The sequence below is a fragment of the Haliotis rufescens genome, unplaced genomic scaffold (assembly GCF_023055435.1).
Source record: "Haliotis rufescens isolate VD_foot unplaced genomic scaffold, xgHalRufe1.0.p SCAF_17, whole genome shotgun sequence".
Taxonomy (NCBI): Eukaryota; Metazoa; Mollusca; class Gastropoda; order Lepetellida; family Haliotidae; genus Haliotis; species Haliotis rufescens.
This window is the reverse complement of record NW_025963857.1, coordinates 19732383-19978381: the sequence shown is the minus strand read 5'-3', so window position 1 is coordinate 19978381 and position 245999 is coordinate 19732383. Positions and strand designations below refer to the sequence as shown.

Below are 245999 nucleotides of genomic sequence, written 5' to 3'. Positions count from 1 at the left end.
GTTCCCCTTAAAGTATTGTCGATTAAGAGAAATAAAGAAAAATAATTACATGTACATGTAACTGAAATTAACAGATACTTTTGAAGTTTTATTTTGGGTTAGCAGCCTCAGTAAGCAAGTAATCCAAAGTAATATCATGATTTAATTCAAGAATGCTTCTGATACAATGCTGTGATTGGAAAATTTGTCTCCTAATGTACAAAGCATTTTGTATATATGACACTGTATATTCGTTGTCCATCTCTCAAACATGGTGTACATGGTTTGACTGCTGCACCCACGATGAATGGGGGGCACATATTTATGTTTTTGAGAGTTTAATATCACAGCATGAATACCAAATAAAAATATTTAAATATCCAGCTCCATGTTGCTTGTTTGTGATTTTTGAAGGCTGTCTACTGAACTTGGAACAATGTTTTCTTGACAAGGTTATTTTCAATTTGCCTTGAATCATCCCAAGTTTCACATGTACCTTCCTTTCCCAATGTGTCACAGCTGCAGGTGACAAGCAGTTTCCCCTGGTTTCTGTTCTCTTGCAAGTAGGCCTAAAAATTGCTTACAAGTTGCTTGACTGCTGTTAGTTTGTTGTTCCACACAACACCTAAATATACTACTCAAAAGAAGTTAAAGAACACCTGATTCTTTCATATTACTACAGTTAATCTGTCATGGCATGTGATTAACTATAGTTAAATGAAAGAATTGGGTGTTCTTTAACTTCTTTTGAGTAGTATATATTCCGCATGTATCACTGTGGCCTGTAAAAGATTGAGTCTGGGCCCGACAATGCCATGACTGATATGAACCACAATGTCTCATGGCTCAATAACACACAATAAACCATTATAGCGAGGATAACGACCCGTGAAGATCCGGGTCAGAATAGGTTTTCAGCAACCAAGGCTTGCCGTAAAAGGTGACCACGCTTGTCGTAAGAGGTGAGTAACGGGATTGGGTGGTCAGGCTCAGTGACTTGGTTGATGCATGACATTGATCCCAATTGTGTGGATCAATGCTCATGATGTCAATCACTGGATTGTCTGGTCCGGACTCGATTATTTACAGACTGTCGCATAATAGCTGAAATATTGCTGAGTGCGGCGTTAAACAACAAACAAACAAGCTGGGATAATTCTTTCTTAGGAAAACAAATTCTAATAATGTTTTGGATTGAGTCACAGATTCGAACCCACACTCTGAGAATGAGGCACCTAATCGCCAGCACAAAAAAACAGCGATTTAACCCACTCCGCTATGGGGGCTTACTAAAAATGGAAGTTCGACAACTGGTTGTCTAGATCATGTAATTTGTATACACTTAGAGGGGTGCCTCACTCTAAAAGTGTGGGTTCGAATCTGAAATGGACTTCCTGAAATGGAAACTGGAATTTGTACTTTAATGAGAAAGTACTGTTATATAACATTTATTACATTTGACCACTTTCTGAACAGCATTGTGTATTCACTCAATCAACCTGTTCACTGAGTCTGCCCACCTGATCCTCGGCAAGAACCATGAGCAATTCAAAAACACAAAGTTCCACTTTGAAGGGTTCACCAACAATTCAAATTGGCTTAAATCATAGTAGCCTTTTCTCAACAATAAGTTCTGTATAAAACTGTTTTATTCCAATAATTAAAATAACAAGGTTTGCATGTGCAAAGCATCAGCCATGTTAGGAATAAAAATATAAACAACACAACAATATTTTCTTTGTACAATTGAAAATGTCAGTGAAAATATTAGTCAATCTCAAAGGTCTTACACAAGATTATCTGATTTTATAATATCCATTATTACTGTTAATGATCCAGCAATAAAACAAAATGTGTGATATCCAAAAGGATGCCTGCACATTGTTTTATTCACAGAATAAATGACACTGTATTATTACATATGGGAGGAATATGTTACTTTTCTTGGTTAAGCGTAGCCAGTCACGTTTTGGCCACGCCCCCTGCAGCTGAAATATGGCGACACACAATTGATGTGACCATAACTATATATAAACATTACTAAATACTTGGGGGATATTGCTGGAGCAAATCTTTTAAGTGTTTGGGAAGTATCCCCTGGTTTGTTTGTCCTATTATCTAATTATTTTTTTAAAGAATTCTTTTCTAGTGAAATAATCAGTTTCAAAAGAAATGATATCTTTGCGATGAAACTGCTACAAGCACTTTTGGCTTAATTAGTCTTGCCTTTTTACCATAACCATTTTACTTGAATGTTCTGTTAATTATTGTAAATAATAGACAGTCGGAATGTTTAAAAGAAAACATCAAGTATCAAAATAGAATCTGAAACCAATGTGACTACAAAAAGTATACTACTCAAAACAAGTTAAGGAACACCCCCGATTGGACGGCTGTGTTGCAATATCTACCAGCCATGACAAATGAACTATAACCATGTGAAAAAAGTGTGTGTTCTTTACTTCTTTTGAGTAGTACTGGTATTGATATGCAATTCCTCAATAAAAGTGACGTCACATAATTAAAACACTTGGCTTCAAATAGCGTTTACTAAAATAAATTAAGATCTGTAGTACATGTATTAGTATTAGTATTTATGTGAAACCTCATTATATAATAATGAAATTATCTGAAACAAAATTAGATGAAATTTAACTAGAGCTGCAACAATTGACGTTGATTCCATAAGACATCTATTTCAATAGCATTGCCTGTTAGAGATCCAACAAACACATTCAGTAACTGCTTGAGAACTGTTTCAACTGGAGGTGTTTTGCAAGAAGACCCTTTGATACCATTCCTCAAAGTCTACCACTGGTGGCAGCGATGTTACCGAGAGTGTTACGAAGCTCTGACCCGCCGGGAAAGAGCATGAATGGCCTCATTCATGATAAAGGTTCTTCTACCAGTGAGTGAGTGAGTTTGATTTTACGCTGCTTTTAGCAATATTCCAGCAATATCACGGCAGGGGACACACGAAATGGGCTTCACACATTGTACCCATGTCGGGAATCGAACCCGGGTCTTTGGCGTGACAAGTGAACGCTTTAACCACCAGGCTACCCGACCTCTTCTACCATGTCACAACATACCACAATGCACCAAAAGTTAAGTGAATAGCTCCAGCCCTAATTATAGAGTGATGATCTTGCAACAGGAATTAATGCAACTAAAATACATGCAAAGTTAGAAACATACAACACACTTGCAACATAAAACACAACCGATTGTAACTGAAGATATGTATAGAAGTACCAGGTTGGTTGGTTGATTTGTTGTTTAACGCCGCACTCGGCAATATTCCAGCAATATGACGGCAGTCGGTAAATAATCGAGTCTGGACCAGACAATCCAGTGATTAATGTCATGAGCATCGAACCACGCAATTGGGATCGATGACATGCATCAACCAAGTCAGCAAGCCTGACCACCCGATCCCATTAGTTGCCTTTTACGACAAGCATGGTCACCTTTTCCGGCAAGCATAGTCGCCTTTTACGGCAAGCATAGTCACCTTTTACGACAAGCACTAGGGTTACTACTATATCAGCACCCCACAAGTTGAGGCATAATTCTGCCAGCTTCCTTAATATAGCTTTTTTTTGTCGGTCAGTCTTGTAAACCAACTGAAAAAAATATATGGCCTAGGTGAGGACTGGTGTTGGGAAAGGGTTAGGAATATATCATCAATCATTGGTCACAATCATCCTGTTCCAACACTGCAACTGATAATAAATTCAGGGATGAGGATTGATATTTTCCTTTCAGTTGAAACTTCTTTGCAATGGAGTTGCCCATAATTTGGGGGTGTTTAGGGGGAAGCCATGAGATTTTAACAACTTTGTGGTTACTAAAATTTGCGGATCCCCGGAAGATTCTCACCCTTGTATAATCAAAGATTGTTCATTTCTCTTTTTTTTCCCAGACATTTTATGTGAAAGACCCTTTATTTACAAAGGTTTTGTGACGTAATTCACAAGTGAAAGTACTTGATTGGCTGAAGACGGCTGTACATGATTATGTGTACCCTTCCACAGAGCACAGGAATGCTTGATCAGGTTGAATACTAGTACATAGCATTTGTCTCCATCATTGATTCTATACACAATCAATCATTGGCACAGGGTAAGGATCAATCAGTCAGGTTCATTAATGAAAATACCAAATTTCCTTTGCAAGATAAATTCTCAATATTGTAATGGGTTTGTAGACATTCTCTTCGGTTTTTTGTGAAGCTTTGAAGGCTTATTACAGATTGAGATTTCCAAACTCAATAACTGAAATTCTGAATTGGACTTTGTGTTTCTTATTGGAAAAGAACTGTCAGTTATATTGTGTATGCGCAGGTGAATTAATATTAATTATGTTAATGATTCAATCAGGTATGGTTTTGTTTCTCCCATTAGGTTAGCAGTGTATTAGGCCTGTCAACCCTCCCACATCTGGCGGGAGACTACCACAAGTTGATGAAATCTCCCGCTCTCCCAATGAAAGACAATTTCTCCCGCAAAACAGCATTTTTCAATAATAAAAACTGTGCCTCCATTGTCCCCCGATTAAAAACAAAGAACAGGAAGTTGACGATTACGAAAATCCACGAGTAAGTTTTCAGTTAAATTTGTATGCAATTGTCCGGCTACACTGTATAGTATGTGCACCCATTCCCAAGTTAATGGCTACAGGAACATTATCAGGGATTGTGTCCAGTCAACCCTCATGGTGGTTATACCACATATCGATTACATATCCATTAATATACAACACTATGAACAGCTGCTGTATACGTAATGCTTATACCACATATCACTCTTCACATCAAATACTACACAAAAGAACACAAGGACCACCCAATTCTTTCATATTACTATATTCAGTCTGTCATGTTATGACATATACTGTAGTAATATGAAAGAATCTGGTTGTCCGTAACTTCTTTTGAGTAGTATACTACAACATTGTATCTGCATTTGCTTGTGGTTTTACCATCATTGAAATGGTCTCACTATTGTGGTTCCAAATACTGTGACCATTAGTGTAGGTAGATTATTTCACAACAAAAAGGGTGAATACTGGATGTGAGCCATAATCACTGGATTCTGGCACACCGAAGGGGAGTAACTCTGCACAAGCACATTGAATTGCAGAGCCTTTGCCAACAAGCCATTAGTGCCACCCCGTACATTACTCACGATCAATATACAGAAGTGACATGGCTGACTGCAGCATGCATCTCCCTCCCTCCCTCCCTCTCTCACAGTCCACATCTGGGATGTCACCAGCAGATGAAAGTCTTTAGGTAAATAAATCCATGTATAATGACAATTACAAGCATCTTGTAAAACATTAATCTGGTTACAATAAAGTGTATACATGTATCATTCAAACATCCACAACTAAATATGTCTGCTGTATCTGTTGCTAGGAAACAGAAATGTCACATCCACTCTTCCTTACTGACCACTAAGTTGCAGTCTCTCATGACGGAATGTTCCAAGTTTGAGTGAAATTTGTGTAGTAACCAGGGGTCCGGAAACAGTCATATGTCCGGTTTAAAATATTGCTTACCGGACATATAAATTTTTCTGTCCAGACATTTTAAAAAACAAACAACGCTACCTTCGGGGTCCAAATAATTGATGAGCGTTATCGTATCCCTTCAATGAATTCAGGTGAATAAACTCTAGTCCAGATAAACAATGAACAAATCTTTTTATCACCAGATATTATAATGATAGGATTAAGATAGGATTAAATTGCGTACTTCATTTCAGATTTGTTGACTGGTATTTCCGGTGTTACGTGATCGCAGTGATCAGCTGATAATGTTTTCTGAGATGGGGGAAAACATTGTGTCATTGGAAAACTTGAGTTTATTAAAAATGTTAGTAAATTTTGGGAGCTATGCCTTACCGTGCGCTATAACCGAAGCGCGCAATAACGAGGGAACACTGTACGTAACAACTGGTAATGTTTGTGAAAAGTCATACAAAAATACGCTACTTGAAGGGGGCGTGGCCTAAATGCAAATGTCCGATTGGGATTTAAAATTTTCCGGACCCCTGGTAGTAACCATGACAACTTGACAATCGTCTATTTATAAGTCATATGCCCTTGCATAAATTTACATCAGAGTTCAAGTCACACGCATTCAACAACACTGCAGTGTCCTATATATCCCTGAAACTGTTGCTCTGAGGAAGATGGGCAAGATGTACCATGTACCAGTGTATAACGTACTAATGTACCATGTACCGATGTATTTGTACCAAGTACAAGTGTATAATACATCCTCTCACAGCTACAATGTATCAAGCATCTTTTCTCAGCTTTGAAGCTCAATATGCACAGAGCTGGACTATCAACAGTATCGGGGGTGTGTGTTCCTGATACAAGCAGCATTTATCATGCTCGCCGAGTGCATGACACTACCAAGAATGGGTTGGGTGTCACCTTGGGCAAAAATTGTTTGTGTAATTTAGCTTCCTTTGATCACAATCTCCTAAATGTTCCCCATGGTTCTGTCAACCATATAGCGCATATAAATCACAATGCAGCAATGGTCGCTCACAGAAATCACAATATACTTAAAGTAGCTGAAAGAAATCACAATATTGTGATTGTAGCTCAGAGAATTCCCAAGATGGTGATATGTCTTGTAAAGCGGACACAATCCTAGGCAAGTATAATCATCCCACTGACACGCTTCCATATATGTTGAGATCCCTGTTCTGAACAACCGTTGCACACAGATTAAGTCCGATGCACACCTGCACCAACAAATTCACATAAATATGTGACATATCACAGAATCACACAAAAATGTCTGGATCACCATCACCTGTGTCCAAAGAAAGCGAGAGATAAGTCCCTCGTAACCGATCGTCTTGTGATTGGGGTTCCTCTCTCTCTGCTTGCCCATGCCTTCGAGGGCTGTGAGCTGGCACTATGGCTGTGGAAGGAACCCGGAGTACCACCTCTCCACCCTCTGTAGAACTGTCTCTCACATGGGAAGGTGAACGGTTACTGCCTGATTGCCTGCCTCTCCTCCCCCGTTGCCGTGGACGATCAGATGGTGATTGAGGCTCGGATTGTGTTCGAGGCTCTGGTTGTGTTCGAGAATCAGGTTGTATTCGAGGTTCAGGCTGTGTTCGAGGCTCAGGTTCTGATCGATTTCTTGAGGATTTCTTCTTCTTTTTGGCTGTGTGATCCCGATCTTTCCCATGAGCAACTAAACTGTCTCTACTTCTTCCTTGACCTTGACTGTCACCTTGACCTGGGCAGGCTGCTGCACCTTGCTCCCGCACAGCCTCACTTTCACTCTGTGGTTTGGGGTCCTTGTTTCTCAGAGTAGATGAGCTGACAGGGCACTCTATGAACTCATCAACTGGCTTACTGTGTCTCTGCTGGTTCATGCGTCCAGACTCATCATGGCGTCCAGACGACACAGATGTGTCATGAGGGGGGTAACAGTCCCTTTCTGCTACTGTGGAATCCGACGAAAAGGACGCTTGGCATAGATGGCGTTCCATTTGTGATCCATCCGACGATGTGTCAGATGCTCTTGGAATGTCGCATGAGTGGGACTCCAGCGAGTCTGAGGAACTTGTGGAGTCTGCTGATTGGTTGAGGACATTCTGTGAGGACGTGAGTCGAGGTACGTCTGTGGTCGGGCTGGTTGCTTCCTCGTAGGTGGGTGGGTTAACGAGTCCATTGTTGACGTCTGGCTGGGACCACATGAAAGCCTGTGAGTACAGAAACTGTGTCAGACAGCCCAGGTTATATACTGTGTACTTTTCATGTCAACTGTTCTCAACAATGTCTTTAACTGGCAGTTAGAAGATGTAGTATCTGGGTATGAAATGGGTTTAATGTCGCATTCAAGATAATTGCACGTATATAGCAACTTGAGGGTTATAACTGGTTAACACAAAGTATAAGCCCATCCCATCATATAAAAGTACCTATCCCAAATAGTACCGTATACCAGGACAGTTAATTATCAATGTATAAGCCAATCCCCTCTTACAAAAGTGTACCTGGACAACTGGCCATGTATGAACCATCCCAAATAGTACCGTATACCAGGACAGTTAATTATCAATGTATAAGCCAATCCCCTCTTACAAAAGTGTACCTGGACAACTGGCCATGTATGAACCATCCCAAATAGTACCGTATACCAGGACAGTTAATTATCAATGTATAAGCCAATCCCCTCTTACAAAAGTGTACCTGGACAATTGGCCATGTATGAACCTATCCCAAATAGTACCGTATACCAGGACAGTTATTTAACAATATATAAGCCAATCCCCTCTTACAAAAGTGTACCTGGACAACTGGCCATGTATGAACCTATCCTAAATAGTACTGTATACCAGGACAGTTGACCAAGTATATGCCCATCCCCCCACCAGGACAACTGACCATGTTGAGATAGCCAATGGGAGTGTTCTGGATGACTTCATCGTAGGAAGGCGGAGCATCTTGCTGGATCGTTAGGTTCATCCTTATTCGACTCCTGTTCCTCCCTCGTCCTGCAACATGACATACAGACACTGGATTTCTGGAGATGGTTGTAGTCATAAATATCCTAGTAAATAAATACCTTATCACCCAACTTACATCCTGGGTGATAGCCATTTCATGTAGGATGAATGAATATAAGATGTAAAAAAGTCAAAGTAGACTAAAACAATATGGATAACACCTTTATTATACTGTAATAGCCTCCGACACGTGGTATAAAGCCTAACGGGGGATGCATAAAACCCCATGTACCGCAAGTAATCCTGCTACAACAAATTTATCTTACCGACATGTTCTAATATGACATTGTAAAAGAATTCAAACAAATTCAAAATTGAAAGAAAACAGATTGTCACTTGACTTCCAATCCCTGGGAAAAAGCATGCAGCTCTTTTCTTTGAAGTGGGGTATTAGGGATTTATTCTGTCTCTCAGATATCCACATGCAGCCTGATTTGCTCCTGGCGGGGTATAGGGGATATATTTCCCCGCTGAGATCTCATCATTCTGACATGGAGGTTTGATAATTATCCTTATACTGTTGTCAAGCAAGGATCTATACCGAAACATCACTATTACAGTATAAAAAAGACATTGTTATCCATACTTTTTTGTGTGTCAACTTTGTAAAGTCAAATGAGAAAAAAAATGACAGGATTTTGTTCTGAAAATGTATGGACACAAAAAGATAATAGGACTATGTGAATAAATTTTCTTGTGGCAATGTCATTAAAATTTGAAAGTTTGCTGGCACCTTATTCCTTGTCACAACTCCAATTTATTCAGGCTCAAGAAAAGAAACCCTTGTCATTATATACTGTGACCATGGTGACAACTCACGGTTCCGACGCGCCATGTTGCCGCTGACCGAGGTGATTGGCTGTCGACCATTGCGTGGTCCCTGCTGGGACAGCGTACGACATCGGCGGATGAAGATGATGAGCAGACAGATGACGACGATGAGGAAGATGGAGATGACCATTGGGATGATGACGCCGATGCTGATGGTGTAGGAGTAGCGGGAATATTCCCCATCTTTGGTGCCTGGAACAAAGACAGGGTGTTACTGTAATATCAACTGTATATAGTGTATACTCAGGGAGCTGAGAATGAAAAAAAAATCGCACACTGATCCAGGGCCTGGGGTCATAATGTAGTGCTTTGAGCATGCTTTAGGGTGTGGCACATAATAAAAATACACATTGTTATTATTATTATTATTATTATTATTCAATCTCATTAAAATCAGATCTAAGTTCTCGCTGCCGCTAAACAAAGATCTGAGGACATCCCATTACGAGTCACGTCAAAACGACCTTTCGCGAAGTTTGACCGACCACTGAAATGACTAACAAGAATCGACATCAGCCAATTAGAAAGCAGCTTTCATGAGCCTTACGGCACTCGTTTCAACCTGTTGACTTCCATTTCAGACTACGCTTGAAAAATATGTTGACACAGTTCTCGATTAAAATTTTGTAAAACTGATCAAACGAACATTCCAGAATGTCTAATATATGGTTGCGATTGTATGGCAGTGCTTCCCGAGTACTGTGCAACGCCTCCTCCGTTCAAATGTTTATCACATGGAAGCGAGAGATAGGCGATAATTTTGAAAGAATCAGTCGTACGAGCCGTAACTGTTGTTCGGAATACCCCGTGTTAACGTTTTTGAGGTTGCATCATTAGAAAACACATTCCGACTATCACTTTCACGATCTGGTAAGCGACGCTCTGATTGGTCAGATGAAAAAAGGTCGTTCTGACGTGACCCATAATGGGATGTCCTCAGATCTTTGTTTAGCGATATCGAAAACAAAGATCTGATTTTAATGAGATTGTAGTAGTAGTAGTAGTAGTAGTAGTAGTAGTAGTAGTAGTAGTAGTAGTATCAGCATGACTGCATACAAATAATGAGTGAATGACTCTGAACAACAGGATTTAGGTGATACAACATGTATATATGCACTCTCAACATATATCCCCTCTTAACCATCCAAGCTATCGACTTTCAGCAGCCATTGTAATCACATGACAGCAGATAGCTGCCTAGCATTCTCCTATACATCAATGACAGTGTCGACACTTGCAAGACTTGAGAGCTGTAATATTTTCTACTTGATGAGGAGCGGGACACCATCTCATACCAGACTGACCTCTGACCCCTGAGTTTCATGTACTACATTCACAAAAACAATTTCTGACACAAAATGCTGGGACAAATAGTTTGTGACTCTGGTTTTACAAAACTAAAATAATAAATCACATCACATGTCAGATGTCCTGACAAAAACAACATGTTGTGATCTCAGAAATATGTTTGTGGCTCCTCCTCACTGAGTAAGAGTGAGTGAGTGAGTGGTTTTATGCCGCTTTTAGCAATATTCCAGCAATATCACGGCGGGTATAACACCAGAAATGGGTTTAACACAATGTACCCATGTCGGGAATCGATCCAGGGTCTTCAGTGTGACGAGTCAACGCTTTAACCACTAAGCTACCTGATCACTCCTTTCTGAGTAAGAAATGTAAATTTACATGCTTGGAAGCAGTGATTGAAAAAAGATTCAAACCCAAACATAATAAAATAACCTGTATATATCACATCAACTATTATAGTGCTTACAATTCAAGTATCATTATCATGATGAACATTGGATTCAAACCCAATCTGAATGGCAGCACCTAGGCCACTTGATCCACTGTACCCCCTGGGGGTGTCATGACTGCCAGATAACATATGGTCTTTTTTTTTAAATAGAAAAGTCCCTCTACATATAAATCTCTCTTCATTCCAAACTATAAATAGAGTGAGTGAGTGAGTATTATTTTACGCCGCTTTTAGCAATATTCCAGCAATATCACGGCAGTGGACACCAGACTTGGGCTTCACACCTTGTACACATGTCAGGGATCAAACCCGAGTCTTCGACGTGACAAGCGAACGCTTTAACCACTAGGTTACCCGACCGCCCTATAAATAGAATCATCATACATTGGAAACCTTTTTTCCAGACCCGACACCCTGTTCAACAGGGTAGTGGAGATTGTCAGCTCCTGTATGAAAACATAGATGAATAGGGGAGGACATCTTGTATCTACACACAACAGATGCAGTTATCGAATGAATGACAGACACAGCTCACATTATCCTGACTTACCTCTATCAATCGGGGGATAGGGGAGGATGTTGGACATCTTGCAGCTACACACAACAGATGCTGTTATCAGACAATCCAAACAGCAGACGACACATCTCACATTATCCCCAAAAGTAAGTGTCAACTGCCTGCCTAACTTCCCACAACACCGTACACAGTGAAGTAACCGGGATCCCTGATGTTAACACAGTAGTCCTGACGGCCCTACTCTAAGGACCTCACGTTATCATTTCCTTATTTTCCTCGAAAAATATCTTTATTTCCCTGTGAGCTGTTGACAGACAACAACACATGACTGTATCCTCAAACAAGGGAGTCGTAGCATGACCTCTACAGCCTTGTGACCCCTCACCTATGACATAGCAAGTCAACAAGGTGTGTTTGAACTCGGAGTCAATACAGAAGGTGGTCTTCAAAGTCAGGCACATGTTTTGCTTAGTTTACAGTTCGACTTTTTGCCCTGCGAGAAGTTATGTCAAACATTTCCTGCAACTGTGTCACAGCTGGACTGTTTCGGTGTGGGTTGAGTCGGGCGAGGTAGGAAATGTGAGGTGAACTTGAGGAAATGTGTCCTGTATTGGCCGGAGTCTGGGCGGTTTAGTGGAGTGTGTTGTGTTCATGGTGTTGGACTGTACACAACGGAACATCCCAACAACAATTGCAGAAAGCTGGGACGTGTTAATTCAGGACTGTCACATCTCAACATCATTTTCAATATTTTTATTTACTTTCTCAATGGTTTCACACCTTATCGCTGTTACATAAACATCAGTTATGTGTCTATTTACAGAAGTATAGGATACAAAAATTCAACGATGGTATTTCTGACTACACCCTTTTTCTTGAGGACTTTTTTCATGTGTGGGCTATAAACAGCATATCAACACATGCACACATCCTGGTTATGGCAGGTTATCTTTGTTTGTTTGTTTGTTGTTTAACACTGCAATCAGCAATATTCCAGCTACATGACAGTGGTCTGTAAATAAGGAAACACAACAACAAATGACATTCCCTGGTAACTACTGCTTCTCTCTACTGATACTGTCTACTGGTACTGTCTGGTAGTGTCTACTGGTTTGATCTACTGCTTCTCTCTACTGATACTGTCTACTGATACTGTCTGGTAGTGTCTACTGGTTTGATCTACTGCTTCTATCTACTGATACTGTCTACTGATACTGTCTACTGGTAGTGTCTATTGGTTTGATCTACTGATACTGTCTACTGGTACCGTCTACTGGTTTGATCTACTGCTTCTACCTACTGCTACTGTCTACTGCTACTGGTTTGATCTCCTGCTTCTGTCTACTGATACTGTCTTCTGATACTGTTTACTGCTTCTGTCTTCTGATACTGTCTACTGCTTCTGTCTACTGATACTTTCTACTGCTTCTACTTCTGATACTGTCTACTGCTACTGGTTTGTTCTCCTGCTTGTCTACTGATACTGTCTACTGCTTCTGTCTACTGATACTGTCTACTGATACTGTCTTCTGATACTGTCTTCTGATACTGTCTACTGATACTGTCTACTGCTTCTGTCTACTGTCTTTTTAATACTGTCATTTGCTTCTGTCTACAGCATATGTCTTCTGCTTTGATCTACTGATATTGTCTACATCTGTCTACTGCTCTTATCTACTGATGTTGTGTAAATCTGTCTGCTTCTTCAGTCTACTGCTATTGTCTGCTACTTCCATCTACTGCTAATGTCTACAGAAACTACCCATTCCAGGATCTAAACCTGTGATTTTGGCGTGGAAAGCGAACGTGTACCCACTAATCCACCCCACCGCCCAGCACCAACACAAAATAACATCTACTGCTCATGCAATAAATCATGTAAGAGGCGGAAACAAATGATCTTTCCTTGTATGATTTCATAAACATTTTTACTTATTTCGTTCTTAAAATAACATTGGAAAAATGCACATTAATTAACCAGTTAGAGACTTTAGATTGATTGATTACACCAGTACCAGTGATTGAGTGGACCAGCCCCTGGTGTGTGTACATGGACATAGCTCTGCCCAGGGCCAGCCTCTGTGGGTCTATGTCAAACAATGGGAGTTACACCAGTCACAGCGCCAAGATCACTGTGGGCAAGTGGTGCCTGGGAGTCGAGACAGTTGTCTCCTGACAACAAACAACTACTACTGTGTTGTCAAACCCTAAACAAACGACTCCAGTGTATCCACACACCCCACAAACAGAAGCAGTGCCTTCGAAGAAAATGCACTTAAAGATCAACTTTTGTTTGTTTCTTTGTTGTTTAACGCCACACTCAGCAATATTCTAGCTATATGACGGCGGTCTGTAAATAATCAAGTCTGGTCCAGACAATCCAGTTATTGACATCATGAGCATCGTTCCACGCATTTTGGGATACGTTGACATGCATCAACCAATCCTGATCCTGTTGGTCGCCTCTTATAACAAGCCTGGATTGCTGAAGACCTATTCTACCCCTGATCTTCACAGGTCTAAATATTAATTTGTTTGTTTGCCTACATACAGCTGCTGGGGATACATATCAACTAGACTGGAGCTTTCTACAATACATGCCTTCCTAGCTAGGGTCGATGGCCATTTGTATTCTTTTAAAAACATTTTACTTTCTAGCGACAGTCAAGGGGGGTCAGGTGTATTACACTGTGTAAAAAGCTACTTTCCAAGCAATACCCAATGATCAGAATGTATTGCGTTAAAAGAATACTACCAGGGACTCATCGATGATTCCAAACTACGTGCCCTTGGCAGGCAAATTGGGAAAACATTTTGTTCAAATTTGTGATATTTTGTGAAAATCATATTTTCCTAAATTCCAAGGGACGTTAATGCATCCAGTGCATAAATGTATGGCCAAGCATTATATTATCTTCCCCTGTTACAGTGAAATACAAATCACTTGACCATGCCGTCACATCAGTTATAACTGTCACAGCAGGAAATGGGAAATTAATCAGTTCAATTTGAGAATTTGTGCAGATATTAGCTGCAGGTCTAGAGAAATCCTTTTCTATTTTGCTAGCTACAGTAAATGATATGTATGTAATATATTAAAATAGTACTACTTTCCCAATAACAGTCAATGATCAGTTTGTATAATGTTATAATAGTACTACTTTCCTAATTACAGTCAATGATCAGTATGTATAATGTTATAATAGTACTACTTTCCTAATTACAGTCAATCATCAGTACGTATTATGTTAAAATAGTACTACTTTCCTAATTACAGTCAATGATCAGTATGTATAATGTTATAATAGTACTACTTTCTTAGCTACAGTCAATGATCAGTATGTATTATCTTAAAATAGTACTACCTTCCTAGCTGCGGTCAATTATCAGAATGTGTCAAAATAATAATATTTCCTAGCTACAGCCATTAAGAATGGGCTTCATATTCTACCAGTACAGAGAATCAAAACCTGGTCTATGCAGCTTGATACCCCACCAACTAGGCTACCCCTATATCAAGTTAAAACATCATAAACTGGGTACAGAAGATCACCTAGTTTCAAACAAGCTGTATCTGTACAGGTTATTCTGATGTCACAAGGTCTAGAGTTCGATCCCCGGCCGCGTCATACCAAAAGACGTTAAAAGATGGTACTTGTTGTTACCCTGTCTGGCGCTCGACATTAAGGGGCTAAAACAAGGACTGGTCGGCTCGGAGTCAGTTTACTGTGTCTGAGTGGGATATTCATGTTAAACTGCGGCATGGTATCTCAGTGAGCTAGCACTATAAATCGGCATCAGTTCGGACTAGTACAAGCAGCCACACAAACACACACACGTACATGCACGTCGCTATATAAGTGCAATAATCTTGGACGCGACGTTAAACCCCATTTCACCTCACCTCACCAATGTCACAAGAACACACTTAAAACCTGATTCAAATATGAATAACCTTGTGTTGTAGTTTGTGCCGTTGTCCATGGTGATGAGGTTGAGGCCCAAAATGCTGGCCTGTTGTTTCCAATCACGGAGCTGGAAGCTGGGAACTGATACCCTGCCATAATGGAAGCCTTAAATCCAGGCACGACACTGTCTTCCTAACAACAGGAATTGATGTGTATATCCATGAATATCTTCTCCTCAATGACTGATGGTCACGGAGATCCTAGCTGCTGACAACTACCTATGTGTGCAGAATGTTGAGTTTTATACCAGGAAGACAAGGACGGCTAGAGTACATGCTGGTCTGTGCACTGGGTGGAGCTGGGCAGACTTCTGTTTGATGTTTACCACAGAAAAGAGAGTAAGACAGGGAGTTTAGTACGGTGCAATCCACTTGTCAGTGCTACAAAACATACTTGCTACATAATGCAGCCATGTTGCCTGTCTGGGGTCTTGTTTCGTACATGAACATTTCAGTTATCAATAGTCTTGATAACTTGTCAATTTTCAAGCAATATCGAGTGAGGAATATTCACTAGGAGTTAATTGTGGAATAATGATTGCCGAGCTACATGCTCAAGTATTCAAAGTAATTAAGATCCATTACAGAGGTGGCTGAAAGGGTGAAAACCCTAACCAACCCAAACATTTATACATTCTGGAATTTTCAGGTGACCATACTAACTTATTTTCACGTGACCATACTTAACGTGAGTTAACGTGAGTGAGTGTGTGAGTGAGTGAGTGAGTGAGTGAGTGAGTGAGTGAGTGAGTGAGTAGTTTAAATCCGCTTTGAACAGTATTCCAGTGATATCACGGCATGTCAGCTTGATGTGAGAGAAGCCTGAAGTGATGCAGGTACCACATGTTATTGGTAGGTTCACTCAATTTACTTTCATTTTTAAAACTTATGAAGAAATTCATCCTGTTACACAACAGTCAGCAACATTGCAGGTATATCATAGTGAGTGAGTGAGTAGCAACTTTTTTTTGTTAATTCACTTCAAACAACCTTTCATACAGGAGGAACACTGCAACGTGTAAATTCCGCCACAATAATTTGATACAATGTCACATGTCTAGTTCTTATGTCTTCGGGTTACATCCTGAACTGAGGCTGACGTGACAGATCAGTGAGGGCCTGTTTGTAAGTGAATGGGTGAGTAACTAAAGTGGGGTTTAACGTCACGTTCAAGATTATTGCACCTATAGATCCACATGAATGCATGTGTGTGTGTGTGGCTGATTGAACTAGTACGGACAAATGATGGTTTTATAGTACTAGACGACTAATATGATATGCTACAGTTTAACATGAATACCCCACTCCACACTCTATCCCCTTAATACCAATCAAAAGACACAATAGCAGTAAAATGGAACAAGAACACATGCCTTGTCCATGATAAGCAAGCACATTTACCACCAGATTGTAAGACTATCTCTGTTGAATGAATAAAACACTACCAGACTCAAACAGGGACTAACCCATACTGGACATCAAACCCCAACCTTGTCCATGATGAGTGAACACAGGCCCCCACAGCACCATCCTACCTTGCAGTTAACCAATGACATTCCTACGACGAAGACATTATGTAGTGAGTGAGTGGGTGAGTGGGTGGGTGGGTGGGTGGGTGAGTGAGTGAGTGAGTGAGTGAGTGAGTGAGTGAGTGAGTGAGTGAGTGAGTGAGTGAGTGAGTGAGTGAGTGAGTGAGTGAGTGTGAGTGAGTGTGAGTGAGTGAGTGAGTGAGTGAGTGAGTGAGTGAGTGAGTGAGTGAGTGAGTGAGTGAGTGTTGTTTTATGTTGTTATCATCAATGCTCCAGAGATATCCTGATGGCCTGAAAATCATTGAGATTTGACATAGCAAACCTGTAGCTGGATGCATCAGATTTTGTTTGTTGATTAACGCCAATCTAAACAATATTCCAGCCATATGACGTGGCTTGGAAATAATTAAATCTTGACCAGACAAACCAGTGATTGATCCTGTGTGCGTGATTCCTGCTGTCAGGTTACAATGACATGAACTTAACGAAGTCCTGACCCTCCCCATCCATTACGTCGTACAACAAGCAAATGTTCCTGGGGAACTATTCTAACCCGGAATCCCCACAGGGTGGCTGCATCAGCAACAATCAACACTGTGGGGTTACCATGACACACAATAAACCAGATGACATTTCAACCATTCAATCCTCATCGTTCTCGTACATCTAGCATGAGCGTGTTCCATTCTGCCTGGGAATCTGTGCAGGGTACTAAGATGTTTTGAAAGTGCCTACCACAGAGAGAGGACCTTTCATCCGAGTTGTCGCCACAGTGGTCGTAGCTGTCGCACTTGAGGTCTGAGGAGATGCAGCGGCCGTTGAAACACTTGAAGTCTCGGTATCGACAAACTCCTGCATCAGAGATGGGAGCAACATCAGTGCACGTGAACAAAACTCTTATTTCAGTCTTGAACCATTTCATAAAACTTTTAACATCTTTAACAGATTGAATACCCATTACAAAGAAGTTGAAATTATTATTTTCACAACATTGTGTGAATGTTTTCCATCAACCATGGTACAAACTCATGGTTGTCTCCCTTTGTCTACATCCAGCTATCGGCCCAAATCAACCAAGCAGCACATCAAACAAAGCAACAAAGCCTAAGAGGTTGTTAATGATAGCCGGGAAGGTTAATGAGCATGTCATTAGCTAAAGAACCATGTCAAACCACCGTCATAACACACGTCACACAAAAACTACAGCCTGTGACTTTACACACTTGTTCATTTCAGTGGTAACAGAGCTCCAGATAAGCTTTTGGTGTTTTGGGTATTTTACCCATCGATTTTAAAATCACTGGGTATCAGTAATTCTATCTGGGTATTAAAATTTCTGTTACCCACTAGTTTTTACACATGTGGGTATTTAAGTTAAATATTTAAAAGCACTATTCATCTAGTCCCTGCAAACTGGGTTCGAGAGCTTTATAGGACTAAAAAATACCACAATACTTCCACAAGAAAGTGTGATGGCAAATGATCATGATGTGACTGTCATCGTGGAGTTTGGCAAGGTTGAGGGATTGCCCGTTTATAATTTCAAACTAAGTTGCTGATTTGCTAATCAAATACGCAGGGTTACTTCACAATATTTTGATGATACGCAAAAGTTATATTTTTGTAGCGTATCTGTTATGTTCGTTGCATATTTGATACGCTTGAATTTTATTTTACTGCGTATTTCTGCATTTCTGATGCGTATTCCACGCAGATACGCAGCTTATCTGGAGCTCTGGGTAATCAGCTTCTTTATTTCAGTATTTCTGGGACTCATGTACAACAGTTTATTGCTGCTTTGAGTGAGTAAGTGAGTGAGTTGGATTTAAAGTCGCTTTTAGCAATATTCCAGCAATATCATGGCGGGGGACACCAGAGATTGGCTTCAAACATTGTACCCATGTGGGGAATCAAACCAGGGTCTTCAGCATGATGAGCGAATGCTTTACCCACCAGGCTACCCCACCGCCCATTTTGCTGCTTTGAACAGTTCTTCATTATATCATGGCTCCTTAGCTTCATGTGGGCAGAAAGCCCAAGGACTTTAACATTTACCTTACTGGCAAAACCCACATTTGAAGTCTAGAAAACTCTATTTCTGTCAATTAAGTTCAGGTAATAATATTCTATAGAGAGACACGAAAATCAACTGAAAATTACGTCAAAAGATATATATGAAAGAGGACTCAAACATTTTTAGCACAGAGAGCACATACTGGACAACCACTTTTTGGTTTCACCTAACAAGTCCCCAGCGCTCCGTGACAATGTTCCGTGACAATGTTCCGTGACAATGTTCCGTGACAATGTCCCGTGACAATGTTCCATCATGTTGACTTACCGTAGCTGTAGGAGGAGTAGGCCAGAACGAAGTCCCGGGCGTTTTGGTACCGTCCCTGGAGACGCACATAGAAGCCAGTGTTGTTCACGAAGCCATGGTTCTTGTAGCGATCCAGGTTTTCATACTTCACCAGAGCCACTTCAGTGCCAAGGGAGGTAATTCCTCCCCGAATCTCCACCCGGTCCCGCTGTTGTGGGTAGTACACTGGGAACAATGCGAGTGGAGGTTTACATACTCGGACAACTGTTCTGTAGATCACATATTAAACATATGAATGTTCTGGTTTTGTCTGATGACAGAAATGAAATGTGTTCATGTTGTGTTGACCGTATAATTGTGTTATTCTCTGTTCTGGATATTTGTGACAAGTTGGTCACTGATCAAAATCTGTGTTAGCCAACACAGCAAGACCTTGACAATAAGAACTCCATTACATTCTACTCAAAACAAGTTAAAGAACACCCATTTTTTCATATCACTATAGATAATCTGCCATGGCTGGTGGGTATTGCAACACACAGCCTTCCAGTTGTGGGTGTTCTTTGACTTGTTTTGAGTTTTGTTTGTTTGTTTGTTGTTTAAGGCCACACTCAGCAGTATTCCAGCTGTATGACGTCTGTCTGTAAATAATCGAGTCTGGACAAGACCATCCAGTGATTGACAACTTGAGCATCGATCCACGCAATTGGGATATGATGACATTTATCAACCAAGTCAGTGAGTCTGACCACCTGATCCCACTTACGACAAGCCTTGGCGCCTTTTACGGCAAGAATGAAGACCTATTCTACCCCCGATCTTCACGGGTCTGTTTTGAGTAGTATATCACGATATGGTTAAAGACAGACATCCAGTATAGTCCTCCTCAAGACTTCAATGGCACAATGGTCTAAATAGTGATACTCTGCTTGTCTTGAAAGTACAGACAATTTAACTCAACATCAGTGCCCAATAAACTTTGAGATAAACAAGTTTCATTGTTCAGTGAAATCTTGTTAATTTGTTTCCATTGAAGTGTGACGGAGTAACAAATTTTCGAATTATTAAGTGTAATAAATCAAAGGTTGAATAGTCTATAACTGTTCCCCAGATTAACCATCCATAAGACAGGGTTAACAAATAGCTGGAGGAAAAATCATACAATAAGATGTATATAAGGTTAAAAAAAATGAAAGAATTGGCCCTCAGGCAATGATGTTTGAAAATATAGTGCAGGCTGGCGGTCTTTTTTTCTTTTCTTTTTTGGCTTGTTCAAACTAGTATGTAACCAAATAAACAGTTTTGTATATCAACCTGGTAAAGAGCCTCCCTACATAAACAAGCATACAAACTCCTATTGCTGCCATGACCATAACACGAGATGTGCAGTAAAGCAGTGCTCATGTAAAGGGAAGTAACTGCGTGCTGTACTGGGTCACATTAATTATTTTGGAAATGGCACTAAAAATGAAATGTGCAGCAGACTTTATGATGATGCGGGCGGTGCCTGAGAACCAAGACTATTATTTTTTTAGCCTAAATATTCCTAAGACTTATCATCCAGAAAGCAGGATTCTGGGATAAACAGGGTCTGGATTACAAAGGTTTCACTGTATAAGAGTGTGTGATAGACAACTCACTTGGTGAGCTGTCATATTCAATGAGCTTGACTTGAATCATGCTGAACTCTCGATGGCGCCCAAAAACCCAGATACAATCATAGTATTCATTGGTGCTCATCACAGGGTTAAAGGTCACGACCCCTCCTTCCTTGTCCATCAAGTATCCTCCACAGTCTAGACAGAAGAAAACAAATAAACTAACAAATAAATAAACACATACTACCTCAATGTATCACAAATCACACAAAGCAACAAGTACTGTATTTTCTTGAGTATAGTGTGCAGTTTTTTTTCCAAAAAACACAGCTGTGTAGAAGGGTGTGTGCATTATACACGAATTAATGAGTTTTGATGTTTTTTCCCCCATGGAAAGACATTACCGTGAGCACGTAACACCGGAAATACAATGTCAAAAAATCCATACTGAAGTTCGCAAATTATTCATGTAATACACTGGCTATAAAAAGTGTTCTTTGTATATCTGGACTTATGTTTGTAACTTATTTCATTAATTTTATTCAAAATTCTTTTTAATATTGTTTTACATAATTTCGGCTTAGTTTACTAGAAAATACACAAGGTAATCTTAATGCCTGGATATAAAACAATGCCTAGCTGAACAAAATATACAAATTAAACGGTAAATCAACATGTCTGGTGATTTTTTATCTCAAATTTCGAATTTGTACTGACGTAGTTTCTCATCACCCGTTCGTTTGCCGGACTTCGCTAAAGTGGTCGGTGTAATTTTTTTCTGCGCATAATATTCAAATTTCTTTTTTTCCAAAATATTGAACCCGCTAGAGGGGTGTGCGCATTATACATGGGTGCGCACTATACTCAAGAAAATACGGTAAGTAAGAAGTAACCCACAAGCAATTACTTCCCACATACATGCATATGGGTCGGTGGGGAAGCCTAGTGGTTAAAGCGTTCGCTCGTCACGAGGGGCCAGGTTCGATTCCCTAAATGGGTACAATGTGTGAAGTCCATTTCTGGTGTCCCCCTCTGTGATATTGCTGGAATATTGCTAAAACGGTGAAAAACTATATTCTCTCACTCACTACAACATATTATGATAAAAAAAAAGACAAAAGTGAGTTGGGTTTAACACCGCTTCAAACATTATTTCAGTTATATTATGGTGTGTCAGCTTGATATGGGAGGAAAGCCTGAAGTGATGCAGGTCTCGGACATTCATAACTTGGATGAAACCCCTGAGCATTGGTATGGCGCTGGCAAACCTAGAAACATAATTTGGGTGAACAGGATTCGGGGTTCTTGGACACATGATGGATGAAACTCGGCACAATGAATTGTTTCAATATACCAACAATCCATCTTCCAAGAACAAGGTTGTTGAAGTTTGGTTTGTTTGTTGTTTAATGCTGCACTCAGCAATATTCCAGCTTTATGACAGCGGTGGTTGTTGAAGTAATTTTAAAAAATTGACTTTCAGGATGAAAAATATACACCAGTTGGTACTTGAGCTGGGATTATTGGTTTGTAAGAACGATATAAATGTTACAAATCATTTTTTTTAAAAGCTTGGAAACAGTTTTAATAAATATATACAAACCTGTGATGGGTCTCACTGTTTGCCGCCGATCTGAAAAGTATGAAACACATGTCAGATGCACGCCATGTTAAGTCAGTAGAGTTATTTCCCATTGCCCATATCAGCTTGCAGAAGACGGTGATGTTTATTCATTTATACACATCCATCTCATGGCAGACTGTAAATATTTGAATCTGGACCAGTCAAACTATTGGTTGACAACGTGCGGAGACATCCACGCCATCTGGTGTACATTACAATCAACCTGGCTACTATGCTTGTTGTAAGAGATGACTATGCTTGTTGTAAGAGGCGACTATGCTTGTTGTGAGAGGCGACTATGCTTGTTGTAAGAGGTGACTATGCTTGTAAGAGGCGACTATGTTTGTTGTAAGAGGCGACTATGCTTGTTGTAAGAGGCGACTATGCTTGCTTGTAAGAGGCGATTATGCTTGTTGTAAGAGGTGACTATGCTTGTAAGAGGCGACTATGTTTGTTGTAAGAGGCGACTATGCTTGCTTGTAAGAGGCGACTATGCTTGTTGTAAGAGGTGACTATGCTTGTAAGAGGCGACTATGCTTGTTGTAAGAGGTGACTATGCTTGTTGTGAGAGGCGACTATGCTTGTTGTAAGAGGCGACTATGTTTGTTGTAAGAGGCGACTATGCTTGTTGTGAGAGGCGACTATGCTTGTTGTAAGAGGTGACTATGCTTGTTGTAAGAGGCGACTATGCTTGTTGTGAGAGGCGACTATGCTTGTTGTGAGAGGCGACTATGCTTGTAAGAGGCGACTATGTTTGTTGTAAGAGGCGACTATGCTTGTTGTGAGAGGCGACTATGCTTGTTGTGAGAGGCGACTATGCTTGTAAGAGGCGACTATGTTTGTTGTAAGAGGCGACTATGCTTGTTGTAAGAGGCGACTATGCTTGTTGTAAGAGGTGACTATGCTTGTAAGAGGCGATTATGCTTGTTGAAAGAGGTGAAGTGAATATGCTTGTTGTAAGAGGTGACTATGCTTGTTGTGAGAGGCGACTATGCTTGTTGTAAGAGGCGACTATGCTTGTTGTAAGAGGCGACTATGCTTGTTGTAAGAGGCGACTATGCTTGTTGTAAGAGGTGACTATGCTTGTAAGAGGCGATTATGCTTGTTGAAAGAGGTGAAGTGAATATGCTTGTTGTAAGAGGTGACTATGCTTGTTGTGAGAGGCGACTATGCTTGTTGTAAGAGGTGACTATGCTTGTTGTAAGAGGTGACTATGCTTGTTGTGAGAGGCGACTATGCTTGTTGTAAGAGGCGACTATGCTTGTTGTAAGAGGCGACTATGCTTGTTGTAAGAGGCGACTATGTTTGTTGTAAGAGGTGACTATGCTTGTTGTGAGAGGCGACTATGCTTGTTGTAAGAGGCGACTATGCTTGTTGTAAGAGGCGACTATGCTTGTAAGTGGTGACTATGCTTGTTGTAAGAGGTGACTATGCTTGTTGTAAGAGGCAACTATGCTTGTTGTAAGAGGCGACTATGCTTGTTGTAAGAGGCGACTATGCTTGTTGTAAGAGGTGACTATGCTTGTTGTGAGAGGCGACTATGCTTGCTTGTAAGAGGCGACTATGTTTGTTGTAAGAGGCGACTATGCTTGTTGTGAGAGGCGACTATGCTTGTTGTAAGAGGTGACTATGCTTGTTGTGAGAGGCGACTATGCTTGTTGTGAGAGGCGACTATGCTTGTTGTGAGAGGCGACTATGTTTGTAAGAGGCGACTATGTTTGTTGTAAGAGGCGACTATGCTTGTTGTGAGAGGCGACTATGCTTGTTGTGAGAGGCGACTATGCTTGTAAGAGGCGACTATGTTTGTTGTAAGAGGCGACTATGCTTGTTGTAAGAGGCGACTATGCTTGTTGTAAGAGGTGACTATGCTTGTAAGAGGCGATTATGCTTGTTGAAAGAGGTGAAGTGAATATGCTTGTTGTAAGAGGTGACTATGCTTGTTGTGAGAGGCGACTATGCTTGTTGTAAGAGGCGACTATGCTTGTTGTAAGAGGCGACTATGCTTGTTGTAAGAGGCGACTATGCTTGTTGTAAGAGGTGACTATGCTTGTAAGAGGCGATTATGCTTGTTGAAAGAGGTGAAGTGAATATGCTTGTTGTAAGAGGTGACTATGCTTGTTGTGAGAGGCGACTATGCTTGTTGTAAGAGGCGACTATGCTTGTTGTAAGAGGTGACTATGCTTGTTGTAAGAGGCGACTATGCTTGTTGTAAGAGGCGACTATGCTTGTTGTAAGAGGCGACTATGCTTGTTGTAAGAGGCGACTATGTTTGTTGTAAGAGGTGACTATGCTTGTTGTGAGAGGCGACTATGCTTGTTGTAAGAGGCGACTATGCTTGTTGTAAGAGGCGACTATGCTTGTAAGTGGTGACTATGCTTGTTGTAAGAGGTGACTATGCTTGTTGTAAGAGGCGACTATGCTTGTTGTAAGAGGCGACTATGCTTGTTGTAAGAGGCGACTATGCTTGTTGTAAGAGGTGACTATGCTTGTTGTAAGAGGTGACTATGCTTGTTGTAAGAGGTGACTACGCTTGTTGTAAGAGGTGACTATGCTTGTTGTGAGAGGCGACTATGCTTGTTGTAAGAGGCGACTATGCTTATTGTAAGAGGCGACTATGCTTGTTGTAAGAGGTGACTATGCTTGTTGTAAGAGGTGACTATGCTTGTTGTAAGAGGTGACTACGCTTGTTGTAAGAGGTGACTATGCTTGTTGTAAGAGCAACTATGCTTGTTGTAAGATGTGACTATGCTTGTTGTAAGAGGCGACTATGCTTGTAAGAGTTGACTATGCTTGTTGTAAGAGGCGACTATGCTTGTAAGAGGTGACTATGCTTGTTGTAAGAGGTGACTATGCTTGTTGTAAGAGGCGACTAATGGGATTGGGTGGTCAGGCTCACAGACTTGGTTGATGCATGCCATTGCATCATGATTGAAGACCAATCATACTATGAATGTACAATTTGTTTTTCAATGCCACACACAGCAATATTCCAGCTACATGGCAGCATAATATAGTAATAATATGTAGTATAATTCTTGTGCATATATTTGATAACCGAAAAAAAAGGAGCTATGTGTTATTCACACAGAAAACATTTTTCATCACTGGAAATACCAACACATATAAAATATGCCAGTTTGCTATCATGAACTTACTGTTATTAAAAGAGTAGGTGGCTTTAAAACCAATATAGTTGCGATTAGACGATGTTTGCGGTATCCCTGTTTTGAACTTGACAATTAGCTCTGGGCCGTCAGACACAACAACTGGGCGACTGCTGGATCCGTAGATCGGGCCGATAATGTCACTCTTCTGGAACTGAAACCAGAAACACCTTATGTACTTGTCACATTAAAATATTATCATTCTCTTGACCCGCAGCGTGCCTACCACATCAACACACCCACACGATAGTCCCCCACCCCTATGTCAATGTACCAACAGGATAGACCCCCCTGCTGCAACAACCTTCCCACAAGCTTAACCCCCATCACTATGTCAAATCACCCACAGGATAGATCCCCCACACCCAAATCAACACACCAACAGGATAGATCCCCCACACCTACATCAACTCACCCACAGGACAGATCCCCCACACCCACATCACCTCACCCACAGGATAGATCCCCCACACCCACATCAACTCACCCACAGGATAGATCCCCCACACCCACATCAACTCAACCACAGGACAGATTCCCCACACCCACACCCACATCAACTCACCCACAGGATAGATCCCCCACACCTACATCAACTCACCCACAGGATAGATCCCCCACACCCACATCAACTCAACCTCAGCAGAGATTCCCCACACCTACATCAACTCACCCACAGGATAGATCCCCCACACCCACATCAACTCACCCACAGGATAGATCCCCCACACCCACATCAACTCACCCACAGGATAGATCCCCCACACCTACATCAACTCACCCACAGGATAGATCCCCCACACCCACATCAACTCACCCACAGGACAGATCCCCCACACCCACATCAACTCACCCACAGGATAGATTCCCCCACACCCACACCCACTCACCCACAGGATAGATCCCCCACACCCACACCCACTCACCCACAGGATAGATCCCCCACACCCACATCAACTCACCCACAGGACAGATCCCCCACACCCACATCAACTCACCCTCAGCAGAGATCACCAACACCAACATCAACTCACCCAGAAGACAGATCCCCCACACCTACATCAACTCACCCACAGGACAGATCCCCCACACCCACATCAACTCACCCACAGGACAGATCCCCCACACCCACATCAACTCACCCACAGGACAGATCCCCCACACCCACACCCACAGGATAGATCCCCCACACCCACATCAACTCACCCACAGGATAGATCCCCCACACCCACATCAACTCACCCACAGGATAGATCCCCCACACCCACATCAACTCACCCACAGGATAGATCCCCCACACCCACATCAACTCACCCACAGGATAGATTCCCCCACACCCACACCCACTCACCCACAGGATAGATTCCCCTACACCCACATCAACTCACCCACAGGACAGATCCCCCACACCCACATCAACTCACCCACAGGATAGATTCCCCTACACCCACATCAACTCACCCACAGGATAGATTCCCCCACACCCACATCAACTCAACCACAGGACAGATCCCCCACACCCACATCCACTCGACCACAGGACAGATTCCCCACACCCACATCAACTCACCCACAGGATAGATTCCCCTACACCCACATCAACTCACCCACAGGACAGATCACCCACACTCACATCAACTCACCCATAGGATAGATCCCCCCACATCAACTCACCCACAGGATAGACCTTGGAGACATATGCCAGTCGTCAAACGTCAATACAATGTACTCGTCGATGTTAACGGCAGAGAAGTGGTAGATGTACACTTCATCATTCTCGGCATAGAAGTTTGGGAAAGCTGGCGACATGATGTAATTTGAGTCAGAGGGCGTGTCATAGGCTGATCCCCGAATATCTTGCTTCTTTTCTGAAATGAACAGACACAATTATTAAACAAAAGGGAACTAAAAAATAATTTTCAAAATGACTATAAGACTCAAAAATAGATAAAGATAACTTTTGTAATATGAAAAAATCTGTGTTCTTTAACATCTTTGGAGGATATATCTACTCAATACCACAGAAAATTTACTTATTGCTAATTGCAATTTCTAATAAAGTGTTCTCAAAAAATGTTTCAAAATGAAAATAATTATGATACTCCACATTCTAACACCAATATCATACATACTCATTGTTTTTAAATAACTTTACATGAATAACCAATGGAAAAATCATGAAATCATTCTCCGTGATCTCAGAGCATACAGCAAATACAGAACTGAATGTGACATTTCCTGCTGTCTGTGTGTCTTACCAACGACAGTGAGTTGCAGGCTCAGGTGGATATTCTTCACCATGCTTCGATTTGAACACACAACAATGTAGAGTTTCTTTGACAGCGAGTAATACGGGGACTCCGGCCACGGCGTGGAGGTGTACGACCGAGATGTCTCATTCACGTAGTCCGGGTCAAACAGGTGTAGGTATGTGCACCTGAAACAAATAGGTACTTGTAGAAACGTGGAATAAAATTAAATATGTCCCATCTCAGTCAATTCTATATGTGAAGTATAAAACAGATCCATGGGTTTTTATGAGATCTGAACTCATAAACCGACTTTTGCACTCGAAAACAAAAAACAGATTGTCCAAGTACACAATGCACGAGCCGGTGAGTTGTCAACTTTCGCAGATGCAGCACAACTCTCTCGTGACAACAAGGAGCTAATGCTTTCAAAATCATAGACAACAAAGTGTATCTGTTTGAATCATTAACACACTACTGCACATATCAATTTGTGATACCATATTCGACATAATAAGCGCCCCGCTCTAAAAAGCGCCCACTGCGATATTTGTTGATATATTGGCTAGCGAACAATCCCAATTAGCACCCCTTCCAATTAATCAATGTACACAAGACTTATTTATTCGTGTATAATACGCACTCGTGTGTAATGTGCACCCTTAATTATGGGCAAGTAAATCTGGGAAAATATATCTGTCGTATATGAACATTTCAGGCTGTCAGTATAAACCACGAAATCTATCTTTCAACTCTGGTTTTTCCACCAAGATAATATTCTAATAAGAGCCCCCTATTTCTAATTTTGAGAGCACCCTGGGTGCTTATTACGTCGAATACGGTAATTTGGAAACACTACAACATATTTTATCACACACTGCCAATAATAACTTATAACACTCCAAAGTATGGCATCAAAATATCTTCCCATCATACATATGGCCTCAGTGGCCAAAGTGATAACGAGGTGAGAATTATTAGCGAAATGTAGTGGTAGGAGGGAAAGATTTTCAGCACAGTTAATAAAAGTTTATGGGGATGTCATATATGGATTACATATATTGTTACATGTAAAGATTGTGGAGTTTATGAAGAATGATAAACTTCGAACATTCAATTGAAAACTTATTGTCGGAAGTAGTAACATTTTTTTAATGACATATTGGTATGTAATAATAACTTTATTGAGATTTTATAACAATAATGGCTCTAGTCGTGGCAACTTCTAAACTTTCGGGAAGTTGTAATCTATCGGACCATCATTCAGGCGATGTTTCTGACAGATCACGATCTGAAAAATACTATCATGAAAGTGCATCCCATGGATAAGCCGACCCCTTTCTACAGAATCTTTTTTCAAACTTTGGCTTATCTGCGGACATATAGGGTAGTACTAATAAACTATATACTCTGAGTTTCATTTCAAGACAACATTCATCAACATCTGATAGTTCAATACTACTAAAAAGAAGTTATAGCCCACCCAATGCTTTCATATCACGACAGTCAATCTGTCATGCCCTGGCAGATTAACTATCGTAATATGAAAGGATCGGGTGTTCCTTAACTTCATTTGAGTAGTATAGTTTAGCGTAATGATATGGGATGCTACTGTCCAGTGAGGAGAGAACATGAATTCACATGCTTTGTATGCCACAAGAAACAAAGTGTTTCAAGAACATAGGTGAAACTAAAATATCACTACATTCATAATGCTAATATATGATGAGCAATAACTAGGTTTGTCAACTATGTGTTAAAACACATATTGAGTCATATATTATTCTTCGTGTATATGTTGTTGCTATGGAAACAAATCAATGAAAACAAATACAGTAGGCCTAGATCCAACAAAGTTCGCGAGTCTGACCTTGCTTATTGATCAGGAATTGTCATGCCAAATGTCTCTGATTGTGCATTAAATATTAAAACCGACAGCCACTTCAATGCTTAACCTTGGTCCCAAATGAACTGGCAACTGTTCCACATGACTGAAATACCATTGTTTGCTTGGGCTTGGGTTTTCAAATCTGATATATATCATTTCCTATGGAATGTAATGCTGATTGCTTCTAAAGGATAATTAATAATTGATTCATCTTTCATTGATCAGGCAGGTTCATCTTACATTGATCAGGCAGGTCAACCCAAACTCCCATCTCCAGGAGCATGACATACTGGTTATATACCACGTAAACAGCCATCTCCAAGAGCCTGACATACTGGTTATGTACCACGTAAACAGCCATCTCAAGGAGCCTGACATACTGGTTATATACCACGTAAACAGCCATCTCCAGGAGCCTGACTTACTGGTTATATACCACGTAAACTGCCATCTCCAGTAGCCTGACATACTGGTTATATACAACGTAAACAGCCATCTCCAGGAGCCTGACAAACTGGTTATATACCACATAAACAGCCATCTCCAGTAGCCTGACATACTGGTTATATACCACGTAAACAGCCATCTCCAGGAGCCTGACATACTGGTTATATACCACGTAAACAGCCATCTCCAGTAGCCTGACATACTGGTTATATACCACGTAAACAGCCATCTCCAGGAGCCTGACAAACTGGTTATATACCACGTAAACAGCCATCTCCAGTAGCCTGACAAACTGGTTATATACCACGTAAACAGCCATCTCCAGTAGCCTGACATACTGGTTATATACCACGTAAACAGCCATCTCCAGGAGCCTGACATACTGGTTATATACAACGTAAACAGCCATCTCCAAGAGCCTGACATACTGGTTATGTACCACGTAAACAGCCATCTCAAGGAGCCTGACATACTGGTTATATACCACGTAAACAGCCATCTCCAGGAGCCTGACTTACTGGTTATATACCACGTAAACTGCCATCTCCAGTAGCCTGACATACTGGTTATATACAACGTAAACAGCCATCTCCAGGAGCCTGACAAACTGGTTATATACCACATAAACAGCCATCTCCAGTAGCCTGACATACTGGTTATATACCACGTAAACAGCCATCTCCAGGAGCCTGACATACTGGTTATATACCACGTAAACAGCCATCTCCAGTAGCCTGACATACTGGTTATATACCACGTAAACAGCCATCTCCAGGAGCCTGACAAACTGGTTATATACCACGTAAACAGCCATCTCCAGTAGCCTGACAAACTGGTTATATACCACGTAAACAGCCATCTCCAGTAGCCTGACATACTGGTTATATACCACGTAAACAGCCATCTCCAGGAGCCTGACATACTGGTTATATACAACGTAAACAGCCATCTCCAGTAGCCTGACATACTGGTTATATACCATGTAAACAGCCATCTCCAGGAGCCTGACATACTGGTTATATACCACGTAAAACAGCAATCTCCAGGAGCCTGACATAGTGGTTATATACCACGTAAACAGCCATCTCCAGTAGCCTGACATACTGGTTATATACCACGTAAACAGCCATCTCCAGTAGCCTGACATACTGGTTATATACCACGTAAAACAGCCATCTCCAGGAGCCTGACATAGTGGTTATATACCACGTAAACAGCCATCTCCAGTAGCCTGACATACTGGTCATATACCACGTAAAACAGCAATCTCCAGGAGCCTGACATAGTGGTTATATACCACGTAAACAGCCATCTCCAGTAGCCTGACATACTGGTCATATACCACGTAAACAGCCATCTCCAGTAGCCTGACATACTGGTTATGTACTAGGCTGGAATTCCTGGTCTCGATCATAGCGCCAACAGTGGCTATTATGAGTTAAGTCCCTTCTATGCCTCTCCTATGGACTAATCAGATACCACCTCTCGTATCACTTGCATTTGCTTCAAACAAAATGGCGGCTCCCTGTCAAGACAATCTGATCGATAATCAAGATCTATATTGAAGAAAAAGAAAAAGAAGCCTTACATTGCGAAGTGCATCAAATCATGTGAACACCTTGATTAAAAACATGCAAAGATTTGGAAAATATCTGTTGACAATGAGTCGGCGGTGCAAATGCTTTGCAGATCCTGCAATCAACCGAAATCTGCATGACAGATTTCGATTTCGTTGCACGATTTTGATTGGACTATGCATAGACTTGTTAGTCCAGTCGAAATGTAAGTTCATAATACCAGCTTAGTTTAGCAAAGGTGTAAACTGGACTTTTATAGTCAGTTAACTCACTTGCCTCGGGAAGATGTTATATAGCATGTAAACAGCCATCTCCAGTAGCCTATGCCTTGCGTGTTCACACCTCCAGTAGCATATGGGTTATCTACTCATCCTGGGGCACATGGAGATCTCGACTCAACCTGGGTTTTATGGGTCATCTACTCATCCTCGGGTACATGGGAGTCTCTACTCAACTTGTGGCACATGTGTCTCTCATCACCCTGGGGCATATGTGTCTCTCATCACCCTGGGGCACATGGATTATTTACTCAACCTGGGGCGTATGGGTGATATTTTCACCCTGGGGCACATGGGTTATCTACTCAACCTGGGGCACATGGGTTATCTACTCATCCTGGGGCACATGGGTTATTTACTCAACCTGGAGCACATGGGTTATATATTCAACCTGGGGCACATGGATTATCTGCTCAACCTGGGGCACATGGGTTCTTCACTCAACCTGGGGTACATGGAGTCTCTAATCACCTTGATGAACACATGGCTCTTAACTCACCCTGGAGCACAGCGGCCTCCATAGTTCCTATACACGTTGTCCCAGAGACAGTTGTGGTAGCTGAAGTCGGTGATGGGTTCGACGCGGAAGCTGCAGTTGTTGCAGGTGGTGAAGCGCATGAGGCAGTGGTACTTGGCCTGGGGGTTGGTACCAGTCAGATTGATGGACACCCTGGATGTGTCATTGATCTCCGGGAAGTAGTCGCCATTGAGTGAAAACCCTGGCTTCACGTCACACAGGTTGTAAGCTAGGAGGACAAACACAATCATTGGTTACTAATAAAAAGCATAATGTGTGCTGTTATATCAAGTTTGGTTTAACACAAAAGTATTTCTAAAATAACACAACATGTCATTTTAGAAAAAGAGCAAAGGCGTAAGGTTATTTGTGTGGGGGAAAAACAAGGATGATACTTGGGGCCAATCAGGGATTTGAACCCACTGACCTCAGTGTCTGGTAACAAAGGGACACAACTCTATGTAGTGAGCCTCAGTGCCCTAGACGACTTGGCTGTCCATGCCTGTGTTTCACTGCTAGCAGAGAGCTGATCCCTCTTTGCATGTTTGTTATGTTTTCTAACACTGCACTCAGCAATATTCCAGCTATATGACGGCAGTCTGTAAATAATTGAGTCTGAATGAGACCATCCAGTGAATGATATCATGAGCATCAATCCACACAATTGGAATTTGATAACATGTATCAACCAAGTCAGCAAGCCTGACCACGAGATCCTGTTAATCGCTTTACATGATAAGCATGGATTGCTGAAAACCAATTCTAACCTGGATCTTCAAGGGTTCCCTCTTAGCAATCTCCAAATAATTTCTGTGATTTCTTGCAATTTTTTCCCACTGATCAAATAGGAAGGGTAGCAAGTCATAAGACAAAACAAGGGTGCCAGCAGAGTAGGATTCAGCACCATGTATATAGCACTGGTATGTCATGGCTAGGGACACCATGAATGAGTGAATGAGTGAATGAGTGAGTGAGTTGGGTTTAACGCTGCTTTTAACAGTATTCCATTTATATCATGGCGTGTCAGCTTAATGTGGGAGGAAAGCCTGAAGTGATGCAGGTCTCAGATGTTTACCACTTCAGTGAATCCCACGAGCACGGGTATGGTGCTGACAAACCTAGAAACATAATCGGGGCGAACTGGGATTCGAACCCACAATCATATCTTTCTGGCGTGCCCAAGGGACGCAACTCTGCACAGCAAATCTCAGCGCCTTGGACGACTGGGCCACCCGTGCCCCCACACCATGAATGACCTGCACATACTGTATGTGCCCCATCAAACTAATGCTTAAACCGAAATGCTAACAAAAGGTTAGAAATAAGGTATGCTAGACTAGTATGACTCAGGAAGGGTTGGATACATTTCCAGATTGTCTACCACTATTACAATAAGGTAGATGGCAACTCTATAGCAGATAGTTTTTGCAGACTATTGAAAATAAAAATTAATTCCTTACCCTGCTAACCCTACCTCTAGTGACCTCTACTGACTCCCACACCGAAATACAATGACAAAGTGGTCAACACTAATAAACATACAAAATGACAAAATGATCTCATCAGCTCCACTGGTTAAAGAGTTCAGCTACAAATAACGATTGTTTTCACTATTCTTGACTGAATTATATGCTAGAGATGAGCTGATACAAAGGTGGACTTGTGCCCGAAGCACTACAGCATGTACAGGTAGACTCACATGGCTGAACTCCTGCTGCTGGACTGAGCTGATTCAGTACCCCTGAAACAAAACATACAGATACTACTGTCCAGCCAGCTGATCCTATGAAGCAATAATACTACAGTCTAATAAACAGATTGTATCTATTACAAGAACACTTTTTTCTGTTATTACATAATTAATTGGCTTACAGATCTATTGTCTTTTTCAATAAACACACATTATTTTTAAGGGGAAACAACAACAAAAAGTGAGAAAATAGTGGTTACTCCTATAATTTTACTCACATACACTGAAATATTTCATCAATGAAATTTGTGAACAGATTTTTGGTGAAAAAAAGGCTTCAATCTTTTAAATTTTTCTTCCTATTGAGAAATATTTGGCTGTCAGATGAATAAACAAAGTTAAAAGTGACATATGCTGATATTTTCAAAAGATACATGGATGATACAGAGGTATAACATTAGAGAAGGGTGATGCTAAACTATTTTACAGGTGTATATGTATATACAATCATGATAATATTGTTCATAAATCTAATGTAGATCCATGCATGACACTGACATGGAAGACCTGGCAACTCGTCAAACATATGAATGAGGTATATTTTAATAAATTTACAATTCTATCACTGAGCATTTTTTAAGTGAGCCTAACACAGGATGCCTCACCTAGCAGGAACAGCATAAGCAGTCTCATCACAATGGCAGACATTGTTGAGTGTGTGTCACTGGTTTGCAGTCTCAGCCCTCATAGTGCATCTGCAACATACAACATCAACATGGTCAACAAGGGGTGGCAACATTAACATCAACAACAACAACAACAACAAAAATTAGTGATCACTAGGGCTGCAACGAAACAACATTAGTGATCACTAAGGCTGCAATGCATATGCTGTGAGGCGAATACGATTCGTATCACGAATATATGGTGACGAATATGAATATTTAATCACGAATACAGTAACAGGTCATCAGTTGATGGTAAAGAATGATTATTATAATATTATACATTTATATACTGCACTTATCCAGGAACTAGTATCTGCTAAAATGCGACAATGACAAATGACCACATTGCTGTCAAATTAAATATATAAGAGTGCTGTCTTTAAAGAAATCTACACATACATATTATCAGTTCTTATGGATATTTTTATTTAAATAACTCATTTTATTTTTGTTGTAAATATTCAACTCTTGTGTCCACGAATAACAAATTCAATTCATGAAGGGATACGGTTCGATTCACAGAATACATGAGTGAATCATAACAGCCCTAGTGATCACAGGGATAGAAATGTATTTTTTTCGAGTGTGTCATATCTCGTAATGATGTTTAGATGTGGCATTAGTAGGGCTGGGACAGGTAAGTCGGCACTTGGGTCGGTGGGTACTGAGTAGGAGCCTGGTACCCACAGGACTACTTAGACCTATGGTTAGTCACGTGATATATTGTCTAATGACAAAATGTATCTAGAACTCCATGGCTACACTACAAGTCACTGATGTTCACATTTCTGTCTGACTATGCATGCATATGTTTGAATAATGATAAAATGTCTGGGTATTAATGACCTGATCATTTTTATACATGTAGCTAAATATATTTTGCCACGGCTATGGTCAATCTCTTCCCAATCGGGCAGTTTGTACCCCCTTGAGACGTACAGCGGGTACTCGGGTCGGGTACTCGGGTTGGGTACTCGGGTTAGGTACCACTATAATAAAATCGAACTTGTCCCAGCCCAAGTCCATTGGAATTTAAGTGTGTCTCTGCGTCAAAAAATAAAACAATTTTTTTGTTTTTTAGGACATCCACAATGTCCAGTTAACTTTTGTTTTTTCATAAAAATGGTTGAAAAAAATAATTTCCACTGAACAGATTATCCCAGACAAATCCCAGAACCCCCTTCCAAAATATCCACTGTATTACACCACCACTTCAGACATAACAAACTTAGTTTGTTATAACCCTATATATCTATATACATGATACACATGATATATGTACAGTTGTCTGTAAACTGTGATATAAATAGAGGTTATCACGCGAGTGTGTTTGGGGATGGTAAATATCCTGCATTAGGAATAAACATTGTATTTAGCGAGCCTTGGCGAGCTAAATACATAGTGTTTATTCCTAATACAGGATGTTTACCATCCCCAAACACACAAGCGTGATAACCTCTTTATCATATAATGCCATTCTTTAATTCTGTGCTTCAAAATCGCTTTCCCTCACTCACAAACATTACCGAAACATTGCGAGTTTTCCTGGAATGCGCGCATTAATATTTATTACGTCACAGGGTAAGTGATGTGTCAGTCGGACAGTGACAGTAGCCAGTATAGTTCCAACTGAAATATGTTTCTTATACAGTGGCCAAGCAACATATACGCAAAACAACAATTGTTTTTAATTGTCTTTCGCGGCAATCCATCGGTCTGTCCGCTAGAGTAACTGCCCTTTGTCAAAGGGAAACTACTCTAACCCTGGTCTATGAGACGTCACGGCCACGGTCAGACCTTGTTGACAGTCGGTCTGTCCTGTCATAACGATAAGAAGTGTTGTCAGATGTACACACAGCGACAAAACGAAACAAGGTAACAATTCAAACATATTTCCGCCAAATCCAACTATTTTAATTTGTGGAGAAGGTTTCAAGCCGCAGAGGTCTACAAGCACAGATATGGCTACTGATCCCGCTTGGCTAGGTCTCGTGCCCTCGCCAAATTGTTTCGAAATGTCTATCTCCAAAGTTGCCAAAACTTATAAAATGCCTTAGCTACGTCACAGTTAGACACAGATTTTCAGTATATTAGACTGTTCTTTGATAATGATAGCAATTATCCCTGTAGTTTATCCAGATTCCCGATGGTTAATTCTGACTCGATTGCCGAATGACTAGTGCGACGACGTGTTTGTTTATAAACAGTGAAAGTAGTCCCTACGTGACCTTTGATATTTGCATCTCTATCCGCATATGACCCCAACGGATATCGTTTTTATCCGTTGGCTTTATCCTGCCGAGAAACCTACCCATTATATGATAAAGGGTTTTATATAACATGAAAATGTGTGTCCAGTAAGCACAAATGTCTAGAATGGACACAGAAACAAATATATTGCATCCCAAGGGATGCACAATAATAGTCAATGTACCATATTCTTGACAACAAATTTGAAGGTCCTGTAATTAAAATAATTCTCAAATCTGATAGTTCAGTACTCTACACCATTTCATTACTTTACAGGACCCTCATATTTCCTGTAAGGATCCTTGAAATAATTATTGGGGGTCTCCTTGACCCCTAGTTTTGTAGGTCAAACCCCTGTATACTGTGACGATTCCGGGTTAGAATAGGTCTTCAACAAGCCATGTTTTTCATAAGAGGTGACTAACGGGATAGGTTGGTCAGGCTAGCTGACTTGTTTGATGCATATCATCATATCCCAATTGTGCAGATCAATGCTCATTATGTCAATCACTGGATTGTCTAGTCCAGATTTTATTATTTACAGACGGCCATCATATAGCTGGAACACTGCTGAGTGTGAAGTTAAACAACAAATAAACATACAAAACAAACAACTTCACTGCTGCTCCATCGTAAGGCAGTGAGCATGTGCAGGGCACGGATCATGTTAATCTCCCCCTATCTTCCTGCAATACATGCATGTAAGGAAATGAGCCATTGACTATCAAGACGATAGGATGACCTGACACTGACACTGCGAGGCCATGCAGTGGTGGTGTCAGCAGCTGGCTCACCTCACTACCATAAAACCTAATAAAACACTCATGATAGGAAACAATAAACTTCCAACAAGGGAATTCTCAGTAACGTTCAATAAAACACAAACTGACATTTTTATGGCACATGTTGCTGCGTTGTGTGTAGGTTGAATAAGCTACACCAGCCCTAGCAAGCAAGTGATGAATCATATATGAACAACTTCACACACACACACATATATATATAAATATACCTGCATCAACACATAACTGATTAACATCTGTTTATATATATAGTACCTGAAAAGCTAGAGGTTTGCGGCTGTGGTATTTGAACTAGGAATAAGGAACCCCTTCTTTTACCATTACACAACGATTTATCAAGGACTCCAAATTAAACTACCATTGGCAAGTCTGGCTGTGGGGAATAATGAGAAATAACCCCCCATGGCATCAAATTAAAGAAATATTTCTAAAACACCGGCGATTATTGATAACATCAGTGTTCCCGCTGGCTTTTGAAACCGCTGGCAACTCTAAAAATTACCATTCCCCTCAAATTTTTGCAAGTCCCAACTTTCAACAAATAAAAAAACGTATGAAAGTTATTTGGTTTTAATTCTTTCAACATCATGTTCAGCGCAAAGATGTCACCTCTGAAGCAAGTTAGAAGTTAGATCTATACGTCATTCACACAAACTTCAGTCAAATTTTTTTTCTGTTTATTTTAATATTTCAAGACGAAGTCGCTACAAATGGATATTTAACCTAGAAATAGACAAGGGGAAACCCTGATGGTAACAGACAAGCTGACTTTGTTCGAAAAATGTACTTATATGAATATCACCGATGTTTTGTTCAACAACAACGATTTATAAGGTACTTTATTTGCCAGTCTTAGGCAGACTGTGGACTGGCAGTCACATGAATTACCTGTCCAAGCCTAATTTAACGGGTAAAAAACTGGTCATTACCATTAAACGGGAACGCTGTAACATCAACATTTTTATGAGGTATTATATAACACTCCTGACCTTCTGAGAGAAAAATTTACTCGTAATGCAAAGCTGCTACAGTTACGGATCACAATATCAACAGGCATGTGTCACATGTTATTGATCGTCTTGCTGGTGCACAAAGAAAATCTACAGACATAACATACATAGTATACAATTAAGAATTTACATCAATATTTTACCGCTTATGGAGGCATAAACAGAAAAAGGCAGTGCGCAAACTGTGTAAATCTGCATGTGAGTGTGCACAGCTGTTTCTACGTTTACAGCTCCATAAGCAAAAGAGCATATTGAAGTCAATTCTTATAAATATATATGTCAACAATAAGAACTTTACAGACTGCTTATTTTTTCACACACACACAAGAAACAGCAGAAAACGATACGAAATCAGCGACATCGTTCAGCACAACAACGCAACACATGCCCCGCCCATTCTATTTTCAGTCTATCAAGAAACAGTAGTATGTTTGTGAGCAAGGCCTATTTTGTTTTAGGTTTATGGAAACATAATTGCATAAAATTGCTTGGTTAGCCAATCAAATGTCACGGAATAACTAACAATGTATTTACTCAGATTTATCAGTGAATTTGTTAATAAATAAGGTCACTTTTCTCTCGCTTCAAAAACTTGCAAATTAAGAAATAAATGAAAGTTGACCCCAAAAGGATTCCTTCACATCTACATTGACAAAATATTTCATTTCATACCTGCTCAGTCATCAAGGAAAAGAAGCCAAGCCCTTGCCCTACTTTCTGCTGGTGACTAGGATGGCAACACCCACCCCTCTGGAATCTGGCACTGGTGTGTGTTGGAGGTACGAGAGGGTTATTCTTTTTACATGTGATATATGATATATCCATCCCCACTCATATGTCTGTATTCCCCAAGCAACGACACACTCATGTTCCACTGGGTCACAAACACTGGATAAAAATAGTCACGTAACAAAAGAACTGACCGACCGCAACTGTCATTGCTGCACCAATAACACTGAGGTACTGGTAAAGTATTTCATTATAATTTAACAAAAATCCCCAAATAAAAGTGAAAATGATTCCATAACACCACAGAAGGAAACAGTCCCCATTACACAGTTTCAGAAGATTTCAGATTAGTCCAAAAGAGAGATTAAACAGAATTTACTTTAACCTAACCTCACCTCACCTCACCTCACCTCACCTCACCTCTATCAAATATACTGCACTGTCACCTCTTTCAACACCTGTCTTCTAGAAGCGTTGGCTCCTATGACACTGACTCTGGGATGATAGATGAAGCCTACATTTATTAAGGAAAATATCAGCTTGCAAAACATCTTTGCTCCTGCATATCATACCCTGCAGGGTTGACTATGAATTTTCTGATATGGGCCGATTATGTGAAAATTTCAAATATTCCAGAGGTACGCCCATTGAGCACAATGTTAAAATGCCCCATTGTATTTGAAAATGTGGGCCTATTTTCAAAATTAGGGGCTAAAAGCACAAGAATTATCCCTGATTAATTACACCATATGAAAGGTCTAATCCTATTGTTTATATATATTATAGTTTTTTTTATAATATCATTTAAATAATGCATTAACAACTTAATTCAGTTAGTTTTTAATAAAAATGTAAGCTAACACATTCATACTGTCCAGATTAGGCAAAGAGGAAGAGAAAATGTGGTGGTTTTCTGCAATTGTAAGATAACACAATATCACTTACCTATTTCCTTCTTATTTTCATTGTTTTCAAAAAACAAAGTATTATAAAAATAATTTTAGATAATATCTATCATGACCTACTTCCCGATAACAGTGGCTTTCTGCTCAGTAACATGTGAAAATACAGGGAAATACTTGCATTTTCGAAGCTTTGTCTGCATAACACATGCGAAGATTCCTTTGATTTTTGGTATCATTTGAAAGCTCTGAATATCTATAATATTACAGAAATCTTGCCAGGGGTATATTTGTAGTTGTAACATGTGCTCTTAAGGGACAGAAATTGGTTCCTAATGACCTTTTGTGTCGTAATCTGCTATAAGGATCTTGATTGGTCAAATTCAAGCACATGACCTAAGAAAACCAATCAAATTACAGAAATGGATACTGTCCTCATGTATGACAATGATTTCTAATGCATTTATTTTGGCATTTGACACTGTATTCGAGCGTAAAAGTTGAGCCAACAAAAGTCAAGATGACATTTGACTCCCATTACATGATCGCACAAAAAAAAAATGGGAAATCATTACTTAGATGTACTTTTAATATTTTTGATTACTTTATTTAATGTATGAAAGATTTGCTTGAAACGTCTTTATTTTGCTCTTTAACATTTTCGATATGGGCCCATTGTTGAAGCATGTGTGCCAGAATTTCCTTTTCAAAAACATTGAGGAAAATAGGTAATAAATTTAAATCCATCAATAAAATATGACGAAATAAAAGGAAATACAGACATTGTAAATGTGACAGATTAAACAAATGAAAGATAGGACAGGCAGATTAACAAAATTATTTATTATTTTGACATGGCCGGTTTACTGGTGTTGAAAGTGATAATACTACATACCCTCACCTCAAGCTACATGCCTCCTACAGACACGCTGTGGTATAAACACTGTCCAGTCAGAGCAAGCTACATACCTCCCTACAGCCAGTGTGGTGTATTAACAGCAGGGGTCCAGGTTAGGTTATGCATGGCGCCTGGTTGGAGTGCACCTTGTCTTCACAACACAAGCCATAATGTCATAAACATTACCACATGAGTACAATCTGAGTTATGGTAGGAAAGTCAAGAGGACACCATAAACCACCCATATCCATGGCACCCTGTCAAATGATACCCTGCAAGGACCTACACACTGAGAGGGTCAGACTCCATTAAAATTGCTAGTTGAGGTGGGACGGCCAGTAATCAGAGCTCATAATCTGCAGAAAATAATGTGATGGTTTGATCGGTCTGCATCCAAAGTGCAAAATTTAACATACAATGGTCGTAGCGTCTACACTTTAACACCAGAGCTCCAGATAAGCTTTTGGTGTTGTGGGTATTTTACCCATGCATTTTAAAATCATTGGGTATCAGTAATTCTATTTGGGTATTCAAATTTCTGTTACCCACTAGTTTTTACACATGTGGGTATTTAAGTTAAATATTTAAAAACACTATTCATCTAGTCCCTGCAAACTGGTGTCGTGTGGGTTCGAGAGCTTTATAGGACTCAAAAATACCACGATACTTCCACAAGAAAGTGTGATGGCAAATGATCATGATGTAACTGTCATCGTGGAGTTTGGCAAGGTTGACGGAACGCCTGTTTATAATTTCAAAATATGTTGCTGATTTGCTAATCGAATACGCAGGGTTACTTCACAATATTTTGATGATACGCACAAGTTTTATTTTTGTAGCGTATCTGTAATGTTCGTTGCGTATTTGATACGCTTGGATTTTATTTTACTGCGTATTTCTGCATTTCTGATGCGTATTTTACGCAGCTTATCTGGAGCTCTGTAACACTGACTTAAGATGGTGGGCTCCTTCACCTTTAGATCGGCTTATGAAAGTTGCAACTCCGTTCAACATAATTGGGCCACAAAAGCAATCTTAATACTTTGACTGCTGAAAGTCTATGTTAAAGTATGAGAGTATGATCACCTTTCGGCTACGATTGCTTTATGGAAAGGGATCTTGGATAAATTGAAATTTCGATAGAGGATAATCTTGCCAAAAAAAATAATTTGTATTAGCCTTGAAGTGCCTCTAAGAACTAGTGAGTGGTTTATGCAACATGTGGCATACTAAATGAAGAGAGCCACCTACAGTCCTGTGCAGCAATACTCTTTGAAAAGTATTCCAGTTATCCATGTTAAACAGTGGCATGGTATCTCAGTGGGCTAGCACTATAAAGTCCAGGGTCCACTTGCACAAAGCGATCTTAGCGCTACAATTATTGTAAATCCTTAAGATCGCGATCTTAGGCTTACGCTACAATTGTCATCCACTTGCACAAAGCGATTGTAGGTTAAGATCATTGTAAGCTACAATCGAAACTTACAATTGGTCCAGACCAATCTTAAGTAGCTAAGATCGTTGTAGTTCCTGACAAAATGGCGTGCAAGACAGGGCCAGTTTCACATTAATAATCTGCTTTACGATCAAACACTGCCTATTTATTTTGTTAGATTTTATGATTCGAATCGACACTTCAACAACACGAAGACCGCACCACAGATTTAACGTCAAAAATATCGTTAATTGCGATAGTGAACCACATAACTATCGAGTCGATAGTTAAAAGTACTATTCCCACCCGTGTCAATGCTGAAAGAAGTCTAAAACAACATACCTTATCAAGGGAAGGATAAAACCTAAGTCGTCTGCAAGCGATTTGTAACGTCCGTGACCTTTAAGATAAATCAAGGGCAGCTAATCATAGTTTATATTCTAGATGGGAGTGGTTTCCCTTTGTATAAGTATCGTAGAATCTTCCTTGCCCAGTTAGTGTATTAATGTTGTAGAACCGCCGAGCTCCCCTTGTATATCTTTTGGGTCACATTCGTGTCAGTTATTTTGTCTTTAGTTTATCATTAAATAATCTACAAGTAAACACAAGTTGAAGTGCAAAATCATACGTTTATATCCAATATCCAGTCACGAGCGGTTGTAATATCTGAATTTATAAGAAACTAATACAAATATTCATCAAACAAGCAAATACACATGATGAGACATTTGAAATTTGTGTAAAATATCCCATAAATAGCAAAAGTAAAATTCACACTTTTTAAAAAATATAATTAATACCAAATGAATATATATTAAACAACTTCTTTCTTGAAACATTATTCTTATTTCCCGTACATGCATTCTTGAAATCTCCCGTCTTACTGTGTTTTGAAAAGGTTGTCATAACATCCTTTGTAATAGCGGCAAAACTAAAACATGAAGGATATACATGTATTTAGGATTTTACGGAAAGCTCCCCCAAATAGATGACGATCATACATTTACCTGTTATGTTATTTGGACATAGAGATCTATTATTATTTTCTTTTTTTACTTTCATAATAAGAATGTCACTAAATCTATATGCCAACATTCTAATTATAGTTTCCTTCAAATAGTTGAGACCTTTCAACTGTGCAAGGTGCGTTGTATGTCGTAACCGGTTCTACACGTTGTATGCGCAGCAAGATTTGCGCGTTTGCAGACAAACATAGACAGAAGTCTAGTTTAAGATATTTGTACCTCCACCATTGAAGATTTCAATCTTAGTTAAGATCGCGATCTTAAATCCAAGCCGTCTTACAATCGCGTTAAGATCGGTTTGTGCAAGTGGAATAGGACAATTGTAGGGTGATTGTAAAGTTGATTTTAGCCGCCTAAGATCGATTGTAACTAAGATTGTTCTGTGCAAGTGGGCCCTGGTCCCACTTGTGATCTTAGCGCTACGATGATCGTAACTCCCATACTCTAACATAGATTTCAGAGAGTCTTAGCGCTAAGATCACTTTGTGCAAGTTTGCCCAGGCCATTACAAGCAGCGACAGACACATATGCATGAATATATATCTATATGAGAGAAATAATTGATTTTTCATTAACCCATTCTACTTCATCTCAGCAAGATACCACTATAGCAATATTAGTATATGTAAATGACCAGTCAGTAAATATCATCCCCAGATGGGTTCACATAAAGATGTTTAACAACAAATTGTAAAGCAACATACCTATGTTCATACACCTACTTACAATACTTCCATGCAGCTGTAGATTCCATTCACAGCATGTAGAATCTGTTTTGTTATCACATAGAAACTCCAGAAACAAAGTTATCACTTATCAACCAGGAAATCCATTATATAAAATCCATGGAACCACTACAGAGCTCCTTCCCATTTAATATGAAATTCATCTCCACAAGGACCTAAATGCGTTATACAATGTGAAGCCTGTTAATGTTACGTTGCATACAATAACATCCTGCATCTTCCCAACAGGAGACAGCCCTGCTTGATCACCCCAACATATGTAACCATTAGCTTGGCCACCGGTGTTGCATGATGCAACATGACTCATTACGTCCTGGTTGGGAGACTTCTTAATTCTAACCCGAATAAAGCTGTAAAATATCAGCTACTCACCTGAATCCTACCTTGAATAAAGCTGTATAATATCAGCTACACTCATATCCTACCCTGAATAAAGCTGTATAATATCAGATACACACATGTATCCTACCTTGAATAAAGCTGTATAATATCAGATACACACATGTATCCTACCTTGAATAAAGCTGTATACTATATACACTCATATCCTACCCTGAATAAAGCTGTATAATATCAGATACACACATGTATCCTACCCTGAATAAAGCTGTATAATATCAGATACACACATGTATCCTACCTTGAATAAAGCTGTATAATATCAGATACACACTCGTATCCTACCCTGAATAAAGCTGTATAATATATACACTCGTATCCTACCCTGAATAAAGCTGTATAATATCAGATACACACATGTATCCTACCCTGAATAAAGCTGTATAATATCAGATACACTCGTATCCTACCCTGAATAAAGCTGTATAATATCACCTACACTTGTATCCTACCCTGAATAAAGCTGCATAATATCCAGCCACCAGTTGACCAACAGACGCTCACTGTTTTGAGTAGCTGTAGTCACTGGTAGATCATGTAGATCACTACCCCTAAAACACTTATTAGATAACTAAACTAAGGTCATTAACCAAATTACTCCACATGATCCCCATGCCAGATTGTGTAACATTTGTTAACACATTAGCAATTTCATTAAGCAATATCTGACTAGAAGGGTATAACGAGGGGTTATAACCACAGAGGCTGGCTCCATGTACTCCCTGGTCATCCCCAGCAGGGGAAGTCTACACCCTGAACAAGGCAAATACCTGCATTTTTAAGGCAAGTTTCATCTGAGTGAGTGAGTTTGATTTTCCACCACTTTGAGAAGCATTGCAGTTATATCAGCTTGATGTGGGAGTAAAGCTTGAAGTGATGCAGATCTTAGATGCTTATAATGACAACTTTGATGAAACCAACAAGTATTATTCTGGATGATCATTAGTTTCAGTTTGTTTGTTTGCTTGTTTAATAACACCTCCCTCAGCAATATTCCAGCTATATGACGGAGGCCTGTAAATAATAGTCTGGACCAGACAATCCAGCGATTGACAGCATGAGCATCGATTGGGATACACAATTGGGATAAGAGGACATGCATCAACCAAGTCAAGGAGCCTGACCACCCAAACCCGCTAGTCACCTTATAAGGCAAGCATGGGTTGCTGAAGACCTATTTAATCCCAGAACTTCACGGGTCCTGAACATTAGTTATTAATGTCAAACTTATATATACCACAACTGAGAGAATACCATTTATGAAACTAAGTGAATATCATTAATGAAATTGAACTTAGTTCACTGGTCAGTTCGTTTACAACTCGTATGATCTTAGTTCACTGGTCAGTTCATTTACAAGTCAGTTCATTTACAACTTGTATGAACTTAGTTCACTGGTCAGATCATTTACAACTCGTATGAACTTAGTTCACTGGTCAGTTCATTTACAACTCGTATGAACTTAGTTCAATGGTCAGTTCACTTACGACTCGTATGATCTTAGTTCACTGGTCAGTTCATTTACAAGTCAGTTCATTTACAACTCATATGAACTTAGTTCACTGGTCAGTTCATTTACAACTCGTATGAACTTAGTTCACTGGTCAGTTCATTTACAAGTCAGTTCATTTACAACTTGTATGAACTTAGTTCACTGGTCAGTTCACTTACGACTCATATGAACTTAGTTCACTGGTCAGTTCATTTACAACTCGTATGAACTTAGTTCACTGGTCAGTTCATTTACAACTCGTATGAACTTGGTTCATCATCGTTAACTTAGCCCACTTGTCTGTGAGACGGTCCCTATAATCCTCTATTGTTTCACTTATCAACACGCTTCATTCGTTCGCAACCTTAAACTATAGAACATTCTGAGAAGTCCCCGTCCAATTTCCTAAACAAACTGATAATGGTGGCTGGTATTCATCATATAAGGCCTCTTAATTCCTATTAGTTGGTTTACAAAATCTACAAACATGAAAAAATGAAAAGAAAAGAAAACTTAATTACCTTTGACAAAGTCCGATTCTGATTCATAATAATGTGTCATTCCAGGAACACGTAACTGATATAATTTATAGTTGTTAAGAGGACGAACCACGTCCATTTACAAACTGACCCCACCAGAAACTACTTTATAGAGTTGATACTCAAAACACTAACGGACACACCAGTTAATGATTAAGAATAAAGACAAGTTAAAATTGTTTTTTCAACCTCCTACACTGATTTCAGGCCAATCATTTTGTGAAACAACTATAAATAACCTGGCCTAGACAAACAGAACCATTGAGAATATCTAAGGTGTTCATATGGCCAAGATGGCTACAGACGTTAGACGAGATCAGATATTTCATCATTAGCTAGCCATTCTGGCAAGCTGGGGTTCTTGTGGACTAACATTTAGTACCAGAAATAAAGTTATCATATTTTAAAATATTTATCTAAGAAATAAAAAAATAAAATCCAAATGGATTGCAGAACAAACTTTAATTTATGGAGCTGAGGCAATATAGACATGATTTGGATTAATTTTTTTAATTTATTTTCTAGACTTTTTACAATCCACCCAAGGACCTTGTAGGGCTGGGACGAGACCAAATTTACTACCCGGGTACCCGACCACCAAATACCCAACCCTACCCGGGTACCCACTATAGGTCTCAAGAGCTGGGAACAAAATGTTTGATGGGGAATTGTTTTACCGCATCCCTGGCAAAAAACTTTTTAGATACATGTATCAGATCGTCAGATCATGTGTACACTGAAGTTGACTGAAGCTTTATCTCTTCTCAAAGTCAAAAGGAATGTGTTCATCGTCAGAAAGAAATGCGAACAAAAGCAACTTGTAGTGTAACAACTAAGCTATAGTGTCTTTTGGTCATTAAACAATAGATCACATGACTAACGACAGGTCCGGGTAATATAGTGGGTACTGGGTCCTACTCAGGACCCACCCAACCTGAGTACCTGAGTACCATCCCAGCCCTAGTCAACACGGCTTGTTTTTTACTCATACTAAATGTATTAATCCCCTCCTTCTGGATCAGCTATGGGTTTTCACACATGTATCTGTAAGAGGAAAGGGAACAAGCACCAATCAAATGAAGCTGTATCCCCTGCTGAGGTTGATAATCAGATTATATCACACCCTGTCCACCTGCTGACCTTGTTACATGGGATTACATATATCGCCTTAATTAAGATCTATTGAAACCTCGGGACATTGCCAATGGTCAGTGTAGTTGCACAGCTCTACTTACAATAATGAGGCTACTAAATGGGCTCTAGACTCAGGTCAATTAGCAGTGACCCAGCCAGTTTGATTCAAGTGTTCCAACCCACATTCTTTTGTTTGTTTGTTTGTTTGCTTGTAGTTTAACACCGCACTCTGCAGTATTCCAGATATATGATGGCGGTCTGTAAATAATCAATCTAGACCAGAAAATCTAGTACTGTATTGGCAACATGAGCATTGATCCATGCAATTGGGATACGATGACCCAAAAAAGTATGAGAATCTGTACTTTACTCAGAAAGTGTTATCCACAGTATAACATGTGTTACATCAGACCACTTTCTAAATGTCATTCTGTGTTGATAAAATAAGGATTATTTGTTATCCCGATTTGGCACTTAGTTTGAAACCCTAGCTAAATCCTTTTATAAACAAAAACTTGAACAAATAATTTACCACTGCTGTGGGGTAGACACCATTGTTCATATCCAACTTGTTGACAGCTTGTTTTGGAGTGGTCAGTTACATAAAATAACTACATTTTTGGATGAAACAATTAGTCCCCCTAGATTTTCACTAATCGCGGCCTAACGGACAAGTGTTGGTCTCTATCCCTGCTGTTCTGTTATCAATAGGGGCACCTAGACTAACATATACTCCCTGAAAGTCATGTGCATGGTCACATAAACATAATTGTAGAAATGAACCCTCAAGTGCTGAGGAAACCTCAAGTATCTTATTTCAAGAGCTAGAAGTGGGGATAAGTATTGGCTGCTAGGGCAGAGAAGGGGATGTGAGTGGAATGGGGTGAATGTCTTATTTAATATATGCTATGGGGTAGGGCTGGGATGGGTAACTCGGTGCTCGGGTCGGGTGGGGACTGGGTAGGACCCGGGTACCCACAGGACTACCCAGACCCGTTGTTAGTCACGTGATATATTGTTTCATGACAAAAATCACTATAATTATAACTACATGGTTACACGACAAGCTTAAGTCTCTACTGTTCGCATTTCTTTATGACTATGAACAGGTTCCTTCTGACTTAATATGTTTGAACAAAGCTAAAACTTCAGTCAACTTCAGTGTATGCATGACCACATCGTTTTATACGTGTATCTAAAAAACATTCGGCAAGGGCTACTGTCAAACTATTCCCAATCGGACATTTTATACCTATCTCTTGACACCAACAACGGGTACCCGGGTAGGGTCGGGTAATAGGGATGTGGGTACCCGGGTAGTAAATTTGGACTCGTCCCAGCCCTACTATGGGGTCTGTGAGAGAAAGACAGGGAAACCAAGACGAGACAACTGTAGCTGTATATCAATGGGTGTTATAATTAGAGATGTTCTAATGATTGATTATTACGGATAATATATTGATTATCCACTACCAATGCAAAGAACATGATGAATAAGTGTCAGTGTCAATAATGGATGCAATCGTATAAAAATGGAGTAGAAAATACATTCTATACTCAATTATTTCTTTAATCTGAAAATAATTACACATATAATCCATTTATCATCAATATGCAACAAACACATTTTCATTCATAATGAGTTATGGAATGAGCTTTACCTTTAAAACAAACTTTTTCTGGACACAATTTCTAAAAAATAAAGACAAAAAATGTGTGAAATGTCGGCGTGAAAGATCCTATTGGGCCTGAATCAATGGCAGTTCCCACAGTGTAACAGCAGCACACCTTGTCGACATACTACTGACAATAACAGCCACATGTTACATCATACATGACCTTACACCTAGCAGTAACATATAGGCTATGAGATACATGATAGCTCTACTTACAGCAGACATCGGCTTCCACACGAGACAATGACTTTTTAGTTTGACACAAGCTTCGCGTCTGCTACCTGTAGATCCAAGGTCACATGCGTCCTGTCGTCATCCTTGTCCACTCCCATGTAAAATACTCTCCCACTTTCACAGAATTGAAGGAAATACACAGAAACACAACAACCAACACAACAGTCACTTGCTGATCAACGGCCCTCCAGAGTATCCAGGAATCTTACACAACAGAACCACCATCTTAACAGTGAACCAACAACTGTGGAGCACAGGATTTGAAAACAAAACTTGCTCCAAGTCTTGCTTTGTGTAAGTCCAAATAAGTGTTATCCTCAACGCTAACGCATTCACTGAAGCATGTCAAATGTCACCTTACATAAGACAACAACATACCTGTGCCGTGACTCGACCTTCAGGCAGTACAGGGTTTCACTTCTAATGGCCACATGCGTTCACCTGTGCCACTGGAGAAGGCTATTCGATGAAGAGACTGTGTGTGCTATAGCATGGTGTTTACACTCCCCGTCCGACCAAACAGTCCACACTGTCAAATGTCGCACTGTGACGGACTCGTCCTCTCTGACTGGGATCTCACTCGATATAATGGAAAACTTGCACAGATGAAGATTCGTGTTTTCACACTTTATCTCCTAAAGGAAGTCTTGTAATGCCAATCAGGATTGAATTTCTTCGGTTTTTGATCTTGTGAAAGTAGTTTGAATTAATATTTAAACTGAAATGAATGGCTAAATCGAAGGTCACATAAAAGCATGGTTAGGCTTATGAAGTGAAGTGGGTTTGAGTGGGGTTGAGTGAAGTGGGTTTGAGTGGAGTGGAGTGGAGTGGAGTGGAGTGGAGTGGGGTGGGGTGGAGTGGAGTGGACAGGGGTGGAGTGGAGTGGAGTGGAATGGAGTGGAGCGGAGCGGAGTGGAGTGGACAGGGGTGGAGTGAAGCGCCCGATACATATATTGTTGCATGCCTTCAGTCACTGGTTTGCTGATCCGTACTTGATTGTCTTGTATTACAAGTCACTATGACATACCTGGAATATTGCATACTGCAGAGCTTAACACCATTCACTCACTCACACATGTCCCACAACAAGTTTTCACATCACATTTCCTCAAAACAAGGAAAAAAAGCTTTCAGGTAAAAAAAGTAAATGTCAAGTACAAAGACGTAACTGTGGAAACTGGAGAGGGAGCTAGCCCTGCAAGCTTGAGCAGGTGACATATTTATCACCCCACCACACTACAGGCAGGTGACACATTATGAATCAACCTCACACAGGCAGTCGCTTCACTGTTTTTACAATACGACCTTCAGCTGTATAGCGAAGGTGAGTCTTCTATCATGTGTGTACATACTAAAGATATTTAACACCATTTTATTTTGTTTCGTTGTCGTAGGCCAGGCATTTTTTTTCTTACAAGAGTTTCAAATCCACAGAGTCCGAAAGTATTTGAAATGCAGTATTTGTTTGTTTTAAAATTCAAAGATCAAATTATGACTAATCACAACAGACATATATATATCTATAACAGAAGGGGGATAACTTCAAACTTGTTTTTTTCCCCTATTCCCTTAGCTCACCCCTACTTTTTTTCCTCACCATATTTGAAATTGGATTTTTTTTTATTTTACTTTTGTTGAACTACCAACCTGAAGTTGGGCCAAAAATTTGTTTTAAAAAAAAAGAGAAAGCCCAGTCATATCTAACATTCAACAGTCTGCAGTGTACAATTTCTCTGACTTAACTGAGTTCATACGAAGGGTCAGCTGAATAACGAAGTAATCCTGACGCTTAAAGGGAGAAAAATGGAGCTGTTGCTTAATTTACTAATGAGTCCACGGTGCTGAGGTAGCCTAGTGGCTACAGAGTTGATTTTTCATGCCAATATCCCTAGTTTCATTCGCCGCCTCTGTGGTCTTGTGGTAGAGCGTCCGCCCGGAGAGCGGAAGGTCCGGGGTTCGATCCCCGGCCGCGTCATCCCAAAAGACGTTAAAAGATGGTACTTGCTGTTACCCTGTCTGGCGCTCGACATTAAGGGGCTAAAACAAGGACTGGTCGGCTCGTAGTCAGTATACTGTGTCTGAGTGGGGTATTCATGTTAAACTGCGGCATGGTATCTCAGTGAGCTAGCACTATAAATCGGCATCAGTCCGGACTAGTACAAGCAGCCACACACACACACGTGCATGCACGTCGCTATATAAGTGCAATAATCTTGGACGCGACGTTAAACCCCATTTCACCTCACCTAGTTTCATCTCCCACACAGGTATATTCCTGGCATCCCTATAGCTGGCACAGCACTACAGGGTTTGAAATTTCTCATATTATTGTCATTGCACAGCTAAAATAAGTTCTCCATGTCTTAAAGTGCAAGTCTCATGTGTATATACAACTTTGCAGAATCAGACAGATCGTGACATCGTTAATGCAAATGTTGTATTCAAAACTTCACAAGCCACACGTAAATAATGTTCATTTGCACTTTAGTCCTGTCTAACAATTTCAAAGGTCGAAACGAAAATACAGCAGAGGAGATGAATATGGCCTCCCAAATTACACGCTTGATCACACAACAAGTCCGACCATCCAATCACACCCTAGCAAGCAATCCTCAATTCACGGTTATAGTCGGCTGCACACATCCTTGGCAAAGCAAACCCATTCTTCACCATTTCTAACACTTAGGCATTCTTCTATCCACAATTCTACAATGATCATTTGTACGCTGTACTTTCCTTTATATGAGCGGGATAAAAGGATTAAAAAATACTCCTCTTTCTTTCAATAAAGAAAATGTGCCAAGGCTATATATATCACAAATTGACTTATGACGTGACTCTATATGACGTGCGAAAAATGCTATTTCTTCAATTGCGTTTGTTTGCGTTTCGGGAATTTCATTTATATTGTTGCGAGACTTTCTTTGTTGAATCATTATGCACCAACCACACTTACTTTGTTCTTTTGTGCGGTATTATGAGCTTAAATTGATCATAACTTGCAGATATGTCCAACTCTGACAGTGACAATAGTTCTCGAGTTATCATGGAATGTGAATAGTTCTCGGAAGATGAAATGGTGATGTCTAAGGAAGAAGTACAAGTGAACCCCGACATGTTTGATTCCTTGAACCTGTGACCGACAACAGTGACGGAGATAACCGGGATGATCCCCATCTTGGACGCATGGATCACAAGCGATTGCAAAACACAGATTCTCCAAATCACAATATCCTGTTGCAGTCTTGAAATAGAGCAACAAAGATGAATGGACATGGCAGGAACTCTGTGAATCTGTATCACTGGCGTGTTTCATTACACTATACACATGGCTGAGTATGTTATGATACAGTTAACTACGGTTATAACGAACTCAAATGGACCACTGATTTTAGTTTGTTATAACCGTAGTTCGTTATAAGTTTATATACAACATCTATACAGCAAATGGCCGGGACCAAAAATTGAGTTTGTAATATCCGTCAGTTCGTTATAACCGTGTCTGTTTTACTGCACTTAGGACTGACTGCTGGCAGTGAGTGAGTGAGTGAGTGAGTGAGTGAGTGAGTATGTTTTATGCCACTTTTAGCAATATTCCAGCAATATCACAGCGGGCGGGCACCAGAAATGGGCTTCACACATTGTACCCATGTCTGGAATAGAACCCGGGTGTTCGGCGTGACGAGCCAACGCTTTAACCACTAGGCTACCCAACTGCCCCCAGTTGTTGAGAGATAAGAGACTGTACATGAAACAAATACTGTTCTGGTTAATTAACACTAATTAGCTACAAAGATCAATCGATGCTTATCAATATAACGGCATGGATTGGGAGGGGAATATTACGATGTCAATATTATATAACTGATGTTAAATCAAGGTTACTTGACATACCCCCACTAGCAATACTCTTGACATACATGGAATCCACATATATATATATACAACACAGGTCTCCTAGCAACTTATGAAATCATCATCTATATTCTGTACCCCGTTGGTCGTAGTACCCAATCAGCTTGCAGGCCTAGTCGGACGTGCTAATTAAGCCCCGCCTCCTTGTTAGCGCTTTAAGATTCTTTGGGTCGTTATAAATACAGGCCTTAAAATACATACATTTAACACTTTCACACCGTTTTTCTCAGCCGTCATATTCTACACTGTACAGGCGACATAAAGATGTAGGAAAAGCCTGTTACTATTTTTCATGATACTTGTACTTTAAGGGCATCATTAGAATTCACATTTTTTAATATAGCAGTAGCCTGTGACGATTTTATTATATGAAACCAGAGCAAAGCGTACTTCACATAACCTCCCAGATTATTTCTTTTTTTCATTGAAACATATTCTGGTTGGTATTGGGCAGTGGGGTAGCCTAGTGGTTAAAGTGTTCACTCGTCACGCAGAAGCCAGGGTTCAATTTCCTATATGGGTACAAGGTGTCAAGCCCATTTCAGGTGTCCCTGCAGTGATATTGCTGGAATATTGAATCACTCCTCCTCTCTGCTTGGCACAGTTACATTACAAAGGGCACATCTAAACACCTTTATCAGTGCTTTATGGCCACACAGGAAAGTAACTTCATTTCTATCCCTGCACTAAGAGCTGAATAAATCGAAATCACTCATTCTCTATTTATATGAACTCTGAAGTTTGTCAAGAAAGGTGACTCAACCCCTTACCATAGATTTTGCAGTCTACACTGGATTTGGAGCAGGGGAAGTTGGGATGTGCCGGTGGTGTGACTACACTTGGCAGCCCTGCAGTAGGGGCAACTTTTTCTGTTACTTGGATCTGTGACTTGTTTGTTTGTTGTTTAACGCTGCACTCAGCAATATTCCAGCTATATGACGGCGGTCTGCAAATAATTGAGTCTGGACCAGACAATCTAGTGATTGACAGCATGAGCATTGATCCACGCAATTGCATCAACCAAGTCAGTGAGCCTAACCACCCGATCCTGTTAGTCGCCTTTTATGGCAAGCATGTGTTGCTAAAGACCTTTTCTACCCCGTAATCTTCACAGGTCGGATCAGTGACTTATTCAGATGGACCTTCTAGATGGTAGTGAGAAAAACAAAAAATAAGCTGGCACCAAATCAGAGGACAAATTAATTAGTTTTACTTATGGATATGAAGTGTCATGCAAACATTATTTACAGACTTGTTATCCCTTCCATTTTTGTCCAATCTTTATCTTATAGCACCATACCTATCCATGCCCAAAAAACAATTATGTATTGAGCTGGCAGAAAAATATGACTTCATTTTATCTTCTTTCACTTTTCAAAAATCATATCCTGATACTTTTTTTGTCTTCACATCATTGCTTCTCATCCCTACACAACAAAATTTAAACATGGTAAAACAAATCCAAATATATCAGTTGTATTCATTGTTAAGATTCCAAGCAACGTCAAAAAACATTTATCAAAAACATTGCATATTATTGTAAAAACAGAATGGACCATCTGGGACAGACAGACAGACAAATTTATTTCGTATATGTGGCAATGAGGCCAATAGTACAATTACAATTTATAGTCGAGCACCATTTGTATACTGGGTCTAAATAGATATTCATATTTTGAATTTTATTAATATTCAATGCATCACAATCTTTCAAGAAACATACTGACAAAAAGTTTGAGTCTGAGGGCTATTTTTGCCATTCATTAACTGTACAAAATGTCTGTGTGTTGGATACATATACTAAGAGTCGGGTAAGCATATGGTTTATATGTCCTCATGTACTTGCCATATAAATAACACATGGAATTCATCTGTATAACTGGAATGTCAGTATAACTGTATATTAAGAGTATGTATACCTCATCTGGACTCTGTTAACACATCTGCGTAAACATATAAGATTGAATAGTTGGTAAACACAGCTAGGATATTATATCCATCTTAGACATATAGGCATAAACACTCAAGACTTTCCTGAATACACAAAATTCAACAGAGATGACATCATTTGATAGTTTGGCTGATTGTAACGATGCAGTTTCGAGCAAAATGACCGACTACACATCTCCCTGTATAAAAAAATCGGGAAATGCTAAATATGTACATGTATTTGATAAACAATGTTCTTAAAATGTTATGAATTTAATTTATTAAATGAATGTTATGAAACATTATGAATTGAATGCTATGAAGTGATCACTGCTAATACAAGTCAATGCTGCAATTACGTGTATTGTGTTTTGTTTTATCCAAGATGGCAGACGTTTCCAAGCGAAAACGTATATAAAGAACGTATATATATATATACTGATTTCTCCGGTCCCTTGTAGTTTGTTATATCCACGTTCTACTGTTGTTGCACAACATGACATAACCAGTGCATTGTGGGTATAACAGTGGGAACGTGACTTTCCCAGGGTGGAATACACAGAATATAAGGTTCAATCAATAAAGAAAATGAGTTAACAGAAAATAGAAGTCAAAGATTGACTTCAAAAGTTTGAATAATCAATACTCACAATTTGTCTTATTTGAGAATCTGATTTGAATCTGAATGCTGACTGAAACAATGTCTAGGAGTGAGATCTGTCTCTAGGAAGTCATAAACGCTGTCAAAAAGTTCAGCGTGACAAGTTTATGACGTGTGTAGGGTGCTCCAAATCGAGGAGACTACTGACAATGTGTTTAGCTGGGGCTTTGTGCGGGACTGTAAATACTGACAGGGTGTGCCTTGAATATTAAAGTTATATGTCTCTGTTTAAATGATACGAGTCTGTCAAGAGTCTCGGGCAAGACCCACCCAAGGAACACAGGGGGTTCTGTAGGGGTGAGGCTGTGACTGAAAAAAGTCACAAGCACAATCGCCCAAGACTGCACTTGTGCCATTAAATATCTGTGGGGAGACTGTACTAGTGTCATTAATATATCCAAGAGGAGATCGTACTTGTGTCATTAATATATCTGAGAGATCGTACTTGGGTCATTGGACATCTAAGGGGAGATCATTCTTGTGTCATTAATATATCTGAGGGGAGACTGAGCTTGTGTCATTAATATATCTGAGGGGAGACTGTACTTGTGTCATTAATATAACTGAGGGGAGATTGCACTTGTGTCATTAATATATCTGAGGGGAGACTGTACTTGTGTCATTAATATATCTGAGGGGAGATTGTACTTGTGTCATTAATATATCTGAGAGGAGATTGTACTTGTGTCATTAATATATCTGAGGGGAGATTGTACTTGTGTCATTAATATATCTGAGGGGAGTCTGTACTTGTGTCATTAATATATCTGAGAGGAGATTGTACTTGTGTCATTAATATATCTGAGGGGAGACTGTACTTGTGTCATTAATATATCTGTGGGGAGACTGTACTTGTGTCATTGAGATATCTGAGGGGAGACTGTACTTGTGTCATTAATATATCTGAGGGGAGACTGTACTTGTGTCATTAATATATCTGAGGGGAGACTGTACTTGTGTCATTAATATATCTGAGAGGAGATTGTACATGTGTCATTAATATATCTGAGGGGAGACTGTACATGTGTCATTAATATATCTGAGGGGAGATCGTACTTGTGTCATTAATATATCTGTGGGGAGACTGTACTTGTGTCATTAATATATCTGAGGGGAGACTGCATTTGTGTCATTAGATATCTGAGGGGAGACTGTACTTGTGTCATGAATATATCTGTGGGGAGACTGTACTTGTGTCATTAATATATCTGAGGGGAGACTGCATTTGTGTCATTAATATATCTGAGGGGAGACTGTACATGTGTCATTAATATATCTGAGGGGAGATTGTACTTGTGTCATTAAATATCTGAGGGGAGATTGTACTTGTGTCATTAATATATCTGAGGGGAGACTGTACTTGTGTCATTAATATATCTGTGGGGAGACTGTACTTGTGTCATTAATATATCTGAGGGGAGACTGCATTTGTGTCATTAATATATCTGAGGGGAGACTGTACTTGTGTCATTAGATATCTGAGGGGAGACTGTACTTGTGTCATTAATATATCTGTGGGGAGACTGCATTTGTGTCATTAATATATCTGAGGGGAGACTGTACTAGTGCCCTTTATATATCCAAGAGGAGATCGTACTTGTGTCATTAATATATCTGAGAGATCGTACTTGGGTCATTGGACATCTAAGGGGAGATCATTCTTGTGTCATTAATATATCTGAGGGGAGACTGTACTTGTGTCATTAATATATCTGAGAGGAGATTGTACTTGTGTCATTAATATATCTGAGGGGAGACTGTACTTGTGCCATTAATATATCTGAGGGGAGACTGTACTTGTGTCATTGATATATCTGAGAGGAGATTGTACTTGTGTCATTAATATATCTGAGGGGAGACTGTACTTGTGTCATTAATATATCTGAGAGGAGATTGTACTTGTGTCATTAATATATCTGAGGGGGGACTGTACTTGTGTCATTCATATATCTGTGGGGAGACTGTACTTGTGTCATTAATATATCTGAGGGGAGACTGGATTTGTGTCATTAGATATCTGAGGGGAGACTATACTTGTGTCATGAATATATCTGTGGGGAGACTGTACTTGTGTCATTAATATATCTGAGGGGAGACTGCATTTGTGTCATTAATATATCTGAGGGGAGACTGTACATGTGTCATTAATATATCTGAGGGGAGATCGTACTTGTGTCATTAAATATCTGAGGGGAGATTGTACTTGTGTCATTAATATATCTGAGGGGAGACTGTACTTGTGTCATTAATATATCTGTGGGGAGACTGTACTTGTGTCATTAATATATCTGAGGGGAGACTGCATTTGTGTCATTAATATATCTGAGGGGAGACTGTACTTGTGTCATTAGATATCTGAGGGGAGACTGTACTTGTGTCATTAATATATCTGTGGGGAGACTGCATTTGTGTCATTAATATATCTGAGGGGAGACTGTACTTGTGTCATTAATATATCTGAGGGGAGACTGTACTTGTGTCATTAAATATCTGAGGGGAGACTGTATTTGTGTCATTAAATATCTGAGGGGAGACTGTATTTGTGTCATTAAATATCTGAGGGGAGATTGCACATGTGTCATTAATATATCTAAGGGGATACTGGTTATAGACAATTATCATCTAAAGGGAGACTGTACTTGTGACAATTACACATCCAACGACATAGAAAATCCAAAATTCGATCACCAATTCTGTGAAAGCACCTTTCAGAAAACCCTCATCGATGTATGTATTTGACAATCAGTTTCATCACAATCACTGACCGAGGCAGGTGTTCCAGGTAATCTTTCAATGTCCAGGTTTAACATGTGAATGACGAGTCCAAGGCCGCTTTCCGCTACTGTCATCAAAGACGACCACCTGGGCCATGTGTGGTTACTGCGGACAGTTAAATTCCCCCATGTAAGAAGATGTCACACAATGTTTCATCTGCCCCCCACATCCGGCTGTGTCACCAGACTAGATTTAGCTTTATATTTATACCCATTTTCCTGTTGCTGTGTTTCTTTGGGGCCATCATATTGATCTGGAGCCATGAATCCCTCTACATCTGTTTGTGCACGAGTTTTTTCCGATGCCTCCTATTGGTCAGAAGGAAGTAGTACACCAAGTGGGAATGTTATTTAAAGCTATTTCGTCAAGGAAGTTCCAACAGTTTATTTGATCTGATTACAAAAAACATGGTTGTCGTAGTGCAGTATTACCTGTATGTCACAGAACGAAAGACACGATACTGAAAATAACTAATTTGTATTTTTATATTCATATTGCTGAAGGCAAATGGTACTATATTACTCATATAATGGTAGATTGATCATGTGTAATAACTTTTCATTATTTCAGAAATTAACTTTAGAGATTCTCAATGCTGATTGGTCGTACAATGCTTCATTTTTTAGAAGAAAAAATATGGCATTATCTATTCTTCATGACAGGCCAAATTGATTACATATTACCATCTGATCAAGACTTTTCTCTAGACGGTTGACATTTCATACATTTTGTTTTCATTTTCTCTCATAATATGTCAATGGGTAATAAGTAGAATAACTTACTCAAAACTCAGAATTAAGGATAAGCCTACATCCAAGAATAAAAGTCCCTCGCCAAAGGCTGGGATTAACACAATTTATTCACTCGTAACAGTACAATGTGTGAAGCCCATTTTCCGGCATCCCCCAGCGTGATATTGCTGGAATATTGCTAAAAGTGGCGTAAAACCATACTCACTCACTCACTAGTAACAGATACTTTGTAAATTCCTTGTAGCTCGTTGGTTATTTACCAAGTAGGTTATACATGTGAAACACATATTTTCCCAAACATCACAATACTTATCATGCTTATGTAAGAAATGTTTCGTTTCAGAACCACACTATTCCATGCATACGATCTGAAAATACCTTCCAACATAAATTTTTTCTCATTTGATACAGTAGCCATGGTAGCCAAACAAATAATATTATCATTGTTATAACACGCCCATGGTTGAATATTACATCCAGCGCATACAAATTGAGAATGAACACAAATAATAAACAAAGAGTGTGGTTATTTGTATCCAATTTATACATGTTATGTCACATTTTGGTTTGTTTTGTTCGTTGTTTATTGCACACTCAGCAATATTCCAGCTATATGACAGCAGTCTGTAAGTAATCAAGTCTGGACAAAACTATCCAGTGATTGACATCATGAGCATCGATCCACGCAATTGGGATACGATGTCATGCATCAACCAAGCCAGTGAACCTGACCACCTGATCCCGTAAGCGTCGCCTCTTACGACGAGCAAAGTCACCTTATACAGCAAGCATGGGTTGCTGAAGACCTTTTCTACCCCCATACCCTGCCTTGGACCACCATACACTTGCTTTGGACCCCCATACCCTTCCTTGGACCCCCATACCCTTGCCTTGGACCCCCATACCCTTGCCTTGGACCCTCATACCCTTGCCTTGGACCCTCATACCCTGCCTTGGACCCCCATACCCTGCCTTGGACCCCCATACCCTGCCTTGGACCCCCATACCTTGCCTTGGACCCCTAAAGTACTACTGCAAGTCGGTCCCCTATAATTGAAAACAGATGGTTATGTTGAAACCTGGTAACTGGAATACTGTTCAAAGCTGTGCAAAACCCAAATCACTCACTAACTTTTAATATCAAACACAATACATTCTACCAGCAATAATGATTAGCACAAGAAAACAATATCCTAAAGATTATTAATCTTTTCTTTAAAAATGTTCAAATTCTAAAAACAAAATTACAAATCATAGAAGTTATGTCGAATTTACAATATATGCCACAAAAAGGTAAAATAGTTGTTCTCCACACGCCAATAGACAAATCATATTGCTCTTAATAGCAAACCAAGACTGTCTGAAAGACTATTTTAGAATGGTTGTACCTGCTAAATGCTGAATGTGCATGTGTTCTACTGCAGTTACTGCCAAGGGGGATGTAACAATATTGATCTGCTTGCTTGTGTAGTGACACAATCAATCGTTCACACAAACAACCATGGCCAATAGCAGAGTTAGAAATTAAGGGAGGGGTGCTGGGGTCCTTGTTCCTATCATCATGACATGCCTATAGTATTTGAATCAAGGGACACCCACGATCTTTCATTTTTAACATCAGGCCTATGACAAGGGACCCTACAACTGTGTGCTAATATTGAACATATACAAAACACTCACCTCCTGAAAAATAGCAGAGAATGATGTTTAGACTGCTGACAGCAATATTCCAGCTGTCCTCGTGATCATGGCTGCGTGTCAATACTTGAGCCTCAAAAATACAATGGTTGACAGCTTGAGCAATGAAACACGATTTTGCGGTACAATAATACACAATCGGCCATGATATCCTTTGACAACCAAGCCTAACTTCAGTCGTCTTTTACAACCAATGTTGGACACTCGGGATGTTTTCTTCCTGTAATACCCACAATTCACATTCAATAAAGCTTCCCCAATTTTATATCTGCAACAAAACTATCTGCCACAAAACTATCAACCACAAATATATATACAACATAGCAGGGATGGAAACTAGCACTCGAGCCAGCTCGGCACTAGTCCGCTAGCTTGAGCCAGTTTCCCTAATGTTAAAGGTGTCCTCAGGACTGGTAGAATTTCAACAATTTAGGGGATGTTCCTATATAATAACACTATTCAGGCCAGAAGACTTTCAACGTTAAGTTATATACCTGCAAAGTTACGTGAACTTTTTCCACACTTTATACACAGAATTATGGGTATGAAACGTACAACAGGTGGGTCCAAGCAGCTAGAGGAACAATTAATTTATTGTAACAGTCTAGTTACCCACACTCAAACGACAATTACCGTATTCGACGTAATAAGCGCCCATGGCAATATTTGCTAATATATTGAATAGTTTGTGAACAATCCCAGTTAGCACCCCTTCCGATTGATCAATGTACACAAGACCTATTTATTCGTGTATAATACGCACTCGTGTGTTATATGCACCCTTAATTATGGGCAATTAAATTCTGGAAAAAAACATCTGTCGTATATAATACACACAGACTTTTCTTTTGTATCATTTCAGGCTTTTAGCATAAACCACAAAATTTACAATCTCTCAACTCTGGTTTTTTTTCTCGCCAAAATTATATTCTAATAAGGGCCCCCCCCCTATTTCTAATTTTGCGAGCTCCCTGGGTGCTTATTACGTTGAATACGGTATACATATGGGGATGTGACAATTGATTCAGTTACATTTACTGACAGCAAGCACATTGTCAGTGATTCTTGTTTTAGTTATTACAATGCAGGTTGAGTAGCTACACATTTTGTGGACTTGTAAAATTTGTCTCAACCACTTGTGCAAAAATTGATACATAGTATTGGATCTTGTAAACTTAGTTCTATACTTGTAATAATAAAGCCCACTCGTCTCACATCAGTTTCAGAACATCATCCACAAGTTCCAGTTCTACAAAATAGTCCTGGCAAAAGAATTATTTACATGCTTTTTGTTTACTCAATATTATCGTAACCTTGACTTCTGCTGGCAACAAGTTCAAAATCTTCGACAAATATCTCCTGTAATGTTTCCTAGCATAGGCTAATCCTTCTCAAACAAAGGGAGATAACCCTAGACAAACGTCCTCTCTCGTACATTCTTGTTTCGCATCCAACAAACCTGATGCAGGACAATCTGCAAATATTTCGCGGATTTTGTTTTCTTTGAGGTCGACCATGAATAAAGCTGTCAATGGGCTCACACAGTCCCAACAAATTTGGATAACTCTTAAGACATGTGCTCAAATGATCGTTGCCTTTTTTCACCAACAGAGTCAACATTATTTTCATATAAAACAAACACAGTTTCTCCTCCACAGATCTTCCTGCATCCAGCAATGGCTGCCACGCTGAAGACAAGCAACTGAATATTGGAAAATGTAAGATTTCCATGCAGGCTACTGGACAATTACTTACTAGCCCTGGGGAAGAGGGACAACAGATAATTTAGGAGACTGAAGTATGAGTAAGAAGTGATGTTAAAGAAATATTTTCTTTCATATTTATTAACATAATCATCGTCTGATGTAGATTAATTTTAATTTTTTATTTTCTGACTTTGATTTTGTGACCAGTTGTGGACTTAAAGTGTTGGTGAAAAAAAGGTACACGAAAAATCCGGCAACTGGCAAAAGAGGCCCAGTTATTTAAGGTTCCGCTATTCACAGTGCAGAGTTGCATCAGAAACGCTGGTTCAAATCCAGGTCCGTAATTATGGTTCAAAGTTTGTCAGCGCCATTTCTTTACTCGTGGTTTCATTAAGGCATTAAATGTCAGATGCCTGCATATTTACGTTCTAGCATCTTTCTATGTACATGTACTTATCGGGTTGGAATCATCAAGAGGGTACAGATTTTCTGCCATCACTGAGCGCAATGGCAGTTAAAAAATCTTTACCAGTCTGGTTTCCAACTTGATAAGTCAATAAATACTTATATTTGAAGGCAAGTCTCTTAGGAAGTAAATCATGTCACATTTGTCATTAGATCATGATGCATGCACTTTTCTCGGCTACCTGTGAAGATCCGGGGTAGAACAGGTCTTCAGCAACCCATTCTTGCCGTAAAAGGCGACTATGCTTGTCGTAAGAGGCGACAAATGGGATCGGGTGGTTAGGCTCGCTGACTTGGTTGATGCATGTCATCGTATCCCAATTTCGTAGATTGATGCTCATGATGTCAATCACTGGATTGTCTGGTCCAGACTCAATTTTTTACAGTCTGCCGTCATATAGCTGGAATAGTGCTGAGTGCAGCTTTAAACAACGACAACAACTTTGCTAAAGCATATATAGTGTGATGCAGACCTCAGCTCTAGCAGCCTATAATCCATGCCCTTCTCAGCCCTAGAAGCCTATACTCTTGCCCTTTTCAGAATCTAGGTTTGTTAACACTACTAGATTTTAGTTCATGTACCTCCTATCCCACAACATGATGTTTATAAAAACAGGGATGGACATCCCCTTGGTCGGTTTGTCTGAGACTTTAAGAGGGACGAGTTATCCCAAATCTTGTTATTTTACACGAACCTGTAGTCCAAATTAAGCTGCAGACTTATGTTGGATATGACCAAAGGTGTAAACATGAACACTTAAGTCTACTGTCTACTGTGGAGGAGCGAGAGTGAATATGGTTTTACGCTGCTCTTGGCAATATTCCATCTGGGGACACCAGAAATGTGCTTCACATGTTGAACAGATTAGGGGAATTATCACACCAGACTGCGATAGACAAATGTTTAACAACTAGTCTACCCACGGACCTACATAACCGGTCTGTGCTCTACCAGCTGTGAAGGAGACTGTTCATCTTCAAGCTGTTAATGATTTATTCTGTTTGTAATAATTCCATGGCAAACAAATCAAACATCCAACTCCCTGTAGTCAATTTACTGCCTATCTATTGTTGAAAATCAATAAAGAATGTTCAAGTGTTTGTACACAGATCTACATTTTTTTTTCTCGACATGGGATCCCAGATACTCAGTAGGGTTTCTCCATAAATCAATATCAGACAGGTCATGCATATATGTCTTGACTTTTATTGAAAGACAGCCATTGTATAAAGCTATTTATGTCTGATCTATTTCAGTACTGACTCCCTTGCAGGTACAGTGAATTATATTATCATGAACATAAATTCATGAACTTGAATTCTGCCATGACTCAAGAAAATGGACCGCCTCCGTGGGCTTGTGGTAGAGCGTCCGCCCGGAGAGCGGAAGGTCCAGGGTTCAATCCCGGGCCGCGTCATACAAAAAGACGTTAAAAGATTGTACTTGTTGTTACCCTGTCTGGCGCTCGGCATTAAGGGGCTAAAACAAGGACTGGTCGGCTCGGAGTCAGTATACTGTGTCTGAGTGGGGTATTCATGTTAAACTGCGGCATGGTATCTCAGTGAGCTAGCACTATAAATCGGCATCAGTCCGGACTAGTACAAGCAGCCACACACACACATACACGTGCATGCACGTCGCTATATAAGTGCAATAATCTTGGACGCGACGTTAAACCCAATTTCACCTCATCTCAAGAAAATGCTTAATTCCACACTGATGGGTTTTCTTCCCGAGGGACCAACTCCATGACCTAGCAGTAGAGCGTCCGCCCGGAGAGCGGAAGGTCCGGGGTTGGATCCCCGGCCGCACATACCAAAAGATGTTTGAAAGATGGTACTTGTTGTTACCCTGCCTGGCGCTCGACATTAGAGACTAAAACAAGGACAGGTCGGCTCGGAGTCAGTATACTGTGTCTGAGTGGGGTATTCATGTTAAACTGCGGCATGGTATCTCGGTGGGCTAGCACTAAAAATTAGGCATGATCACTGATGCTCATGACATGGCCGAGCTCAATATGCACATGTGATAGGGGCTCAGGTGGAGAGGGAAAGTCAATAGACTGAATCAATAATCACTTCGGCCTCTCCCAGCCATGAATAATGAAACCTTGACAGGAACACCGGAAACATAAGCTTGTCGCTTATCACAGAGAGCACACAAAGTATCAAGTATCATGGCTATGTATTATGGCAGTCATTGGCATGATTTGTGTGATTTGATCCACAACATACAAATCTATCAGGGCTAGGTTTGCAACATCACATACACATGACTGAGACGGTGTAGATGTTTGTTGTTGTTACTGTTAGTGACACACTCAGCAATATTCCATCTATATGACATTGATATTTTCATGAGCGGCACACCCATAAGTAAAAATGACAACTTTATTTCACACAAATTAAATATTTTAATTTAATATTTTCAGAACATTATAGCATTTCATCCTAATGCCTTATTATTACATTGCTAAACATTGCAAGCAGCACATCTAATGTCAGTCTGTAGTGTTCACTGATATATTTCAGTAACTATTTGGCAAGTCTGACATGTTGAATTATTTGTGCAAGCCTTAGAAAAGAGAGTGTAATATCTCCAGGTTCATAGGAAGGCAAGCTAGACAGTATGCTAAGACCCTGAATCTGCCGCACATGACAATGCATCATGTTTACACTGTTTTGTCCATAGATCAACTATCTGTAACAATCAACACACTGATGCAAGGAATATGGCTCCTTAATCATGTTAATGTATCAACTGTTTGTAATGATTCATCAAAATACTGACATAAAGGAATATAGCAATAATGCAAGATCAGTTATTTATTTCTTTTTCGGGATTTATCTACACTTGCTTAGAGGCCAATATTCAGCCCCAAGTCCGCAGCAAATGTCATTTAAAATTCCGAAATTGGAATTATACATTTCCGAATTCATGTAGTAACTTATAACTACCGTATTCATCATAATAAGCGCCCCGCTCTAATAAGCGCCAACGTCGAGATTTGCTAATATATTGGCTAGTGAACAATCCCAATTAGCACCCCTTCCGACCCCTATTCCCATATAATACGCACCGGTTCCTCCCCCTATTTGCATATAATACGCACTCGTGTGTTATATGCACCCTTTATTATTGGCAATTAAATTCTGGAAAAAATATATCTGTCATACATCATCATTTCAGGCTGTCAGCATAAACCACGAAATTTATCTTTCAACTCCAAAATAATATTCTAATAAGAGCCCCCTATTTCTTATTTTTAGAGCGCCCTGGGCGCTTATTACGTCGAATACGGTAATTTTATGGCTTTGTAGAGGTAACCTGTATGTCACTGATGATTGGACCAATGTTCTAATGCGTGACTGCTATCTCAGAATACAATCTTAAAATACCTCTAAACATAAGAAATAAAAGAACAGACAGTAAACAGAGCTCCAGATAAGCTTTTGGTGTTGTGGGTATTTTAGCCATGCATTTTAAAATCATTGGGTATCAGTAATTCTATTTGGGTATTCAAATTTCTGTTACCCACTAGTTTTTACAGATGTGGGTATTTAAGTTAAATATTTAAAAACACTATTCATCTAGTCCCTGCAAACTGGTGTCGTGTGGGTTCGAGAGCTTTATAGGACGATACCACGATACTTCCACAAGAAAGTGTGAAGGCAAATGATCATGATGTAACTGTCATCGTGGAGTTTGGCAAGGTTGAAGGAATGCCTGTTTATAATTTAAAAATAAGTTGCTGATTTGCTAATTGAATACGCAGGGTTACTTCACAATATTTTGATGATACACACAAGTTTTATTTTTGTAGCGTATCTGTAATGTTCGTTGCATATTTGATACGCTTGGATTTTATTTTACTGCGTATTTCTGCATTTCTGATGCGTATTTTACGCAGATACGCAGCTTATCTGGAGCTCTGCAGTAAAGTTGGGGGTCTTTAGTCAGTGGTCATTAGTTTTTCAGCTTAGTCAGCAAACAACACATGCAAATATGATAACCTGTCAAGTTGAACCTAAAATGCAAAATCATCTCTATGCAAATGCAGATCATCATTCTATCTGTAGGGAAACATGGGGACTCGGGCTGGAACAAGTCCAAATTTACTACCCGGGTACCCACTGTAGGTCTCAAGAGATTGGTACAAAACATTCGATTGGAAATGTCAGGCCTCAAAGTTTAAATTTTTACTAAGTAACCATATGGCAGCTACAAGCAGTTTTTTTCCTGGTAGCCAGTGGTAAAATCAAGAAGTCAAGCCAATACTGTAGGTAGCCAAAAGCATTTGAAATTATCTTCTATCAAATAATTATTACATGTAGAAGTCATAGCACTACTCTTGGGATTGCATATTAGTGGAAACTGTACTTGAGTTTTGTTATTTGTGACTCAAACAAAGCTGCAATTAATGTTTCTAGATTACATAGGTATATCCTTGCTTATCCAATAAACTATCAACTAAGTAAAATACTAATTACATTAATATTTATGTGCTTCGGTTCATTGTTGACTTTAGGAGGAATTATTTGCGAGTACAATTAGTAGTAGACATAATTATTTTTGTGTCTACATATGTGTAGCAATAGAAGTTAATTGCCACAAGATATTTTTCAAGGTAGTCATTTGGCTACCTCTGGATTTTAGACAGTAGACAATTTGAAATTTAGGTCACATTGGCCACCATTTTAGTCATAACTTTGAGGCATGGAAACATTTGACCGTACTCCTGTCAAAATGTATTTAGATACACGTATAAACTGATCTGGTCATGCATACACTGATGTTGACTGAAGTTTTATCTTTATGCAAACATATAAAGTCAGAAGGAATGCAGAATAGTCAGAAAGAGTTGTGAACATTTGTTACTTATAGTGTAACCATAGAGTTTAAGATAATTTTTGCCATAAAACAATATAATCACGTGACTAACCATGGGTCCGGGTAGTGCTGTGGGTACCCGGGTCCTACTCAATACCCACCCGACCCTAGTACCCGAGTTACCCACCCCAGCCCTAATGGGGACACAGCTGGCTCTGCTTTAGCTTCATTACTACAATTTGTGTTTTGCAAATACCAAATAATGACTGGTTTTGTTCAGTCATTAGATATAGTTAAATGCAACTTTTATGAAATATTAGCAAGATTACAATAAAACAGTAAACTTTTAATTTAGGCTGAACAGTTTTTTATGGCCACTTTCATTAATCTTTTCCAAATTAGATTTGACTCATCTTACATCTATATCAATTTATTTAGTTGTTTTACACTTAACAATATAGTGCATCTGGAATCTCTTCTATATAAACACAAGCATGTATTTTGATTTGCATACATCCATGAGTGAACAGTACTAGTGTTCTCTGACAGGGTTAATGTGTTTGTCATTGTATTCTTTTTGACAGTACATCATCCTGACTGGATATCTTTCATTTCATATAACTGGTAATACAGGCATTGAAATGAAAATGATCAAGTTTTTCATTTTGAGAAATTTTTCGAAAGTTTTTTTCATAAATGTAACATTTTGTTTTCTGTTATAATGATTAGCCTCTTAATGGCAGTAGATCTAGATTCTTCTATGTCCTAAATTACTGATTATGATATATAATACTATAACAGAATTGACATTTCATTGCGATCTGTCCATCAAGAGTATCACAGTCACTCTTCCCGGATAGTCAATATCACCTGAGTCCAGCATCCACCCAAGTAGGTCATTGGTAGGCTTTTCTCATCTCATCCGTCGGGCATTCCGAAAAGGTGACAGGTGCTCTTTAATTTTACTTTACTGATTCCAGCCACCCCACATCTGCGCACACTTACATGAACGAACTGAATCTGTCGTTGGCATAACACGTCAAACCATACACGAAAATACGGAACGGAAAACAATATTACCGACTTACCTTATCTCGTCCCGATAACAAGGTCTTCTTACTGTAGCTTCTCGGCCATTCCATATCTCGGGACATATCGAGTGATTCCGTGCTCTCTCGAGTACTCTCGGCTTCAATCAAGGACGATAACTCTAATCTTGTTGCCAGGTCAAACAATTATTAAAAAGGCGTTACTGTGTGTTACTGTGTGATTCAACAATGGCGTTTGTTAATATTCACTCGGGTGCATAACATATATAGCTATATATATATATATATAGTTCTGGAAAATTCAAAATAAATGATTACTATCATATATCCTAGAGGTTTCTTGACTTCATGATCGTGAACTATTTCTCATTTCCGCCTCAGATTTGCGGGAATATTATTAAGGCAATCCGGGTTTTTTTTCTGTGTTTCCCATCTCCAATCCGCCCTGAATTTTTCATTCTGACGTGATATAAATAATAACAAGGTTTTCATATCAATTTTCCCCGCCGCTGTGGAAATGTATGCCACGATGTGACAACAAAAACTACTACATTGCACTCCATGAAAAACCAGATCACATTCTATGGGCGGCCATTTGATAAACAAACATTTGACCGAATGGCCGCCCATACGCATTCAACATTCTTCAGTTATATTTATTAATAATTCGTTTCCGAAGCAAAGCAACTCGATCTACGTCATAAATTAATTTAAAGACTGGGGCCAAGTTTTCTAAACTTTAAAATGTCATAAAATAGTTTACACAATTAGCGAAAAACAGTTTTTATTTATTTATTTCCGCCCGTTCGCCCTCTTGCTGGTTGAGGTTGGATATGGGAAACATTATTAGTTATGGTGTCTTTAGTTGCCCCCGTTTACGGTGTCTTATAAGGTAACCGAGACCAATGTTTTTCTCCTAACCTAATATGACACGGCAATTACAGACACCTCAACGTATTTATTATGCTGAAAGGTCTACACTATCTAGTATTGTTATCGCACATGTCATGTCAAAATGAAAACTTGACACTAATAAATGACAGGGCCAGTACATATGTTGCCGATACTTCGCACTCAGACCCGTGAAGATCCGGGGTAGAAAAGATCTTCAGTAACCTACGTTTGCCGTAAAGGGCGACTATGCTTGTCGTAAGGGGCGACTCACGGAATCGGCTGGTCGTGCTCGCTGACTTGGTGGATGCATGTCATCGTATCCCAATTGCGTGGATCGATGCTCATGATGTCAATCACTGGTTTGTCTGGTCCAGACTCGATTATTTACAGACCATCGTCACATAGCTGTGATAGTGCTGAGTGCGGCGTTAAAGGGGAAGTTTACACGCAAGAATCACTTTCTTTGTTATTTTAAACAAAACGCAATTTTGGAATTAGTTAGTATCAGTGTTAGAAAATATACACTCATTTTTCTCACAGTGAAAGTACGAAACTCGCAATAAGTGTGACCATGTCATGCCGTTATGAGGCCTTCATTTTCCGAGCTAAACAGGCCTGAGGTATCACCCTTAGATGATGACGTAATTGGTGCCTATTTAACTGGGTCCCTGTCTTGTCACAACGCAAAAGATATCAAGTACCAATTTATGGTGAGACAACATGACATCCGATACATTGCCTGATCCGAAGAGGTTCCATCAAGAAATCGCAAAACTATAAGCTTATGAACCAACACGAGCATGTTTCGCGGTATGGAAACGATGAAAATCAAGTTTAAACAAACAAACTACGCACAAAATGTGAACGCTTAAACAATCACTATATAGCTATAACGGATAGAATTATTAAAATGCCTGCATGTTATCAGAAATATGCGGGCCACTCTAACATAATAGCAGCTATGTGACGTCATTTTTTGTGACGTCATCCTATTAATGTAACTCAGTGACTAGACTGGTCCCGGATCATCGCTGCTCTTGCTCTGCTTTCGCAGGAACGAACGGGAACCAGTCTACCCAGTGACCTCCGTTGTGAGGTAATTTAAACATTCCGAGTTTAATCGGCTTGTTCCGCTGTGTATATGATAAGTGTATGCCGAGGAGCACAATGTCTTTCGTCATTTTCTGGAAAGTGAACGTTGTGCGATAATTGCGCTCGCGAATCACTGTGTCAACCTCGGACTATAAAATTACGCAGAGATGTAAAATGTTAACTTTCCTGTCTGGTGATGTGGTGTAAATGTAGCTGCAAATATTAAACCGATTTGAAAAAGAGACACTGCTTAGTGTTGTCTGAGATTGTGGTATGCCTTCTCACTGAGGTCTTGTATGTTGTAACCTTGATGAAACAACTTTTGAGCAAAAGTCGTATTACGCTCGTTGAAATATTTATAGAAAGAGTATCTTCGATTGTACCTAGGAGGTTGTGAAAATAGACACCAAAGGCTGTTGGAATATTGCTCGACATGAAGGGAAAGTTGAAGTTATCCCTCTTGTCATACAATCTTGTGGAGAGTATTTTGTCTCTTTAAACCTTTATGCACAGATGTAAATATGAAACAGATGAGGCGGTTTCACTGGTCTCCTTTATTTCTAGTTCAGGTGGGTAAACCAATGGAAGGGACACTGGCTATTTGGCTGAAGGCATATAAACAAAATGATTTTACGGCACTTCTGTCATTTCTTGCTCTGTCTGAAAGGCCACGCGTGCACACGGAGACCCGCATATGGATGCGGTGTATGGTCTTTGACACAAATCGACAGTACCGTAATAGAAAATAGTTTGCCAACCTATAGACAAACTGGCGAATCCGTTTGACCCTTTCACAGTACAGGTGCGGTCGGGTAACCTAGAGGTTAAAGCGTTCGCTCGTCACGCGGAAGACCAGGGTTCGATTCCCGACATGCAGTGTGCGAGCTTAGCCTCAATTTTGTAATTGATATCTTTTCCCGTAAAAACCAAGCCTCGTTCTCAAGTGCGACCTACAAACAGTAAATACAATTTGCTAGCAGATGACATATTCACTCTATAGTCTCTGTCAACTGGAGTTTTTAAACAGAGGTTTCTACTGAAACAACTTTTTTGTACTTTTATTAGCTTTCCATGTTACAAAATATATTCACTGGATATTAATGCTTTTCACCTGGATAATAAGGTTTATTCATTTCATGATGAGGATCATCTTTTTTTAAATTGTCCCAACTGTATGCATACCTGACAAGGACGACATTGGCTACCATTATGTTACGATGTCTTACATTTTTCTCAGGAGGAATGCCATTATTTTTTCTTTTGTTTCTATTTTTTCTGACTTGTTGGATGGCATAAATGCACATATATTCACAAGATGCAAAATTCTACTAGCGTTTAAACTTCTATATAATATTAATGCATACACAAGCCTTATTGGTATAAATGTACTCTTGATATTTTCCACTTGAAAATTCATTAGTTATAGAGGTGCCAGAATTCCAATATGTTCATACCTTTCTTGACAAATCTCCAGTGGTGTCACTTGGAAGTCGCATCATGATAAATAGTTAGTAAGAGACTGGTATTCCAAGTGAGTTCCAAGAAAATAACAGTTGAAACACACAATTTAGCCATGACCGAGCATAAAAATGCAATAGCCAAGGTATAATCCAAAAGTAATCGTCCACCACAACAGTAAAAGAAGTATACTGCTACAGCAGACGATAGGTTTGAGCCAATCATTTTACTGATAGAGGTCACGTGACTAAACTCTTGACAACTTCCGGTGGTGTGAAGGGTTACTTTCCCTAATTAAAACTAACAAACCAATACATATTTGAGATTTAAGTTCTGATTTATTTAAGTGCAAATGTCTGTTCAGTGTGATAACACTGACAAACTATGTCCAGACAGCTTAAGACAGAAAGAACCAAATGTCAAACACCACAACCTGTAAACCATCAGTTTAGACCCCTGACACACAAATTAGTCCCTCAATGACATATCAGTCAACTCAAATTTAAACAAACGGTGTTAAACTGCCCTAAAGTAACATATCTGTCACAAGAATGTGATGCTATCAGTAAGGTGCCAGATTTATTTATGTTTCTGGCCGCTCTGTGTGGGACTTCTTGGTCACTTCGAGGGGGAAACTGAGGACTGTCTTTTATCCAATTAAAAACATGTTTACATTTGTAGCTCCTCCTGTTTTAAGTTGGATATAGTAAGCTTAGTGATCAGTGATTGCAGGAAACATAGGAATTGGCCCCTCCTCCCTTTAAGATAGATGGAACCCATATTTTTGTGAATGACTTCTACCCTGTGAGAGAATATTTTGAGGTCACGTGACTTCAATAAACATGTTCTCACAGCCACTACAGTGCATGGATGGGTTATATTTAGGTATTATTTTGGTAATTGACATATGTGGAAATGGGAAATATATGAAAACATTACATGTACATATAGGATTTGTAATAAAAGGTTTATATGAGGTAGGTGTAGAGCCCAGGATTTTTCACTTCCTGTGACAGGGGCTGTGACGTCACTATGGGGCCTTTAGCATTGAATCTATTTATAACCTGTGTGAAAGCGAGGCTTGGTTTTCATCTATAAGCGGTAACATAGCCTGAGCTCGCACACTGATGGGTACAACGTGTGAAGCCCATTTCAGGTGTCCCCCGACGTGATATTGCTGGAATATTGCTAAAAGCGGCGTAAAACCATACTCACTCACTTCGCAGAACAATTCTTTAAATTCGATTGTTTACCGCTAGGTAGTTTATAAACAATGCGTGGACAAATTTGATTTCTTCCCATCAGCCTACCATCACCTTATCAACTACAATGGCAATGTATCAGTATTGTATAACAGACACTGTAACTACACATCGCAATCAAAGCCGCCTTGTTACACGCTTGTTCCGTAGGTTTTATCCCCTGTCATATATACCTTATCACAAGTTGTCAGCTAGTGAAACAATATTGGTTGTCATCGGACCCGTGAAGATCCGGGGTAGAATAGGTTTTCAGCAACCCATGCATGGGCGGATACAGCTTTTTTGAAAATAGGGGGGTGCACAATTAAAATCTTTTTATTGTCTTTGGTGGTAATTTATACAGAAATAAAGATTTTTTTTCGAAATAAAAGGGGGGGTGCACAACCCCACACCCACCCCTCTGTATCCGCCCATGCCATGCTTGCCGTAAAAGGCGGCTGTGCTTGTTGTAAGAGGCGATTTTAACATGGTGGAATGTAGTAAAAATTCATGGCAAGTGGAAGTATATATATCCTTGTCGTAAGAGATGACTAACGTGATCGGGTGGTCAGGCTCGCTGACTTGGTGGATGCATGTCATCGTATCCCAACTGCGTGGATCGATGCTCATGATGTCTATCACTGGATAGTCTGGTCCATACTCGATTATTTAAAGACCGCCGTCATATAGCTGGAAAACTGCTGAGCCCGGCGTTGAACAACAAACAAACAAAACAAACAAGTTGTCAGCGTTTGTTGTTTCCGTTTATATCTGTGTATATGTATAATCTCAACTATATACCATGTCCTACCCAGTTCTTGATCACGTGTTTTAACAAAAGTTCTAGCGCCTGTAAAGACACGTCGCATTGAACTAATAAAGGTGATGAACTCCATAATTCAAATGTTTATACATGTAGATAACTGAAGTGTCCGTAACCTACTTAAAGCTACATAAGAAACAAAAACTCTGTGTTCCCAGCGAAGCAGTGTACTATATATATAAACACAGGAATGTGTACATATTTTGCGCTGAAACATTCTCCATCTCAGAGCCAAAGGTCGCATTGATAGGATAACATTAGGAGTCTAGAGGCTTAGGCAGATTGGCCGCCGTGGCGAGTTTGACACCATTAGATTTTTGTTTGCTACACGACAAACCGACAGACAGACAGATATATTTTTTAATGTCTCATTTGTAACACAAATTTACAACCAATCGCTTAGCAATTTATGGGAGACACTAAAACAATCAAAATTCATATAAGATAGGTCTATACATTATTTATTTAAAATACCCCGTCTTAAAGTTAAGATGCAGTGGCAGGCTTTGGAAGCGTCAAAGATCAGTAATGAGCTGGACCAAATAGTAAGGAACTGGTCGTCATTTTGTAAATCTAAAAAAAACGCGGATTTTACTGTTACAACAGCAAACAAGTCATGACGTATAGAACTGTATACAGGACATTCCAATAAAACATGTTTTTCATCTTCCACGCAGTTTTTTACAATTAAAACGCAATCTCTCATTAAAAGAAACATTTTCATAACGCCCTGTTTCAATACGTAATGGTGTTACACCACATCGGAATTTGGCAAGTGCGCTTCTGTGAGCCCTGAGTAAAAACTGTTTATAATTTCTTTAATTTCGCAACTTAAAGTTACAGCAATTAAAGCAGTTGTTATCCATACATTGTGTCTACTTTGTCTTCTAATGTCTATCAAACAATTCATGGGTTGAATTTAATTATCTCGACCGGAGATCATATACTGTAGGTACATGTCGATTACTGCATTGTATATAAGATCCCCAGTGAACGAGGAAGAAATTGTCAGTGCATAGCATGTGAGGTAGCAACTTCAGTAATATCTTATTATGTGAAGTAGGAAAGATAGACACTAAAACTGTAATAGTTCATTAAGGAGGGGGTGCTGTAGGGGAATGAAATGATTCAGGCTAAAACATTCAATTATAACCCTATGAGTGAGTGAGTTAAAGTTTAACGTCACATCGGCAATAGTTCAGCCATATCGTGACGATATAACCCTATGGGTGTCTAACGCTAAACTTTGGTGTAAACCAATATTGTGTTATCAAATTGCATTGTGCACGAGTTGACTTGAATTACGTACGGTAGTCGTGCTGACTGATGAGTCAACAATAACTTAATAAATTAATGCACGGAAAGAAATGTGAAATAGGTAAGCCCAATTTGGAGTACAGGTCTCGTTGTGTACGAGTTTTCAAACAAAAAGTGCCACTAGAGATTCAAATAATTACACAAGTAAACATTGCATACTTAGTCGCCTATGTAAACAACAAAATAATCTGGACCAATAGATCTATTACTGCGTATGCCAACCAGGTGCTTATATGCGGACGTCCAAACAAAAGCAGTCCCCAACAACTGAACTTATATGACTATCAATTAAATAAGAGCTGCTTCTTTATTCCATATATTATGAAATGATATGTTTTGATTTGTTTTACATATAATTTAAATTCTAAACGTAAATTGTCAAGTATTCGGAATATACCGCATTTCTAGCAGTGTGAAAATCCTTACTGAGCAGAAATGTGCACAAATCACATTTTCTAAATAGATATTTCATGAATATAGAACTTCGCCCGGGTATCCGACATTGTTCCATCAAAGCTGTCTCTATCCGAGCTCTCCACATGTCATGATGTACGTACCTAGCTATATTGTTCGACCAGTACGTGTTCATATACTATCGGTTAGTTAAAGTAGAGATAATTGATGGATAACAACATCTTTATTTACTGCAAAGGCGACGTTTCGATATATATCCTTATACCATTGTCAAGCAATGCTAATTGTTTTGTTGAATGTGACAATGCCCTCGTATACATATGGCCTCATAGTCATGTTACCGCCTTATCCACCCCTCACGCATACAGATGAAAGAGTTATCGCCCCTCCTCTTTCGACCAATCGTATTGCTTGTTACATATGCAGTACTCCAAGTACTCACTCCAATCATTAGCGGTGATACGAATTTCAAACCAGGGCTGCCATTCTTTCTGGACAGAGAGTATTTGTTGTATTTCTTCTTCAAGTCGTGTTAAGGTAATACGTATAGACGTTTTAAAATACATATACAATGGCCTGATATCATCTTCTGTTTAATTCATCAGTTATAACTCTGAAACTGATTTGTTTTTTCACTGAAAACTTCCCTGAACTTTTCACTAGACATGATGCAAAATAATGTTTAGGTGGACCTTCCATCAAGTTCCCGAGTACCGTGAACTAATCCTATGATGGAGATCACAGCAATCAAATCTAAATATCGGTGTTGTTTAGTAAATATTACATGAAGAGTTACACTAGATAGGTTCAGGTTTTGTTAATTGAGTCTATGTGAATGTATGGAAAAGGAAACAAGTATACGCAAGAAAGCTATTTTCGAGCACCAACGTAAAAAATGCATTGGTTGATTTTGAAATGTATCAGTATGCCTATCAATATTAGTAAAATTCCCACCTGTCTGTAAATTTAAAAATATCATAACCTCTGGCTGGAAGTATTATATGTCTTGTAAGGTTAGGTTGACATAACCCAGGTGTAGCCAGGTCCACCTTATAGTCACAACACACATCACTTGAATTTAATGTCTGTTTATTAGTAGAATTACTTATAAGAATATGTGAATTACAGGGTTAGATAAGGGTGGCAGTTCACTAGCCTGCCTCTGACAAGAAAACCTGAAAGCACAAAAAAACAATTAGATAATGCCTTAGCATCTACTGATATTCATCTACATGAAAGTTTAGGCCTATAACTTCCATAAAATACCCGACAATACTACCATGACTAGAGATATACTGACTGAAGGATGCTATCTGATAATATACATCAACATTCAGTCACGAAAATTAAATGCCATCTTGCTATAGACATTTAACTCTAATCGTGCCAGCTAAACATCACGCATGAGGTGTCATCTACTCGATATACATAGCTGTGTGCCTCATTTACCGGCAACACAGCAGTACACTGGTCAGTCTTATGTCTTACATGGTGCAGTTAACTTGTGCTGATATCTACTTATACCAATAACAACACAGAAACAGTATCTTACAGTGTTTGCCATTATCAATCAACTTGTAAACATACAAATACCGCTAACGTAAGGCGGGAAAATTGACCTTGCGGTACCCAAAAGTCTAACTTTATAATAAACACTAAACTATCCTGCAACAATGTAAAATACCTATGTACAAGGTCCCAACACATCATTATTTAGCAGAGGAAGAAATATAGTGATTATTGAAATGCTTACTTGGAATATCTTGAGGCAGAAAATAAATCAAGCGGCGTGCTTGGTGATGGGTGTTTTATCCCAAAAACTCGGCCAGGCAATAACAACCGAAATTTGAATCTTAGTTTGTGCGGAAACAGAATAAGGAAAATATTATTAAAACTTATATTCCACTTCCTCACACAGGCAAAATTTGAAGCAGGTGTTACTGGTGGAAATCTTTCAATATTCAACATGGTTAAATCTTAACAAATTGTTTACTATAGTTCCATACGAGTTTCATTTCCTGCTAGTGTGCCCTGCATACACTCACCTACGCCATCTCTATATTCCTTCAAAATATTATTTACACCCAAATGTCCATAAGTTAAATATTCTTTTATCTACAACCAACTCAAAGCTGATTATTAATATCGCTAAATATCTGTATCACAGTAAAGAAGAGAGAACACATATTTTATCATTGTGACTGTTGCCATAAATATGCCATACATTTTGTACAAAGGGCCTGTGGCCTGTACTGTACTGAATAAAGATCTGACTATATCAAGATTTTGATGGACTGCTCACAAGATACATATGTCTGTTGATACTTGGAATATGACCTAAATTGGTTGTCAGTGATCTGTTGTTGTTTCACATTGTTTTCATGACTTGTTTAAGACTTATTAAAATGGGACCAGGTTCTGACAATATTTGGGAGATTACTCTAACATCACTGTGTTTGAAAGTTTGAAAAAGAAAATTTTAAAGATGTAGATCAGTCGAGCAGTCACTAAATACCTGGTACACCTATAGAATATCAGATACCTGTCAATGGTGTCTTTTGTTTGAAGCAAGTACACAACGCCATGACTATTTTGAAAATGGGCAATGAAACTGGAAATAAGCAGAAAACATGTCACCTCAAAATTGAAAGTCAAAGCAATTAATAACCATCAAAATTTGAACACCAATATAGGAATGTCTCTAGTCCAAGGTTGCTCAGAAATAGAAATTCCATACCGTATTCGACGTAATAAGCGCCCTGCTCTAATAAGCGCCCACGACGATATTTGCTAATATATTGGCTAGTGAACAATCTCAATTAGCACCCCTTCCAATTGATTAATGTACACAAGACTTATTTATGTGTGTATAATACGCACTCGTATGTTATATGCACCCTTAATTATGGGCAATTAAATTCTGGAAAAATATATCTGTCGTATATAAACATTTCAGGCTGTCGGCATAAACCACGAAATTTACCATCTTTCAACTCAAAATGATATTCTAATAAGAGCCCCCTATTTCTAATTTTGAGAGCGCCCTGGGCGCTTATTGCGTCGAATACGGTAATTGCCTAGGTACCTACCTGACATCCATAGGGGATACATTTGGAACAATGACAAAATATCATTCGTTTTAAGTAGTTATGTTGGGGGGCAACCTCCTGTTATTTTCGTGAGTCAGCCAAACAAAATGTTACTAAGGAAGGAGCTCATGCACATTGCATACCAATATGTTGGATGGTGTCATTTGTTCTGTATTCTAACTAAATAACCTGGTTATATAGACAGTGTCTCAGTTTCACACTGGACATTTATTGCATCGAGACCTAAGCTGGAAATAGCCACCATGCCGTCGAATTTTGTTTCGCCTGTGAATAGTGTACTGGCGAAAAAGGTTCAAAATTGGTTACCGTGTTGGAAATATTTTACCGACCAAGTAAGATCATAGACTTCACCTAAAATATGACTGGGCACAGGGAAATGGACAGGCAAGTTTTTCAAATGCTGGTAGTAGTGTAGGCTTGGTAATATGGACAAGTACATTTTCTTGATGTGCTTGTAGTTACAGAACTGGTTCTTGTATGAAAGTTTTGGTACCAAGGTTTTAAATTCATCCAAACTGAAGTGTGAACATAATAAACCAACCCCCTGTTTTGTTTCAGTTAGGTGTGTAGGAGTATGGAAGCGAAGCGGGTTCTGCAACCTGTGAACTCCAACCAGTCAACAGAGGGCGCTGAGGGGGTCATGAGGAAGGCAGGCGATATGACGGATGGCGTGGATGTGGACAGTCTCAAGTAAATAAACAGTCATTGACTTACACTTGTCATTGTACTTAGTCTGACGAAATGCTTGTTCATACATTGTACTGTTGATAAAATAATTGGATAAACTGTTGATTTGATTAGTCATGAAGATGATCGTCTGACATGTCTAATGATGTACTGTAATTCATGAAATTAATGTTGTCGTAAGAGGCGACTAACAGGATCGGGTGGTCAGGCTTGCTGACTTGGTTGATGCATATCATTGTATTCCGAATGTGTGGGTTGATACTTATGATATCGGTCACCCGCCTGGTCCAGCCTGATTATTTACAGACCGCCATCATATCATTATGGCTGGAATATTGCTGAGTGCGGGGTTAAACAACAAACAAACATGAAAGCAATGCAAAATATGCTAGTGTCCCTTGCTCCCATTAATGAAGTGACACATTTTTATCGTAACATAATGGAGTTTGCCATGTCAATTTCACTGCACATTGGCAAAAATAATGACATACATTACAAAATTGACAATAAACAAGTAACAACATGCAAGATTTAGTTCAGTGTAACGACACAGGGATATAGTATTGTATTCCGAGATGAGGGCCACAATACAATACATCATTTACAACCTCTGTATCACGATACATACGATACATTACATTACATTACAGGTTATATTGGTATGAAAACGTGAATAATAACAGAAACTGTTCAACAACCAGCTTACATAGATACTCTGTAGTATTTCCCAGAAACTGTTCAACAACCAGCTTACATAGTCATTAGATACTCTGTAGTATTTCCCATCTGGCTTTAAATAGCATAACATTCACTGTGTTCTTGTCTCTAGCCTATAGGTATATGTTTCTGCCCTACAATATCCCGTCTTTGTTCTCTTAAATTTAGAAACAATTGATTCAGAGTTGTGATCACCTGCCAACTGAAAGAATATCTATTTTTGAAATAAGTACCATATCATGATGCGAATTGTATCACACCCATAGTATTTGGATACTGCATAAAGAACAAATGTTCACTGTACAATTGCGACCGCCTCCATGGTCTAGTGGTAGAGCGTCCACCCACCCACCCCTGAGAGCGCAAGGTCCGGGGTTCGATCCCAAGCCGCATCATACCAAGAGACGTTAAAATATGGTACTTGTTGTTACCCTGCCTGGCACTAGGCACTAAGGGACTAAAACAAGGATAGGCCGGCTCAGTCAGTATACTGTGTCTGACTGGGGTATTCATGTTAAACTGCGGCGTGGTATGTCAGTGTGCTAGCACCATAAAATCAGCATCAATCCGAATTAGTGCACACACACACACAAACAAACACAAACACACAAAATAATCTTGAACCCCCATTTCAACTCAAATCACTCTACAAGTGCAGTTACTCTAAATATTCATCCTTCAACACCCAGCACAAACATTAGTATTATACTATGGTGTGGTGTTTGTGTTTCAGACGGAAATGGTCACTGGAGGATTTTGATATAGGCAAGCCACTGGGAAAGGGCAAGTTTGGCAATGTGTATCTGGCCAGAGAGAAGAAAAGCAAATACATTGTGGCACTGAAAGTAAGTTATGTCTGGTTGTATGTATGTGTGAATGTTTGCCACATATAGTTTCTGTTATTAGTGCCTTCAGCATCTAGGAAAGAATTACATGTATTTAGAAAAACATTCAAGTATGCCACAAGGGCACTTTTTAAGATGTATAGAGGTGCTCTAGTGTGCCAACTAGAAGCATAATTTTGATCCCTCATCAAACTCAGTGAATGTCATTTCACCAAGGCTAGATACTAATTTTAATATAAGCTGAAGCAGTATCACTCGGGGTGTATGTGGTTTTATGTGTCCTGCATTAAGTTGGAAGCCACATGCAGGATGTGAGCGATATAAGACGTAATGGGGGACACATTAAACCACACATGACCCAACTGCTACAAGTAAACATTTTTTAATCTGCCATTGTTAAGAATTAAAACAAATTGAAAATTGATAGAAAACAGATGTTTAATGGAGCTGAGGTTAATTTGTACTGCGTCAATTGTCTTTCATTTATTCGTAAACGTTTGTGAATCATACTGAGTGTTAAGCATGTTCAGGTGTTTCCCATGTGTTTATTTATGGGGTCATATGATAAACATTGTCACAAGGTATTGTTTTCAATCAAATGTAATTTGTAAGTGTGGTCACCAGGAACCAGGAACCTATTTTAACCATGAATTTGTGATGTTTAATCATACCATTGGAACTAAAATACAAGCAATTTCCAACCATGAGCATATCTCTGATATATCACCATAATCAGTGAGAATTGCCATAGTATTCTGACAGTATGATGAAAACCTTTACCTTTCAAAATGTACGTTTCCTCGCATTATTTGGCTTGATGTCAAACACAATGCAGTCCAATGCTAAGAAAGTTGTAGCTCCGGCTGTTGTATGAATTATCATTTATGAATAAATGTTTCTTCAAATTTTGTGTTTTTGGCTGAGAATGTGTTGGGAAGTCAATAAGTATAGGTTCTAATTCATTTTGATTTCTTCTTTAATACTATCAGCATTTCTTGTAAAAAAAACCTGTAAGTATTCTAAATTAATATAAACCTTCAATTCTTGGTTACACTCCTATTTCTTTTAAATGTCGACTGCCACCATGGTTTAATGGATGTTGCTACTTCCCAGAGAGCGGGAGGTCGTTGGTTCGATCCCTGGCTGCGTCATACCAAAAGATGTCTGGTGCTCAGCATTTAGGGATAAAACTGGTTGGCACTAAATCAGTATTTTGTGTCCAAGTGGGGTATCTGTATTAAACTACGTCATAGTATCTCATTGGGCTAACACTTTAAAACCAGCATCAGTCTCGATTAGTACAAACAGCCACATATGCATTGACATCACTATATATACCGTATTCGACGTAATAAGCGCCCCGCTCTAATAAGCGCCCACGGCGATATTTGCGAATATATTGGCTAGTGAACAATCCCTATTAGCACCCCTTCCGGATGATCAATATTCACAAGACTTATTTATTCGCGTATGATACGCACTCGTGTGTTATATGCAACCTTAATTATGGGCAATTAAATTCTGGAAAAATATATCTGTCGTACATGAACACGAAGTTTATCTTTCAACTCTGGTTTTTTTTCAACCAAAATAATATTTTAATAAGAGCCAGCTATTTCTAATTTTGAGAGCGCCCTGGGCGCTTATTACGTCGAATACGGTAAGTGCAAAAATCCGCTTTCACCTCTTTTGAATATTCTCACTAGGAGTGTTATATTTCTAGAACAATATTGCCATCATTGTTGCCTGGTGATAGTAATGCTGCATATTTGTCTGTCAGGTGTTGTTCAAGTCCCAGTTGCAGAAGGCTCAGGTAGAACATCAGCTGCGACGTGAGATCGAGATTCAGTCACATCTCAGGTAGGATCATCAGTGATTATCAATGAACAGGGTTTACAACGTATGTCATCAGCTAATAGTTTTGTCAGCTGTGACCTGCTAGCAGCATGGGTCTATTCTTACGATGTCCGTTTAGCCACCGACATGTCTTGTCCAGACATGATTGTTTTACAAATTAACACCTCCTGTAGGGATTTCAGATTATTACAGACCCGTGAAGATTCCGGGGTAGAATAGGTCTTCAGCAACCCATGCTTGCCGTAAAAGGTGACTTTGCTTGTCGTAAAAGGCGACTAACGGGATCGGGTGGTCAGGCTCACTGACTTGGTTAATGCATGACATCGATCCCAAATGCGTGGATCGATGCTCATGATATTAATCACTGGATTGTCTGGTCCAGACTCGATTATTTACAGACCGCCGTCATATAGCTGGAATATTGCTGAGTGTGGCGTTAAACAACAAACCAACCAACCAATCAGATTATTACAAGTCCCCAACAACTTATGCTGGACGTAAGAGGCGACCAAATGAATCGGTTGCTGATGCTCTGTGACTTGGTTGAATGTGTGTCATCATACCCCGATGATGTGGATCATTGATCACATTCAATTATTTACAGGCCGCTGTCATATAGCTGGAATATTGTTAAACAACAAATTAAAGCTGTGATATTTGTTACTGTGAGATAAGCTGTTATTGATTCACACCCTACCTGGTACCCACAGACACCCTCACATCCTGCGGCTGTACGGCTACTTCCACGACAAGACCCGGGTCTACCTCATTCTGGAGTACGCCCCACGGGGGGAACTGTACAAGGAGCTGCAGAGGGCCAAGAGATTTGATGAACAGCGATCAGCCACTGTGAGTAATAAATAATAGGCTATTTATATTGCCCATATTTCCACACCACTCAGGGGCATGCTCAAAGGGCTATTATTACCCCAGTCACTGGATCAGTGTGCACTCTCATTCTTAACTCCCTGGGAAGTATACAACCCAAGCTGCCAGTTATCGCTAGAAGGTTAACAACCACATTCCCATCTCATCCTACCGGGTACCCATTCATTGCTTGGTGAACAGAGGCACATTTCGAACGAAGACACTTGCCAAAGGAGATGCCACATCTGTAGTGGCACCAGTGATACAAAGCTCTTGGCTACAGTACTTTTATTAATACGGAGCAATATGAAGGGGTTATGAGTTAAATATTTCAGGTTATTACATGTTACTGGTAATAAACCCAGAAGAAACCTGCTGAGTTTTGTCACATTTTGTGTCTTTTGATGTATGGTAGAGAGGAAGTGTGTTTGACCAATTATGTACATTATTAGAAAATTAAGATAACTCTTTTTCAGTTTTTGCTCTATTACTGTCATGACAACATTATGCAGGAAATTCTAAAGGCACACTTCTCACTTTGTGGGTGTGTTATGCAAGATTGAGAATAGTCAACATGTATTTAAAATTGGAATTGGTCAGAGTGCTTGGAGGTTATGCTGTTTGTGTTTCCCTCAATCTCATTAACATCATATCTTAGTTCTCGCTACCTGAGAACATCCCATTACGGTTCATGTCAGAATGACCTTTTGCGAACTTTGACCGACCAATGAAATTACTAACAAGCAGTCGACAGTAGCCAATCAGAAAGCAGCATTCTTGAGCTTTCCAACACTAATTTCAAACTGTCAACTGCCTTTACAGACTATGCTTGAAAAATATGTTAACAAAGTTCTCGATTAAATTTGTAAAACATGAACAAAAGGACATTCTGGAATGACTATTATATGGTTAAGATCGTATGGCAGTATTTTTCAAGGCTTTACAACGTCTATTCCGTTATATGTTGATCCCATTGAAGCGATAGAGGCCGTACAGGCCGTAACTGGTGTTCAGAATACCACACGTTAACATTTGCGAGATTACATGATTAGAAATCACATTCCAACTGATCTAAAAAAAACGACGCTCTGATTGGTCGGATGAAAGATCATTCTGATGTGACCCGTAATGGGATGTTCTCAGATCTTTGTTTAGAGATATGTTTTTATTGAGATTGTTTTTATCCTTTTTGTAAATAATTTAACTTGATATTTGATTTCAAACACTGTAAGACCCTATCTATTTGCTATTATGATTATCGTGCTTGTGTTTCAGTATATCGGCCAGCTGGCCAATGCCCTCATTTACTGTCACAGCCGTAAAGTTATCCATCGTGACATAAAACCCGAAAATCTCCTTCTTGGCCTGAGAGGAGACCTGAAGATTGCTGACTTCGGCTGGTCTGTGCATGCCCCATCCTCCAGGTAATGTTGCCACAGCCCCGTCCTCCAGGTAATGTTGCCAGTGCCCCATAGTCCAGGTAGTGTTGCCACAACCCCAACCTACAGGTAATGTTGCCACAGCCCGATCCTCCAGGTAATGTTGCCACAGCCCCGTCCTCCAGGTAATGTTGCCAGTGCCCCATAGTCCAGGTAGTGTTGCCACAGCCCCAACCTACAGGTAATGTTGCCACAGCCCCATCCTCCAGGTAGTGTTGCCACAGCCCCATCCTCCAGGTAGTGTTGCCACAGCCCCATCCTCCAGGTAGTGTTGCCACAGCCCCATCCTCCAGGTAATGTTGCCACAGCCCCATCTCCCAGGTAATGTTGCCACAGCCCAAACCTACAGGTAATGTTGCCACAGCCCCATCCTCCAGGTAGTGTTGCCACAGCCCCATCCTCCAGGTAGTGTTGCCACAGCCCCATCCTCCAGGTAGTGTTGCCACAGCCCCATCCTCCAGGTAGTGTTGCCACAGCCCCATCCTCCAGGTAGTGTTGCCACAGCCCCATCCTCCAGGTAGTGTTGCCACAGCCCCATCCTCCAGGTAGTGTTGCCACAGCCCCATCCTCCAGGTAGTGTTGCCACAGCCCCATCCTCCAGGTAGTGTTGCCACAGCCCCATCCTCCAGGTAGTGTCGCCACAGCCCCATCCTCCAGGTAGTGTCACCACAGCCCCATCCTCCAGGTAGTGTCACCACATCCCCATCCTCCAGGTAGTGTTGCCACAGCCCCATCCTCCAGGTAATGTTGCCACAGCCCCATCCTCCAGGTAATGTTGCCACAGCCCCATCCTCCAGGTAATGTTGCCACAGCCCCATCTCCTAGGTAATGTTGCCACAGCCCAAACCTACAGGTAATGTTGCCACAGCCCCATCCTCCAGGTAATGTTGCCACAGCCCCATCCTCCAGGTAGTGTTGCCACAGCCCCATCCTCCAGGTAGTGTTGCCACAACCCCGTCCTCCAGGTAATGTTGCCATAAATATAGTTTATTAATGGTTGTGTATGATGTGTGTTGGGAATTGAATGTGCATTGAATGTGTGATGTGTGCTGTGTGTTATGACAGCGATGTTAATTGTGTTGTGCCGTGTGATTTGATCAATTATATTGATTTCGTGATGGGATTCATGGTGTTATTATTAATGTGTAATATAATATTTTTCAGACGAACTACGCTATGCGGCACTCTTGACTACCTTCCACCGGAGATGGTGGAGGGCCGGATGCATGACGAGAAGGTAGACTTGTGGAGTCTTGGGGTGCTCTGCTACGAGTTTCTGGTTGGCAAGCCACCTTTTGAGGCTGAAGGACACACAGAGACATATCGAAGAATCACTAAAGTTGATCTCCAGTTCCCAGAGTACATGTCTTTAGGAGCCAGGGATTTGATAGCAAAGGTGAATAGTTGTGTGGTTGGAGATAGGATATCTGTAAGGATTTCTGTTTTAATGGATTTTCTCCAGATGTGAAGGGGATGGTGGAGAAGAGTACTTTTCTCATTTTCTCATGTGACGGTTTCATGAAAATTACTCATGATAATCACATAAATGGAGTGTAAACTTGGCAGTGATTTAAAGAGAAATTGGGAAGACAGTGCTATGTATTAAGTTTGAATGACACTTGTAAACTTTTATAGAATATGTATTACTTCTGGTAGCTGTATTGTATATTTTAATAAATAGGGGCTGTTATGTCTCAGTTCTCTATGAAGGAGCTGGTAGTGTTGATCTTGTATGATTATCCTAGTATGAGTAAGGTAAGGCTAGATTCAACTACAGAATTCAATGTAATAGAGCCCAAGTCCATTAACAGATCATGGTGCTGGGATTGTTGTAGCTCCCTTGTATTAACATGTGCTAATGATAGACATAGGGGTATGGTCATGTGAGGACTCCTTAACAGTTTAATGCTTATTCATGGACTACCTATTCCACTTGGTTCGAACTATTAACATGGGACTATTTCTGCTTCAGCTGCTCCGACACAACCCAGCCAATCGGCTGCCCCTGGGAGAAGTGATAAACCACGCCTGGATCAAACAAAATGCAACACTGCCTCAGACAACTTCCTCCTCATCATCCTCCTCCTCATCATCATCATCAACTTGCAGTGGAACCTCCCAGTCCTGATCCCATTCCTACCTAGACTGCTGTGTGTAGCACACCCACCCCAGCCTAATGTAGCACACCCACCCCAGCCTCATGTAGCACACCCACCCCAGCCTCATGTAGATACAGCCACGTCCTGGGACCACACAACTCACCAGGCTGTTCACCTCGAGATGTGAACCTGATGGACAGGCTGGGGGCGTGGCCACCTGCCACAAATCTGTACATACCCAACTTGAGGTGGATTACTCGGGACCATCATGATGTGCCATTCTCATAATTGGGGATCAGCCGAGATGAATTACTTAACTATATGGATGAACCGAACTGAACTTTAGCTAGGAATGTGATACTGTTCAATACTTCCTGAAGCTGTCTTATCGTTATTTTATATAATTATTTTTTTCCAATCATTTGTTTGTGATAATATGACTGCTAACTGAACTCAACTTGCATATCCGAGTATCTTTCTCGTCATGTTTCTAATTAATGTTTGAACATTCTGATATCCCAAGTATGTTCTTTCTCCCAGATGTATTTAGTGCAGTGCACTGTACTGGATGAAGTAGAACTTTGTATGTATTTTAGCATCCTACAATCATGTCATGAGGTGCAGTCGGTGCTGCCGCACTCGGGATACTTCATGTGCGTCATCACATTGCAATAAGTTTGTATATACATGCATTACAGAAGTCCCTTTGAAGACGGAAGGGATTCCTGAGAGCCTTATATTGTGATGTTTAATGTTTATCAGACACTGATCTCCAATGTCTGCATGTAGTTTCAAATATATATGTTTTTCTCTTGTACACATGTATTCATTTGACTCACAACCCAGAACAAACACCCTTGATCAAGGGAGGTAACTCTTATTCCCATTATCTTAAAACAATGTATATGTGGACCCTCAACGTTGTCACAGGGTAAATGTGAAGATGTATTTGTATCTGTTCTTTCTATCTAAATTCTTATGCTCTGTCACCATGCTGTACAATCTTCTAATCTTCAACCTTTGACCCTGTGACGCTCGCTGCTTAGCGGCACAACGGGCCAAGACATTTTACTTCTGTGAATGGACCTCGTGCCTCATGTAACCAAATAAATGTCAAAAGAAAATATAATTAAATTTTGGAAAAATTGAGTTTTGGGATGACAAAATATGCAAAAAAAATATGAATTTGTAATTAAATTATTTCCCTTTGTTTAGACTTTGTCTTTTTATTGTTGAAGTGTAAGAACATTGCAAAATGTCTAGACTTACTGGAAACAATCATACCTAATTATTGCCAAAAAACTATATGCAAAGGAAGCAGATGACCCTACCCATATTCCAGCAACTTTCAAGCTGTATAAATCCATTATGGCCGTACATGACATGTATTCAACTTGCAACTGCAGGACCTGAAACCCATGGCTCTGTTGAAAGGGGCCCATGGTCAGAAGGAAGGATTGGTTGGCCTTTCACAAAAGTTGAACAAATGGTTGCATCAAATTTGAAGACATGAAAGTAGACACCACATATTTAGCTCACCTGACTTTTGTGTAATTTTAAACATCTCTGAAACCGAATAGCACTTAGGTTTAAAAAATATTAAGATGAACACAAGCTGAGTGATTTTTGACAATCACATTTGAAAATATATCTACCTAGTCTCCATATTTTCTAAATTAAACTGCTTCGGACAGGTGTTTCGGGCAAAAGTAACTGCTTTCCCCCAAAAAAATGAAATGATATCTTTCAATGATTCACAAGTTTCAAGTGCACATTCATGCAAAGTATACAATTTGGATGTTTGTTGGGAGCGTGATACATGGTTTTTGAAAATGAACAGCTATCAAGTGCTCACATCACTATTGTCTAACCCTAAATAATGCTTATGCAATGCCTTAGTTTGCTGAAAATCATCTTCATGGGTATGCTGCAAACAGGAATAGCACAAAATGAGGTTCATCAAAACACAATTATCACTTGAGTGATATTAAGAGCAGGGGAATATTCATGACTGGGCACAGGATGGTCGTCACCATATTTGATTGATTGCATCTTCAGAATTGATAAAAAAACTGCCAAACAATTTCTTGGTTGAGACCATATACTGACTGCCAGAACTGTGCACAACATCCTGCCCTCATGTCCAGCGATATGCCTAATTGTGCTTCGACGTCACACGCATCAAATCGAGGTCTGGACCAGACAAACCAGTCCTTGTTACTGTGAGCAACATTCCATCACAGCAACATACAAGTCACGAGTCCGTCCACATGATCCATTTAGAATGAATACAAGCTATAATATACTGTAAATCGTGAAATTAATGCTTCTCCAAAAGAATGCAACCGCTGGCCCTTAGCCAAAAATGCGACACTCCCCTCCTCTCAAGCATCAGTGGATTTATATATAAAGAAATGTCCTGTCAGGTTTGCACAATCAGAAGAATCCTCACATTAATCCAATCACACATAAAATAGCACCGCTGAGTAAGCTACTTCCGCTAAAACAATACAGCGAGCTGGATTGTGTCGGCCTTTGATGCAGTTGCAAAGAACAAAGATGCTGTGTTGCATGGGTGGTATCTGTCTGGACTTGCAGGTGTGATCAGTGATGACATAAGTGAGTAGAACTCGTCTTGACCCCAGCAGTGACAATTCTCAGGATGTAATTCGTGTTTGGATTACATTGTTTATATACTTACAATCATTACAAGTGCTGCTCAATAAACAGTGATGTGGAATACATAATTGTTTGTTTTCAGCATATGTCTAAGTTAGTATTTCTGCTATCCAAAATGTCTTATTGTTGACATAAATGCGATGTACCACTCGCATTTTTCTCATTTAATTCACGCTCGTCAATTCCGGCGCTTTAATTTCAAGATTTACAGTAATGTAATATTGGGAGTGTTTCTCACCCCTTACATCCAACAGCATACCCACAGGAGATTTCAATTACCATATTCGATGTAATAAGCGCCCAGGGCGATATTTGTTAATATATTGGCAAGTAAACAATCCCAATTAGCACCCCTTCCAACTGATCAATGTACACCAGATTTTTTTATTCGCATATGATACACACTCGTGTGTTATATGCACCCTTAATGATGGGCAATTTAATTCTGGTAAAATATATCTGTCGTACATAAAACATTATGTTTCAACTGTTTTTTTCACCAAAATAATATTCTAATAAGAGCCCCCTATGCCTAATTTTGAGAGCGCCCTGGGCGCTAATTACATCGAATACTGTATGTTTGTTTTTCCGTTTCAATAAACTACTGGATGAGAAATAGGCTTTACATGTCGGGAATTGCGAACGCTTTAACCCCTAGGCTACCCGAACTTCCCACTACTGGATGAACACTTCAGAATAGTCAGTTGGTACCTGGTCTGCAAATAATAACAGCCCCCGACCATTTTGACTGGCCAAACAGCATTAACTTGATCCTGAGTGATGGGGTCAGCTCGAGGTTTTTGCTCTGCAATCTTTCTGGTATGGTTAAATTTCAAGAACAAGTGATACAGATTTGATTTGGGAACAGTTTTATTGTGACAGGTTGACAGCACAGATACATGTTGCAGAACTTGACATGGTTTTATAAGTTGTGTGAGCCACACACTACAGGGTCAGATGGAAACCGTTGTCACAAACCTGCAATCTTGAAGCATATCTACACGTTGGCATCCATCAGTGAGCTGAGTATTTACATATGCAGGTAACGAATGTAACTAGGGCTGTAACTAGGGCTGTAACAAGCTACCCGAGATTTGTGTCACAAAGCACACTTGATACGATCTGTTAGTCATGTATTGATACAAAAGATTAATATAGCGAGTATGTTACGTATGTCAATGAATTGTGGTACACTCTTCCCTCACATGTGCACGAGCTCCCATACCATTGTTAAGACGATTCAATTAGTTTACTAAATGTTTGATTTGGGTCAATAGTCTTGGAGTTCCCAACATGGCGAGTATCGGGTTTTCAAGTATTGTACTGCAATCTTAACATCGGCATACATGTCATACAAATGATACGTGCCGTACCACACAAATGATGCACGTCCTATCACACGAGGGATACATATTATGTCACACAAAATGTATCGTTACAGCCCTGTTTCACCGGTCACAGAACTTTGATCTGAGCACTAAAACTGTAAAACCTTTACAAGATATAAAAAGTGGTCCTCGGAAACACTACGCAGAAAATGATAATGAAGGCTATTATGATGTGTGGGTGATTCTACTGATGCCATGATGTGCGATGCTGACATCAAGTCTAATACAAGTTGGTAGATATTGGTTGGCTGACTTAAGTCCTTTAAAATATTTTACTAGTTTTTATATTTAGAAGGTAATCAAGGTGAGAGAAGTTCAGTAATCCTCAACTATTTCTTCAGTAATCCTCCCCTTTCAATATCAATCATGTAAGCTTCAAATGTACAATCACATTGTAGTATGTTTTTTCTACAGCACAATTTGTCATGATTTAATACACTATGTAATGGACAAGATCAAGAACAGTCACGGAGTACATAATAGACATGTTTAGGTTCTGCCCTCTGACTACAAAAGACGACCCTCTGTCGAAGCAATCATCCCTTACCTCCCAGTCAATCGTCTCTTTTAATTACAAAACAAATCATCTTGGAGATGAAATCCTCATTCATCCTTCACCTCTTCTTCTTCCTCTTCTGGTCATCACCCCTGTCACTTGATTGCCGTTTTCGTTTCCTATCATCGTCTCGGTGACTGCTCTTGCTGCTACTCTTATGATGGCGATCCCTTCCACCTCGGTCCCGATCCTTTCCACCTCGGTCCCGATCTCGTCCTCGGTCCCGATCTCGTCCACGGTCCTTATCCCGGTGCTTGCTAGGGTGACTGTGTCTGGGGTCCACCACCACCTCCTCAATACCAGCATCAGCTGAAACAATAGTATGAAGGAGTCAGTTGTGATGAGAACAGTATGAAGGAATCAGTTGTGATGACAACAGCATCAAACTATATGCTATATTTGTAATGAGAACAGGATCACAAAATCATTAGTGTATTGGGATTAACACCACTGTCAACAGTATTCTAGTTATATCAAACTTGATCTGGGAGGAAAGCCTAAATACTGTATAGATTTAAGGTTAAACGATACAATTAACTGTTGTTCAAGATAAGCACCTGCCCGCAGGCCTGTTGCAGGTAGATCTCGTGTCGGGCCCTAATATCACTTGGATACCCCACTAGGACACATCATACAGACTGCCAGCCAACCCGTCCTCCCTTCATGATGAGCGCGGGGGCACGGGAGGCCCAGTCGTCTAAGGCGCTGTGATTCGCTGTGCAGAGTTGCGTCCCATGGACACGCCAGAAACCTATGATTGTGGGTTCGAATCCCAGTTCGCCCTGATTATGTTTCTAGGTTTGTCAGCACCATACCCATGCTTGTGGGTTTCACCGAAGTGATAAACGTCTTAGACCTACATCACTTTGGGCTTTCCTCCCACATTAAGCTGACACGCCGCGATATTACTGGAATAATGTTAAAAGCGGCGTTAAACACAACTCACTCACTCACTCACGATGAGCGCCATGGAGAGTAAAAGCAAGCAAGATCTTTAAATGTCTCTTGGTGAGACGCAGCTGGGGGATTGTACCACTGACTTTCCCAACTCCGAGCAGACAAACGATTCACTGCATGAGAGGTGGTTCACAGCAATGAATGGCAAAACATAAACTCTAGCTGTCTTCCTCCCTTTTTTGACAAGTGGACTGACCTTTTCTGGCTTCTTCTTCAAGTTCATCCCAGTCTTTGCCACTCTCCTCACTCGAACCCAGTTCTTCCTCTTCTGTAATTCGAGATGTAATATAAGTAACAGATGTAAATACAAGACACTATATGTACTTATGCATACCACTGTTAAATAGACAGATGGCTATACAGAGAAAAAGAACAGACACAGATAAATAGCGAGCTACCTACATTCTACATAGGTACCAATAGAGCTCCCCAGAGCAGCTTGTGGTTGACACTTTTAAACGAGAGCTCCCTACATCACCCTAAGAGCTCCCTACACCACCATCTGGAGCTCCCTACATCACCTCTAGAACTCCCAACATCACAACCTAGAGCTCCCTACACCACCATCTGGTGCTCACTACATCACTCCTAGAGCACCCTACACTATCAACTGGAGCTGCCAACATCACCCCTAGAGCTCCCTACACCATCTGGTGCTCCCAACATCACCCCTAGAGCTCCCTACATCACCCTAAGAGCTCCCAACATCACCCCTAGAGCTCCCTACATCACCCCTAGAGCTCCCTACACCACCACCTGGAGCTCCCTACACCACCATCTAGTGCTCCCTACATCACCCCTAGAGCTCCCAACATCACCCTAAGAGCTCCCAACATCACCCCTAGAGCTCCCTACACCATCATCTGGAGCTCCCAACATCTCTACACTTGATGGCCATACCCGTATCATCCTCCCCGCTCCAGTCACTCTCCTCGCTGTAGTCGTCACTGCTTTCAACTTCAGTCTCATTCCCACTTGGCTGGTAGTGCTCATCTTCTTCATCATCGTCATCATCGTCTGCCTCAGCCTACACAACACATTCAACCTACATCAGAACACACCCATCTCAAAGAACACTTGGCAGTTAACAATGATGGGTTGGTGTTGAGGATGGAGAAGTCAGATCAACCGGATTGGGAGTGAGTGAGCAATATTCCAGCTATATCACTGCAGACTGTAAAGAGTCAAGTCTAGATAACTAACAACTATCCAGTGACAAGCGCTCTAGCTTGACTAAATAATCCTATATAGTTGACACTTACAACAAGCAGTTTTGGGGAATGATAAAAAACAGAAGAACTCACATCACTGTCTGGTCCCAAGAAGCTCCAGCCACCATTATCAAAGAATCCCTCCGGGTCGTCGGTGATTGTCTTCATGATCTTTCCCCAGTTCAAACTCTGAACACCCTCAGTGTAGCAGATATCACAGGAACTGCAGACAATGTCGACACAGGATTATCTCATGTATAGTCTGGCGTTCACAGATTTCGATTACCAAATGAAATTTGTGCATTCTAGACTTCAGCAAACTTTCCTCTCTTGTAGTCAAATTTTTCTGCATTGATCGAGAGATTCGTTTGAAGAATTTCAGCTTTCATTGTAGGATTAAGAATAAAAAAATATCCTAGGCAAAAAAATTAATAATAGTCTTGGTTCTCAGGCACTGCCCGCATCATCATAAAGGTCACCACATGTTTCATTCTTATTTCCATTTTTGAAAAACAAAAACAAAACCCTTAAATATTCCAAGTCCAACGGTAGTCAAATACTGTATTCCAGTATTTTACTCATCACGGAATTCATTTATGTAGGGAGGCCCTTTCCCAGGTTGATTGTACACAAACTTTTTTGTTGTTGTTACATACCAGTTTGAACAACAAAAAACACCGCCGCTCACACTATATTTTCAAAAGCCATTGCCTGAGAACCAATTCTTTTATTTTTTAAGCCCTATCCAGGTGTGGTTCTGGTCCTCACTTGAGCCACTCCTTGACGTGGTCGAGCATGTTCATGGGGATGGAGTTGATCATGGAAGCCTTGCGACTGTAGTCCTTGAACACGAACACCATGTCGAAGTTCTTCAACTGGAAAGAGACTCGCTCAAAGTGCACCAGTTCCACCTCCTCTAGGGTCACCACAAATGGAGGCTGAAACAGAAACGGGCAGTGAGAGGTGGCTGCTTGGAATGGTATTCATGGTGTGTAAGTAGGAAGTAAGAGGAAAGCAGGCCAAAGCTTTTTCTTTGTTGTTGAATATCGCTCTCGGCAATATCCCAGGTACATGACAGCAGTTTGTAACACGTGGTCTGGACCAGACAAACCAGTGATCATTATTCTAAGCAACAATCCACTCCATCAGGGAAGATGACAAGCATTCAGCCAAGTCACTGAGTCTGACCATCCCGTACACTACAGCCAGTGTTCAAATTTTAGAAAGGAAATCAAGATGTCTTTCTCATAACCTGAATGCTAAAAGTTAAAGATTTCCCAGATCCAAATACTATAGGAGCTGAAATTAAGGACCCTAGAACACAGCTTCATTTTAAACACAGTCCAGGAGCCATCTACAATGTTAGAAGCATCAGTCTGAAACATTCTCCATTTATCTAGACCTGTTAGCAAAATTTCCCCAATTAGAATTAAACATTTCCCAATCTATGCTGTTATAGTTGTAACTAATGTTATGGCTTTGTAAGTAGTCTATCCTTACAGAGCCTGATACAAATATATATCAAATACAGCCCATGCAAGTCTATAATGTTTGGCAAGTCTAGATTACTGCAGTATCTGAAAATGAAGAGAGTCTCTGGGCTGCCTTTTATTATATTGTTATTAAGATAATTGAACAACTGTTTTTTCTGTATGATATTTTCATTTCAGAGACTAGATGTTAGTCTAGCTTTGTAAGGTGATTTGTATTTCACAGACAATAATACCAATAAAGGAACGGGCTTTAAAGCTCAGTTTAACATTATTTCATTGAATGTGTTGTTAAAATGCAATGTTGAAATACCTCTGAAATTAGGAAAAAAAGAACTTGAAAAAAATTAATAATAATTTTGAACAATGAATTTTCCCATTTTGCCAGCTAGGACACTTAATTTGGAATCCCATTAAAACTCTGACTCACCCATTCCGTCAGGTTGACAAGACAGCCACTGGTGGGTTGTAGTAAAACTGTACTCCTGAAGGGGGCGCCATGGTATCCAAGTTCTCGGAAGGGTGTGTCAAACTCGACTTCCTGTTTCGTGATTGTCTCCACCTTTTCACAGAAACTCTTGAAGGCTGACTTGAGCCTCTGTCTCAGTTCTCTCTCCGCCTGCAATGTCAAGTCCACAAGTGAGAAACAGGTGGGTTTCATTTATATCAGCTTAATGTGAGAAGAAAGGCCAAGCGAATCAGTCTGTAAATATTTACCACTTAAATGAGAGAGGGAGTTTGGTTCTAAGCCACTTTTAGAAATATTCCAGCAATATCACGGCGGGGGAAACCAGAAATGGGCTTCACACATTGTACCCATGTCAGGAATCGAACCCAGGTCTTCTGCATGACGAGTGAACGCTTTAACCACTAGGCGACCCGACTCCCCTGCCACCTAAATAAACCCAGGGGTAGGGTAAACACCACATGGATGGGCCAGATACTCAACATCTATAACAGTGAATATAGTTTCACACATGGCTCCCCATGTAGGGAATCAAACCCAGGCCTTCAACATGAGGAGCTAACACTTTCACCAGGCTACTCCACTAACCTTCAATAACAGTGAGTGAGTGAGTGAGTGAGTGAGTGAGTGAGTGAGTGAGTGAGTGAGTGAGTGAGTGAGTGAGTGAGTGAGTGAGTGAGTGAGTGAGTGAGTGTGAGGTTTTACGCAGGTTTTAGCAATATTCCAGCAATATCAAAAGCACTAGGACTGAGTGAGAAATAATTGAAGCAAGCCGTTACATAGTCAACCAATCAAAATATTCACCTGTTCCGCATGGAGATCATCTCGGTCATGCATGTGCTGGTGTTTTCCCAAGTCTGTCGTGATCTCTCCAACCTCTGTGTAAAACGCAACATCGATGTGCTTCTTCTTCCCGAACAAGATGGCGTGCTGTTGAAGTGATCATACAATAGTCACAAATCAGTACAAAAAGCTGTCAACATTGAACTGGAATGATGAGTAATTAACTGGTTGACAAACTGGGAAAATAGCCTAATCGTTTCTTTGACCAATTAGAGTTTAGAATTTTGTTCAGTCATCATTTCCTGGTTAACCATAGACAAAGGCTGAGTAAATTGGTGAATGTTTGTTTGTCTTTTAACGCCACACTCGGCAATATTCCAGCTATATGATGGTGGTCTGTAAATAATCGAGTATGGGCCAGACAATCCAGTGACTGATATCATAAGCATTGATCCACGCAATTGGGATACGATGACATTCGTCAACCAAGTCAGCGAGCCTGACCACATGATCCCATTAGTCGCCTCTTACAATAAGCAAAGTCGCCTCTTACAGCAAGCATGGGTTGTTGAAGACCTTTTCTAACCCAGTCCAAACAGGTCTCAAGACAAGCTAGACATGCTGTGTTCATTAAGACAGTGACCTTGAGGTGGAAATGCAGCAGGATGATCATCTCCCCGTCACAGGGCTGGAAGAATGCGTGCTTGATGTTGTTGTAGAGGATGTCCACCTTGTCCCCTCGCACCGACGTGAAGCGGAAACCTGGTACACAGTTAACCCAATAAACAATCAAGAGCCTTCACAATTCACTCTTACCCTCTAATCCCAAGACTACTAAATTGTACCGAGGACAAGTAAAATCCAAAGACAGTCGTGTGTATTAATGGGTAGCATTTGAGGGCCATAATTCTGAACCAGTTATCAATGTTTAAATTTTGGTACAAAAATTTGAACTGAATAAAACTGATAAAAAAAATATTAAACAGGGTACGGTGTAATTATTTTTCTGCGCATAATATTGTGTCCCCAGATTGGAATGAAGTACAGAAAGAGAAGCAAGAAATGGCGTATCAGAGACTTTATCAATTCAGTAGAACACATCAGAAGAGATAGGGATAAGAAAACAAAGCTTTATGGATAAAAACTTCTGTTTCAATGGATTTAGTTGGAGTGCATGATAACAGTGTAAGAATCTACATCAAAATGCTGTTAAATACAGTGAACCAGAAGTCTTTATCCTTTAAGTCAGGATTATTAGTACAATCTAAATAATTTTTACATTTGTATACTTATCCTGCATTACTCCTTAGCAGCGATGGTCCATATAAAAAGAGGGATCTGAGAGCGAAACAACTTTTCTCTTCACCCAAGACCATTGCTAGGTGCTGTCCTTTATTGTCGTACGGTAAGCAGTAGATGCATTAAGGAGTAATGAAGGATAAGTAGAAAATATACCATTTTCAACAGTATTTCAGTCACAGACCACCACTTTGGGTGCCAACCACCTGTTACTGGTCAGGTCAAGGTATACAAACTTGTGAATCTGTGAATCAGTAGCACGTCTACACTAATGTCTCACCATTTGTGTGAGCCTCCAGGGTGCCAGAAATTCTCTTAGAGACGATGTTTGGTTTGATGTAGAGATCCTTTAACTTTGCATTTCCTCGATTGGGATTCACCACCAAGGTGTCTTGTTTTACAATGCCCTGGAAACAAACAAAAACATTCACTATAAGCTATCACCGATTGGTCCACTGGTTTGTTTAGTCATAACACAGTGTAGAAAGAAGCAACATAGTGACGCAGTCTGCAAACATCTACTGTTTTAGTGGAGTGAGTGAGTTGGATTTAACGCGGCTTTTAACAATATTCCAGTGATATCACAGTGTCTGTTTTAGTGGAATTCACAAATTCATCTAACGCATGTCATCTAACGGAGTCAACTCAACTGTATAGAACTTATTTAAGGGAGATAACTCAACCATACAGAACTTATTTAAGGGAGATAACTCAACCATACAGAACTTATTGAAGGGAGATAACTCAACCAAACAGAACTTATTTAAGGGAGATAACTCAACCATACAGAACTTACTTCAGGGAGATAATGCAACAGTAGAGAACGTCTTTAAGGGAGACAACTCAACAGCATAGAGCTTATGTAAGGGACATAACTCCGTAGTAAGATATCTATCCAGAGCCACCTCTACTGGCACTCACCTCCTTTTCTCTCTCCTCTGCCTCTCTCGTCTTGAACTTCTTCTGGACCTCCTTGATGAGACGGAACGCTGTGTTGAGATTGGACGAGGGTGCGGAGATCTCTCCAGGTTCTTTGGTGTTGGAGCTACGATATGTACTGGAACATTCCGAAACATGGGTAAAACAGTGTGTGACCTGGATCACTGCTTAACAAAAACAGAATGTTAGTTTAAACAGCCTGCATGTAGGAGAACGTCACACAGTCATACATCGGAAGTGTGGAACACTGAAGATATACAAGGAACCTGTGAATAGTCAAGAGTGGATTGTAACAATAGTTTCTGAATATGAATCAAACATCTGTCCACCCTGGTAACATCAGCATATTACATCTTGGTAATGTCAATAACTATGGCAGATATTCTCAAAAGCACACTTGACGCTGAAGTTATCAATGGAACATGAGATGAGAAACACCAAAATGCTTAAAGCTTGGTACTGACAGCGTGAATGTAATCAAGTCATTATCAAAATGGTCCCGTGAAGATTCCGGGTTAGAATTGGTCTTCAGCAACGCATGCTTGTCGTAAGAGACGGGATTGGGTGGTCAGGCTCTCTGACTTGGTTGATGTCATTGTATCCCAATTGCATAGCTCGACGTCCATGATGGCAATCACGGGATTGTCTGGTCCAGACTCGATTATTTACAGACCACTGTCATATAGCTGGACTATTGCTGAGTGCGGCGTAAAACAACAAACATCACTAAAATGACATTCTGACAATGTTGAGATCTGGTCAGTAACATTACATTTCTTTCAGGAAGTTGGCGTCGGGCTGCTGGAAGGCATTCTCATTCTTTCCCAGGGTAGCTCCAGGGTGGAAGAAGTTGACTCGCAGGTACGTGTAATCTCCTTCCACAGATGACGATATATTCTGTAGACACAAACAGGTTGGTGTCATAATCATTTTCCTAAACACAATCACTGTATACACAATCTCTCCTGCAATAAAACAGTCCTAGACTCTATCCTCTATCTTCTCGCAATGTATCATCTACACACATTCAACTTAAGAAACTGTTATATTACACAATATTTACACGATATTTGTTCTTTACACAATGACCATTCCACACAATCATTGTTCTTGATACAATCATTAAACTACACAAGTATCATTCTTGACACATTGACTGTTCTTGACATAATCATTGATCTTCACAATTATCTTTCTACACACAATGGTCATTCCACACAATCACTGACCTACATACCATCATGGTTCTTCATACAATCATTGACCTACATACAATCATGTACCTACACTATCTTTCTACACACAATGGTCATTCCACACAATCATAATTCTACACACAATCATATACCTACATGCAATCATTGATCTACTAATATTGACCTACATACAATAAATAATCTATATACAATCATTGGCCTACATACAATAAATAATCTATATACAATCATTGACCTACATACAATCAATAATCCTACACACAATCATGGACCTACATACAATCATTGGCCAACATACAATCAATAATCTATATACAATCACTGACCTACATACAATCAATAATCTATATACAATCATTGACCTACATAAAATCAATAATCCGACACACAATCATTGACCTACCTACTAATATTGGCCTACATACAATCAATAATCTATATATAATCATTGACCTATGTACAATCAATAACCCTATACACAATCATTGACCTACAAACTATCATTGGCCTACATACAATCAATAATCTATATACAATCATTGATCTACATACAATCAATAATCCTACACACAATCATTGACCTTCATACAATCATTGACCTACCTACTAATATTGGCCTACATACAATCAATAATCTATATACAATCATTGACCTACATACAATCAATAATCCTACACACAATCATGGACCTACATACAATCATTGGCCTACATACAATCAATAATCTATACACAATCACTGACCTACATACAATCAATAATCCTACACACAATCATTGACCTACATACAATCATTGACCTACATACAATCATTGACCTACATACAATCATTGACCTACCTACTAATATTGGCCTACATACAATCAATAATCTATATACAATCATTGACCTACATACAATCAATAATCTATATACAATCATTGACCTACATAAAATCAATAATCCGACACACAATCATTGACCTACCTACTAATATTGGCCTACATACAATCAATAATCTATATATAATCATTGACCTATGTACAATCAATAACCCTATACACAATCATTGACCTACAAACTATCATTGGCCTACATACAATCAATAATCTATATACAATCATTGATCTACATACAATCAATAATCCTACACACAATCATTGACCTTCATACAATCATTGACCTACCTACTAATATTGGCCTACATACAATCAATAATCTATATACAATCATTGACCTACATACAATCAATAATCCTACACACAATCATGGACCTACATACAATCATTGGCCTACATACAATCAATAATCTATATACAATCACTGACCTACATACAATCAATAATCCTACACACAATCATTGACCTACATACAATCATTGACCTACATACAATCATTGACCTACCTACTAATATTGGCCTACATACAATCAATAATCTATATACAATCATTGACCTACATACAATCAATAATCTATATACAATCTTTGACCTACACACAATCATGGTCATACACACGATCATTGATCTCCACAGTCATTCACCATATCACACTGAAACTAATAATTTTGATATTTCCAAAGGAACAATATTCATAGGAATGCTATCTGCAGCTTGTTTGGACTCCATGACAGTATGAGTGTTGAAGTGTGGCAACAGCGAAACACTCACCTTGATTGTGGAGATATGGAAAGGTACGGGGCTGCCAAATATTGGGAGGATGATTGTTTCATATCGCTTGTCTGTAAGAAAGAGATGATCATGAACGTGTATCTGTTGCTAGCGGCACCTTCAATGTTATAAGGGTATTCAAGTCAATCAAACAATAGATATGATTGTCAATAATACTGAGAATACTACCCCTATTACATCAGGAGTAAACCCGCCACCTCCAATTATCTGCATCTTGATTGAACTGAAGTTAGAAAGAAGTGAGTTTCCCAACCTTACGCATGCCCAAGAGGCCTTGGTAGCAAGATACTATTACTTGCACAACTTCTTATGGATAGTGGAGAGTGAAATGACTTCTGTTGAAAATCTGAATTTTTTTATAGTGTAATGACAGTCAAAATTACAGGATTTATGGCAATGATGTAAAAGTGGTTTCGTTTATGCAGGAATTAGGTTTATTTACCATTTCAGTGATCTGCATGTGTCTATAGTTCTATTTACTTACCAACATATATCTTGAGATCACGAACTTCTGATTCTTGAGGGAAATGGTTGAAGCTCTTATAGGAGACATTAGACTTGCGCACTCTACAGTAGTGGAAAACATGAGTTACGAGAACTAGTCCACAGCTCATTTCAGACAAGTAGGTTATAAAACAAGTAGAAGGTGCTAGTCTTGGACCAGCAGGCAAGTAGATGTGTCATAGATGTGTCATAGATGTGTCACAAACATGCAGCAGAGAGCAGCTGTAGATGAACTGGTAAACAAAGAGTACCGTATTCGACGTAATAAGCGCCCCGCTCTTATAAACGCCCACGGCGACATTTGCTAATATATTGGCCGGTGAACAATCCCAATTAGCAGCCCTTCCGATTGATCAATGTACACAAGACTTATTTATTCGCGTATAATACTCACTCATGTGTTGTATGCACCCTTAATTATGGGCAATTAAATTCTGGAAAATAAATATCTGTCGTACATAAACACTTCAGGCTGTCAGCATAAACCACGAAATTTATCTTTCAACTCTGTTTTTTTTTCCACTAAAATAATATTCTTATAAGAGCCCCCTATTTCTAATTTTGAGAGCGCCCTGGGCGCTTATTACGTCGAATATGGTATACCATACAGCTTCCTCCATCACAACCTTTACCGATCAGTCTTTCAAGTAGATTGCCAGTCTGGGACAGGGTGTTTTAAGGGTAAAAATATCATTATACTTATCCTGTCTCATACTGATTGCTTATCTCATCTCATTCCGAAAGGTAGTGAAAACTCCTTCGCTGTGTTCCCTTGAACAGAGAAAAACATCTCACACGAATGCACCCCCCAGCTGCGCAGCCACATAGGAAACATGTGACCTTATCTGAACTCAGATGCTAATTGCTTGAATCCCACGAATGGTGGTGGGATCCACCGATGCATGATTCAGATTGTGATCTGTTTAATAACCCCCATGGGAACGTGGTTTCACCTTTATCTTCTTGGACATCAATCTGTAGTGGTCCACTTGTGAGAGTCGGCAGTAAATCAAGAGATTTCGTAAGGGCGCATAGAATTATCTTCCAGCTTACTTAGAATGATTCTTGTGTTAAGAAAGGTCATAATCTTGACACAATCGTTATCACTCATGTTCTGCATTACATAGTAAACCAGGGGAGCATGGACTCTCGGATGGTGGTTATGGGTCAGCAACTTCACATTTACGAGTCTGCATGATTTTGGACATGTTTGATTTTAGATATCTTTGGTAAGGTACTGTCAACAGTTGAGCGACCACTAAGGGTCCGATTTGGTGAATCCCGGCAATATCTCCCGTGGCGAAGTCTTGGGGGGGGGGGGGTGAGTGAGTAAGGTTTAACGCTTTTAGCAGTGTTGTGTTTTAATGGTTCTAGGGGTGTGTTTTCTCTGTTCTCCAGGAACACAGTTCAGGAAGTTTCTACTACCTTTCGGGATGAGTAGAGATAAGCAATAAGCATGAGTCAGGATAAGATGAACTATTATAGTGTGGTTCCGATTACCCAACTGACCATTATAGTGAGTATGGTTTTACGCCGCTTTTAGCAATATTCCAGCAATATCATGGCGGGGATCGAACCCGGGTCTTCGGCGTGATGAGAGAACGAACGCTTTAACCACTAGGCTACCCGACCGCCCCACTGACCATAGTATAAGGTGCTAACTGTAACCTTTTGCCAGTGGCACTCAGTGTTTATTATTATTGCCAAATAGAGAAGGCAGCTGTGTGGTCTGGAAGAGTTTCCTTCAACTTCACTACTCACTTTTTCTCCCCTGAATCGGATTTCATTCCCTTCAGTCGTTCCTTGGCCTCCTCGTTCAACCTGGTGGCCAGCTCCCTCTGGTGTTTCAGCCGCTTGTCCTCCGAAGACACGTCCGTCTGGAAACATTTACTGATGCTTAGAGCATGTCTGAATACTGCTTCACACCTGAACACATTGAACAATCCCAGAAAGACTACTTTGTCCATATGATCACGACAGAATTCAGCCCTATATAGCTCTCCTGTTTCTGCTTAACCTTTATCAGTCAGGGATTTCTGCAATTCCACGATTGTGGAAATATTTTCAGAAAATGGAACTTGCAGCAGAACTGTAGAAAAACCACGGATTTGGGCATCATGACTGCATAAACTGTTTACACTGAGATTAATATTTTTACTTTTTGAATTTGTAATTTTAGCCGAAGAAGTTTGATACTTTCACTCCGAAATTCACCTGGGACTGTTTTATGAGCACTTACCCTGGTTCTGCTCTCGAGCACAGCTGAACGCCGACCACGGCCAAGCACTTCCTCCTCCTTAACCTCTTCCTCTTCTTCCTCCTCCTCCTCCTCTTCGTCCTTGAGGAAGATACCGATGTGTTTGATACGCTTCTTGACACTGGTCAGAACCGTGGCAGAGGAATTCTGTGAAAGCAACATTGTGTAAAGTTGACGTCAGTCATTGTATTTATATTACCTGCTCAACATGAGTGTTAAACAACTTATCAGGACATATAATTTGCACGACCTCACAATAATTCCACCCACCTCATTCACGAGGACTGTGTTCCTGATAAACAGGGTGTATGTCTACAATGTTCAACCCACCTCATTTACTAGGTCTGTTTCCCCGATAAACAGTTCTGTGTTCTCATGACATCATGAGCATCGATCCATGCAATTTGGATACGATGACATGCATCAAACCAAGTCAGAGAGTCTGAGCACCCAGTCCCGTTAGTCGCCTCTTACGACTAGCATTTCACCTTTTACAGCAAGTATGGGTTGCTGAAGACCTATTCTAACCCGGATCTTCTTATACTAGAGTAAGTGAGTGAGTGAGTTGGATTTAACGCTGCTTTGAACAGTATTCCAGTTATATCACGGCTAATATATCCTAGAATGTAACACACACCTCACTCAACAGGACTGTGGCGTATGTCCTAGAATATTCCACCCACCTCATTGACAAGGACTGTGTCCCCGATGAACAGGGCGTATGTCCTAGAGTGTTCGTCTTTGCCTTCCTTGTTCGTCAGACCAGAAAAACCAATATTCACGTTGAACACCATTCCTGAAGCGACAGATTGTTGCAGTCAAGGCGAGTTCAAATGTATGATATTAACTGCAAGGCCAAGACTAATAGATTAAGATCTTCATACGTCTATTAAATGATGAAGTTTTCTCAAACCGAGTGAGGGATTAACAGTATTCCGGTAAGTAGAAATTGAAACCAGGTCTTCGGCATGACGAGCAAATCCTTTAACCACTAGGCTACCAGACTGGCCCCTCAGGTGCCTACAGTCAATACACTAGCTTAAATGTAATTCCTATATAACCAGCAATCTGTTTTCAAATTATCAGTTTGTATCTACGATTCTCAGTATTAGCAAGTACTAGAAATGTTTCTCTGAATGACAACCCTTCACAACCAAGCTCAATAAGTCTCTCTTTCCCTAGATAAGGGTTTTCAAACAGTATAACTGTCCCTACCCTTCTTGGCAGGAGAATTGGTCTTCGGTGAGATGAGCAAGGAGCCCTCCCTGAACTCGATACCCATCGCAAAGCCGAAAGTCTTGGTCATCTTCTCCATCAGGTTGGGTTTCTCGGACTTGACCAGCTTCATCACTGCTTCATAAACCTCATTCAGTTTGGTACCTGGAGGAAGAATGAATCATGCAACAACTATTTCACCTTGGGATTTAAAGAACATATTTCACTCAAGACAATCTTGAAACAAGAGTCTTCAGACGATGACAAATTTCCCCCCCACAATTTCAAAAGAACAATCATCTGACTGTTACAGTAAGTCCAACTTGATGAGAGTTTCTATTTGACCTGTCTGTCCATATACAAGAGTAGTGATTGAGCTATCAAACAATACCTTGGAATTGGAATTAGGAACTTTGAATTTCTATGTTCTGTACACACCGATGTGAACAGAGTTAATGTCAAACTTAAACAAAAATTCTAAAAATCCCTAAATAGCAAAAGGCACCAGTTGACAACCTGGTCTTTGTGTGTGCACAGTATCATGAAAGAGAACCTACTACTTTTAGAGACAAACGGACAAACACACCACTATAAACAGAGTCAAAATCAATCTTGTTCCTCTGTAAACAGAAGAAATTTAATTTCTACAAATCCATGAATAGCAAAAGGCACCACTTCCAACCCTTGGTTAAAACATGCACCAGATTTGGATGAAAAGTCCTCATGGTTTTCAAATTGTGCTCCGGAAACGAAATCCACCACTCCCTTTTGAGACTAAGTCAAAATTGTTTCCATAAATAAAAATACCAAAAATTTGTCATTAGTAAAATCTAAATATTTTTTACATTTGTATACTTATCTTGCATTATCATAGAAAATGGCACCACTTCAGGGTCTGTTTGATATATCTGCCAAGTTTTGTTGCAAAATATTGAATGGTTTTTGAGTTGTGCTCCGGAAATGAAATGATTACGGACAGATGGACGGCCTGACAGATGGACAGGCAACAACTTTACCCCCCGCATTAAATGAAAGAATAATTACTCACAACCTGAGCACGAACACATATCCTACATAAACATTTTCTCACTTCTAACGACATAGCATCTCGCGTAAATCACACATCTTGCCGCCACTATAACATGGTATCTCCCTCACCATGTTGGAGTTTGCCGAGGATCTCGTCCTGCACCTTCAGAAGAAAGTCATAGTTTTTCTGCATCTCGTCTGTAGGGTCCACAAGGAGTGTGCGGCAGATGTTGGAACAGTATGACTTGTAGCGTGCTCCCAAACAGCAGACAATAGTGCCGAAGTGAACTGGACTGTCATCACTGAAAGACAAGGGCAAAAGACCATCTCAATTCCAAAACCAATTGGCTAAAAAATTCAAAAGATTATATTTCCAAATTATGAGTGAGTTGGGTTTAATGCTGCTTTGACGTGTATTTCGGTAACACAGCGGCACATCAGTATCATTTGCAATAAAGTCTGAAGTTTTGCAGATCTTAGATGTTACATTGGTGAAACCCACAGGCAATGGAATGGTGCTGACAAACCTAAAATATCAGAGCAACCTGGGATTTGAACCCACGGCTATAGATTTCTCACAAGCCTAAAATATGCAATTCTGCAGTGAATAGCAACATGATAAATGACTTGGCCACAAGGGCCTCAATGCTGGGAGTGTGGTCTCCAGGTGATGTCCATGTATGGTGTACATGGCTGGGCGTACCTGACGGTGCTGAACTTGAGGGAGTACTTGCCCCCGCTCTGGATGATGGCAGGGTAACACATGTCCAGCTGGGAGGTGTCCGCCCCCGTCACATACTTCTTGTTCTGGAGAGCCTGTTCCACGCCATCAGCCAACTTGGAGTGTTTCACTTTCTGTGGACAATAATGTTTTCATACATTCAGCCTGTGAAAGTAGTTCCAGCGAAGGAGTCAGATACATTAGCAATTGAATACATTCAGCCTGTGAAAGTAGTTCCAGAGAAGGAGTCCGATGCATTAGCAATTGAATACATTTTCGTCAATAAATTCCTGTCTGATCAACAACGATACCAATTGTTTCTGAAGGTGTAAAGTTGGTTGGTTGGTTTATTGTTTAACGCCAAACTCATCAATATTCCAGCTATATGGCGGTAGTCTGTAAATAATCGAGTCTTGACCAGATAATCCAGTGATTAATATCATGAGCATCGATCCCGTAGGTGTGAAGAGTGCATCTCAGATAAATAAGTGAGTGTGTGCACATCACGTATGTTCGAGTGTAAATGAATTGGTTTTCATGCTTTTCTTTAACAGCGTCCAAGCCTAACCATCCTAACTGGGACTAATCTGGGATATGAATCACCAGCAGGGAACTCTGGCACAGCTACAAGTGACTTGTTGGGTTCTGATTGATCAGTAGGTCCAAACAACCAAGCAAACAAACACAATTTGATATAATTGAACACAAAATATTTTGCAGCCTCTCTCAACCCCGAGAAGATTTATTCACCCTTTACTACTCAGTACTTTCTAAACAATAAAGTGCTGAATTATGTATTTGTGTTTGTTAGGTGTGATCTAGTTTTTTTGAACATATGTATGAAAAACAATGCACAAAAGTCATCAGACAAATCCCCCCGGCTCCCACAAATTTGAAAGAACAAATCATCTTACAGTAAGTCCAAAGGTCTGTTCATATACATGAGTAGTTATTGACCTATCAAAACAATACCATGGAATTGGGATTCGGAACTTTGTATTTCTATGTCAGGTACACACCAATATACAACAGAGTCAAAGTCAAACTGATTGCCACGGAAACAGGAACAAATAATTCTAAAATAGGCACAGCTTTATCTCGCTTAATATATGTACCAAGTTTGATTGAAAAATCTTGAATGTTTTTTTTAGTTCTGCTCCGGAAACAACATGTACCTCTGTTTCAGCCAAGTCCAACTTTGTATCCATGGAAACAGGGAACAATCAAATCTAATTCCTAAATCGTAAAAGGCACCACTTCAGCCCCTGGTGAGTACATGTACCAAGTTTGGATGAAAAATCTTTCCCGGTTTTCAAGTTATGATCCAGAAAAGAAATAGATAAACAGATGATGATATCCGATTAATTTTGACGATCGATAAGTTACACTGACCCAATCATAAATCATGACTGTACAACCAATTCCTAACATTAAAAGTGACTAGGCTCGCGACCACTGAAGCACATCTTGTCACAAAATGAGCGTTTTTTACCTTCTCAGCATCGATGATCTCCATGATGTTTTCCTTGAGGTACTTCTGGAACACATCGCACGTGACTTGACAAGCCTTCTGTATCGTCTTCTGCTCCGACTCCTCCTTTGGAGCCATAATATACGCCATTGGCACGCTGATGTCCGACTGGAGTGGAGAGGTCGAAGCAATATATGGAGGGCCAACAACTTTCACAGGAGACTATTTCGGCCATTTTCACTGTTGTGATTGCATTACAAAAGTACCCCACACTATTGCAATAGTACTTGGATACTTGTAAACTATTGTTATATAGTATTGCAATAGTAGTAAACCAACTTTAAGGCTTCGTAATTATATATTAATCAAGGTAATAGCAATGGAAAAAAAAAATTGGACAGTGCATAGTCTTGTTAGTCCAGCCAAAAAATAACTCCATAATACCAGGCTAGTTCGGCAAGGGTGGAAACTGGACTTTTATAGTCAGTTAACTCTCTTGCCTTGGGAAGATGCTTACGACAAGCATAGTCACCAAGAGTCAAGAACATAATGGAATAGGTATTCCCTACCCAGCCAAAGTCAAAACACTCCAAAACATATCTATCCATATAATCCATGTCGACTATTGCCCACATTTCTTTCAGTCAACGACTCTAAATGTACGCACCTTCTCGAAGCCTGCTGACTTGAGGGCTGCCCTCCAGTCGTTCATGAAGTCCCCGGGGAATTTGTCCTTGCTGAACTCTCCTACTATCTTGCCCTGACAGATAACACAAGTCAACACATTACAGTTTAAAAACTTTCTCAGGATTGTACCTCCACAAAATACTCACATTTCTCAAAAGTACAACCCTCCTTTTCAAAGAGATATCTCCTTATTAAGGGGCAGGTTGAGTGCCACGCTTCCTTGTCCAGTATTTCAGTTTTTGCATGGCTATAGAAAATACACAGTCACAACATTATGTATCATTTATATGAGTATTTCATTATAGCTATGAAGGGTAAAAATACCTTTCTACTGTCGGTGATGGATGATGTCAGTTTAGCAAAATTAGCTTTGTCCTTGTCCGCCTGAAAAACAAAAAAAGATAATCAGTGTTACCATGATTACAAGTCACTCTCAGTGTTACTAATAGATGATAATACTGTGCCAAAAAAGTAGGGGATAGGGGGAGTGAGAGAGGTTTTATGCTGCTTTTAGCAATATTCCAGTAATATCATGACGGGGGACACCAGAAATGGGCTTCACACATTGTAGCCATGTACACATGATGTAGGGATTGGAACCCGGGTCTTCGGCATGACGAGCAAACACTTTAACCACTAGGCTACCCCACAACCCGAGGATAGGGGGAACGATCAAGACACATCTTCAGATCTTTATGATACTGGCAAATGGAAATGATATGATCACATCTACTGAGGAGAAGGCAACCAGACCTAATGGATTCTAATGCTTGGTGTGATGAGCATGATGAGATGGTGGTCGTCGAAGAGGTCAGGGGACTTTCATTGCAAGACTTTTATTGTATTTTCATGTAGTATCACCTAAAAACAAAACATCCCCTTCCTTTTTTCCATAGTATACATATATAAAATAGTTTAAGCCACACCAATTTATTTATTTGACTTTTGGTCAGGTGAGCTAAATATCATACCATTAGTTCCTGTTCTTAAATACATATACAGGTATATACTGTATCTGCATGTACATGACCTCATCCCAGTGGAGATCCGGGTTAGAACTGGTCTTCAACAACCCATGCTAGAGGGATCAGGTGGTCAGTCTAGCTGACTTGGCTGCGGTAATCATATATCTGTGCTGATCCCTGTACACGATTTCGATGTTCACTTGTCACTACAGTTATAGATTGTCCAAAAGTGTTTTCCTAATAGATCCCTGATCCAAATCTGCATCACACTATATATGCTTCAGCAAAGTGCATGCATCATGATCTAATGACAAAAGCAACATCATTCACTTCCTAAGAGACTTGCCTTCAAGTAAAAATTTACTTATATTTTAGATTTTGCAACAATGTATTTACTTATCGGGTGTAAACTGGACTGGTAACAATTTTTCATCCACCGCTGCTGAAAAAATTCAGAACCCTCTCGCTGATTACAATCCAATAAGTACCGTATTTTCTTGAGTATAGTGCGCACTTTTTTTTCCAAAAAAAACAGCTGTGTGGAAGGGGGTGCGTATTATACACGAATTATGAGTTTGGATGTTTTTTTCCCCCATGGAAAGACATTACCGTGAGCACGAAACACCGGAAATACCATGTCAACAAATCCATACTGAAGTACGCAAAATAATCATGTAATTACACTGTCTGGCTATAAAAAGTGTTATTTGTATATCTGGACTTATGTTTGTAACTTATTTCATGAATTTTATTCAAAATTCCTTTTAATATTAGTAAAATCTAAATATTTTTTACATTTGTATACTTATCCTGCATTACTCCGTATTGCATTTACTGCTATGTTTGACAGAGAGACGAACTGTGTGAGATCCAGCTGCTGAAGAAAGTTGTCCCAACCAGCCCAGGAGGCAGCGCCCTCTCACAGTCGGCACGTGACCCGGAAGTCATGACGTCACACCAAAAGACATAACTGCTTTAAACATAACATCTGAAACTTCGTGGGGAGGTAGCGTAGCGAAAGGGAGGGAACTTAGACTTCGTAATGCAGGATAAGTATACAAATGTAAAAAATATTTAGATTTTACTAAATTTTTTAACTTATCCTGCATTACTCCGTATTGCATCTTTATCAGACGGCTTGGCCGGTGGGCATACTTGCAGATGTGAACCATATTAAACCCTCGTCAAGGTCCGATGAATCCGCACCGCATACAAGTGATGACCGGAACATCTACGACCATTCCTGTCTTCAGGAAACAAGAGACGATGCAAAAAACGCCCGAATAGGTAACCGAAATACAATGAGGCGTGTAGCCAAAATATATAACTTACCGAAGAGCGAAAGCGAAACGCAGTAGAACCTAGAGCTAATCTGAGGTGATAAACACCAGAGAGTTCGACGGGCCCCGCTCGGGGAATCGAAGAATCAGCGGCGTCGGCGGCAAAATCTACGACCAATCCCAAGAGCGAATGCGAAACGCAGGAGAGCCCTCTAGGCTGGAGGCAAGGAACACCGGTGAGGTCGACGGGCACCGCTCAGGTACCAGAGAAGCAGCGGCGTTGGCGTCGGCGCCGGTGTCCACATCTACTACCATTCCTGTCGTCAGGAAACGAGAGTTGATGCAAAAAGTAAAACCCGGATAGGTGACAGCAATAGAATGAGTCGGGTAACCCAAAACTAAAACTGACCTAAGAGCGAATGCGGAACGCAAGAGAGCCGTCTCGTCTGGGGTGATAAACACCAGAAAGGTCGACGGGCCCCGCTCAGGGTATCGGAGAATCAGTGGCGTCGGAGATAGATGACCTGTTGGGCTACAACCAGGGACCAAAACTGTGAACGCCGGCGACAACTTTCAAGGCTACATCACGGAAGTAGTGGTTGGTGAAGGCGGTGTCCGATCGCCACGAACAGGCTTCCCTGAACGACGGGATGGAACAGTATACCGTGAAGAACCAGTGTAAATACGATCGCCCTGATCTCATTTTATTTCAGGTAATAGCCTTTGGGGGGAGGGTCCAATCCGGCGGCTCATACGCTTTAAGGATGACCGCCCGGAGCCACAGGGAAAAGTATTCCGGCTGACCAACGACAGCGACGAAGGGGAGACCGGCAGAAAAAGGTGTTTCCTAGACTTGCGGCAGTCTTTAGATCGTAGAATAACCTTCAGTGCCCTTACTGGGCATAATGACGCTCATCCTCATCCTCGGCACCCACACTGGACGAGGGGGGAGGGGACAAGGAATGATCTATCAGGCTGTCCTGGGAGTTGAGTCTTTACGCTGACGTCCCAGTACGGTCCAGGATGAACGCGGCGCCCTGGGTACCGCATTCGAACCGGGCATGGGAGACGTCGAGGGCGTGCTGTACATGGACTCGAGCGGCAGTAGTCAAAACCAGTAGAAACACCCGTCTTCTACTTAAGGTCGAAGAAGGAAGACGAGGGGAGTGGTTCGAAGGGCATTGAAGACCACATTCAGATCCAACGCAGGCGGTCCGAACTTGGTCTTCAGGTCTTCAAGACTGAACGAGCGCAGCCAGGCCCGTAGGTCGGGAATTTTCGTCTTTCTCCGATCGTCCGGGATGGCCAGAAAGGAGTAGATGGCGACCAGGTATGTGGGGGTGGTAAGCCCTTCAACCGATGGGTGCTACACAAGTACAGAAGGAACTGATCCAGGATCTGCGGTGACGCTGTCATCGGATCCTGGTGTTTGTCAGAACAAAATGCCTGGAACAAGCATCAATTATCAGCATACAGTCCCCCTGTAGATGGACGGTGGGCTGAAGCAATAGCCTTGGTCGCTCTAGCCGAATAGCCCTTGGCTTTCTGCATGTGTGTCAGGCGTGCAGACGATAACATGCGGGTATGAGGGTGTGGCAACAGACCGTGTGGATGGAGCAGAAGGTTGGACCACACCGGAAGTTCCAGGGGTTGTCTCTGGCTATGTTTCGGAGGTCGATAACCCAACTTCTGGCTGACCAATAAGGCGAGACCAAAGTCAATGGCAGGTGTCGAGTTGCCTGGATCTCTGAAGAACCGTGGGAGGGAGAACCGGAGTCGGAAAAGCGTACGCGCGTAATCCTTCTCAGGAACGATGGAAGGCTTCGACTGCCACAGCGGTCGTATCCGGCACAGGTGGAATGGAAGACGACAGCTGGCCACATTCAGATATGAGGCAAACAGATCTAGGGTTGGGGTGTCGACCGTTTCACATAGTCTGGCCCGAGGCGCCGGAGAGCGTGAGGCGTCGGAGAGCTTGAGGCGCCTGGAACGCCGAAGATGGTGATTCTCGGGGGCGCCGGTCGAGTTTGTGGCGCCGGGAGAGGGGCGAGAACTCTGGGTCCGCAAACACCACACTACGGTGACGTCGTCAGTGGACACGATCAACAGGGCGTGACTGAGAATGCACTATCAGCAAGTGCCGTCCTGGATAAGCATTTATCTCGAGGCTGTTGCTGTGCCAATGGTGTTGATCTCTGGATCACAGGTGGTCACAATGTGGGCTGGCGTGGGCCACTAGCCACTGACAAGGTGGCAGGGGAGGTCGTCAGCAACAGGGGTCTGCGATTGCGTACCGTCGGTACGATTCGGAAAAAGGTGTGATCGCCTGCGAGCCAACCTCAAGTAGACGAAGTAAACCAGCTTCACAATCGACCGCCGGGGCATCGACGTAACCGGGTAGTAGGAAGTCGAGGCAATATGGCCATTGCACGAAGTAATGAGATCGTTTTCATCCCTGAAGCGGCGTATAAGTACTCCTGTTCTTATATCGAGGTGACGATGGAGGACGACAACACGATACGAGGCAGGTATGCAACAGGGGTCAGTGGGACGGCCGAGGGACTTTAAGTATCAAATCGACACTGTGTCCGGTAGTCAAGGCGGAAGATAGGAAGGTGTCGTAGTCGAAAAGATCAAACCGGACGAAGGAAGGCGATCTTTTCCATCCCTTGAACGCCTATAGGCGCTATCGTTCTTATAGCGAAGGGTTGATGAAACAAGGTTCCTCGTGACAGCCGTGTTGGTAGAGGAGGTCTATTGTTTCCAACATCCGTGCATGGATGGACTGCGACAGGCGCCTGGTTGAGTGGTATCACCAAGCGTACAGGTAGACATGGAAACCAATCTGTAGAAATACATGGCACCCCTTGCCATGGCAAGTTGACCTAAATCCGGTCGGAGTTGTTGACAGTCCGAGTACTTGACACGTGACATGTAAATCACTCTGCGCAGTAGCCGAGAAAACCGCCTTGGAGTCGGAACTGAGGTGTAAACTCCACACACAGACAATCCTCAATGAACTGTGTGAGAGACGATCAAGTGGTGTACCCGAGTTTTGCGATAAAACACGGAACCCCATGGGCGTCGTGGAAAACCCGGGAAGCGCCGAGGAAGAGTCTCTCTCAGGAACGCTGGCGCTAGGGTAGGGTAGAACAGCGTTGATGTCTGCGATGTCGACGAAGTAAACTCTTTGTAAGTGGATGTCGTCGTCGAATCTGATACAGACGCTGTTCACATGACGCTCTGTTTCGATGGAAACCCGCAGGTCATCTCTCCGGAATCATAGCGCTTTAAACGACGGGATTATGGATAACGTCTCAGTGGGCAAGTTGAATCAGACCAACTGTCTATTGGTTGAAATGATTCCACCCAGGAAGTAGAACGATAGTCACGATCCCCAAGACCGACGGGAGAGTAGCGAAAGGAGCGGCGACAGTTGTTTCACCATGCTTCTCCGTGTGACGAGTTATGAGACGGCAGCAAGAGAAGAGGGCAGTGGCGCCGGGGAGGCGATTGCCGATGGTGCCCCTTAAGCCGCAGTAGAAGATCGGATGGTCGGCTCGTTGATCTGAGCTTGATAAAGCTTGTTGATCTGAAGCTTGTTGAGCGCCGAAGACATCAGAGGATGCGGAGGCGCCGAGACATAAGCGGCGCCGAGTCATCAGCTTGTCATGAAGCTTGTTGAGCGCCGAGACATCAGCGGCGCCGAGTCATCAGAGGCGCCGGGAGCGCCGAGACATCGGAGGCGCCGGAGGCGCCAGGAGCGCCGCGTCATCAGAGGCGCCGGAGGCGCCACGTCATCAGAGGCGCCGGGAGCGCCGAGACATCGGAGGCGCCGAGTCATCAGAGGCGCCGGGAGCGCCGAGACATCGGAGGCGCCGCGTCATCAGAGGCGCCGAGTCATCGGAGGCGCCGGAGACATCAGCGTTGACGTTGGGAGCGCTGGAGCCGCCGGTGGAGTAGGAGACCGTGAACGGTCGTATGTCGTGCCATGGGAGGCAGACTCTACGTTGGGAGCGCTGGAGCCGCCAGTGGAGTAGGAGACCGTGAACGGTCGTATGTCGTGCCATGGGAGGCAGACTCTACGTTGGGAGCCGCCGTGAAGCTCCGCTGAGCGCTGCTGCCGTCAACGTAGGTGGGGGTCGACGAGCACGTTGAGCGAGGTGTGTCCTGGATACTCGCATGAGCTGAAGGATCACAGCGACGAATGACTGCAACATCGGCACTGCCTTGTGAAAGTACAGGGCGTCGTACAATCACGGCAGAAAGGGGCGGCCCCGACCAGATTTGTTCCCACGGAAACAAGTGCAGCGAGGCAGAAAATCTGGAATTTAAGCAAAACATAACTATGTGGCAAAGCCACAAAGTGCGGGAAGCATAATGTGTGGCCAATCACAAAGTATGGGAAGCATAAAGTAACTCAAAAACAGTATATTTTATTAAAGTTTATGAGATAAACAAGTACGCTAAAAGGGAGCGAAAAGGCAAAGCCTTAAGCAAACACATAACCATGTGGCAAAACCACAGAGTACGGGAGACATAATGTAACTCATAAACTTCGTATTATATTGAAGTTTATGAGAAGAAACAATTACGCTGAGAGGTAGCGAAAAGGCAAGGCTTTAAGCACACCAAAACAACATACATAAATGTAATGTATTACCCAAGCCAAAGAGAGAATTCAAAACGCAGAACACGACATTACGTGGCCACGTGGTGAATGGCCAAAATGGCGGGAAAGAAAACAAAATGGCGGGAACAACATTGCGCCCGTAAATTACTGTGACGTGAGCCACAGACGAGCGATAAACGTTACAATTTACGAATGGGAAGACCCTAAGGTCACGGCCCATAACAGGTAACAATGTAGCAGCATATAATGAATGTAGAAACACGCAAAATATAAAAAACAAATAATAAGCTTTAATTTCCACAAGGGATACAAAGTACGTCCGTCCGTGGAGGTGACAAAGCAGTTATGTCTTTTGGTGTGACGTCATGACTTCCGGGTCACGTGCCGACTGTGAGAGGGCGCTGCCTCCTGGGCTGGTTGGGACAACTTTCTTCAGCAGCTGGATCTCACACAGTTCGTCTCTCTGTCAAACATAGCAGTAAATGCAATACGGAGTAATGCAGGATAAGTTAAAAAATTTGTTTTTATTAATTTCGGCGAAATTGTGTGTTAAGCAATCGGAAGATCGCACAACTCACTGTTATTAACAGCAACCATGGTCAGAATACCGCCGCTATTGACGCCTTGAAACGAACTTTAGTTGACAGAGAATGGATACATATATCATAAATGACATACTTTGACTCGTTAAAAGTCATATTTGTTTTCAATTGACGATACTATGTCAACATGAAATTCTCGCGATCATGCGATCATGTCTGACTGGTCAGATTGGTTCCATGTAAAAAATAATACCCGGGAATAGCGATCAGCTGCTTCGCTTAGGGTTATTATTATTTTAAATATGTTTAGTAAAGGCTGCATATTATTAAGAAAATAATGGAATATATTATTCCTGATAAAAAAAAATAGTTTCAGATACAATTGTTGCCGATCCTTGAATTAAAAATCCTATAAAGTTATATCATTGGGTGTGTCTTGACCGAATCACCGGTCGATTCCAAGAAAACGTGTGTACAGCTGATTGCTGTTTCCGGCTTAGTTTACGAGACAATACACAAGGTAATCTTAATCCCTGGATATAAAACAATGCCTAGCAGAACAATAAATACTATTTAATCGGTAAATAAACATGTCTGGTGACTTTTTATCTCAAATTTCGAATTTGTACTGATGAAGTTTCTCATCACCCGTTCGTTCGCCGGACTTTGCTGAAAGGGTACTGTGTAATTTTTTTCTGCGCATAATATTCAAATTTCTTTTTTTTCTCAAAATATTGAGCCCGCTAGAGGGGAGTGCGCATTATACACGGGTGCGCACTATACTCAAGAAAATACGGTACACAGAAAGTTGCATGATCAAAAATAAAAGTACACATATTTGAAGGCAAGTGTTTCAGGAAGCGAATCTTGTTGGTAGTTTTTGTGGGATTGCGATTCATGTATATTATGGCAGGGTTGTTAGCGCAGTATGTTCCGAATCAGGAATTTATTAGAAAAATACTATTGGACCACATGTAGCTCTATGTAGCAACAAGTCAATATCAAAATTGTTCATAGAGAGCAGCACAGGGATAAGTTACCACAGCCAGGACAGCACTATGTCAAGTGAAGCAGCATGAGCACAAACTCACCTTGTCTCTGGTGAGAAGTTTGATCGGTGGTACACCCTGGTCATTCTCCTTGGCACTTTCCAGTTGACGCAGGAAGTCAATCTTCTTCTTACTCGCCAGGATGTAGATTCCACTCTCACAGAACACAATCACCGTGTCTGTCAACTCATATCCGAACAGCCATGTCTGCAACAACAGATCCATCCTAATCATTCACGTAGTCTAAAACTAGGATACTAGTCAGTGGCAATATTCATTCAGCAGTGGACAACAGAATAAATGCAGATTTAAGGAAATGTATACAGTGGATGTTGCTACCTGGAGAGCTGTAGACTTGGAGTAGACAACATCTTCATCCACGCCTACTGCTGTTACAATTGCATCTATCTTTGCCAAGCTGTCATCTCCAGACGATTGCTGTAATGAAACAAAAGCCTTAAAAGGGTTCTTCCGCAGTAATGATGACAAAATTTGACAATACATAACATCTCAACTGGGAAAAAGAATAAGAACCAGCCTCTGTCTTTAGCCACTAGTCCGAAGCCCAAATCTGGTAAACTTCTGATTGGTCAAGTAAGCTAAGGTAACAATAGTATGTATAGTAACACTAAATAACGCTAGCTTCTACTGAAAACCATGTTAAACAAAAGACTGCTGTGACGCACTTTAGTTGGGTACTTGTTTGAGGCAAATTGACAGTTAGCAAGGTCACAGCAAGTCTTTTTGAAGTTGCTCAAAGTTCAAAACTATTTTGTTTGATGCTTGCTCCAATTAAAATTTTGTGCAGCCTTATACATACTAATAGATCTAGAAGTTAATGAATGTCCCAGATAAACAGAGTTAATATGTTAGATTCACAGGGTTGGGTCAACGTGGTCAAAACACCAACTGTCTGATTCGGATCACAATGCCTTTCTCACGCTCTGATACGCATCATGATACTTGCATGTGCTCTTATCTCTGGTGTGTTTGCCATCTTTTAGGATGGCTAAATACCTGGCCCACTGACGATTTACAGTTATTTAATTATTTATGTTTTCAATACTACATGTACTAATCAGTGATTGTTTGGTGAACAGTTATTAAAGCAAACATTTAGGGTAAGAAACAATATTGTTTGCAAAGTGTGTGATCCATACATGTATCAGGAAGTAGAAGATGGTGATGCCACAATTAAATAGAGTTAATATGTTAGATTCACATGTGGCACTTTACAACTCTGTTACCATGGGTACCTGAAGTTGCTGTCAGGACATTTATTTAATCCCACTCATAATATGGAGGAAGTGTTTGGGCATATGAATGTAGTGTTTGTTTTATGCTGCTGTCAGCAATATTCCACTACCTGTGAGTTATTGAGTCTGGGCCAGGCAAACCAGTGTCTGATATCTATCAAGTCCTTGAACAGGCATTTATAAGTGAAATGAATAGATCTATGTTTATTTGAGGTTCAATTGAACAATAATAATCATACGGTATCCAAACAATAGAACATGCTTCGGGTTCAATTGTGACAATGTCATGAATGTAGCATTAAACTGAAGTGCGCAAATAGACGAAATTCGTGCTTGGCGTCATTTTACTTTACACTAATGTATATTTGTGCAATTAATTTCATATCTCGACCAATATCTGTCACTAACATTCAGATTCAATACCAGTTCAAACTAGCTAAGAATGGCAAATATTTGTGTCCGCACTTATAAACATTCTAAAGAGCATGACATTGATATGGACCACTACTTTGATATTTTTTGTTTACGAAGGGAAAAAAATCACGTGTTTCATTGGCTTTGGAAACATTTTAGGCTTAAAGAGATATAATTTTCCACACAAAAAACATAACATTATGTCTGATTAATAACTTACTGCCCAAGAGGTATAAATCCTCTTCATTCGCCTGAAAAAGGCGTCTTTATCCACACGCAAAGACATCACGACGATGTTGCCTTCACTGATATGGCGGATATTTCAAGACGGCGGGAGAAAAGGTGCTTCCGGTGCTGATTTGTTAAGCTGGTGTTGATTGGTTTATATTTCGTGTTATATACAATACGCCTTTTCCAATTGGCTGAAGTTCTGCTTCCGTAAACATCATGGCGGTGTGTGTGGCAGTGATTGCGAAGGAGGTTTGATGAAAATCATTTATGTCTGCTCATATTTGTGAATACAAATGTATTTTTTATTTAATACACCATGGGTTGACATCGTTTTTAAAAGTGTGATTAATACAGTTGGCATAAAGGCACTGCTTTACAGTCAGGCATGTATTTCAGGCTGACGGGGACCATACATTTCTCCACAATTCCCCACTCAAAAGTAGGACATTTCGCCCAACACCACTTTTTTGTTGCTGTAAGAATTTTCTGGGGTTCTCAGGATGTATCTTATGAAGGTGTTTTTCAAACATTGACTACTAATTATAAGATGATATTGGAAATAAATATAGACTGCCATGTTGCCTGAGATAGGGTTTGTGGTCTTAACGATGACCATGTAGACAGGATTTCATTGTAAACAATTGCCTAACGATCATACTGAGCATGGGCGGATACAGAGGGGGTGCGCTAGTTTATGATTTACCAAGGGGACACTGCTGCACTCCTGTTCCAGGAATAGTCATTAGTGATGCTTAATCCCCTTCTTCCCTCTAAAGCAGTTTAGGGTTCAACTTTTAGATGGATACCAAACAAAAACGGCACCTCTACCAAGTAATATTGCCACCGCAATACCCTGCGAAAACCGCACCATACCTTCGTACAATTGTGACAATTTTTTTAATCAATTAAAATGAAACGTTATGTATATGTGTCAGATTCTAGAGTTATATTCAAGTGATTGTTCTTTAAAATTGACAATGGAGATAGAGATATTTAGAATATGAGTACAAGTAATAGTATCTGATTCACACATCATTTTGTATTTCCAAATATGTGTCTTGAAACCACACTTATCCCAACAAAAGTTTTCCAACAATATGTCTTTGCGCAATTGTTTCGTGGTTAGTTAGTGATTAAAATATAATTCAACTTTAATTAGTTTGTTTATTTAATTATACAAGAGACTGCTGGCAGACAATTGGTGCTGAAAGTGTATATTCAATGTTGATTAAATTAATTAATTTTTTCTTTTACACATTAAGCAAAAAAGCAAGCCAAACATCATGCTTGCTAATGACCAGTAATAAGTAGGTGTAGCCAGTGGTTTTTAGATGATGTCAGGATCAGAGAATGTTGTCTGTGTTGAATTTATGTTGAATAGTATGATTGGATTGAATGTTAAATATCAGCAAATATTGTTTGTGATAAATAAATGTATGGTAATGATTTCTGTATATATGTCGAATAATACAAATTGTGCCATTTTTGCCAACAAAATGTGGTGCTGTTTAATCAAGTTGGCATCAAAATTCACCAGGCAATTTTGGTGCCATTTTGAAGCAGTGTTGTTTTAGCTTGACCCCACTCTAGTACCAATATTCCCCATGCAGTTTTGCTGCTGTTTTGACGCAGTGCTGTTTTAGCCTGATCCTGATTTAGCTCGCATTACTGCCATACTTTCCTAGGGGCCACAGCGGATTGAGTAGTTTAGGTACCCTAAATCACATGGCAGAGTTCTGCCTCTTGGCTCCGCCAGGATCCACATGTGGTTCTGAATCTAAATTGTTCCTCAATTGGTCTGTCAGCACCTTGGCCATGTTATTCCGGTTGAACATTACAACACTAATCTGCTATCAACAGGCATTACCAGTCCCAGACAGGCAGGCGTCTACATCTTGTTTTTCTTCATGAGATGTTCATTTGTTTCAGAATTATCCCTTGTTCATCAAGACGATGCCAACAGAAAATGAACTCAAGTTTTATTATACTGTTCATACATCACTAGATGTTGTTGAAGAAAAGATTAGCTCTATTGGAAAAAATGCCAATGATCTGAGGGAGCTGTATCTTGGTCTGCTGTACCCCACAGAAGATTATAAAGTGTATCCTTGTGTACAGTGCAAACAAACAGCCCAGGGACAAATATGTGTGAAGTCCCATATGCCTTCTGTAGCTGAAATATTGCCGAGTTCGGCGTTAAGCAACAAACAAAATTAATGCTGGAGGAAAGCTCATTTGTCACATACTCTGCATAGCAAATTGTGGTGCTTTAGACGACTGAGCCATCGGTGCCAGACCTCCCATATTTGTCATGATTCAACCAAACTTGAACCAACACAGAATGCCAATATGGTTCAATTGTAGCTTTTATGCTTGCCAAATAAAAACTATTAACAAGAATGGTCTCTGGAAGTGCCAGGATAGAAAGGGTTTTTTCAAGTGTGCCACAGGGCGCTGATAAAAATGTTTAGGTGTGCCAACTAGAGGAATACTTTTTATAGAAACTTATTTAGACAGTGGTGCATTTAACTTCTTCAAATGTTCATCATTTTCCATGTGTTGTCCGGTTGGGCAAGGTACATTTTGCACTGGCTTCACGGGATAAAATGTAACCAGACTCTTCTATTTGAAAAACTGTGATTTCTAAATGTGCCATCACAGTACAGGGAAATTATTTAAACTCTGTCATTATGAATTTAACTGTGCCATTGACAGTAAATACCAGGAATTATTAACATGTATTTCAGATGACCCATATGCCTTCTGCCGGAGAGAGAAAGGTCGATGGTATGATCCCCTGGCCGCGTCATACCCAAAGACGTTAATTGCCAGGCCTTATGACCCTGCCATGAGCTTGGGCATAAAGGGGATAAAACAAGGACTGGTTGACTTGGAGTCAGTATTCTGTGTCTCTGTGGGGTAGCCATGTTAACCTGCGGCATGGTACCTAAGTTGGCTGGTGCTATAAAACCGGCATGAATCCAGACGAGTACAAACAGACACACAAACGTACATGCTGGTTGCTATATAATTGCAATAAACATGAATGCCATGTTGAATCCCATGTTACCTGACCCGTGAAGATCCGGGGTAGAATATGACTTCAGCAACCCATGTTTGCCGTAAAAGGCGACAATGCTTGTCGTAAGAGGCGACTAACAGGATCAGCTGGTCAGGGTCACTGACTTTGTTGATGCATGTCATCAATCCCAATTGCATGGATCGATGCACATGACATCAATCACTGGATTGTCTGGTCTAGACTCGATTATTTACAGACCGCCTTCATATAGCTTGAATATTGCTGAGTGCGGCGTTAAACAACAAACAAACCAACCCAACTGTACCCTGATTGAAAGGTTTTTTACAAATTTTCTTTTTGTCTGACTGGGGGCATACCTACAGTCAGCAGTCTTAAGGACATACAGTCATACGGGCATACAGTTATACAGTTCCGATCCCAGCAATAGGATGCCAGGGCCTCGTACCACAAGGCGATCGTAGTGCCACATCACCACCTTGACCAGTAATGACCAGTGCAGACATATTGATTGTTTTGTTGCCAATATTCTCCTTGATCGTTTTACTAGTTATGGCTATGTCACCAACACCAAAGTGAAGTTTGTTGTGGTTGTGGAGTCATCCAACCTCACCCTGAGGGACAATGATATTCGAGGGGTAAGTCACACAACCTCATGACACAACTTCATTATTTGACTGTTGAACGACAACTTAGGCTATTTTTTAACACTTGAAAAAGATTTTACATATTATATATCTACTCATGATATGCAATACTTAACTGAAAAGTTAAAATTAACATTTCACTCAAGTAAATTAATAAATATATGCATTCCTCATTTCATATCAGATCAAGTGTTTTTAATACTGCCACATTACAGCAAGCTAACTTGATACATTGTAACATTTGGGGCAGGGCTCGATTTAGCTATATAAAACATGCACCAGTGCACCCAGCCTAATAATGAAAAATGCAACCCAATATTTATGTCTAAATGCGCCAAGTGCATGTCCAAAAAATTCAAATTTTTGTGTCTGATTATCACTTACTTGTCCACACAGCATCAATCTTTGAAGCAGGTGCAACCTGGTTTAGTCTGGTGCAACCTGGTGCAAGTCCCATCAAGTTCCTTAATTTGAGCCCCGTGTTGTATTCAGGGACCCACTGCTGGAATATTGATAAAAAAAGGGTGTTAAACCATACTCACTCACTATTCATGATGACCGCCTCCGTGGTCTTGTGGTAGAGCGGAAGGTCCAGGGTTCGATCCCGGGCCGCGTCATACAAAAAGACGTTAAAAGATTGTACTTGTTGTTACCCTGTCTGGCGCTCGGCATTAAGGGGCTAAAACAAGGACTGGTCGGCTCGGAGTCAGTATACTGTGTCTGAGTGGGGTATTCATGTTAAACTGCGGCATGGTATCTCAGTGAGCTAGCACTATAAATCGGCATCAGTCCGGACTAGTACAAGCAGCCACACACACATACACGTGCATGCACGTCGCTATATAAGTGCAATAATCTTGGACGCGACGTTAAACCCAATTTCACCTCACCTCACCTCACTATTCATGATACACTGTGGTTTATGACTGACATGCAGTTTTCATTCTTGCCTTGATAAAGGTCTGCCCATGGCCCAGTTATAATGTGGACCGTTCATAAATTTGATACTTCATATATAAATAAAGCTACTCTTTTATATACAGGGTTTCATTTCATAATATTTAAATAGCATGTGTTGACTATCTCTCACTCTAATCAAGCAAGTGGGTAAAGTTTGACACACAGGATGATTTTACCCAGGAAGATCTGGGTTAAAATTGATTTTCATCAACCCTTGCATGTACTAAGAGGTGACTAATGGGATCAGGTGGTCAGACTCGCTGTTTGTTTGTTTGTTTATTGTTTAACGTTTCCCTGTACCCTAACTCTGTCATTGTGAATTTAACTGTATCATTGACAGTAAATACAAGGAATAATGAACCCTGACATGTATTTCAGATGTTCCGGAAGCTCCACCACGGCTACGTCGACATGCTGTGCAATCCCTTTTACAACCCTGGAGAAAATATCACATCCAGGTAGAGCTCACTTTGATTTTGTCAGTAGTCAGGACTGTAATGCAAAGAATGTTTAATAGAGTGAGTGAGTTTGTTTAACACCGCTTTTAACAGTATTCCAGTTATATCGCGGCGTGTCAGCTTAATGTGGGAGGAAAGGCAGAAGTGATGCAGGTCTCGTTTATCACTTCAGTGAAACCCACGAGCACGGGTATGGTGCTGACAAACCTAGAAACATAATCGAGGTGAACCGGGATTCGAACCCACAATCATAGGTTTCTGGTGTGTCCAAGGAACGCAACTCTGCGCAGCGAATCACGGCGCCTTAGACGACTGGGCCACCCGTGTCACAGCAACTTGAAGGGAGAACCTATAACAGCTCTGCTTTTATTGGCATTGTCTTTAACGTATATTCTAAGAAAGTGGTTGCCTTATCAAGAATAAGTCTGAATCTTTAATGTAAGAACAATTACAAGACTGAATGAATTCTTAAATGTTTTGGTTTTTTTTGCTGCAGGAATTTTGAAAATGTTGTGATTTCCATGATGCAACAAGAATAGACTCACAACAATCGTTACCCTGTGAGGGATCAGCATCAAGAAGCCATAAGTATACATTCCTACAGATCGTGGGAGTCAAGTGAAGCGGAGTTAATGTGACAGGCAATGCATCAGATCCAACTGTGTGGGATGTCTCCTGGCTGCATGTGGTTGCTGGCTGGTTCAGTGAGCTGTCTGTAGATTCAATCTGTTGTATCAGTAGCTACTTGCACAACAGCTGTGGGATTTTAAAAGATGATGATGTTCCGATTTACCAAATAACCCACATTTCCGTGCCTGTTTTTCTCAGCATGCTCAGTGGTACTATTTATGAGTGAGTGAGTTGGGTTTAACGCCGCTTTTAACATTATGCCAGTTATATCACGGCGTGTCAGCTTAATGTGGTAGGAAAGCCCGAAGTGATGCAGGTCTCGGACATTTACCACTTCGGTGAAACCCACGGGTATGGTGCTGACAAACCTAGAAACATAATCAGGGCAAACCGGGATTCGAACCCACAATCATAGTTTTCTGACGTGCCCAAGGGACGCAACTCTGCACAGCGAATCGCGGCGCTTTAGACGACTGGACCACCCGTGCCCCCCACTATTAATGACAAAACCAAGAACCCACATGAAAACATACACAAACACTGCTAACATGTGAAATACTTTCCCTCCAACACAGAGCAGGGTTTTAGTTTTTTTTATAGATATTTCATACAGTACATACTGTTTTGAAAATGAGTATAATCGGAACCACATTATTTGTATTAGGCCGAATGTCAAATGTGTGCAGCTTATACAATTTGCTAAACTTTGTTGTACATTTTTAGATATTTATTTGTAATGAAACTCTGGTCACTCGGATATCCCTTGACAGAAACAGACTATTTAGCTGTGTACTGTCAGAGGATGATATGACCCCATGCTGTCTGAACAGTGTGTACAGTGTTGAGGACTGTTTTTGTCATGTTGTGTAATGTGTGCAATATTCTGTTCTCAATGGAGAATTGTAAATAAACTCTGGTTTCATATATCTTCATATGTTTCTGTTTTTCTTCAATGCAAATAAGCAGAATGGTTAGTACAGTTGAAGACTCCCATCTTCCCGATGCAAGGGAGCTAACTGACTATAAAAGTCCAGTTTCCACCCTTGACGAACTAGGCTGGAATTATGGAGCTATATTTTGGCTGGACTAACGAGTCTATGCATTGTCCAATCAAAATTGCTAACAAAATCAACATCCGGTTCTAAACTGCCATTCAGATTCGGTCGATTGCAGGATTTGCAAAGCATGTGTTCCGTCAACTTAGCTTAAACAGATAGTCTTTTCATGCTTTTAATCAAGGTGCTCGTGTGATTTGATGCACTTCGCGAAGTAAGACCCGTTTTATTACAATATAGATCCTGATTATTTAATTGATCAGATTGTCTTCACTGGGCGCCGCCATTTTGATTGAAGCAAATGCATGTGATATTGGAGGTGGAATCTGATTGGTCAATCAGAGGGACATTGAAGGGACATTGAAGGGACATTGAAGGGACATAACTCATGATAGCCACTGGTGGCGCTCAGATCAAACCCAGAAATTCCGGCCTAGTTCGGCAAGGGTGGTAACTGGACTTTTACAGTCCGTTAACTCCCTTGCCTTGGGAAGATGGAAGACACCATGTTCTTCCACGTAGTTGCTGAGTTGCCTGTGGAGATCCTTGTATCACGATGACTTGGGCCGACACTCACACCAACATCATCGACTTGCCTGTTCATACATACTATAGTACAGACATGAATCGACAATCACACCAACATCCACAGAGTTGCTATGCAGACCCATGTGTTTGTGTTATGAAGTTATTAAAATCATTTCTTTTGCTCCATATGCAGTCAGGGAGCTTCATGTATTCTTCTGTCACTCCCAACACTTGTGTTAAAATCACAAAATGAGTGCTTTATCCACTTTCTGGGATCCCCAAATGTGATCAAGTTTTCTAAAAGCAGCCAAGACACTGAAAGAATTCAGTAACAGTGCACACACTTGCTGCATCTATTAGTGAGTTGGTATATCACATCGTCAGCCTCATGTGGGAGGAAAGCCCCAAGTGATGCAGGTCCCAGATGTTAACCACTTCAGTGAAACCCACAAGTACGAGTATGGTGCTGGAAAACCAAGAAACAATTGAGGCAAACCAGGATTTGAACCTACAATCATAGGTTTCTGGCATTCCCAAGGGACACATCTCTGCACAGCGAATTGCGGTGCCTTAGACAGATGGCCCCACTCCATCCATTACCATTTACAATGTACAACATGGTAACTTGGGCTATGATCTTTATTCAGTATCATTCATATACATTGTGAGTGGCCACACACAGAGATGCACTCTGATAGTTGGTCATCAAACAAAAATGTGTTTAAAATGCAAACAAATAATGGACACAACACTTGATGATTGAGCTGATTGTTGGATCAAAATGATAACAATATTAAACATATAAAACACCAGCCACCAATAGTTGGGAGCTCTTGAGCTGAATTTTCATTGGGCAAGGTGCCAACAGAAAGTTAACAATGACCAATTATGACACTGAGTGTTTCGAAACGATCAATCAGAGCTCAATACCTGTGTCACTTCTATCAATGCTACACAAAGGAAAAATGGCAATGGCTGATAACAAGATATGTACATCTGATATATGGGAATATTCAATACTATTTGAGTGTCGTAACACATTTCCAGGAATAGTTCATAGAATTCCTGTGTACAAACCACTTCACCTAGCATTGTCAAGGAATGGACAAACGTATAAGTCCAAAGGAGTCCAAGCTCTCCGTTAAGGCAGAAGAATACAAGTCCACACAGTGCTGATTCCTAATCAAGTTACGTCCATAAAAAACAGTCTCTGAAAATACTCTGTGTCATGCACTAATACTTCCTGTTTACTGCCTCTGAGATTGGACTCTATATATCTAACACTGAGATTCGGTCTTGTAATCACCATACTTGGGTCATACTCATCCCTGACTTAGGTAGGTCACATGAAAATATTCATTACAGCACGGCTCAGAAACATTACCTTACTTCTTTGATTTATTTCAAAATATGTGCATATTTCACAAATGTTCAAATAACACAAAGCACTGAAAGCCAACATATTGCATGTAGCATAGCAGATCTATCCATGTTTATACATCAAGCAGTGAACTATACGAGTTGGACTATCACTTTAGCTTCAATATCACAAGACAGGTGGTCCTTAACTTACATGAATAAATACCTGTAATACAGCTCACACTTAGCATGACGACACTGTTCATGCTCTTCCCATACCACACAGACCTAATCCGAGGTAGCTGACAGTTGCGTATAACCAACAAGGGGAATCTATTTAGTATTGCAACCGACTGCATTTTTCAAATATCCCCCATGTATTTTTCCTCAAAAATGACATGAATTTCATTTTGGGATGATAGTAATATTACTCTTTAGACTGATGCAAATTTTGTAAGTTTTCATCAAGACATGGCAGTTATATTTCAAAATAATTCAAGTCAAACAATTTGTTTTACATGTTTAAAATCAAAGCAATTTCATGATATGCAATATTTACATTAACATGAATTAACTAAACATTCTGCATAATAAAATCTAAAGAAGCACAGGAAATAAACTGAAGGTGGTAAAACGTTCATAACCAAACAAGGATAAAATATCATAGGTAAAAAACATCATTGTGTAACATAAATGGCAGCTCCTAGGTCCTGATCTAAGAGATTTTCATGTCACAACAGCTGAAAGTTTGGCATGCGGACTACAACACAAGACAGTGAGTGTGCCAACATTAATACTGATTGTGTACAAATCAACTTTCTAGCAAGTTTTGATTAAGTCTATTTACCATACATCCAATCACGTGTGCAAGGCGGTACAGGCTGTTTCTGCAGTACCAAGTCAACTGTCATGTATTATCACAAGATACATATTTCACATACTGATGGACAAAATGAAATATTTTCAGGCTTATGCATAATAAAAAGTATATGGAATGATTCGGGATCAATACTGGACATTGTGGCAAGATCTCTAAATTGACATTTGAATATAAAGCGAATAAAAAAAGTTGAGACATTTCAGTTGAAGTTTTCTACTTATTGCTTGTTAGCTGTCTGTACATGCACTTGTTAGTATTCAAATAAATCTATTCAAATGTACATCTCATCCACCTCAACACAACAAAATCAAGCTCTATGAAATTATTCTTTTTGCTGCTTTTTTTCATTGAAAGATATGGGTAGTATTTACATATCCAATTAAGCAATTTTTTAATACAGCTCAAACCTGATGTGTTTATGGAGACACTGTTATATCCTGAAAGTAGTGTTATATGCTTTGATTTCTCAATGGTAACAATATCATAGCTTCCCATCGACCTACCACTGCTCCCTGTGTTCAGCATTCAGAGAATTATTCAGATATTCAGGACAGGATTTAGTGGTACCTTGACTTTCTGGTCACATGTGTACCGTATCACTCCAAAAGAAGTATGATATTGTCCTATACTTCTGGAAAGGACTCACTGCATCACACCAGGAAGAACATATCACCAGAGGATACGACAAGCGCCAGGCCATTCTGTAGTCATGTCACCGTAATATTGTCCCTCCTTGGACATTTGTATGATATAATTTAAGAAAGGAAAATTATACCATATTTTAAGAAAAAAGTAACATTGAACATTTCATTCAAGAAAGGGCATAAGTACCACACCATAGTGTATCCTGAGTAACATGTCCATCTCAGATGTGACTGCTCAACCCATCTCAACAAACGTGACAACCCCAATAATTTCACAAAATACTGTCCAACAAAAGGTGATTTTTTTCAAAGGTGATAATTGAACCAATTCATAATATTTGGGGGTTTCACTGAACACAAAACAGTTCAAATTCTCTATACAATGATAAATGTATGCAATGCTGGACACTGAAGCAGGAGAAAACCCAGACATTGCTTTGAGGGTTTATGGAGTGAGTGATGTGTTGTATCTGATACTAACACTGAGCTACATGGCAAATACTGGGGCGAGGGTGGAGTGAAGGTTTGGGGGATGCAAGTGCATATGGTTACAGAGTACATGGCAAAACAACAGAATCCAAACGAAATCAAACTTTGTCATAATAAAGAAGACAACTGGTGTTAATTGAAGGGTGTCGCAAGGAACATTATTCTAGCCAAATAACAATGAAAGTTCTGCCTTCTACACCTACCAATGACAAGTAACTGCCAACTGTACAAATTTTCCTATCAACAAATACACTGTACAATCAAACTTTTTCATACAAATGAATAATAAACTTGCACATCAAAGAATCTTCTGACAATGAGGACACATTCAATGACACTCAACATATTAACATACACTGTAGTATATGTTGTGCTTATGGTCATATTAAATTAAACATAAAGAATAACTTGAACAACATGTAATAGCACTTTCTTCTCCAGTCAAGGCAAGTTACAATCAAAATCAAATCTTACATACCATCGGGTTGAATGCCTAAAGTTGGGCCATGTGCCTTACACCAGATAATCAGGACCAATATCAGAACAGAAGAGCCTACCTCAAAGATTATCGCTTAACAGCAAACAATTTCATGCACTAAGAACAAAATGCTTATCTTTCACATAAAAGGTACCGGTATTAGTTTACTATTGCAGTGAAGTCAACATAACTGAATAATGTCCAATGGCTATTTTGAAGCCATCCTTTCATTTACTTATAAAATAAATATTTCATTTAATAATCAACTTAATTAGACAAGCAAATTCAGAATTCATTCCAGAAATACCCCCAAAATGAGATGCACTTCATGATTGTGTACCAAGATGCATATCTAGCTGCATATTCAGAGATGTACTTAATGGCTGAACACCTATCTACAACCAGCACATATGGAGGTCATCCCACAAAATATAGCAAGAACAATTCAAGGTTCGTCTAGTATGTCATAAAACTTCTCACACTGGCACCAATAATGTCCATTAAATCCCACGACAAATCCACATATCTTAACACACACTATAAAACCTTGCATTCATTTTCTCTCCACAATTAACCATATTAAATACCCTTGTTAAAATCTGTACATTGCCAAGCCAGTGGCGACTGGCAACAAAATGCTCTGTAGTAAAATAACATTTGATCACTGATGCCTAAGACACATCCATATCAAAAACAGAAGTCAGCCTCTGCCATGTCCAAGGCCCAGCGGAACTTGTCCCTCTGGGTCTTGTTGTAGATCTTCTCAACAGGAACATTCCACTTCTTACACCTGGGGGAGAAAAGGGAGATAACTGCATTAGACAGTGTTTAGCATTTGGGAGGAAAGCCCAAAGTTATGTATGTCTTAAACATTTACCACGTACTTGAAACCCACAAGCACAGGCATCCGACAACCGGGCCAGACTTGCCAAACTAGCTTTGTGGAGTCATCTTACCATGCTTACCCTTAAGAAGACATAATTGACATGAGTATTACACAACTGAGCCTAAGCATCCGCCAAGTGGTTGCTGTCCATGAGTGTGTATCTCTGACATGACTAAAGACGATAAAGAACAAGTGTCAAGCTGATGATTACTGATCCAGAAGTAAACAGAAAAAGACCAAAGTGATCACCATCACCATATTAGCAGACTTACCAAGCCACTGAGATTCGGGGATCCAGATAGTTCAGCTTGGACGTACCAAGAGCAATTTCTTTATTTTCCTCCTGCAAATAGAACAAAATGTCTGTCACAGATACAATATTGCCTTTATTTCTGGAACGATGCTTATGACGTGTTGTAGTCTAGTTACTTGAGAAACACAACATTTTTTTGTATCAGTATATGTTCTCAGGAGGGTAAGGCTTAAAAAAATAATAGAATTGGTTCTCAGGCGATGGTTTATGAAGTTATTGCGTGTGCAAATTGTGCCTGAGAACTAAGACAATTATTTTTAGCCTAAGTATGAGTATGACCTTACAAAGCAGTTACAACTATTAAACTGATGATCAATAGTGTATCTTGATTGAAATATCCAGTTGAAAGATGGCAATAAATACTCATGACTTCTGCAGTAAACAACAGAAATACTGGGAATGAACAAGGAAACACATGTGCATGAAACATCTACTGTTATGAGTGAGTGAGTTGGGTTTAACGCCGCTTTTAACAGTATTCCAGTCAGCTTAATGTGGGAGGAAAGCCCCAAGTGATGCAGGTCTCTGACGTTTACCACTTCGGTGAAACCCACGAGCACGGGTATGGTGCTGACAAACCTAGAAACATAATCTACTGTTATGAACAACATTCTAATATAAGTGAGTCACATTAGGGCAAATCTAGGATTAAAACCCATGATCATATATTTCTGGCATGCCTAAGGGAAGCACAGCAAACTGCATGACATACACAACTGATCCACCCATGTCCACCATTCTAAAATGAGACCATTTAACACACATATTCTACTGATGACAACTGACCTTGTCTGTGGCCTGCACCTCCAGCTTAGTGAGCTGTTCCTCCAGCCGCTGTACTGACTTCTTCTTCTTCTCCACAGTCCTGTAACAACACACACACTGTCAGTCACGCACATGGTGTCGCTAGATATGGAGGAATGTTACTCCAGACACAACTTAACACTCTTTGTGACTGATGGCACTGATTAGAATTCAGCAAAGACCAAAACAGATCACAGGTTCAATACACCAACCAGACATGACTTGTCCATAGTATTATGCCAGTTTTCCATGCCATATCAATCGAAACAAGAGTTTGCCACTAACGTGGCTATATCCCCCGCCCCTGTTGCAGAATTTATGACATAATTAAATCTAAACAAACCCTAACCTTTTTTAACCGAGGTGGAACTTGTCATGGAAATTGTGAAAAAAGATGAGTTTGGAACCTCAGTCCATCTTGCTGCCATGGAAACGTAAAAAATAAAAAAATAAAAAATTTCTAAAGAGCAAAAGGCACCAGTTCAGCATGTACCTGACAGACCTGCAAAGTTTGATGAAAAAATATTGAACGGTTTATGAGTTATGCTCCGGAAAAGAAACGTGACGGATGGAGCCCATTTCTATATCCCCCGCCAACTTCGTTGGGCGGGGCATAATAAAAACTTCGGAAAGTGAAAGTCTTTTTGAAGTTGAACAAAATACATTCTGACATGAATACTAACACAAAGACACCATTCCAAATCACTTTGCCCTGACAACCACCGGTTTTTGTTTTTTCAGCCTATATGCAGCATAATATTACTTAGATGTGAGTTTTGAATCTGCGTGAAGTGTGTTGTACTTACTGTCTAGCCTTCTCTGTGTTGTGGGCCTTGTAGTCAGACTTGGCATCCTTCACTGACTTCTTGGCATCCTTTACCTGCAGCTTCTTCTCATCAATCTGCAACAGACAGATCATCAGTTACAAGACCTTCAAAAAGGTTTAGTTCAATTCTATCTTCAGATATATCATATTCTGAAATACGGATTAAACATTGTCTAGTAGATCCATGAGTCGCGCCAGTAATAACAGCAATGGGTCCTAAGAATTGTCAAACTCATGACGAGTGAACAGACTATATATGCATGAAAGCTTGAAGTTCCAAGACCAGTGAATCACATTCTGGATAATGAAATGTAATCGGCAGGATAAATTATGCCCTTGTACCTTTTTCATGAGGTTGTCCATGGACTGGGCAAATGTTTTTGGAGCAGACCGCTGATGGTTACACAAGATAGCCACAGCTCGGTTGGCTCGGTTGTAGGACAGGATCTTGGCCGGAATAGGGTCATCAGCTGTAGAAGAATAAACCCATATATGATTTAGTTAATAATAAACAAGTCAATCTCTTGTCTTGCACACAAAGCAGTTAAGTTCTTTAAGAACAGGTACTTATTTATCACAGATCTTGAAATATATGTTAGATGTGGAGTTGCCATACAACATGTGAGTAGTCTTACGGTTAGTGAGAATGTCCAACTGTTCCTGCAGGGTGCGGGAAGCGTTGTATGTCCTGAACACCTTGGCAGTCAGGCCTTCCATCAGGTCATGCAAGTGCTTGTTCAAGATGGCCGTCTGTACAGGATGGAGAACATGGATTAGTTATTACCTAAGTTGCCAGAAAAGACTAAGCATACTTGTAAAATATTCTTGTTGTATTGTGTCAGTAATTTCTAAAACCTTCAATACAGGACTGTACACTACATCTAACAATATGTCACTGTTACCACAGAAGAGAATTGTAGTTACACTCAGGAACAAAGGAACAACCTACTCTGCTACAGATTTGTACATCACATAGTGATCAAGTTTGGGTTTTCCCAGAATTAGTCCACCATTCTATAAGAGCGCAAGGCAGAGTTGGGCCAGGCAAACAAATGGTTGATAAAATGAGAAACAACAAGCATAGGGTATTGAGGGTCTACTCAATCCTGGAATCCCCAGAGACAGAGATTTATAAATGATATGACTTTTGCCCTGTGTTTTCATGGGTGTACTCACATTAAGTCTGTCAAAGAGGTCATCTTCAGGTTGTTTGTTGTCCATGAAGAGCTGCAGGTTCTTAAAGACTCTCTTCTCCACTGGCATGCTGTTGTTGTAGCGGATGGAGTCCTTACCGAGGAAGTCAAATTCCACCACACACTCCTTGTTGTCCTTCTCCTCATGCAGCGTCATATGTTCCACTCGCAGTGAGCAGCAGCCTACCGTATCGGCTGTCTCACCTTCTTCCTTCTCGTTACCAGCTCTCAGAGCAAGCTGGACACATACATGATGGCATTAGTAGTTGGATTATATCTTCATACAAGCAGAGACTTACCAGGGGGCTCTCAGAGGCCTAGTATGATTATGACTAAGAGTTACTTTTGTTGGTCAATAAGTGGAAGGGTCTTTCATTAATATTTCAATTTTGAACCTAACAATCCCAGATAAATCTCTGATAATAGGTACAAGTGTAAAGATGTAAAAATGATTGCAATGAATTCTTTTGGCCCTGTTCTCCATTGATCCTAATGAGTAGTGAGTGAATATGGTTTTATGCCGCTTTTAGCAATATTCCTGCAATATCATGGCAGGGGACACTAGAAATGGGCTTCACACATAGTGCCCAAGTGGGACATCAAACCCGGGTCTTTAGTGTGAAGAGCAAAAGCTTTAACCACTAGGCTACCCCACTGCCCACTATTGACCCTAATGAGAAACACAAATGACAAGGTGGCCTTTCCTATTAACCCTATGTGAGAAAGCTATTAAACACATTTTCTTAGTTCACACCAGTTTATTACGTATCCTGGAAAATGTAACACCTAATTATTTACTTGCTTGCGTTTTAATAATGAGAGAATGTGTGAATCACCTTGTCGATGAAGTAGAGGGCAACAGCCCGCTGCCGTATTCTCATCTCCTTGGATTTCCAGTCTTCCCGATACTGAGCTCGGATCTTATCAACACACTTGTGCAGACGACGGGCAACTTCGTACTTCTGCCAGTCCTTCTCTCCCTGGAAGAAACATATATATCTGTTTTAGGTTTTATGTCTACATTTGGATATCCATACATATTACCAGTGTTGTGCATTGTGGTTAATTTTACCTAACATTATACTTGTACACTGTTGAATAACGCACAACAACATAGTAAATTGTAAATTGGCAAAAGTTGACTGCACAATACATTTCTGAAGTACATGCTGTGCCAGGAAGGGAGGTAACTCAATGCATACAAGGGAGATAACTCCACACTCTTAAGCTGCAATTCATACTACTAAATAACTCAGAATCTAACCAATCACATTACATATGGTAATTAACTATCAAAAGTCATCTAATGATGCATCTCTTCACCAGGTTACTGATGCTCAATGTAATTTCTGGTATAATAAAGCTTTAAAGTATTTCAGTCATTTCATGGTATGTCGGAGACAGTTAACTACTTAACAACATAGAAACATCAGGGTAAAACTAAAATTCGAACCAATTGTTTCTGGAATGCCTAAGGTACAAGACTGCAGGAAAATGCAGTGCTGTAAACAAATGAGCCACCCATGGCCCCATCAATATTACAAATACGAAAATCATATTCCTTTGCACTGTACAAAGGTTTTACACTTAGGTTTACCTTGAGTTTGGAAGCAGCATTCAACATGATGTACTTGGTCTGACCCTGGATGTTTTCATTCCAGCTGGAGAGCCATGTTACCTGACACATACAACAAAACATTCAACTGACACACCTCATGGAATTAAATATCCATGTACAATAATATAAATTCAACCAACTTTGCAGAAACAAAACCTCTAAAACTTGTTGAGAGTTGTCGAACACACTACATTAATTCTTTTATTAACTTCTAAGAATAATGCAATAGTAACTGTCTGTTCAACATGCTAACACTTTCTGGAAGATAATCCTCTTGACCATGTTGTGAAACAATATCATAAAAAGTTACTGATGTGGAAAAGTTACTTAGAAGATTTAATTTTCCTTAAAACACTTGTAAGGACAAGACATACCATGTTATCATGGCGAACTTCTCTCCACTTGTGGCCTTCAGGTGCCTTGGGGATAACAGACTCTCTGAAGAAGTAAACAACTTTGTGAAATTGTCTGTGAAATGTAACAATTTCAGTAACATAAAGAGTTTTTATTCACACATGATTCCTGTTTCTATACTTCATCATTGTTACTTTAACTTCTCCTGACTTTGGATTCAAGTCGACATAATTCTGCAACCTCTCATATCATCATATACAATTTCTAGTATTTTGTTGTCACTACTTCCAATACTTCAATGACCAAAGGATTACCAAAATCCCATAGCCACATCCAAACTTTTAAACTCATGTTGAATTATGTGGTATTTTAAATGTCTTGATAACTATATTCTCTCTCTCTCTCTCTCTCTCTCTTACTTGCTACAGTTGATAATGACATCCTCAGGCTGTACCCTTCTCTTCAACATGCCCTGCTTCGGATGGTCACCTCGACCTCGGAACAGACCTGGGGGTTCTATCTTGAAGTTACCGATCTTCTCTGTGTGACCATCAATCTTGCAAAAGCCATACTCCTTCACTAGCGCTTCATTGTTCTTCCTTATTACCTGTAGTCACAACACAGAAAATCTTAAATAAGTTATAGTCTTCCCAACTTGGAAGGTAACTCATCTTCATCATAACTTGACATAGATATTATTGTTGACCCAAAGTAATTACGTGCTGGCTATCAATGTTTCTGTAGCAACAAATACCAATCTCAAGGCAAACAAAAAAAGAAAAAAAACTTCAAAGGACTGGAAATCAGTTTGAAATATCCAGAATTTACAGTTACTACAATCTGTGTAAAGATAATGATATGGATCATACCTTTTTTTTAATACAACTAATTACGCTGATACATTTTTACCATTCTTCGAAATTGTGTTCATCATGTTAACTCAAAATGGCAGTAACATTTTAGACAATGCATTGCACAAAGCAGCTCTAAATGATACACAAGTCCAGGTCGTATGATTGATTAACTCAAGTGACGACGACCAAACCCCAGGGCTCAAAACCAACAGGCTGTATGCTCCCATAGCATTCTATCCAGGAACTTCCTTAATCCTCTCACTTTTAACCGAGTGGTGACAAGGACCCTTGACTTTCCTGCTCAATATACATTATCATACTGCAGGAGGATAGGGTGGTTCTTAAACAGTTTGCTCTGTCTGAGTACTGGTTATATCTGCTGTCGCTACAGGCTATGATGACTTACCAGTTTCTCTTCCTTGGTCATGGCCTTTCGTTCCTCAGTCTTCACCTTGAAATAGTCGGCCATTTCACTAAAGTTACATTTCTTCAGATCCTTGAGCTTCTCCTTTTCTTCAGAAGTCATACACTACAATAAAATTATTGGCATGCTCATTCATATCAAACCTAGTAAAATCTTAGATATTTTTAATATTTGTATTCTTATCCTGCATTACTCCTTAATGCATATTACAGCTTGTTCTTGACAAAAAAGAGATATGTGAAGATCTTTGCTTGAAGAAGTTGTTCCAACTAGATGAGAGGCCAACCCTATCACACAGCTCCCACGTGGGAGTGAAGGAAAGTGAAGTCATGGATCCTCATATTACTCTAGAGTCCGGAACATCGTGGGGAACTCTGGAAGGCATTGTGGGGAGGCAGCTCTGCGACAGGCGTGTCTCTTTAGATGCAGTAATGCAGGATAAGTATACAAATATAAATAATATCTAGGATTTTACTAGATTTTTTATTTATCCTGCATTACTCCTTAATGCATCTTTATCAGACGGAATCAGTGGAGGGCATACCTTCAGATGTGGACTTTCATTTCAGAACAGTTCCCTCAGCCAATCTTCGGCTGTGTGGTTGGCAGCAAATGACCAATCTGTAGATGGGAACCAAGAGTCAGGTATGTGGGGTGTCCTGGTACTACGCAGCCGTAAACGATAACCTTAGTCAAGTTAAAGTTGTAGATTGACGTACCGAGCCGTATGCAAGGGGGTATGAATCTTCTACTCCAGGGCACTTAAAGCCAGGGGAGGTCTGGAGGCAAGGTCAATGGTGTCTAGTAGTGGTGACCTGTTGGGCCAGGGCGTGTAGCTCACTGACACAGGCTGCTGAAGAGAACTCCAAGTGGAAATCAGGTTTTTTCGTCAGATGGTAGAACGACATGTCTCCCAGCAAGGTGAGAATGATGTTCAGGTCCCAAGCTGGTGGACGAAATTGCCATTCTGGTCTTCCAACCTGAATGAGCGGAGCAGAACCTGTAGTTATGGGACTTGCACCGATCTACCAGGATGGAGTTGAGTTCCACAAGGTAGGTCATTATGGTACTACCTTTGAGTCTTTGCTTGTGGTGGAGAAAGAGCAGGAACTCGGCCTGGAATTGAGGCGATGCAGTAGCGGGGATCTTGCTGTTTTCCCCTGCAAAAGCTCTCAAAGGATAGACACTTGTCGCCTTGTCTCCTGTGGTCGGGCGATGAGCCATCATGATGACATGCGCTCAAGGGCCCTGGATACAGAGAGGAGGTCTGAAAAAGACCCCCGGTGAACTGAAGATGTAATGAGGGCATCAACTCTGACTTCTTGAGGTTGATCTTCCAACCCAACTGGTATAGGAGCGGGCGGTTTAAGTCCTTGTGGCAAAGTAGAGTGACCGTGTCCAAATGATTCAGGGGGCAGTCGTCAGTGTAGGCCTCGAACTGAATGTCCAGGAAATGGAGGTACGAGGCTATCGGCTTGGTAAGCCGCTGGAATAGCCACTGGGCCAAAGAAATTCCAAATGGGAGGACCACCCATTGGTAATGGACTCATGGAGTGACAACTGCGGGACTGGTACGAGCCCGAGGACTTGCCTTTGCCTCTGCCTCTACCCTGAACGGTTGATGTGGAGCCCTGTCCCCGGGGCTGGAGAGTGTTGCGTCGCAGCTCGTAGGAGCCAGACTGGGATGACTTAAAAGAGGCTGACTGTGATACCCTAGCCAGGGCCTTGAGAGCAGCCTTGTTGCGGGCGAAGGATGATCTGGTGCGGATTATGCTCCGAAAGGTCCTGGAGAAGACAGGTCCCGCGACTTGGAGAGAGTGGACTGGATAGTCACTCCGCCTGTAGTGTGGGGCTCTAAAGGACAGAGTCCAGGGTCGAGACCATGTCCTTGATCAAAGGATCTGATGGGAGCGAGGTAGGGTCTGATCTAATGACAGTCTTTCCATCGACCTCTAGGCCAGGGGAAGGAGCGACTGACACAAGTATGTCCCCAAGTCTTCTACCTGGTTTAGTCCAAGGTGGGACCTGCCGTCAGTGGGAGTGTCATCATAGCATGCGACCAGGTCACCCTCCAAGGAGTTATTGTTAGAGCATCTATGGACAGGAGAGCGGCTCCTAGAACGGGGAATTCTGGAGTCAGCGAGACGAGCGACTGTCACTCAGACGAGAGGACGTACTGGGCGAGGCCGAGTCAAAGGAGTAACGGGAGGTAGGCAGTAGAAGAGAAGGTGTCTGTATAGGCGTCCTACGAGGCCTGCCTCAGAGAGGCGCTACAGTCAGAGGCGCCGGAGACAGCACGGGTGTCTGTAGAGACGCTCTTCTTCAAGCAAAGATATTCACAGAGCTCTGATTAACATCTAGAAATGCTACTCTAGCATATTGCAGCAGACCCATGGGTATATAAATCATATACATTTAACATTGTGGTGAACATACAGACACGGAGATACGACCAATGTGAGACAAGTATATTCACCTTCCTCCAGTCCTTCATGAAATTGGTGTTGAACACATCACGAGTGGTGTAGTCATGCTCCAACATCTTGGCATAGAATGTAGCAACTTCCTCTGCATCATTGGACAATGACATCTCCTTTCCTAGGAACATACCAGCCATAGATCATTTATGTTAGTCCCAATTATGTAAACAGCAAAACGTCTATAAGAACTGCGACTGCGACTGCAACCCACGCAACTGTTTTACCATTCCAATATTATTCAAGTCAATGGGTGAGTGAATATTCCTGAACAGCAATAGTGAATGAGTACTATGATTTTACACCACTTTTAGCAATATTTCAGCAATATCAAGGCTGGGGACACTAGAAATGGGCTTCACACATTGTGCCCATGTGGGGAATCGAAATCAGGTCTTCAATGAGATGAGCGAACGCTTTAACCACTAGGCTACCCCACCGCCCCAGAACTGCAACACAATCCTTAGAGTGAGTGTGAGTGAGTGAGTTGGGTTTAACGCCGCTTTTAACAGTATTCGCGGCGTGTCAGCTTAATGTGGGAGGAAAGTCCGAAGTGATGCAGGTCTCAGACGTTTACCACTTCGGTGAAACCCACGAGCACGGGTATGGTGCTGACAAACCTAGAAACATAATCGGGGCGAACCGGGATTCGAACCAACTATAGGTTACTGGCGTGCCCAAGGGCACAACTCTGCACAGCGAATCGCGGCGCCTCAGACGACTGGGCCACCCGTGCCCCCCACAATCCTAAGAAACATTCAAAGTGATTTCTTAGAGTGTATTTAATGGTATTTGTAATCTGTAATAACAGTGATAGGAATGAACCTGAAACAGTTACCAGCTGTAATAGTGATATTAATTAAGACTTCATAAAAAGCCTGAAATTCTACTAGCACTCAGTAAACATTTAAACTTACAATTGACGCAGGCTAACTAATTTCTATTGCTGCAACATAGATTGTATAGTTTGATTAACTTTCAACAAGTAGTAACCGTGTCCTCACCATCGTAGTAGAACTTGACTGACTTGGGCAAAGGTTCATACGCAGGAGCAAACACAGGGCCCCTGTGTTCGAGGAACTTCCACTTGGTGCCATCATCTTTCCGTTCCTCTTCCCACCTGCACATACATCAGTGTCACTAATACACAGGAACCATGTATCACATACAACCATATACGGGAATACTTGACCAAAATCCATCACTTGGACCACAAAGAGTCCTCTGGCCAAATTTGACTTGTGTATGGTTTCAATAAGTGACGTCCTTTGTCAATCTTGTAAACACACAAGGTGCTTATTACAACAAATGTGGTTACCTCTGCAAATGTTTATAACCACTGTTGCATGCCCAGTTAACAGATAAGATGTTCTGGTCACTCACCATTTCCACACCTCTGGTTCGGGGGCCTTCTCCTTCTTGGATTTCTTGGTGGGGCTGGGAGATGGCTCAAACTTTGTCTTCTTTTTCAGCTTGTCCTTCTTCTTCTTTTTAACTTCCTGAATAATCAAGAACAGGAAGTGGTGAAGCTTTGCAATTACTCAGTAACCTGCCAATTATCTCAAGGAATTCTGGGTGAAACACACAGGAATAATGTGTCAGAGAATTATGGAATATATATTACATTTAAGAAAAGCACACTTTATTTATCAAACAGCGGTCTGTGATTTTAGCCACTTGTCCGAAGCCAGGGTCTAGTAAAACATTCTTTCGGACCATGGGTCCGGAAAATTTTATATCCCAATCAGACATTATCATTTAGGCCATGCCCCCTTCAAATAGCATATTTTAGAACGACTTTTCACACACATTACAAGTTGTTACATTCAATGTGCCCTCATTATTGCAATATAGCGCTAACTTGGTTATAGTGCGCGGTAAAGCATGGCTCCCAAAATTTACAAACATTTTTAATAAACTCAAGTTTTCCAATGACATGATGTTTTCCCCCTATCTCAGAAAACATTATCAGCTGATCACTGCGATCACGTAACAAGGGAAGTACCAGTCAACAAATCCGAACTGAAGTACGCAATTTAATTCTATTATTATAATATCTAGTAATAAAAAAATGGTTCATGGTTTATCCTGACTGGTCAGATTACCGCTATTGACGCCTTGAAACAAACTTTAGTTGCAAGAAAATGGATACACACATCATAAATGCCGTACCATGACTCGCTAAAAGTCATATTTGAGACAGTTTGACTATCAAATGTCAACAAAACATTTTGCAATCGAAATGCATGTAGCGCGTGAAATCCCTACGGTGACTGGTCAAATTGTTCCATACGTCAAAAAATATCCTGCATACCATCTGTACCAAAGTGCTACGCTTATGGATCTTATAATTTAAAGTATATATGGTGGAAGCTGCAACTAAAATAACACGATATTGGAATATATTATTCCTCATAAAATAATAATTTCAGATACAATTTCTTCCGACCATTGCATAAAAAATCTTTGAAGTTGTAGGAGGAAACGTGTGCATAGCTTATTGCTATTTCTGGCTTAGTTTATGAGAAAATACACACGGTAATCTTAATCTCTGCATATAAAACAATGCCTTGGAGCGCAGGAAATACATTTTAAATGGTAAATCATCATGTCTAGTGATGTTTTATATCAAATTTCATACTCTTATTGACCAAGTTTGTAATACCTGTTTATTCACCTGAATTCGCTGAAGGGATACGATAACGCTCATCAATTATTTGGACCCTGGGTTTTTTTTAAAATGTCCGTACAGAAAGATTTAAATGTCGGGTAAGCAATATTTTAAACCGGACATTTGAGATTCCCAATCAGACATGTCCGGTGCAAATGACCGCTTCTGGATCCCTGTTTCAGACTTTTAAACTATTTTCTTATAAATGTCCATACATTAACACTAAGATATACTGAAAATGATGTCAAGTGACAGGCAAGTAACTAACTGGTTTGAATTCCTCCACCTCCTCTTCTTCCGCCTTTCTCTTCTTATTGACTTTCTTGTCCTCAACCTTCACTTTCTTAACTTTCTCAACCCTGAAAATGTAAACCAAATAACATCATTACTGTATTTACCCAGGGCACAGAAATGCATAAATACACAGTTAGAGACAACAGTTTCTCTTCATGACCCGGCTACCATTTGCTGGGTGTTTTTTATACTTTAGTGTTCAAAACAAAGGAGTCCTTCACACTGTTGCTCTAGTATTTGAATCTACGGACTCTATTTCAGTTTAAACATTAGGGTAATGAATGACAAGGGTCTATTGACTTTCATACATAATTCAAACACCTGACTTGAATATTTATCTACATTTAAAAACAAAACAAAAATAATTTACATTTATTAAAAAATAACTAACTACAAGATGTCATCAATCATCAAAAAAGCACCTGGGATATATCTAGGCATATTCAGAGGCCAATATTTGGACCTAGGTCTGCAGCAAATGTCAGTAAATATTCCCGAAGTGGAATTATAAATTTCCAAATGCATGTAATAGTGTAATAATCAATGTTGTGGCTTTGCACAGGTGACTTGTATATCACTGACCCCCCCCCCCCCCCCCCCCCCCCCCCCCCCCAAATAGCACTCAGTCTCGAATCCTGGACAAATCACTGAGTACATCCCACCAGCCAATCAGACGTCGGAGACTGACCTTGATGACAAGGGTTCATCATCTGAGGACTCTTCTTTGTAGGACCTCTTCTGTGCAACTGGCTCCTCCTTGATTCTGGCAGACTGCAGAACACATACATTTTAGTATTAGCCATCCATAACTCATGTCTTAACTGATTAATAAAAAAGCACAAAAGTAGTCTCAGAAACATATGACAATGAGAGAGTGAAACAATGCAAAATATGACGTTAGTACAGGCACAGTCCATCTCGCTCCAAATGAGAATGATGAATTGCAAAATAACTCAATATCGGGAATAGCGTATTAAATGTCAATACAGTACTCAGCAAAGAATACCCTGTACCAAACAATGTATACTGTTTGTTATTTTTATTCCAATCAGTGGAAAAAGTTGTTTCAGAGACTATCATGTTGTTATGTGTAATAGTTGACATCATGAATGGAGGGGGGCACAATGGTAGGAGGACCTACGGGCCCTCCAACTGACCAGTCAGAACATTGATTACCAGATCAGGAAAGAGATAGTCAGAATGTGTTGCTTATCATGATTTTCGAAAAGGTTAATATGTGGTATTCCGAAGAACATTTCCGTTTAAATCATCATCTATCTCTCGCTTCCCTGGGATAAACATTTGAAAGGAAGAGACTTTACATAGACTATGGGACATATTGCCATACAATCTGGGTCATCTATTGGACATTCAAGAATGTTCTTTGTTCTTTGTTCAATTTTTGAAGACCTTTGTCAAAATATGTTTCAAAGCATAGTCTGGAATAGAAGTCGCCAGTTTGAAAATAGTGCTGTATAGCACTAGAGAGCTGCTTTCTGATTGGCTAATGACACCTTCTTGTTATCCATTTCATTGATCATTCGAAAGGTTGTTCTGACGTGACCTGCAATGGTATGCCCTCAGATCTGAGTTTAGTGAGAACCAAAGTCTGGTTTTAATGAGGTTGGTCAACTACAATATCATCTACAGAGCTGCAATCCACTTTCCTCTTCTACTTTAAATTCCACCCATGTACTATTTGCTACACCACATACCTATTACAGTGAACTATGTTCATAATGAACATGCTTATAACAAACTGACGGATATATAACAAACATATTTTTTGGTCACCGGCCATTTGTGTATATAATTATATGCTGTATATATGCTTATAACGACCTACGTTTATTACAAACTAAAATTAGTGGTTCCTTGAGTTTGTTATAACCATAGTTTACTGTACTAAGTTCTTTCTTGATCCACATAACGTCCACACATTTTCAGAAGTAAAAAAATTAGTACTCAATGCTCTGACTAAAATACATACCAGAGGTTTGTCATCATCATCACTCATTGGTTCCGCCTTGACAACTGGCTTTGGTGGTGAAGGATCTTCATCCGACTTCATGTCAACATCTGAGCCAATTGATGGTACCCCTGCTTCTGTTTTTACACTTGGCTTCTCATGCTTGTCCCGTTTCTCCTTATGATGTCTTTCCTTGTCCCTTGACTTGTCCTTACTGGAGCTGTGTGATGAAGAGGAGTGATCTTTACTCCTACTTGATGAACTGCTGGACTTATGCTTGTCCGGTGAGGAGGACTTATGTTTGTCAGATGAGCTTGACTTGTGTTTATCTGATGATGAGTTTGAGGACTTATGTTTGTCTGGTGATGAAGAAGACGATTTGTGTCCATCCTTATGTCGGTCCTTGTGTTTATCTGAGGAGCTGCTGCTGCTATGATGTTTGTCTTTGCTGCTGGAATGGCTGCTACTGTGGTGCTTGTCCTTGCTGCTGGAGGAAGAGCTCCCATCCTTGTGCTTGCTGCTAGAGCTATGACCATCCTTATGCTTGCTGGAGGAGCTGGAGGAATGATGCTTTGAGCTGCTGCCATCTTTATGTTTTGAGCTTCCATCTCTGTGTTTGTCCTTGGATGAGGATGAGGAGCTGTGATGTTTGCTGGAACTATGGTGGTGGTCTTTAGACTTACTACTGCTGTGTTCTCGATGTTTGTCCTTGTGTTTGTCTCCCGCTTCATGTTTGTCAGACACATGGTTGGACAGACCATTGGATGAGACATGGTTGGCAGCTGGTTCTCCACTCCCTCCGTTCTGCATCTTCTTCTTTAGAACTTCTGCTGCAACAAAACTCTGACATTAGAAACACTGATCCCAAGGATGGCAAAATGACATACCTTGATCACCTTTATCTGTCCAAAACTGATGGGGTTATTGGTGAGTTTGATTTTACGCCGCTTTTAGCAATATTCAAGCAATATCATAGTGGGGGACACCAGAAATGGGCTTCACACATTGTACCCATGTTGGGAATCGAACCCGTGTCTTTGGTGATGCGAGTGAGAGCTTTAACCACTAGGCTGCCCAACCGCCCATGGGGTTATTGGTGGAATGGTGGATACAAAGTAACTCTATAACTGCCATTTCAATGGCAAACAAAGACCAATACAGTCTACGTCTAGGCAAAAGAAATTCTACTACCTTGAACTAATACTGTCTCATTAATAACAAAAGATTTAAACATTTCGGCATTATCAACAAAGGCAAACGGGCTAGTCAAAACATTTTCTTACAAGATTTTGTCTCAAGGCTAGTGGCTCAGATGAAAGGCAACACATATTATATTTGTCGCCATTTTGGTGTCCGACTTGGGTTTGAACAAATGTACACAAAGTAAGATATCATGGCCTTAATCTCACACCCGGGAAATGGCAATATCTTTAAGCAACATCCAGCTTCAGGTTCATAACATTGATTTCACAAGTTCAACTGTGAACATATCATGAAAAGAAATTCAATAGAAAAAGTTGACAATTTAAAATAAATAAATTATTATCTCCTAGTATGTTGTACAGACAAGAAAATTAGAAAAGCATTACAAGGAAACCAAAGCAGCAATATGTATCCTGGTGAAAATCTGTAAAAAACACTAACTAAAAAGGTTGAACAAGTTTTTGGTGAGAGCAGAATTAGAGAATTCAGTCAAGTAATTTGGCAACCACTTAATGAATTTTTAAAAGAAATGATTATTTCTTGAAACATTATTGAGAATCTAATTTTTCAGTTCAATTTCCATAAACAAACATCACTCCAATTTCTTCATTATGCCAATGTTGTATTGTCTAATCCTACCTAAATAACCACCACAAGGCCGTCAACATCATCATTAACAAGAACATCATATTTCATAACTAAAGTTCATATTAAAATGTTATACTTTCAACTGCAAAGCTAAAAAAAATAAAGAATTAAATCTACCTTTACATGTTCACGGAGATTGGTAAATGCATTGTTTTGTTGAGAAAACGAAAATGGATTTGCAGTTCAAATAATAGTTAACTATTTGGCATTTAAATAAAGATTCTTACGGTGCCGCAAAGGTGAACAAGTAAAAGGGGCGGTACAAATCTTCATCTTCATGAATATGCAAATGAGGTGAGTGCGGTCACATGTGAGGGAGAAACATTTAGTTCGAAGCGGAAACAAAGAAGTTTAACAACACCACGGATACTTTTTCCGAAACCCCTTTGTTAAAACTGGCTTATGACATATCAATCTTCAAAATACCAAATCAAGGACACCGACAACAATCAATGAATGAGCTCACAATCGATCAATATTTAAAAGTCTCCCGCGCCTGAAGCCAGTGTTGATTTGGTAGCCAAGCCAGGCTTCCTTCGCCTAAGTCGAAACACTTGTTACAAGCACTGAAAAGTTTATGTAAAGGCAAAAATCCTTATTATACAATATAACCTTATACATTTTCACATATAAAATCTATAAGGACAACAATGGTGGCGAATTTCCAAGGAAATGTTGTTGTGTTGGACTTAGGCTCTCGAACGCCGGAATCTGATTTGTCCTTTCACGAGACTAAGTCCGAACATCCATTTCGCACCTGCTACACATTTACTCACCAGATTCTGGCCTTTCCGAGGAACTGCCGGAGTCCTGAAAATTGTAAGATAGAGTTTATGATCCACAAAACAAATAAAATCCAAAAATCTGATCAATTATCCCGGGGGGACTCTGATATGTTAACACAAAAAGACCACATTGACCCGCCGAGCAGTTCGGACTCTGAAAAATTTTCAGCCATCTTGACTTAGTCTCAGCGAGGCGCTTTGTCTGGTACCCTAGCCCCCCGACAAATCAAACAATCATGGTCAATATACAACAGAATTAACTGTTTCAAAATATTCAACAACGAAATCGTACTCACCATCGAGTGATTAATGCTACCAAATTCGTCGGCACTTGCCATATTCACAAAATCTTTTCGCTTGATATTCCTCTTTGCAATGGCGGAGGAAATCTAGCTGCGTGTGCGGCTAAGTCCCAATTTTATCTCATTGAGCATGCGCAGACTGTGACTCGCGCACACGACATAACAGTGACAGGTAAACAACAGTAGAAAGACAAATACTGCGATCTCAGCACTTCCTAATTGAAATAACTAACAAATGACACATTTCCGATGGTGTATGAATGTAATGTCATAATAAATACCTTTGAAAAGCAGTTAATGTAATCAGAAATGAAATGTGAACCAGAAAGAGTATAGTAAACTCCGTTTGTTTCTCGGTACTCGTACTCAGTTTGAAGTCAACAATGTTTTACATGTGATAAAACAATAATTACACGATCCGTGAACGAAAAGTACGGAAATATTGTAGATACACTATATCCTTTAAACACAAGGGAGTATCACTGATTTGAAACTTGTAAATAAATTAACTATATTTTATATTCAAACTTGAGATATTCATTAAGGCAGAGACCACATACCGGTCTCTGATTGAGATTCAAAACTGTAAGCTGTTCTTGCATTTTAGTATTATACAAATCCACGGGAAGAAAACAATCTTCCTTTGTTTCCACATATTGTCTCGACCTGCCTGTGTCATATAGCCAAGCCGCGACAAATTAATAAGTAGACGTCTAGAAGAACCGCTGTAGTGGAGAATGTGGGTGCAGTTTGTATTATATGATTGTTGTCAGTATTAGAAATGTTCTTCAGTGTTGTGCATTTCGGGCGCGCATATATTACCTTTCTTTCTCATATTTTCATTGTAAAAATACCATAATCATCTCTTTTTTTATTTTATGAAACAGAATTTGAATTATTAATTACAATTTATTTCTAAGAATATGTTTATCATATACATAGGTGGTGTATCAAATAAACTGTAGTTGTAATATAACAAATGCAATGTATTATTATGCAAGGTGGTTTGTGCTATGTGTTACATTTCAGGCTTAGGCCTTCACAAAGTACCTCATATATCATACCAAGGTATTTGTAATTTTTGTTTTTCCAGAACACATTTCACCTGCGGACAGTTTAGACAGTTTTCCACAAAATTCACAAAAAGTCATCCCCCTCCCTCTCCAATATACATGTTCTGGTATGTGGTTTTAACTTATATACTTGTAATACTTGCATCCATTTGGGTATTCGCGAAACTGTTAATTACGACATTATCACATGTTACGAGAGAGACATCAACATTATTATGGGTGAGATTCTGTGACAGACCCCCTGGAGTGACGTGGCCATCTGGGTCTACAGTGCTGCTCCCCTCAAGCTTACTGTCATCCATTACGTGGCGGCGATGGAACGGTTTTTTCGACACTTGATTAACATTACAGGGTACCAAGAAAGACCGTATTCCATCACTACATAATGAATTGTAAACTGGGTGCAAGTAGGACAGTATTAACATATAAACACTTTCCACGTAGACATGGTGTAACAACAACAGCAATAATTATAATAATAATATTATTATTATTGTTGTTGTTATTATTATTATTATGATGATGATGATGATGATGATGATGATGATGATGATTTAAGGATAAGAATTTATGGACAACTTTTTTATTATCATCCATAAATTCTTATCCTTACTTAATATTCCAACTTCTAAATGCCAATCATAGAAGTTATTATTTTTATTTTTATTATTACAGCAGACGATGAACACTCCATTTGACATTGACGGTATCCGGGTATATGAAATAGGTGTAAACGCGGATATTTCCTCATCAGTGTAAGCAATGTATTTTTAATGCTCCTGTACACAGCAGTGTGAATAAAAAAAATATGTATCCGTGACAAGCGTTAATGTGTGGGACACAAGTGTTTTATTCACGCGTGTTCAGGAGTAGTCAGAATGCACATAGTAAAAAACGGATATTGCGGTTAACGTAGGAATATTATACACTTGTGGCGTAAACGCGTGACGTCACGGTTGGTTAAAATCGAGCACTGACGTCATAGCCTGTTTTGCCGGAGGATTGTGACAAAGCGAGCTATTTGCAGTCCCGAGTAAGCATTTCGCACGAACCAGTCGGCACACGAACCAGTCGGATGACAATGCGATGCTACCCGAAATGATATACTTGTCAATATCTTCTAGATAAAAGCGAGTAGAGTGTATCAGTAATATACTACACACTATTTGGTACGTAGCTTCGTATGATGCGTTATTCAGTGCAGAGATTAAGAAAACCACATCGCTAATATTCGCTATCTTGTGAGTAGATTAACAAGTATTAGCTGTCTGTCGTGGTGTGTTTATTGAACAATTTGCTGATTTGACACGTCCTGAAAAATCATTATGGCGACAACGGTAATCTAATTTAGTTAATAAAACAATACCCCGGATAATCCCAGAAGACAAACATGTAAATGACTGGGCGGACGGTGTTCGCGGCATCCCTTTTAAGTGTTCTGTGATTGACAGGGAGGCGTGCTGATAGCATTGTCCACGTGCTAATTAAAGGCATGCACCGGTACGCTTAACGACTGGCAGGGTCTTTTATTGCGTTTGACGCCAGGCTTTGATCGTTGCGTCTTATATCTGTCATTATTATCGCGAACCTGGAGTGACACGTGAAAGAGTTGTAACGGACTGACGTACGTGTTGTTTTTGCACAATAATTAATACGCAGTTCAGTGCCTTGTGATAAAAAAAAGTAGTTTTAACTTCAGAGGTACATAGAATTTTGTTAATTATTCTATGATTTATAATTACTTTAAGGTAGAGGGATCTGCTACTGGGCGGTGTGTTAGCCTTGCGATTATGCGTTCGCACGACACGCCGAAGGCCTGGGTTCGATTCCCTACAATGTGTGAATCCCTGCAATATTGATAAAAGCGGCGTACAACAATGCTCACCCACTCTACTGTTACCACTACTGCTATTATTTCTTATACTAATCATATATGTAGTTAACAGGTATTGATGGTATATATCTAATGATACAATTTGATACAAACATAACTTTCGATTGTTGATATAAATATTTTACAATCCATAATGTTACCTTGAGGACAATTTTGCATCTCTGTTTCATGTTCTACACGTTATATTTAACTTCCTTGTCGTTTTACATGTTTTAATAGGAAAAGGTACAACCACTGCTTTGTCAAACAATGAAACAATTGTCCTCTTATAGCTTTGTGTTATAGCATTCCATATAGTCTTTCTCCACCTGGGCGGTCGGCTAGCCCAGTGGTTAAAGCGTTCGCTCGTCACGCCGAAGACCCGGGTTCGATTCCCGACATTGGTTCAACGTGTGAAGCCCATCTCTGGTGTTCCCCGCCGTGATATTGCTGGAATATTGCTAAAAGCGGCGTAAAACCATACTCACACACTCACTCTTTCTCCACCTGCAGCTATTTTGTATTAAACTTAGGAGCGAAAGAAACTATACCCCTTAGTTGATTTTATAATATGTTTGATTTTCAAATGAAAATACCTTAAGTTAGCGATTTAATATACAAAAAATTATCTGTACCGGCACTTAGCCAGCACTGAAAGAATACTTCTACATGGTTTTATAACACTGGCTAACTCTGGTTGAAGTTAGTCATTCCTGGCTCTCAGACATCTCTGTGGTAACCTGGGTTGACTCGGCTTCCTTAGAGTTTGAAGGGGGCACGGGTGGCCCAGTCGTCTAAGTCGCCGCAATTCGCTGTGCAGTTGCGTCCCTTGGGCACGCCAGAAACCTATGATTGTGGGCTCGAATCCCGGTTCACCCCGATTATGTTTCTAGGTTTGTCAGCACCGTTCTCGTGGGTTCCACCGAAGTGCATCACTTCGGGGTTTTCCTCCCACATTAAGCTGACACGCTGTGATAAAACTGGAATACTGTTAAAAGCGGCGTGAAACCCATCTCACTCACTTAGATTTTGATAATCGAACGTATACGTACGAACTTTCCACAGAATTTCACTCGCACATGTTTTCATGCATTTGTGTCAAATATATATATATACACACCATATAAATACTCTATTTTGTACCAGGTCCCAAGTGGGCGTTATTTTACAATAAAATATCCTTGATTCTTGATTCATCAGTGTAATTTGAGTGGACGGCTATATTTAGAGTCGTTTCATGCGAATTGGACTCGGTACCAGACGTCATATACCTGGACGAAGACTGGTAGACTAACATCTAGTCTTTGAATGAACATATTGTACAGAAAGAAACAGTTGTTAAATTATAGTTATAAAATATGATAAAAAGGAGCCAAGAGACTTTTCATTTTCAGAAATGCGAAACTTTTAGCAATCCCTCTCTCTCCTCACTAGGGTAACAATGAAGCAACTAAAGAAAATACAGAGCTTTTCTATGTCACCATGGATGCCTTTCATCAGAGACCATATAATATTATATGGTCTCTGCTTTCATCCATCCGACGGTAGAAACATGTAGTCAGTGGAATGACCTATGTTGCCAGCCCAGTGTGGCCGGGAAGAGCAGGAGCAGGTCTTGGCTCAGTGTGGGGTGTTGGGGAGTGGGGGAGGAGGCTCACTATGTGCTAATACTAAACACGAATGACAGCTAGAGATTGACTGATAATTACAAGCTCCGTGCTCGCTTGCGAATTCAGCAGATTTGTACAGAACCTGATACTGCAGGAGTATAGACATGCCAAACATTATAGACTTGCATGGGCTAATATTAGATATATTTGTTTTAGGGTCTGTATGACAGACAAGAAGACATGGCAGCGAACGAATCTATAGAGTATTTTTCCGAATTGAATGGTGATATAATATCATGGATTATTGTTCAATCTCCGGGAATTACTGGAAACTAGTATTCGATGTTTTATTCCTATGCACTCATTTTTGAAATTCCGAATATGTTTGTGAGCAATGCCATTTCTAACGTCTCTACAATCACGTTTCACATCATACCAACTGCTTGATATTTCCAACTATTAAATCATTCAAAATGAGTCACGGAGACGGCACATGATGACTCGTTACATTAGAGTGAGTGAGTGTGGTTTTACGCCGCTTTTAGCAATATTCCATCAATATCACGGCGGCGACATTGTATCCATGTTGGGAATCGTATCCGGGTCTTCGGCGTGACGAGCGAACGCTTTAATCACTGGGCTGCCTCACCCTGTTACATTAGCAAAGTGAGTATGGTTTTGCGCCGCTTTTAAAAATATTCCAACAAAATCAAGTTTGGGGGCACCAATTAAGAATGGGCTTTATAGAATATACCAATGTATGGACGTGTGCACGCGTTTGGGGGCAGAGCATAAAATTACAACAAGAATCAAAGAAAAATCAATTCGTTCACTGGATATGTTGTATGTTCTAAAAATGTGTTTTGATAAAAGAAAAAGTTTCAGAGATTGTTTTGTTTGTCTTGAAACGTTCACAAAAGGTGGAACATTATGTCTCAAACACAAATCCCTGGCATCCGCCTGAAAGAAACCGGCCCAAGGCATGTATATCTATCAGCTAAAGAAACCGGCCGATGGCATGTATATCTATCAACTAAAGAAACCGGCCGATGGCATGTATATCTATCAACTAAAGAAACCGGCCCATGGCATGTATATCTATCAACTAAAGAAACCGGCCCATGGCATGTATATCTATCAACTAAAGAAACCGACCCATGGCATGTATATCTATCAACTAAAGAAACCGGCCGATGGCATGTATATCTATCAACTAAAGAAACTGGCCCATGGCATGTATATCTATCAACTAAAGAAACCGGTCGATGGCATGTATATCTATCAACTAAAGAAACCGGCCCATGGCATTTATATCTATCAACTAAAGAAACCGGCCCATGGCATGTATATCTATCAGCTAAAGAAACCGGTCGATGGCATTTATATCTATCAACTAAAGAAACCGGTCGATGGCATGTATATCTATCAACTAAAGAAATCGGTCGATGGCATGTATATCTATCAACTAAAGAAACCGACCTATGGCATGTATATCTATCAACTAAAGAAACCGGCCCATGGCATGTATATCTATCAACTAAAGAAACCGACCCATTGCATGTATATCTATCAACTAAAGAAACCGGTCGATGGCATGTATATCTACCAACTAAAGATGGCTGTCTGGACTGTGTGTAAAGAGGAGGGTGGTGTATCCTATAGCTGTCTGGACTGTGTGTATAGAGGAGGGTGGTGTATCCTATAGCTGTCTGGACTGTGTGTATAGAGGAGGGTGGTGTACACTATAGCTGTCTGGACTGTGTGTATAGAGGAGGGTGGTGTATCCTATAGCTGTCTGGGCTGTGTGTATAGAGGAGGGTGGTGTATCCTATGGCTGTCTGGACTGTGTGTATAGAGGAGGGTGGTGTACACTATAGCTGTCTGGACTGTGTGTATAGAGGAGGGTGGTGTATCCTATGGCTGTCTGGACTGTGTGTATAGAGGAGGATGGTGTATCCTATAGCTGTCTGGACTGTGTGTAGAGGAGGGTGGTGTATCCTATAGCTGTCTGGACTGTGTGTATAGAGGAGGGTGGTGTACACTATGGCTGTCTGGACTGTGTGTATAGAGGAGGGTGGTGTATCCTATAGCTGTCTGGACTGTGTGTATAGAGGAGGGTGGTGTACACTATAGCTGTCTGGACTGTGTGTATAGAGGAGGGTGGTGTATCCTATGGCTGTCTGGACTGTGTGTATAGAGGAGGGTGGTGTATCCTATAGCTGTCTGGACTGTGTGTATAGAGGAGGGTGGTGTACACTATGGCTGTCTGGACTGTGTGTAGAGGAGGGTGGTGTATCCTATAGCTGTCTGGACTGTGTGTATAGAGGAGGGTGGTGTACACTATGGCTGTCTGGACTGTGTGTATAGAGGAGGGTGGTGTATCCTATAGCTGTCTGGACTGTGTGTATAGAGGAGGGTGGTATACACTATAGCTGTCTGGACTGTGTGTGTAGAGGAGGGTGGTGTATCCTATAGCTGTCTGGACTGTGTGTATAGAGGAGGGTGGTATACACTATAGCTGTCTGGACTGTGTGTATAGAGGAGGGTGGTGTATCCTATAGCTGTCTGGACTGTGTGTATAGAGGAGGGTGGTGTACACTATAGCTGTCTGGACTGTGTGTATAGAGGAGGGTGGTGTATCCTATAGCTGTCTGGACTGTGTGTGTAGAGGAGGGTGGTGTATCCTATAGCTGTCTGGACTGTGTGTATAGAGGAGGGTGGTGTACACTATAGCTGTCTGGACTGTGTGTATAGAGGAGGGTGGTGTATCCTATGGCTGTCTGGACTGTGTGTATAGAGGAGGGTGGTGTACACTATGGCTGTCTGGACTGTGTGTATAGAGGAGGATGGTGTATCCTATAGCTGTCTGGACTGTGTGTATAGAGGAGGGTGGTGTACACTATAGCTGTCTGGACTGTGTGTATAGAGGAGGGTGGTGTACACTATAGCTGTCTGGACTGTGTGTGTAGAGGAGGGTGGTGTATCCTATAACTGTCTGGACTGTGTGTGTAGAGGAGGGTGGTATACACTATGGCTGTCTGGACTGTGTGTATAGAGGAGGGTGGTGTATCCTATAGCTGTCTGGACTGTGTGTATAGAGGAGGGTGGTGTATCCTATATGTGTCTGGACTGTGTGTATAGAGGAGGGTGGTGTACACTATAGCTGTCTGGACTGTGTGTATAGAGGAGGGTGGTGTACCCTATGGCTGTCTGGACTGTGTGTATAGAGGAGGATGGTGTATCCTATAGCTGTCTGGACTGTGTATAGAGGAGGGTGGTGTATCCTATAGCTGTCTGGACTGTGTGTATAGAGGAGAGTGGTGTACACTGTAGCTGTCTGGACTGTGTGTATAGAGGAGGGTGGTGTATCCTGTAGCTGTCTGGACTGTGTGTATAGAGGAGGGTGGTGTACACTATGGCTGTCTGGACTGTGTGTATAGAGGAGGGTGGTGTATCCTATAGCTGTCTGGACTGTGTGTATAGAGGAGGGTGGTGTACACTATGGCTGTCTGGACTGTGTGTATAGAGGAGGGTGGTGTATCCTATAGCTGTCTGGACTGTGTGTATAGAGGAGGGTGGTGTACACTATAGCTGTCTGGACTGTGTGTATAGAGGAGGGTGGTGTACACTATAGCTGTCTGGACTGTGTGTATAGAGGAGGGTGGTGTACACTATAGCTGTCTGGACTGTGTGTATAGAGGAGGGTGGTGTACACTATAGCTGTCTGGACTGTGTGTATAGAGGAGGGTGGTGTATCCTATAGCTGTCTGGACTGTGTATAGAGGAGGGTGGTGTATCCTATAGCTTTCTGGACTGTGTGTATAGAGGAGGGTGGTGTACACTGTAGCTGTCTGGACTGTGTGTATAGAGGAGGGTGGTGTATCCTGTAGCTGTCTGGACTGTGTGTATAGAGGAGGGTGGTGTACACTATGGCTGTCTGGACTGTGTGTATAGAGGAGGGTGGTGTATCCTATAGCTGTCTGGACTGTGTGTATAGAGGAGGGTGGTGTACACTATGGCTGTCTGGACTGTGTGTATAGAGGAGGGTGGTGTATCCTATAGCTGTCTGGACTGTGTGTATAGAGGAGGGTGGTGTACACTATAGCTGTCTGGACTGTGTGTATAGAGGAGGGTGGTGTATCCTATAGCTGTCTGGACTGTGTGTATAGAGGAGGGTGGTGTATCCTATAGCTGTCTGGACTGTGTGTATAGAGGAGGGTGGTAAACACTATAGCTGTCTGGACTGTGTGTATAGAGGAGGGTGGTGTATCCTATAGCTGTCTGGACTGTGTGTATAGAGGAGGATGGTGTATCCTATAGCTGTCTGGACTGTGTGTATAGAGGAGGATGGTGTATCCTATAGCTGTCTGGACTGTGTGTATAGAGGAGGATGGTGTATCCTATAGCTGTCTGGACTGTGTGTATAGAGGAGGGTGGTGTACACTATGGCTGTCTGGACTGTGTGTATAGAGGAGGGTGGTGTATCCTATAGCTGTCTGGACTGTGTGTATAGAGGAGGGTGGTATACACTATAGCTGTCTGGACTGTGTGTGTAGAGGAGGGTGGTGTATCCTATAGCTGTCTGGACTGTGTGTATAGAGGAGGGTGGTGTACACTATAGCTGTCTGGACTGTGTGTATAGAGGAGGGTGGTGTATCCTATAGCTGTCTGGACTGTGTGTATAGAGGAGGGTGGTGTACACTATAGCTGTCTGGACTGTGTGTATAGAGGAGGGTGGTGTATCCTATAGCTGTCTGGGCTGTGTGTATAGAGGAGGGTGGTGTATCCTATGGCTGTCTGGACTGTGTGTATAGAGGAGGGTGGTGTACACTATGGCTGTCTGGACTGTGTGTATAGAGGAGGGTGGTATATCCTATGGCTGTCTGGACTGTGTGTATAGAGGAGGGTGGTGTATCCTATAGCTGTCTGGACTGTGTGTATAGAGGAGGGTGGTGTACACTATGGCTGTCTGGACTGTGTGTATAGAGGAGGGTGGTGTATCCTATAGCTGTCTGGACTGTGTGTATAGAGGAGGGTGGTGTACACTATAGCTGTCTGGACTGTGTGTATAGAGGAGGGTGGTGTATCCTATAGCTGTCTGGACTGTGTGTGTAGAGGAGGGTGGTGTATCCTATAGCTGTCTGGACTGTGTGTATAGAGGAGGGTGGTGTACACTATAGCTGTCTGGACTGTGTGTATAGAGGAGGGTGGTGTATCCTATGGCTGTCTGGACTGTGTGTATAGAGGAGGGTGGTGTACACTATGGCTGTCTGGACTGTGTGTATAGAGGAGGATGGTGTATCCTATAGCTGTCTGGACTGTGTGAATAGAGGAGGGTGGTGTACACTATAGCTGTCTGGACTGTTTGTATAGAGGAGGGTGGTGTACACTATAGCTGTCTGGACTGTGTGTGTAGAGGAGGGTGGTGTATCCTATAACTGTCTGGACTGTGTGTGTAGAGGAGGGTGGTATACACTATGGCTGTCTGGACTGTGTGTATAGAGGAGGGTGGTGTATCCTATAGCTGTCTGGACTGTGTGTATAGAGGAGGGTGGTGTACACTATAGCTGTCTGGACTGTGTGTGTAGAGGAGGGTGGTGTATCCTATAACTGTCTGGACTGTGTGTGTAGAGGAGGGTGGTATACACTATGGCTGTCTGGACTGTGTGTATAGAGGAGGGTGGTGTATCCTATAGCTGTCTGGACTGTGTGTATAGAGGAGGGTGGTGTATCCTATATGTGTCTGGACTGTGTGTATAGAGGAGGGTGGTGTACACTATAGCTGTCTGGACTGTGTGTATAGAGGAGGGTGGTGTACCCTATGGCTGTCTGGACTGTGTGTATAGAGGAGGATGGTGTATCCTATAGCTGTCTGGACTGTGTATAGAGGAGGGTGGTGTATCCTATAGCTGTCTGGACTGTGTGTATAGAGGAGGGTGGTGTACACTGTAGCTGTCTGGACTGTGTGTATAGAGGAGGGTGGTGTATCCTGTAGCTGTCTGGACTGTGTGTATAGAGGAGGGTGGTGTACACTATGGCTGTCTGGACTGTGTGTATAGAGGAGGGTGGTGTATCCTATAGCTGTCTGGACTGTGTGTATAGAGGAGGGTGGTGTACACTATGGCTGTCTGGACTGTGTGTATAGAGGAGGGTGGTGTATCCTATAGCTGTCTGGACTGTGTGTATAGAGGAGGGTGGTGTACACTATAGCTGTCTGGACTGTGTGTATAGAGGAGGGTGGTGTACACTATAGCTGTCTGGACTGTGTGTATAGAGGAGGGTGGTGTACACTATAGCTGTCTGGACTGTGTGTATAGAGGAGGGTGGTGTACACTATAGCTGTCTGGACTGTGTGTATAGAGGAGGGTGGTGTATCCTATAGCTGTCTGGACTGTGTATAGAGGAGGGTGGTGTATCCTATAGCTTTCTGGACTGTGTGTATAGAGGAGGGTGGTGTACACTGTAGCTGTCTGGACTGTGTGTATAGAGGAGGGTGGTGTATCCTGTAGCTGTCTGGACTGTGTGTATAGAGGAGGGTGGTGTACACTATGGCTGTCTGGACTGTGTGTATAGAGGAGGGTGGTGTATCCTATAGCTGTCTGGACTGTGTGTATAGAGGAGGGTGGTGTACACTATGGCTGTCTGGACTGTGTGTATAGAGGAGGGTGGTGTATCCTATAGCTGTCTGGACTGTGTGTATAGAGGAGGGTGGTGTACACTATAGCTGTCTGGACTGTGTGTATAGAGGAGGGTGGTGTATCCTATAGCTGTCTGGACTGTGTGTATAGAGGAGGGTGGTGTATCCTATAGCTGTCTGGACTGTGTGTATAGAGGAGGGTGGTAAACACTATAGCTGTCTGGACTGTGTGTATAGAGGAGGGTGGTGTATCCTATAGCTGTCTGGACTGTGTGTATAGAGGAGGATGGTGTATCCTATAGCTGTCTGGACTGTGTGTATAGAGGAGGATGGTGTATCCTATAGCTGTCTGGACTGTGTGTATAGAGGAGGATGGTGTATCCTATAGCTGTCTGGACTGTGTGTATAGAGGAGGGTGGTGTACACTATGGCTGTCTGGACTGTGTGTATAGAGGAGGGTGGTGTATCCTATAGCTGTCTGGACTGTGTGTATAGAGGAGGGTGGTGTATCCTATAGCTGTCTGGACTGTGTGTATAGAGGAGGGTGGTGTACACTATAGCTGTCTGGACTGTGTGTATAGAGGAGGGTGGTATACACTATGGCTGTCTGAACTGTGTGTATAGAGGAGGGTGGTGTATCCTATAGCTGTCTGGACTGTGTGTATAGAGGAGGGTGGTGTATCCTATAGCTGTCTGGACTGTGTGTATAGAGGAGGGTGGTGTATCCTGTAGCTGTCTGGACTGTGTGTATAGAGGAGGGTGGTGTACCCTATGGCTGTCTGGACTGTGTGTATAGAGGAGGGTGGTGTATCCTATAGCTGTCTGGACTGTGTGTATAGAGGAGGGTGGTGTACACTATGGCTGTCTGGACTGTGTGTAGAGGAGGGTGGTGTACACTATGGCTGTCTGGACTGTGTGTATAGAGGAGGGTGGTGTACACTATGGCTGTCTGGACTGTGTGTATAGAGGAGGGTGGTGTACACTATGGCTGTCTGGACTGTGTGTAGAGGAGGGTGGTGTATCCTATAGCTGTCTGGACTGTGTGTATAGAGGAGGGTGTGGTATCCTATAGCTGTCTGGACTGTGTGTATAGAGGAGGGTGTGGTATCCTATAGCTGTCTGGACTGTGTGTATAGAGGAGGGTGGTGTATCCTGTAGCTGTCTGGACTGTGTGTATAGAGGAGGGTGGTGTATCCTATGGCTGTCTGGACTGTGTGTATAGAGGAGGGTGGTGTATCCTATAGCTGTCTGGACTGTGTGTATAGAGGAGGGTGGTGTATCCTATAGCTGTCTGGACTGTGTGTGTAGAGGAGGGTGGTATATCCTATAGCTGTCTGGACTGTGTGTAGAGGAGGGTGGTATATCCTATAGCTGTCTGGACTGTGTGTATAGAGGAGGGTGGTGTATCCTATAGCTGTCTGGACTGTGTGTGTAGAGGAGGGTGGTATATCCTATAGCTGTCTGGACTGTGTGTAGAGGAGGGTGGTGTACACTATAGCTGTCTGGACTGTGTGTATAGAGGAGGGTGGTGTATCCTATAGCTGTCTGGACTGTGTGTATAGAGGAGGGTGGTGTATCCTATGGCTGTCTGGACTGTGTGTATAGAGGAGGGTGGTGTATCCTATGGCTGTCTGGACTGTGTGTATAGAGGAGGGCGGTGTATCCTATGGCTGTCTGGACTGTGTGTATAGAGGAGGGCGGTGTATCCTATGGCTGTCTGGACTGTGTGTATAGAGGAGGATGGTGTATCCTATAGCTGTCTGGACTGTGTGTATAGAGGAGGGCGGTGTATCCTATGGCTGTCTGGACTGTGTGTAGAGGAGGGTGGTATACACTATGGCTGTCTGGACTGTGTGTATAGAGGAGGGCGGTGTATCCTATGGCTGTCTGGACTGTGTGTATAGAGGAGGATGGTGTATCCTATAGCTGTCTGGACTGTGTGTATAGAGGAGGGTGGTGTATCCTATGGCTGTCTGGACTGTGTGTAGAGGAGGGTGGTATACACTATGGCTGTCTGGACTGTGTGTATAGAGGAGGGCGGTGTATCCTATGGCTGTCTGGACTGTGTGTGTAGAGGAGGATGGTGTATCCTATAGCTGTCTGGACTGTGTGTATAGAGGAGGGTGGTGTATCCTATATGTGTCTGGACTGTGTGTATAGAGGAGGGTGGTGTACACTATAGCTGTCTGGACTGTGTGTATAGAGGAGGGTGGTATACACTATGGCTGTCCGGACTGTGTGTATAGAGGAGGGTGGTGTACACTATAGCTGTCTGGACTGTGTGTATAGAGGAGGGTTGTGTGCACTATATGGCTGTCTGGACTGTGTGTATAGAAGAGAAATGTTGATATTCAGCTTATATATAACATTTTCACCATATGTATGTACATCTCTTTGCAGATTTCAAATACTGATTCTGTCCTTTTATACAGAGTGTAAGTAAGATCAGTCTGACGGAATTCATCTGTATATCAACGAGAATAATGTCTTGACAGGGAGCGACATCTCTGCTGACGTCACGGACATCCGTATCATCTCAACACAGGCGGTAGGGGGCGTGACCAGTCATGTGATCAGGTCCGAATGGAAGACTCTGAGAAATGAAGTAAATGAAATAATATTCGCTACACAGAAAAACACAGAGCATTATGTTGGTGTTCCCGCGCTGCAGTAGAGATCTTCACTTACAGGGTGGTTATACCGTCTCTCTTTGGGCTGTAACAGTTTCATTATAATTTTGTTGTTTAAAGCCGCACTCAGCAATATTCCAGCTGTATGACGGCGGTCTGTAAATAATTGAGTCTGGACCAGACAATCTAGTGATTGACATCATGAGCATCGATCCACGCAATTGGGATACAATGACAGTCATCAACCAAGTCAGCGAGCCTGACCATCTGATCCCGTTAGTCTCCTCTTACGCCAAGCATAGTCGCCTTTAACAGCAAGCATGAGTTCTGAAGACCTATTCTACCCCGGATCTTCACTGGTCTCATTATAAGTAGACAGGCAGATATTTTCACTCCTTCCCTTGTCTATAACCTTGCATTGTGTGCAGTTTCGGAATACGTCCTCTATTTTGCAATTATACGGATTATCTGTCGCGAGTTGATTAAGAATTATGTTTGTAAGTCCCGAGTCTTGGCGACAGATAATCTGTAATTTCGAGTTGCGAGTATGTTACTCCATATGTCGTATTAAGTCATGTTCGGAGAAAATGAAGAAAAATATGGGCTTCCCGAGTGAAGATATCAACTCAGTCTATCATTTTTTTAACTCGTGAAGATCGTCTATGCTTGTCGTAAGAGGCGACTGACGGGATCGGATGGTTCGCTGACTTGGTTGATGCATGTCATCGTATCCCAATTGAGTAGATCGATGCTGGGTTGTCTGGTCCAGACTCAATTATTTACCGCCGCATATAGCCGGAATATTGCTGAGTGCGGCGTCTAACAACACACAAACAATCATTTTTTGGAACGACGTCACAGGAAACCGACTGTGACGTCTTGAACAATAAGTGAGGTCATGTACATTTTTTGTTTACGACAATGCGTTGTTATCGGCCGCACCGTAAACAATGAAAGCAATTCAACAATTAGAACGAATCCTTATGAAGCAAAAAATTGAAGCAGACTAGATACATATAGAATTTTGATGCACAGTAGATACATATAGAATCTACGCGTTAGCACAGTTTTCAATTCAGCATCCGAGCATCTCACCAGAGTGTGTTTTGATGTAAACTATACCAACACGAGTCGATAACAGTTTAAAACTTGTTGGAATTCTATTTATGGTCCGAAATAATTTTAAACTGTGATAACCAGTGACTTGAGTGTAACCAGATTCAGTGGCAGATACATTAGTGATGTCGTTTGATTGTGACTTAAAGGCTACGTCTCTGTGGTCTGCAAAGAATTGTGATGTAATTTAATTGTTGCGATATCTCCCGTGTAAGCCAGTTTTTTTATAATAAAGTGTGACACAGAATAGCGGTTATAGTCGTAGGTCAAGCATTGCATCATATAATTACATAATTTCTTTGTTACCCATTATTTCTTAACCCTTTGAGCTCCCCTTCATACAAACTGATAACGACCGCCGTCTTAGGAAACCACAATTGTCGAATGACGTTAATAATGTCCTGCTATGACGTCCTTTGGTGTGACGTCATTCCGACCTTACGCCACAATAAGATTCGAATGACGTCGACAATGCCGTCCGGATGACGTAAACAATCCATTAGTGAGAGTAAAATGATATTATCACTAGTGAACATACGATTTTTATTAACTTGGTTATTTCTAACCCTTTGGGTATAAATAGAGATTATTAGACGAGCACGTGTATCTTACTGATATAACGAAACGAGTGTCAGAATCCTTGTATTTCCCGAGCGATAGCGAGGGTAATACATGAATTCTTACACGAGTTTCGTAAATTTAGTGTGACACACATGCGAGTGTAATAATTTCTTTATTACCCATTATTTCTTAATAATTCTCCATTTACAAAATGCACTAATCACAACCAAAATGTTGGAAAACCAAAATTTCAAACGACGGCAACAATTTTCAGCTCTGACGTGGTTTCTAGTGTGACGTCATTCCATGACAATAAGATTCAAATGACGTCAACAATGCTGTCCGGCTGTCCAATCAATAGATTGGTGCACACAAGATATTCATGAACTCGGTTATTTCCAACACTATGGGTAATAAAATGCTATACAGAATAGCAGATACAGACGTGGTTTAAGCATTGCATCCTTGAAACCCATGCTTGTCGTAAGAGGCGACAAGCGGGATCAGGTGGTCAGGCTCGCTGACTTGGTTGATGCATGTCATCGTATCCAAATTGCGTGGATCGATGCTCATGACATTAATCACTGGATTGTCTACTCCAGACTCGATTTTTTACAGAACGCCATCATATAGGCGGAGGGTTTAACAACAAACACAAATAAAATAACAGCTCCTTGCAGGAGACCATGCTGGGAGTCTAGCAGATTGTTGACAAGTATTGCCTATGGAATACTTCAAGGACATTGTCGCATTGTCGCCCTTCCAATAACAAGCAAAAAGTGTCAAAATTAGCCAAAACGCAACATAGCGACAATGCAATTGCCCGTACATTACGTAAACCATTACTTTTTACATGCGGCAACATCAACGCTCAACCTTTCTTCGTGAACGAAATTACCGTAAAACACCATATATCCAAGATACAAAGACATAGAGAAGCGGCAGTAAAATCGCCAAGTAACGTCCGCACCTGTACATGCTCCGCCGCAATGTGTGATGGTCTGTGTGTTTACAATTCAGTATACATAGGGATGAATGCTGATGCAATAGTAATCCGATCTTATTTAATCTTTGGATTAATCAATTTGGAGTTTAAAATGACTTCCTTAAGAACAATCCTCACTCTTACTTGAATTACGCAGGTGTCTTCAACGATTGTCCTTTTTATCTCCTATAACGCATGAAGATCCGGGTTTAGAACAGGTCTTCAGCAACCCCTGCTTGTCGTAAGGGGCGACTAATGGGATCGAGTTGTCAGGCTCGTTGATTCGATGGATGTATGTGAGCGTATCTCAATTGCGTGGGTCGCTGCTCATGATACAATCACTGGATTGTCTACTCGATTATTTACAGACCGCCGTCATATAGCTGTAATATTGCTGAGTGCGGCTTTAAACAACAAACAAACAAACAAACAAGGATACCATGTTAACACGGACATGCTGTTCTTCGTCCACCTCCTTACCATGCAGACTTAAACCTAAATGAGTTGATTTGGGCTAATGTGAAGAATTTTGTTGCCGAACAAAACTTGCAGTTCACAAAAAACATCGATTCGACTTGCATATGGTGCCAAGAAACGGTTAGAAGGATGTCCTATGTGTAGAAGATGGCTACCAGCAACGGATAATAGCCATACAGCCATATCACGGCGGTCTATAAATAATCGAGTCTGGACCAGACATTCCAGTGATTGATATCATGAGCATCGACCCACGCAATTGGGATCGATGACATGCTTCAACCAAGTCAGTGAGCCTGACCACCCGATCTCGTTAGTCTCCTCTGACGACAAGCATAGTCGCCTGTATTAACACCTAACACTATTTATGCAAACAGGGCGACAGATGACGCGCGTTTATTGGTTCGACAAGCCCTCATCACGTTACATTATGAACATGTTACAAAGTCACCCAGTGATTGAGATTGCTCGTATTTTTCACTTTCTATACAGACACAGATGTGTCGAAATTCCCCATCACCTGTACAGCTCACCTGTTGAAAGGCTACAGCATACACACTGGGAAAAAAATCATTAAGACAGGGGACGCGAGGGCCCCCTTGTATCAGCTTATATACGGCTGCAACAGTAAGAGGGACTTTGTTTGGGTTGACCTGCAGGGGATGAGGGAGGAAACGATTCGGGGAGTGTCCGTCGACTGGTCACAGATAGGGGGTGAAGCCCAGAGCGGCGTTTAGAGGTGGGGGTAAAGGGCGTTGTCGGTCGTCGACTGGTCACAGGTACAGGGTGTAGGGGGTGAAGCCTAGAACGGCGTTTAGAGGTGGGGGTAAAGGGCGTTGTCCGTCGACTGGTCACGAGTAGGGGGTGAAGCCCAGAGCGGCGTTTAGAGGTGGGGGTAAAGGGCGTTGTCCGTCGACTGGTCACAAGTAGGGGGTGAAGCCCTGAGCGGCGTTTAGAGGTGGGGGTAAAGGGCGTTGTCCGTCGACTGGTCACGAGTAGGGGGTGAAGCCCTGTGCGGCGTTTAGAGGTGGGGGTAAAGGGCGTTGTCCGTCGACTGGTCACAAGTAGGGGACGAAGCCCTGATCGGCGTTTAGAGGTGGGGGTAAAGGGCGTTGTCCATCGACTGGTCACAAGTAGGGGGTGAAGCCCAGAACGGCGTTTAGAGGTGGGGTTAAAGGGCGTTGTCCGTCGACTGGTCACGAGTAGGGGGTGAAGCCCAGAGCGGCGTTTAGAGGTGGGGGTAAAGGGCGTTGTCCGTCGACTGGTCACAGGTAGGGGTGAAGCCCACAGCGGCGTTTAGAGGTGGGTGAGAAGGGCGTTGTCGGTCGGCTGGATAGAGTGCCCTACCGTTGGCACAGAGGACAATACGCACGAGTTCTATTAGCGCAATATTTTCAGAAATCTTTATCATTAACACCTAGACTACACGTACCACATGGGGAGGTTGTTAAGGCAGTGGTATATATATATATACAGGAGAGGCGAGTCTCGTTGACCACTGCGAGCACCTGTCCCACATGACTGACGAACACCATACACAGGTGAGTTATGCCTCTCTTCTCTTCATTGGTTTCAGTACAAGTGTAACAACAGTTGTATGTGTGTGTACTGTGAGTATATTTCGGCAGACTGGAACGCTGATATCCACTGTGAGACAGGTGTTACAAGCAGAATGGGCGTACTGTTACGTCAGAGTCACACCCGCTTTGTTTAACCCCAACAAGGGACATTGTCGCGTCATCGCATTGTCGTGCTTTGAACCATATTTCTTATTTTTCCAAAGGGCTACAATGTGACAAATAGTCGAAATGTGGCGTTATCGCATCGTCGCGCTTTGTTTGTTGTTTAACGCCGCACTCAGCAATATTCCAGCTATATGACGGCGGTCTGTAAATAATCGAGTCTGGACCAGACAATCCAGTGATTGACAACATGAGCATCGATCCACGCAATTGGGACCGATGACATGCATCAACCAAGTAAGCGAGCCTGACCATCCGATCCCGTTAGTCGCCTTTTACGGCATGTCGCGCTTTGATTAATTTTGATACTTTTTGTTTGTTTTTGTAAGGGAGACAATACGACAATGTGACAACGTCCCTTCCATACCTGCTGTTCATGCTGTGACACCGATTGTAAAACCCTCGGAAAGAGGCTTTGTGAAAGTAAGACTTTCCCACAGCTTTCTCTCCTCGGGTATATGCCATAAATCAGCACAGGCTATAAACCCCAATTTCAAGTTAGCTGGGTCTAGATCCTCTTTGAACGGTATTTGTAACGTTTCGCGGCGTGCTGAATTAATGTTGGAGGAAAGCCAAATTGTGCCATGAACTCTTTGGTGACTCCACGAGAGCGTATGATGCTGACAGACCAAGGACTAGATTCGGGACAAATCTGGATTTTTATGTTATTAACCATGTAGTTAGATGAGGTCACACCATATTACGGTTGCTATGTTACAGTGATACTGTCGCTTGGAGCAATTCAAAGACAAATTGGATGGGTTGGAGCAGCACGATTAGCACGCGGTGTTAAAGGGGCACCTAGCTAACTGGCATTCCCAGCAAGTTGGATTCAAGTTGCGAAAACAGTAATACATACGCAAATGTTTGGATATGTAACAATCTAGCAGTTGGCGATTTTCTCTAATCATACAAAGATAATTTCTAAGTTTCACCAATAACAACGTCTACACCTAGGCTAAAATGGGTTTCAGATCATGGAACATACCCCTCTTGAAATAGGACCAAGACTACGGCCTCGCCTCATTACCATTTCCAATCGTGACCTGATTTATGATTTTTGTCTTTTTTTGTTTATATTATACTGCTCAAAAGAAGTCAAAGAACACCCGATATTTTTCATATGACTATCGTTAATCTTTCATGGCTGTTTGGTATTGCAACACAGAGCCTTCCAATGGTGGGTGTTCTGTAACTTGTCTTGAGCAGTATATATGACGTCCGCCTGTAAATAAAAAAATGCGGCATGGAAATTAGTGATTGATAGTATGTATAACGGTTCCGTGCTGTACGATGACAAGCAATCAAAGAGTCTGACACCCAGTCGCCTCTCACAAGCTTAGGTTTCTGGGATATATTCTAATGCCCACGCAGTCCATACGGAAAGTCATACGCAAATTGTATCGAACATTCTTCTCATGTGTCTTTTATATAGGCACGTATGAACAGGCGTTAGGACGTCTCTGCAGCATAGCGACACCTATACAGTATATAAACTACCGGGCAAAAGAAAAAACAGACTTGAAAAATGAATTTGACCAAAACATTACAAACGTTATGAAAACGTTACTAGGCAGTCACTGAAACATTGTAAACTTGCGATCCAACACACAACTATGACACCCGCATCAAATCACCTTCGAATAATCATTTCTTGTTTGGTTCATTTTCAGTCACCATCAAACATGGGTGTATACTTTCTTTTGCCCGGCAGTGTATTCGCTGGAGCCTCTTATGAATGATAGCGCTCCTTGACCTCCACATGTATGATAAATACCTGTCATGTAGGTACTTCAAACATACCGACATTAGAGTAGTGTTGGTGTTGACTGCAATACACCGGTATACATGTGTGTGTGTGTGTGTGTGTGTGTGTGTGTGTGTGTGTGTGTGTGTGTGTGTGTGTGTCTGACCAGTGTCTTCCTTCAGTCGTCTGAGTCAGACCAGTATCTTCCTTCAGTCGTCTGAGTCAGACCAGTGTCTTCCTTCAGTCGTCTGTGTCTGACCTGTGTCTTCCTTCAGTCGTCTGTGTCTGACCAGTGTCTTCCTTCAGTCGTCTGTGTCAGACCAGTATCTTCCTTCAGTCGTCTGTGTCTGACCTGTGTCTTCACTTCAGTCGTCTGTGTCAGACCAGTGTCTTCCTTCAGTCGTCTGTGTCTGACCTGTGTCTTCCTTCAGTCGTCTGTGTCTGACCAGTGTCTTCCTTCAGTCGTCTGTGTCTGACCAGTATCTCCCTTCAGTCGTCTGAGTCAGACCAGTGTCTTCCTTCAGTCGTCTGTGTCTGACCTGTGTCTTCCTTCAGTCGTCTGTGTCTGACCTGTGTCTTCCTTCAGCCGTCTGTGTCAGACCAGTGTCTTCCTTCAGTCGTCTGAGTCAGACCAGTATCTTCCTTCAGTCGTCTGAGTCAGACCAGTGTCTTCCTTCAGTCGTCTGTGTCTGACCAGTATCTTCCTTCAGTCGTCTGTGTCTGACCTGTGTCTTCCTTCAGTCGTCTGTGTCAGACCAGTGTCTTCCTTCAGTCGTCTGAGTCAGACCAGTATCTTCCTTCAGTCGTCTGAGTCAGACCAGTGTCTTCCTTCAGTCGTCTGTGTCTGACCTGTGTCTTCCTTCAGTCGTCTGTGTCTGACCAGTGTCTTCCTTCAGTCGTCTGTGTCTGACCAGTGTCTTCATTCAGTCGTCTGTGTCAGACCAGTGTCTTCCTTCAGTCGTCTGTGTCTGACCAGTGTCTTCCTTCAGTCGTCTGTGTCTGACCAGTGTCTTCCTTCAGTCGTCTGTGTCTGACCAGTATCTCCCTTCAGTCGTGTGAGTCAGACCAGTGTCTTCCTTCAGTCGTCTATGTCTGACCAGTATCTTCCTTCAGTCGTCTGTGTCTGACCTGTGTCTTCCTTCAGTCGTCTGTGTCTGACCAGTATCTTCCTTCAGTCGTCTGTGTCTGACCTGTGTCTTCCTTCAGTCGTCTGTGTCAGACCAGTGTCTTCCTTCAGTCGTCTGAGTCAGACCAGTATCTTCCTTCAGTCGTCTGAGTCAGACCAGTGTCTTCCTTCAGTCGTCTGTGTCTGACCAGTGTCTTCCTTCAGTCGTCTGTGTCAGACCAGTATCTTCCTTCAGTCGTCTGTGTCTGACCTGTGTCTTCCTTCAGTCGTCTGTGTCTGACCAGTATCTTCCTTCAGTCGTCTGTGTCTGACCTGTGTCTTCCTTCAGTCGTCTGTGTCAGACCAGTGTCTTCCTTCAGTCGTCTGAGTCAGACCAGTATCTTCCTTCAGTCGTCTGAGTCAGACCAGTGTCTTCCTTCAGTCGTCTGTGTCTGACCAGTGTCTTCCTTCAGTCGTCTGTGTCTGACCAGTGTCTTCCTTCAGTCGTCTGTGTCTGACCAGTATCTTCCTTCAGTCGTCTGTGTCTGACCTGTGTCTTCCTTCAGTCGTCTGTGTCAGACCAGTGTCTTCCTTCAGTCGTCTGTGTCTGACCAGTGTCTTCCTTCAGTCGTCTGTGTCTGACCAGTGTCTTCCTTCAGTCGTCTGTGTCTGACCAGTGTCTTCCTTCAGTCGTCTGTGTCTGACCAGTATCTTCCTTCATTCGTCTATGTCTGACCAGTATCTTCCTTCAGTCGTCTATGTCTGACCAGTGTCTTCCTTCCGTCGTCTATGTCTGACCAGTATCTTCCTTCAGTCGTCTATGTCTGACCAGTGTCTTCCTTCAGTCGTCTATGTCTGACCAGTGTCTTCCTTAAGTCGTCTGTGTCTGACCAGTATCTTCCTTCAGTCGTCTGTGTCTGACCAGTGTCTTCCTTCAGTCGGCTGTGTCAGACTAGTGTCTTCCTTCAGTCGTCTGTGTCTGACCAGTATCTTCCTTCAGTCGTCTGTGTCTGACCAGTGTCTCCCTTCAGTCGTCTGTGTCTGACCAGTGTCTTCCTTCAGTCGTCTGTGTCAGACCAGTGTCTTCCTTCAGTCGTCTGTGTCTGACCAGTGTCTTCCTTCAGTCGTCTGTGTCTGACCAGTGTCTCCCTTCAGTCGTCTGTGTCTGACCAGTATCTTCCTTCAGTCGTCTGTGTCTGACCAGTGTCTTCCTTCAGTCGTCTGTGTCTGACCTGTGTCTTCCTTCGGTCGTCTGTGTCAGACCAGTGTCTTCCTTCAGTCGTCTGTGTCTGACCAGTGACTTCCTTCAGTCGTCTGTGTCTGACCAGTGTCTTCCTTCAGTCGTCTGTGTCTGACCAGTGTCTTCCTTCATTCGTCTGTGTCAGACCAGTATCTTCCTTCAGTCGTCTGAGTCAGACCAGTATCTTCCTTCAGTCGTCTATGTCTGACCAGTGTCTTCCTTCCGTCGTCTATGTCTTAGTCGACTAACGGGATCGGGTTGTCAGGATCGCTGACTTTGACGCATGTCACCATATCCCAATTGCGTAGATTGATGCTCATGATGCCAATCATTGGACTGTCTGGTCCAGACTCGATTATTTACAGACCGCAGTCTGGACTGTAGCTGAGTGCGGCGTTAAACAAGAAACAAACAAAACTTAAAACGCATGCTTCACGCGCTGCAATGAACGTTGGCTGTCCCTGATTGAGTTTCCTTGGCGATAGGCTCCCGCTATTGACATTCATGCATTTATGGTTGATGGTAACTGTCCACTCATAAACCACAGCGAGCTGAATGTTAGACCTTGTGTGTAATGAGATGTCAAAGCCAGAGTGTAGTCAGAACAGGGACAATACTGGACGCCGCCTTACAAATGTCTGATTAGTTTCACATCGTGACGCTAACAAGCATGAACCAATATTAAACAGTCTTCAAAGCTAACTGAATTAAAGTGTTCATTAAAGAAGCACCGAGGCCCTGTTGACATAGGTCAGTGTAGAGTAAACAGTTCCATGTACTACAGCATGCAGGCAGAGGCCAACACCTGATTGGCCACGGGGTAAATGAAGTCCATTTGAGTGGCTTTGATAAGAAAGAGTCCGGACTGACCCATTCACCACTACACATCAAGCTGATTTACACGCTGGTGAATACCATATCTATATCACACTAGTATATGGAAGAATTCCATCACATTGATCATGAAGAAGAAATGATGAAGAAATTCACACCTGACGGATCCCGAACCCAGAACGCTGGCCAGGTAAAGCCCTCGTGGAATGCCTTTGTGTACTGATAACACAGCTCTTTTGTAAACAGTTATCCCATTTCTAAGAGTCACTCTGAACTTAACTTCCTAATATGTCATTTTGAATAAAGTTATTTGTACCTGTAGCGGTAATGAAAGTCGTGCTCCCGAGTGACGTGTGGAGTTTAGGACCGGGTATAATCCTTTAAGAAATGTCCATTAGACGCTTTGGACCAAAATAACCTTGATTGAGTAGAGCCCTCAGCTGATGGCGATGTATGGAGCTCAGTGATGGACATAATCTCCCTCCATTACGGTGTTACCGACATGGCACGACAAACAGGAGCTGTCTGGAGCTGCAGTGAGACCGAGTGACAGTCGGTGACGGGAAAGTCGCCAGCTGTGTCTCCGGTTTGATAGACACTCTATTTATGTATCGGGCACTTGTATCGTATGCATCAATGTGTCGGTGATGCAGGTGCACCATGTGTAGGGACACGCGTGTTTGTATGTGACACAGACGCTGATGTACTGGTACTGGGCGGACGTATTGGAGGTGTAGGAGCAAGCATCTTAACAGCGGCTGAAGCTGAGTGTAGATGGTAGCCACACCGTTGTGAGTCAGTGTCTGGTGTACCAGAACAACATGGACAACTCGAGCGGAAACGTACTCGGGGTGACTGCAAAGGTATGTCTCTCTTACGGAAGCCTTTTAGGGCCATTTGTTTTTTTCTTGAAATTTCAAGATGTTATATTGAAATTTCAAGATACATACTAAGTTGAAATTCCTAGATAGTGATCTTGAAATTTCAAGATAAGTTGAAATTTATGTTGAACTTATTATCTTGAAATTTCATCTTAGTATGTGTCATGAAAATTCAACTTAGTACCTTAAAATCTCAACATAACATCTTGAAATTGCAACTTAGTATCTTGAACTTTCAACTCTGTATCTTGAAATCTCAACTGAGTATCTTGAAATTTCAAGAAAAAAACAGAAAAAAACAAATGGCCCCAAAAGGCTTCCGTACTCTCTGGATGGATGGCGGGTTGTTGTTGCTTAAAGGTGTTTTAGAAGTCACCTTCTGCCTGGGTAATTTCGGCTGATCCGTCCGTCTTTGGGACTCATATTTTGTTTGTTTGTTGTTTAACGTCGCACTCAGCATTATTCCAGCGGTCTGTAAATAATCGAGTCTGGACCAGACAATCCAGTGACTGACATGATGAGCATCGATCCACGAAATTGGGATACGATGACATGCATCAACCAAGTAAGCAAGCCTGACCACCCGATCTCATTAGTAGCCTCTTACGACAAGCATGGGTTGCTGAAGATCAATTCTAACCCTGGTCTTCATGGGTCCTGGGACTCGTGTGTGACTAGGGTACACATATCTATTGGGAGGTTTACTATTGATACCATTCCTGTTTCTTTTTTGATAGTATTGATACAATTTCTTTGGCGGTTCAGTTTATGTATATACTTTTAAGTAGCTGAATTAGTGTTGCCTTCGCTATTGCATCTCTTGACTGAGGATATCTACGACAGATAGCGGATCTAACTGCAATTCTTGTTTTAGCCGAGCCCGGGCTGGGGCATGGTCTTGACAATCCAGTAACAAGTGAGCAATGGATTCAGGTTGATTGCAAGATGGGCATACCTTATCATGGTGCTGTTTGTGACCGAGTCTGAGGCGTGAGATGGCTACTTCAACTTTCGTTTCATTTAAGTATGAGTGTGGCTTTTTGTGGATTTGGGGTTAGTGTCGGGTTACTCGAGTAGGAATCGGATAGATGGGTTACACGAGTAGGAGTCAGATAGAGCCATTACTCGAGTAGGAGTCGGATAGAGCCATTACTCGAGTAGAAGTCGGATAGAGCCATGACTCGAGTAGGAGACGGATGGATCGATTACTCGAGTAGGAGACGGATAGATCGATTACTCGAGTAGGAGACGGATAGATCCATTACTCGAGTAGGTATCGGATAGATCCATTACTCGAGTAGGAGTCGGATAGATCGATTACTCGAGTAGGCGACGGGTAAATCGATTACTCGAGTAGGAGTCGGATAGAGCCATTACTCGAGTGGGAGACGGATAGATCGATTACTCGAGTAGGAGTCGGATAGAGCCATTACTCGAGTAGGAGTGGGATAGATCCATTACTCGAGTAGGAGACGGATAGAGCCATAACTCGAGTAGGAGACGGATATAGCCATTACTCGAGTGGGAGACGGATAGATCGATTACTCGAGTAGGATTCGGATAGAGCCATTACTCAAGTAGGAGTCGGATAGAGCCATTACTCGAGTAGGAGACGGATAGAGCCATTACTCGAGTAGGAGTCGGATAGATCGATTACTCGAGTAGGATTCGGATAGAGCCATTACTCAAGTAGGAGTCGGATAGAGCCATTACTCGAGTAGGAGACTGATAGAGCCATTACTCGAGTAGGAGTCGGATAGAGCCATTACTCTCGTAGGAGTCGGATAGAGCCATTACTCACGTAGGAGTCGGATAGATCGATTCCTCGAGGAGTCGGATAGATCGATTGCTCGAGTAGGAGACAGATAAATCGATTACTCGAGTAGGAGTCGGATAGATGGATTACTCGAGTAGGAGTCGGATAGAGCCATTACTCGAGTAGGAGTCGGATGTATCCATTACTCGAGTAGGAGACGGATAGATTCGGATAGATGGATTACTCGAGTAGGAGTCGGATAGAGCCATTACTCGAGTAGGAGTCGGATGGATCCATTACTCGAGTAGGAGACGGATAGATCCATTACTCGAGTAGGAAACGGATAGATCGATTACTCGAGTAGGTATCGGATAGAGCCATTACTCGAGTAGGAGTCGGATTTATCCATTACTCGAAAAGGAGTCGGATTGATCGATTACTCGAGTAGGAGTCGAATAGAGCAATTGTTCGAGTGGGAGCCGGATAGATCGATTACTTGAATAGGAGTCGGATAGAGCCATTACTCGAGTAGGAATCGGATAGAGTCATTACTCGAGTAAGAGACGGATAGAGTCATTACTCGAGTAGGGGTCGAATAGAGACATTATTCGAGTAGGAGTCGGATAGATTGATTACTCGAGTAGGAGTCGGATAGATCGATTACTCGAGTAGGAGTCCGATAGATGGATTACTCGAGTAGGGGTCGGATAGAGCCATTACTCGAGTAGGAGTCGGATAGAGCCATTACTCGAGAAGGAGACGGATAGATGGATGACTCGGGTAGGAGTAGGATAGAGCCATTACTCGAGTAGGAGACGGATAGAGCCATTACTCGAGTAGGAGTCGGATAGAGCCATTACTCGAGTAGGAGACGGATAGAGCCATTACTCGAGTAGGGATCGGATAGAGGCATTATTCGAGTAGGAGACGGATAGATGGATAACTCGAGAAGGAGTCGGATAGATGGATTACTCGAGTAGGAGTCGGATAGAGCCATTACTCGAGTAGGAGTCGGATAGAGCCATTACTCGAGTAGGAGTCGGATTGATCGATTACTCGAGTAGGAGTCGGATAGATCCATTACTCGAGCAGGAGTCGGATAGAGCCATTACTCCAGCAGGAGATTCATTACTCGAGTAGGAAACGGGTAGAGCTAGTAGGGGTAGCCAGTTCTACTCGAGTAGGAGACGGTGGAGCCATTACTCGAGTAGGAGTCGGGTATATCCATTAATCGAGGAGTCGTGTGGAGCTATAACTCGAGTAATATATAACGTTGGGACGCTAGGATATTTCCTGTCCTTCAAACCACCCGCAAACAGTTATCAATAGTAATGTCAACCAAAGGTTGTGTCCCTGTAAAGCTGTGTATAAATAAAGATGTGTTTGAATTTAATTCGGGGAACGACAACGTGTTGATGACAACCCGTTTAGTTTATTGCCGTGCCTCAAGTACCCTAGGACCTGAGTACTCTTGAACACTTGTTTATAGCCGCGTTCTCAAGTTATAACACATCCACCCATTCCACACTTACTGATTTCTACAGCGTTATTTGTCCTGCGTGCTTTAGGGAAAACAATCCCCCGACAGTTTTACTGACGTGTAGTCAATCCGCTGTGTTGTCATGCTCGCACTTTCGGCGCCGTTGAGTTTGATGTTGAACGACTCCACTTCCTGGGTTCATAGGGGTCGAGTCATTATATTTCTGAATATAGTCCGTGAGAAAAGAGTGTCGCGAAAACAGTCACATTACCAAGTGATTTGCAAAATCTAATTTTATGGCCGTAGTTTGTTTTTTGTTTAACGCCGCACTCTGCAATATTCCAGCTACATGACGGCGGTCTGTAAATAATCGAGTCTGGACCAGACAATCCAGTGATTGACATCATGAGCATCGATCCAGGCTATTTGGGTCGATAACATGCATCAACCAAGTCAGCGAGCCTGACCACCCGATCCCTCAAGTCGCCTCTTACGACAAGCATAGTCGCCTTTGCGCCGTAGTTTCAAATCAGACATTTTTATTAGACATTCATTATATAACTTTTATGATACATTTCGCCCGTGGGGATTCGGTGTTAAAATTGGTAAACATGTTATGCTGGTCGTAAGTGTTGTCAGACTCAGTGTCATCGTACCCCGACGCGTGGATCGTTGCTCATGTCACCCAAATGGATCGGGTGGTCGGGCTCGTTCCCTTAGTTGATTGCTTGTCATCGTACCCCGACGCGTGGATTATTGCTCATATCAAACAAATGGATCGGGTGGTCGGGCTTGTTTCCTTGGTTGATTGCGTGTCTTCGTACCCCGACGCGTGGATTATTGCTCATAATATCAACCAAAAGGATCGGTTTAGTACGAATATGACTCAGCGGATTTAAAACAAATTGTATTTGTATATGGCGTCTGCAGTCACAGAGGGTAGGCGATGTGAGGCACGGGAAACAAACGACGTCTCCATGCAGTACAGGAATGTGGATGCTACTTGTCACTGCGGTGGTCGGAACTATATATAGGACAGATGTTTTGGCAGCGGAGGAATCGCCACTGCTGGCACCGAACTAACACGTGGTCTCTAACACTGTTATCACATGCCTATCTGGTACACATCAGTGTATCTAAAACACAGCTCAGTGCAACTTGAGGCCCGATGGGTGCTGAGACAAGGGGACCCTCGTCCATTCAGTCCCACCCGTCAGTGCTAGTGCTAGAGCTCTGAGGCATCTTGATTGTGTGTCCTATGCTGTATAACTTTAATATACCCAAGATGTTGTTCTCAGATGTGAGGCTCAGAACATTTGTCACTGAAGTGCATACATGTCTTATTTCAGTATATTATATACACTATAATATTTCACAGAAACCTACGTGGTTGTGGGTTTGAATCCCGTTTCGCACCGATTATGTTTCTAGGTTTGTCAGCACCAAATCCGTGCCACCAAAGTGGTAAATGTCTGAGACCTGCATCACTCCAGGCTTTCCTCTCACTTAAAGCTGACACCGTGGTATAACTGAAATACTGTCAAAAGCGGCGTTTAACCCAACTCACTCGCTCCTCCAATGGCCATTATATACTTACTTGTTTCTACAGACAAATAGTGACCACAGACCATGTACTAGAACTGTCCGGTTAATGTATTCTGTTAGTGAGTGAGTTTGGTTTAAAGCCCATTGGCATTTCAGTATATGACATGTCAAATTAAGCCAAGAGATGTCGTAGTCCAGGCTACACTATACCCAGGAAACCAAGCTGGTGGTAGTTGTTCACCGCTTGTGTCAATCCCACGAACATGGGTAGGATGCATACCAAGGATCATAATCGGGGCGAAACTGGGATTCGAACCACAATCAGCGCATCCTGGAACGCGCAGCGTGATGCGGTCGTCAAATCAGCTTGTACATATTGATATTGTGATTTGAAACCTCTGACGGATCAAAAGAATCCCGTAGTTTTCAAGGAATATTAACTGAGTGTCATAAAATCGCCTCGTTTAAAGGTCTATCACGTTTCCTCTTCAGGTAATTTCCACGTTACCCCTGCCTGGAACGCCGACCATGCAGCAGTCAAGTCAAGACATCCGTCGGAACTCTAGCAGCACCATCCCCTACCCCCGGGATGGCTCACACCGGCGCCTCTCCAGCAGTCTCTCAGCTGGCATAGTAACATGTGACCCAACATTGAAGGACTGGACGGACCGCTACATGTACAAACGTAAGTGGACCCGTGAAGATCCGGGGTAGAATGGGTCTTCAGCAACCCATGCTTGCCTAAAAGGCGACTATGCTTGTCGTAAGAGGCGATTAACGGGATCGGGTGGTCAGGCTCCCTGACTTGGTTGATGCATGTCATTGTATCCCAATTGCGTAGATCGATGCTCATGATGTCAATCACTGGGTTGCCTGGCCGAGACTCGATTATTTACTCACCGCCGTCATATAGCTGTAAAATTGCTGAGTGCGGCGTTAAACAACAAACAAACAAACGTAAGTGACTCGGGCGCACCTCCAGCTTGACGCTGACCCAGTTTTCGGTAATGGTGTCACCTGGAATGTTCGTGTCTGAATAATAAATAATTATCTCGCCTTGTCACTGACCTAACACATCTCCAGTAATATTGCTATTCAAAGTATTGCAAATCTGATATAATAGCATTGTCACCATGGCAACTGGTGCCATTGGGACCGGCTAATATTTCCTGGTTTATTAATATTGATTTGCTCGTGTTCGATATGGTCTCGATAATCCTGAGGATTCTACAAGCCATGTGGTATCTGTACTGGGCTGTTATGCTGCGTATTACAATAGGTACGGGTGTGTGTTTATTACACGCGGAACTGTTTATTTGCAATTGACATTTTCTAAAATACGTGGCAACAACCCGTTACACAATATTCATTAATCCATTCGCCATATAGCGATACATTTTTTTATATATTTAAACGTATCATGTATTACATACAGTAAACCACGTTTATAACGAACACGCTTATAACGAACTGACAGATAAAACGAAATTATTTTAGGGTCCCGGCAATTTGCTTTATATTTGCTGTATATATGCACATAACGAACAACGGTTATAACGAACTAAAAAAAGTGGCCCTTTGAGTACATTATAACCGTAGTTTACTGTACTTCTGTTTTACTCGTTCCAAAATGAGATTTAATCAAGTAAACTCTGAAAGTCTCAGAGCCCCTGGAACGTATTCCATTTAGAGACTTTATTATTTATGAAAATGTATCCTAGGTCCCCCGCTGTGAAACGGTAGTATCAAAACGCGCTAGTCTAACGTCTTGAAACAGTAAGATCGGCGTTGGTGTGCCATAGTTCCTGTTAAGGTTTCAATTTTACCACCTTCATTTGTAGGGGAAAACAATGTCTTACCATTTCGATAATACTTTTCTACATATTTTGAATTGGTATAAATTAGTTAAAGCTAATGAGGATAATGTTAATGGTAGGAATTCACCTGTTTATATTGTGAAGGTATTCCGGCATGACGAAGTGTAAACGATCACCTTAAGAGGGTTCATGGAGTAAGTTCTGAGGCTCACACAGAATTAAGGAATTGCGAATTTCTGAAATCTTTTCTTTTGGGCCTACATGATATAATAAAGGTATCCTCAAAAACTTGAGTCAGTTGAACAAATTGTTCCGCTGTCACAGTAAATGGTCAAAAGACACAGTTAAAAGGCTTGTCTACCAAATACGCGTTGGAGACAGTGCACACAAACTCATCTCAACATTTGATTCTGACATGTGTTAATTTGTATGCGCTATTTCAAATAAGCTAAGAGTAAAAGATTATTTTCCTAAATTTTTCATGATTCCTTTTTTCGTTGCCATCAGTATATATGAGTACTACCCTGGGGAAGGATGTCCTTCCCTATGTCACCGTAACGAGGTGGACAGCAGAATGTCCGGTCAGCTGGAATAGTTACGACCTCCGTGTTCTGGAATATCGAGCGTGTCATCATGGTGGACTATCTTCCAAAAAGCCAGACAAACAACGGACCATATTATGTTGTACTTTTGAAGCAATTACGCGATGAAACTGAGACTAAGAGACGTGGGAAGCTGACATAAATATGTGCTCTTCCATCAGGACAGTGCAACAGTGCACAATCAGTCACTGCCATGGCTACAATCCGCGAATTTGTGTTTGAACTCTTTGAGCACCTTTCTCATTCTACGGATCTGGCTCCTCCACGCTTCTATATTCCCTGATCCCAAGCATGAAGAAAGCCCTAGCAATGACGCCATAATGGCTGTGGAGAACGTATTGGACATCCAAGAAAAAAACTTGTGCGAAACTGGGATACAATCCCTCCAACATCCCAAAGGTGTATCATTGTGGAAGGAGGGTATGTCCAATAACGAATAATGGCCCATTTCTTCTAAGGCGACGCAGTTTGCTGTGCAGAGATGCGTCCCTTGGGCACGCCAGAAACCTATTGTCGCGGGTTCGAATCCCGGTTCACCCCTGTTGTTCCTAGGTCTGTCACACCATGCCCATGCGTGAGTTTCACCAAAGTGGTAAACGTTTGAGACCTGCATCATATCTGGATTTCCTCCCACATTACGTGGGCACGCCATAATATTTGGAACACTGTTAAAAACGACTAATTTAGTTTTGATTTTCCTGTAAACGACGACATAGGTGTCACTTCTTTATAGAATAGTTTGGTTAGTGGGATCATCTGGTGGAAGATTTTGAAATAAGATACGACTTTCCATTCTGAAACATTTTAATTAATGAACTTTCTTTCAACAAACGCTGTGCCTATAGTTGAATGACAATAGTACACGTTACTTCGCCAGACTACAGCAGTATAATCCCTTAATCCGACGACTGGAACAATGGTTCATTAAGCTCCCTTTGAATATCATTACTCTAATTGTCACTATATAGGGATATGCGTCAATCGATATTTGATGGCCACGCGGGATGGTCTGTCTCTGACAGCTGGAGTATATACAACAGGTAGATATATGACCTTAATTAGCCAGATTAACCCATCGCCTCATTATATCGACACACCTTCATACTGGCAGCGGGACGTAACGGAAGAGATGTGGATAGGATACCCAAGTACTGTCCAGTGCGTTCAGAAAGCCGGACACCACATCCCCATCTTGCCTCGAATGGAGCCACACCCAGATACCGCTGAGTAAATTATACGATGCGCGCGCATAATTCACGGGTATTTCGGTGGCGGCAGTTATTGTGTATCAGTGTTGTCAGGTGACATGCTTGCAAGATACGGGTAGCTTCTGCATTGTGCTGCACCCTTGCCCTAGAGACAGTGTCCATCACCCTCCGTCGCAGGGCAGCGCCATGGATACCTCGACCCGGGTTAATCGGAAACTACAGAGAACCAATGTTGTTCAGTTTGAAGGTGTGAATTCAAGTACGTACTCTTTAAGTGTATTTTACATTAATGTTTAAATTAGAAATACGAAAGGTTTGTATGTAGTCCATTTCACAGAGTTATACTGTCGTGAAGTCGTGACCTTCTCTGAATGCATCAACCATGTTATGCATTGATTTCAGATCGCTCTGTCCTTCCGTTGTCATGAGAAACCAAATGACATTTTACTGATAAATCCGCCATTGACAGATGTCGTAATTGGTTGTGTCGTATGTTGATGATGCCAGCGCGGACAGAGAACAGTGTAAAGTGAAATGTACAGTGTAGATACTTTTGACAGCTAACCTGCAAAGTGGTATGTATATATAAGTATGAAGGCCGTGGCAGTGCTGTCGTCGGCGACGAGGTCGCTCATGTCATCTAACGGTATAAAGAGCTGTTGTGCTGTGGCGTTACTGTCAGCGTGTATTGATCGGAGCTCGCATCTGCAAAGGGTAAAGGGTTGAGGAAGTCAATCATCTGTTCGAAGTCGTAGGACTAAAATAGGTTTCCTTCCGATTTGTGACCCATTTTGAAATTTGTCGATGTTATGTTTGCATGGGGAATTATGTCAGTGCTTCAAGAGTCAACCGATATTGTTGAACGTGCTCACTGCCTGACATGATAATGTCTGTGTGTCTTAATATGATGTCGTAAATTGGTTAAGGTTAAACTCATAAATTATTATTGTTGAGTAGGATTGGTTTCACGCCGCCTTAAACAATACTTCATTTTTATCACGGCGTGTCATTTTGATGTGTGTGTGTGTTGGGGAGGGGGAGGGCAGAGGTCATATTTTGTACTTGATAACATTTTACAACTCATACAAAGAATGATAGAATTTAACGGACTTATGATAGGAAAGGGAGGGAGTGTGGCTCAGGGGAGTTTGCCCGTAAAAGTATTGTTGGCATGTCATAGATGGCAAGACGTGAGTTACTATAGACGACAACATAGGCATGTAAAAACAACCCCGCGTCCTCCCTCCTATCGTCTCCCCCTCCCCTACCCTATGGTGTCCATGTTTACGCATCAGGAAGTTATGGAGGCAGTCGTCTGAGGCTCTGAAATTCGTTCTGGATATCTTGAGTTGCGTCCCTTGGACACGCCAGAAACCCATGATCGTGGGTTTAAAACCCACTTTGCCAATTTCGGTATGCCGGCGGTCTGTAAATAATCTAGTCTGGACCAGACAATCCAGTGATTGATATCATGTGCATGCATCGATCTACGCATTTGGGATTCAATGGCCTGTATCAACCAAGTCAGCGAGCCTGGCCACCTGGCCCCGGTAATCGCCTCTTACGAGAAGCCTAGTTTGCTGAAGACCAATTCTAACCCGGATCTATTGACCTCCAGTATCGATGAAAAATCGAGAGGACTACTGGTGAGCACAATCACACCAAACAATTAGCTTAACTAGAGTGAGTGCGTTGGGTTTAACGTCGCTTTTAACAGTATTCCAGTTATATCACGGCGTGTCAGCTTAATGTGGGAGGAAAGCCCGAGGTGATGCAGGTTTCAGACGTTTATCACTTCGGTGAAAAACACAAACACGGGTATGGTGCTGACAAACCTAGAAACATAATCGGGGCGAACCAAATATTTGCACAAGTATCACTTGTCTCCAACTTGATTCAAATAGAACTGTTTACTATTAAAAATCCAAGTTTTCACTGGTCCTCTGAACCAGTCTCAAAAACTATCCCCCCCCCCCCCCGACTTTGACGGTTGTGTGTCATCATAACCGTCGGTGTGCATGGATCGGTGCTCATGCTATCAACCACGGCTGTTTGGACCTGTCTTATTTTTATAGTTGGAGGCGGTTGTCATTTTACTGGAATGGTGCCGACTGCAGCGTTAATCACTCATTCCAACAATCCTGTGTTTATTGATTGCGGTTTTGAAAACCATGTAACTTGACGGCCTGAGTTTAACGGTATACACTACAGGCTGTGAACCTCGTGTCGTTGTCTCGTTGACATGGATTCTGCCACGTGTTCACATACATCACACTGGGAAGGTCACTTATATACCACACATTTATTACCTAGATTGCTGTGAGGATGATACAGAAGGTATTAATTTCTTGTGTTTAATACTGATTTTTTTTGTAAATCAGTGTGCCGCACTACATGTTTGTTTGTTTGTTTGTTGTTTAACGCCGCTCTCAGCAATATTCCAGCCATATGACGGCGGTCTGTAAAATAATCGAGTCTGGACCAGACAATCCAGTGATTGACATCATAAGCATCAATCCCCGAAATTGAGATCGATGACATGCGTCAACCAAGTCAGCGAGCCTGACCACCCGATCCTGTTAGTCGCCTCTTACGACAAGCATAGTCGCCTTTTACGGCAAGCATGGGTTGCTGAAGTCATATTCTACCCCGGATCTTCACGGGTCGCCCCACTACATAGTCCAGTTTGACCCCATCATAACCTTTGTAACATTTATGACAATGTTATGCCATGTAACGAGATACGGAGAAGTCATCTGCTTTATTCAGATTCTGTCCACATCAGTCATATCAGGGCTCTTGCATGCGGCGTAAAACTACCCTCACTCACTCTCCTCTTTTTGCGTCGCTTTTTGACAATTTAGATCATATTATAGCGGGATAAACAATAATTGGTTTCAGACACATCATCAAAGCGGCTACCAACACAGTGATGTTTTTCGTCTTTTGTTAACCGTTCTTTAAAAGCTGACGAAAATCAGTCTTGATACAAACGCTTGGACTATTTCAGTGTTTGCTTGAACACCTGTCTGCTGATGCAGACAATTGCTTAGGCGGGTCGTTCTTCAAATATATACAGTCACCATGGTCGTATTATATATACACTCAAAGCGAGTAAAGTTTTATCATCTCTTAGGTATGTATTACAAGTCGACCTGACAGACATTGGAATGTTAATTGTCTGCTCGTGTTCCCACGACCCGCCACCAGGGTGCGCTGTTAGGGTTACCATCCCTTACAAAAAAGCCGGAGGTCATTCACTGAATGATAAATACTGCGACGTCAGCGAAGCGCAGCATTACAAAAATTGTAGAATTAAATTATGTTCAAATCAATCAGCGATAGGCACTGAAATTAATTTGTTCAATGGGCCGTGGTTGGTTGTCAAAAACAAAGGGCCATATGCGAAACATTGAAAAAGAAACTTGAAGTGCGAGGGTTGAGAATTAACCTCGTGCATAGTCGAAAATAAACGGAAAAAAAGTATACACATGTCTGACATTGCGAAAACGGATTCTATTCAGGGAGTCATCATTATTTAAATACGGGTAAATGTTATCAAAGTTTGTACATTTTAGTAACATCCCCTCCCCTAGAGCCCCTCATGGTTTATTCTCCCTGTTTTATTGAAGCCCATTTCTGGTGTCCCCCGCCGTGATATTGCTGGAATATTGCTAAAAGCGGCGTAAAACCATTCTCACTCACTCACTTATTGTAGGAAAAACAACTTCCACTCGTCGTTTATTTCTTAGATATAAGCCGAAACTGGTACAAACCGCCCACCACCCCCTTATTTTTTAACAAAGATCATTTTATTTTTGGGACTAAATGTTGGCCAACCTTAGAGCAAGTGGCTGAGCTTCAGAAGCCAATGTTCTTCTCTTCCCAGATTGTCCAGAATGGAAGGCTATGTACCCAGAGACAAAAGGAAAACGTCAGTCGCCGATCAACCTGTTTTCACAAGACGCCGTGTACGACCCTTCATTGACGAAAAGTCAGATGACCTTCGCATACAGCACATCACGTGACACAGAAATACTTAACAACGGTCACACATTGGTCATCTACCCGAGGTCAAAGCAAGGTAATTCAATGAATATTTACTCAGGTTATTTGTATTTCAAATTTGCAGGTCTTTTGGTCATGGATCACAACACATATATTTAATGGCGTCGCAAAATATGATAACCACTCTCAGAAAATGTGTACCTTGATTTCACGGACAAATTCATCATCTGGCATCATCTGTGTGAATATGGGGTCGCAGGTGGCACAGTCATCTAAGGCGCCGCAAGTCGCTGTGCAGAGTTGCGTCCCTTGGGCACGCCAGAAACCTATGATTGTGGGTTCGAATCTCGGTTCACCCCGATTATGTTTCTAGGTTTGTCAGCACCATACCCGTGCTCGTGGGTTTCACCGAAGTGAAATACGTCTGAGACCTGCATCACTTCGGACTTTCCTCCCACATTAAGCTGACACACTGTGATATAACTGGAATACTGTTAAAAGCGGCGTTAAATCCAATTCACTCACTTACTCGCTCACTTTGTTGGAATATGTTACAAGTGTCTCATGATGTATAAAATGGGGATTGGGAGGTTATGCAGGCTCCTGTGACTTGAATGATAGGGTATCATGGTACCGATGGCATGGGTCGTTGTACATGTCACTGGTCAAGTATGTTTGAATGGGCTGGGATACTGCTGTTGCGGCATTAAACAACATTCACTCACTAACGCTGTGTTTAAATAGGACACTTATCCCAGTGTCGGCATGGTTAGGTCGAACCTGAATGGCCAGCCGTGGAGCATTAAGTATATCTTTAAAGGTTTGTTCTGAAAATGGGTGCACGGGTGGCCAAGTCGTCTGAGGTGCAGCAATATCGCTGTGCAGAGCTGCGTCCTTTCGGCACGACAGAAACCTATGATCGTGGGTTCGATTTCCGTCTGGTTTCACCCAAGAGAATGGTAAACGTCTAAGACCTGCATTACTTCGGGCTTTCCCCCCACATCAAGCTGAGAAGCCGTGATATAGCTGTAATACTGTTCAAAGCGGCGTAAAACACAACTCATTTACTCACTTGTTCTGAAAACAACAACATACACGCATGTTGGTGTGAGGTGTTCCGGACATAGAAATGTTTCTTAACAATTGCTCTGTTGTTTCCTACAGTGTTGAGCGGGGGTCCCCTGTCCCACGGGAGTGAGTACGAGCTGGGGGAGATCCGCTTCCACTGGGGTCGGGATGACTCCCGGGGCTCCGAGCATACCGTCAACAACAAGGCGTTTCCTATGGAAGTAAGTACTCCATTATTAGGTGATGTGTGTGTGTGTGTGTGTGTGTGTGTGTGCGTGCGTGCGTGCGTGCGTGCGTGCGTGCGCGCGCGCTAGTCTGGCCCAACGCCGATTTTATAGTGCAAGCCCACTGAGATACCATGCTGCAGTTAAACTGCGGCTGGATACTCTCATATAAGGATCATTGTTTGGATCCAGCGGAGGGAGTGTGTGTGAATGCTGTTTTCCGCCGCAATCAACACTATTTCAGCACTGTCACAACGGCCAGTAAATACTATAATTTGTGACAGGCAGACTGATGGTTGATATCACGAGCAATGGTCATTCGGATGCGAAGACATACAATCAACAAGGTTACTCAAACGAACCAACGGACTCCCGGCAATTTAGCATCGGCGATAATCCGAGTGTGATAATTATGATCTCTCTGGGATTCCGAGCTAGGCTTGCCGCACGAGGCGACACAACTAGCACGAGGCGACTAAATCCGGTGGTCAGGTTCTGAGACTGGTTGATTGTGTGTCATCGTACTCGAACGGCGTTGGGCGTTTGGTCAGTCTGACCCAGGCCGCCATCCTACAGCTGTAATAGAGCTGAGAGCGGCGTTAAGCTACAAACAAACACACATACAGTGGGGGTACAGTGGGGGTACTGTGGATGTTTTCTCCTCCGGAATCCACACGTGATGTTGTGCATGCGCGAGGGAAGCAAGGCTATTGTCAGCCTGTGTTTAGCCCGGAGGCAGGGTGTAATATGGGTCTTTGATTCATCTGCATTAGATACACCTTCATTTTCAAACCGTGACTCATTGAGGGGGGACATACATATGCCTACGGCAGTGACATCACAAGCCTATACCTTATTTCAGCATTCGTCAACGCTGGCATCTTTCCGTGACCTTCAAGAAGTAATTGTGACCTTGTGTCATTTCGGAACATGCTGATACCTTCTTGTATCAGTCGTCAACGCTCGCATCTTTCCGTAACCTTCAAGAAGCATTTGTGACCTTGTGCTATTCCGGAACATGCTGATACCTTCTTGTAGCATTCGTCAACGCTCGCATCTTTCCGTAACCTTCAAGAAGCATTTGTGACCTTGTGCCATTCCGGAACATGCTGATACCTTCTTGTAGCATTCGTCAACGCTCGCATCTGTCCGTAACCTTCAAGAAGCATTTGTGACCTTGTGCCATTCCTGAACATGCTGATACCTTCTTGTAGCATTCGTCAACGCTCGCATCTTTCCGTAACCTTCAAGAAGCATTTGTGACCTTGTGCCATTCCTGAACATGCTGATACCTTCTTTTAGCATTCGTCAACGCTCGCATCTTTCCGTAACCTTCAAGAAGCATTTGTGACCTTGTGCTATTCCGGAACATGATGATACCTTCTTGTAGCATTCGTCAACGCTCGCATCTTTCCGTAACCTTCAAGAAGTAATTGTGACCTTGTGCCATTCCTGAACATGCTGATACCTTCTCGTATCATTTGTCAACGCTCGCATCTTTCCGTGACCTTCAAGAAGCATTTGTGACCTTGTGCTATTCCGGAACATGCTCATACCTTCTTGTAGCATTCGTCACTGCTCGCATCTTTCCGTGACCTACCAGGAGGGCCATTTGTCATCACTAGCGTGTTTGTGTAATCCCGGAATGACACGGGCTGGTCTCGAATGTTTTTGTAGGTAACGGAAAGATGCGGGTAGTGACGAATAGCGTGTCACATCCCGATTAGATCAAGATGTAATCACGTCGATCTTTACAGCGAAATGGTCACATGGCATCCTAAACATTCACAGAATAAAAGTTTCTCTCAGACAGAGGTAACGTTGTGTGTACAATAAGATTGTGTTATTTATAGAAGATTTGGAATAATCAACTATGAGTCATGAATTCACAATGCAATTAAGAAAGTGGTCAAATGTAACAAATGTTATATTTGGGATAACACTTTCTTAGTAAAGTACAGATTCTCGTACTTTTGGGGTTGAGTCGCGTCCGGGATTCGAACCTACTATGAGTCAGTGTCTAATGACCGGCGTTTTGTCACAGTAGCTAGGGGATTAAAATGCCGGGTGGTTAGAAATTGTGAACTGCGCTCATACCTGAACCGAACTCAGTAATTTATTGAACTACGATCTGTTACACGAGATGACATTCCTCCCATCAACTACGCAGACAATGCTGCATTTGTACTTAAGTTATTGTCACTGTGTATGAACCTTGTATGAACTGTGTTTGAATTTGTACTGATATTGTAAAATGTATTGTAATTAATGTTTTATTATGGTATTTCAGGGTATTCTTAAATACAAATCAAATAAATTTACTTTCCTCATTCCTATTTTACAACTTTCCCTAAGCCTTAACTAAACACACCGTGGCCTTTGTTCAAGTTAATTGGTTACCTGGCCAAGAGGTGAAACGTTTCAGCGTTTTGTTTATACTCCCCATGAGCTGTCGCCTTCCTGAGAATAAACCCTCAATACATATCATGAAAGTGGTTATACCATTCGATATTTAGCTTGCGCTACACACATCCATGCACTGCATGTGTGCATATATAAATGTTTTTGCCTTTCTCTATTAGGTGCAACTTATTCACTGGAATACCCGTCACCAAGACAACCAAGAGGATGCCTTGGGTCGGCCAGGGGGCGTGGTTATTGTATCCCTCTTCACGCAAGTGAGTGACATATATAATACAATACGATACGATACGATACGATACGATACGATACAATACAATACAATACAATACAATACAATACAATACAATACAATATAATATAATATAATACAAGACACACTCTTTAAACCTACACCTCGTTGACGGGTGCTCGCTTATGTGTTACGATGTATTAGTTTTTTTACAGTCTAAACTAAACTTATCTACTTATTAAATATGCACGTTGGTTCGTCTTGACGTTTCTGAGGGGCGATGTGATCACCTAGTGGTTAAAGCGTTCGCTTGTCACCGTAGGTTCGGGTTCTATTCACCACATAGATACAATATGTGAAGCCCATTTCAGGTGTCCCCTGCCGTGATATTGCTTGAATACCGCTGAAAGCGGCGTAAAACCATACTCACCCACTGTCGTTCCTGTCCTTGCAGGTAGGCCGCGAGCATCAAGGATTGCGAGTCATCACCGACGGTCTCGAGGATGTCCAATATAAGGTAGTCTACATTCTTAAATCAATCTTAGAAATATAATGAAATATTTACATTCATTTGGATAAATAATGTTCATTTTCCATGTATTTTTAGGGTCGTCAGAAATCCCTACTGACCGGTTTCAACCCTGCGTGCCTTCTTCCAGGTTGGTGCCAAAACATAATCACGTGTCATGCAGTCAGTGTCACATGTAAAGTCACGTGTCCCATAGTCACTTGTCACATGCATGGTCACCTGTCACATAGTCTTTCCCATATTTAGACCCTAAACACGTTTAGCTTTAATAACAATCCTAAACATGTCAAGCTTATGGGACAAGGGACGTGATTAGGTTTTGTGTTTAGGACCTAAACACATTGTTACAGTGTAACCACGTGTCCCAGGCATGCGTCGTCACGTGTCGTATTCAGTCATTTGTCAGAATGCATAGCCGCTTGTCACAAAGATTGCCACGTGTCACGTACAGTCACGTGTCTCAAAGTCACTTGTCACTTGCACAAACGCTTGTCACATGTCACATATATAGCCACGTGTCACGTAGAGTCACATGTTTCATAGTCACTTGTCACTTGCATAGTCGCCTGTCACTTGTCACATATATAGCCACGTGTCACGTACAGTCACGTGTCATAGTCACTTGTCACTTGCATAGTTGCCTGTCACTTGTCACATATATAGCCACGTGTCACGTACAGTCACGTGTTTCATAGTCACTTGTCACTTGCATAGTCGCCTGTCACTTGTCACATATATAGCCACGTGTCACGTACAGTCACGTGTTTCATAGTCACTTGTCACTTGCATAGTCGCCTGTCACTTTTCACATATATAGCCACGTGTCACGTACAGTCACGTGTGTCATAGTCACTTGTCACTTGCATAGTCGCCTGTCACTTGTCACATATATAGCCACGTGTCACGTACAGTCACGTGTTTCATAGTCACTTGTCACTTGCATAGTCGCCTGTCACTTGTCACATATATAGCCACGTGTCACGTACAGTCACGTGTGTCATAGTCACTTGTCACTTGCATAGTCGCTTGTCACTTGTCACACACATATCCATGAGTCAACATCCTATGTTACATACTGCATTCCTGTATTTTAGGCACAGATCCCCCTTACATAATTAGTGCAGTGTATGAAAATGAGATATTGTCTCCCAGTTGGAAGCCAATAGTCCCTATTTTGTACTTTTCGCTAAGTCTTCAAGGTGCCCCTCCTGCTTTGTGCAAGTGTTTACCAGGAACTGTATCTATACTTTCAGACCCTTCTTTAAGAGATTTCTGGACGTACGACGGCTCGCTCACAGCGCCCCCTTGTAACGAAGAGGTGACGTGGATCCTCTTCCGGTACCCTCTGATGATCTCACATCCGCAGGTACACCATGAAGACCGATCTCTTCAAATCGGCTTTGATTTGTTTGGTAACGCCGAACACATCAATATTCCAGCTATATTTAACGGCCGCCTGTAAATAATCAAGCCCAATAGCTGATATTATGAGCAACGATCCACTCCATAAGGGAAATATTTTGTTCTCGTATATTTCAAAATAATCTCCCCGAAGTATTCCGTTTAAATACCAGAGTGAAAGACGGTTTATTATATTTTCTGGACAAGGGCTGTTTCAATTGCCCACAGAATCTAAGCTGCAAATATCTACTTTTCCGACAGTTTCGATTACCGAATCAGGAGGATCGTCAATATCCGCTTTCCTTGGGAGGAACTGTATTTGAACTAAACCTTCTCAGACTGTTCATCATTTGTTTGCAGATAGAGGAGTTCCGGCGCCTGCGTACCACGAGCAAAGGCGACATACTTCGCGTGGGAGATGACGGAATTATGGTTGACAACTTCCGGCCAATCCAGCCTCTTCACGGGCGGAAGTGCCGAGCTTCTTTCCAGTCTTGACCAATCAGGGCGCTCCTATGACAGATCATGACATCATGGATATTTATAATACAGCGCGGAATTCTTTTGGAGACATTGATGTTGAGAACGTGTTAATAGTGACGAACATTCCTATACTTGAGTGGGTGTCTGTAAACGCAAAACGTCTCTGGAATGGCAAATCTCTACTGGAGATATTTTATTGATGAACGAAGTCGATGTTGACAAACTGAGGGTGCCCTTGGACATAGAAGAGCCTCCTTTTCAACGATATCTTCCCGGGTATCACCACCCTGGGAGGTAGTATGAGTAAAACATTCAAGGGACCAAGCATCCAGATCTGGGTTTTCAACTGGACAGGATGTTGGTACTACAAATTCATCAATGTGACGACATGGTGGAACGGAAAGGGTAGTGAAATTAAGCTTTGTCTCAATAACTACAGGGACCAGTATCTCAGGTACTAATGGTATCTCAGGTACTAATGGTATCTCAGGTACTAATGTCGGACACATGAAGATCCGGGTTAGAACAGGTCTTCAGCAACACATGCTTGCCGTAAAATGCGACTATGCTTGTCGGCCATGCTTGTCGTGAGAGGCGATCCGGATCAGGTAGTCAGGCTCGCTGACTTGGTTGATGCATGTCATCGTATCCCAATTGCATAGATCGATGCTCATGTCAATCACTGGCCCAGATTCGATTTTTACAGACCATGGTCACATAGCTGGAATATTGCTGAGTGTGGCGTTAAATAACAAACAAAATCAACATAATTAACCACACACATCTGATTTACTGTGTGAGGTTACTATTAACTTGGCAATGTTGTTCCCCTTTCCTTTCCACATGACCTGACCAGATCCCAAATGCCAGTACATGTTAAAGACATTTGTATACACACAGCACTGGTGGATATGTTACCTTGTGGGGTATATGTATGACAGTAGTAATATATATATATATGTATACGTTTAATGTTGTGCCACATTTAGATGCTTCATGCCACTTTTAGCACCATTTAGTGTGTATTCTGCAGCCCCTGTACAATGAGTATACTATTATACTACCTCTGTATAAGTGCACACCTGTTCCAAAATGTAATAATTTAAAGTTTACATGTACTTTAATTACAGGATGAAAACCATATCTCAAAAAAGTTTGACTTTAATATATGTGATGTGATGTGATGATGTGGCAATACCATTGTTCAGCATTATTGATTGGAGTTGTCTTTTATATACCTAGCTTTTAGCAATATTCAAGCCACAATAAGAATGGGGATGAGAAGAATGGGTTTCACACAATATCGGAGTCAAACCTGGACCTTCGGGGTGACAAGCCAACTATAGGCGACACCACCACTAGCCAATTAAATCTGATATGTCCTAAGTCTTATATGATACCTTTAAGGTACATGATTCCAAAAACTGACTGTTATGACTACCCCTAGGAAATGTTATGTCGACTCTCGGAACTTAGATTGGGACAACATTGTTTGTTTGTTGTTTTACACCGCACTCAGCAAGATTCCAGCTACATGACAGCGGTCTGTAAATAATCGAAACTTGACCAGATAATCCAGTGATTGATATCATGAACATCGATCCAAGCAATTTGGATACGAATGACAGGCATCAACCAAGTCAGCGAGCCTAACCACCCAACCCCATTAGTCGCCTCTCACGACAAGGATAGTCGCCTTTTACGACAAGCATGGGATGCTGAAGACCTAACCTACCCCAGATCCGGTCCCTACATCTGGATGGAAGGGACACCAAAAAAGGACTTCGCATATTGTACCAAGGTGGGGAATCAAACTCTGTGTGACCAGGGAAAGCTTCAACCACTAGACTACCCCACCATCCCTTCACTACTACACACAACATGAAAACAAATTCATTGTTTGAAGTATTGATAGCTTTAATCATAAATATAGTATTTGGATGTAAGTGTTGCATGGCCATTAATAAGCTTTGGCTTCAGACACACACAGGTCATAAACACAGTCACGTGTGAGAAAGGCAGGTCACTGTGGCATTGCACAGATTCGCAACAGTATACAGTACAGGAACCTATAAAACTGATTTCGGTACTGACAAGGAAACACACCGTAAGTGATGACTACAAAATTTTGGCCATATTGTTCAGAAGTATAAAACAATGCACTAAATGGAATGTCTACATTTGACACTGACAGGCATAGAAATTAATAGCTGTGGTAACCCTAGTTAGACTGACATATCAACCATTAAAGCTGAAGTTCCTAAGAATAGACTACTGCACAACATGCTGTACCTATTGAGTATAGTGAACCTACCTATTGAGTATAGTGGACTGGCCTCAAAGAGGCACCAGGCTCTGAACTCTACAATGCTTTCTAGCATTGCCTGCTGAAACTCATCAGCTACTGTGAGTTAATTACAGGGATGAGAAAGGCTATTTTCCTTTTCAACTGAAACCATAATTTAGGGTGTTTATGAGGGGAGCCATCAGATTTTAACAAATTTGTGGTCACTGAAATTTGTTGATCCGCGGAAGATTCTCAACCCTGCAATTTGCAGACTTGCTGACGGTGACGAGAGTTTGGAAGGGCAGCAAAGGCAATGCAGATACGCATTTATGAAGGCTGATGAAGTTCTAAGCCTGTTCATCAAGCTACATCTGTCCTGCCTAAAGACACTGGAGGAGAGAAGAGACACACAGACCACGCCTTCAAAGCCTATACATGTATGTTCCTCCTGTCGCATGAATGATCAAGAAACAGACTTACCCTAAAATGAACCAACTCAAATTTGATTTTTACCAGGAATTGCAAAATACAAAAGGTAGGACCACTAACAACTACATAGCCATAGATTATAATCATTATTGATCATCATCAACAATAGATTATAATAATCCTTGAATATCATCAGCATTGAAAGATCACTTTGTTTTTATATGAAGGTAATGCTGGACACAGTCACTGAAATAATGTTACACCAGAAGACGTGCACAAATATCAATATCATAATAACTTCACCATTAATGGAAGCTCGCAAAAAGGTCACCATGGTAATAACATCAGCAGCTAATTCCATAGCAACCACATAATGAGGACATTATGACAAAGATGGACACTGACAACACCTGAGATCGATACAACCTAAGTCTTGTGTTGACAATGTCCCTGCATAACATTACATTAATACACTGACAAATTCTGGACAGATTCAAAATGACAGCTGGTGTTTTCCTGAAAATAAATTATGATATGTAATATCTTACTCATCAAAACAGGTGCAAACTTACATAAATGTGCCGGAAATAATACTGTTACATATATATCAGTGATGTTAAAAATCTGCCATCTAAGACAGTCACATGAGTATCTGTGAGTGGTGGTGGTGGCGGACCATGAGATATAATGCAGCCAGCAAGCATAGCCAGGTAGATGCCAGCCTGACTACCTCCACGTGTGATTTGTACTTTGTTCAAGTATGATGTGATGACCACCAGCTAGGATGAATTATCTCCCTTGTCCCGATGCTGACTGCCTCATTGCTGGGCAAGGAAGGTCCTGATTCTCTGGAGAAGCTCCTTCTTCACGTTGTCTGGGACGAGAGCTGCCGGGACATACAGAACATCCGTCAACAACACAGGAAAAAGAGAGTGAAGTAGTTTACATATTAAAATACATTTTTGTAAAAACTCTGAATGGTATTCAGAAATAAATATACACAACTTAAATTAAATTAAATAACACCTGATTCTTTCATATTACTATAGACCCGTGAAGATTCCAGGGTAGAATAGGTCTTCAGCAACCCATGCTTGCTGTAAAATGTGACTATGCTTGTCGTAAAAGGCGACTAACGGGATCGGGTGGTTGGGCTCGCTGACTTGGTTGATGCATGTCATCGATCCCAATTGCATGGATCGATGCTCATGATGTCAATCACTGGATTGTCTGGTCCAGACTCGATTATTTACAGACCGCCGTCATATAGCTGGAATATTGCTGAGTGCGGCGTTAAACAACAAACAAACAAACAAACATATTACTATAGTTCACCTGTCATACCATGACAATCAAACTTCTTTTGAGTAGCATATATATACCATGGAAAGAAATGCGGGAATTGCTATATAGGGAAGCATGTGATTGGCATGAAATCTGATATGCATTTAACCTTTGAAGATCTGGGTTAGAATAGCTCTTCAGCAACCCATGCGACTATGCTTTTTGTAAGAGGCGACTAACGGGATCGGGTGATCAGGCTCGCTAACTTGGTTGATGCATATCAGTGTGTCTCAATTGCGTGGGTCGATGCTCATGATGTCAATCACTGGATTGTCTGGTCCGGACTCGATTATTTACAGACCACCGTCATATAGCTGTAATATTGCTGAGTGCGGCGCAAATGACAAACAATCAATCAATCAATCAATCAATAATATTCATTTGAGCAAGGACTGCATGCTGTTGTGCACCATAATCATGAATATCACAGCGACATCACTGTGTAAAATACTTGTGAGTGAGTGAGTTGGGTTTAACGCTGCTTTTAACTGTATTCCAGTTATATCGCGGCGTGTCAGCTTAATGTGGGAGGAAAGCCCGAAGTGATGCAGGTCGTAGACGTTTACCAGTTCGGTGAAACCTATGAGCACGGGTATGGTGCTGACAAACCTAGAAACATAATGGGGCGAACCGGGATTCGAACCCACAATCATAGGTTTCTGGCGTGCCCATGGGACGCAACTCTGCACAGCAAATCGCGGCGCTTTAGACGACTGGGCCACCCATACTTGAGTCTTGAAGATATATTAAGAGCCAGAACAATGTGAGTCTCGGAGATATGCAAACATCTTAAAAATATCTCAAATATAATACTTGAGTCTTGTTAAAGTTCAAGGTAAGATGAACAGCTTCAGGACTAGGTTACAGATATAGCATGATCAGCCACCCATTGTTACCAGTTAATTTTCATCAAAATCAATTCCAATAAGCATGGAGCATTGGCTGCCTATTCTCACCCAGATATAATATGAAATTTGCTCACTGACCTTTTGATATGGTACACAGATCTAAACATAAATCCATTGTGTTCCCTTCTTTTTTATGTGTCTGACAGAGCTTATTTATTAACAAAGTGAGTGAGTGAGTGGGTTTAATGCTGCTTTCATCAGTATTTCAGTCATGACATGTTGGCTTGATATGAGAGGAAAGATCAAAGTGACCCAGATTGGAGATTCTACCAAGATCATAATCATCTCTGCACAGTGTATCATTGCAGTTAAGTGAAGGAACGCTGCACAGGGTATCTTGGCAGCGGTGGGAGGGAACTCTGCACAGTTTATCATTGCAGATGTGGGAGGGAACTCGCCACTGTGTTTCCTGGCAACAATGGGAGGTAACTGCACAGTGTATCCCTGCAAGCTCCTCACAGTGATATCCTGTTAGTGGAGCTCTCTATACTTTCGCTGCCACCAGTAAAAGCTCCCCACTGTGATAGGTGGTTACAACAATGCTTGGAGTTGAACTCGCAACCGACTCACTGTTATGTTTACAAACAAGTGATGACTGCTGTGGTGCCGAATACTCTTACCCCTGATTAATTATCTTCTTTGTTTGTCAATTTGAATTTGATTCCTTACAACTATCGTGCCTATCGTGCATTTGGTGTAGTAAGAATGTAAGGGTGAAGTTTGTGATTTTCCGTTCGTCTGCAATCTTGAACCAATTCAATCAAACAAACAAAAAGGTAAATTCATCTGCAAAATATGGTCAGTCGTAAACCTTTTCAAAATTCACTATGATGACATTCCCAAAGCATAAACAACAGTATAAACGTTACCACAGCCTCTGTAATTATGTGGTGAGTGCCTACCTCTGCCTTTAGGTGTGATCTCTGCCACCAGGTCGTCAACGGTGATGTGCTCCAGGCCCTTCTGCTGAACAATCTCTGTGTGAGGAGAAAACAACAATGAATACACAAAAAAGTACTGAAACAAGCTTCTTGATCTATACAAAGCATCCACTTTCAATGCCATTCTGTGATCACGAGACACACCAAACTAAGAATATGCATATAGGGTTCTATAGACATTATATTACAGTCACTAAACACCTGCAATAGTTTGCATGTGCCAGACTCAACACCTGCAGTAGCTTGCATCCGCTACACTCAACACCTGCAGTAGCTTGCATCCACTACACTCAACACCTGCAGTAGCTTGCATCCGCTACACTCAACACCTGCAGTAGTTTGCATGTGCTAGACTCAACACCTGCAGTAGTTTGCATGTGCTACACTCTACACCTGCAGTAGTTTGCATGTGCTACACTCAACACCTGCAGTAGTTTGCAATGTGCTACACTCAACACCTGCAGTAGTTTGCATGTGCTACACTCAACACCTGCAGTAGTTTGCATGGGCTACACTCAACACCTGCAGTAGCTTGCATCCGCTACACTCAACACCTGCAGTAGCTTGCATCTGCTACACTCAACACCTGCAGTAGCTTGCATCCGCTACACTCAACACCTGCAGTAGTTTGCATGTGCTAGACTCAACACCTGCAGTAGTTTGCATGTGCTACACTCTACACCTGCAGTAGTTTGCATGTGCTACACTCTACACCTGCAGTAATTTTCATGTACAACACTACACACCTGCAGTAGTTTGCATGTGCTAGACTCAACACCTGCAGTAGTTTGCATGTGCTAGACTCAACACCTGCAGTATTTTGCATGTGCTACACTCAACACCTGCAGTAGCTTGCATCCGCTACACTCAACACCTGCAGTAGTTTGCATCCGCTACACTCAACACCTGCAGTAGCTTGCATCCGCTACACTCAACACCTGCAGTAGCTTGCATCCGCTACACTCAACACCTGCAGTAGCTTGCATCTGCTACACTCAACACCTGCAGTAGTTTGCATGTGCTAGACTCAACACCTGCAGTAGTTTGCATGTGCTACACTCAACACCTGCAGTAGTTTGCAATGTGCTACACTCAACACCTGCAGTAGTTTGCATGTGCTACACTCAACACCTGCAGTAGTTTGCATGTGCTACACTCAACAACTGCAGTAGTTTGCATGTGCTACACTCAACACCTGCAGTAGTTTGTAGCCTGTAGTTAGTGAGTTACTACACACAGAACAGTTTCCATGCTACACATGCAGGGACTATGTGCATGCCCTCTGGGTCACCTGTACACGGTCTGTTAGATGTGTGGGCAGAACACAATGAGGGACTCACCCTTGCAGTACTGTTTGAGTTCCTCTCTCCATCCACATTCGATCAGTCGAGTCCGCAACAACTCCTTCAGTCTGTGTGAACAAAACACCAGGTATACAGTAACCATGGTAGCAAATCATCAAGGCCCACTTGCACAAAGCAATCTTAGCGCTAGGACTATATCAAGTCTATGTTAGAGTATGGTAGTAACGATCATCATACGATCATAGTGCTAAGATCGCCTTGTCCAAGTGGGCCAAGATATAAACAGCAACTAGCTATCACATTATTTCATTTTTAGATCTGATGTCATGGTCGTGACATTGGACGAGTAGTAGTACTTGTATTTCTTAAGGTTCTAGGTACAAATCCCATATTGTTACCTTACCTGTCTCTCTCGCCAGTCTCAACCAACTTCTGGTTGATGGTAGCTCTCATCTGAGCATCCTTGATTTTCCTCTCTTGAAGGCTGAAAGAGTCCACACATATGACACTATGAAAGTTTCACGTTTGAATCTTGTATAGGCATAATAACATTAGCCTTGTCTGAATTTGCTAAAATATATTAGCCAAAATGTCCTCTTATGAAAGTTGTAAAGCAATTAACTGATTTAGACTTACAACCAGGGAATGCTACAGCGAATCTGCTTGCTACTTTGTGGTCAGATTTGTGGACAATACAATGCACAATAAAAACACTCTTAGTCGGTCATACAGACCCTGAAACAAATACATCCAATAAAGCCCATGCAAGTCTATAATGCTGGGCAAGTATAGATTACTGCAGTATGATTATCAGATCTGAAAATGAAGAAAGTCTCTTGGCTCCTGATTATATTTTGTAACTATCATTAAACAAGTGTGTTTTTTTGTAAAATGTTCATTTTAGAGGCTAGATGTCTAAAACACTCTTTCACCAGTGTTAACATGCTTAATGTCTTCTGTAACATGAAGGATGGCTTTTTTTCTGGATGTACTATAGAAATGAGCAGATATTGTTTTGGACTGTAATTCAAAGTTTAGATATCAACCCTGAACCATGTTGCCACATACTGATGTGTATGAAGCATTCAGAAAAGTTAACACTGTTTAACATTGCATAACATTCTTATGCTGGAAACATACTCACAGTAAGTGCAAAAAGCTTTTATCCTGAATATGACTTGCAGAATTGTTTTCAGTAGATTTTAATCTAACATACAGGCCATTGTTATCTAATCTCACTGCACTGAAATAAATGTCACCAAACTCTCGATTTGAACAAGTGGCTGAAGACACAGATAGTTTTTTGAGTTTATTTCACCATATGTCAAGTCAATGCAGCGTTAGAAATTGGCACAAGTATGATAGTCCTTGACAAACTGCCCAATAGTTAAGGTATCAACTATCATAAGGACGAGTAGAACTTTGCTTTTATTAAGGGTTTTGCTATATGTTATCATTATAAGGACTAGTTGTCAGTTGACTAAAGCAATTTGTTTCTATCACTGCAATGTAAGTAAGTATCTATGATGTACAGATGCATCATACAAATCCTGCCAGCAATTCCATAATTTTTATTGTCTTCCATATGTATCAAGATGTACTGCAGTGATGACGTTATTGGCCTTTGTCCTTGTTGATAATGATATTGAGCATGTTGAGTGATTTGGTTGTTAGTAAATCATTAATGACATATAGTTATCACATGTCAACAACTAACTTTGATTTAGATCCTTACTTAAATAAATAACAAACAATAGTGCACCAGACTCATGCTACACTGCTAACAGGACATTGTGTTGAATCTAGGACTGGGACGAGTCCAAATTTACTACCCGGGTACCCACACCCCTATTACCCGACCCTACCCGGGTACCCGCTGTTGTTGTCAAGAGATAGGTACAAAATGTCCGATTTGGATAGTTTGACAGTAGCCCTGGCAAAATATATTTAGAGACACGTATAGAACGATGTGGTCATGCATACACTGAAGTGGACAGAAGTTTTAGCTTTGTTCAAACATATATAAGTCAGAAGGAACGTGTTCATAGTCATGAAGAAATGCTAACATTAGAGACTTAAAATTGTCGTGTAACCATGTAGCTATATAATGAATTTTTGTCATGAAACAATATCACATGACTAACCATGGGTCCGGGTAGTCCTGTGGGTACCCGGGTCCTACTCAGGACCTACCCGACCCAGATACCCGAGTTACCCGTCCCAGCCCTAGTTGAATCAAACCATCCTAATGTCACACCTACAAAAGACTATTCAAATTTCGACAGCCTAAGCCTAGGCCTTGCTACACAGATATGTTGGCAGAATGCCCGTGACTTAAGACACTGACAATGTGCTTCAACTGTAACAACGTTTATACATATCCTAATATATGGCACTGTGCCCTCCTCAGTAAGTAGCGTAAGTCGATTTCCTGTCGTGCACCATGTTCTACTGTCTTTTGAATGATCGCTAAACACTGCGAACAAAGTAATTCACACCACAGAATGTCTGTCATATGTCCACCTGTGTGAAGAATTCCTTCAACTGATAATAAAAAGGCAAGAAATCGTCTAAAAACACGTGGAAATATCCACATATCAAGGTCATCTACCACAATTATATTTTCTGCTCACAATATGTCTTAAATTAGTCCTTAATAATGAAAAATGTTCGTATTTCACTCAGATTTGATACTTACTCCGCCATCTTGGAATTCAGACTCCTTGAAAGAAGAGCTCCAAAGGGAGTAATCATTATATCTATAGACTACTGACCATCCCTCGATCAGAGGCTTGTCAATGTCATGGCAAGTTTCAATCAGGACGTTAGAAAAACACTTCATCAATCTGCTAACGACAGGTGTATCAGTAGTAGCATAAAACGATAACATAAATTACGTAAAATGTAGACAATGTCCTTGTCTTTATTTATTAACTATGGGTGACAGAGACATGTCCAGACGTTTGAACGGGTGGTGTTGAGTGGTTGTCGAATTACCATAAAACGTCAAATTGGGGTCCATGTGTTATTTTCAAAGGAATCCACGGGTTCGGACTGATAGAAGCCACCGATAACCATATCATATTTAAAGCGTATTTTAGTTTCTTTTCTAAAAGACATCCCGACTTCTGACCTATCTATTCATAAATGAATGAATGAGATTTTGTGAAATCGAATACAATACGAAATACGGTCTTAATCGAGTCTTGACCAGGCAATCAAGTGATTGACATGAATATCGATCTACGCAGTAGGGATACGATGACATGCATCAAACAAGTCGACGACTTTGACCACCCGATCCCGTTATAGTCGCCTCTTACGACAAGCATGGGTTGATGAAGATCAATTCTAACGGCGGATCCAGCATTTTTTTTAAAGGGAGGGGTCCAAAATATCAAAATCCTCCCTCAGATAATTTTATTGTCTACAACATACAACATTTAGTTTTCAAAAGGGGGGACCACCTGGACCCTCCCCTACACCCCACCCGCCCCTCCATGACACACACACCTCTGCATCCGCCTACGAATTCTTACCAGGATCTTCATGGGTCGTCGCTTCTGTTTTAAAGCTCATCTGTGACGTCATTCTATTGTTTGAACGCTCCATTATTTTTCAGGAATGGAGAGTTGCTTGTCAACTGTACATTATCTTGAAGCAGCATTTGAATTTTTCAAATATTTTCAACTACAGAATATTTTGTCAAAGTGTAAAAGTAGGGATGAGTTTTAAGTAGGGGAATATCCTCATAACTCTCCATTCCTTAAAAATAATGGGCCTCGGCCTCTGCTCCATTATTTTTAAGGAATGGAAAGTTACTCGGACATTCCCCTCTACGTAATGAACAGAACTGGCTTCGCGACATTTCTGAAATACGCTAAGTAAGTCCCCGTAGATGCAACTTACACTTATCTCAATCATATTTACTTGAAACTTTGTATTTCGCTAAACACGCCCTTCGCATATGTACATATATTACTAAGGAATATCGAGTAAAAAAATGATACACAGTTACAAATATGTGAAATGACCTATTCCAAATGTATTGATAATCTGTGCCTTGCTCTAATCGCCCGGAGTAAAACGGACAAAAAGGTGTGTCCACTAGTAATTGATAAGGCCTTGGGGACAAAGTAATACCGAACAGGCGGCGCGTCTCTTCCTCGTTCAGAGATGTAGTGAACTCCACATGGAATGTAAACTGAGGGGCAAAAGAAAGTATACCGAGATTTTTTTTTATGTAATTGAAAATTGAAAGAACTGTTGTAAACTTTGATTATATCTGTTTAACCGTTACTCATTCCTGCAATAGTATTCTGTGGCTGGGTACCGTTGTGTAAAAATAAAGTGGCACAATGAAGAAAGTAAGAAAATAATTTGCAACCACATACCCGCTACCATGTTTCAAATGTAAAAATGCGCCGAAAAAATTATTGATTTTCAAAGATAAGGTGTCCAAGATACCCGTCAGGGGTTGTGTAATAAGCGAAAATATATTTTAATTTTAAAGGTATTAAATCAAATAATATTTGTTTTAAATTAATATTGTATAGAAGTATTCTTTGAGTTAAGCCACTGTAGAGTTCATTTTTAATGTAATGCTAACTTGAGATTTTTCAGTTGAAAATCAAACGTGATTAAATCAACTGAGAGGTATAGAACTGTCATTTGCACTCAGTTTCTTACCATTTACACGTGAAGTAGGACTTGTAGTAAGACTATATGCGGTTATAGAGTATTACATTGTAGGCAGGGGATTATGCTTGCCGTAAGAGGCGACTAACGGGATCCGGTGGTCAGGATCGCTGACTTGGTTGATGCATGTCATCGTATCCCAATTGTGTGGATCGATGCTCATGGATTGTCTGGTCGAGACTCGATTATTTACAGACCGCCGTCAGATAGCTGTAATATTGCTGAGAGCGGCGTTAAACAACAAACAAAACAAAAATAATCTCACAAACAAACATAGTAAGCTGTGTGGGGTAACATGGGGTAGACCCGTCAGTGCCCTCATCCATGACCTATGTTGTTTTAAGGTGCGTGACAAATGGGACGTGTTACTGATGGGAGGGTACCGTCACCAAACATACCCGAAGGGATTTGTAAATGTATCTGTATATGGTTCACGAATTTTCTGCTGATTGATAGTTTTTGCTCTAAACCAGGTCAACCTCAGCCTCGCGAGACTTCCTTCTTGAAGTGTTTCTCAATACTTGTTTTTAATCCTTTTTTTTATTACACCTTATATACTAATTTGCAGAGATCGAATAAACAATGTGTTTTAAAATTAATTTAATTCTACAACCAATACAAAGGTTTAGAATTGAAATAACTCTGTAAACAAAGCAATAATAAGTTGGTGTTACTGCTGTACCGCTAAACTAAGATCTAATTTTAATGAGATTGATATTGACAACTTTGTGTTTATGCAATCGTTGAATGAGAAACCAACAACGACGAAAGTTCACCCCAAATCACGTGCAGTTAACATAATGATTACTCCCTTGTGTTTACACATAGTAACGTGACGTCACAAAACGTGCTCTATGGCGGTAGCGGTCAGCCGCACACATGGAAGTACCGATCATACTACGATGACAGCGCCTTGAGCGTAAAGGAGAGAAGTCAACTATGGCGCATTACGCGCGTAAAGACTCGGGTAAGACGGTGCACTAGTTTTGTTTGGTTGTCAGTTTGCCGAAAATGAGAATAATGCAAATAATTATGTCATTATTGCTAGATCTAGTATTGGTATCGATAATATTATTTTTGTTGAATATTAATCATAATTATACCGGATGGATGAAAATTGACTGATGATGTAGGTATTGAGTTTGTAGACCTAGAATGTTAGTATAGCAGACTATCTATTTGAAAGAATGTTAGTATAGCAGACTCTGTATTTGAAAGAGATGGTCTGTCACAAGTCAGCTGTTCGGAAGAAATGCGAATATCGAATGACAAAGGATCGATCTTCGAGTAGGATAATGCATCCCTCTGTAGGGAGGGTTGTGGGGGAAAATGCAATATTTTGTAAGGCCAGAGATGTGAACAGTTAGCTTAATATTAATTTATTGAAGTATGTGTCAAACTGCAGTGGAATTTTACAAAATTGCAGACATTAATTGGTAATAGCGAGATTACTATGGACCTGAAAAATATAGATTTAATGACAGAAGTTAAGAAACTGAATTTTCACAGCCCATTCAGAAAAAAAAATACCTCCAAAAGTTTATAAGTTAAATGTAATCTGGCATTGTTACATTTCATAGCTGAACTTTCTACTATTATAATTATTTTTAAATGTCATACTGAAGGTGAACGGCTGATTCTAAGTTTCCTAATATCAATGAATGTCAAACTAGCATGAATCCAATACAATACAATTACTGGTTTATAAGAGGCAACAATAACAAGCTTATTCTGGTTCACATGAGAGTGCATTTAATCTAATTCCCCCACTAAGTAGATCTAGGTAGAACTGTATGTGTGACTTACAGTGGCTGACATATCGGGGTGGACACGGAGGTCAGTACCAGCCCAGTCAGTCATGTGAGAGGCTAAGTACTATTTGTCCCTTTCTTAACTTAATACACCGGATAAACATTGTCATTGAGAGCGTGTGTACTTATCAGGGTTTGGTACGTGTAGAATTTCTCTGGATCTGAGCTGATAATTGATTTGTTTGGAACTCAAGTGATCTGCCACTGGAAGCCTTTCATGTTTGGCTTCTATCAAGATGGATGACAAACTATAAGTTTCAGGACTAACCACTAAACTGTTTCATTATACGTTTTGGGGGTCGGGGTAGCCTATTGGTTAAAGTGTTCACCCATCACGCCAAAGACCCAGGTTCGATTCCCCTCATGGATACAATCGATGTGTGAAACCCATTTCTGGTGTCCCCCAGCTGATATATTTCCTAAATATTGAAAAAAAAAATGAAACGGTGTAAAACCATTCTCACTCACACGTACCTAGACTAAGATCTAGTCTCTGAAATGAAAATATTGTACAGAAAAAAACAGCTGTTAAATTATCTCAATAAATGTTTAATAAAATGGAGCCCAGAGACTCTCTTCATTTTCAGATACTGCAGTAATCTAGACTTGCCCAACATTATAGACCTGCATGGGCTGTATTTAATATATTTGTATCAGGGTCTGTATGACAGACTAACACGTACCTTACATTTTTCATAGTTAAGTCATTAGGGATGTGCAAACCATTGCGTCCAATACTCACAAAGATTATGGATGGACACAATTAATCCCCAGAGAGTCCCATAAGAGTATGGATGTTGTATTGATTGAAACTATGTGAATTGGAACATGCGTGACAGATTTGTCAATTACTTCTGTTCTGAAACGAAATACAATCAATGTTCGAACAGTCAATGTAAAACTTTCGTCACTGAATCACCAAGTTTTAATTCAAGAAAATCAGTATCTATAAAAAGCATAAAACTTCACATATACTTTGTATTTTATTTGCTGTTGGTATGGTGATCACCCTGGGACTTCAATTTAAATGCCTATGATCCCAATAGTTTACTATCGAGAGTCTCCAGGACTCATAAATATAACAACCAAGGTAAAGCCATAGTGTAGAATGTATGATCAATTATTTTGTAGGCCGGTTAATTGTTCAGCTGTCAGGTCAAGATGACTCTTGTTCAAAATATATATATGTATACCGTATTCGACATAATAAGCGCCCATGGCGATATTTGGTAATATATTGGCTAGTGAACAATCCCAATTAACACCCCTTCCGATTGATCAATGTACACAAGACTTATTTATTCGTGTATAATACACACTCGTGTGTAATGTGCACCCTTAATTATGGGCAATAATGGGCAATTCTGGGAAAATATATCTGTCGTATATAAACATTTCAGGCTGTCAGGATCAACATAATATTCTAATAAGAGCCCCCTATTTCTAATTTTGAGAGCGCCCTGGGCGCTTATTACGTCAAATACGGTATGTATGAGGCCTTAACTTTCTGACTGCCAGTTCTACTTATATCTAATCAAAACTTGATTCAGTGTGAGTGAGTGAGTGAGTGATGTTTTATGCTGCAACATGCTATATCATCAAGTTTTGGCAGACCAGTAGTTACTAGTAACAATCAACACCTTTGGGAGGCAGTTATACAAATAACACATTGTAATCATCATTCCTCAATTTACTCAGCTATCATGAAAGCAGGGGTTCTTAGGACTTGGTCCGGCCTGGAATCCTGCTTGGGTGCTTGATCAGGATGTTTCCAGCTTTGTCCAAGCTGCCCGTAAATAATTTGTCTGGACCATACAAACCATGATGGTATAGGGCATTAGAGACTAAAGGTGTGCTGTATTACAAGTATATCGGTAAATTTAGGTTCATTCTTTCCATGATACATATCACAATATCATTTCTTCATGCTCGATATATCAGGTGAATTCAAATTGGGATTTTTATCATGTGTTTAATGTTATATACTTGCCAAATGCCTTTGATACCCAGGAGCGAGCATCCTTGGCCCCAAGATGGCTGCATATTTAGTGAATGAGTAAACATTATGTTGTACCAGCATCTTGTTTTGTTCCATTTATGAACTTCAGTTCATACCTGAATGTATCAGATTGCTTCTGAATTAAAAATATTGAATTATACAATATATCGAGATATGTATCGCAATACAACCCTGTGCATTGCAAAATATTGTGATACGCTTTAAACCTCCAATACCCATCCCTATTAGGGACCTACTTGGGACCTGTTGTTTGTTCTTGTTTTTTCCCCTGGTTGGATGATCATCCATTAGGCATCTAGATAGGTTAAGGTTTGTGTAGGTATAAACCATAAGGGTACAGATAGAGGTGAAAATATTATCTGTAACCACTTATACTTCAATAAGAGTTCATAAATGTATCTATATCAAAATGTAAATGAGGGTAAAAATATACATATATTATATATATTATTATCATGTGTATTATGATATGATTTTGTTTCCGATCAATAGAGAAATCATTACTCTGACTGATCAGTAATTTTGGGGAAGTAAAACTGTGTGCAAATGAGGGAAATACACACAATGTTTGATTCATGTGGGTAATATTCTCAATCATTATTCCAAAACCTTAAGATGCTTGCCGTAAAAGGTGACCATGCTTGTCGTAAAAGGCGACTAACGGGATCGGGTGGCCAGGCTTGCTGACTTGGTTGATGCATGTCATCGATCCCAATTGCATGGATCGATGCTCATGATATTAATCACTGGATTGTCTGGTCCAGACTCGATTATTTACAGACCACCGTCATATAGCTGGAATATTGCTGAGTGCGGCGTTAAACAACCAACTAACCAACCAAAACCTTAAGACAACTATATGACCTTCAATGGTTTGTTTCTCTTTCTTTGTTTTGCTTTTTCTTTCAATCACCTTACCAGGTGTTAGTCTAATTTATTGCCTAATTTTACCCTTGTCAATTTATTTTTAAGAATTGTAGCACGATGTGACTCTTCAAGATCTGTGGTGGGATGGGTATTCTTGATGTTAAGGCTTTTGTTCGTCATGCCAAAGACCAGGGCTCAATTTACTACATGGTACAATGTGTGAAGCCCCTGTGTAGTATTCACCACTGATAAATGGCTGGAATATTGCTAAGAACAGAGCAAACCATCTCGCAGGAAGATCTTTGACGTATAACACTAACAGTATTGGTCCCAGCACTTGTCCTTGGAAGACAGCACTTGCACTCCTCGCAGTGAGATGCTCACTTTGCATATAACCTTGTTTCCTATTAGGAGAGGTGGTAGGTAGCCTAGTGGTTAAAGCGTTCACTCATCACGCCGAAGACACGGTTCATTTCCCCACATGGGTACAGTGGGTACAGCCCATTTCTGGTTCCCCTGCCGTGACATTGCTGGAATATTGCTACAAGTGGCGCAAAACCCAACTCACTCACTCACTCACTCACTCCTGTTACGGTAAAGTACTGGTATCCACTTGACATAGATTCAGCTATGATAATAGAGCTTCAACCCATGTATTTTTTTTGAACAAACATATAGTTTTAGTTCATCAGGACCTGATGTCCTAGTGTCAGTGTGCTGATGGCAGTGCATATTGTCCATCCTCTGTCTGCATGTCTGTCTGTCTGTCTGTCCCATACAAAATAACAAACCTAAAATAATCCAAGTTTAAACCAAATCATCTTTGACAAACTGTACCCTATGAAGTGTGCTAGTATCAGGTGGCAAGATGTGTTTGCAGACCTCATGGAGATCCCGGGTTATATGGCTAGCAAATTGCATCTTAAAAACAACAAAAAAACAAACTTGCTTGCAGCGACACAAGTTTGATGGTTTATTCCCTGTTCAAACTAACCACACAGCGGCATGCACCACCACACCCCACTAAGCCAATATTTACAACCACTTACAGACAGTACTGATCAGTTTCCATTATAAAAAGTGATTTACATACACAAGTCCTTGGTACACGTCCTAATATGTCAGTAAGTACGTTGGGAGATTATATGTGTTCAATGACCATGAGTGGCTTCATTGTTGGCTTGTGTGGAAGGAACATAGCCCGTCACATCTACAATACAATCTCCTCGTGGATTTGTCAGTATTGACAAGGGGATCAGTCGGGTCTAAAGACAACGCCGTAATAACCCAAGACCAGTAGACTAAATGTGCTGTAGACGCTTAGTGGATATACGGAGGCAAGCAGGAGTACACGTGGAGTAAAACAGTGTCATCACTGGTGAGGTATGTTCAGGTATCTAAGAAGAGTATTAGGATATACGTAGATTAGAACAGCATTGAATAAGATTGACTTCGGTTGGATTACTTTTAAGGAGACGATTAGTCGTGTGTGACTGTCAGCTATGTATGTAGTGGGTTGTGTTCAGATCTTGGTAATAAGGGGGACGGCCACACAACCATGGCAACCAGATATTCAAATGTAGTTATTGACAGAACTTACTTTAGAATATTAGGCTGAACCAGTTTGATGACTTGTTTAACAGGTCTTCCTGTCAATGGGCTGCCATTTTGGAGAAGCTTGCTGCTACTTTTAATACTTGTACATCCAGGATATTACAGATTTGTGATTTTCTAACATAACAGAAATATCTCATTAGATATTTAGATTAATCACTTGTTTATCTTCCCTTAAGAAATAACTCTCTGAAAGTCGTACTTGTAAACCTTTTTTGTACTATGGGTCTGATGGCCTTCATGCAAATAAAACTGTCTGTCGGTCTGTAGGGTACAATTTCATTCTGTTTTACCACCTGCACCAGCGCAACCGAGTAAATTAATCAGGTTGCAACACCATAATATTGGCTGCACCATTTTATCATAAACTGAAACTGTATTTTCAATTATTTTGATTATTAATTAAATTCAAAGAGAAAATAAACTTGAGAATTAGCTCCAGTATTTTATTTTGAGGAAGTCTGTATATGGCTTTTCACATCATGATATCCAGTAAACAACATTTCGAAGTGTCTGTTTATTGTGATTATAAAAAACCTCATGAGTGACTGTCCTAGTGGTACTTGTGAAGAATTAGTTCTGCAAGTTCACTGCATGCAGACCCGTGTATTTCACTATTTTCATGAACTTTTGTTTCCTGAATTCTAAAAGATTTGCAGCCAGTTCTAAAAGAATTTCCAGTTCTCCACTTTTATCAAATATAACCTCTGCCATGCACTTGTGGTGGGAAATGTTACCTGCACTGTCTGTCTGTTGTGACCTAAGCACCATCCCTTTTGACTAATTTCTAAAAATATGTATCAAATATGTGAAAAAGATATAATATGAATCAGGTTGTTCTCCGAAGTTTTAGGAACTCAAGAATTGTTAATGTCATAAATGGTAGATAAGGCTACATACTAGTCTAATTATCAAGCAAGTGCAATTTTAGTGTAAGCATTAGAAATACTAGTGAGATAGCTGGTTTAATGATGCTTTTAGAAATGATCCATCTATATTACCGTCGATGGGAATCAAACCCTGGTCCTCAGCATTACAAGCCAATGCTTTAACCACTTGACCACCCCACTGCCCTTTTAGAAATACTAGGAATACAAGACTAAACATTCTTAATAAGTGTATGTCTGCATCATTACAAAACTGATTCTTTTTTAAACCAGTAGCGCATTCCATCGTGTCCATTAATTAGTGTACCTGGTAGTTGATTACAGGTAGACAGGTAGTTGACTACAGGTAGATGGTCATGTAGATAGCATTCCTATGTAATCATTATCTAGTTAATCTCACAAGTGAGATGCGATCTATAATAACATTATTAAACAAGGCTTTATCTAGTTTACCTCACAAGTGCGATGTTATCTATAACATGACAACACTATTAAACAAGGATTTACCAAAAAATGTATTTTTTATTATAATATACAGTTCCTATTTTCTTAATTCAGTATCTTCTCCTTCATTGGTCCTGCTATCAGTTATATTAGTTATAACTCTAATAACAGGAATTTTTCATTTCTTTGGGGAATATTTACTGACACCTTCTGCAGACTTGGGACAGAAAATCTGTCTTTGAGCTTGTCTCGATAAATCTTTGATAAACCTTTTACTGTTTAGCTTGTCTCGATAAATCTTTGATAAACCTTTTACTGTTTAGCTTGTCTTAATAAATCTTTGATAAAACTTTTACTGTTTAGCTTGTCTTGATAAATCTTTAATAAACCTTTTACTGTTTAGCTTGTCTCGATAAATCTTTGATAAATTTTTTACTGTTTAGCTTGTCTCGATAAATCTTTGATAAACCTTTTACTGTTTAGCTTGTCTCGATAAATCTTTGATAAACCTTTTACTGTTTAGCTTGTCTTAATAAATCTTTGATAAAACTTTTACTGTTTAGCTTGTCTTGATAAATCTTTAATAAACCTTTTACTGTTTAGCTTGTCTCGATAAATCTTTGATAAACCTTTTACTGTTTAGCTTGTCTCGATAAATCTTTGATAAACCTTTTACTGTTTAGCTTGTCTCGATAAATCTTTGATAAACCTTTTACTGTTTAGCTTGTCTTAATAAATCTTTGATAAAACTTTTACTGTTTAGCTTGTCTTGATAAATCTTTAATAAACCTTTTACTGTTTAGCTTGTCTCAATAAATCTTTGATAAATCTTTTACTGTTTAGCTTGTCTCGATAAATCTTTGATAAACCTTTTACTGTTTAGCTTGTCTCGATAAATCTTTGATAAACCTTTTACTGTTTAGCTTGTCTTAATAAATCTTTGATAAAACTTTTACTGTTTAGCTTGTCTCGATAAATCTTTGATAAACCTTTTACTGTTTAGCTTGTCTCGATAAATCTTTGATAAACCTTTTACTGTTTAGCTTGTCTTAATAAATCTTTGATAAAACTTTTACTGTTTAGCTTGTCTTGATAAATCTTTAATAAAACTTTTACTGTTTAGCTTGTCTTGATAAATCTTTAATAAAACTTTTACTGTTTAGCTTGTCTTGATAAATCTTCGATAAACCTTTTACTGTTTAGCTTGTCTTGATAAATCTTTGATAAACCTTTTACTGTTTAGCTTGTCTTGATAAATCTTTGATAAACCTTTTACTGTTTAGCTTGTCTTGATAAATCTTTGATAAAGTTGTTTAAAAATTTATACGGGTTATGTTTTTATTATTGTGCCTTATTAAACAATACACGTTAACAAAGGTGGTCAGTGCGACCTCACTGTGTCTTCAGATTGTTGCAAGGTTGACTGTGTATATATTTAGGAGAGCCATAATTGATAGGCGAGAGGTTTATGGACATGGAAGCCAAGATAACATTGTCCACCATTGATAGAAACTGGTAATAAAGTAGAAAGGCAAACATTGCTATCGCTTCAATCTGTTGTGCATAAACTGTGGGTAAGCTTGAAGCTACATGCACTTCAACAGGCTATGGAATGTGTGATGGGCCATAAAACCTACAACAGTTTTAGTTTGTATTATTTGCCGAGACTCTAAAAGTTCTTTGCGTTTCAGGTAACATGTCCTAAAACATATATAAGGGTCGGTAGGCTTGTTTGTTTGTAATATTCAGCAATATTCAGGTGGCCTGCGATACCTCATAAATTGGCACACTGCGTGTCAGTTTATTCACAAAGTATATGGAGCGAAATAAATGGCATCTGTGTAATATCAATAACGCTTGCGATTTGCTGCATTGTTATCCTAAGATTCATATAAATACTGAAATGCAAAGATAAACGCTTGCGGGGATGCCGGGGGGGATCTGGTCCCAAACGACCTTTGCTGGTCACAAGAGGTGGCCAAATGGATCGGTCGGTCGGGCTCGGTGACTTGGTCGATGATATGTCATTGTACCATGACATGGGGATCGCTGCTTGTGGTATCGATCACTGGGTTGTCTGGTCTACTCGATTTTTTACAGGCCGCCATCATATTGCTGGAATATTGCTGGTTGCTGTGTTAAAATCCAAACACACAGACATGCAAAGACATGCTGTGATTGCTTTGTGAAATGGGCCCCTGGGCCAGACAAACCAGTGGTTGATATTATGAGCAACATCCGACGCCTCTGGGGTTAATGTGACAGGCAATGAACCAAGTCATCAATCAAATTGACTCGCTTCTTTCGACAAGAAAGAACAACAGAAATAATAAGTTGGCTGGGATACTTATTGGGTCTTACTAATAAGTATGGTTTTACACGCTGCTTTTAACAATATTCCTTCAATATCACAGTGGGGGACACCAGAAATGGGCTTCACACATTGTACCCATGTCGGTATTCGAACCCGGGTCTTAGGCGTGACGAGCAAATGCTTTAACCACTTGGCTATCCAACCGCCCGTCTTACTAATAAGGAAAGTGTGATTGTTTGGTTGATACTGTCAGTCCTGCATGTGTGACTGATTAGCATGTCAAATTCAACTTTGTCATTCTCATGTTTTAGGTACTCTGCCCAAGACAAATTGAAATTGTTTAATACACAAAGCTGTGTGATTTGTCATGGCGTCCTTCATGTAGATTACATCTAGTTACAACAGTCATGTTAGTAGTTGTGTGGGGTGGGTGTGTGGATGTGTGGCCACACAGGTCAGTGTGACATGGACAACAATAGATCTGGGACAGGCAATGTGTTAAGTGCATGTGCACCTAGAACTAGAAGCTGGCAGTAGCATGATTAATGTTGGGAATTAGTAATTATATGTAAAAAATGGTTACCGATTTGAATAGATAAAAGGGGACTAGGATTGGACCAACTGGCAGTCCTTGCAAGCTTGATTTAAACACTTGCAACCCCACTCTGTTTGTCTGCTAGCTCATTTGTTTTGATGTTTATCAATATTACAGTGAATAATTACTCTACGAAATCAGTATTGGAGGTCTGATTTTGATGAGAGTCCTATTTTTCCAAGTAGAGGTTGAACGTAACCCTTTGACTTTCCCTCCAGAATATTTTTCCTTGTTATATTCCATTTTATTAGTAGCTCACCTGGCTGAAAGTCAAGTAAGCTTTTGTAATGGTATATTGTCCATGGTCTTGTTGCCTGGTTGTCCATCCGATGTTAACTTTAACACCTTGTATGAATGACATCAGCTATGTTGTCGGCAAACATTGCTCACAGAATATCCAGTTCAACTTTTAACATAGATGCCATTATTTCTTCATAATTCAGGTGAGCTATAGAGCCTTGTGGCTCTTTTTTATAATTATTTCCCCCAATTAACCAAACACTTACAGGATCACTTTAAGAAGAAATGTTTTTCAATTTTGAAATATTTTTTTTTCAACCATCAATATGGTTTTTGAAAAGAATAATCCGTAAACCAGTTGATGAAACAAGAGAGGCTAATTTATGTTTACATGTCGTACACGTCTCTCCCAGACCTGCAGGCCACGGAGAAGATCTTGCGCAAGATAATGAGCACAGGCAGAGACACAGGCCGCTTCTCTGACAAGGCTGGCCGGAGTTCTTTCCCCATGCGCTCCAGCCCCCATCGCAAGTCTCACCCCCCCTCCCGGAAGTCAGAGGTCGGCGGCAAGTCAACCCCAGGGGCCACCCTGTTGCAGGTAGGCACTGTGTCACATGAAACTGTTACTCATAAATAAACCACCTTCTCATCTTAAACAGGGGGCCCGGCTGGCCCAGTCGTCTAAGGCGCCGCGATTCGCTGTGCAGAGTTGCGTCCCTTGAGCACGCCAGAAACCTATGATTGTGGGTTCGAATCCCAGATCGCCCTGATTATGTTTCTAGATTTGTCAGCACCAAACCCGTGCTCGTGGGTTTCACCGAAGTGGTAAACGTCTGAGACCTGCATCACTTTGGGCTTTCCTCCCACATTAAGCTGACACGCCGTGATATAACTGGAATATTGTTAAAAGCGGCGTTAAACCTAACTCACTCACTCATCTCAAACTACTTTATAAGATGTGACATGTATACTTTTTGGCTGGGATGAGTCCAAATGTACTACCCGGGTACCCACCCCTCTATTACCCGACCCTACCCGTTTACCCACTGTAGGTCTCAAGAGTTGGTACAAAATGTGTGATCAGGAATTGTTTTAATGTAGCCCTGGCCAAAACTATTTCAATGCATGGATGAAATAATCTGATCATGTGTACACTGAAGTTGACTGAACATTTATGTTTACAAAAACATAAAAAAGTCACAAATAATGTGTACATAGTCAGAATAAATGCTACTTAAGGGACTTGTAGTGTAACCATGGAATTTTATTCTCATTAAACAATGTAGCAGGTGACTAACACTATGGACCCACAGGACTACCCGGATCCTATTCAGGACCCACCTGACCTGAGTACCCAAGTTACTCTCCCAGCTCTTGTATACATGCTTTTTGACATTTACTGTATTCGACGTAATAAGCGCCCCCCTCTAATAAGCGCCCACAGCGATATTTGCTAATATATTGGCTAGTGAACAATCCCAATTAGCACCCCTTCCGATTGATCTATGTACACAAGACTTATTTATTCGCATATAATACCCACTCGTGTGATATATGCACCCTTAATAATGGGCAATTAAATTACAGAAAAATATAACATTTCAGGCTGTCAGCATAAACCACGAAATATATCTTTCAACCCTGTTTTTCTCACCAAAATAATATTGTAATAAGAGCCCCTCATTTCTAATTTGGAGAGCGCCCTCAAATACAGTAATATTTAGAAAATGTGAAGAATGAATAAAATTCTAACAGGCCAAACAATGCAAGTGTCAACTATTAATACATTTTTGATATGTCTGTAGTCTTTTATTCTTATGAACAATGTTTCAAGAATTTTTGTTTTATTTTATTGGACTATTTGATTGTGTTGAAATATAAATGATCCTCAAAATATGTGAATTTCTTCATCTATCATGTACTTTGAAAATGACCTATGAACCACAAGGAATTACAGATATCTGCCACAGTAAACTCATTTTGTAAATCTTTATCCTTGGTGAATGATCTTCAACATTAATGAATGGGTGACAGTTAATCCTTTGAACACTCTGAGTAGAGAGTAATGGTGGGTTGTTCTATGAATTACCGATAGTCTTTAAAAAAAGATTTAAAAAGATTTTCTAGCTCAGTCAATAAATTGTTGGAATGATGAAACATAAATTTTTTAACAAGAATGCTGAATAATTTTATGTTCATTTATTTTTGACGATGAACCAAATTGGTGGCCAGTTTGCCCAGGGCTTTTGCAGACAGTCAGAACAATAGATAAATAGATAGGTAGATGGATAGATTGATAGATAGAGGTGAGTGAGTGTTGGTTGGTTTGTTGTTTTACGCCGCACTCAGCAATATTCCAGCTATGTGACGGCAGTCTGTAAATAATCCAGCCTGGACCAGGCAATCCAGTGATTGATATCATGAGCATCGATCGTGATGGGATCGTTGACATGCATCAACCAAGTCAGCAAGCCTGACCACCCGATCTCGCTAGTTGCCTTTTTTGACAAGCATAGTCGCCTTTTACAGCAAGAATGGGTTGCTGAAGACCTATTCTACCCAGGAGTGAGTGGGACCCCAGAAATGGGCTTCACACATTTTACCCAATTTGGGAATTGAAGCCAGGCCTTCAGTGTGTCTAGAAGCAAAATTGTATTGTTCAGTGAGACAATTGTTGTAATTGTTCAAAAACAGTATTCCAGATGCTACCTACCTTGTCCCCATGCTATTGTCTACATGTCGTTTGTTTCATATATATGTTGTTTGGTGTTTGTTTCAGATGAACCTGAATACAGCAGATCCTAATGAAGCAATGTTAAAGAGGACACACGATGGCGTCAACAGGTGAGGGGCATTTATTGGTTATTTACCGGTACTAGGGGATTCTAATTTATCTTATGGCTTCTATTTATGGCTTCCACTGGCGAGATCTAGGAATATCTCCAAGGAGATATTGCTGCAATAAAATTGCATTTTAATGCTTTGCAGGCCATTGTGATGCCATCGGTTACAATGACATCACAATTAAGTGACATCACTTACCTCTGTGACACTGTTAGCTCTACTTGTTACACACAACACACAAGTTATTACTGTGTACAAAGTAATAAAGTGGGAAGAATGGTTTTGGCTGATAAAGAGAAACTCACCCGAGTGTCTTTTGATATCAAATATGTCAACTCTCGTCAATTAGAGTTTTAAACTTTTGACTTGTGTTGATATATTTGATATCAAAAGACTTGGGTGAGCTTCTCTATTTTGAATATATTCTAGAATGGAGTGGACTTCTATTCAACTTTGTACACGTTACATGGGATTTAGTTAATATACAGACAATGTTTTGAGACTTTGCTAGTGCAGCTGTGTGTTGGCTTGACTGGGCAGACAGTGCTGGTTTATTTATGTTTGTGTGTGAAGATCAGGTTGGGGGGGTAATTCACTAGGTTGCTGTGTTGGTGACAGAATCGATACATCACAATAGGAGTCAATCCTGTGCGACCGTGTGTACTATGGCAGAGCTTTATCATGGTAATGCAAGTGTCCCCCACATTACCTAGGGCTCAATACCAGGGTCATCATGGCTATTGAGTTAGTGTGTCATGGAGTGTGTTGCTTGAATAGAACCCAACACCTGAGAGTTGTCATTTACTTCATCACGTCAAGTGGCAAAGTGTTGTGATTGGGGAACCCCACTGTGGGTTTACTGTGTTAGACATTCCTTTTGACTTACTGCTGATGGCCTGAAAAACCCCACTAAATAGCGTTTTATCAATCTCAATGAAGAAGGAAGGGAAAAAATAACACCTTTGTTCTATTCTTGGTGAAAGGATTTTTTCACAGTGATCAAAATTATATATTGTTAACATGCTTTAATTCCAAGGCACACCTAACCTAAACATTTTCATGAGTGCCCTATGGCAATTGAAAAATTTACATGTATTTCTATTAAAAAATTATGTGAAGCTAGCTTTTGTATTGAAAAAATATTAATGTTGGTGTATGAAAGAGAAAATATGTCATGTTTCTACTGCACAACTACCTTCGCAGTCCCATACGTCTCTTATCTTTTGTATGGATATGTTCAACATAAGGCTGAAATCAGTTTCTGGATCAGTTTCCTGATAAAAGCAGAGGAGGTCTTGGTTATTAAACATTTTGTTGTATCTTGTAGTGTGTGATTATCAAGGAGGGAAAGGCCCTGGTGATAACTCTTGTATCACATACATTAGTTAGCACTATCACTGCAGGTGATTATTAAGGAGGGAAAGGACCCGGTGATAACTCTCATATCACATACATTAGGTAGCACTATCACTGCAGGTGATTATTAAGGAAGGAAAGGACCCGGTGATAACTCTCATATCACATACATTAGTTAGCACTAATTGTGATTATTAAGGAGGGAAAGGACCCGGTGATAACTCTCATAACACATACATTAGCACTATCACAACTTGTGATTATTAAGGAGGGAAAGGACCTGGAGATAATTCTCAAATCACATACATTAGTTAACACTATCACTACTTGTGATTATGAAGGAGGGAAAGGACCCGGTGATAACTCTTATATCACATACATTAGTTAGCACTATCACTACGTGTGGACCCGTGAAGATTCCGGGGTAGAAAAGGTCTTCAGCAACCCATGCTTGCCGTGAGAGGTGACTATGCTTGTCGTAAAAGACGACTAACAGGATCGTGTGTCAGGCTCGCTGACTTGGTTGATGCATGTCATCGATCCCAATTGCGTGGATCGATGCTCATGATATTAATCCCTGGATTGTCTGGTCCAGACTCGATTATTAACAGACCGCCGTCATATAGCTGGAATATTGCTGAGTGCGGTGTTAAACAACCAACCAAACCAAACCAAAACCACTACGTGTGATTATTAAGGAGGGAAAGGCCCAGGTGATAACTCTCATATCACATACATTAGTTAGCACTATCACTACTTGTGATTATTAAGGAGGGAAAGGACCCTTTGATAACTATATCATTATATTAAGTGTAGTTGTTAGTATCACTTATTGATGTCACTGTTTCTGTCACGTCAGTAAATAGCTATATGATGGTGTCCTGCGTGTATGATGATACACAAGGACAGAAAGCCAGGCAGAAATTTGGTTTTACAAGATGTTACAATCCATTACCTAAAAACCCTCAGATAATACTTTGAAAATGTTTTGCAATATAAATACATTGCAAGTGATTCCATGGCATTTGATTGAGGAGCCAAAAAACTTGTTATGCATTTATGTTTCCATAAATTGAAAATTAATTAAGTCATGCCCACTAAAAGACTACTGTTTCTTAATAGGCTGATAATAAAATAAGAGGGGCTTGTGTTACAGTACTGTGCTAAATGATGACACTGATTTTGTGTTATTGTTATTATTATCCTTATTATATATTTATAGGAATTAACTTCAGTATGTTTTTGCGTTTATGGAGTTATAAGCATGAAAACCGTTGTGAACACTTGGGGTAAATCTGCTATGCCCCACTCAACGTCTGGCAGAGAGATCTGGATTTGAATGTTGTGTATTCCTGTATTATATCCTGAGTGTGTTCTACTCCTTAGAGTGTGCCTGGCTCACAGCAGCCACATACTTGACTATGCCTTGACTGTCACCATGGAGGGAGCCCCCCCCCCTCTCCTATAGGCCGTTCTTGATAATGTATGTAACACTGTACAGTATTTACATGATATATCACCCAACAGTTTATATGACACCCGACAGTTATATAATGCCCAACACTTTATGGGACACCTGATAGTATATATGACACCAAACAGTTTATATGACACCCAACAGTTTATATGACACCCAACAATTTATATATCACACCCAACAGTTTATTTGACACCAAACAGTTTATTTGACACCCAACAATTTATGTAACACCGATGACACCCAACAGTTTATATGACACCCAACAGTTTATATATGACACCCAACAATTTTTAGATGACACCCAAGAGTTTATATGACACCCAACAGTAAATATGAAACCAACAGTTAATATGACATCCATCAGTTTATTTGACACTCAACTGGTAAGTATATGACACCCAACAGTTTATATGACACCCAACAGTTTATATACGACACCCAACAGTTTATATATGCCATCCAACAGTTTATATGACACCCAACAGTTAGTATATGACACCCAACAGTTTATTTGACACCCAACGATTTATGTAAAACCCAACTGTTTATTTGACACCCAATAGTTTATATTTGATACCCAACATTTTATATGGCACACAACAGTTTATTTAACACCCAACAGGTGTACAATGTTGGAACCTTTTTGTGAAATTAAGTGTATGATAATGGTATAATCGGTTGTATAGTTTACGAATATGTTTTGTTGACTTGTCATGATGGATGGTTTAACATGACAAGTGTAAAGTTTTCTTGTATCATATTGCAACATTACCCTTCAGAGATCAGCACTAGTGTATCGTGACACAGTCTAGCGTTGCAGCCCTATTGAAAAGCATTTTTATTCCTACAAAAAGTCATTAGGCTTTATCAGGCAACATTAAATCTTTTCTTGTACTTGGGGTCACATAGTTTTTTCTATAGTTTACAGACTGTTTGCTAAGCGTTGGTCACAATAAATCAATTGCTTATATTTTTTGCTTGACATTGTGCATGTTGTGTGATTTGGCTTGACAATAATCAATGCTTAAGGCTTAAAAAAAATATATAAGAATTGGTTCTCAGGCAATGGCTTTTGAAAATTTAGAGCGGTAAGGCGGTGGTGTTTTTGGTGTTTTTTTTGTTATTCAAACTGGTATGTGTACAATCAACCTGGGAAAGGGCCTCCCTACATAACTGTATTCCTTGGTGAGTATACACTGGAATGCAGTATTTGACTATCATGGAACTTGAAATATTTATAGACTTTTTTGTCTTTTTTGAAAAATGGAAATAAAAACAAAACGTGCGGCAAATTTATGATGATGTGGGCAGTGCCTAAGAACCAAGACTATTATTTTTTTAGCCTAAACTATTTTATTATGGTTAATGTTGGCACATTACCAGTACAGCTGTAGTATATACATGTATAGGACTTTCTGACCCAGGCTAGCAGACATTTAAAATAATGTGTACATCAAATATTAAAATAAAAAAAACCATGTGGCTTTAACCCAACCAGGTCTGAACACTGAATGTCAGATAAGATCTCGTCAACAGAACAGATCGATACAGACTATAGGTATGTGTCTACCCCCCAATCTCCACATGTCTAACCTGCGCTCCCCTACTTCTGACCTCTCCCTTCCCTTGTGATCTCCTGGCCCCCTGGTGTCAAATTCTCCATGAGAGTGACAACTGTAAAAGTCATTGGAGTCAAAGAGAGGGAAATCAAGAGATCATTACAGATTATGTCAGTGAGTGTTGTCTTTGAGAACAGCGTGATCTCGACCAGGATTTCAGGAATTGTGGCTCCCTTTACGAGCTGAGATCGAGAGTCCCACAGTGAGTGAGTGTTATTGTCGCTGCATAGGCAACCCTGACGGGTCAATACAGCCCATTCACCACCAGTGTCACCAGGGAAATGCTGGGCTGTGTTCATACGAGATTTACATCATGTCATTGTACTGGGGTGACGGAGGTGGAAATAACACTTGTATATCACACATGTATTGTGCTAGTATCGAGCTGCAGGCGAGGCATGCAATATTTCACTTACCGGTATCAGGGAAATGATAAAATCATGGAAGAGTATGGTACTCTAACTTTATGCCTTTAGTGTGATCTGAATGTGGGAGATTGATGGTGAACTGCATGTGATATACATTATTGTAACATTGTATTCATTGTTAGCTGTGTTTTGCCAATAGTGTCAAATGTTTGATTAAGGATGTATCTTATCTCCTTGTTTAACTCTATTGTTATATTACCTGCAGATAAAATATATATCGATGTCAAGATATGCCCTCTTTCACTTTTCTTCGATGTTGGTTCAAGAAAACATCAGTAAAATTTATTTAAAAAAAAAAAGAAATTAAAAGTTTTTTATCACAAAATATTGTGTCATGTTTGTGGGTGAATATGTACTTCTGGTCCTCTAGACTCTCAAGTCTAGGAACAATGACATCAGTAAAATACAATATTGAACAGTGGACATCATGCAATAAATATCAATAGTTCTAATGTGTTTCTACTTGTAAACTGTCTGATATGTAGATCATGGTTAGATCATGATTTAATTTATCCCAAATTGGACTTATCACAATTTAACCCAAGATGACACTTATCACAATTAAGATGAGATGTATTATTATTTATCCTCAGATGAGATATGTCACAATTTGTTCCCAGATGAGATGGATCACAATTTATCCCCAGATAAGATGTATAATAATTTATCCCCAGATAACAATTTTTACAATTTATCCCCAGATGAGATGTATCACAATTTAATCCCAGATAACACTTTTTATGATTTATCCCCAGATAAGATTACAATAATTTATCCCTCGATAACACTTTTCACAATTTATCTTCAGATGAGATGTATCACAATTTATCCCCAGATGAGATGAATAATAATTTATCCCCAGATAACACTTATCACAGTTGATCTTCAGTTGAAAAGTATCACAATTTATCCTCAGATGAGATGTATAATAATTCATCCCCAGTAACACTTTTTACAATTTATCCCCAGATGAGATGTATCACAATTTATCCCCAGATAACACTTTTTATGATTTATGCCCAGATAAGATGTACAATAATATATCCCCATAAAACTTTTCACAATTTATCTTCAGATGAGATGTATAATAATTTATCCCCAGATAACACTTATCACAATTTATCTTCAGATGAGATGTATAATAATTATTAGGTAACACTTATCACAATTAATCCCCAGATGAAATGTATTATAATTTATCCCCAGATAACACCTATCACAATTTATCTTCAGATGAGATGTAAAATAATTTATCCTCAGATAACACTTTTTACAATTTATCTTCAGATAAGCTGTATCACAATTTATCCCAAGATGAAATGTATGATATTTTATCCCCAAATAACATTTATCACAACTTATCCCCAGATGGGATGTATAATAATTTATCCCCAGACAACACCTATCACATTTAATCCCCAGGTCCTATGCACCACATGACTCCTACAGTCCCATCAGAAGGGACACATGTTTCACAGTTGTTATTAGACTGGTGTCCGGGCTACACTAGTTCCCCTCACTGAGGAATATCGAGTTCACACTAAGATACGATGTTGTTGCAGGGATTCATCACCTGCCTGCACGGTACACACCGGCCAATCATACGCCAGCAAGAAGCGGGCTGTTGCTAACGGCAGCACACCGACCAAGTCACCTGGGCTGCTTTCAAGGGGAGACAAACATCTGGTAGGAAGTGTACATGCAAAATGTTAAATTCTCCAAACATCAAAGTATAAGTTAACAAGGATAGGCAAGATAAAGAAACGCCATCGAATCTGACAGAACCCATGACATGTATATCAAGTTTATATACACTTTCTTATGGGAGATGTTCAATACAAAATCAAAGAGGCTGATGATGTACATACCTTTGTATTTCTGGTATGTTCACTTGGGAATTTAGTTCTTATCTTCAGCAACCCATGCTTGCCATAAAAGGCGACTTTGCTTGTCGTAAAAGGCGACTAACGGGATCGGGTGGTCAGGCTCTCTGACTTGGTTGATGCATGTCATCGATCCCAATTGTGTGGATCGATGCTCATGATATTAATCACTGGATTTTCTGGTCCAGACTCGATTATTTACAGACCGCCGTCATATAGCTGGAATATTGCTGAGTGTGGCGTAAAACAACAAACCAAACCAAACCAAAGTTCTAAAGATTTAACTGATTTTCTTGAGTTTCAATTTTGCATCCTCTGCCGCCTCCCCCCTCCCCCCTCCATTACAATGACAGCTACCTTATGTGTGTGGTTGTCCTTACAGACTGGGGTCCTAGTGGAAAAGAAGATCCTTGATCTAGACAGCCAGGACCGGTGGAACACCAGCTACCAGGCGCTCCGTCTGGAGAAGGAGTGGATAGAACTCCATGATCGCCGCAGCATGAAGAGGAACTCAGAGGTAAGTCAGTCAAGACTTGTTTTTCTGCCCACCCTACATTTTATAAAATGGACAAAAATCTAATCTCAAAAGTGTTATTTTTTCTTCCTCATAATGCAACTTACATGCTAGACTGACGCTTAGTCTCTGAAAATACAATAAATTTATACAAGTAACTTAAATTGAAAAGGAGCCCCAGTGAGATCAGAGATCCCTGAACCTGTGGAAAAGCTAGACTTGCTTCATTTAGGGCTTTAATAAATCACAGTAAGGGCTGGTGGAAGGGAACATGATATGGTTCAGAGACTATGAGACAGACTAGGATGGATGTAGACTCTTAAAATAAATAATTTTGATAAAAACAAACAATTCCATTTAAATTGAAAAGGATCCCCAGTGAGATGGAAGATAAATGAACCCGTGGAAAATCATACTTGCTTCATTTAGGGCTATGACATTACAGGAAGGGAACATGATATGGTTGAGGGACTGCGAGACAGACTACCTTCATGTTTACCTTACAAGATGTGCATATACTATTGGTGAGGTGAAATGGGGTTTAACGTCGCGTCCAAGATTATTGCACTTATAAAGCGACGTGCATGTACGTGTGTGTGTTTGTGTGGCTGCTTGTACTAGTCCGGACTAATGCCGATTTATAGTGCTAGCTCACTGAGATACCATGCCGCAGTTTAACATGAATACCCCACTCAGACACAGTATACTGACTCCGAGCCGACCAGTCCTTGTTTTAGCCCCTTAATGCCGAGCGCCAGACAGGGTAACAACAAGTACCATCTTTTAACGTCTTTTGGTATGACGCCACCGGGGATTGAACCCCTGACCTTCCGCTCCCCGGGTGGACGCTCTACCACTAGACCACGGAGGCGGTCGCATATACTATTGACACAATGAGACAGGCTGGACTAACATTGCACACATGGCAACATATTCCTATAGCATTTTGAAGAACAACAAAATCTGAATTGTTTTTTATATAACTTTTTTTCCTACCCACTAACCAGGAGTTTTAAAAAAAATAAAACCATCTGTAGACCATGAAATAAAAAGTCTGGTCTCTCTGGCACCTGGGATTAACTGATTTTGGCGATTCAGCTCAGCTATGACAATTCACCTGGTGGGAGTAACTTGTTGTCTGGGAGGATGGTGGGGTAGCCTAGTAGATAAAGCATTGGCTTGTCCTGTCGAAGGCCTGGGTTCTATTCCCAACATGTGTACAATGTGTAAAGCCCATTTCTGGTGTCTCCCGCAGTGATATGGCTGGAACATTGCTAAAAGCAGCACAAAATTCACCAAAATTGGTCTTACTTGAAAGAAGTAAAACCTCAAAGCAGGTCTTATTTATGATTCAAAGTAAAACCTATGGTCTTACTTGAAAGAAGTAAAACCTCAAAACAGGTCTTATTATCCCCCGCCCAACAAAGTTGGTGGGGGATATAGAAACAGGCTCCGTCCGTCCGTCACGTTTCGTTTCCGGAGCATAACTCATACACCATTCAATATTTCACCGTTTCATCAAACTTTGCAGGTCTGTCAGGAACATAATGAACTGGTGCCTTTTGCTATTTAGAAATTTTTATTTTGTTATGTTTCCATGGCAACAAGATGGACTTAGGTTCTGTGAGGGTAGGGTTTGTTTCTGGAGCATAACTCATAAACCGTTCAATATTTTTTCATCAAACTTTGCAGGTCTGTCAGGTACATGCTGAACTGGTGCCTTTTGCTATTTAGAAATTTTAGCCATTTTTATTTTTTACGTTTCCATTGCAAGTTCCACCTCGGTTAAAAAAGGTTATGGTTTGTTTAGATTTAATTATGTCATAAATTCTGCAACAGGGGCGGGGGATATAGCCATGTTAGTGGCAAACTCTTGTTTATGATTGAAAGTAAAACCTATGGTCTTACTTGAAACAAGTAAAACCTCAAAGCAGGTATTATTTATGATTCAAAGTAAAACCTATGGTCTTACTTGAAACAAGTAAAACCTCAAAGCTGGTCTTATTTATGATTCAAAGTAAAACCTATGGTCTTACTTGAAAGAAGTAAATCCTCAAAGCAGGTCTTATTTATGATTAAAAGTAAAACCTATGGTCTTACTTGAAACAAGTAAAACCTCAAAACATGTCTTATTTATGATTCAAAATGAAACCTATGGTCTTACTTGAAACAAGTAAAACCTCAAAGCTGGTCTTATTTATGATTCAAAGTAAGACATATGGTCTTACTTGAAAGAAGCAAAACCTCAAAGCTGGTCTTCTTGGTAAGGTAAGACCTTCCAATGTATATTGAAAGTCGCTCTAGCCTTTCAACGTGTTCAACTTGATTGATCCAAGCACTTGCTCAAAGGAGAAAATCCCATAAAGAACAATGGTATGACGTCACCAGAGGTTTATAAAAGGCGTTTATAGCCAGAGCTGGGACAGTAACTCGGGAACTCAAGTTGGGTAGGTACTGAGTAGGACCCAGGTACCCGGACCCATGGTTAGTCATGTGATATATTGTTTAATGACAAAAATAATAAAACTCCATGGTTACACTACAAGAATCTAATGTTGGCATTTTTCTGACAATGTGCACATTCCTTCTGACTTTAAAATGTTTGAGTAACTTCAGTGTGTGCATGATCTGATCATTTTTTACATGTATCTAAATAGTTTTTGCCAGGGCTGCGGTAAAACAATTCCCGATTAGACATTTTGTACCGCACTCTTGAGACCTACAGCAGGTATGGGGGTAATAGATGGTCAGGTATGCGGGGAGTAAATTAGGACTCAACCAGCCCTACCAGATACAGTAAACTATGTTTGTAACGAACACGCTTATAATGAAATGTTTTTTTGTCCCTGCCATTTGCTGTATATATGCTTATAACGAACTTTGGTTATAACGAACTTTTAGTTCGTTATAACCGTAGTTTACTGTACTACAGACAAAAGTTTCATGAATTTTTATTTCAAAAGTTAATCATTACTTAACGTTTATGTGATATTTGTATCTTTTCATTTTTCTAATCCTTCAAAGTTGGAGCGTCAGATGTTGTCTTTTTTTCTTATTGTGACTTTTAGTGTGGCTGCTATACACTCTGCACTCCACACTGAAACTAAAAAAAAAGTGTCGCCTTAACTCTTCAACTCTTTTAATTCTATGAGTGACCCAATGGGGATGCTGGGTTACAGTTGCTCCCCAAGTACTTACCATATTCGACGTAATAAGCGCCCAGGGGGCTCTCAAAATTAAGAATAGGGGGCTCTTATTTGGATATTTTTTTGGTGGAAAAAAACAGTTGAAAGATAAATTTCGTGGTTAATGCTGACAGCCTGAAATGTTTGTGTGCGACATTTTTCCAGAATTAAATTGCCCATAATGAAGGGTACATATAACACACGAGTGTGTATTATACGCGAATAAATAAGTCTTGTGTACACTGATCAATTGGTAAGGGGTGCTAATTGGGATTGTTCACTAGCCAATATATTAGCAAATATTGCCGTGGGTGCTTTTTAGAGCGGGGCGCTTATTACGTCGAATACAGTATGCTGATTGTAGGAGGTGACTTAATAGATCAGGTGGTCAGGCTAGATGACTTAGTTGATTGCGAGTCATTGTACCCCGATGTGTGGATCGTTGTTCACAATATCAATCAATGGATGTTCTGGTCCAAACTTGATCATTTCAAAGCAGCCATCATATAGCTGGAATATTGCTGAGTGAGGTGTTAAACAACAAACAAACAATAATATATGGGTTATGACATCCATCCTGCTGTGATCTCGATGTAGCTTGACCCTTGAGTGTTTGTATGGGTGGGCTGAAGGTCTGGAGTTAATCTCTGTAATCTGTTAATCTGGTATCATGCACGTGGCCTATATGCTCTGGGAGCACAATAATGGGTGTCAGGTTTTATCAGCACAGAAACTAATATACCTGACTTGGTGTGTACACAGACTCATGTCAGTCTAGAGGTGAGGTACAACAGGTGAGAGCTGTATTAATTAATGTACCTTTTGTGACTCAATTTGTCTTGCGCACATTGATACAAGGTGTGTTGCTGTAATAAATTGTCCTAAAGGCTTGAGTGCCAATGGAAACAGTTCTTATTTAAAGTAAACTAATTTATACCATTATTATTCCAATATTTGTGTATATCTTGTTTGGAAGTTCACATACATTGACAAATTTTATAAATAAATAAACTTGAAATAATCTTTCTATGAGATTGTTGGTGTGTTTAAGAATTCACAATCTAGTCCACTGATTTTTTCATGGTTTAAAAAGAGAATTACATTTAGTTTTCAGTTTGAGATTTGAGATGTACCTAATTTAGCTCCACATCAATAGTCCGTGGAGACAATGATGATTGGGTGTAAGAATGGCTGACAAACACTTCTCTTATCAACCTGTCACGGATATTGACCATTGCTTTGGACACTACCGTATTTTCTTGAGTATAGTGCGCACCCATGTATAATGTGCACCCCCTCTAGCGGGTTCAATATTTTGGAAAAAAAGAAATTTGAATATTATGTGCAGAAAAAATTTACACCGTACCCTTTCAGCGAAGTCTGGCAAACGAACAGGTGCTGAGAATCTTCGTCAGTACAAATTTGAAATTTGAGATAAAAAATCACCAGACATGTTTATTTACCGTTTAAATAGTATTTATTGTTCTGCTAGGCATTGTTTTATATCTAGGGATTAAGATTACCTTGTGTATTTTCTCGGAAACTAAGCCGGAAACAGCAATAAGCTGTACACACGTTTTCTTGGAATCGACCGGTGATTCGGTCAAGACACACCCAATGATATAACTTTATAGGATTTTTAATGCAAGGATCGGCAACAATTGTATCTGAAACTATTTTTTTTATCAGGAATAATATATTCCATTATTTTCTTAATTATATGCAGCCTTTACTAAACATATTTAAAATAATAATAACCCTAAGCGAAGCCGGGTATTATTTTTTACATGGAACCAGTCTGACAAGTCACCGTCAAGGCTCACGCGCACGTGATCGTGAGAATTTCATGTTGACATAGAATCGTCAAACAAAAACAAATATGACTTTTAACGAGTCAAAGTATGTCATTATGATATATGTATCCATTCTCTGTCAACTAAAGTTCGTTTCAAGGCGTCAATAGCGGTATTCTGACCCTGGTTGCTGTTAATAATGTTGAGTTGTGCGATCTTCCGATCGCTTCACACACGATTTCGCCGAAATTAATAAAAACAATATTATAAGGAATTTTGAATAAAATTAATGAATTAAGTTACAAACATAAGTCCAGATATACAAAGAACACTTTTATAGCCAGACAGTGTAATTACATGATTATTTTGCGTACTTCAGTATGGATTTGTTGACATGGTATTTCCGGTGTTTCGTGCTCACGGTAATGTCTTTCCATGGGGGGAAAAAAACATCCAAACTCATAATTCGTGTATAATGCTCACCCCCTTCTACACAGCTGTGTTTTTTCGAAAAAAAGTGTGCACTATACTCAAGAAAATACGGTACTTGTTTCTTGTCATAACCTCTAAGGAGACTTTACTTTTTCTTTGTAAGACCTCGTCCCGGGTATCAGTTTTTTTCAGTAGTAAGACTGAGAATGAGGTTTTACTTCTTCTCAGTAAAACCTTATCCCAGGTATAAGGTTTTTCAGTAGTAAGACTGAATATGAGGTTTTACTTTTTCATAGTAAGACCTCGTGCCAGGTATAAGGCTCTTTTAGTAGTAAGACTGAGAATGAGGTTTTACTTTTTCTTCGTAAGACCTCATCCAGGGTATTAGGTTTTTCAGTAGTAAGACTGAGAATGAGGTTTTACTTTTTCTTAGTAAGACCTTATCCTGGGTATAAGGGTTTTTAGTAGTAAGACTGAGATTGAGGTTTTACTTTTTCTTAGTAAGACCTTATCCTGGGTATAAGGGTTTTTAGTAGTAAGACTGAGAATGAGGTTTTACTTTTTCTTCGTAGGACCTCATCCTGGGTATAAGGCTTTTTAGTAGTAAGACTGAGAATGAGGTTTTACTTTTTCTTAGTAAGACCTTATCCAGGGTATTAGGTTTTTGAGTAGTAAGACTGAGAATGAGGTTTTACTTTTTCTTAGTAAGACCTTATCCTGGGTATAAGGGTTTTTCTAGTAGTAAGACTGAGAATGAGGTTTTACTTTTTCTTAGTAAGACCTTATCCAGGGTATTAGGTTTTTGAGTAGTAAGACTGAGAATGAGGTTTTACTTTTTCTTAGTAAGACCTTATCCTGGGTATAAGGGTTTTTCTAGTAGTAAGACTGAGAATGAGGTTTTACTTTTTCTTCGTAAGACCTCATCCTGTGTATAAGGTTTTTTAGTAGTAAGACTGAGAATGAGGTTTTACTTTTTATTAGTAAGACCTCATTGCGGGTATAAGACTTTTCAGGAGTAAACTTAGTAAGCGGGTTTTGAAATGAGTCACTTCTAAACTTGCTTTGAGGTTTTCCATTTCAATTGTTATACCTATACATATTGTGTTTTGTAACCCACTGTTTTCCCACTGAGCCACCGAAGTTGTTCAGTTTTACATGTCATGAATCCACTTGGTCCTTGCTGCACATGGCTTTCGTCTCGCACGCTTTAATCGAATTCATTTTATATTGCGACACACTGTATTATTTAACTATAAGGTATGTCAATGTTTTCTTATTTTTTCTAATATTTCTTACATTTAGACAGTTCAAAAGTTGGATAAAACAGGCCTAGGAGCTTTTCCTCGCTGGCAGTTTTCCATTTTCAACCTATACTTACAGTTCCGTGAAACTATTAATGCTTTTGCCATTGTGTCAGATCCTGCGACACCGTGTGGACAAGATGTATATGATGAGTGGCTCGGGAATCAAGCTGAAGGCGAAGTACGAGATCAGTGAGAATGAGCTTCAGCAGCTGAAGGACCTGTCGGAGGCCAGACGGGTGCTGAGAGAAAAGTCCCAAAAGACACAGTGAGTACTCCCACCCAGACCACCTGTACAGATTCTCTGTGATTTTGTACCATCACCATTGTCTTTGTCATAATCATCATCTTTATCATCATCTTTATGATCCCCCTACCTCTCATCATCGTCATTGTAATTGTCATCATTCCCCCTTCCCTCCTCATCGTCATTGTCATCCCCCCTGTCATTGTCATCTCCCTTAGCATCATCATCCATGTTATTATCATCATCATCATCATCCCAATCATCGTGGCCGCCTTCTCCTCATTATGATCATCGGCCCCGTGTTTCAATGTGCCACTGTGGCAGCTCCATACAATCCTTATTATCATTCTTCGTTTTTCAGCCTTCATTCTCGTTTTTTCTTGGTTTCACCAAAGTTATAAACGTCTAAGACCTCCATTACTTCTGGACCACCTCCGTGGTTTAGTGGTAGAGCGTCCGCCCGGAGAGCGGAAGGTCCGGGTTCGATCCCTGGCCGCGTCATACCAAAAGACGTTAAAAGATGGTACTTGTTGTTACCCTGTCTGGCGCTCAGAATTAAGGGGCTAAAACAAGGACTGGTCGGCTCGGAGTCAGTATACTGTGTCTGAGTGGGGTATTCATGTTAAACTGCGTCATGGTATCTCAGTGTGCTAGCGCTATAAATCGGCATCAGTCCGGACTAGTACAAGCAGCCACACAAACACACACACGTACATGCACCTCGCTATATAAGTGCAATTATCTTGGACGCGACGTTAAACCCAATTTCACCTCACCACACCTCACTATTACTTCTGATTTTCCTCCCACACTTTCCATCACTATATGACTGAAATACTGTTCAAAGCAGCGTTATCCCACACTCACTCATTCACTCACTCACTCTCATTCTTTATATAGTCATACTGTTAGCACTGAGTTCACTTTGAGAAATGGTGCCCTGGCTGCACAAGAGGATCTTAGTACATTTATAAGCCTATTGGCATTAAACCCATCTCACCCATTGTGCATCTCATCGCCAGGCCCCAATCAGCTGACCTGATTGAGGAGGGGGTGTCACCTCCCATCTCCTCCACCCCTGTCCCCACCCCTACATGTGGGGGTCGGTCCATGGACACGCCAGACTCAGGGCAGGGTGTCTCTCCTCACAGTGACACAGGTGTCATGAAGCCGGTCCCCAAGGCAGCCATTTTGTCCCGGACCAAGAGCAAGTCGCCAGAGTACCGTGCCGACAGTCCCGAGTCAGGGATTCAGGTAGATGTACCGAGAGAGGAGGACTTGCAGGACAGTCTGTTGTTGGAGCTGGAGGAAGAACCTGAAGACCAGGAAGAAGAACCAGATATTGCAGAACTTGTAGAACAAGGCATTAATGCATCTAGTCATGGCAGGATGGTGAAGGAGTTTGATAAGTCCTACATAGATCGGCCGATTAGTCGTGTTGAGATCCAACAACAGTTGGAACCAGCTTCCCCTCCAGGTGGGGATGTGGATGTTGTGGACATTCTAAAGCACCAGCTGACTTCCAACAAGGACAAGTGCATGCTGGACATAGTGACACGGCCGCCCGCTCACGACAGCATTGAAGATAACCTAGATGATACTCTACCTGCCCAAGAATCCTCCTCGCACAAGATCAAGATAACACCAGGCCATGGCAGCTACACCATACTGCCATATAATCCTAACGACCTTGTCAGGAAGGGCAAGGTCACTGCAAGTAGATATGTGCACAAGGGCAAATGTTGTCAACCGCTGATGAAGAAGAAAAAGATTAATAGTCAAGTCTTACCAATACATCAGTTTCCTATTCGGAAACCGAGCAGTCGCTTTGTTACAACACAAAGCCCAGTCATTTGTAGCTGTCGTCAAAGTTCGTACGCCATGTTGTCAGTACAAGGATACCAACTTTTCTTCTCGAAGAGGGTCATGTGACTTTCAGCAGCGCCCTCTGCTGACAAGGAGATTCATTACCTTGTCAGGGCTGATTGAAAGCAAATTACACACTTAAACAATTTCATTTTTTGTAACAATTTTTATATGATGCTGAACTTGTTATAATGATTTCTTTAAAATATTGTAAATGATGTGTGTGATATGTTTTTGATTATGTGATTTTTCCAAACAATCAGTATTTGAATTTTTGTATTTTTGTATGTTAATTCATTGTTTTAAGCAATGTATTTTACAACATTCTATTGAATGATCACATAACCTACAGGTGCTACTATAATCACTACGTGTTGAATTTTATTTGTGTTATGTTGTTATGGAGTGAGGTATGTGTATTATAACAGTTACATCACTCCAGTTTTGTTCAGTGTAGACTACGGTACCAGATCATTTACAGGGATCTTAGCATCTTTTATCAGAGGACCAATAAATTCTATTGTTTCATTACTTAAAATATCTTGTTACTTAGTAGTAAATGTTTTCTAAACCTGGTTATTGAATAACTGATCATACACACAGATGAGAAACAGAAACTTCATATCCCTCTAGGATTCATACCCAAGCTTAATTGGAAAAATTTGAATGTGTTTTTATTTTCAAAATCACAAATTATCACTGTATCTTAACAATCATGTAAGTAATGACAATATCTTTACAATATTCTCTTCTCCAAGCTGATATATTTGTTTATCATATAAGGGGTAGGTTTCTCGTCAGGATAAAGCCAACGGATAAAAACGATATCCGTTGGGGTCATATGCGGATAGAGATGCAAATATCAAAGGTCAAGTAGGGACTACTTTTACTGTTTATTAACAAACATGGCGTCGCCCTTGTCATTCGGCGATCGAGTCAGAATTAACCATCGGGAATCTGGATAAACTACAGGGATAATTGCTATCATTATCAAAAGAACAGTCTAAAATACTGGAAATCAGTGTCTAACTGTGAAGTAACTAAGGCATTTTATAAGTTTTGGCAAGTTTGGAGATATAAATTTCGAAAACAATTTTGCGAGGGCACGAGGCCTAGCCAAGCGGGATCAGTAGCCATATCTGTGCTTGTAGACCTCTGCGGCTTGAAACCTTTTCCACAAATTAAAATAGTTGGATTTGGCCGAAATATGTTTGAATTATTACCTTGTTTCGTTTTGTCCCTGTGTGTACATCTGACTACACTTCTTACGTTATGACAGGACAGACCGACTGTCAACAAGGTCTGACCGTGGCCGTGACGTCTCATAGACTAGGGTTAGAGTAGCTTCCCTTTGACAAAGAGCAGTTACTCTAGCGGACAGACCGATGGATTGCCGCGAAAGGCAATTAAAAACAATTGTTGTTTGTGTATATGTTGCTTCGCCACTGTATAAGAAACAGATTTCAGTTGGAACTATATTGGCTACTGTCACTGTCCGACTGATACATCACTTACCCTGTGACGTAATAAATATTAATGCACGCATTCCAGGAAAACTCGCAATGTTTCAGTAATGTTTGCGAGAGAGGGAAAGCGATTTTGAAGCACAGAATTAAAGAATGACATTATATGATAAAGAGGTTATCACGCTTGTGTGTTTGGGGATGGTAAATATCCTGTATTAGGAATAAACACTATGTATTTAGCTCGCCAAGGCTCGCTAAAAACAATGTTTTTTACATTGCTCATCCATGTTTGTTCGAAATGTAAAGACGTGAAATCTTTAGTCACAGGACTCAACGCATATTCTAAATTGTGACCTTGTTTTGACCTTTGTATTTTGACCATGCTTTAAAATTTTCTCAAAATGCATTGTGGGTTCTGTAAACTTTGAAATTACCATACTATTTTGTTCAAATAATTAGGAGTTAATTTAGTATCAAGTTTTAGTTCCTTATTATTGACCCTGATCAATGCTGAAAATTGCTGTCTTTGTTGATATTTTAAATTGTTCACTACATATCCAGGTAAGCTGCAATGAGCTGTCATACTATTTTTCTTAATCCTTATTGAACGGAAACAAAGTTAGAAATATCAATGGAATTAGTCATGAGATATTACCGTTAGTATTGCTTTGCATGGAAGAAGTCGAACCTATTTTAGTAATTCAGACGTCATGACTGTTTTTTCAGTATTGTCCTGATCTGCCATATTTTATTTGATGTTTTTCATATTTGAACAATTGAACAAAAAGGTGGAAAATAAATAGTATATTATAAGTTTATTGGCTTGTTATTGAACTGGATTTGGACATCAGTCTAATTAATGGTGTCTGAATTGGCCCGAAAAATACTGTTGTCAGTACTTCAGAGGTTTTGTATACACTACATTCCTCCATCAACCGTGGAGACATCGGGACAAATTTCAGTGTTGTCATCGAGAAATTAGCAAGTGTTCTGTTTTTGTTCTTGTTTGTCTGTTGTTTTGAGCCGCGCTCAGCAATATTCCATCTATATGACGGCAGTCTGTAAATATTCGAGTCTGGACCAGACAATCTAGTGATTAACAATTTGTTTCTTTGTATCTTTTCTTAACGATGATTGATTTTCAATAATCCAGTGCTATCACAAACTACAGGGATGAGTAGGACAAATAAGAAAGGTTGTTGTGTCAGTCTCCTGTACTCAGTCTAGATATCATTGGGAATCTGACCCGATGCCCAGCTATGCAGATCTCAGGCCAGAAGATCCATTAGCACAGTGCTTGTGGTAAGTGCAGACTAAATGGTCTGCCTTTTTGACTGGCGTCCATGATACAACTGGGAAATTGCTGACTGGCATAAAACAGCATTCACTTCTGATGTTCTAAGTGAATAAGAGGATTTTCTTACTACTGATGACTATTTACAGGCAAGGTTGATACAACACGACTGTTGCTCACTGTGGAATGAAACTGCACCTACTTCACTTCAATTAGAGCAAAGTTAGGCAGAATATCATAGGCAGACATGATTGATGTTGCTGACTGGAATGACTTCAGCTTCTTCACTTCAATTTCTCCGTAGAAGACAGTTTCATGAATATAATGTTATCTTATCAAGCAATTTACAAAGCTATTTTTTCACTTATTTCATCATAATTATATCATCATTTTTTTCCAACCTTCACAGTATGTGGTGTCTGTCTTTTATTCCACGCCCACCAACTTCATGGTAAAACTTTCAGTCAGTAGGACTATGGCATCCTACTTCATCAGTGTCTTCATTCATCCACTCTTTCACCCACTTGCTGTTGTCTGTCACTTCTACCTGTTGTCTGGTGAGTTATCTCCCTTGTTGATGTATTTCAAGAGTTGTCCCCCTTTCTTTACTTACATCCCACACTTTGGTTATTTGTTTAATACCATTTACAAGTTATTACTTTTCAATTAAATGTATTATCATTCTATAAACATATATAAATTAAAATATATCATTTTCAGTAAGAAGTATTCAGTATTGTTAGTTTATGCAAATTAAAATGATAATAGATTTGATACTGTTAATGTATTTTCAGTCCGATCCCCAAGGCACCAAAGGTCAGCTTGGACCATGGCTACTTTAAGGTCAGTTTTAGGATAGACAAATAATCTGAATCTGACTCTGCAGGAAAAGGAGGTTTACTTCAGCAAATTTGGTGCAAAAATGAGATATTTCAATCAGAATCTGATTATTCAAGACCTCCCTCAGTTATGATCTGACAAATCCTCCAAAGAACCTGAGTGAACTTTGACCACCCAATCATATTGAAGGGTGAGTGGTTTCTTTAGCCAATCAGATGACAGCTCTCTGAAATGATTTGATTTCTTTTCCACCTCGATCATGACATGTTGATCTTAACAAAAGAAAACAAACACTGCCCACAAATGTTCCACAGCATATATAGCCCAGCTTTATTTTTCTCCATTCAGAGCAGCTAGGTTACATTCCTTTGTGAGCCACAAAAATCAGATATGCTGCTCCAAATACTTTCATTGCTTATACCCAGAATTTTAGAAGCCTTGATGCTGATTGGTGTACAACTCGATTTGAACTTTCAAAGTTGATGCCTACTCCAATCAACAGTTTGTCAGAGCTGTCAATTTACGAAAATCAGCCTTTGATGTTATGTTGCAGAATTCAAAAGACAAAGATGGCCAACAGGAGATACGAATACAAGGTAGGCTGAATTTGTGTTGACTTTCCTAACTATCCAGATCATTGTTATTTACGTCAGCAAGCATCGTCCTGAGGCAAGGGAGTTAACTGACTATAAAAGTCCAGGATTTGCAAAACATGTGTATCATCAACTGGGCATCGTCGACAGATATATTGCAAATCTGTTCATGTTTTTAATCAAGGTGCTTAAGTGATCTGGTGCACCTTGCGTGGTAACACCCATTTTGTTACAATAGAGATTTTGATTATCGATCAGATCGTCTTGACTGGGTGCTGCCATTTTATTTGAAGCAAATGCAAGTGATATGAGAGATTGAATCTGATTGGTCAATAGGAGGGACGTAAAAGGGACATAACTCGTACCGGTAATAGCCACTGGTTGTGCTACGATCGAGCCTGGAAAATCCAGTCTAGTTTGGCAAGGGTGGAAAGTGGACTTATACAGTCAGTTAACTCCCTTGCCTCAGAGGTGAGGTGAGGTGAAATGGGGTTTAATGTCCAGCCAAGATTATTACACTTATATAGCATGTACGTGTGTGTGTTTGTGTGGCTGCTTGTACTAGTCCGGACTGATGCTGATTTATAATGCTAGCTCACTGAGATACCATGCCGCAGTTTAACTTGAATACCCCACTCAGACACAGTATACTGACTCCGAGCCGACCAGTCCTTGTTTTAACACCTTAATGCCGAGCGCCAGACAGGGTAACAACAAATACCATCTTTTAACGTCTTTTTGTATGACACGGCCGGGGATCGAACCCCGGACCTTCTGCTCTCCGGGCGGACGCTCAACCACCAGACCATGGAGGCGGTCCCCTTGCCTCAGAAAAGAAGGGGGGATAACCTTGTAGTTGAGGCATTTACTTACTGAATGCACATTGGATACCATAGGTGAAGCACATTTGTGATGTCCCTTGTCATGATATAGCTGGAAAATTGCTAAAACCATGAAAACACATGCTCACTCACTAATGTAAGTACAAAACTACAACATCAGCTACGTTATGAGGTGGAATGCCATAACTTTATTGCCCCCAAGTACTGGCAGACAAAATAATGAATGAAATACACAAAACACAAAATATATGTTATACAGTAAACTATGTTTATAACGAACACGCTTATAATGAACAGACGGATATAACGAACTGTTCTTTTTGTCCCACTTTGCTGTATATATGCTGTATATATGCTTATAACGAACTATGGTTATAACAAACTAAAATGAGTGGTTCCTTGGAGTTTGTTATAACCGTAGTTATACTACCAAAAGATCATACTTCATGTGAGTCACACCTGTTCATAGTTAATGTACATGTTAATGCCCTTTTTTAATATAAAATATGAATAATAAATTTCCTCATGCCACACAACTGAAAACAATTTGTTGTGGCCTAAAATATGTTTTCAATTGTATGTGAAAAACTTAGTGTTTCATTTTACACATTCATGTTCAACATATTTTTCTCAGGTGAGGGCCAGGGGTCAGTCGGAACCCCCCAGAGGGGAGAGTCTGTTGCTGATAACGTCAGGAACCCACACACTGCCGAGTGGGCGTCGGAAGCCGATGCTCATCAACACCCAACACCGCAGAGTGAGAAATCTGAGGATGGAAAGCCTGGTGGTACTTTTCTCACAGAAGGTAACCATGGTAATACTTCTGAGATAAATGGTAACCATGGTGATACTGTTGAGGCGGAAGGCAATCATGGTGATGCTGGTGAGACAGAAGGTAACCATGGTGATGCTGCAGACACAGAAGGTAACCATGGTAATACTTCTGAGATAAATGGTAACCATGGTGATACTGTTGAGGCAGAAGGTAACCTTGGTGATGCTGAGACAGAAGGTAACCATGGTGATGCTGCAGACACAGAAGGTATCAATGGTGATAATGCTAATTCGGAAAGAGAGAGTAACCATGATGAAACAGGAAATACTGATGAAAGTCAAAACAACACAATAGCAGGAGTGAAGACAGAGACACAGGAAGTGGATCAGAGTGAGGCTCAGTCTGGCCAGGAAGTGGCAGACCAAGAGGAAGCAGGCGGTCAGAGCGGTGACAGACAGGCGGTAGATGATGGTGATGATGGGGTGGTGGAAGGGGAAGCGGGAAGATGTGGATGAAGGAGATGAACTGAAAGACTCCAAGGAGAATGCAGGAATGGTTCTCCAGGAGGAGGAAAACCAGGTGACAGACAGCTGAATCAGATGTGTCATCCGTTGTGTGACATTAAAAGAACATCAATAGAGGACCGTGAATGTTATGGAGGGCCAGAGAAGAGAATGAGTAAGATCCATTATTCTCAAGGATTACAGAATGACAGCTTCGTAACCAATGGTAACATGTATAGCATTGTAAGAAATTATGAGTTCTGGACAGCCACACACACACCAGTCACTGATCGTGTTTTGGAAGCAGTTTCCATATTGCTGTTATGCAAGTTGCTGTTATGCAAGTTGCTGTTATGCAAGTTGCTGTTGGATTTCAACCGTTGACCCATTGCCTTATCCAGCATGGGGTCTGACATTCAGGTGATTCAGGCCTTGTATTGAGCTGACTGCACCATCACGCCTTCATTATATTACAAGTGTACTATGTCCAGGAGTTACTTCATGAGAACAGGCCTGTACCAGAAGGTGACCTTAGCTCTGTGAATGATATTGCTTACTCAAAAACTTCCAGCAGACATCATGACCCGTGAAGATCCGCGTTAGAATTGGTCTTCAGCAACCCATTCTTGTCGTAAGAGGCCACTAACGGGATCGGGTGGTCAGGCTCGCTGACTTGGTTGATGCATGTCATCGATCCCAATTGCGTGGATCGATGCTCATGATATTAATCACTGGATTGTCTGGTCCAGACTCGATTATTTTCACACCGGCGTCATATAGCTGGAATAATGCTGATGCGGCGTTAAACAACAAACCAACCAACCAGCCATGCTTGTCCGAAGAGATGACTCATTGGATCGAGTGGTTGGCAGATATCATCGTATCCCAATTGCGTACATCGATGCTCATGATGTAAATCACTAGATTGTCTGGCCCAGATTCAATTATTTACAGACGACCATCACAGCTTGAATATTGCTGAGTGCGGCGTTAAACAACAAACAAGCAGACATAGCTTGTGAAACTTACAGCTCCTAAACTCGTACACAAACTTTCAACAGAGTTGATCTTTGACCATAATAGCGCCTAAGTTCTTCAAGACTTACGACAGAGTTGATCTTTGACCATAATAGCGCCTAAGTTCTTCAAGACTTACGACAGAGTTGGCTTCATGATGGTCATTGCTGATCAACTGATGGAACATTTTGAACCAAGATTGGAGAATCGGAATAGATGTTGTTGTGGTTGAGTGAGCAAGTTGGGTTTGGGGCCGCTTTAAGCAATATTCCAGCCTTGTCATTACAGAGGGGTACCAGATATGTGAATCACACATTGTACCAATCTTGGAAATCTGACCCTGGTCTACAGCGTGATGACCAAGCACTTGAACCACAGGACTACCCCACCTCCCTCCTATTGTGGTGGAAGTATCTCTCAGTATTTGTATATGTGTTAAGTCCTGGGATGAAAGTGGGTTTCAGTATCTTGTAGGTGTTTAATCTTCTGTATATGCAGTACAATCATTATATAGGCCAAAGTTATGCTAATTGATTTCATTGGCTACTTCCCACTAAAATATTCCTATATAACCGCTATAATATGTCATATAATATGCACTTTCTCAAACCAACATCCAAATCTGTTCATGTTGATTTTTAAAAAAATGCGCCATAAGTTGTCTGTATTATATCAGCTTTGTGTGAATAGAGATTTATGCTACTTTTAGTCATAGTCTGTTACATCACTTCAGGAGACATCATTAATGCACTTCACATGTTATATCCCTGTGGGAATTGAACCCAGGCCTCAAGTTAGAAAGCGCTTTAACCACTGGGCTATGCCTTTGGTACAAAAATTTGTTGTATGTAAGATAGAATTTGTTAGAATTGTTATTTATTATATATTTATTAGCATCTGTGATACAAACATATCCTGTACTTTCCATTGTAGATCAATTGGTTGATACAAAAAACAACTTGCTCAAAGATATTCAGCTATTGATTATTGATGTATCAAATGTAACCATAGCCTATTCATTAAGCATTAACTGTGATAATGTTTACCTCATATGTAAGTATGGTATTCAAGTAGTACTCTGTTTAAGCTGTAAAAATGTTATGTGGACATTTTTTATTACATTGTGGTTTGGGTCCTGTGTATACCGCACACAGGTCACAAGTCAGGTGAAGTTCAGCAACGTTGGTCGCGGAGAGTAGTTGGATACGGCTGCTGCTTGACTCTTGAGAGTTTCCCGGGCTTCAGCCCTGCCCCACACTAAAACATGTGTAACACGTGCGGACTCCTTAAGGTGAGGTGAAATGGGGTTTAACGTCGCGTCCAAGATTATTGCACTTATATAGCTACGTGCATGCACATGTGTGTGTGTGTGCGGCTGCTTGTACTAGTCCGGACTGATGCCTATTTATAGTGCTAGCACACTGAGATACCATGCCGCAGTTTAACATGAATACCCCACTCAGACACAGTATACTGACTCCGAGCCGACCAGTCCTTGTTTTAGCCCCTTAATGCCGAGCGCCAGACAGGGTAACAACAAGTACCATCTTTTAACGTCTTTTGGTATGACGCGGCTTGGGATTGAACCCCGGACCTTCCGCTCTCCGGGTGGACGCTCTACCATTAGACCACGGAGCCGGTCGCGGTCTCCTTAAGCCTAAGTGACTTTGGTACACAGCATGATGAGACGGTAATGTGACTGTCAACCTGCTAGTGCCTTACAGCAAGCTTGTGTTGTATACTTCCCAGGGAGCTGAGAATGAAAATCAAGTGCACATTGATCCATCAAGTTTTGTTGAACACACATATCATCATATGAGTTAGTTATAGTGTTGTAACACGTTTACACAAAGTACACACGACAACCTCTAAAACTTTCAAATGTACAAATGTTTTGTACGCTTACAAATGGAGTTGGCGTACCAACCAACTAGGACCGTGTATACCATGATATAGAATTAGATGGGGAGGGAATCGTGAGGGAATAAATGACACTCACACCTATCTCCACATCGTAACAAGTCTAGTCACTTCCTTGCTTGAAACTAGGAGTATTTTGATGAGTAACATGGGACAACCTGTAAGTTCTTGGTGTCTTGTTTCTAGGTTACTTTTTGAATTGGTTCCTGTAGGTGAAATGAGTGAGTATGGTTTTACGCCGCTTTTAGCAATATTCCAGCAATATCACGGCAGGGGACACCAGCAATGAGCTTCACACATTGTACCCATGTCGGGAATCGAACCTGGGTCTTCGGCGTGACGAGCAAACGCTTTAACCACAAGGCTACCCCACGGACCGGTAGGTAAAATGGAACATTACCAATTTATCAACAGTACCCACCCAAACAATTCAGTATTGTCAAGATTTGAAAAACAAAGATGAATTTTCACTGAAACATTTCTGCTATTTTTCCATCTAATTTGTACATTGATTTAACTTTGTATGCAATGTTATACAAAGGAGACAGCCATTTCTCTTTGTACGTCGTGGCTAGTATTTTTATATGACTAATAAACATCTGTGATATCTGTGAAGATGTTTTCTTTCATTACTTGTCTATCCAGCATAGTTTTGGCATCTACGAGATATTTTTGAAATGTTTGTTGGTATAGCTCCACACTTAGCAGTATTCCAGCTATGTCGACAGCCTGTGAATAACAGTCATAGAAAGTGATAGTCCAGTGATAGAAAGCATGAGCAACATTACGAGACATCAGGAAATGATGACATGCAGTCAACCGAATCTGACCACCCGATCGATTTAGTTGCATCTTGAAATAAGCATAGGTCTCTTGCAGCCGATTCTACCTGCAATCCACACATTGGTAGTGGGAATGTGAATATTTCAACAGGTTAAGATGCCATAGGTTACAATTAGAGTGCCTACAACAGAAGTGCAACATTTCCCTG

At 40.8% G+C, this 245999-nt stretch overlaps 8 protein-coding genes across 19 annotated transcripts; 4 read left to right on the top strand and 4 right to left on the bottom strand.

The window, feature by feature from the left end:
* Positions 1-6429: 6429 nt before the first annotated feature.
* LOC124133933 lies at positions 6430-70421 on the bottom strand. 6 transcript variants are annotated; one of them, XM_046498519.2, is made up of 14 exons: positions 70304-70421; positions 35149-35238; positions 34493-34534; positions 32776-33022; positions 28096-28274; positions 27512-27705; positions 25829-25991; positions 22653-22682; positions 21092-21247; positions 19473-19676; positions 17867-17983; positions 9348-9551; positions 8407-8516; positions 6430-7721 (listed from the first exon to the last, which is right to left on the bottom strand). In XM_046498519.2, exons 2-14 carry the CDS (start codon positions 35189-35191, stop codon positions 6789-6791), a joined length of 2622 nt encoding a protein of 873 aa, XP_046354475.2. In that variant the 5' UTR covers positions 35192-35238; positions 70304-70421; the 3' UTR covers positions 6430-6788. The 6 variants fall into 6 exon arrangements, with proteins under 6 accessions (XP_046354475.2, XP_046354478.2, XP_048253643.1 ...); XM_046498522.2 differs by lacking the exon at positions 70304-70421 and adding an exon at positions 62196-62217; XM_048397686.1 differs by lacking the exon at positions 70304-70421 and adding an exon at positions 56978-57074.
* A 7491-nt stretch (positions 70422-77912) lies between these two features.
* On the top strand, positions 77913-90333 carry LOC124133932 (aurora kinase A-like). The gene is made up of 8 exons (XM_046498515.2): positions 77913-78040; positions 81172-81303; positions 82751-82862; positions 84643-84722; positions 85430-85568; positions 86862-87010; positions 88190-88421; positions 88998-90333. The coding sequence occupies exons 2-8, from the start codon at positions 81188-81190 to the stop codon at positions 89151-89153; spliced, it is 984 nt and encodes a 327-aa protein (XP_046354471.1). The 5' UTR covers positions 77913-78040; positions 81172-81187; the 3' UTR covers positions 89154-90333.
* A 2322-nt stretch (positions 90334-92655) lies between these two features.
* LOC124133931 (FACT complex subunit SPT16-like) lies at positions 92656-122159 on the bottom strand. Its single transcript, XM_048397685.1, has 25 exons — positions 122023-122159; positions 120472-120570; positions 120175-120339; positions 111988-112047; positions 111644-111736; positions 110998-111144; positions 109488-109639; positions 108914-109086; positions 107756-107920; positions 107224-107336; positions 106523-106687; positions 106045-106160; positions 104264-104346; positions 103759-103829; positions 101665-101789; positions 100875-101010; positions 100234-100360; positions 99298-99416; positions 98676-98801; positions 97836-98024; positions 96684-96853; positions 96009-96138; positions 95605-95731; positions 94901-94972; positions 92656-94056 (listed from the first exon to the last, which is right to left on the bottom strand). The coding sequence occupies exons 1-25, from the start codon at positions 122086-122088 to the stop codon at positions 93806-93808; spliced, it is 3240 nt and encodes a 1079-aa protein (XP_048253642.1). The 5' UTR covers positions 122089-122159; the 3' UTR covers positions 92656-93805.
* Positions 122160-122231: 72 nt separating this feature from the next.
* Positions 122232-128109, top strand: LOC124133929 (trafficking protein particle complex subunit 2-like protein). The gene is made up of 5 exons (XM_046498513.2): positions 122232-122282; positions 123963-124135; positions 125624-125711; positions 127059-127138; positions 127635-128109. The coding sequence occupies exons 1-5, from the start codon at positions 122250-122252 to the stop codon at positions 127675-127677; spliced, it is 417 nt and encodes a 138-aa protein (XP_046354469.1). The 5' UTR covers positions 122232-122249; the 3' UTR covers positions 127678-128109.
* A 1867-nt stretch (positions 128110-129976) lies between these two features.
* LOC124133926 (DNA topoisomerase I, mitochondrial-like) lies at positions 129977-150940 on the bottom strand. Of its 2 annotated transcripts, none has more exons than XM_046498509.2 (20): positions 150817-150940; positions 150512-150545; positions 147906-148714; positions 146604-146686; positions 145890-145980; positions 144334-144449; positions 143955-144070; positions 142950-143071; positions 140456-140578; positions 139615-139802; positions 139216-139279; positions 138821-138901; positions 138060-138203; positions 137207-137461; positions 136666-136780; positions 136373-136500; positions 136011-136105; positions 135187-135265; positions 134360-134430; positions 129977-133991 (listed from the first exon to the last, which is right to left on the bottom strand). In XM_046498509.2, the coding sequence occupies exons 1-20, from the start codon at positions 150856-150858 to the stop codon at positions 133889-133891; spliced, it is 2859 nt and encodes a 952-aa protein (XP_046354465.1). In that variant the 5' UTR covers positions 150859-150940; the 3' UTR covers positions 129977-133888. The 2 variants fall into 2 exon arrangements, with proteins under 2 accessions (XP_046354465.1, XP_046354466.1); XM_046498510.2 differs by having other exon boundaries at positions 147906-148711.
* Positions 150941-174894: 23954 nt separating this feature from the next.
* Positions 174895-194737, top strand: LOC124133925 (carbonic anhydrase-related protein-like). 3 transcript variants are annotated; one of them, XM_046498506.2, is made up of 9 exons: positions 174895-175315; positions 180607-180799; positions 187631-187825; positions 188914-189038; positions 191624-191719; positions 192149-192211; positions 192302-192353; positions 193477-193589; positions 193985-194737. In XM_046498506.2, exons 1-9 carry the CDS (start codon positions 175274-175276, stop codon positions 194120-194122), a joined length of 1017 nt encoding a protein of 338 aa, XP_046354462.2. In that variant the 5' UTR covers positions 174895-175273; the 3' UTR covers positions 194123-194737. The 3 variants fall into 3 exon arrangements, with proteins under 3 accessions (XP_046354462.2, XP_046354464.1, XP_046354463.1); XM_046498508.2 differs by lacking the exons at positions 174895-175315; positions 180607-180799 and adding an exon at positions 183561-183988; XM_046498507.2 differs by lacking the exons at positions 174895-175315; positions 180607-180799 and adding an exon at positions 183563-184000.
* A 1269-nt stretch (positions 194738-196006) lies between these two features.
* On the bottom strand, positions 196007-204111 carry LOC124133923 (transcription and mRNA export factor ENY2-like). Its single transcript, XM_046498505.2, has 5 exons — positions 204019-204111; positions 201724-201804; positions 201357-201427; positions 199978-200052; positions 196007-197709 (listed from the first exon to the last, which is right to left on the bottom strand). The coding sequence occupies exons 1-5, from the start codon at positions 204072-204074 to the stop codon at positions 197642-197644; spliced, it is 351 nt and encodes a 116-aa protein (XP_046354461.1). The 5' UTR covers positions 204075-204111; the 3' UTR covers positions 196007-197641.
* Positions 204112-206863: 2752 nt separating this feature from the next.
* Positions 206864-242775, top strand: LOC124133922 (anti-sigma-I factor RsgI-like). 4 transcript variants are annotated; one of them, XM_048397684.1, is made up of 10 exons: positions 206864-206985; positions 217224-217408; positions 219590-219654; positions 226100-226223; positions 226803-226937; positions 233762-233913; positions 239313-239361; positions 239912-239954; positions 241428-241598; positions 241719-242775. In XM_048397684.1, the coding sequence occupies exons 1-10, from the start codon at positions 206958-206960 to the stop codon at positions 242081-242083; spliced, it is 1317 nt and encodes a 438-aa protein (XP_048253641.1). In that variant the 5' UTR covers positions 206864-206957; the 3' UTR covers positions 242084-242775. The 4 variants fall into 4 exon arrangements, with proteins under 4 accessions (XP_048253641.1, XP_046354460.2, XP_046354459.2 ...); XM_046498504.2 differs by having other exon boundaries at positions 241428-242775; XM_046498503.2 differs by lacking the exons at positions 239313-239361; positions 239912-239954; positions 241428-241598; positions 241719-242775 and adding an exon at positions 234915-236681.
* The last annotated feature ends 3224 nt before the right edge of the window (positions 242776-245999 follow it).

What these genes read in the sequence shown, in the direction of transcription:
- LOC124133933 (XM_046498519.2), bottom strand. Translation starts at nt 35,191, where the DNA reads ATGTCTGCCATTGTGATGAGACTGCTTATGCTGTTCCTGCTAG. An exon ending in CACCTACTCTTTTAATAACA is followed by an intron (nt 22,683 to 25,828) that starts GTAAGTTCATGA and finishes CATACTTTTCAG; the next exon opens with ATCGGCGGCAAACAGTGAGA. An exon ending in CTACTCCTCCTACAGCTACG is followed by an intron (nt 17,984 to 19,472) that starts GTAAGTCAACAT and finishes TCTCTGATGCAG; the next exon opens with GAGTTTGTCGATACCGAGAC.
- LOC124133932 (XM_046498515.2), top strand. Translation starts at nt 81,188, where the DNA reads ATGGAAGCGAAGCGGGTTCTGCAACCTGTGAACTCCAACCAGTCAACA. An exon ending in AATACATTGTGGCACTGAAA is followed by an intron (nt 82,863 to 84,642) that starts GTAAGTTATGTC and finishes TTTGTCTGTCAG; the next exon opens with GTGTTGTTCAAGTCCCAGTT. An exon ending in GAGATTCAGTCACATCTCAG is followed by an intron (nt 84,723 to 85,429) that starts GTAGGATCATCA and finishes TGGTACCCACAG; the next exon opens with ACACCCTCACATCCTGCGGC.
- LOC124133931 (XM_048397685.1), bottom strand. Translation starts at nt 122,088, where the DNA reads ATGTCTTTGCGTGTGGATAAAGACGCCTTTTTCAGGCGAATGAAGAGG. An exon ending in TCCATATCTCCACAATCAAG is followed by an intron (nt 101,790 to 103,758) that starts GTGAGTGTTTCG and finishes TTGTGTCTACAG; the next exon opens with AATATATCGTCATCTGTGGA. An exon ending in TTGTCAACCTGACGGAATGG is followed by an intron (nt 96,854 to 97,835) that starts GTGAGTCAGAGT and finishes TTTCTGTTTCAG; the next exon opens with CCTCCATTTGTGGTGACCCT.
- LOC124133929 (XM_046498513.2), top strand. Translation starts at nt 122,250, where the DNA reads ATGGCGGTGTGTGTGGCAGTGATTGCGAAGGAG. An exon ending in CCCACAGAAGATTATAAAGT is followed by an intron (nt 124,136 to 125,623) that starts GTATCCTTGTGT and finishes TCGTTTTACTAG; the next exon opens with TTATGGCTATGTCACCAACA. An exon ending in GGAGAAAATATCACATCCAG is followed by an intron (nt 127,139 to 127,634) that starts GTAGAGCTCACT and finishes TTTTTGCTGCAG; the next exon opens with GAATTTTGAAAATGTTGTGA.
- LOC124133926 (XM_046498509.2), bottom strand. Translation starts at nt 150,858, where the DNA reads ATGGCAAGTGCCGACGAATTTGGTAGCATTAATCACTCGATG. An exon ending in ATGCTGCTTCCAAACTCAAG is followed by an intron (nt 138,204 to 138,820) that starts GTAAACCTAAGT and finishes TGTTTCTTCCAG; the next exon opens with GGAGAGAAGGACTGGCAGAA. An exon ending in AGGTGCAGGCCACAGACAAG is followed by an intron (nt 134,431 to 135,186) that starts GTCAGTTGTCAT and finishes TTCTATTTGCAG; the next exon opens with GAGGAAAATAAAGAAATTGC.
- LOC124133925 (XM_046498506.2), top strand. Translation starts at nt 175,274, where the DNA reads ATGGACAACTCGAGCGGAAACGTACTCGGGGTGACTGCAAAG. An exon ending in TTGTATCCCTCTTCACGCAA is followed by an intron (nt 191,720 to 192,148) that starts GTGAGTGACATA and finishes CTGTCCTTGCAG; the next exon opens with GTAGGCCGCGAGCATCAAGG. An exon ending in TCGAGGATGTCCAATATAAG is followed by an intron (nt 192,212 to 192,301) that starts GTAGTCTACATT and finishes ATGTATTTTTAG; the next exon opens with GGTCGTCAGAAATCCCTACT.
- LOC124133923 (XM_046498505.2), bottom strand. Translation starts at nt 204,074, where the DNA reads ATGATTACTCCCTTTGGAGCTCTTCTTTCAAGGAGTCTGAATTCCAAG. An exon ending in CTGAATTCCAAGATGGCGGA is followed by an intron (nt 201,805 to 204,018) that starts GTAAGTATCAAA and finishes GGACTCTTTCAG; the next exon opens with CCTTCAAGAGAGGAAAATCA. An exon ending in GAGACTGGCGAGAGAGACAG is followed by an intron (nt 201,428 to 201,723) that starts GTAAGGTAACAA and finishes TTGTTCACACAG; the next exon opens with ACTGAAGGAGTTGTTGCGGA.
- LOC124133922 (XM_046498503.2), top strand. Translation starts at nt 206,958, where the DNA reads ATGGCGCATTACGCGCGTAAAGACTCGG. An exon ending in ACACACGATGGCGTCAACAG is followed by an intron (nt 219,655 to 226,099) that starts GTGAGGGGCATT and finishes ATGTTGTTGCAG; the next exon opens with GGATTCATCACCTGCCTGCA. An exon ending in GAAAAGTCCCAAAAGACACA is followed by an intron (nt 233,914 to 234,914) that starts GTGAGTACTCCC and finishes TCTCATCGCCAG; the next exon opens with GCCCCAATCAGCTGACCTGA.